This window comes from Elephas maximus, chromosome Y (genome assembly GCF_024166365.1).
Source record: "Elephas maximus indicus isolate mEleMax1 chromosome Y, mEleMax1 primary haplotype, whole genome shotgun sequence".
In the NCBI taxonomy this organism is placed as follows: Eukaryota; Metazoa; Chordata; class Mammalia; order Proboscidea; family Elephantidae; genus Elephas; species Elephas maximus.
This window is the reverse complement of record NC_064847.1, coordinates 6,755,682-7,044,039: the sequence shown is the minus strand read 5'-3', so window position 1 is coordinate 7,044,039 and position 288,358 is coordinate 6,755,682. Positions and strand designations below refer to the sequence as shown.

Genomic DNA, 288,358 nt, shown 5'->3' with positions numbered 1-288,358 from the left:
GAATACCTGACCACGTCTTCCTCTTTCAGGTGGACTCTATCCTGAAATATTAAATGGAAACCACAGAGCTCATTCTTCAGGAAAGACCAGCGAATACTAATCAGCCCCAACCATCACTGTGTTTGAACGAAATGCAAGAAAAATGTTAAGAAAAATCTAAACATCAAATAAAGCATAATGGGAGAATCGTAACCTTTATAATTTTAAGGGATCAGTAATAGAATTACCATATTTCCAGGGTTTTATTCTTTAGCAAAGAACATCTTCATTTCAGAATTTTTGTTTTTAATTTTTGTTTAAACTTCGAGAAGTAAAAAAAATTAATGGAATTTTCTAATATCAAACAGATATACGTATCGGTAGTACTTCACTACACAATGTTTATTCATTTTTTTAAGGCCAACAAGAATGGCAAGACTTTGTCTTGCTTACTTTGGAGACACCACCAGGAAAGGTCAATCACTAGAAATAAACACTATATTTGGTAAAGTAGAGGGTCAGTAAAAACGAGAGAAACCATCCATGAGATGGAAAGACAGAATACCCACAATAGTGAACTGAAACCTATCACCCATCATGAAGACGGCACCAAAACAAACCAATTGCCCTCCAGTCGATTCCAGGTCATGGCGACCCCATGTGAGACAGAGCAGAACTGCCCCACAGGCTTTCCTAGGCTGTAATCTCTACAGAAGCAGATTGCCAGGTCTTTTCTCCCAAGGAACCGCTCTGTGGGTTTGAACTGCTGACCTGTCAGTTAGCAGCCAAGTGCTTAACTACTGAGCCACCAAGGATCATCTCGAAGACAGCACAGAAGCAGGCAATGTTTCGTTCTGTTGTACAAGGACGGCCATGAGTTGGAGCCGCTGCAACAGCAACTAACAACGCCATGTTCACTATAAGTCCTCTGTATCCCAGCTGCCCTAACCTGCTACCTGGGTTTCCTGCAGACCCTTACAGCAAGAAGCATGCCCTGATGACTGACCCCGGGATGGACTACTTAGATTTCACCAGTCCGTTCCTAGAGGGTAAAGAACATTATCAAATCCGAGCCATACACTCATGAGATAAGCATCTTCACCAAGTATCTAGTACTAGCAGGGCAATGAAATACAAGTACTCAATGTGTTGTTGTTGTTAGCTGCTGGAGAGTTGACCCCGACTAATGGCAACCCTGTGATCTGTTGTGGATCAGACGTTTGTCCTCCAGAGGTTTTCCAGTGCCTGATTTCAGAAGTAGATTGATTGCCAGGCATTTCTTCCTCCTCTGTCTTAGTCTGCAAGCTCTGCTGAAACCTGCTCAGCATTGTAGCAATACACAAGCCTCCACTGACAGATGGGTGGCAGCCAGCCATGAGGTACACTGGCCAGGAGTAGAACCCAGGTGTCCCACATGGAAGGAGAGAATTTTACTAGGGAAACACCATCGCTTCATTAATTCAATGTAACAAGTATAAAATGTAAGAATGTAGAAAATACCACAAGAGCAAGAGAAAGGTTCAAATTGTGTAACAATGCAGGTTTTCAGAATGGGTCACAGTGCACACGGCCCGCTCACGCCTCACTGCCTGGTGTAATCTCATCTTCACCCTTACAGAGTTATATCCATTTTACAGGAATGGCATTGATGTTGGGTGAACTTGAGAGACTGGGCCGAATTCTCACATCCAACAAATGGCCTGTCCTCTAATATCACAGCCTGTCTTCTTTCCTTTACATTCCATCACAATGATCATGTGGTTTTTCTTTTCTTTTAAATCATTTATTGAACAACTCATTATGCAAAGTCCATAATTCATCCAGTAAGTGGGTTTTGTCCTATGTGTATTCATTATGCTGGTTTCTGTTGGGATTTTTGTCTAATATTTCTTTTGTCTAATATTTCATGGAAGAGGCTAAAGGGGTTTTATAATGAAGGGCAAATCACTGGAGGGTCAAATCCTCTTTGGCAATATGGCATCATTTCATGAATTCATGCAAAAAAAAAAATCTAGAAAGCAGCATTCATGAATATCAGGTAACTCCTTAGTGACTTTAATGACCTAAGTTTGAAAAAAAAAAAAAAGAGGTGATTTTCTTTCATTAGCAGAGAAATCTTCCTTTTCTCTTCTTCATTCCAAATGCGCTAACGATAATCAAACCCTAGACACTAATGGTGCAGACCAACTTCAGGGTGACTCAGACAACAATACAACTACAGTATGTAGAAAGCTTGTTCGCTCTGTATTCAGTGTTTACCGGGTCTGACTGTGAAGGTCTAGTTGAATGTTTGAAATACTGCAGATTTTCTTAAATTAAAGATTAAGATGCTCTGTACATCCATGTGAGAGTACTGAAATAAGTCAGGATCCATCCCAAAATGATATTGTCATGCATTATGAAAGTTTCATGAGGCAATTTGATTTGTTTGCATTCCAACTGGTGAGGTCAACGTGTATAGTCACTATTGATGTGGGTGAAAGAAGGTATTCATGATGAAGAAGTCATTGGTCTTGCAAAATTCTATCACTCAATCTCCAGCATTGTTTCTATCGCCAAGGCCATATTTTCCAACTACTGATCCTTCTTCTTTGTTTCCAACTTTTGCATTCCAGTCACCATTAATTATCAGTGCATCCTGACTGCATGTTTTATCAATTTCAGACTGCAGCAGCTGATAAAAATTTTCTATTTCTTCATCTTTGGCCTTAGTGGTTGGTAGGTACATTTGACTAATAGTCGTATTAACTGGTTTTCCTTGCAGGCATATGGATGTTATCCTATCACTGACAGCGTTGTACTTCTGGATAGATCTTGAAATGTTCTTTTTGACGATGAATGCAACACCATTCCTGTTCAAGTTGTCATTCCCAGCATAGTAGACTCCATGAGTGTCCTATTCAAAATGGCCAATACCGGTCCATTTCAGCTCACTAATGCCTAGGATTTCAATGTTTATGTGTTCCATTTCATTTTTGACGATTTCCAATTTTCCTAGATTCATACTTCATACATTCCAGGTTCTGATTATTAATGGCTGTTTGCAGCTGTTTCTTCTCATGTTGAGACGTGCCACACCAGCAAATGAAGGTCCTGAAAGCTTTACTCCATCCATGTCATTAAGGTCGACTCTACTTTGAGGAGGCAGCTCTTCCCCAGTCATCTTTTGAGTGCCTTCCAACCTGGTGGGGCTTATCTTCCAGCACTGTATCAGACAATGTTCTGCTGCTATTCATGAGGCTTTCACTGGCTAATGCTTTTCAGAAGTAGACTGCCGGGCGGTCCTTCTTCCTAGTCTGTCTTAGTCTGGAAGCTCAGCTGAAACCTGTCCTCTAAGGGTGACCCTGCTGGCATCTGAATACTGGTGGCATAGCTTCCAGCATCACAGCAACACGCAAGCCCCCACGGTATGACAAACTGACAGACACATGGGGGGCAGGTATATACATATATATACACACACACATATATTTGTATATATATATTTGTGTATATATATATTCTCTACATACTTTCTATTTTTCCAAAATACAATTCACAGATGCAGAGATGAATTTGAATACTTAGAGCTCCCAAGTCACCCCAATGGGTAATTTTGATAGAAAACTGTAAGGCAATAACATATTTTACAAGGAACGTTAGAGGGACTTAATGAGGGAGTTAAGAAGAATGGGGCGTTTGACTCTGGGAGAATACAAAATTGCAGAACTGCTCAATTGCAGGGGAAAGACTTAATGATTCTGGACAAAAGCTCTTAATAGTACCAAGTGGATGAATGTGCCCATACATCATGTAGCCAGCAGAGAGAGGTCTGAGTTACAGTTCTTCTGTTTTTTCCTTATAAATCTGTAATTAATCATGTTTCACCATGCGCTTCAGAAAGCCTATCTCGTGTAAGCATGATGGGGACTTGACATTCCTAATATTCATTTCTAGGAGCCCTGGTGGTGTTGTGGTTAAGTGCTCAGCTGCTAACTGAAAGGTCAGAGGTTCCAGCCACAGGAGAAGGATGTGGCAGTCTGCTTCTCTAACAACTTACAGCCTTGGAAACCCTATACGGCAGTTCTACTCTGTCCCATAGAGTTGCTATGAGTTGCAATCAACTTGATGGTAAAGATAATGACCCTTTTAATACAAAGTTAGCCACTGATGATATTTTGAGTTCTTTGGGGTCTAAACTCCCATTATCTCCACTGAATACCATCATGTGGTATGTATATAGGGTCTAAACACTGAATCTAGAAAGACAGCGTGACTCTCTTTGCACTGTGCTCAGGTGTTTCATTAACTTTTCCCAAGCAGTTGTTGTTTTACGATGTAGGATTGTCCTTGAGCATCACTGACCCAATGAATAAATCAACCCATTTCAATGTTCACTGGACTGTTTGTTTCATTTTTTTTTTTTCCCAACTCTTGGGAGTTCAGGTTGTTGTTGTTGTGTGTGCTGTCAAGTTGATTCCAACTCATAGCAACACTATAAGGCATGGTAGAACTTCCCCATACGGTTTTCAAGGCTATTACCTTTACGGGAGCAGATCACCAGGTCTTTTCTCCTGTGGAGCTGCTGGGCGGAGGGGGAGCTTGAACTGCCAACCTTTTGGTTAGGAGCCAACCACTTAACTGCTGCATCACCAGTGGCATTTGTAGCACAATGCAAAACAAGGCAACACTTCAAAATTATGGAGGCAAGAGGAGAAACTGGACCCTTTGCCCTGCATACCCAGAGCTGAATGTGGAGAGTGAAAATCTGATATATTAAAGGTACACACAAATGCATTTCCTGATTGTTCTTTCCTTCCCCAGACCTGAGGGGAGTGAGGGTGTTATTAGCTGTGATCTGCAGGAGTCTGCCTCAGGCAAAATGCAAAGTCCAGCTTTTAATAAATAAAATGCCATTGTAATGTCTACTTAGTTCTTTTAAAGTTATAATTGCATTTCTTTCCTTCAAAAAAAAAATTAGATACAATGTTCTGATGATGGCCATTTTGTAGAGGAACAAATTAGAAATCAGGACTGGTGAGTCTTTCCAGCAAGGTGCCTCAGCGGCGCCTCCACTGCTAACCTAAATGTTGGTGGTTCAAATCCACCCAGGGGTAGTACAAAAGAAGGTATGGCTATCTACTTCAGTGGGGCCGTTGTGGCGCAGTTGTTAAGAGGTTGGCTGCTCAACAAAATGGTTTGAATCCACCAGCTGTTCCTTAGAAACCCTTCAGGGCAGTTCTATTCTGTGATATATGGTCTCTATGAGTTGGAACTGACTGGACGGCAATGGGTGTATCTGCTTCCATAAATACTACAGTCAAGAAGACCCCATGGGGCGGTTCTGCTCTGTAACATCTGAGATCACCCTGAGGTGGAAGTGAATTGAGGGCTATGGATTTGGGTTTTCTGTTTGATTGTTTGATTTGTTCCAAGTTTTAATGCCAAGGCCATAATCAGAATTCAGAACTTCTTCTAAACCTTTGTGGAGCAAAGTACTCTCTGTCCTTGTTTTCTCCCCATTCTGCAGAGCAGGAAAATCTTCTAAAAGTCCTTGTGAGTATTTGTAATCCTGCAACCATATATTCAATTCTCAAGTGTGTACAGCTTTCTGATATGCAAACCTGAGTGACTTTATTGAACCTGCAGTTTGAATGAAATGAAGTCAAACTCACTGAGGTGCAAAAAATAAAAAAAAGTCAAGGATACAAACGAAAACACTTCAAAAATCCCAAGAAAAAATAATAACATAATGTTTTATTTTGGGTTTCCAATGACTGTTTCCAAAGAAGCATCTTTACAAAGACCTCTTCTAGTTAAAGAGCCATTAGTTTCAACTCAGAATTATTTGACCTTAAACCCTCTTGGAAAAATGAAGCACAGCATCATGAGAGACGGAGGAGATGAAAAGAATTCCCTTTAATCAACTACTTATTTAAAAGAAAGGTCAGTTGTGCATCAAGTCTATATTTCTTGGTATTGTCCTAAGAGTAGTTCACAGTACTTAAAACATATGAAGTGTTGTGTTAATGAAAGGATGAATAGTATTATATCAATGCTTGCTGAGACTTTCTGGAGGAATCCTTGTGTTTTACTGGTCTCTTGAAGGTAAGATTAAGGCACTGACTTTGAGCTATTAACTTCACTAACTACCTCAGAGTGAGAGGAGAAAGACTGAGAGGACAGCTTGAGAAAGGACCAGTAAAGAAAACTGAAAAATCAAAACCATTGGCATTGAGTTGATTGCGACTCATGGCCACCCCATGTGTGACAGAGTAGAACTGATGGCCATAGAGTTTTCTTGGCTGTAATATTCATGGAAGCAGATCACCATGGATCAGTACTGCTGCATGGGTTTGAACTGTCAACCTTTTGGTTAGCAGTCAAGCACAATTTTTAGCACCACCCAGGGAGCCTAACAGTAAAGAAAGGCCATGCATATATGGATGAAGAAGATAATTCCAGAGAGACCTTCTCAGAAACCATTTGAAGAGCATTTTCAAGAAGTTTGAAAACAGTCAACAAAAGATTAGACGGGAAGCTTACGGGGCAGTGAGGAGGGTGAGAAGGGCTGAACAACTAGAAGGCTGTCATCAATGTCACTGAATTTTACATGTAGAAACTGTTGAATTGGTGTATGTTCTGCTGTGTATATTCTCAACAGCAACAAGATAAATAAAATAAACTTTAAAAAGTAAAAATAAAAAAAGGAGCTGGGAAGATATTTAAAAAAAAAACCTTGAAAAGATATAGCCTCTTTTGTTTGTGGCTTCCAAAGGACAGTGTCCATAACAAAGCCAAAGGTTTGGTAGAAAAAGAGGAAAACCAACACACAACGTCTTGACAAATGATTTAGTGCCTTTCAGACGACTTTCTTGTTTTGAAGGAAAGCATGTGCTGTGGAGACAAAAAAAAAAAAAAATGGAGAATTTCTGTAAGAACATGTGAAAATACAACCTCACTGAGAAAAATGAGACAGGTGAAGGCCACAGGAAGGAAGGCAGGCTCATAATTGTGAACTTATTAAAGATGAAAATGGATGATGGGTCACGTTTCTAGGTGGAAAGGATAGGGGTGTTTTGTTATAAGCATGCAGAAGGCATTGGGAAGGAAGGTATCTATTGAGAAAAGGGTTCCTGCCACCCTTGTTGCTCTGAGGATTGCGTGTAGTACAACAGTGGGGATAACCTTGCAAGTCTGAATATGCCAAAGTTTATTGAAACACTGGGACTGTTACAAAAGCACAATAGAATATTCCTTCTGCAAGACAAAATGTCCACATTGTAAAAGCAATGAGTAAGCTTGCTAGGTTATTTAAAGTGGTAATAATTGAACCCACCAGTGGTTCCATGGCAGAAGACCTGGTAATCTACTGCCATAAGGATTACAGCCTAGGAAACCCTATAGGGGATTTCTACTCTGTCACATGGGGTCACTATGAGTTGGAATTAACTCTATGGTGAAAAACAACAATAACAATAATCCAGGCACTATGAGCAAAAGGAGTTGGGGGATGCACATAGTTAAGCACTCGACTACTAACTGAAAGCTTGGGGGTTCGAACTTACCCAAAGTGTTGTGGAAGAAAGGCCTGGTGATTTGCTTCCAGAAAGTCACAGCCTTGAAAACCTTAAGGAGCAGTTTTAGTCTGCAGTCATGGGGTCGTCAGGAGTTGGACCTGATTGCAACCGTTTTTTGTTTCCTTTTGTTTTAATAAGCAAAAGAACCGTAGGAGAGTTGAGATACCTAATTCTTTTTGTTTGTTTGTTTTTGAATTTTCAAAAATTTTATTGTGCTTTAGGTTAAAGTTTACACCTCATGTGAATTTCTCATTCAAAATTTATGCACACATTGTTTTGTGACATTGGTTGCAATCTCTACAACATGACACCATGTATACCCTTTCTGCCTTGGGTTCCCTGTGTCCATTTGCCCAGTTCCTGTCCCTTCCTGTGAGATACCTGACTCTTAACCATTCTACAGGAGGTTTCTGCCCCCTCCATTCGTGCTCTGATACCTTCACAGCAGACAGATGGTAAACACACCTGGGAAGATCCTCTCTTTGAGGAGCCTAAAGAGAGCGTAGTTCAGCGGTTCTCAAAGTGTGCTTCCAGGACCATGTACATCAGTAACCTGTTCAACAATGCTCAGAGCAGCACGGTTCAAACTGGCCAAAAAGTGGAAACAACCGAAATGCTCATCCGTAGATGACGGATAAACAAAATGTGGTCCTTGATACAATGGAATACTACTCAGCCATAAGGAGGAAGGAAGTCCTGATACACGCCACAGCATGGATGAACCTCGAAGACATTATACTGAGTGAAACAAGACAGTCACTTATATGAAATAAACAAACATACAGAGACAAATATAACAGTCACCAGAGATGGGACGGAGGGCGAAGGGGGAGTTTTTGCTTAGGCGGCACTGAGGTTATGTTAACCGTGGTGGAATGATTTGGAAAACGGTGGAGAGAATGGTTGCAGGACTTGAATAATGTAACCAATCTCACTGAATCGTATGCATAGAAGTTGTTGAGTTGGTGTTTATTTTGCTGTATATATCTTCACTACAATAATAATAAAAAAATCCAGTATAAGAAGGAATGCAGTTAATTCAAAGAATACTCGAGTATTTATTTGGTGTCAGTAATGGTGCTGGAGCCTGGTGAAACTGCTTAGAGAAATATGACTGAGAAATATTATCTTTTCTGAGATACAACGTTTGTGAACTGGCTAACTGAGACTTTCTTCTACTTGCAACTAGGTGTGAATTTGTTGACAAAATTTAAGTTACCGTATGAAGGTCTAGTGGTTAAGTGCTATGGCTGCTAACCAAAAGGTTGGTAGTTCGAATCCACCAGGCGTTCCTTGGAAATTCTACGGGGCAGTTCTACTCTGTTCTAGAGAGTCCCTATGAGTCAGAATCAACTCAGTGGCAATGGGTATGTTTTTTTTATTTTTTTGGTTTCTGAAGGTATTAGGAAGAATTTTATGTTTGTAAACTAATCTGCAGTCCTTTGGTGGTACAAACAGTTAAGCACTCAACCACTAGCCAAAATGCTGGTGTTTCAAACCCACTCAGAGACACCTCAGAAGAGAGGCCTGGTCATCTGCTTCTAAAAGGCCAAGAGTCTGAGTTCCCTGTGCAGATCCAAGCAGATGTGTGGGTAAGTCGCAGCATCGCCACTGTTTATTCGTTCTGTCATTCACGCATCCATTCATTCAGTGTTTTCTGAGTACGTGCTATCAATAAATCAAGCATACTGACTGGGGCTCTGCCCAGTGCATGTTGCTATGATGCCGGAAGCTATGCCTCTGGTATTTCACATACCAGCAAAGTCACCCATGGTGGACACGTTTCAGTGGAGCTTCCAGACTAAGACAGGCTATGAAGAAAGATCTGGTGATGTGGTTCCAAACACTGGCCAATGAAAACCCTATGGATCACAACAGAACATCATCTGATATAGTGCTGGAAGATGAGCCTTTAGGTTGGAAGGCACCGAAAATACACAGTGGCTGCAACCAGGGACTTGAGCAGACCAGTGATCGTGAGGACAGTGCAGGACCAGGTGGCATTTCCTACTGTGGTTTTATGAATTAAACACAAGTGTCTATGAACGAATTGGTTCCAACCTGAGCATTTTGGGTCTCCAGCTTTCTAGGGCAGGAGTTTACACATTAGGGTGCCCGTTTTTGTAATTAACATTTTATTGGCATAAAGCCATGTCCACTTGTTTACGAACTGTCCTCGGCTGTTTTTGTGCTGGATCAGCAGAGTTGAATAATTTTGATGAGACCTTATGCCCCTCAAAGTCTAAATTATCCACTACCTGGCCCTTTACTAAAACTGTTTGCTGACTCCTACTTCAGGGGATGAGTGTTCTTGTGGGGAATAGTATAGGGAAACAGTTTCCCCATGTGTGATGTGCTTTGGATGTTGCTGTTTAATATTTTCATGATCAATACGACATTGATTAAGTAAGCAATAACAGAAAGCAAGTTGCAAGCCATTCACAGTGCCATGGAATAGAAAGAAAGGCAAAGACCAAGAGCCATGGAAGCGTGCACAAGAAATGAGTTCTGCCCCAAAGAAGAGGAAAAAAATACCCGAGGGAAAAAAATCCACTTCCATAACAGTAAATATCTTTCCTATAAAATGGCAGTCTCAATGGCTAAGTATAAGAAGTGTCTCCTTACTTTCAGATATGACCAATGTATACAGAATTCTTTTCCATATTCTGACTCCAAATGCACTCCCCAACATTTTTTCTCTGGAAGATGAAACTAATTAAGTCAGAAGTCTTTGCAGATCATGGAAAAGGTTATTGTTATACATGTATCTAATAACAGCATAGGAGCCTGGGTGGATAAGAGGTTAGGGATAGGTTGCTAACCTAAAGGTTGGTGGGTCAAATCCAGCTAGTGCTGCCATGACAGAAAGGCGTGGTGAACCCTATGGAGCAGTTCTACTCTGTAACACATGGGGGCGCCATGAGTTGAATGGACTCAATGGCAATGGGTTTAGTTTGGTTTTATAATAACTTATGGGTCCTTGGAGTTGAGGAAAATCATATATTCTACTTTGGAAACATTGATACATATATATATATGTATGTTTATATACATATATACTTATTCCATTAGCAACTGGATGTTAATTTTCTGAATATAGAACAGCAATTTTAAAATGATTTCATTTCGTTTAAAAATCTGCCTATATAAGATTTTCCAGCACAGCCAGCTTCTGCCCCTCTCCAAGGCTAGTCTGCTCTGCTCTCTCTATTTCTGGGACGTACACAGCATGAAAAGTCTTGTGTATTTATGCTAGGTCAGACCTATACATTTCAGTGATTTAATGTACCCCTAATGAGTGAAGATCTAGAGAATACATTTTCAAGGTAGTTTCTAATCGATATCCATGTTGGATTGTATGTTATTTCAACTCTAAGAGGTAGATATTAGCTCAGAGAATTTGGATAGATATCTTTTTTTTTTCCACTTCCTTTTGCATTCTTTCAGTGCCTGCTCCATGCAAGATAATACCCTTCAATAATGCAAAACAGTACAATAGCTATTCTTCTTCAGCAGTGATTCTGCCAGACCTTAACAACCATAACCTTTAGTACAAAACTCAGGAAGAATTATACTTACGACATTTTACAAGGTCATGGACATCCGTTGTTCTTCATTTGCCATATACTTTCTAACTGCTGTATATTACCAGACCATCAAATTCTGTTCTATTAAAAAGCACATTAGGAAATTAAATACTCAAAGCACATATGGAGTAATTTTTTTTTCTTATTTCTGGGAAATGTACAATTGGTATTAGTTATTCAATGCTATTAAGAGAAAAATATTACTCTATGAAAATAAGGAAAAAAGAGAGAGGTCATTATGTTAGTCACCTAGTGCTCCTATCACAGAAAAACCACAAGTGGACGGCTTACCAAAGAGGAATTTGTTCTCTCACAGTCCAAATTCAGGTCACAGCTCCTGTGGAAGGCTTTTTCCCTGTTGGTTCTGGGGGAAGGCCCATGTCATCAATATTCCACCTGGTCTAGGAGCTTCTCAGCACAAGGATCCCAAGTCCAAAGGACTCGCTACTCTCCTGGTGCCGCTTCCTTGGCGGTAATGAGGTTCCTTCCCTTTCTTTTATATCTCAAAAGAGATTGACTCAAGATACAGCCTAATCCTGTAGATTGTGTCCTGCCTCATTACCATAATTGCCTCTAATCCTGCCTCATTAGCATGGTAGAGGTAGAGATTTACAACAAAAAGGATAATCACAACAGGTGACAAAATGGAGGACAATGACACAATACTGGGAACCACGACCTAGCCAAGTTGACACACATATTTGGGGGACACAATTCTATCCATAACAGTCATAGATACACAGGTGAGTCTTGGGGTTAGAGTCAGAGGTGAAAAGAAAACAGAAGTGGCAAACATAATTGTAGAGTAAGCAGGCTATAGGAAAGTGTGAAAGAGTCCTGGTGATGCAATGGTTAAGCGCTCAGAGACTAACCTAAAGGCTGGCGATTTGAACCCACGAGCCGCTCAGCAGGAGAAAAGTCCTGGAGATCTGTTTCTGTACAGATTACAGCCTAGGAATCCCTATGGTCAGCTCTACTCCATCACATGGGGTCATCGTGAGTTAGCATCAACTCAGGGGTACATATCAATAGCAACAGACAAGTTAGACCAGAGAAGAAATGTCCTTTGTCATCAAAGCTTCCTTAGGTGTACTGAGCTGTCCAAACGGCCCCGATGTATACACTTCCCTGCTTGCAGCTGTTTTTTTAAGAAAAACAAAATTGCTTCGAGGCAATAATACAAAGTTTACTGAAGTATAAAACAAAGACCAAAATAAATGATGAAATGTAATATATATTTACTACCCGAGAGTTAGTTTTCTCCAAATCCATCTATTATGTTTGACACAAAGCTAATCAAAGGTACAGGAGAGATTTTCCTGTTTTTTACCTCACAAAACGATTCTCCAGATCACCCAGAAGAGTCAATGCTCAGGAGAAGGTACATTCATCTGAAAAAGAACCAAAAGAGGGAGGGAGAGGGGCACTTGAATTATTCCAGTGTAACCCTGCGATTATTAAGCTAGTGCGGTGTTAGAACAACTGTGTGGAGGCTGGTTACCAAAATGAAACAGACAAATGAGCAAACAAACAAAGCAGCACCAGCATATCAGACAATCGAATGTTAGGTAAGGAGAGTTTTGGTTAACTCTTGAGGGAAAAATAAAATTCATTTCCTCCCTGATTAAACCCAAGAATCAAAGATATTTAATAGGACTCTCACTTCCAGTTTGCGAAGAATATCACTCTCATCTTAACAAATAAAACAACTAAAAATTGCTAATTTTTTTTTTTTTAATCATTGTGTTTAAAAAAAAGTCCTTAGAAAGCTGAGGACATAGGGAACACAATGGAATTTAGTTCCAAGAAGTGACAAGCCCTTTGTAGGAAGGAACACACCCAGGCTGCCTTCATCTCTGATACGTTATGAGGGCAGTAGAATTTTTCCATAGGTGAAGGTATTATGGATTGAATTGTGTCTCCCGAAAATATATGTCAACTAGGCTGGGCCATGATTCCCAGTATTATATGGTTGTCCACCATTTTGTGAGCTGATTATCCTATGTGTTATAAATCCTAATCTCTATGATATTAATGAGGCAGGGTTAGAGGACATTTAATGAGGCAGGACTCAATCTACAGAAATACGTTGTATCTTAAGTCAATCTTTTGAGATATGAAAGGTGGAATCCAGCAGAGAGGAGAAGAACCTCATACCACCAAGAAAAAGGAGCCGGGAGCAGTGCGCATCCCTTATACGTGGGGTCCCTGTGTTGAAAATCTCCTAAACCAAGGGCGATTGATAACAAGGGCCTTCCTCCAGAGTCAACAGAGAGAGAAAGCCTTCCTCGGGGCTGGCACACTGAATTTGGACTTCTACCTTCCTAGACTGTGAGAGAATAAATTTCTCTTTGTTAAAGCCAACTGCTTGTGGTATTTCTGTTATAGCAGCACTAGATGGCTAAGTCAATGCTTTAAGCAAAACCCAACAGGAAGTCATTCTAGCCCTGAGGGCACTATGAGTCAGGTTTAAGAATTATTTTGTATTACTACCAGTTACCTAAAGAGCTCTGGTGGCACAGTGGTTAACCACTCACCTGTAACTGAGAGGTGGGTGGTTGGAACCCACCCTCTGCTCCATGGGAGAAAGACTTGGCAATGAAGAAAGAAATATCTCTTAAACAGATACTGCTAACAAAATTGGATTATGACAGGTAGAAGCATGAGTCAGGATATATGCCACACATTATCCACAAAAAAAAGCAGTTACAAATAGATTTAGGACTTAAATGTAAGGATTAGAATAATAAGATTCTTAGAAGAAAATGTGTCCCTGAGACCTAGATTTAATGGTGGATTATCTGATGAGACAACAAAAGCACAGCCATCAAAATACAGATAAATGGGACCTCATAAGAGCTAAATACTTTTTTTCTTTTTCATTCAAAGATTTATCAGTGACTGAAAAGACAATATATATCTTGGAATTAAATATTTCAGGAAACATTTTTCCAATATGGACCTAACTTACAAAATATATTGAAATGATTTTTCTACAACACCAGGAAATCAAACGGCGCAGTCAAGAAAGTCTCAAACAGGTATTTCACCAAGCAGATATCTGTGTGGTCAACAAGCAGATGGAAAGATGCTCTGAATACTTAGCCATTGCTGTCAAGTAGATTCCAACCCTTCAAGAAGTCTGTCAGTTTCTGGTATTGTGGGGGCTTGCATGTTGCTGTGATGCTGGAAGCTATCCTGCAGTTATTCAAATATTGGTACTTCAGCTAAGATGGACAGGATTCAGCTGAGCTTCTGGACTAAAAAAGACAAGGAAGAAGGACCTGGTGGTCTACTTCTGAAAAAAAAAAATCAGCCAGTGAACAACTTAGGAAGAACAGAGGAACACTGTCTGATATAATGCCCGAAAACAAGTCAGTAGGTTGGAAGGCCCTCAAAACACAACTGGGAAACAGCCGCATGCTCAAGTATAGTCAACCGAAATGACATGTTGGAATAAAGCTTTTGGGACCTTCATCTATTGAGGTGGCAAGACTCAAAACAAGAAGAAAGAACTGCAAACATCCGTCAAGAATCAGAACGTGGGATGTATGAAGTATGAATCTGGGAAATTTAGAAATTCTCAAAAATGAAATGGAATGCATAAACATCAATATCCTAGGCATCAGTGAGCTGAAGTGGTCTGGTATTGGCCACTTTGAGTTAAATAATCATATAGTCTACTATGCTGAGAATGACAAATTGAAGAGGAATGGCATTGCATTCATTGTCAAAAAGAACTTTTCAAGACCTACCCTGAAGTACAGGATTATACCATATGCCTACAAGGAAGACCAGTTATTATGATTATTATTCAAATTTATGCCCCAACCACTATGACAAAATATGAAGAAATTAAAGATTTTTACCAACTTCTTCAGTCTAAAATAGATGGAACATGCAACCAACACACATGACTGGAATGTTAACGTTGGAAACCAAGAACGGCTGATAGTTGGAAAATATGGCCTTGGTGATAGAAACAATGTCAGTAATCACATGAAAGAATCTTGCGAGACCAATGACTTCTTCACTGCAAATACCTTTTTTCAACAACATAAACAGCATCTTTTTACGCGGGCCTCATCAGAAGGAATACACAAAAATAAAATTGACTTCTGTGGATAGAGATGTTGGAAAAGCTCAATATCATCTGTCAGAAAAAGGCCAGGGGTCAATTGTAGAGCAGACCATCAATTGCTCACATGCAAGTTAAAATTGAAGCTGAAGAAAATTAGAACAAGTCCATGAGAGCCAAAGTATGACCTCAAGCATATCCCACATGAAGTCAGAACAGTCTCAAGAATATATTTGACACATAGATCACTAATGGCTGAAGACCAGATGAGTTGTGGAATGACATCATACATGAAGAAAGCAAGAGGTCATTAAAAAGACAGGAAAGAAAGACCAAAATGAATGTCAAAAGAGACTCTGAAACTTTCTTTCGAACACAGAGTAACCAAAGCAAAAGGAAGAAATGATGAAGTAAAAGAGTGAACAGAAGATTTCAAAGGTGGCTCAAGAAGACAAAGTAAAGTGTTATGGTAACATGTGCAAAAGCCTGGAGTTAGAAAACTAAAAGGAAAGAACAGGCACAGCGTTTCTCAAACTGAAAAAACTGAAGGAAAAATTCAAGCTTCAAGTTGAGGTACTGAAGGATTCTATGGGCAAAACACTGAACGAGTCAGAAAGTGTGAAAAGAAGAGGAAAGATTTATAGAGACTGACTATACCAAAATAATTGGTCCACATCCAATCATTTTCACGAGGTAGCATATGATCAGAAACTGATGGTACTGAAAGGAGTTCAAGCTGCAATAAAGACATTGGCAAAAAAAACAAAAAACAAGGCTCCAGGAATTATTCGAATACCAATTGAGATGTTTCAACAACTGGATGCAGCGCTGGAAGCTCTCATTCATCTATGCCAGGAAATTAACAAGACAGTTACCTGGGCGACTGACAGGAAGAGATACATATTTATGCCTATTTCAAAGAAAGGTGAGCCAATGAAATGTGAAATTACAGAACAATATCATTAATATCACATCCAAATAAAATTTTACTGAAGATCATTCAAGAGTGGCTGCAGCAGTACATCGACGAAGAATTGACAGAAATTCAAGCTGGATTCTGAAGAGAATGTGGAATAAGGAATATCATTGCTTACATCAGATGGATCATTGCTGAAAACAGAGAATACCAAAGAGATGTTTACCTGTGTTTTATCAACTATGCAAAAGACATTCAAACATGTGTATCATAACAAATTATGGATAATATTGCAAAGATTGGGAATTACAGAACACTTAATTGTGATCATGTGGAACCTGTACATAGATCAGGAGGCAGTCTTTAGAGCAGAACAGGGGACAATGTGTTTTCTAAAGTCAGGAAAGGTGTGCGTCAGGTGTGTATCCTTTCACCATATTTATTTGTTCAGGAAGCCTCACTCTCTAGTCTAAGTCTGGAAGCTCTGCAGAAACCTCTCTACCATACAGGTCCTTGCTGGTATTTAAAGTATCAGTGACATAGTTTTCAGTATCCTAGCAACGTGCAAGGCATCAAATACAACAACCTGACAAACAGGTGGTGACATCCAAAAGTCAAGCCTCCCTAAATAGCTACAGTAATCAGACAGTGTGGTATTTGTGAAGGACGGGGTACATGGATCAAAACAACAGCACAGAGGACCTTGAAATAAAACTACACAAACACGTGCAACTGATTTTTAGCAGCGTTATTGAGATGTAATTCATACATTTCATATATAAAGTACAATTCAGTTTTTTTAAGTATATTCACAGATGTCTGCAGCCGTGACCAAAACCAGTACTCTAACACTGATTCCTGCTCAGCGCAACCCCATGTATGTCAGAGGACTCCACAGGGCTTCCAATGGCTGGTATTTTGGAAGTAGACCACGAGGCCTTTCCTCCAACATACCTCTAGGGTGAACACAAATTGTTAACCTTATGGTTAGCAAGTACATTAGAGATTTGTACCACCCAAGGATCTACAAATACTATCAGTTCCATTTTAGAGTCATTTTATCATCTTAAAAAGAAATCTGTACACTTCAACTACCAATTGGTCCATCCCCACACCCAGCTCAAAGTAACAACTTTCTGTCCCTATTGTGTGGATTCTGACTCCTGACAATCACTGTATTTCAGTGTAGAACTGTGCAGAGTCAGGTTTTCTTGGCTGTAATCTTTATAGAAGCAGATTTCCAGGTCTTTATTCTGCAGAGACAAGGCATGGGTTAGAAACAAAAACCTTTAGCTTAGTTGTTGTTGCTGGGTGCTGTCGACTCTGTTCCAACTCACAGCGACCCTATGTACAACAGAACAAAGCACTGCCCGGTCCTGCGCCATCCTTACAATCATTGCTATGCTTGAGCTCATCGTTGCAGCCACTGTGTCAGTCTGCCTACTTGAGGGTCTTCCTCTTTTCCGCTGACCCTGTACTTTGCCAAGTGTGATGTCCTTCTCCAGGGACTGATCCCTCCTGATAACATGTCCAAGGTATGTGAGACAAAGTCTCGCCATCCTTGCCTCTAAGGAGCATTCTGACCGCACTTCTTCCAAGACAGATTTGTTGGTTCTTTTGGCAGTCCACGGTATATTCAATGTTCTTCGCCAACACCACAATCCAAAGGCGTCAACTCTTCTTTGGTCTTCGTTACTCACTGTCCAGCTTTCACATGCATATGATGTGACTGAAAATACCATGGCTTGGGTCAGTCTTTTCATTTTTTTCTTTTGCAGGTGGATATCCAATTATGCCAGCACCATTTGTTAAAGAGATGTTTTCCCATTTAACAGACTTTTGGCCTTTGTCAAATATCAGCTGCTAATAGGTGATTGAATTTATGTCTGGGTTCTCAGTTCTGTTCCATTGGTCTGTGTATCTGTATTTGTACCAGTACCAGGCTGTTTTGACTACCAAGGAAGTATAATAGGTTCTAAAGTCAGGTAGGGGGAGACTCCCACTTTGTTCCTCTTCTTCAGTAATGCTTTACTTATCTGGGTCCCCTTCTCTTTCCATATGCTGTTAGTGATTTGTTTCTCCATCTTGTTAAAAAGTGCAATTACAATGTGGATCCTGATTGCATTGTATCTGCAGATCGCTTTGGGTAGAATGGACATTTTCACAATGTTGAGTCTTCCTCTCCACGAGCGTGGTATGTTTTTCCACTGATGTAGGTCTCCTTTGGTTTCTTGCAATAGAGTCTTGCAGTTTTCTTTGTGTACATCTTTTACGTCTCTTGGTAGGTTTATTCCTAAGTACTTTATTTTTTAGGGGGCTATTGTGAATGGTATTCACTTTGTGATTTTCTTTTAAAAGTTTTCTTAGCTGGTGTAGATAAATCCAACTTATTTTCCTACGTTTATCTTAAATCCTGATATATGCTGAAATCTTTTATTAGTTCCAGTAGTTTTCTCGTGGATTCTTTGAGGTTTTCTGTGTATAAAATCATATCATCTGTGAATAGGGATACTTTTACTTCCTCCTTACCGATGTAGATGCCCTTTATTTCTTTTTCTTGCCTTGTCGCTCTGGCTAGGACCTTCAGCACAATGTTGGGTAACAGTGGTGATAAAGGGTATCCTTGTCCAGTTATTGTTCTCACAGGAATGTTTTCAGACTCTTTCCACTTAGATTGATATTGGTGGTTGGCTTTGTATAAGGGCCCTTTATTATGTCAAGGAATTTCCCTTCAATTTCTATTTTGCTGAGAGTGTTTTTTTTTTTTTTTTAAATCAGGAATGCTTGTTAGACTGTGTTAAATGCCTTTTCTGAATCATTTCATAAGATCATGTGGTTCTTTTATTTATGTGATGGATGACATTGATTGATTTTCTAATGTTGAGCCATCCCTGCATACCTGATATGAATCTCACTTGGTCATGATGAATTATTATTTTTTTTATATGTTATTGTATTCTATTGGCTAGAATTTTGTTGAGGATTTTGGTGTCTATACTCATGAGGGATATTGATCTGTGATTTTCTTTTTTTGTGGTGTCTTTATCTGACTTTGGCATCAGGGTTATGCTGGCTTCATAGAATGTGCTGGGAAATGTTCCTTCTGTTTACGTGTTCTGAAGTACCTTTAGCAGTACTGGTATTAACTCTTCTGTAAAAGTTTGGTAGAATTCTCCACTGAAGCCATCAGGGCCAGGGCTTTTTCTTTTTGGCGGGGGTTGGGGGTTGAGGAATTTATTATCCCTTCAGTCTCTCCTATTTTCGGTTTATTTAGTTTTTCCACCTGGGTTTGGGTTAATTCAGTTACGTGTGTATTTCTAAAATCTATTTCCTTTTGGTTTCCAAATTTGTTGGAGTACAATTTTTCCGAGTATTTACATTTCCGTTGAGCCTGCCTGGTATCACCTATCTCAAAAAATACACCTCTATGTGCTGCTTTTGCTGTGTCCCGAATGTTCTGGTAAGATTTGTTTTCATGTTCATTTGATTTTATGAATTTCTTTATTCCACCCTTGGTTTGTTCTACAACCCAGTAGTTTTTGAGCAAGGTGTTGCTCAGTTTCTATGTATTTGATTTTTTTTTTTTCCCCTTGCTCTTTCTGTTACTGAGTCTACTTCTATGGCTTTTTGGTCAGAAAAGACACTTTGTAATATTTTGATGTTTTGGATTCTGTTAAGGTTTGCTTTGTGGCCTGAAATGTGTTCTACTCTGGACAATGTTCCATGTGGATTAGAAAAAATGTGTAACTGGCTGCTGTTGTGTGGAGTGTTCTGTGTATGTCTATCAGGTCAAGTTGATTGCTTGCGGCATTTATATCTTACGTGTCTTTATTGAGTTTCTAGATGTCCTGTCCTTCACCAAAAGTGGTGTGTTGAAGTCTCCTACTATTATTGTGGAGCTTCTGTTTCTCTTTTCAATGCTGTTAGATTTTGTTTTATGTATTTTGGGGCCCTATCATTGGTGCATTTGTACTTATTATTGTTAAGTCCTTCTGCTGTAGTGACTCTTTAAGCAATATATTATGTCCTTCCTTGTCTTTTGTGCTATATTTTATGTTAAAGTCTGTTTTGTCAGAGATTAATATTGCCACTCCTGCTTTTTTAGTTTTCATTCGATATATATATTTTTTTCTATCTTTGATATTTTTTTTTCTCTGTGAGTCTAAGATGTGACTCTTGTAGGCAGCATATAGAACAGTCATGTTTTTTATCCATTCTGCCACTCTGTCTATTTATCGGTGCATTTAATCCACTTGCATTCAGTGTAATCATTGATAGATAGAGTTTAGTGATATCATTTTGATTTGTGTGTGTGTGTGGTGTTGACAGTTTCTTTGTTCCACTTAATTTTCTGTGTTGAGACATTTTTCTGTGTTTTCTTTTTGTCTTTTTCACTATTGTTGATTTTGTGTTTGCAGACTCTTTACTCTTTTTTTTTTAATTTCTATGGGTAGATTTGTTAGTTTCCTTTTTGATTACCCCACCTCTATTTTTCTAATTTTAAACCAGTTTTTACTTCTTGATATCACCTTACTTTTACTCTCCATGTGGAATTTTTATGACTACACTATTTAGTCCCACCTTTTTTGTTTTAATGTTGTTATCATTTACATATTGATGTCACTGTTTCCTATTTTCAGTCTTTTGAGTTTGACTTATTTTTGTAACTAACCTATCTGGGTTGATACCTGGTTGTTCTGTCCTGTGTTCTAACCTTGGATTGTTGTCTGATATTGTTGGCTCTCTAGCCAAAGAACTCCTTTTAATATTTCTTATAATACTTGTTTTGTTTTTACAAATTCTCTTAACTTCTGTTTATCTAAAAATGCCCTAATTTTGCCACCATGTTTGAGAAAAAGTTTTGCTGGATATATAAAATCTTGGCATATATATATATATATATATTCCCCCCCAAGGGTTTATATATGTCATCCCACTGCCTTCTTGCTTGCATTGTTTCAGCTGAGTAGTCAGCGTTTTATCTTACTGACTCTCCTTTGTAGGTGCCTTTCTGTTTATCCCTAGCTACTATAAAGAATCTATGTTATATTTGTTATAATATGATTTGGTGACCTTCTTTTAGGATCTACTGTGTCTGTGGTCCAGTAAATTTCTTGGATAGATATCGTCTCGTCTTTCATAACATCAGGGAAGTTTTCTGCCAGCAAATCTTTAACAATTCTCTCTGCATTTCCTGTTATTTCCCCTCACCCCCTGTTCGGGTGCTCCAATCACTCAGAGGTTTTTTCTCTTGATAGTGTCTCACATAATTCTTAGAGTTTCCTCATTTTCTAAAAAAGTCTTTGATTTTTCTTCAAATAAATTAGTTTCAAGGCATTTATCTTCAATCTTACTAATTCTTACTTTCATTGCCTCAATTCAGTTTCTGTTGGGTTGTCTAACTCAAAAATTTTATTGTTAATTTTTTGGATTTCTAGTTGCTGTCTCTGTATGGTTTCCAGCAACCTGTTAAATTTGTTGTTCTGTTCTTGTACTGCTTTCTTGAATTCCTCTATTGCTTTTTCTGGGAATTCCTTGGGTTGTTCTGAGTTTTGCCTAATTTCCTGCCTGATCTCTTTGAGAGCTCTAAATATTAAACTTTTGAATTCTAACTCTGGTAATTCCAAGATCTTTTCTTGATCTGGAAGATTTCCTGTTCTTTGATTGCTTTCTGGAGCCATTTTGACCTGGTTCTTTATGTGATTTGATAATGACTCCAGTCTCTGAGCCATCAATAAGTTATTATATTTATTTATTGTATGTTTGCTTACTCTGTCCTAGCTTTTTCATTTGTTCTGATATGTCCAACGAGGTGGCTGGGCATGAGAGCTATTTTTGTTATTGGTGTCTTTGAAGCGTTCAGGTTCTGTCACTAGGTATGTGAGTTCAGGAGTCCGTTCATTTTTCTTGTGCAGGTTCAGCTCTGGTGTCCAGGTCATCAGTCACCCAGTATGTGTTGCAGACTCTATCCTAACATCCTACGTGGGCAGGGATACGTAGGGGTGTTTGGAGTTGGTACAGGCATCTGGTTACAGTAGGAGCCTATGTGCTCAGCAAGGCTCGGGGCTGACAGCTGTCCCTGAGTGCCTGGGTGGAAGACATGTCCATGTCCCGTACAGTGTGTAGGTGGGTGGGTTTTGCAAATGGACTTTGGGTACCCAGTGTTGTTGGCAATAAGCACTGGGAGGCATCACTTATTCCTGGACCCCTGTTGTTTATAGCTAAATGGAATGGGTGATATCACCAGCCCTCAGGCCTCTTATGTGGGTAGGTGAGGACCCTGCTTAATGGGCAGTGTGATGTCAAATGTCATGAATCTGCAACTCCCCCTTTGCTTCTGTGGTAAAAAATAGGCTTCAGGTACACGCCCTGTTGTTCTATGTTAATGAGGACCTACACTGTTGAATCAGTGCACAGAGATCTAGGCAGGGCTGAAGGGTGTTACAAGTCCATTGACCCCTTATGCCAATGCCTAGGCAAAGGGGCAGTGCCTGGTCTGAGTTTCTGGCTTAGGGAGCGTGGCAATTTTTTAAAGCGTTAGACTGGTTTAGGGGTGAATGATGCAGAGTTCCCAGCTTAGGGCGCTTGGCATTAATGAGGACCTGCACTGTTGAATCATCCTACTCAAGTGTAGGCAGGGTTGAAGGGTGTTGTAAATTCACGGACTCACCCTTATGCCAGTGCCTAGGCAAAGGGGCAGTGCTGCCTGGGCTCCCGGCTTGGCAGTGTATATCTATTTTTGAAGCACAAGACTGGTTTGGGCAAAGACTGTCCTGAGTTCCAGGTTTAGGGAGCTTGCCGATTTTTTTCTTCTGAAGCTGCAAGACTGGTTTTGATGAGGGTAGCCCTCAGTTCTGGCTTAGGGGGTGTGGCATTTGTTGAATACTCCCAGCTCCGGTGTAGAAGCAGAGCTGGGAGTGGGTTGGGTGAGTGGAAATTAACACCTCTCTGCTGTCAAAGCCCTGAAGGGGGTGGGGCTATTTTGACCCCTTGTAGTAGGTTATACACTTGCGCTCAACTTTCAAAGGTCCAGTGCTGCTTCCCCTTAGCTCTGGAGGCTTCTGCAGACTCTCTGCTGCCTGTCACGGAGAAACAACTCCCGAGTGCTGCTGTTTGCTTTGACCTAAATGTGCCTGGCGACTTAGCACACAAGGTTCTGGATACCTCACGACTGACACTTCTTCCCCCTGTTGCTCAGTCTGACTCCTCAACTTTGTCTATGATGATCAGGGCTCCTACATTGTGACACATATTCATTTCACTTGTTTTTTCAGGCCTTTGTTAAATTGGACCACAGGAAGCATCTCACTCTCTGTCATCTTAACCCCACTGAGACTAATAATTTTTGACACAGATGAAAAAGCATTTCAGTTGAGGTGAACAGAAATCAATTCAGAAATAAATGAATGGAGAACTGATGAACAATAGAGAAAATCAGTAAAGCCAAAAGTTGGTTCTTTGAAAAGGTCAGTAAAATTACAAATCTTCAGCTAAACTGACAAAAGTCAGAGGATGCAAATAACAAAAATAAGAAACGAAACTGAAGACATTACAACAGATATAATGGAAATAAAAAAGGACAACAGAGTACCATAAAAAGTTGTATTCCAACAAATTTGAAAATGTAAATAAAATGGGTTGATTCCTAGAAACACATAACCTACCTAAGCTAACACAAAAGAGGTAGAAAATCTCAACAAATTCTTAAGAGATTGAAGCTGAAACCTTCCAGCAGCAAGAAATCATGGGACTAAATTAATTAACAGGGGACTTCAACAAATATTCAGAGAAAAAGCAACGCCTTCTTCCTCAAACTCTTCTAAACTATAGAACAGATAGCAATACTCCATAAGTCATTCTATGAAGGAAACATTACCCAGATTTCAAAGCCAGACAAGGAAACAACAAAACAAAAAAATAGACCTGTATCCCTCAAGAATATACACAAAAAAATTCTGAATAAAATACTAGTGAGCAGAAAACAGGAACATACTAAAGGAATTATATACCATGAACAATTTGGATTTATTCCAAGTACACAATGATGATTCAACATTGTATAATTTATCGATGTAATACACCACAATGACAGAGCAAAGTAACAGAGCTACACATCGTCTAAATAGATGGAGAAAAGGCATTTGATAAGATTCAACACCCTTTCCTCATAAAAACTGTCAACAGTATATGCGCAGAAGGGAAATTCTTGAGCATGAATAAGGTGCTTTTATAAAAAACCAACAGCCAGCATTACACTGAATGGAGGAGACTGAGAGTCTCCCACTTGAGAACAGGATGACCGCTATGACTACTCCATCAATGAGGTGCAGTTTTACCACTTTTCTCTTGCTCATCTTAGTGGAAAATATTTGAGTGTTCCTTCTCTGACAGTTTCTGTCTTTCCCAGGTTCTGGCTTTTGCAGGTTTTCCTGTGTAATGAAACGTGCGAACCTGTTGCCATCGAGTAAATTCTGACTCGTATAGGACAGATGAGAACTGCTCCATATGGTTTCCATGGAGTGGCTGGTGGATTTGAAATGCCAACTTTTGGGTTAGCAGCAGAGTCTTAACCGCTAGACACCAGGGCTCCAAAACACACGAAGTCCTAGAGTGAAAAAAAAAAAAAAAGGAACAACATATTTCACATTTCTTAAAAAGATAGAAAAGAAGACTCAAGTTGCAATATTGAAGTATTCCATGGGAAAAAAGCTGAATGGCACAAGAAGCAATAAAAAGGATGTCAGGAATATGCAATCACTGTACCAAGAGGAGTGGTCAACGTTCAGTCAAGCAGGATATTGCATATGAGGAAAAAGTGCTGGTACTGAAGGGAGAAATTGACACAAACAAGCCTTCAGGAATTGATGAGTTACCATTTATTTCAGCAAGCAGATAAAATGCTGGAAGGGTTTATTTGTCTATGTCAAGCTATTTGAAAGACAGCTTTTTGGCCAGCCAGGTGAAAGAGATCCATATTCATGTCCATTCCAAAGGAAGGCGATCAATTAGAAAATTATTGAACAATATCATTATTATTACATCCTAGCAACATTTTCCTGAGAATAACTGAAAACAGCTTCAGCTGTGCTTTGACCAGGAACTGCCAGATGTTCCACACAGATTCAAAAAAGGACGTGGAACAAGAAATATGATTTCTGATGTTTGATGACTCTTAAGAAAATCAGATAATACTAGAAAGGTATTTCTGTGTTCCAACCACTATGCAAGGGCATTATTCTGTGTGGATCATAAAAAAAAAAAATATGGATAACATTGTGGAGAATGGGAATTCCAGAACTCTTAATTGTGCTCATGTGGAACCTCTACATGGAACAAGAGGCCACTGTTCAAACAGAACATGGGGATACTGCATGGTTTAAAACTGGAGAAGGTGTGTGGGAAGACTGCATCCTTTCACCTTAGTTATTCAACCTTCATGCTCAGCAAATAATAAAAGTACTTGGACTACATGAAGAAGAATGTGGCATGAGGATTGGAAGAGGACTCATCAACATATTACAAACATTCAGATGACTCAATTTCCTTGTCAAAATGAAGATGAGTGAAGCACTTACTGGCAGATGTGAAAGACCTCACTCTTCAGTGCGGATTACACCTGAACACGAAGAAAAACAAAATCCTCACAACTAGGCCAATAACCAACATCCTGATAAGCAGAGAAGGAACTGAACTTGCCAGGGATTTCCTTCTACTTGGATTAACAATTACTGCCAACGTAAGCAGCAGTCGATATCAAAGTATCACACTGAGAAAGTATTTGGCAAAAAAAAAAAAAAAAAAACTCTTTAAATCTGAAATAATATAGGTGCCACTTTAATGTCAGATTGATGCCTAATGACCCAAGCCATGTTATTTTCAGTTGCCTCATATACATACAAAATGTGAACAATGAAAAAGGAAGACCCAAAAGGAACCAGTGAATTGAAATTGTAGGTCCGGCAAGCACGGCAAAACTTTGTCTCAGTAACTTTGGCCACATCGTAAGGAAGGTCCAGTTGCTGAAGAAGAACAACATACCTGGGAAAGCAGATGGTGAGCAAAATAAAGAGAGACTCTGAGTGAGGTTGATTAACACAGTGTCTGCAACAATTGGTTCAAATATAGCAACTATTGTGAGGATGGTTCAGGAAGAGGAGTTTCATTCCTTTACATATGAGGTCACTATGAATCAGAGCTTACTGAAGCGTGCGGTGTGTTGTCAGGGAAAGAGTGAAAGAAAGTCCTACCAATACAACTGTCATTCCACAGTCACTGTGGACCTACCCAAACTTATGGCTCCCTGAGGAGGAACATCAGAGTCTAAAAGCTTTAGGTAAGGAGCACACTTCACTAAAATACTCCATTCAGTTACTGAACAAATAAACAAACAATTAACAACAAGCCACCGAGGAATGGACAGTATGCAGAGTTACTACAAAGTGTTATCTAAAATGTCTCGTTCCTCCTCAGTGAAAAAAAAAGAAAGAAAATCATGAGACATGTAAAGGAACATGGAAGTATGACCCGTATATGAGCAATAATGCAGGCAAAATAACTGCCTGTGAGACCAACAAAAAGTTGACTGTAACAGAGAACAAGTTCACAGAACTACAGGAAAGCAAGATTGAACAGTCAAAGAAAGGTGTAATGAGGATATCATGTTGAGGAAGAATACTAATGAAGAGATATATATTACTTTTTCAAAATGGAAATTACAGAGTGGCAATGGGTATAATTTGCCAGTAACCAGAAAATTTATAGTTAGATGGACAGAAGTTATGCAGTTTGAAGTACAGTGCATAAAGAATGAAGACAAATGACCCGGGCCTCAGAAAAATATGGGGTGCCATTAAGGACACCACTGAATGGGTTATGGGAATAATGTAAGGAGAGGAGTGAGTAGAGGGAGGGAGGGAGGGAGGGAGAATGGGAGGGAAAGGGGGAGAAAGGAAGGAATTAAAAGGAATAATTCCTATACACTTCAGAAATGTATTAAAAAAAATAACCTGTACATCTAGAAAGCTCCAATATTTCCCAGGAGGTGAAATGCAGAGATCTACAAATAAATATATCATAGTAAAAATGCTAAAAACTAAATACAAGCTGAAAATCTCTAAAGCAGCAAGAAAAAATACATCATTGACAACAGAAACACAGTAAGATTAAAAGGTGATCTCTAAGCAGAAAGACATGACGCTAGAAGGCAGAGGGACAGTATCTGCCAAGTTATCAAAGGAAACAAAAATGTCAACTAAGGACCTTTTACGCAATAAAGCTATAATTAAAAAATTATTGCCAATTAAAAAATTTCCAGTTAAAAAAAGATGGAGAGAATTTGTCTCCAGCTCATCTCTCATGAGAAACACTAAAAGAGTAACTCAATACAGACAAAGATCACTTTAAAAATGCATATTTTAAAAATGCATGTGCAACCTTCTTAATCCTCTTCTTTTAAAACAAATCATATGAAATGATATGCATTGTTGAACCTATGCTATATACAAAATTAATACATGTATAATATGTGGATGAAGGCAAGACAAAGGAAGTGAGTGGGGAAAAGATTATAACTGCTAAAAAATGAGGACAGATACTGAAGTGTAATTATATGGGTATATTTATAACAATAACAATACACTTATGTACACACATGTAATACACATATGTATGCATAAATTATACATAAGTAGAAATAAGATATAAAACTATTTTGTTGTAGTTCCTTTGAAATGACTCTCTTGATTCCTATATTATTTAAGGTAAATTGTACAAAAATATTATTATGCATATGGTATTAGACTTGCATTATGTTCAGATGTAATGTGTGACAATAACAACATGCCCAAAAGATGGACAACTGTATAGTACTAACACTAAATTAGTATTCAGGTACAATGAATGTTTTTTAAACTTAAGGTGTTAACATAATTTGAAGGGAAACCATAGAGAAGGAAAATGAAAAAATGCAGAAAAATTTAGAACAAAATTGAAAAGCTGCACTGCAATAAAGGCAGTAAAGCACCAAGAGAGGAAGCAAAGTATAGGTCTTCCAAAAGCACCACCTTAGAGAACACTTTCCATCTCATTCTACGAGTCTAACACTAATATCAAAGCTAGAAAAATACGCCAGGAGGGAAACAACAAAACAACTACAGAGAAACACGTTTCATGGATATGCCTGCAAAAATCCTGAGGAGAATGCTAGCAAAATCCAGCAGATAATTACAAGGATCATAGTCCACGTTCAAACAGAAGGTATTCCCATCATACAAGCTGGCTGAATATATAAAAATTCATACACATAATACAGCACATTGAGAGAATGAAGAGCAAATTTACATCATCTCAGTGCAGAAGCAAGCTGGACACAACCCAACAGCCTTTCATGATGAAAACCCTCGAACTGGAAATAGAAGGATGCTTAACCTCAAAAGGAAATTTATTAAAAACCCCAAACTAGCATCACATTCAATAGAGAAATACTAGAAGCACACCACTAGTACCAAGAACAAAAGTAGGATGCCTGCTCTTGCCGTTTGTATTCAATAGTAAGCCCAGAGCTCTAGCCAGAGAAATTTAGCAAGATATAGATGGCATCAAATCAGAAGTGACAAACTATCTCCTTCCACATATAAACTTACAATTAAAAAATTGTATAAAAATCATAAAAAAGAAAAATAAAAAGCATCACAGATAGTAAATTAAGATTGTAGGACACAATATCAAAATGAACTAAGTCCAGTGTATTTCTCCACACCAGTAACATACATTCTGAAAGGAAATCATTAAAACATTTGCACTTAAAACTGATTCAAAATTTAACACAAAATAACTTTATATTTACATAAGCATAAAATAAACTGGTCACTAATTTACTAGCAATGTCTTTCTATGCTCTTTTTTCAGAGGAACGCTGGCCTCGTGGAATGAGGTGACAAGTGATCCCTCTTCTTCAGTTTTCTGAAACATTTTAGAAGGATTTGTGCTAATTCCTTAAATGTTTGGTAGAATCCATCCATGAAGCCATATGGTCTTGGGCTTTTCTTGGTGGATCGGTTTTTGATTAGTGACTCAATCTCCACTTTTCATGTTGTTATCAATAGATGGCTTTGTGTCCCTTCCACCTCAGGGCAACTCCATGCACAACAGAAAGAAATTCTCATCTGTTCATCACCTGTTCTCTCCAGTACCTCTCCTGCTTCCTTCCTCCTTCAGGTGGTACTTTAGGGAATTAGTGCATAGGTCCTCACTGATGCTCTGATGGTAGAAACAGGACAGATTATGCCAGGTTCAGCCCTCATTTCAAAACACAGCTAGGAACATACCAAAACCATTTCTGACCCTACCTACAGAGGCCCACCTCAGCAATCCTGTTATATGCTGAGAAGTTCAGTCCAGAACCAGTTGAAGAAGTTAAGGCTGCTGTCATGATGCCTGCAGCTCTGAGCCTCATGTTCACAGTCCTGGAACTACTGGGTTAGAGTGGAGTGAGGTGGTGTACACCTTGGAGAAAAAGGAGAATGTAGGGAAGGGGCTGGGTCATACTGACTCTCTCCCCTAGCCATCAAGGAAGTCATTCTTGCCAGTGATACTCTTTGAGGATTATTTCATCTGAAAATAGGGGTTGCTCTGAAAGAAAAATGTGATTTTTGCCTTGGTTATTAGGATGGATGAGCTTTTCCACCAGGGAGAAAGGAGTAGATGGGGACAGCAAAAACATCTTTTTAGGTGACCCGCCTTTCAGGGAGCCCTGCCCTTGTCTGTTTTCATGGATGAATCCTTTCCCACTCCCCTCCCCACCTGTCCCCGGCCTCACCTACAAATTAATCATGTACCTGAGCATGTCTTCCTCTTCCTCACTGATCAGGGCTGACATCTGGGGGTGGTTCACAGTCTGCATGGGGTCAAGGAGCTTTCAGAAGCCAGGGAGAGAAGGGCTAGCAGCAGTCAAAGCCCACCTGGCCAGCAAGCAGTGGCTGGGATAGACAGCCTCCCACGTCTCCTATCATTGCCACACCGACCCCTACTACCCCACAACCATGGTTCTTCTTCACACGTCCCTTGGGGCATTGAAGTTGGCCTTTGCGCTCATCTGAAGCTCTCCGAAGGCTTACAAGCAGTCTCTCTCCTGAGACTCCTGAGCTCTGTCTCCTCCGTGCTGTAGGCTGGCCAAAAACTCCCACTGTGTGCATCTCTGGCCTGTCGGGGAACTCCTGCTGCTGACAGTGTCCGGGTCTTTGAGCAATTCTTCTGCTTTCTGTGGACTGTGCACCTACTTCCCCGGGAAGTTTTTCCCTGCTCAGTACAGAACCTAGAGATTCACTAGCAGTCCCTGGCCAGTGTCCCTTGGCCACTTGTCTTGGCTCTTTGCCCTGACCTGTGCCCTTCCAAGTCTCTTCGCACCAGCCCCACCCCCTTCCTAACTCTTAGCCCTCTCTCCCACTCTGCACCCCTTGGAGGCCGTTGAGACTCAGCCACAGACTGTATACTGCTTAGACCCAGAAGCCGGGGATGCACTCGGTGATGAGTCTGCTCCGGTCCAGGTATGGCTTGCAAGTCTGCAACAGCTTACACCGCAGGCGGAAGTAGGCCCTGCTGGCTCTGGCGTTCCAGGCGTTCAGCTCTATTGAACAACCTCCCGGGAGCGCCCGAGGCTGCAGGGTGCAGGCCAAGGCTGGGCCGGCTTGGGCTCGGGTTCTTCGCGGTGCTCCTGCCACTTAGCCTGTTCCTGCTCCTGCGCGTCCCCCATGGCCACAACCTCCACCTCCGGCGTTCCATCCCCCGCCACCACCACCTCCTCCTGCGCCTCCATCTCCCCCTCCCAGCCCCGCTCTCCTCTACCAGCACCCCACAGAAGACGGCGGCCTCGTCAGGCGTCTCGTCCTTCCCTGCGCACCTGCTGCGACCTGCTCCGGCTTGGCGCTACAGCTCCCCGGGGGCTGCTCCCCGGGACACCCTGCACACTGTCCCGCTAAAGGGCCACTTCGCAGGCCGCTGTTCTCCCAAGGTCCCGGGGCAGCCCGGCTTCCCCAGGCCGCGCCTCACTCACCATGGAGTCTGGTGGCCGCTGGGGCAGGTGTCACGGGGACGGTAAACCGACCTGGCCCGGGTCAGCCGCTCTTCTCAGACGCGCCCCCTGGTGGATACAGAGCGCGGGCGCCTAAACCTGGCTCTGCACCTACAGTCTGCACACTTCCGGCGGGAACCGGCTTTGCCCTGCCCCAGGAGGTTATCCTGAAGGGAACCAATTCCGTCTCCCACTCAGAGCTGCCTCTGAACTACCGGGCCCCAGCCTGCAGAGGGCGCCCCGCCAAGGACAGAGGCCGTCGCCCTGGCCCTCCAGATGCAAGGTGGCTGGACCCTCGTCATTAGAGCTGCAGCAAGTCCAGGCTGCTCCTACAGGCACGTGGTGGCGCCTCTCTACTGTGCCTGCCACCACTTGTCGCTCAGTCCTCGGTTGCAGACAGGCCATCACCTGGCTGAAATCGGTGCCCCACACAGGCAGCCGACACCTTGCCAGTTCTCACCCCCGCAGCCAGAAATTTCCTGTGCTGACTGTGGCACAGGACAAGTGCTTCCTGCTGGAAGCCTCCTTCTCTCCCTACTTTTCCCACGCACCTCTCCGTGGGTCCTCTTAAGGCCACCCTGAAGGTCCTGGCTCCAACAGACCACATCTTAAACAGAAATGAGAGCAAAGAAACAAGGGAGGCTGTGAGATGAAAAGGACTGGGAGCCACTGGGGAGTCAAGGAAGAAAGAATGCATAGGATAAAGAAAAAGTGAGACAGAAAGAGACAGGCCAGGTGTGGGTCTTGGGGTGGTGGTGGCGGCAAGGAAAGAAACCAAGAAAAAGGAGACAAGGAAGGAAGCAATCAACGAAATGTCAGACCTGACAGGACCTTGGCCCCAGTGACTCACCTGATCTGACAACCTAACTGCAGCAATTCAGAGGATTCAGTCGCCAGGCCATGCTACCGCTCCTCAGCAAAAGTAGCCCAGGGAGGAGCTTTGGTGTCCTCTGACCAAATCATTGGCAGGGAAATCAGACCCCACAGTAGGCTCATCGTTTCACAACCTCGTTCCTTGTCTGCGTCCCTCTGTGTATTTCCCTTCTTATTACTTTCTTGCCTGATTCTGTGCTTGCCTGTCTTTCTCTGTTGCCCTAATGCCAAGGAAGCTTAAAGCAGGCCCATAATGGACTCCACTGTGGACCCCTTCTCATATACTTGTTGGCCTGAGAGTGGGAGCTGCTAGGAAAGTCCCATTGTGTGCACAGCCAATTCTCTCTATCAGTCTTGTTTGAGTCTCTGTGCCGTTGTGTGTTAAAAAGTTCAGAAGGGAGTCAAAGTAGCCATTTATAGCATTGGCTGCATTGTGGCATATTCCTGAAGTCCTTGGTGGCACTCCCAATTCTTTGGTCACCGTCTGGCTAGTGAGTATCAGGACACTTACAACTTACCTGGAATTGGGCAGGATCGAGGCTCAGTGGGTGATGCAAGAAGCTGTTTGTTCTTTTCCCTGATAAAAAAGTAATGCATGAGGCTGGTGGGTGTTGACCGAAAGTCCTGAGTAATCTTGGGCAGGATCTGACAACAAGGTGTATCGTGACCAGAATGGGTGTATGCATCTATCAAAACCCACTACCTTCCACTTCTGAGGTGGTACAGTGGCTCTGGGTGTTTGCAGAAGTATTTGAAGGACAGTCCCACTACCAGATGAGCATACTTCACACTGTATGTTGTTGAACTTTAGAAAAAATAGGGGAAAAAAAAAAAAAAAAGAAAGAAAAAACCCTATGTTTAAGTGAAAAATGGGTGTGCTGGAGAATATCTGGGGCATAATGAGCTGTTCAGAGCCCCGGCGGGGGAGCGGTTAAACATTGGGCTGCTAACCAAAAGGCTGGCAGTTTGAACGAAGCAGCCGCTCCTTGGAAACACTACGGAGCAGTCCTACCCTGTCCTCCAGGGACCTCTGAGTGGGAACCAACTCCTTGGCACCTAGCAACCTAACAACAACAAGTGGAGATTGCATTATTTAGGGTCCCGAGACAGTGGAGATATCCTGCTTGTAGGGGATGACTGCCTGGCTTTTGTTAGAGAGAATTTTGTTTTCTAAGGAGGAGAAAATGGAGAAAGCATGACTATCTCTGGTTAAGAAAAGAATTTCCCCAGGACACAATGGTCAGCTGCCCCATTCCCTTATGTGAGCCTTCTAGTTCCTGCCTCCCTCTGCCCTTGTCCATGTGTAGTCCAGGGTCCTTGACGTGGACGAGTCGTTTGATTGCCTTACAACCATTTGTATATGGTAATGGCCATGGCTGTCATTCTCTCATATTAAATGACATCATAAAAGACCCAGTCGTAGCCACTCGTTCGAATGAAAGAGGACTACCCTGAGTAGCTTGGACATGTCAGTAAGTATTGCTGGGATACCTACCGGCCCTTTACTGGGGAATAGCTGTTGCAAAGGACTGCCCTTCAGTCCGAATGGCACAAGAAAACCTATTTCCAACAAGCCAGATCTTACTGCACACAGTTGCTTCTCCAGTCCAGCCTCCATAGGTGAGTGCGGCATGGCCTACGGCTTGGATGCAGCTGAAGCAGCCTGTGCTGAGGACCAAGCTAAGCTCCGCCCAGCAGCTGATGCAGAGAGATTCTAAAAAAATCAACAGGTGTTGCTTTCAGCCCCAAAGTTTGGGGTACTTGGTTATGGAACAGTGGAAAAGAAGTGTACCTGAACTCATCATGTACCCAAAGAAAATCCTGTTGATACCAACCCTGCTCTACTGGGTGAATATTTCATGTGCACTAGGAAAGAAGGAAAATTCTGCCGTTTACATTGTGTCTCATAGATACATATAGATATATATATATACATACCCATATACACACACATCTATATACATATATGTACATACACACACACATACTTACGTATGTCTATGGAAGGAACACACAGAGTTATTATACCAAAAGAATTAGTGGATGTTCAGACATTTCAAGAGGTGGCATATGATCAGGAACCGATGGTACTGAAGGAAGAAGTCCAAGCTGCTCTGAAGGCATTGGTGAAAAACAAGGCTCCAGGAATTGATGGAATATCACTTGAGATGTTTCAACAAACAGATGCAGCGCTGGAGGTGCTCACTCGTCTATGCCAAGAAATATGGAAGACAGCTTCCTGGCCAACTGACTGGAAGAGATCCATATTTATGCCTATTCCCAAGAAAGGTGATCCAACCGAATGTGGAAATTATAGAACAATATCATTAATATTACACGCAAGCAAAATTCTGCTGAAGCAGTATCTCGACAGGGAACTGCCAGAAATGCAGGCCGGTTTCAGAAGAGGACGTGGAACCGGGATATCGTTGCTGATGCGAGATGGATCCTGGCTGAAAGCAGAGAACACCACCTGTGTTTTATTGACTGTGCCAAGGCATTCGTCTGTGTGGATCGTAACAACTTATGGATAACACTGCGAAGAATGGGAATTCCAGAACACTTAATTGTGCTCATGAGGAACCTGTACGTAGATCAAGAGGCAGTTGTTCGGAGAGAAGAAGGGGATACTGATTGGTTTAAAGTCAGGAAATGTGTGGTTCAGGGTTGTATCCTTTCACCATACCTATTCAATCTGTATGCTGACCAAATAATCCAATGTTGAGTCTTCCTATTTATGAGCAAGGTGTATTTTTCCACGTAATGTAGGTCTCTTTTGGTTTCTTGCAGCAGTACCTTGTAGTTTCCCTTTTATAGGTCTTTTTTTTCCTGTGGTTAGATTTATTCCTAAGTATTTTTTTTCTTCTTTGTATATGGTATTCATTTGGTGATTTCCTCTTCGATGTTCTTTTTGTTGGTGTACAGGAATCCAACTGATTTTTGTATGTTTATCTTGTATCCTGATTCTCTGCTGAACTCTTCCCATTGGTTTTCTTGAGGATTCTTTAGGGTTTTCTGTGTGTAAGATCATGTCATCTGCAAGTAGAGTTACTTTACTTCTTCCTTACCAATCTGGATACCCTTTATTTCTTTATCTAGCCTAATTGCCCTGGCTTGGACCTCCAGCACAATATTGAATAAGAGTGGTGATAAAAAGATCTTCTTGTCTGTTTACCGTTTTCAAGGGGAATGCTTTCAGACTCTCTCCATTTAGGATGATGTTGGCTGTAGGCTTTGTAAAAATGCCCTTTATTATGTTGAGGAATTTTCTTTCTATTCCTATTTTGCTGAGAGTTTTTATTGTGAATGGGTGTTGGACTTTTTAAAATGCCATTTGTGCCCCAATTGGTAAGATCTTGTGGTTCTTGTCTTTTGTTTTATTTCTGCGATGGATTACACTGGGTTTTTCTCCTAATGTTGAACCGTTCCTGCATAGCAGGTAGCATTTTTAGCTTCCATTTCAATAATGTGTCTCCAAGTAGGAATATTCCTCCCTTTGCAACTATGTGCTCTAGACCACCAGAGCACAAGGTAGTGGAAACAGGAAGCAAAAATTTTGCTAGTGAGTCACTAGGGGTGTCTTAGGCATCTAGTGTTTTTGTGACAGAAATAGAACAGTTGGATGGCTTTAGGAAATAGACATTTATTTTCTCACAGTCTAGTTGGCTAGAAGTCCAAATTCAGGGTGTCGGCTCCACGGGAAGGCTTTCTCTCTCTGTCTGCTCTGGAAGAAGGTCCTTGCCATCAATCTTCACTTGTTCTGGGAGCATCTCACCACAGGAAACTCAGTTCCAAAGGACATACTGTGCTCCCAGTGGTGCTTTCTTGGTAGTATGAGGTCCCCTTGTCTCTCTGCTCGCTTCTCTCTTTTATATATCAAATAAATTGGCTTAAGACACTATCTGATGTTGTAGATCTCATCAATATAACTGCCACTAATCCATCTCATTTCATCATAGTGACAGCATTTACAATACACAGGAAAATCACATAAAATGGTGACTCGTGGCCCAGCCAAGTTGACAGGTATTTTGAGAGAACACAGTTCAATCCATGACAAGGGGTAATAGTGAGTGATGCCACTCCCATTCCTACCCCTTGATCCTGGACCCATGAATTGAAGCTATGGAAGAAAGAGCGCCATATATTGGGTGCTGGTTTAAAGTATATAGAACCTCCTAGAGAACATTTCTTCAACCCTACAAGGTATTGACACCTAGCTGGCCCCAAAATTGTGTCTTTAGAAGGCCAATTAATCATTCTATCAGGGCAGCTGCTTCACAACTATGGGGGACATGGTAAGATTAGTGAATTCCATGAGCATGGGCCCACTGACAAACTCCATTCACTGTGAAGTAAGTCCCTTTATCCAAGGTAATGCTGTGTGACATACCATGATGGTGGATAAGGCATCCTGTAAGTCTGTGGTGGTAGTTTTGGCAGAAGTATCACATACAGGGAAAACAAACCTATATCAAGTATGTGTCTATTCTGCTAAGACCAAAACACTCCCCTTTCCATGATGGAAGTACTCCAGTGTAAACACTTGTCATCAGATTTCTGGCTAATCACCTCAAGGAATGCTGCCATATCTGGGAATCAGTGTTGGTCTCTGTTGCTGGTAGATTGGGCACTCAGCAGTGGCAGTAACTAAGTCACCCTTGGTGAGTGGAAATACATGTTGTTGAGCCTATGAATAACCTCCAGCTCTGCCTCCATGGCCAGAGATGAGATGAGAAGGCAGAGTGGAACAGAAGCTGCTTGAATAGACAGGGTAAATACAAGGTATAGAGGAGGAGTGTACTGTCACTATACAGAGAGCAACTAGGGTCACATAACAATGTGTGTATCAGATTTTGTATGAGAAACTGACTTGAATTGTAAAAAATTGTAAAAAAAAAAAATTGTAAGAAGTGGCTCTGAGGGAGCTTGCCAGCATGGGCGATACAGATCCAGGGTGGCTGTGTACCCATGGCTCTCTAATCGAGCAGCATGGCACAGCCTGTCAAAAGCAAGAGCACACTAGGCTAGCTGGGGGAAAAAAAGGAAAGGAGGGAAGGGAGCAAAGAAGAAGCAACACAAAAGGCAAAAACAATAACAAAATAAATACAAAAATAAAACAAACCAGAAACAACAACAAATGGCTCTGAAGAGGCCTGCTGGTGGTGGGGGGCAGACCTGGGAAGCAGTGACTGGTGTCCCTTGGTCCAAGCAACCATAGCCTGTTGCAAAGCAATGAAGGCTGCATAGATCGAAGAAGGGTGGTGGGTGGGAAAATGTGCATCCCTGGATACTGGCTGCTCTGTCTTCTGTTGGAAGCGCCAAAAAATTGCCTTCCTATACTCCCTGTCTCTGTTCCTTGGTGGCTGTAGTCCAAGATGGCAAATCCGTGCAGCATTAGCTGATAGGGGACCGCCACTCCATAGAGGTCCTCTTTCTCTGTTCTCTGTCAGTTTCTTCTCTCATTCAGTGCTTGATTGGGTTCCTTATTCTGTCATTTGACATTTATGGTTCCAGGACTGACATTTGTATCTCTTTTACTTAGTTTTTCAGGTCTTTGCAGAAGAAGGTCAGCATGGTGCTTCTGTTTGTAGCACCATGTTGGCTCTGCCTCCTAACCCCAACTAATGATTTTGTAAAAAATTTCAGTTATGCTTTTGAGCTCCAGAATATGTACGGTTTTCTGTTGTTAGTTCTTGATATTTCTTGATATTACTTTGTTCATGCATCATTTCTCTAATTCCCTTTAATAATTTGTTCATCATTTACTTTCAGTCATTCACTACATTTCAGACAAATTATTTGTCTTTTACCAGTAATTCTAGTTCCTGTTTTCTTCAAGGATGGTTATTCTCTTATTATTTTTTTAATGATCTAGCCATGCATTTTCCATCTCTTTGTGTGTTTTGTAACTACTTGTTTACAACTGAACATCTGGTCATTATAACATGGTAGCTTCGGAAATCTGATTCCCTCACTTGTCTGGGATTATTGTTATTCAATAAAGGCTTCTACTGTCTCTTGGTTTAGTGATGTTTCCATACTACATACAGCAGACAATATATTTCAATTGTGTGTAGCCACCGACATTTTTTGTTCAATTATCTTTGAAGTCAGCCACTTGCCTCCACACACAAACACAGAAATGCATACACACAACACCCTGTAGAGAGAGTGGTGTCCTCACTGCCACCTAAATATTTTGCTTTAGTAAAGTTACTGTGGAACAAGTCTGTACCTGCTGCGAACACTCAGAAAGTATAACTAATCACCTTTGAAACAGACACCACCATTGGAGCCAGGCCCAGGGCACAATCAGATCCCCTACTGCTGATTGCAGATGCCTTCAGATGTTGACCCCTACTCTGTTGTGCCCTTTCCTTACCTGAGAAGCTGCTACTTTTGACAGTGTTCACATATTTTTAATGTATCATTCTATTCTTGTTATTCTACATCCTACTGCTGATAAAATATGTCTGTAAACAATATGGCACATGCACATGACAGAGAGAGACATAACATGGATCAGAACTGGAACAATGAAAACCACTCTGTTGGTTACTTGGATTGGTTAAGCTTACTAGCATGACCACAGATATCAACACTGAGGCTATCAGTACTCCTCACTCTCTTTACTACTACTAAACAACATCCATTCTGGATAAGCTAGACTCTACAGCTTGTAATTCGTAAGTGCCTTCTAAGAACTCTGAGCCAACTCTTCGAATTAGATAGCTAGCCTTAACTAGTGCTCTCAAACAAATAGAGCAGTGTGCCCCTATCAAGTTTCATTTAAGGAATACCCTGAGATAATATGCACTCAGTAGTACACCATGATGCTCATCATTGGTGCAAACACATTTAAGAAATGTTTTAATATGGGGACAATACCAACAAACCCTTCAGGATTACAGAGATAAGATTATGTCTTTGGCTGGGCTCTCCAGAGAAGCAAAACCAGTAAAGCGTATAAATATATATAGACAGGTTTATATCAAGGAAACAGCTCACATGATTGTAGAGTTTGGAATGTCCCAAGTCCTTGGATCAGGATAGAGACCTTTCCCAATTCACGGTGCTGCAGAAGCTGGTGAACCCAAGATCAGTAGGTTGGTGAGCAGGGCTCCTGCTCAGAGGCTATGAAGATGAGGAATCCCCAAAGTTGGCAGGCAAGACCGCAGGGTTTCTCCTGATTCACACAGCTGCAAGGACTGCTGAAGCCAAGATCAGTAGGTTGGGAAGCAGGACTCTTGCTTGCAGGCTGTGAAGATCTACCAATCCCAAGGTAGACAGGTAAGTGGCCAGCTCAAGTCCCAAGAACTGGAGGTGAGACAAGAGATAGCTGCTGAATCCAGAACAAGACAACAAACTTCGCAAGGTGGGCAAGAAGGAGGTAGATGGTGAAAGGCAGAGGGACGAAGGCTCAGGGGGCACTGAGCTGCCAAAGGCCCCACCCCTACTAGTACTACTCAGCAGATTCCATCATGTGGGTGATAACATATCAAATTTCAACTTGGAATTGATCGCAACATTATACGACTGCCAAAACACTGAGAATCATGGTCTAGCCAAGTTGTCACACAATCTTAACCATCACAGATTATAACCTTGGTGATACAAATGGTGCCTGAGATTGCATGATAAAATTTTGCAAGATGAATGACTTTTTCATTGCAAATGCCTTTTTTAGCCAACATAAACGGCAACTGTACACAAGGACCTTTCCTGAATACACAGGAATCAAATCGACTGCATCTGTGGAAAGAGATGATGGAAAAGCTCAGTATCATCAGTCAGAACAAGGCAAGGGGCCGAATGTGGAACAGACCATCAATTGCTTATATTCAAGTTCAAGCTGAAACTGAAAAAAAATTAGAACAAGTCCATGAGAGCCAAAGTACAGTCTTGGATATATGCCACCTGAATTTAAAGACCGCCACAAGAATAGATTTGATGTGTTGAACCCTAATAACTGAAGAGCAGAAGAGTTTTGAGATGACACCAAGGCCATCACACATGAAGAAGGCAAGAGGTCATTAAAAAGACAGGAAAGAAAGAAAGACCAAAATGGATGTCGGAAAAGACTCTGAATTGCTCATAAACATCAAGCAGCTAAAGCAAAAGGAAGGAATGATGAAGAACTGAACAGAAGATTTCAAAGGGCAGCTCTAGACAAAGAAAAGTATTATAATGACATGTGAGAAGAGCTAGAGAGAGAAAGCCAAAAGGGAAGAACCCACTCTGCATTTCTCAAGCTGAAAGAATTGAAGGAAAAAAATCAAGCCTCGTGTTGCAAATAGTGAAGGATTCTATGGGGAAAATATTAAAGGATGCAGGAAGCATCCAAAGAAGATGGAAGGAATACACAGAGTCACTGTACCAAAAACAAATGGTCAAAGTTCAACCATTTCAGGAGGTGCTGAAGGAAGAAGTGAAAGCTGCACTGAAAGCTTTGGCAAAAAACAAGGCTCCAGGAATTGGCAGAATATCAGTTGAGCTGTTTCAATAAACAGATGCAGTGCTGCAAGTACTCAGTTGTCTATGCCAAGAAATTGGGAAGACAGATACCTGGCGAACTGACTAGAAGACACCTATATTCATGCCTATTCCCAAGAAAGGTGATCCAACTAAATGTGGAAATTATTGAACAATATCATTAATACCACACACAAATAAAATTTTGCTGAAGATCATTCAAAAGCGGCTACAGCAGTGTATCAACAGGGAAGGGCCAGAAATTCAAGGTGAGTTCAGAAGAGGATGTGGAATGAGAGATATTGCTCATGTCACATGGATCCCAGCTGAAAGCAGAGAATACCAGAAAGATGTTTACCTGTATTTTACTGACTATGCAAAGGCATTTGACTGTATGGATCCTAACAAATGATGGATAACATTGAGAAGTATGGGAATTTCAAAACTCTTAATTGTGCTTATGAAGAACCTGTACATAGATCAAGAGCCAGTTGCTCAGACAGAACAAGGGGATACTGGTTGGTTTAAAGTCAGGAAAGATGTGTGTCAGGGTTGTACCCTTTCACCATAACTAGTCTGTATGCTGACAAATAATCCAAGAAGCTGGACTATATGAAGAAAAATGTGACTTTAGGATTGGAGGAAGACTCATTAACAACCTGCATTACGCAAATGGCACAACCTTGCTTGCTGAAAATGAAGAGAACTTGAAGCACTTACTGATGAAGCCAAAAGACCACAGTCTTCAGTATGGATTACAAAAACCAAAAAACCAAACCCCGTGCTGTCGAGTTGATTCCGACCCATAGCAAGCCTATAGGACAGAGTAGAACTACCCCATAGAGTTTCCAAGGAGCGTCTGGCGGATTCGAACTGCTGACCTTTTGGCTAGCAGCCATAGCACTTAACCACTACACCACCAGGGTTTCCAGTATGGATTACACCTCAACATAAAGAAAACAAAAATCCTCACAACTGGACCAATAAACAACATCATGATAAATGGAGAAAAGATTGAAGTTGTCAAGAATTTCATTTTACTTGGATCCACAATCAACGCCTATGGAAACAGCAGTCAGGAAATCCAAAGACGCATTGCATTGTGGGCAAATCTGCTGCAAAAGAACTCTTTAAAGTGTTGAAAAGCAAATATGTCACCTTGAGGACTAAGGTGCACCTGACCCAAGCCCTGGTGTTTTCAATCACCTCATATGCATGTGAAAGCTGGACAATGAATAAGGAAGACCGAAGAATTGACACCTTTGAATTGTGGTGTTGGCAAGAATATTGACCATGAACTGCGAAAAGAATGAACAAATCTGCCTTGGAAGAAGTACAGCCAGACTGCTCCTTAGAAGCAAGGATGGCGAAATTATGTCTTACATACTTTGGACGTGTTATCAGAAGGGATCAGTTCCTGGAGAAGGACATCATGCTTGGTAAAGTGGGCATTCAGAGAAAAAGAAGAAGACCCTTGAGAAGATGGATTAATACAGTGCCTGCAACAATGGGGTCAAGCATAACAAGGATTGTAAGAATGGCACAGGACTGAGCAGTGTTTCATTCTGTTGTACATGGGGCCGCTATGAGTTGGAACCAACTCGACAGCACCTAACAGCAACATCTTTCTCCCATGAATCTGGTGGGTAGGTTCGAACAGCTGACTTTTTAGTTAGCAGCTGAGTGCTTAACCATTGTGCTACCAGGGCACTTTCTACTTCACAGTGTCTTCCAGCAACACATAGATTGTTTTATAGGTCAGGAAAATCAGGTGTGGAAAGTGTGAATAATTTGCCCAAGGTAGCACCAAGAGAGGGCTGTCATTTCTAGAACTTTGCTCTTATCACCATGGTACACTGCCTATATCAGAGGATTCCTCATCTCAAAACGCATTGCATTTATACGTGCCCATGGGATGTATTAATAAAAAGAGAAAATCCTAAAAGGAAATAGTTTTTCTTACCTAAACATATTTCTCAGCCCTTCTATAAAAGCTGTTTTATTTCTAAATGTTGTTGTTGTTAGGTGCCATCATGTTGGTTCCAACTCATAGCAACCCTGTGTACAACAGAGTGTGAAATACTGCCCAGTCCTGTGCCATCCTCACAATTGTTGTTATGCTTAAGCCCATTGTTGCACCCACTATGTCAATCCATCTCGTTTAGGGAATTCCTCTTTTATGCTGACCCACTACTTTACCAAGCATGGTGTCCTTCTCCAGAGATTGGTCTCTTCTGGTGACAGTTAGCAAAGTTGGGGTAAAAAGGATGCTGGGATAAGGCAAGAAGAATGGCTAAGGCGTACATTTGATATCTGGGATTTTTTTTTATGGGTTATGTATCTGAGACAACACAGCAAAGAAAGGGTATTCAAGTGGCTGATAAACATGTTAAAACAAGCAAAAGGTACTCAACTTGATTAGTTCCAGGGAAATAAAAATGACAACCACTACATACCAGAATGGCTGAAACTTGAAAAAAGGGCAATGTCAGATGTTGGAGAAAATGTAGAACAACTGGAAATCTCACAAATGCCTGAGCGTAGTGTCAATTGGTTCAGCACCGTGAGAATCTTTTTTGGTCCCCACTAAAGTTTGTCCCTCGGTGGAGCAAACAGTTAAGCACTCGGCTACTTGCCGAAAGGTTGGCATTTCGAACCCACCCATAGGCTCCGTGGAAGACAGTCGATGTGCTTCTGAAATGTCACAGTCATGAAAACCCTACATAGCACATTTCTACTCTGTTCATGTAGGGACCCCAAGAGTCAGAATCCATTCTACAACAACTAACAATAACAACAAAAACACATTTAATTAAACACATGAATACCTATGAAATTACTTAGAGAAATACCTCTTTATCTTTTATGAGGTACAATGTTGGTGAACTGGCTGAGTCTTTCTTCTAATTCCAATTATGAATCTGTTAACAAAATTTAAGTTACCTTGTGAAGGTGTGGTGGTTAAGTGCTACAGCTGCTAACCAAAAGGTTGCTGGTTTGAATCAACCAGACACTCCTTGGAAACTCTATGGGGCAGTTCTACTCTGTCCTATAGGGTTGCTATGAGTCAAAATCAACTCAAGGGCAACAGGTTTTTGGTTTTTTTTTTTTTTTCCTGGCTTATGAAGGTGTTATAAATAACTTTATGTTTGTCATCTTATCTGCAGTCCTTTGGTGGTGCAAACAGTTAAGCACTCAACTACTAGCCAAAATGTTGGTGGTTCAAGCCCACTCAGACATCTCATAAGAAAGGCCTGGTGATCAGCTTCTGAAAGGTCACAGCCTTGAAAACCCTATGCAGTAGTTCTACTCTGCACATATTGGGTCACCATCAGTCAGAGTTAACTTGTCAGCAATTAACAACAACAATAAAACTGATCTGCAAGATATTGGTGTGAAAATGTTTAAGTTCCTTTCTGTGGAGATTTTAAAGAAAAATAAGTAGGGGTTATAACACCGGAGTTGTTGGATTGGCAAATGCAGAGGGAAGGGAATGTGTCTTCCTCAGGACAGAAGCTGGCTTTGGTTTTACCACTTGGGGTCTCTCCGTCACATACCAAAACCATTAACGTTGAGTCCATTCCAACTCATAGGAACCCTATAGGACAGAGAGAGTAGAATTGTCCCATGTGGTTTCCAAGGCTGTAATCTCTACAAAAGCAAATTGCCACGTCTGTTTTCATTTTATTAACATCTTATTCCAAGTACCTTATTCCCAAAGGAATTGAGTAGAGGCCAACTCAACTATTATCATCAGGAATGTTACAAGACTGTTTCTTTCCATGACATAAAGAATTGTATAGAAAACCTCTTAGGCTCCTGTTCTTGGGGCTACTCTGATGCCATACATACGTATGTTTATATTTTCTAATATGCACATAAATTGTTGTCGAGTTGATTCCAATTTATAGCAATCCTATGTACAACAGAATGAAACACTGTCCAGTCCTGCACCATCCTCACAATCATTGTTATACTTGAGCCCACTGTTGCAGCCACTGTGTCAATACACCTTGAGGGTTTTCCTTTTTCACTGACCCTCTGCTTTACCACACATGATGTGCTTCTCCAGAGACTGGTCCCTCCTGATAACACATCCAAAGTATGTGAGATGTAGTTTCACCATTTTTAGTTTTTTCTCTTTATTCTTTTTTTTTTTTAAATATAATTTTTACTGTGCTTAGAGCAAAAGTTTACAAATCAACACACTCTCTCACAAAAAACTTATCTACACCTTGCTATACATACGCCCAATTACTCTCCCCCTGATGCGACAGTCTGCTCCCTCCCTCCACTCTCTCTTTTCGTGTCCATTTCTCCAACTTCTAACCCCCTCTACCTTCTCATCTCCCTTCCAGGCAGAAGAAGCCAACATCGTCTCAAGTGTTCACTTGGTCCAAGAAGCTCACTCCTTAAGAGCATCTCTTTCCAACTCATTGTCCAGTCCAATCCATGTGTGAAGAGTTGGCTTCGGGAATGGTTCCTGTCCTGGGCCAACAGAAGGTCTGGAGGCCATGACCACCAGGGTCCTTACAGTTTAATTAAGACCATTAAGTCTGGTCTTTTTGTGAGAATTTGCGGTCTGCACCCCATTGCTCTCCTGCTCCCTCAGGGGTTCTCTGTTGTGTTCCCTGTCAGGGCAGTCATTGGTTGTAGCCAGGCACCATCTAGTTCTTCTGGTCTCAGGATGATGTAGTCTCTGGTTCATATGGCCCTTTCTGTCTCTTGGGGCTCATCATTACCTTGTGTCCTAGATGTTCTTCATTCTCATTTGATCCAGGTGGGTTGAGACTCATCGATGCATCTTAGATGGCCACCTGCTAATGCTTAAGACCCCAGAAGCCACTCTTCAAAGTGGGATGCAGAATGTTTTAATAGATTTTATTATAATTAACTTAGATGTCCCCTGAAAATATGGTCCCCAGACCCCTGCCACTGCTACACTGGCCTTCAAAGCATTCAGTTTATTTAGGAAACTGCTTTGCTTTTGGTTTAGTCCATTTGTGCTGACCTCCCCTGTATTGTGTGCTGTCTTTCCCTTCACCTAAAGTAGTTCTTATCTACTATATAATTAGTGAATGCCTCTCTCCCTCCCCCCTCTCGTAACCACAAAAGAATGTTTTCTTTTCAGTTTATACTATTTCTCAAGTTCTTGTAACAGTGGTCTCATACAATATTTGTCCTTTTGCAACTGACAGATTTCACTCAGCATAATGCCTTCCAGGTCCGTCCATGTTATGAAATGTTTCACAGATTCATCACTGTTCTTTATCGATGTGTACTATTCCATTGTGTGAACATACCATGATTTATCCATTCATCCACTGATGGGCACCTTGGTTGCCTCCATCTTTTTACTATTGTAAACACTGCTGCAATAAACATGGGTGTGCATGTATCTGTTCGTGCAGAGGCTCTTATTTCCTAGGATGTATTCCAATGAGTGGGATTGTTGGGTGGTATGGTAGTTCTATTTCTAGCTTTTTAAGGAAGCTCCAAATCTATTTCCAAAGTGGTTGTACCATTTTACATTCCCACCAGCAGTGCATAAGAGTTCCAATGTCTCCGCAGCCTCTCCAACATTTATTATTGTGTGTTTTTTGTATTAATGCCAGCCTTGTTGGAGTGAGTTGAAATCTCATTGTAGTTTTGATCTGCATTTCTCTAATGGCTAATGATCGTGAGCATTTCCTCATGCATCTGTTACCTACCTGAATGTCTTCTTTAGTGAAGAGTCTGTTCATATCTTCTGCCCATTTTTTAATTGGGTTGCCTTTTTCTAGTTGAGTTTTGGCAGTATCATGTAGATTTTAGAGATCTGTCACTGATCAGAAATGTCATAGCTAAAAAATTTTTCTCAGTGTGTCGGTAGACTTTTTACTCTTTTGGTGAAGTCTTTGGATGAGGATGGGCATTTGATTTTTAGGAGCTCCCAGTTATCTAATTTTTTCTTCTGCATTCTTAATGTTTGTATACTGTTTATGCCATGTATTAGGGCTCCTAACATTGTCCCTATTTTTTCTTCCATGATCTTTATTGTTTGATTTTATATTAAGGTCTTTGATCCATTTTGGGTTAGTTTTTGTGCATGGTGTGAGATGTGGGTCTTGTTGCATTTTTTTGCAGATGGATATCCAGTTATGCCAGCACCATTTGTTACAAAGACTGTCTTTTCCCCATTTAACTGCTTTGGGGACTTTGTCAAATATCAACTGCTCATATGTAGGTGCATTTATGTCTGTATTCTCAGTTCTGTTCCACTGGTCTATGTATCTGTTGTTTTACCAGTACCAGGCTGTTTTGACTACTGTGGCAGTATAAAAGGTTCTAAAATCAGGTAGAGTAGGGCCTCCCAATTTGTTCTTTCTCAGTAATGCTTTACTTATCTGGGACCTCTTTCCCTTCCATATGAAGTTGGTGATTTGTTTCTCCAGCTCATTAAAGAATGTCATTGGACTTTGGATCAGAATTGCATTAAATGTATGGATCCCTTTTGGTAGAATAGATATTTTTATGATGATGTCTTCCTTTCCATTAGCAAGGTATGTTTTTCCACTTACTTAAGTCTCTTTTGGTTTCTTGCAGAAGTGCATTGTAGTTTTCTTTGTATAGGTCTTTTACATCTCTGGTTAGATTTATTCCTAAGTATTTTACCTTCTTGGGGGCTACTGTAAATGGTATTGATTTGGTGATTTCCGCTTTGATGTTCTTTCTGTTGGTGTAGACGAATCCAACTGATTTTTGTATAATTTATCTTGTATCCTGATACTCTGCTGAACTCTTCTATTAGTTTCAGTACTGTTCTTGAGGATTTCTTAGGGTTTTCTGTGTATAAGATCATGTCATCTGCAAATAGAGAGAGTTTTACTTCTTCCTTGCCAATCTGGATGCCCTTATTTCTTTGTCTAGCCTAATTGCTCCGGCAAGGACCTCAAGCACAATGTTGAATAAAAGCAGTAATAAAGGCCATCCTTGTCTGGTTCCTGATTTTGTGGGGAATACTTTCAGGCTCTCTCCATTTAGGATAATGTGGCTGTTGGCTTTGTGTAAATGCCCTTCATTATACTCAGGAATTTTCCTTCAATTCCTATTTTGCTGAGAGTTTTTATGATGAATGGGTGTTGAACTTTGTCAAATGTCTTTTCTGCATCAATTGATAAAATCATGTGATTCTTGTCTTTTGTTTTATTTATGTGATGGATTATATTATTTTTCTAATGTTGAAGCATCCCTGTACAACTGGTATGAATCTCACTTGGTCATAGTGAATTATTTTTTTGATATGTTGTTGAATTCTACTAGCTAGAATTTTGTTGAGGATTCTTCACTGAGGTTCATGAGAGATATAGGTCTGTAATTTTCTTTTTCTTTAAATAATTTTTATTGTGCTTTCAGTGAAAGTTTACAAGTCAGTCTGTCACATATAAGCTTATATACACTTTACTACATACTCTCATTTACTCTCCCCCAATGAGTCAGCCCGCTCCCTTCTTTCGGTCTCTCCTTTCGTGACAGTTTCTAACCCTCTCTACCCTTCCATCTCCCCTCCAGACAGGAGATGCGAATACAGTCTCAAGTGTCCACCTGATAAAAGTAACTCACTCTTCATCAGCATCTCTCTCCAGCCCATTGTCTAGTCCCTTCCATGTCTGATGAGTAGTCTTCGGGAATGGTTCCTGTCCTGGACCAACAGGTTTGGGGACCATGACAGCCGGGATTCTTCTAGTCTCAGTCAGACCATTAAGTCTGGTCTTTTTATGAGAATTTGGGGTCTGCATCCCACTGTTCTCCTGCTCCCTCAGGAGTTCTGTTGTGTTCCCTGTAAGGGCAGTCATCGGTTGCGGCTGGGCACCATCTAGTTCTTCTGGTCTCAGGATGATGTAAGTCTCTAGTTCATGTGGTCCTTTCTGTCTCTGGCTCTTAGTTATCGTGTGACCTTGGTGTTCTTCATTCTCCTTTGATCCAGATGGGTTGAGACCAATCCATGCATCTTAGATGGCTGCTTGTTAGCATTTAAGACCCCAGACGCCATATTTTAAAGTGGGATGCAGAATGTTTTCATAATAGAGTTTATTATGCCAATTGACTTAGAAGTCCCCTTAAGCCATAGTCCCCAAACCCCCGCCCTTGCTCCGCTGACCTTCGAAGCATTCAGTTTATCCCAGAAACTTCTTTGCTTTTGGTCCAGTCCAGTTGAGCTGACCTTCCCTGTATTGGGTATTGTCCTTCCCTTCACCTAAAGTAGTTCTTATCTTCTAACTAATCAGTAAATAACCCTCTCCCACCCTCCCTCCCTCCCCCATCTCGTAACCACAAAAGAATGTGTTCTTCTCAGTTTATACTATTTCTCAAGAACTTATAATAGTGGTCTTATACAGTATTTGTCCTTTTGCATCTGACTAATTTCACTCGGCATAATGCCTTCCAGGTTCCTGCATGCTATGAAATGTTTCACAGATTCGTCACTGTTCTTTATTGATGCGCAGAATTCCATTGTGTGAAAAAAATCTCAGTTTATACTATTCCTCAAGAACTTATAATAGTGGTCTTATGCAGTATTTGTCCTTTTGCATCTAATTTCACTCAGCATAATGCCTTCCAGGTTCCTGCATGTTATGAAATATTTCACAGATTCGTCACTGTTCTTTATCGATGCGTAGTATTCCACTGTGTGAATATACCATAATTTATCTTACCATTCATCCGTTGATGGACACCTTGGTTGCTTCCAGCTTTTTGCTATTGTAAACAGTGCTGCAATAAACATGGGTGTGCATATATCTGTTCGTGTAAAGGCTCTTATTCCTCTAGGGTATATTCCGAGGAGTGGGATTTCTGGGTTGTATGGTAGTTCTAACTTTTTAAGAAAACACCAGATAGATTTCCAAAGTGGTTGTACCATTTTACATTCCCGCCAGCAGTGTATAAGAATTCCAATCTCTCCGCAGTGTCTGCAACATTATTTTGTGTTTTTTGGATTAATGCCAGCCTTGGAGTGAGATGGAATCTCATCGTAGTTTTAATTTGCATTTCTCTAATGGCTCATGATCGAGAGCATTTTCTCATGTGTCTGTTTGCCACCTGAATACCTTCCTTAGTGAAGTGCGTGTTCATATCCTTTGCCCATTTTTTGATTGGGTTGTTTGTCTTTTTGTGGTTGAGTTTAAACAGAATCATGTAGATTTTAGAGATCAGGTGCTGGTCTGAGATGTCATAGCTGAAAATTCTTTCCCAGTCTGTAGGTGGTCTTTTTACTCTTTTGGTGAAGTCTTTAGATGAGCATAGGTGTTTGATTTTTAGGAGCTCCCAGTTATCTGGTTTCTCTTTGTCATTTTTCGTGATGTTTTGTATTCTGTTTATGCCTTGTATTAGGGCTCCTAACGTCCCTATTTTTTCTTCCATGATCTTTATCGTTTTAGTCTTTATGTTTAGGTCTTTGATCCCCTTGGAGTTAGTTTTTGTGCATGGTGTGAGGTATGGGTCCTGTTTCATTCTTTTGCAAATGGATATCCGGTTATGCCAGCACCATTTGTTAAAAAGACTATCTTTTCCCCAATTAACTGACACTGGGCCTTTATCAAATATCAGCTGCTCCTATGTGGATGGATTTATATCTGGGTTCTCAATTCTGTTCCATTGGTCTATGTGCCTGTTGTACCAATACCACGCTGTTGTGACTACTGTGGCTGTGTAATATGTTCTAACATCAGATAGAGTGGGGCCTCCCACCTTCTTCTTCTTTTTCAGTAATGCTTTACTTATCCAGGGCTTCTTTCCCTTCCATATGAAGTTGGTGATTTGTTTCTCCATCATTTTAAAAAATGTCATTGGAATTTGGATTGGAAGTGCATTGTATGTATAGATGGCTTTTGGTAGAATAAAAAATATGGAACGCTTCATGAATTTGCGTGTCATCCTTGCACAGGGGCCATGCTAATCTTCTATCGTTCCAATTTTAGTATATGTGTTGCCGAAGCAAGCACTGTAATTTTCTTTTTTTTGCGGTGTCTTTACCTGGTTTTGGTATCAGAGATATGCTGGCTTCATAGAATGAGTTTGGGAGTATTCTGTCCTTTCTTATGCTCTGAAATATCTTTAGTAGTAGTGGTGTAACTCCTCTCTGAAAGTTTAGCAGAACTCTGCAGTGAAGCTGTCAAGGCCAGGGCATTTATTTTTGGTGGGAGTTTCTTGATTACCTTTTCAGTCTCTTCTCTTGTTATGGGTCTATTTAGTTGTTCTACCTCTGTTTGTGTTAGTTTAGGTAGGTAGTGTGTTTCTAGGAAATCATCCATTTCTTCTGGGTTTTCACATTTGTTAGAGTACAATTTTTCATAGTAATCCGATATGATTCTTTTCATTTCAGTTGGGTCTGTTGTAATATCACCCATCTCATTTTTTATTCGGGTTATTTGCTTCCTCTCCTGTTTTCTTTTGCCAGTTTGGCCAATGGTTTATCGATTTTGTTGATTTTGTTCAAAGAATCAGCTTTTGGTCTTGTTAATTCTTTTGTTTTTCTGTTTTCTATTTCATTTAATTTTGCACTAATTTTTATTATTTGTTTCCTTCTGATTCCTGAGTGTTTCTTTTGCTGCTCTCTATTTGTTCAAGTTGTAGGGATATCTATTTGATTTTGGCCCTTTTTTTGTTTGTGTGCATTTACTGATATACGTTGACCTCTGAGCACTGTTTTCTCTGTGTCCCAAAGGTTCTGATAGGAAGTGTTTTCATTTTCATTGGATTGTATGAATTTTTCTGTATTCCATACTTAATGTCTTCTATAATCTAGTCTTTTTTGAGCAGGGTATTGTTCACTTTCCACGTGTTTGATTTCTTTTCCCTGCTTTTCCTCTGATTTTCACTTTTATGGCCTTATGGTCAAAGAAGATGCTTTGTAATATTTCAGTGTTTTGGATTCTGCTAAGGCTTGCTTTATGACCCAATATGTGGTCTATTTTAGAGAATATTCCATGTGCACTAGAAAAGAAAGTATGCTTGGTTGCTGTTGGGTGGGGTGTTCTGTGAGGTCATGTTGATTGATTGTGTCATTTAGATCTTCCGTGTCGTTACTGAGCTTCTTTCTGTATGTCCTGTTCTTCACTGAAAGTGGTGTGTTGAAGTCTCTTACTATTATTGAGCTGTCTATCTCACTTTTCAGTGCTGGTAGAGTTTGTTTTATGTATTTGCAGCCCTGTCATTGGGTGCATAGTTAATGTGGTTATATCTTCTTGATGTATTGTCCCCCTAATCATTATATAGTATCCTTCCTTATCCTTTCTGATGGATTTAACTTTAAAGCCTATTTTGTCCAAAGTTAATATTGACACTCCTGCTCTTTTTTGATTGTTTGTTTTATGTATTTTTTTTCCACCCTTTTAGTTTTTTGTGTCTCTAAGTCTGTGTGTCTCTTCTTGGCAGCATTTAGATGGACCTTGTTTTTTAATCCATTCTGTCACTGTCTTTATTGGTGCATTTAGTCCATTTACATTTAGGGTAATTATAGACAGGTATGAATTTAGTGCTATCATTTTGATGTCTTTTTTTGTGTGTTGTTGACAGTTTCTTTTCCCACTTAATTTTATGTGCTGAGTAGATTATATATTGTCCTTTCCTCATATTCATTGTTGTTGATTTTGTTTCTGCTGAGTCGCTATATATTTTTCTTGTATTTTATTTTGATGAGTAGGATAGTTTGTCTCCTTTGTGGTTACCTTACTATTTACCCCTATTTTTCTAAATTTAAACCTAACTTTTCTTTCTTTGTATCGCTGTATCTTCCTCTCCATATGGAAGGTCTATGATTGTATTTCTTAGTCCCTCTTTATTGTTTTAACGTTGTCTTCTTTTAGGTAAAAACATTGCTTTTACCCTTTTTTTTTTTTTAATCATCTTGCTTTGTTTTTTTGATCTCCCTGCCTGAGTTGAATTTTCATTGCTTTGCCCCATGTTCTAGTCTGGTGTTGATACCAGACATTATTGATTTTCTAACCAAAGAACTCTCTTTAGTGTTTCTTGTGGTTTTGGTTTGGTTTTTATGAATTCCCTGAACTTCTTTTTATCCGAAAACATTCTAATATCACCTTCATATTTAAGACACAGTTTTGCTGGATATATGATTCTTGGCAGGAATTTTTCTCCTTCAATTGTTTAAATATGTCATCCCATTGCCCTCTTGCCTGCATGGTTTCCGCCGAGTAGTCTGATCTTATTCTTACTGGCTCTCCTTTGTAGATGACTTTTTGTTTATACCTAGCTGCTCTTAAAATTCTATCTTTGGTTTTGGGAAGTTTGATTAAAATATGTCTTGGTGACTTTGTTTTAACATCTACCTTATGTGGAGTTTGATGAGCATCTTGGATAGATATCTTCTCATCTTGGACAGTATCAGGGAACTTTCCTGCCAACAAATCGTCAACAATTTTCTCTGTATTTTCTGTTATCCCTCCCTGTTCTGGTACTCTAATCACTTGTAGGTTATTTCTCCTGATAAGAGTCCCACATGATTCTTAAGGTTTCTTCATTAAAAAAAATTCTTTTATCTGATTTCTCTTCAAATATATTAGTGCCAAGTGATTTATCTTCGAGTTCAGAAATTCTGCCTTCTACTTGCTCAATTCTGCTCCTCTGGCTTTCTATCGAGTTGTCTACTTCTGTAATTTTATTGTTAATCTTCTGAATTTCTGTTTGCTGTCTATGGATTTTTCCAGCATACTAAATTTTTCATTATGTTCCTAATCTTTCTCATTTCTTCAGTTGCTTTATCTTTGTATTCCTTGGCTTGTTCTTCATATTGCCTCATTTCCTTCCTGATGTCTTGAAGGGTTCTGTAAATTAACCTTTTGTATTCTGCCTCTGGTAATTCCAGGAATGCACTTTCATCTACAGAATTTCTGGATTCTTTATTTTGAGAGCTTGTTGAGGTGATCATGGTCTGTTTATGTGACTTGACTGTTGTCTCCACGCCATCTGTAAGTTATTGTATTAGTTTATGTTTGGTTACAGTGTCATATTTTCTTGCTTTGTTTTGTCTCAAAGCCCAAATGGGTTGCTTGAGTGAGCTAGCTTGATTATTTTCACCTTTGGCGCTCTGACACCCCGTCCCCAGATGGCTAGAGCAGTTATCAGGGGTATCAGTCTAGGAATCCATTCACTTTTCTTGTATGTATTCAGCTCAGTTTTCCAGGGAGGTGATCATCAAGTGTGTGGTACAGACTCTGTCCCCCAGTCTTAGAGGGGTAGGGGTGATTGGTGCATGTACTGGTATCTGATTGCAGCTGGGGGTCACTCTCTGAACAAGGCAGGGGCCTGAGAACCAACCCCCGAGTGTGTCTGAGGAAAGCACGTCCCTATTCCCTAAAGCATGCAGGTAGGTGGGTTCTTCAGACAGACCATGGGCACCCCATGTTTTTGGTTGTAAGGACTGGGAGGTACCAGTTATCCTTGGGCCCCTCTCACAGGTTGCTGGGTCACCTAAGTGGAGCTACCAGTTCTTAGGTCCCTGATGTGGGTAGGTGAAGACCTTTTTTAATAGGCGATGGCAAACATCAAACACCCACCTCTCCACCACACAGCTGAAACCGTTAGAGTCTGCCAACAAGGGCCTATTCTCCAGAAATAGGCCCACACAGGTACATGCAGAAGGGAAAGTTCCTCAAAGTCCATGGACCGTTTATGCCTGGATAGGAGCTGTTTCTGCCCTGAGCTCCCCCAGTAGTGGGAGCTGGCAAATGATCTTTTCCCTCAGTTGCAAACTTTTTCCTTCTCCATGTCCGGGAAGATGGCTGTAGGTGCTCAACAGGGCCTATCTCAAGCTCAGGGAATTCAGCCACTCAAGCTGGCTTGGGGGTGGGGTGGGAGCCCCAGTAAAATATATGCAAGTACTTAGTTTTTACTGAAAGCTCCGTTCTTCTCTGGTTCTGGAGCTGTGAATAGCTGTGTAGCTGGCTGCTTCTGCCTGAGGATACTGCAGCCAAATGCTAGTACCACTCCTTCACCGCCGCTCTGGGAATGGTGCCTGAGGGCTCCCTGTGATTCAGATCCAGTAACCCCTCTCTGCTTCTGAATGGTCTCTTTCTCCCCCTCTCCCTCAGTTCATTTTCTAAGCTTGCCTTTGACGCTCAGGGTTCCTAGCTTGTCAAATGTATGCTTGTTTCACTTGGTTTTTCAGGTCTTTGTTGGAAACATGTCTATTCAGCCATCTTGGCTCTGCCTCCTCACCATCCTTATTTTTAAGAAGCATTCTGGTTGTATATCTTCCAAGACAGATTTGTTCCTTCCTTTTGCAGTCTATGGTATATTCAACATTCTTCACCAACACCAAAAATTGAAGGTGTCAGTTCTTCTTTGGTTTCCCTTATTCACTGTTCAGTTTTCGTATGCACCTGAGGCAACTGAAAACATCACTGCTTGTGTCAGGTACAATTAATGATCAAGGTGTCATCTTTGCTTTTGAACAGTTTAAAGAGGTCTTTTGCAGCAGATTTGCCCAGTTCAATGGGCAGTGTTAGATCCTTTTTTTTTTTTCTGACCCATGTTGTAAAATGAACATTTCATGCATCACAGAAAGTTGTTTCATTGCGGTTTTCTTGTTCATTGATTTAGCCTGAATTGTAGGTAGCTTCTCAGACTCATCTGTGTCTTCAGTTTATTTCGATGTTGCTATGGACAGTTTAGTACCTGAGTGGTGCAAACAGTTAACATGTTCACCTGCTAAGTGAAAGGCTGAAGGTTCAAGTTTACCAAAAGGCACCTTGGAAGAAAAGCCTGGCAATCTATTTCTGAAACACCAGCCATTGAAAACCCTGTGGCACACAGTTCTACTCTGATACACATGGTCTTGCCGTAAGTTGGGGTCATCTCAGCAGTAATCAGAAAAATGACGCTTAACAATCGACTGGTCATTGATATTGGTAAAACTACAACAGAACCTACAAAAGCCAGAAACTGTGTGAAGTAGAAACCTGTCAGAGAAGGAAAATTCAAATATTTTCCACTAAAAGAGAGTGATACAAAAGTAGTAAGACTGCATCCCATCAAAGTCAGAAAACTTATGAGACCCATGAAAGCAAGCAGTCCCCTCAAGCTCTGGCTCTCATGGGTTTCACTATAAATACGTAAAGACTAAATTTCACTAGATGTAAATTATACCTCAATAAACCAAGGCTTGACAAATGTTTCAAGACAAATGCCACAATATAAAAGCCTAAATTTTAGAAAAATAAGATGTCCCTGGAGTCCCTGGTTAATGTGCCCAGCTGCCTTTCGCTGGAGATGTCACCCTAAATTTGGGTGTCTAGACTTCTAAACTGTGGGAGAATGAATTTGTTTATTAAAGTCATCCACTTGTGGTATCTCGGTTACAGAAGCACTAGATATCTAAGATGGGTCCTATCCTAATTCTGTATGACCGCATTTTAACTTTATTATATCTGCAAAGATCCTATTTCCAAATGTGGTCACATTCACAGACATTGGGTGGCCAGAATTCTGGGGGGACATTCAACCCAGTACTGATAACATTCATGGCACTTGTAACAACACTGCAATGCCAGCAGGGATGGGGGTGGGTGGGATTCCAGAATCTCTTCATTTAAAGTTATCAGAGACCTTGAGACATAAGGTACGATGTAATTAAACTTGTTTTTGTTGCAGTGTGGTTTAATACCAAAAAAAAAAAACCAAATAAAATGTGTGAAAGACAAGCTTATTTTCAGCTTTGTGCTCTGAGTCAGTGACTCAAAGCCTGGGTCAAGCACACAATCAATCCTATTTCTTTCCCTTTGAATGAAATTAATAAATACCAGTTATGTCTCCCTGTCTCACCAATCGCCTGATAATATTTTCTGGTCATTCTGATGAAGATTGAAGCAATAAGGGTCCTTTTGCAGCACCTCAATTGTAGGATAAAACCAAGAACCAAACCCATTGCCGTGAGTCAACTCTTACTCATAGGGACCCTATAGAACAGTGTAGAACCACCCCATAGGATTTCCTAGGCTGTAATCTTTACAGAAGCAGGCTGCCACATCTTTCTCCCACAGAGTGGCTGGTGGGTTCCAACCACTGACCTTTCGGTTGGCAGCTGAGTACTTAGCTGTTGTGACACCAGGACTCCTTCTATTGTGGGCACTACCTGTTTGTGGAGGCCATGCCCAGGGATATCTTCTTTTTTTGTAGAATCACACTCCAGCCACAGAATCAGACCAAACATTAAAAACCAGGACGGCAGCACTAGAAACGTGAGCCACATCCCTCAGCCATGTTCTCATCTCTGGGCCTACCAACTAATTTTGTTGTTGGGAGCCATCTAATCAATTCTGACTCCTAGAGACCTCATATGACAGAGCAGAGCTGCCCCATAGAGCTTCCTAGACTGTAATTTTTACGAAAGCAGACTGCCAGGTCTTTCTCCAGAGGAACCTCTAGCTGGGTTCAAATCCCACCAATCTTCCGGTTCGCAGCTGAGCACTTAGCTGTTGCCCCACCAGGGCCTCAGTGTCTACTTTGAGTTCTTTTATTTTATACATATAACATGGCATTTATTCAGCAAGATTCTAACTATTCCTCTGATTTGGACATGTTTCTCCAATAAAATGCGGACCCGACCAAAAAAAAAAAAAAAAACGAACTCTGCCACTGAGTCAATTCTGACTCAGAGTGACCCTAGAGGATACAGTAGAACTGCCATGTAGGATTTCCAAGATTGTAACTTCTAAGGGAGCAAAATTGCCACCTCTTTCTCCCTCGGAGTGGTTGGTGGGTTCAAAATGCCCACCTTTCGGTTAGCAGCTGAGTGCTTTAAGCACCGTACTACCAGCACTCCTTTAAATTTGACAAAATTATATTTCCCAAAATGTTCTGAGTGACATATTTATAAGAATATATTTTTTTGTTACATACTAGGGTGTTTCAACCTAAACATGCTCTTGAAATTCTGTGATCTTTTCCTTTTGGAGTTGAATTTACCAGATTACGTGGATGTATTTTTGTCGACAAAAAAAATCTTAAAAGAAAATTATGCATTTTGGGTGACCTTTGATTATCTGAAGGATACTTGCATAAACACAGGATTTTGTTAAGAGTGTAGTGTGCTTCTGTTTATCCACCATTTGAAGTCATAATCCTGCTGATGAAAAAAAAAATGAATTGAAAAATGCAAGGAAGGGATTCAACAGATTTGAGCAAGTAGAAGACATACGTAGAGGACAAGCTAACTGAATTTATTAACACCCAAAAGAAAGAATATAAAGAAAAACTGAGCAAAGCCAATTGGAATTCTAGGACATCATCAAGCAAAACAACATATGCATCATTGAAATCCTAGCTGGAGATGAGAAAAAAAGAGCAGAAAGAGTATTTAAACAAAAAATGGCAGAACACTTTCCAGATGTGGTATCTTAGGCTGGTTCTCTAGAGAAACAAAACCAGTGAAGTATATATATATATATACACACACACACATATATATATATATATATATATACATATACACACACACACACACACTACTGGAACATATAAGGAACAGTCAACAAGAATTCATTTAGCAAAAGTGTCCTTCAAAAACAAGGGTGAAATAATCCAGAATGTCTCAGATAAACAAGTTCTAAGACTTTGTTACCAACAGAACTGCATTATAAGAATTGCTAAAGGGAATCCTTAAAAAGGGAAGAGCACTAGACTGATACTAGAAACTGTATATAAGAATAAGCAATAACAAACAATAATAATAAATCTCAAGTATGGGCCACCCTGGTGGCATACAGGTTAAGTGCTATGGTTGCTAACCAAAAGTCAGCAGTTCAAATCCCTCAGGTGCTCCTTGGAAACTCCGAGGGGCAGTTCTGCTCTGTCCTATAGGGTCCCTATGAGTCAGAATAGACTCAACAGCAATGGTGTTTTTCTTTGTTTTATGGGGGGAAAAAAGGGGCAGTTTTAAGGTATTTGTGACTGGTAAATTCTATGGCTGCTATATTCTATAAGCTTTATAAAAATGAATGCATATGAAATTTAAATATATCCTAATAAGCCCAGGATATATAATTATGTAAAAAGTGACAACAACAGAGGTGGGGAGTAGCAAAATAGGATTAGTTTTTGTAGGTTAATAGTATACGTTACTCATTTCCAGGTTACTTGTTGGTATCACATTAAGTTAGCTTGTTCTAAGTATAAGGAGTTAAATGCAGTTTTCATTGTAACCACTAAGAAAGTACCTTAAAAATATACGCAGAATGTAAGAAGAAAGTAATCAAAAAGACTCAGCACATAAAAAGCAACTAATACAAATAATAACAAAATTATAAGAACTGAGGAACAAAGAAGGTACAAAAAACAGTTAAATAACAAAAAAAGTCCTTCTTTATCAGTAATTACCTTAAATGTAAATGGATTAAACACTCAAAGCAAAAGGCAGAGAGTGGCGGAATGTATTAAAAAATTTTTTTATATCCATACGGTGTCCGCAGAGATACATCTTAGGCCTAAAGACACAAACGCAATGAAAGTGAAAGGAGAGAAAAGAATATACACAAATAGAAACCAAAAGAAAGCAGGGGTGGCAATACTGATATCAGGTAAAACAGATTTTAAGTAAAAATCTGTGATAAGAGACCATGAAGAACACTGTATGATTATACAAGCATTAATTTGTCAAAACGTCTAACAATTAATACATACGCAACTTACACCAGCATCCCCAAATGTATGAAAGCAAACCTGACAAAAGTGAAAGAAGAAATAAGCAATTCCACAATTATAGTTGAGAATTTCAATGTACCATTCAATACTGAACAGAACATCTAGAAAGAAAATTAGTAAGGAATTAAAGGACCAGGCTACCACCATACACCAAGTAGATCTAACAGACATATATAGAACACTCCTCTCATCACCAAAACAATGCACTTTTTATCTTATCCACCCCTAAAGAAATACTATTACAAAGAGCAGAAATAAAACAGGCAAATACATGAAAATTAAACAACCACTGGATCAAGAGAAAAATTTAAAAACATATTTGATGTTGAATAAAAATGAAACACAAATAGCAAAAGCTATGGAATGCAGCAGAAGTCAGTCATAAGAACACGTACAGCAACAAATACCTGCATTAAAAAAGAAAATCTCAAATCAACAGTACAAACTTGAGGCATTAGAAAATCAAAAACAAAGTAAGTCCAAAGCTACTGGAAGAAAAGAAATAACAAAGATTCGAGAACAAATAAACAACAGAAAATTAAAAAAAAAAAACAAAACATAGTGCTCCTGGTTCGCAGTGGCAACAGTTAGTTTACTTTGATCAACATATCACAAAAGACCAATAGCTAGAAAAGACATCATGACTGGTAAAACAAAAGTGTTGATGAAGGCAAGGGCAGCTCTTGGTGAAATGGATTCAACACAGGGGTCAAAACAATAAAAAATGGCAATTATCATAAAGATGGTACAAAACCAGTCAATTTGTTCTGCTCTATATAAGGTCAGTATGAGTGAAAGCTGACTGATGGCTACTAAATACAGCAGTGAAAAGTACATCTACTCCTCCCTTGTCAACTATCTTATTATCTGACATTTCACATTTACAACAATAGTAAAAAAATCTACTGTCCAGCTATTTTGTGCATTAAAGATAAATGCCTGGCAGTAATGGAGCACTCAGTAATGAACGCTGAAGTGCGCAGTGAGAGTATTGCTGGATGTGATGGTTAAAGTTATTTGTCACCTTGGCTAGGCCATGATTCTTAGTGGTTTGGAAGTATGTAATCATGTAATCTGGCAGTTATGTAATGATGTAGTCATTCATACTCCATTTTGTGATCTGACGTGGTCATTCTTCATTTTTGCATTATGCCAATTTTTACATAACGATCTGGTCTTCGGGCCCTGATCATGTCAGTGAGCAAGGAGTGCATATGCTTCATACTAAAGACACAAAATAATGAAAAAAGCAATAACAAAGTTGTACAATAACCCTTGTGATGCACTATTTAAGAACTTGGCTGCTAACCAAAAGGTCGGCAGTCCAAACCACCTGCCACTCCTTGGAAACTCTACGTGGCAGTTTTACTCTGTCATATAGAGTTGCCATGAGTCGCAACTAATTCAATAGTAACAGGCTTTTTTTTTTTTTCTATACGGCTTAAACAATCTGGTGTAGCAAAGGACAAATCATTACTAGGTATCCCTGGGTAGCATAAACAGTTAGGCACTTGACTGCTAGCCCACAGGCTGGCAAACTGAACACGCCCAAAGGCACCTCAGAAGAGAGGCCCGGTGATCTCCTTCTGTAAAAATTACAGCCAAGAAACACCTATGGAGCAGTTCTACTTTGCACACATGTGGGTGCTTTGTGTCAGAACTAACTCGACAGCAACTAACAATGACAACAGAGCTGGTTTATATTCTGCTTCACGCCTCTTCCCTCACAAAAAGATAAAAAATAAAAACTTGATCGAATTTAAACAACAAAGGAGAAAAGCAGTGCCGAAAACTCAAAGTACTAAACGTGCAGCAATGACCTCAGGAATATAAGATCTTCCACTGTCATTACAAAATTACATAAACTTAGGTTTTGTTTTCTCTTAGACGTTTCTAAGTTCTTATAATAAAACCCAAACTTTTATTTAATGCAACAAAAGCTTCTGCATAACTTCTTTTTTCTACAACTTCAACTGGTACAATTGTCCTGTTCATTTACTATTCCCCAGCCATACTGGTCTACCTTCTCTTTCTCCACTACACTTAATGGTTTCTCTAATCTACTTACCCCAATTCGAAGTTACTGTGCTCAAAGCAATGTCACTTCCTCAGCTGGGTTGTCTGACCACCTTACTCTAATATACCTCCAACAAAACCACTTTCTATTCCTATTACTCTGTAAGCCCTATGAAAGCAAGGATCTGCCCTATCCTATTCATGGTTATGTATCTAAACACAGGTAAGTGAATAAATAATTTTCAGCACGATCTTTGCATAACAACAGTATATTTAATACATATAGATCTTCCTCATCACTGTTAACCATCTGTAATATTCCCTGACATGAGCATATTTTATTTAAACTTAGTACTCGGACGTAAATTGTTCTAATTTTTTTTTCTATTATAAATAATTAAAAAAATGTGTCTTTATTTCAAGTCACAGGTGCAAATGTTTAAGATACATTTTTTAGCAATAAAGTTGCACAGTAATAATACAGGAGGCACATGTAAATATTTATTCTACAAAGCCTCTCATGGTGGCTGTATTCTTAGGCTAAACACCAAGCTCTTGGGGAAGCTCAACCTTAGTTACCTAATCTGGAGTCTTGGCTTAACATCCTTCTCTTTTACTTGCAAATAATGAAAAACTACCTTTGTAAGTCTTAGGATTTATAAATACGCACACAAAAAATTATACTGAGAACTTTAAACTATCAAAAGCTTTTTCCTGGTTTAAAAAACAAACAAAAGCAGCTTTGGAGTCCCTAAGAAATAATTTTAAAAATAAAATTTTATCTAAAATGTTACCATGCTGCATTGGAATGGCAGAAAGAAAAGACGTGAATAAAATTACTGGCTAGCTGAGGAAAACAGAAAGTGTTAAACTGTAAATAACAGCTTTAAAAGTATGCATTTTTCAGGACTTTACTACTTTTCAACAATTTTATGACGTTAAATTTAAAACACTTTGATGGTCATAAAAAGGAAATAACCAATTTTAAAGAATGTGAGTACAAAATAGGGGCAGCAAAAGCCTCCCCTAATTACCCAACCCTTGTTATTAAATCAAACTGAAAACAGACTTCAATATCAGACACATTTGTGAGAATAATAAACAAGGCACTTTGTTTTAGTTAGAAGAACGGAAGAAACCATTTTTTTGGGGGGGGCCTAGGTAAAATTTAAACTCAAGATAAATTTCAAAATATAACATTTGCTAAAAGGATAACACGCTATACAGTAATATCAACTAGAGAAGAACTTATGTTTCATAGTGTCCTCAGAAAGTTAATTATTTGAGAAACTAAGAAAATTTACATAAACTTGCCACTAGAGAACAGAGTAGCATTAGCTGTCCAGCTAAACTGAAATCCTCATGTTTGATTCTGGTAGTTCTAAACTCAGTATATAAAAAATTAAACATATTGCTAAGGTGAACTCTTTTCTAGATGACTAATGTGAGCTGTTTCTATTATAACGCAAATTTCAAGACAGGCTGTATGCTAGAATATTAAAATGCTTTTGTATGATTCCAGGGTTAATTTCAGACAGTAAAGCCAAAAGAACAAAAACTGCCTTTAATTCTTAAATTCACATTTTAAACCATCCAGATAATATGAGCCCTTTTACTTTGCACTTTTAAATATTGTTTGGACATATTCTTGCTGTTCATGAAAGATAAAGTGGTGTGCTGAAGTCTCCTACTGTAATTGTGGAGCTATCTCACTTTTCAATGCTGTTAGGGTTTGTTCTATGCATCTTGCAGCCCTGTCACTGGCTGCATACATCTTTTAAATGGTTATCGCCTCCCGGTGTATTGTCCCTTCAATCATTATATAGTACCCTTCCTTACCTTTGTGGTGGATTTAACTTTAAAGTCTATTTTGTGAGAATTTAGTATTGCCACTCCTGCTCTTTTTTGATGGTTGTTTGCTTGATATATATTTTTTCTATTCTTTGAGATTGTTTGTATCTCTAAGTCTAAAGTGTGTCTCTTGTAGGCAGCATATAGATGCAAAGTGTTTTTTCATCCATTCTCTGTCTCTTTATTGGTGCATTTAGTCCATTTACATTCAGCGTAATTACGGATACGTATGAATTTTTTGCTATCATTTTGATCTTTTTTGTGTGTTGTTTTATGTGTTATTGTCCTTTCCTCATATTCGTCATCGTTGATTTTGTTTCTGCTGAGTCTCTATATATTTTTCTTGTATTTTATTTTGATGAGTAGGATAGTTAGTCTCCTTTGTGGTTACCTTAGCACTTACCCCTATTTCAGAAGAGGTTATGTTTCATAGTGTCCCTGCAGAGTTAATTATTTGAGAAACTAGGAAAATTTACATAAACTTGCCCCTAGAGAACAGAGTGGCATTAACTGCTTAGCTAAATTCAAATCCTAATATTTGATTCTGATAGTTGTAAATTGATTAGAACATACAAAATTAAACATATTGCTAAGGTTCATTGTTTTTGAGATGCCTGAAATGAGCTGCTTCTATTACAAAGTAAATTTTAAGACGGGCTGTATGCCGGAATACTAAATGCTTTCGTAAAATTTCAAGATTAATTTCAGACAGGAAGGCCAACTCAAGGACAAAAAATTGCCTTTAACTCTTAAATTCACATTTTAAACCATCTAGATATATGAACTCTTTGGTTTCCATTTTTAAATGCTGTTTGGACATATTCTTTTTGTTTATGAAAAATGAAGTAACCTAACATTGTATGGCATGAAATCCTCATGAACCATACTGGAAAGTAAGAAGATGGGAAAGGGGTATAAAAACATTCTGGGTTATCTCAGAATGTTAGGTACACCATGATAAATGATATTTAAACACATTTTCAATCAGACAATTGTATTCTTAAGAGGGAATGCTTGTGGAAAGTTTAATTTTCTATGAATTCTTACATTTTTAACACATTTTTATTCGAACACCTGTAGAACTTTTAAAAGTCAATTAACAGAACCATGGGGCACCAGTGGGAGGTACAAATTGTATCAAGTGTTGAAATGTAGCCCACAGCTTTATGCAATATACTTGTACTGGTTTGGATTCTCTTTATCTCTTTCCATGTAGTCTCTATCAATTAAGGACTCTATCCTCTTCTTCAGATCACCAGGCTGCGAAACAAATTAATAGGGTTAAGAAAAAGTAATTCAAAATATTTATTTACCCTCCTTCCCTTAAATATACAAAACATACAAAAGATATATATCACATTTTACCTGTATACTTTTCAAAAATACACCTAAAACAGATTATTGATACAAAAATCTAACGTGCGTAAGAAAGGTGCAAACCATGAACGAAGACAATAAAAAAGGAAAGCAAAATGCACGTGGGCTGCATGAAGTACAAAGAGTACTTCAAATTTTTTATCTAACCTTGTAGAGGAAAAAAAAAAATCATATTCCCAACACTGCTAGACTATAGATTAGGCTCTGCAATGGTGGGTAGCTACTGAAAACTTGGGCATGGTTATTTCAACAGGGAACATGCTCCGCCAGAAAGTACAGACTGACCTCACTATGAAGGTACATATAGGGAAAGTAAGTCCGTGATTTACAGATACATGAGAAAGCACCCAGTCAAGACACGTGGAGGAACTCAGAAAAAAGTAAAGAATAAATGTGTTTAGGCCTAAGCAGAAACAAACAGCTGTTGAAGTTATATTAATAATGACGATGATAATCACAGCGGCAGCTAACATTTATGCAGCACTTACCATATTTCAGGCACTATTTCAAATACTTCATACTAATGAACTCTTTTATTCTAGTCAGTTTAGGATAATTTATTACTTAGTTAACATTATATTTTCCAGAAGGTAATTGAGACAGGACAAGTTCTACAAAGTTGCCCAAAATCACAAACAGAAAGCAGGACTGAAATCCTGGCTGACTGATTGTCTGTGTCTCTTTCCAACCAAAAAGATGCAGTCTAGAAACCTATGTCTTTTACAGAATTTACATCTTAACAATTATTTAGATTACATAAAACTACAAAAAAATCACTGTTTTTTGAAAGATAAAGTCTTACAACAAGAGAAAAAGTATTGCTAAATCAACCTGGAGTTTCCATAAAGTATTATGGAAAAATACAGAATCCAAAAGCCCAAGTAAAAAGAACCAAACAAAAATTATTCCAGTAAGGATTTCAAAAAGATCTTTCATTGAGAGGGAATTTGACAAGAGATCTGTCACACAACCTGCTAGAGACTAAAATTCCAATACTCTACTGGCCAGTCTCAAAATATAAAAAGGCTTAAAACGATGATCACAGTGACAACAAAGCCACTTTGCTGGTAACTGTGAAGCGCTTAAATACAAACAGTGTAAATAAAGCTAACTATTGAGCCTCTTCAGGGAAGGAAATCCACAATGGCACATCCAGAAGTTTTAAAACTAAGTCGTCATGGTTTTTCCTTTTTTAAAAATTTTGGTTGTTATCACTTTAGAAGCTATTATATTCAATATGCCTGCATATCAAACTTGTACAGTAATAAAAATTCAGCTACATACAGCACAATAAGTAGAGGAAATCCTGTGCTTTACCCAGACCAATAACCATACTGACATACACTTTGTCATCCTAGGTAGTGGCTACAATTTTTAGTGCATGTTACCTGTAAACGTGATTCTTCCTTAAAAATTACTCTATTACCACTAAGGTTTTGGTACATATGTTTACCTTTAATGTGAATTTTAGCTGGTTATATAATTCCGAAAGAAGTACACTGTGGTTAAGTGTTTTCCTTATCTTCATAATTCGAACAATTGCAGCATCAACCTGGTATTGTCTATCTTGGAAAACTCTCTCTGTGGTAACAGTTTTTTCCTCTACCTAACGACATTTATTAGAAAAAAATAATATATGAATAATACAGTTTCGGTAATATTTAAACTTCTGCAGAAGTTATATAACTTGAGTTGAACGTATATAGCATCATATTTTTGAAGAAATAACCAAATAACAACAGCATATATAACAAGATAGTTAATTTTATGTGTCAACTTGGCTAGGATAAGGTGGCGAGTTGTGTGGTCTCACACTAGTCTAGATGCTACAATGAAGTATTTCCATGTTCCTGACATTTAAATCAGTCGGCCCAAGGTAAAGCAGATTACCCCCATAATGTGGGCAGGCCTTAAGAGCAAAACTGGAGGTTTCCTGGGGGAGGAGTCTTCTCCCTGACTACAAGCAGACAATCTTCCAGAATTGCTCTCACTCCTCGCCACTTGAAATACCAGCTTAGGAATCAAGGTGACCAGAATTTCCAGCGTTCACGCCAGGGCGATTCCCAAATCAGTGCGAGCCTAAGTAAGTGTCAAAGGAATGTCCCAACACAGGGCCAAAGTGCACAGACTACTACAGGCGTTTTGGTTTTCCTCTCTGTGTTTTCTTTCTTCTTCCTCCTCTAGTGTTAATCTCTGTTAAAACACTAGCTGAAAAGCTAAGAAACACAGACTTCAGTGTCCACACATGTCCAGGAAGACTGTCTTGGCAAAGATAGTAACGGGAACTCACTAAACAAATGAGTAAATATAGCCTTCAATAACTAAAAGCAAAAGAGCAAAACAAACAAAAACCCAGCAAATCCTGGGCAAGGAGAAAAATCTAAATTCCACAGGTAACACATTTGAGTATTTATATGTCCTGGTTTTAACAAAAAAAAACTAAAAGGAATCCAAAGAAGCGGAAAAAGATGGTCTACACAAAACAACAAAATAAAGCATCAGAAGCCGTTCCATAGGGAGTTCAGTTAATGAAATAACTAGATAAAGACTTAAAAAAACAGTATTAAATATGCTCTTAAGACCCATTGGAAAATATAGACCAAAAATAAAAAAACCTACATGAAATCAGGAAAAAGACACAGGAACAAAATGAGGCTATCCATAACGATATATAAATTACAAAAAGAAACCAAACACAAATACAGATGCTGAAAAGTATAATAACTGAAATCATAAATTCACCAGAAGGGTAAAGCAGGCAGAAATGAGCTGGCAAAACAAACAACAGGCAAATGTGATCACAAAAAATTGAAATTATCAACCAGAGGTAAAAAAAAAAAAAAAAAAACTTGTACACAGAAAAGTATAAAACACTGTTTACAATTCTGGGGCAAAAAAAAAAAAAAAAGAGAGTGAAGAGACCCCAGTGTACTCCTGGAGCACAATCACAAGAGCATATGCATTATGGCAGTTCCCTAAGGAGCACAGAAAAGGGGGCAGAATACTTGAAGAAATACTGCCCAAAACGTAATTAATGTTACTGAATTATACATGTGAAAAATGTTGAAATGGCACCACAATAAAAAACAAAAGATAAAATGGTAGAAGCTTCTCAAATTTGATCACAGATACAAATCTACACATCCAAGAAGCTCAAGCAGGATAAATCAAAAGAGAAGCACACCAACAGAGATTCCAATCAAACTCTCAAACAAAAGGGAAGAGGGAATGCTGAAAGCAGCAAGAGAGAAGCCAGATGTCCCATACAGGGGATCCTCAATAAAATTAAATGCCAGTTTCTCCTCAGAAATCATGGATGACAGAAGGCAGTGTAAGATGATGTATTTAAAGTGATGAAAGAAAAAAAAATCCAAAATTCTGTATCTGACAAAACTGCCCTTGAAAAATGAGGGTGAAATTAAGGCATTCCCAGATAAAGAAAGCTGAGAATGTTCATTAATATCACACGTGTCTACAAGAAAGGACACAAGATGGTAACTCGATGAAGAAAGACACATCCGCAGTAAAAATAATTTCATGGGTAAATATACAGGGGAGTTTTAGGGTAATTTTGTATCATGATTCTACTAGGTATGTCACACATGATTTAAAAGGGGAATGTAAAAACAGAATTGTACATTTATTATTAGGTACACAATAAAATTATGACAACAATATAAAGGTGGGGGGCAGTGTAGGAACACTTTTTATATATTATTAAAGCTAAGTTTATATCAATTTAAATCAGATTTTAAGGTGTTACATTGTAGCACCCATGGTAATCATAAAGAAAATATCTGAAAAGTATGCACAGAAAAGTGAGAATAGAAATGGATCAGAACGAAAAAATCAACTAAACACAAAAGCAGGCAGTACTGGAAAAAATGAAGGAGCAAAGACATATAATACAAGGAAAAACAAAGGTCAAAAAATTTCCCTACTATCTTGAACAAGACAAGGCAAGGATGCCTGCTTTCAAAACCATTATTTCACATTGTACTGGAAGTTCTAGCCAGAGCAATTAGGTGAGACGTAGAAATAAAAAGTTTCTAAAGAGGAAAGGAAAAAGTAAATCTAACTCTATTTACAAATAGTATAGTCATATACATCTATAACTGTGTGTGTGTAAATCTGTTTATATGTATATATGTACACATATATATGTACATTTGTATATATACTATACATACATACACTCATTCCTCACTTATTGACTGTTTCATCATCCAATATTTTGCATTTCTGACAGCAGTAAAAAATCTACTATCTTATTACTTTGTATATTAATGCCGTATGTCTGGCAGTAGTGGATACCACGGTGGAAGATGAGAATAACGCAAACTGTGATGGTCAAGGTTATGTGTCAACTTGTCTAGGCCATGAATCTCAGTTGTTTGGCAGTTATGTAAAGCTGTCAGTGGCAGCTATGTAATAACGACATTTGTCAGTTATGTACTGCTGTAGCTCTCCTCCATTTTGTAATCTCATGTGGTCATCCTCGATTTTTGCATAATGCTTATTTTCATATAACAAACCGGTCTTTGGAACCTAACCCTGTCAATAAAGGAGGAGTCAGTGTGTATGTATACATATATATGCATCTACATGCACATATACACAAATAAACCAATCCAAACGCATTGCCACTGAGTCAGTTTCAACTTATGCTGACCCTATAGGACAGAGTGGAGCTGAGGCTGTAAGTCTTTAGGGAAGCAGACTGCCACATTTTTTCTCCCATGGAGTGGCTGGTGGGTTTGAACTGGCAACCTTTCAGTTAGCAGCTGAGTGCTTAACTGCTGTGCCACCAGGGCTCCACACACACACACGTGTATGCATACATTTATATATATATATATGCACACACATATACACATACATACATGTATATATATCTGCGTCTATATATATATACATACACACACACATATTTACATGTGTGTATATGTATATATATGTATACATATGTAAAAGCTCTGGTGGTACAGATATTAGAGTCTAAAAACAGTGACCCCCACAGAATTAACTGCAGAAAAGTGCAATGTTAAAATAACTATCTTCAGGGAAACTGAGAAAACTAACACTTTGTAAAATTCTAACATCCAGGATCGCTCCTCCTCTAAAACAAACAAAAACAAATCAGAAGGTACACAGAGAAACTGAAAATGATAGCCTGCTCAAGAGAACAATACAAAGAAAGAGGAATCATATTTATAAAAGACTGGATAATGAACAGATTGGAAGAATATTATAAAACAATAGGATGCAAAATCAAAGAGCTAAAGGAATACACACACAAAGAAGTCAAGAAAATCAGGAAAACAATGCATTAACCAAAGGAGAATATACAGAGATGTTATTGTTGTTGTTGTTGAGTCGATTCCAGCTCATAGAGACCCTACAGGATAGATACCATTAAAATAACCCAAACAAAGAGACTGGAGATAACAGATAAGATCTGAAATAAAAACCTCATTACGACTTCCAGGAAGATGGTGACATAGATCCTCCCCACAAGATCACAAAGAAATACAACAAAACTTCTGCGCCCGGTACAGCTGGACCCTCAACCATAGAGGACGCCTGCAAAGACCTGCAGAGATGCCCAAGTTAATGAGGAGAACTATACGGTAAACCCATCAGGCTGAATTGGTTTCAACTCACAGCAACCCTGTAGGACAGAGCAGAACTGCTGTGTTGGGTTTTCAACTGTGTAAATCTTTCATGGAAAGACTGCCACATCATTCTTTCTTGGAGCAGCTAGTGGTTCAAACCTCCAACCTTCTGAGGAGCTAAGTTGTTTAACCATTGTACCACCAGAGCTCCTAGAAATAGAGTAGGGGATCAAAATGGCCCACTACAAAAATGCAGCAAATTACAAAATTTGCTAGCACTAGAGATAAAAGGACCAGTGAAGACATATTGTTGCTGGGTACCGCGCAATCAATTTTGACTGAAAGTGAGCCCATGTGGTATAGGAGAATTGCTCGGTAGAGTTTTACAAGCTGTATTCTTCATAGGAACAGATTGTCACATCTTTCTCCTACAGAGTCACTAAGTGGATTTGAACCACCAACCTTCCACTTACCAATTCAGCACTTAACGTTCACATCACCAGAGCTCCTAATGAAGGGATAAGGCACATAAAAATAAAACAAATAATGAGATGGCAGAAATAAGCACCTCCTTATCAATTATTACAGGGAGTGTAAATGGAAAAATGCTCATCGAAAGGCACAGAGTGGTAGAATGACAAATTTCTAGTAATAGGTAAATTTCCTACATTAATTCAAGAAGAAATAGAAGATCTCAACAAACCCATATCAAGTGAAGAGATTACAGTAGTGATCAAAGCCTCCCAAAAAGGAAAGCCTAGGACCAGACAGCTTCACAGGCAAAATCTAACAAGTACTGACCACATCAATCCTTCTTAAACTTAATAATACAGAAGGGAAGACTTCTTAACTTGTTCTATGAGGCTAGCACTACCCTGATACAAAAGTCACACAAAGACACCACAATAAAACTACAGAATAACCCCCATGAATACAGATGCAAAAATCCTCAAATAAATAAACACTAGCAAAATCAATCTAAAAACATAGTGGTATGATTATAGACCATGATCAAGTGGGATTTGTCCTAGGAGTGCAAGTGTGGTTCAACACTAGAAACTCTATCAATGAAATATACCATGTTAATATAACAACCAAAAAGAACCATATGATCATTTCAATCAATGGACAGAAGACTTTCCACTAAGTCCAACACCACTTCATGACAGAAACAATAAACAAGATAGCAACAGAATTCCTCAATTAGAAAAAGAGCATTTATGAAAAATATGCAGCTAACATCATACTCAATGGAGAAAATCCACGTGCTTTCCCCTTAAGATTAGGAAAAAGACAAGGATGCCCTCTGTCAAGACTGCTACTTAATACTGTATTAAAAGTTGAGCCAGGGCAGTTAGGTAAGAAAAAAGAATAAAAGATATTCAAAATGAGAAGGAAGAAGTTGTTCTTTTTTATGGATGACATGATCCTATATATAAAAGACCCTAAAGAATTCACAAGAAAGGTATTAAAACTAACGAATTCAGTAATGTGAGACACGAGGTAAACAAAAAAATCAGTTTGAATTTTATACATCAACAATGAGCAATCTGGAAAGGAAATAAAGGAAATAATTTCCTTTACAATAGCATCTAAAGGAATAATATACCAAGGAGTAAATTCAACCAGAGGAGTGTGTCTTAGTCATCTAGAGCTGCTATAACAGAACTACCACAAGTGGATGGCTTTACCAAAGAGAAATTAATGTCCTCACAGTAAAGTAGGCTAAAAATCCAAATCTGGGGTGTCAGCTCCAGGGAAAGCCTTTCTCTCTCTGTTGGCTCTGGAGGAAGGTCTTTGCCCTCAATCTTCCCCTCATCCAGAAGCTTCTGAGGCTCAGGGACCCCAGGCCCGAAGGATGTGCTCTGTTCTCAGTGTACTTTCTTGGTTGTATGAGGTCCCCCTGTCTCTCTGCTCCCCTCTCTCCTTTGCATCTCCAGAGGTTGCCTCAAGACACAATTCAATGTTACAGATTGAGTCCTGCCTCACTAACACAACTGCCACCCACCTCCTTCATTAACATCATAAAGGCAGGAAGATCACACAATACCGGAAATCACAGCTCAGGCAAATTGATACGCACATTTTAGGGGGGGGATATAATTCCATCCATGACATTCCACCCCCCAAAAATCACATCTTTGCAACATGCAAAGCATATTCACCCCATCATGATATAGCAAAAGTCTTAATGCAAAATCCACAATTCAGAAATTCCTCTTCATCTGTGAAATCTAGAATACAAGTTATCTGCTTCCAAAGGTACAATGGCAGAACAGGCACAAGCTAGACATTTCCATTACAAATGGGAGAAACTGCAGGAAAAGAAGGGATGGAGGTAGTGCATGGGCCCAGCAACATGGACTTGCACTTACTGAGGCTGACTTGGCTACAGCCACAGCTGAGTGCCCAATCTGCCAGGAGCAGAGACCAACACTGAGCTCCCAATACGGCACTATCCCTCAAGGTGATCAGCCAACAACTGGTGGCAAGATGATTACACTGGACAACTTCCATCATGGAAAGGGTGGCGTTTTGTCCTTACCGGAATAGATGCTTACTCTGGATATGCATTTGCCTTCCTGGTATATGCCACACTTCTGCCAAAACTACCATCTATGGACTTACAGAACACCCTATCCTCTGTCATGGTATCCCACATAACACTGCCGCTCATCAAGGGACTCACTTTACAGCAAATGAACTGCAGCAGTGGGTCCATGCTCTGGGATTTCACTGGTCTTACCATGTTTCCCATCATCCTGAAGCAGCTGGCTTGACAGAATGATGGAATGGCCTCCTAAAGACACAACTACAGCGCCTGCTAGGTGGCAATGTTCTCCATGAGATGTATTAATTTGCTCAAGCAATGAAACTACATGTGCAACAGCAGCGGCACTATTACCCCTTGTAACCCACTTGCAAGATTTTTGCTTCCTGTCCCCGAGACCTTAAGCTTTGCAGGCCTACGGGTCTCGGTTCCAAAGGTAGGAATGTTCCCGCCTGGAGACACACCACTGATTCCACTGAACTGAAAGCTAAGGATGCCACCTGGCCACTTGGGACGCCTTATGCCTCTGTATCAAAAGGCAAAGAAGGGAGTTACCATACTGGCTGGTATGACTGATCCCGATTACCAAGAAGAAATCGGATTGATATTACATAATGAAGGTAAAGAAGATTATGTCTGGAATGCAGGAGGTTCCTTAGGGTGTCTCTTAATACTACCATGTCCTGTGATTAAAGTCAATGGAAAACTACGGCAACCCAATTCCGACACAACTACTAATGGCCCAGACCCTTCAGGAATGAAGGTTTGGGTCACCCCACCATGCAAAGAGACACGATCAGCTGAGGTGCTTGCTGAGGGCAAAGGGAATATAGAATGGGTGGTGGAAGAAGGTAGTTCTAAATACCAGTTATGACTGTGTGACCAGCTGCAGAAACGAGGACTGTAAATTGTTGTGCGTATTTCTGCTTTGTATGTGTGCATCAGATATTTTTGTGTTCTTCACTCATGAAGTATAAGATGTAAATGGGACTACTGCATTTTTTATTTACACGTGTTAGTTGTATCATGTTAGGTCCAAGTATAACTTTGTAATTGTGTTTATTCAGAGATTATGTATGGTTTGGGGAGATATGTACAGAGGCCAAGTTGACTAGCGGGGGACTATGATGGTAAAGATTGTGTGTCAACTTGGCTATGCCATGATTCTCAGTGTTTTGTCAGTTGTATCATGTTGTGATCACTTCCCTGTTGAAATCTGATATGTGATCACCCCGGTGATGGAATGTGCTAAGTGGTACTGGCAGTGGTGGGGCCTGAGGTAGCTCAATGCCCCCCTCAGTCTTCACCTCTCCACCTTCTACTGCCTATTTACTTCCTGCATGCCTTGCAAAGGTTGTTGGCTTTTCTGGATCCAGCAGCTCTCTCTTGTCTGACCTCTGCTTCTTGGGACTTGAGCTAGTGGCTTACCTTCCATCTTTGGATTCGTCGATGCTCCTGGCCTGTGAGCAAGAGTCCTCCTGGTCCCTGACTTACCTATCTTGCGTTCGCCAGCCTCTGCAGCTGCATGAATCAGGAGAAACTCTGCAGTATTGCCTGCCAATCTCAGGGATTACCTGATCTTCACAGACTGTGAGCAGGAGTCCTGCTCTCCAGCCTGCTCATGTTGGGTTCACCAGCTTCTGCAGCTCCGTGAATTGGGAAAGGCTTCTATCCTGATCCAAGGACTTGGGATGTTCCAAACCCTACAATCGCGTGAGCTGTTTCCTTGATATAAATCTCTCTACTGGCTTTACTTCTCCAGAGAACCCAGCCTAAGACAGAGGTGAAAGACTTGTACAATGAAAACTATAAAACATTACTGAAAGAAATTAAAGAAGATCTCGACAAATGGAAGGACGTTCTATGTTCCTGGATCAGTTGATTTAATATTGTCAAAAGGTCAACACCACCGTAAACACTCTATAGATTCAATGCAAATACCCATCAACATTCCAATAGACTCTGAAGAAATGAAAAGGCCAACTTCAAATTTATATGGAACTGCACAGGAGCCTACGTAGTCAAAAAAATCTTGAAAAGAGAACAGAGTAGGAGGACTTATGCTTTCTGATCTCAAAACTCTTCTAAAGGTACAGTAATAGCAACAAGCTGGTACTAATGACAGAGAGACCAAGAGAAACATCTATGGTCACCTGATTTTCAAATGGGAAAAGTCATTTCTTTAATAAATGGTGCCAGCACAACTGAATGTCACATACAAAAGAATAAACATAGATCTGTATCTCACACTACATATAAAAAGTAAGTCAAAATGGATAAAAGACCTTCCCGCAAGAATTGTTCTTGTTGTTAGGTGCCGTCAAGTTGGTCTAGACCCACAGCAACCCTATTAAAGGGGATAAAAATCACAGAAAACATAGGGGTAATGCTTCAGAATCCGGTTTCCAACAATGGATTTTCAGATATGACACTGAAAGCAGGAGCAACAAAAGACAAAGGAGATAAATGAAAGCCTATCAAAATTTAAAACTTTTGATATCAAAAGACTTTATAGACGAAGTGATGAGACAACCAACAGACTGGGAGAAAATGTTTGGAAACCATACATCTGATAAGGGCTTAATATTCAGAATATATAAAGATCTCCTACAACTTAACAATAAAGACAAATGACCCCCCAAAAAAATAGGCCAAACACGTGAACGGACATTTCACCAAACAAGATATATAAGTGATCAACAAATACATGAAAAGATGCTCAACATAAATAATCATTAAAAAGAAAAACAAATCCTGCTGCAGCTGAGTCAATTCTGATGCAAATCAAAACCACTATAACAAATCACTTCAATCCCACAAAGGTGGACATGATTTAAAAAAAAAAAGGGGGTTCATGAGGATGTGGAGAAACAGGAGGCCTCATCAACTTGTGGAGGGATTGTAACTTGGAACACCCATTATGGAAAACAGTCTGATGGTTCCTCAAAGAGTTAAATATAGAATTACCACACACTCTGGAGAGGGACGAGATGGCAGCCTAAACAATCACTCCCATTCATCCCCTGAAACTTACCCACTGAACAATGAATAAAAATAGGCATGGACCGAGATCTCAGAGCTCTGGACAGCAGCTGTAGTGTTAGAGAGCTGAGGTGAGTCATGAAAAGAGTGAGAAGCACGGTTGGTGGGGAAACTAGGGGTTTCTGGGATTGGGAGGACTTGGCTAACTGTGGCCATTCTGAATGAGGATGGCAACATTCTGAACAAAGAACACATGACATGAGCTAAACAGAGGAAACTGTAGTCTGATTAAAGTTTCATAGGCTGGTTAGGGGATTTACAAGCCATACACTTAAGAAAGAACCCAGGAAAGCTCAGACACTATAGTGTGTGCTACTGAATCTCACCAAGATCCAAGGCTGACAGTGCCTAGGACCACGGGCAGTAGAAGAGGCATGGGATCCATCCACTGAGGGTGAGAAAAAAACACATAAAACAGGTGGAAATAAACAGCTTCCTATCTACAACTAAGCACCACAGAGAGCCTGTTTAGGGTTGCCCATGAGAGAAGGACCTAAAGTGCTCCACTCCCTTACCTCAGCCAGTGAAAATGTCCCCAGTATAAAATTAGTCTCAGAAGGAAAGCTGTGTACCAATCCTACAAGGGAAGTGAAGGAATCTGGCCACAGAAGTGCAACCATCTGGGGAAGACTTCAGCTACATCCACAGAAGACAAATGGACCCTCACACTAGTATATTCCACTTTAGAGAAAAGCCAGCCAGAGTAAGCACCCAGACGTAACCCCTTTCAAAACACCTAAAACCTATGATGAAAAACTAGAACCCAATAGTAATGAATACAAATTATCAGACAGAACTGCTAATTTAGTGCTGGAAGAAACAAATGGTTAGAGTGCCCTCTAAGAGAACTAAGGAGAAGATAGTGAAAGTAAACCTGAGGGGGGGGAAATCCTTAAAATGCAGAAAACTCCAAATTTCAAATTATCACAGTAAGATATTAAAGTGTCACACAGCCAACAAAATATAAAAACATATGGGATCACAAGAGAAGGCGGCCAAATTAAAAAATAAAGAAGTGGAAATCTCTTCTATGGAGACCAGGATAAGGGAAAAAATAAAACACTTTGACACAGACAACTGTGCTAAATATAGTCAAATAAAGCAAACAATACTCAGAAAACAAGCTAATGGATATCAAGAAATGAGATACAACTGAGAAACTCAGTAAGCAGATTGAAACTATTAAAAAGAAAGAGAAAAAAATGGAACTGAAGACTAAAACAATTGAATTAAAAATGCAAGAGAAGTAGTCAACAACAGATTTGAGTGGAGAGAAGACAATAAATTAATTAGAAGACAGAGGTGCTGTCAAGTCGGTTCCAATGCATAACAACCCTAGGTACAACAGAATGAAATACTGCCTAGTCCTGCACTATCATCACAACTGTGCTTATTCTTGAGCCCACTGTTGTAGCCAGTGTGTCAATCCACCTCATTGAGGGTCTTCTTCTTTTTTGCTGATCCTCTCCTTTACCAAGCATGATATCCTTCTCCAGAGGCTGACTGCTTCTGATAACACGTCCAAAGTATATGAGACGAAGTCTCACCATCCTTGCTTCCAAGGAGCATTCTATTTGTACTTCTTCCAAGACAGATCTGTTCATTCTTCTGGAAGTCCACGGTATACTCAATATTCTTCACTAACATCATAATTCAAAGGCATCACAATTCTTGTCTTCCTTATTCATTGTTCAGCTTTCCCATACATATGAGCCAACTGAAAACACCGTAGCTTGGGTCAGGTGCACCTTCGTCCTCAAAGTGACATCCTTGCTTTTTAAGACTTAAAAGAGATCTTTTGCAGCATATTTGCCCAATGAAATGTATAATTTGACTTCCTGGCTGCTGCTTCCAAGGGCACTGATTATGGAGCCAAGTAAAATGAAATCCTTGACAACTTCAATCTTTTCTCCCTTTGTCATGATGTTGCTTACTGGTCCAGTTGTGAGGACGTTTGTTTTCTTTATGTTGAGGTACAATCCATACCAAAGGCTGTAGTCTTTGATCTTTATCAATAAGTGCTTCAAGTTCTCTTCAGCAAGCAAGGCTGGGTCATCTGCATTATCAGAGGTTGTTAAAAGTCTTCCACTAATCCAGAAAACAGAGTAAGTGAACTTATTACATCTCATAAGAAAATAACAAAGAAAAGCAAACAAAGCTAAATGGAAATGTGGGATTCAATGAAAAAATCTAACATTAGAATGTCTGGAATTCCAAAGCACCACGATAATAATAAAGGCATAAAAAGAATCTTCCAAGAGATAACCTTAGAGAATTTCCCCGACCAGAATAAAGAACTAAGTCTGTAAACACAGGAAACAACACCAATTCCAAAGAGAAGAAATACAATGACGTCCACTCCAAGACTCATCGTGATAAAACTGTCAAAAACCAAAGACAAGGAGAGGGTTCTAAAAGCAGCAAGAGAAAAGCACAGTTTAACACATCAGTGGTTCACCACAATAATCCATGAGAATTTCTCCCCAGTATCCCTGGAAGTAAGAAGACAATGGGGTGACATAAACAAAATACTGAGGGAAAGCAACTACCAACCAAAGAATTCTTTACCTACCAAAGCTGTCATTTAAAAATGAGGGAGAGAGAGGCGGGGCCGAGATGGCAGAATAGGCAGGTGCTTCCAGTGAGCCCTCTTACAATAAAGACCTGAAAAAACAAGTGAAATGAGTATATTTACGACAAGCTAGGAGCCCTGAACATCAAAGGCAAGGTTAGAAAATGAACTGAGGAGCAGGAGGGGGAAGAGACAGTTCAGAAGCGGAGAGGAGTTACCAGACCTGAATCGCTGGGAGCCCTCTGGCACCATTTCTGGAGTGGCTGCGGTGGGCTGGTACAAGGTATTCAGCCGCAGTTTCCTCAGCCAGCCACACAGCCTACTCACACCTCCGGAACCAGAGAAGAATGGTGCTCTCAACAAAAGCTAAGCACTCACGTACATTTTACCAAGCATACTCCCCTCCCCGCTCCCAAGCCAGCTTCAGGGGCTGATTTCCCTGGGCCTGAGATAGGCACTGTTGAACGCCTAGAGCCATCCTCCCGGCCAAGGAGAAGTAATAATTAGCAACTGGGGGAAAATATAATTTGCCAGCTCCACTAGCCCGGAAAGCTCAGGACAGAAGCGGCTCCTGACCAAGCATGAATGGTCCATGGACTTGGAGTACCTTTTCCCTCTGCATGGACCTGTGTTGGCCTATTTTAGGAGAACAGGCCCTTCTTGGTAGACTACAACTGTTTCAGCTGTACAGTGGAAAGGCAGGTGTTTGATGTTTGATATTGCTTTGCCTATTAAACTCGGTCCTCACCTTCCCACATCAGAGGCCTAAGGACTGGTGGCTCTACTCAGGTCACCCAGCTACCTTCAACCAGGATCCAAGGATAACAAGTACCTCTCAGTCCTTACAACAAAAACATTGGGTGCCCATGGTCTGTCTGCAGAACCTACCCACCTGTACCCTCTAGGAAGCAGGGCCACGATTTCCTCAGAGACACGTGGGGGACGATTCTCAGTCCCCTGCCTTGTTCAGGGTGTGACACCCCGCTGCAACCAGATACCGGTACCTACACCAATCACACCTGCCCCTCTAAGACTGGAGGACAGAGCCTATACCACACACTTGATGATCAGCTACCTGGACATCTGAGCTGAATTCATACAAGAAAAGTGAGTGGACTCCTAGACTGATATACCTGATAACAGCTCTAGCCATCTGGGGACAGCACCTCAGAGCTCCAAAGGTGAAAATAATCAAGCTAGCTCAATGAAGCAACCCATTTGGGCATATCAAAGCAAAATAAAGCAATAAGCTACTACACAGTAAGCAAACATAAAATAAACTAATAACATATAGACGGCTCAGAGACAACAGTCAATATCAAGTCACATAAAGAAACAGACCATGATTGCCTCAACAAGCTCTCCAAAACAAAGAACGCAGGGATCTTCTAGATGAAAGTGTATTCCTGGAATTATCAGAGGTAGAATACAAAAGATTAATATGCAGAACCCTTCAAGACATCAGGAAGGAAATGAGGCAATATGCAGAACAAGCCAAGGAACACAGAGATTAAGCAACTGAAGAAGTTAGAAAGGTCATTCAGGAACATAATGAAAAAATTAATTAGCTGGAAAAATCCACAGATAGCAATCAGAAATTCAGAAGATTAACAATAAAATTAAAGAAGTAGACAACTCAATAGTAAGTTAGAAGAGCAGAATTGAGCAAGTAGAAGCCAGAATTTCTGAACTTGAAGATGAAGTACTTGCCACCAATATATTTGAAGAAACATCAGATAAAAGAATAAAACAAAATGAAGAAACCTTAAAAATCATGTGAGACTGTATTAAGAGAAATAACCCACAAGTGACTGGAGTACCAGAACAGGGAGGGATAACAGAAAATAGAATGGTTGAAAATTTGTTGGCGGAAAACTTCCCTGATAGCATGAAAGATGAGAAGGTATCTATCCAAGATGCTCATTGAACTCCACATAAGGTAGATTTTAAAAGAAAGTCACCAAGACATATTATAATCAAACAGGCCAAAACCAAAGATAAAGAGAAAATTTTAAGAACAACTAGGGATAAACGAAGTCACCTACAAAGGAGAGTCAATAAGAACAAGCTCGGACTACTCGGCAGAAACCATGCAGGCAGGAAGGCAGTGAGATGACTTATATAAAAAACTTGAAGGAAAAAAATTGCCAGCCAAGAATCATATTTCCAGCAAAACTGTCTCTCAAATACAAAGGTGAAATTAGGACATTTCCAGATAAACAGAAGTTGAGGGAATTCGTGAAAACCAAACCAAAACTACAAGAAATACTAAAGGGAGTTTTTTGGTTAGAAAATCAATATCATCTGGTATCAGCCCAAAGCTACAGCACTGGGCAGAGCAATCAGAAGTCAACCTAGACAGGGAAATCACAAACATAAATCAAGATAAAAAAAAAAAAAAAAGCTCAAAACAGGGAAAGAGCCATGTAATTATGTAAAACAAGACAACATTAAACAAGAAAGAGGGACTATGAAATGTAGTCACAGATCTTCCATATGGAGAGGAAGATAAGGCGATACAAAGAAATGAATGTTAGGTTTAAATTTCAAAAATAGGGGTAAATAATAAGGTAACCACAGAAGAAACTATCTTACACATCAAAATAAAATACCAGAAAAAAAAAAACAGAGACTCAGCAGAAACAAAATCAACAAAAACGATCATGAGGAAAGGACAATATATAATCTCAGCATATAAAGTTAAGTGGGAAAAACAAACTGTCAACAACACACAAAAAAAGACATCAAAATGATAGCACTAAATTCATACCTATCCATAATTACCCTCAATGTAAATGGACTAAATGCACCAATAAAGAGACAGAGAGTGGCAGAATGGATTAAAAAACAAGATCCGTCTATATGCTGCCTACAGGAGACACACCTTAGACTTAGAGACACAAAAAAACAAAAACTCAAAGGATGGAAAAAAATATATCAAGCAAACAACAAACTAAAAAATAGCAGGAGTGAAAATATTAATTTCTGACAAAATAGACTTTAAAGTTAAACCCATCACAAAGGATAAGAAAGGACACTATATAATGATTAAATTGATAATATACCGAGAAGATAAAACCATATTAAGTATTTATGCACCCAATGACAGGGCTCCAAAACACATAAAATAAACTCTAACAGCACTGAAAAGTGAGATACCTCCATAATAATAGTAGGAGACTTCAGCACACCACTTTCGGTGAAGGACAGGACATCCAGAAAGAAGCTCAATCAAGACACGGAAGATCTAAAGGCCACAATCAATCAACTTGAATGACCGCATAGACACATACAGAACTCTCCACCCGACAGCAGCTAAGTATACTTTCTCTTCTAGTGCACATGGAACATTCTCTAGAATAGACCACGTATTAGGTCATAAAGCAAGCCTTAGTAGAATCCAAAACATCGAAATATTACAAAGCATCTTCTCTGACCATAAGGCCATAAAAGTAGAAATCAGTAACAGGAAAAGCAGGGAAAAGAAATCAAACACTTGGAAACTGAACAAAACCCTGCTCAAAAAAGACTGGATTAGAGAAGACATTAAGGATGGAATAAGGAAATGCAGAGAATCCAATGAGAATGAAAACACTTCCTATCAGAACCTTTGGGCCAAAGAGAAAGTAGTGCTCAGAGGTCAGTTTATATCAATAAATGCACACATCCAAAAAGAAGAAAGGGCCAAAGTCAAAGAATTATCCCTACAACTTGAACAAATAGAAAGAGAGCACAAAAGAAACCCTCAGGCACCAAAAGAAAGAAAATAATAAAAATTAGAGCAGAAGTAAATGAAATAGGACAAAAAAAATAGAAAGAATTAACAAGGCCAAAACCCAGTTCTTTGAAAAAAATCAACAAAATTGATAAACCACTGGCCAAACTAACAAAAGAAAAACAGGAGAGGAAGCAAATAACCCAAAAATGAAACGAGATGGGTGATAGTACAACAGGCCCAAATGAAATTAAAACAATCATTTCAGATTATTATGAAAAATGGTGCTCTAACAAATTTGAAAAGCTAGAAGAAATGGATGAATTCCTAGAAACATACTACCTACCTAAACTAACACAAACAGAGGTAGAACAACTAAAAATACCCATAAAGAAAGAAAAGATTGAACAGGTAATCAAAAAACTCCCAACAAAAAAAAGCCCTGGCCCAGACAGCTTCACTGCAGAGCTCTACCAAACTTTCAGAGAAGCGTTAACACCACTACTATTAATAGCATTTCAGAGCATAGAAAAGGATGGAATATTCCCAAACTCATTCTATGAAGCCAGCATACCCCTGCTTCAAAAACCAGGTAAAGAAACCACAAAAAAAGAAAATTACAGACCTATATCCCTCATGAACTTGGATGCAAAAATCCTCAACAAAATTCTAACCAAAAGAATTCAACGACCTATCAAAAAAATAATTCACCATGCCTAAGGAGGATTCATACCAGGCATGAAGGGATAGCTCAACATTAGAGAAACAATGTAATCCATCATATAAATAAAACAAAAGAACCACACGATTTTGTCAATTGAAGCAGAAAAGGCAACTGACAAAGTTCAACACCATTCATGATAAAAACTCTCAGCAAAATAGGAATTGAAGGAAAATTCCTCAACATAATAAAGAGCAGGATGTCCTTAAAGATAAGGATGTCCTTTATCACCACTGTGCTGGTAGTCCTAGCCAGAGCAATTAGCCTAGATAAAGAAATAAAGGGCATCCAGATTGGCAAGGAAGAAGTAAAAGTGCCTCTATTTGCAGATGACATGATCTTATACACAGAAAACCCTAAGGCATCCTCCAGGAAACTACTGAAGCTAATAGAAGAGTTTAGCAGAGTACTGGGATACAAGATAAACATACAAAAATCAGTTGGATTCCTCTACACCAACAAAAAAAACATCAAAGCAGAAATCACCAAATCAATGCCATTTACAGGAGCCCCCAAGAAGATAGAATACTTAAGAATAAATTTTACCAGAGAATAAAAGACTGATACAAAGAAAACTACAAAACACTTCTGCAAGAAACCAAGAGAGACTTACATATGTGGAAAAACATACCTTGCTCATGGATAGCAAGACTTAACGTTGTAAAACTGTCCAGTCTACCAAAAGCAATCTATACATTTAATGCAATTCCGATCCAAATTCCAAAGACATTTTCTAATGATATGGAGAAACAAATTACTAACTTCATATGGAAGGAAAAGAGGTCCCAGACAAAGCATTACTGAAAAAGATGAAAAAAAGTGGGAGGTCTCACTCGACCTGATTTTAGAAACAATTATACCACCACAGTAGTCAAAACAGCCTGGTACTGGTCCAACAACAGATACACAGACCAATGGAACACAACTGAGAATGCTGACATAAATCTACCGACATAGGAGCAGCTGATATTTGACAGAGGCCCCAAAGCAGTTAAATGGGGAAAAGACAGTCAGTTTAACAAATGGTGCTGGCATAACTGGATATCCATCTGCAAAAAAATGAAACAAGACCCATACCTCACACCACGCAGAAAAACAAACTTAAAATGGATCAAAGACCTAAATATAAAATCTAAAACGATGAAGATCATGGAACAAAAAACAGGAACAACATTAGGAGCCCTAACACAGGGCATAAACAGTATACAAAACATTACTAACAATGCAGAAGAAAAACTAGATAACTAGGAGCTCCTGAAAATCAAACACCTATGCTCGTTGAAAGACTTCACCAAAAGAATAAAAATATTACCTAAAGACTGGGAAAAAGTTTTTAGCTATGACATTTCTGATCAGCACCTGATCTCTAAAATCTACATGATACTGCAAAAACTCAATTACAAAAAGACAACCCAATTAAGAAATGGGCAAAAGACATTAACAGACACTTCACTAAAAAGAAGACATTCAGGTAGCTAACAGATACATGAGGAAATGGTCACGATCATCAGCCATTAGAGAAATGCAAATCAAAACTACAATGAGATTCCATCTCACTCCAACAAGGCTGGCATTAATCCAAAAAACACAAACAAATGTTGGAGAGGTTCTGGAGAGACTAGAACACTTATACACTGCTGGTGGGAATGTAAAATGGTACAACCACTTTAGAAACTGATTTGTCCCTTCCTTAAAAAGCTAGAAATAGGACTACCATACAATCCAGCAATCCCAGTCCTCGGAATATATCCTACAGAAATGATAGCCTTTACACGAACAGATATATACACACTCATGTTCACTGCAGTACTGTTTACAAGAGCAAAAAGATGGAAGCGACCAAGGTGCCCATCAACGGATGAATGGATAAATTATGGTATATTCGCACAATGGAACAGTACTCATCAATAAGGAACATTGATGAATATGTGAAACATTTCAGAACATGGAGGAATCTGGAAGGCATTATGCTCAGTAAAACTTGCAAAAGGACAAGTAGTGTATTAGGCTACTATTATAAGAAATTGAGAAATAGTTTAAACTCAGAAGAAAATATTCTTTGATGGTTATGGGAGGGGGAAGGGAGGTGAGGTGGGAGAGAGGTATTCACTAATTAGATTGTTGTTGTTGTTGTTAGGTGCCGTCGAGTCGGTTCCGACTCATAGTGACCCTATGCACAACAGAATGAAAACACTGCCCGGTCCTGCACCATCCTTACAATCATTGTTATGCTTGAGCTCATTGTTGCGGCCACTGTGTGAATCCACCTCGAGGGTCTTCCTCTTTCCGCTGACCCTGTACCCTGCCAAGCATGATGTCCTTCTCCTGACAACATGTCCAAAGTATGTAAGACGCAGTCTCGCCATCCTTGCCTCTAAGGAGCATTCTGGCTGCACTTCTTCCAAGACGGATTTGTTTGTTCTTTTGGCAGTCCATGGTATATTCAATATTCTTCGCCAACACCACAGTTCAAAGGCATCAACTCTACTTCGGTCTTCCTTATTCACTGTCCAGCTTTCACATGCATATGATGCGAATGAAAATACCATGGCTTGGGTCAGGCGCACCTTAGTCTTCAGGGTGACATCTTTGCTCTTCAACACTTTGAAGAGGTCCTTTGCAGCAGATTTGCCCAATGCAATGGGTCTTTTGATTTCTTGATTGCTGCTTCCATGGCTGTTGATTGTGGATCCAAATAAAATGAAATCCTTGACAACTTCAATCTTTTCTCCATTTATCACGATGTTGCTCATTGGTCCAGTTGTAAGGAATTTTGTTTTCTTTATGTTGAGGTGTAATCCATACTGAAGGCTGTGGTCTTTGATCTTCATTAGTAAGTGCTTCAAGCCCTCGTCACTTTAGGCAAGCAAGGTTGTGTCGTCTACATAGCGCAGGTAGTTAATAAGTCTTCCGGCAAGCCTAGTGCCCCAGTCTTCTCCATATAGTCCAGCTTCTTGGATCATTTGCTCAGCATTCACATTTAATAGGTGCGGGGAAAGGGTACAACCCTGACGCACACCTTTCCTGAATTGAAACCACTCAGTATTCCCTTGTTCTGTCCAAAGTGCTGATTGATCTGTGTACACTTTCCTCATGAGCACAATTAAGTGTTCTGGAATTCCCATTCTTCACAATGTTATTCATAATTTGTTATGACCCACAGACTTGAATGCCTTAGAATACTCAGTAAAACACAGGTAAGCATCTTTCAGATATTTGGTGCTTTCAGCCGGCATCCATCTGACATCACCATGGATAGCCCTGATTGGCCGTCCTCTTCTGAGTCTGGCCTGAACTTCTGGCAGTTCCGTGTCAATATACTGCTGCTGCCACTTTTGAATGATCTCCGGCAAAATTTTACATGTGTTATTGGTATTGTTCGATAATTTCCACATTCGGTTGGATCACCTTTCTTGGGAATAGGCATAAATATGGACCTCTTTCAGTCGGTTGGCCCAGTAGGTCTCTTCCAATTTTCCTGGTGTAGACAAGCGAGCACTTTTCAGCACTGCATCTGTTTGTGGAAATGTCTCAATTGGTATTCCATCATTGCTATAATCCTTGTTTCTGCCAATGCCTTCCGTTCGGTTTGGATTACCTCCTTCAGTACCATGCGTTCCTGATCATGTGCTACCTACCTCATGAAATGGTCCAATGTCAACCAGTTCTTTTTGGTATAGAATGCCTCTGTGTATTCCGTCCATCTTTTGGTTCTTCCTGCATCGTTTAGTATTTTTCCAATAGAATCCTTGACTACAGAAACTGAAGCCTTGATATTTTTCTTCAGTTCTTTCAGCTGGAGAAATGGCAAGCGTGTTCTTCCCTTTTGGTTTTCTATCTCCAGGTTTGTGCGTGGCATTAGAATACTTTTTTCTTCTCGAGATGCGCTTCGAAATCATCTGTTCAGTTCTTTTGCTTCATCGTTTCTTCCTTTTGCCTTAGCTGCTTGGTGTTGAGCTGCTTGGTGTTTAAGAGCAAGATGTGGTCTAATGTGTAGAATATTCCAGATGGTATTGAAGAAGAAAGTGTATTTTGCTGCTGCTCGGTGGAGTGTTCCATATACGTCTATGAGTTCAAGACATATATGTCAAGCTGGCTGATTGTGCCCTTTAGCTGTTGTATATCTTTGCTGAATTTCTTTCTAGATGTTCTGTCCTTCACCAAGAGTGGTGTGTTGAAGTCTCCTACTGTTCTTGTGGAACTGTCAGTTTCTCTCTTTAGAGCTGAGTTTATCGTGTTTATTGGAATGCTGTCATTTGTTGGGTGTGTAAATGTTTGTTACGGTTATGTCTGCACGGTGGATCGTCCCTTTCATCTTTCTGTAATGCCCTACTTTGTCTCGTATGGTAGACTTTGTTTTAAAGTTTATTTTTCTCTGAAATGACTCTTGTCACTTCTGCTCTTTTTTGATAGCTGTTTGCTTGACGTAGTTGTTGCCATCTTTTGATTTTTAATGAATTGATTCCTTTGTTTCTAAGGGGCACCTCTGGTAGACAGCATGTTGATAGGCCTTTTTTGGAATCCATTCTGTCACTCTCTGACTCTTTCTGGTTGCATTTAGGCCGTTTACATTCTGTGTAAGTGTTGATAGGTTTCAGTTTCTTGCTGTCATTTTCAAGTGCTTTTTTGGTGGTGCTGATGTTTTCTTTGTTCCCCTTAGTCTCCTGTGCTGAATTCCTTCTGCTTTTGGATTTTTCTTTCATTTCTTTTGGTTTTGTACATTTTGTTTTTACTGAGACTTTATAGTTTTCTTCTTTATTCAGATGAGTATTCTTTCTCACTCTGTGGTTCCTTTGAAATTTCCCCTGCTTGAACCAGTCTATTATTACTTGGTGTTGCCTTGCCATTCTCTGCATTAAAAACTTCTATACCTCCACCAATTATTCCCTCTTTTTTTTCTAATATTGTTGTCTATTACATTTTAAGATTTCTGGTTTCCTGTTGTAATTCCTTTGGTTTCGGATAGTTGTTGGGAGTTCATTTACTACACTGGTATCTGGCTAGTCCTCAAAGTGACAGCTTTGCTTTTTAATACTGTAAAGAGGTCCTTTGCAGCAGATTTGCCCGATGCAATGCATTTTTTGATTTCCTGACTGCTGCTTCCATGGCTGTTGATTGTGGATCCAAGTAAAATGAAATCCTTGACAACTTCAATCTTTTCTCCGTTTATCATGATGTTGCTCATTGGTCCAGTTGTTAGGATTTTTGTTTTCTTTATGTTGAAGTGTAATCCATACTGGAAACCCTGGAAGCGTAGTGGTTAAGTCCTATGGCTGCTAACGAATCCGCCAGACACTCCTTGGAAACTCTACGGGGCAGTTCTACTCTGTCCTATAGGGTCGCTATGAGTCGGAATCAACTTGACGGCGCTGGGTTTGGTTTTTTTGGTTTTTGTAGTCCATACTGGAGGCTGTGGTCTTTGATCTTCATTAGCAACTGCTTCAAGTCCTCTTCACTTTCAGCAAGCAAGGTTGTGTCATCTGCATAACGCAGGTTGTTAATGAGTCTTTCTCCAATCCTGATGCCCCGTTGTTCTTCGTATAGTCCAGCTTCTCGTATTATTTGTTCAGCATACAGTTAAATAGGTATGGTGAAAGAATACAACCCGGATAAACACCTTTCCTGACTTTAAACCAATCAGTATCCCCTTGTTCTGTCTAAACAACTTCCTCTTGATCTATGTATACGTTCCCCATGAGCACAATTAAGTGTTCTGGAATTCCAATTCTTTGCAGTGTTATCCATAGTTTGTTATGATCCACACGGTCGAATGCCTTTGCACAGTGAATAAAACACAGGTAAACATCCTTCTGGTATTCTCTGCTTTCAGCCAGGATCCATCTCACATCAGCAATGATAACCAGCCTGAGTTTCTGGCAGTTCCCTGTTGACATACTGCTGCAGCTTTTTTAAAATGATCTTCAGCAAAATTTTGCTTGCTTGTGATATTAATGATATTGTTCTATAATTTCCACATTTGGTTGGATCACCTTTCTTGGGAATAGGCATACATATGGGCCTCTTCCTGTCAGTTGGCCAGGAAGCTGTCTTTCGTACTTCTTGGCATAGACGAGTGAGCACCTCCAGCGCAGCGTCTGTTTGTTGAAACGTCTCAATTGATATTCCATCAATTCCTGGAGCCTTATTTTTCGCCAATGCCTTCAGAGTAGCTTGGACTTCTTCCTTCAGTACCATCGGTTCCTGATCATATGCCACCTCTTGAAATGGTTGAAAATCAACTAATTCTTTTTAGTATAATGACTCTGTGTATTCCTTCCATCTTCTTTTGATGCCTCCTGTGTCGTTTTATATTTTTTCCCCTGGAATCCGTCACTATTGCAACTCGAGGCTTGAATTTTTTCTTTAGTTCTTTCAGCTTGAGAAATGCTGAGCATGTTCTTCCCTTTTGGTTTTCCATCTCCAGCTCTTTGCACATGTCATTTTAATACTTTACGCTGCCTTCTCAAGAGGCCCTTTGAAATCTTCTGTTCAGTTCTTTTACTTCATCAATTCTTCCTTTTGCTTTAGCTTTTTGACGTTCGAGAGCAAGTTTCAGAGTCTCCTGTGACATCCATCTTGGTCTTCTCTTTCTTTCCTGTCTTTTCAGTGACCTCTTGCTTTCTTCATGGATGATGTCCTTGATGTCATTCCACAACTCGTCTGTCTGCAGTCATCAGTGTTCATTGCGTCAAATCTATTCTTAGGATGGTGTCTAAATTCAGGTGGGATATACTCAAGGTCCTATTTTGACTCTTGTGGACTTGCTCTGATTTTCTTCATCTTCAGGTTGAACTTGCATATGAGCAATTGATGGTCTGTTCCACAGTTGGCCCCTGGCCTTGTTCTGACTGATAATATTGAGGTTTTCCATCATCTCTTTCCACAGAGGTAGTCAATTTGATTTCTGTGTGTTCCATGTGGCGAGGTCCATGCGTGTAGTCACCGTTTATGTTGGTGAAAGGAGGTATTTGCAATGAGGAAGTCGTTGGTCTTGCAAAATTCTATCATTCGATCTCTGGCATTGTTTCTATCACCAAGACCATATTTTCCAACTACTGATCCTTCTTCTTTGTTTCCAACTTTCACATTCCAATCGCCAGGAATTATCAATGCATCTTGATTGCATGTTCGATCAATTTCAGACTGTAGCAGCTGATAAAAATCTTCTATTTCTTCATCTTTGGCCTTAGTGGTTGGTGCATAAATTTGAATAATATTTGTATTAACTGGTCTTCATTGTAGGCGTGTGGGTATTTTCCTATCACTGACAGCGTTGTACTTCAGGATAGGTCTTGAAACATTCTTTTTGACGATGAACGCAACACCATTCCTCTTTGAGTTGTCATTCCCAGCATAGTAGACTATGTGACTGTCTGATTCAAAATGGCCAATACCAGTCTATTTCAGCTCACTAATGCCTAGGATATCAATGTTTATGTGTTCCATTTCATTTTTGATGATCTTCAATTTTCCTAGATTCATACTTTGTACGTTCCAGGTTCCGATTATTAATGGATGTTTGCAGCTGTTCCTTCTCATTTTGAGACGTGCCACAGCAGCAAATGAACGTCTTGAAAGCTTTACTCCACCCATGTCATTAAGGTCGACTCTACTTGAGGAGGCACCTCTTCCCCACTCATCTTTTGAGTGCCTTCCAACCTGGGGGCTCACCTTCCAGCACTATATCAGACAATGTTCAGCTGCTATTCTTAAGGTTTTCACTGGCTAATGCTTTTCAGAAGTAGACTGCCAGGTCCTTCTTCCTAGTCTGTCTTAGTCTGGAAGCTCAGCTGAAACCTGTCCTTCATGGGCTACCCTGCTGGTATCTGAATACCGGTGGCATAGCTTCCAGCATCACAGCAACACACAAGCCCCCACAGTACAACAAACTGACAGACACGTGATAAGAACTACTTTAGGTTAAGGCAAGGACAACACGCAATACAAGTACAACTGGATTAGCCAAAAGCAAAGAAGTTTCCTGAATAAACTGAATGCTTCAAAGGCCAGCGGTGCAGCGGCAGGGCTTTGGGGCCATGGTTTCAGAGGACATCTAAGTCAACTGATGTAATAAAATCTATTGAGAAAACATTCTGCATCCCACTTTCAAGAGTGGCTTCTGGGGTCTTAAACGCTAAGAAGTGGCCATCTAAGATGCATCAATTGGTCTCAACCACCTGGATCAAAGGAGAATGAAGAATACCAAAGACAGAAGGTAATTATGAGCCCAAGAGACAGAAGGGCCACATAAACTAGAGACTATATCAGCCTGAAAGCAGAAGAACTAGATGGTGGCCAGCTACAACTGATAACTGCCCTGACAGGGAACACAACAGAGAACCCCTGAGGGAGCAGGAGAGCAGTGCGATGCAGACCTCAAATTCTCATAAAATGAACAGAGTTAATGGTCTGATTGAGACGAGAAGGACCCCACTGGTCATGTCCCCGAGGCCTTCTGTTGGCCCAGGACAGGAACCATTCCCATGGTCAACTCTTCAGACAGGGATTGGACTAGACAATGGGATACACAGGGATGCTGGTGAGCAGTGAGCTTCTTGGATCAGGGGGACATTTGAGACTCTGTTGGCATCTCCTGCCTGGAGAGGAGATGAGAGGGTAGAGGGGGCAGAAGCTGGAGGCAAGGACACGAAAAGGAAGAGTAGAGGGAGGGAGTGGGCTGTCTCATTAGGGTGAGAGCAATTCGAGTATGTAGCAAGGTGTATGTAAGTTTTTGTGAGACAGACTGGCTTGATTTGTAAACTTTCACTTAAAGCACAATAAAAATAAAAAAAATGAGGGAGAAATTAAGACATTCCTAAACAAAGTGAAGCTCTGGGAATTTGCCATTACCAGACCAACTGTGCAAGTATTACTTAAGGAAGTTCTCCAGCTGGAAAGGAAAGGGCATTATACCTGAATGTACACATGGGAAGTAAAATTTTAAAATATTAAAAAGGGGGAGAAAGAGATAATCTCAAAAAAATGTAATAGCATGGGCAAAAATAAGAACCAAGTATACAATATTTTCAGGCAATAAGCTCAACAGTTAACTTTCACAAGAAATACATTAAGTGCATTAGAAAATAAGTACAAGCTGAACAGATCAGACATAGGAAATAAAATTATTTCACTGGAGACTTGCCAAGAGAAAACAGGGATGGAGCGGCAAAACAGCAATAGCCATAGTATGTTACCTGTTGTTTGTACCTTAAATGTTGATGCAATTGCAAGTTGTGTAATGTAATTTTTGTGGTAACCACAAAGATAACACCTAGAAAAAATACAAAGAAGCAACAGAAGAAATCAAAAAGACATAACACACACACACACACAAAACACCTGAGCAGAAAAATAAGAATTAAAAAGTCAAAGAAGATATAAGGCTCTCAAAAAACAATAAGAAAAAAAAAGTATATACTTTGTTTTCAGTAATGATTTGAAATTAAAGTCTAAATATTCAAAAGGCAGAGAGTGACAGAGCTCACAAAAAACACACAATTCACCCTTTTTCTGCCTATAAGAAACACATCTTAGACATAGGAACACAAACAAAATGAAAATAAACAGACAAAAAAAAAAATACCATGCAGCTAGTAAGCAAAAGGAGCAGAGGCAGCCATACTGTTATCCGAGAAAACAGACTTTAATCAAAGCCTATTATTAGAGAAGGACCCTACATAATAACACATGTATCAAATAATAATAAGGGTCAATCCATCAAGAAGACAAAACAATTACAAATATATATGCACCTAACATAAATGCCCCAAAATACTGACTAGTATGAAAGGAGAAAGAGGTAACTCCGTAATAACAGTTGAGAACTTCAGCACACCACTTTTCAATTCTAGATAAAATATCTAAAAAGAAGATCAGTAAGAACGCCAAGGACTTACATAAAACTGTAAGCCAATGAGATCTAATGGAAATATATACAATACCTCCACTATCATCAGAATACACATTTTCCTCCAGTGCATATGGATTATTTCCTAAACATTACCATATGATAGGCCACAAAGCAATTCTCAACAAATTGTAAAACAGTGAAATCATACAAAGTGTCTTCTCTGCCCAGAACAGTAGGAAGTTGAAAATTAACAACAGGAAAAATAAACTAAAAAATTACTTGGAAAGTAAACAACACACTAGTAAAAAAACAAAAACTACTGGGTCATAAAAGAAAGCAAAAGTTGTATTAAAAAATACTTAGAATCAAATGAAAATGAAAACACCGTATGTCAAAACCTCTGACACAGCAAAAGCAGTAGTTGGGGGAGGGAGAATCATAAAAATATACACCTACATTAAGAAAGGCCCAAAGTCACCAATTTACGACTTGAACAACTGGAAAAACAAAGACAAAAGAAGTGCCAGTCTATCAGAAGAACAGAAATAATAAAGATCCAAGCAGAAATAAATGAAATGGCAGACAGAAAAAGCATAGAAAGAATCAACAAAACCAGAAGTTGGTTCTTTGAAGAGAACAGTAAAACAGAGAAAGCACTGGCTAGACAGACAAAAGAAAAAACCAGAAGAGGCAAATAATCTAAATAAGAAACGAAACTGAGATACGGTAACAGACCCAACTAAGAAAATGAGGATCATAACAGAATACTATGAAAAACCATACTCCAACCAACTTGAAAACCTAGATAAAACAGACAAAATCCTAGAAACACAGTGACTGCCTAAACTATCTCTACAGAAAATCTATAAAAAACAAAAACCAAACCCCTAAAGGAATAAGAAATTGAATATCTCATTTAAAAATTGCCAACAACAACAATGCCCAGACCAGACGGTTTCATTGTGAATTTTATCAAAAGTTCAGAGAAGAGGTGACACTAATTCTATTCAAAGTTTCCAAAAACACAGAAGATATTCCCTAATTCATTCTATGATGCCATAATCACCCTGAAGTCCAAATTTGGCAAAGATATCACAAAAAATAAAAACCAACCAATATCCTTCATGAATACACATCCAAAAAGTCAAGCCAACAAAATACAACATATCAGAAAAATCATACACCATGATCAAGTGGGATTCATTTCAACATTAGAGAATCAATCAATCTAATCACCGCGTGAATAAAACAAAGGGGAAAAAAAACTGCATGATCGTATTGATTGATGGAGACCTGAATACACACTTTCAATAATGGACAGAACATTTAGAAAGAAGATCAGTAAGAAATACACTGTTTGAGTAATGTTATAAACCAACTATACCTAACAAACATATATCATCTGTATCTACCTCCCTACCTACCTACCCATCCCCCACCCATCCACCCCTCCATCCATCTGCCACATCATTTCTTCTACAGGATAATGTCTACACCATCTCTGTTCAGGGGAGACATAATCCTATACACAGAAAACCCCAGAAGAACCCATTAGAATGTTATTAGAGCTAATAAATTAATTCAGGAAAAGTGGAAAATCAGCACAGAACAATCAATCAGGTTTTTATACATCAGCAATGAGCAACAGAAAAGGAAAGTAATGAAACAACTCAATTTACAATAGCATCTAAAGGAGTAAAATACCTAGGATTAAATTTAACCAAAGAGGTGAAAGGGACTGGCACACTGAAAACTGTAAAACCTACTGACAGAAATTTAAGAAGATATAAACAGACAGACATCTGTGTTCACGGGATTGGAAGATTTAATAGTATTAAGATGTCAACAAACCCAAAGTTATCTATAGATTCAATATAATCCTCATCAAAACTTCAATAACCTTTTTTGTAGAAATAAAAAATCCAATTTATACATAACTGCAAGGGGCCCTGGATGGCCAACACAATCTTGACAAAGAAGAACAAAGTAGGAGGACTCATGCTCCCTACTTCAAAACATACTGTAGAACTACAGTACCCAAAACAGTCTGGTACTGATATAATGAAATCATATACATCAGTGTTAACAGAATTCAAAATCCAGAGATAAAACCATATATTACTGTCAAATTAGTATTTTCAATGGGGAAAGAACAGTGTCTTTAATAAATGGTGCCGGGACAACTAGATCTCTCTGTTGAAAAGTGTAGGACTAGACTCAGACCTCGATGCATGAAAAGTTACTCAAAATGGATCAAGGACATAAAACTCTTAAAAGAAAACATAAAAGTAATGATTCATTATCTAGTTTTCCGGTTTCTTAGATGCAATGCCAACAGCACAAGCAACAAAAGATAAAATAGACAAACTGCACTTTCTAAATTAAAAAAAAAATTGTGCATCAAAGGACTTTAAACACACTGAGGAGACAACATATTGAGAGAAAATTTGGGGGACCCATCTAACAGATACCAGTTTAATTTCCAAAACATACGGAGAACTCCGATAACTTAGCAATGAAAAGACAACCCAATGATAAAACAGGCAAGAGATAGAATAAATATTTCACTGAAGAAGTTATACGGCTATCCACAAACACATGAAAAGGTGCTCCACATCATTAGGTCTTAGGAAAATGCAAGTTAAAACTACACTGAGATACGATTTCACTCCCATAGGGATGGTCATGATCAGAAAAACATAAAGCAAATATTGGCAAGGATGTGGAGAAACTGGACAGAACTATAAAGTGATACACCACTGTGGAAAACACTTCAGTGGTTTCTCAGAAGTTAAACATAGATTATTGTATGACCCAGCAGTTCCATTCCTAGGTATGTATACTGAAAGAAACTGAAAGCAGAAATGCAAAAATATACACCAAAGTTCACTGCAGCACTATTTAAAATTGCCAAAAGGTGGAAACAAGCTAAATGTCCATCAAGAGATGAATGGATGAACGAAGTTACTCAGCCATAAAGACAGACAAAGCCCTGAAACACGTTACAACATGGATGGACTTTGAAAATGCGACACTGAATGAGGCAAGGTAGTCACAAAAGACATATGTATGATCTCACTTATATGCAATATCTAAAACAGGCACACTGAAGAACAAAGTTTATTAGTGCTTACCATGCACAAGTGGAAGGGTGGGGAAAAGGAAGAGAGGCTGCTTAGGGGACCCTGATCTTTTGAGGATGATGAAAAATTTAGAAATGAAAAATGGTAGGGGATGAACAACACGATGAAAATAACATCAATCATAACATATGCATGCAAAAAATGTTCAAATGGCATTTGTTATATACATTTTTACAAAAAAAGATGAAACAGAAAATCTGAATAGCTTTATAAACTTGAAAAAAATTGTGACTTAAATATGCCCCTACGATAATTTTGCAGAACAGATTATTGCAGTGGAGAACTCTAGGGAATATTTAAAGATTAATTAACGCCAATTTTAAAATCTCTCCACTAGATCAAATGGTTAAGTGGGTTCGAATTCACCCAGAGGTACCTTGGAAGACAGGCCTGCTGATACGTTCCTAAAAGTTCGCAGTCTTAAAAACCCTATGAGTTAGTTTTATTCCACAGACACAAGACCACCAAGAGTGGAACTAACGAAAACAACTTCCAGAGATTACAAGAATTTTATTTCCCAACTCATTTCATGTGGCTACTATTATACTGATACTAATACCACAAAATAAAACTACAGACCAATTTCTTGAATCCAATGAATTTAGTGAATATAGACACAAAAATCTTCAATAAAATATTACCAAACCAAATCCAAAATAATGCCATCACAACCAAAGAAGGTCTGCAAGGCTGATCAACATTGGAAAACATATCAATACGTTAAAGAAGAAAAGTCACACAATTGTACCAGTTGGCATATTAAAAAAAAATACCTGATAAAACACCCCTCTTAGTTAGGAAGACACAAGAACTACCTCCATGTTGCAAGGAGCATCCTAGCTGAGATAATAAGGGGAAAAAATGATCCAAATGAAATTGCTTCTCCTAGGTAAAGGTTTCCCAAAACCTATATGCATGACTGCTTGCTCAAACATCTATACTTCCAAGGTATATTCTACTACAATGGCAAGCCCCCTACAAGGAAAAATAAAATCTTATCTCCCTCATCATTCATCAATTTTTAAAATATTTATCAGTACCATTGTCATGTTACGTACTTTGCTAGATGTATACAAAACACAGGCACTGTAAAATTCAGAAATTTATAGGCTAAAAGATCAGAGAGACATGGTTAATTCTGTAAACTTTGGTGATACAATGTGAAAAAACTTTACAGAGTACAAGCTTATAACACAAATAAATCTAATGCAATTCGAGTACAAGGTGCTGTACAATGCAAATAATGTGAATTAAATAACTACAATTACAACAGTAACAACAAAAAGAATTTTCTTTAAAAGGCATCAGGAAAGGATAAAGAATAAGGTGGACGAGAAAGCCAAATACCGTTTCTTTCATCTGGACTTGATTGATCTTTATCTTGAAGAGTCTGTGTTTGAATTCCTCATTACAGGAGAACTTATCGTCATCTCCGACCTCTCTACCCACTGGATATTTGATGAGAACTCTAGCTCGGCCACAAGCTAAAGACTGCAGAGTTCTTCTTAATTCTCTATCCTCTAAAATGAGAAACAACACTTAGCATTTTCATTAAACCACAAATATAAATAATTTCGATCAATACTTACCTAGTCCAGTAGCAGTCTTAATCTCTTCTAAACTGAACTGGTCTCCTTCATTAAACATCAATAGCACCAATGTTTGGAACAGGGAGGCCTGAAGTTCCTTCCTTCCCTGTTAGAAAAAAGCATTATGATACCTCCTCATAAGAAGATACTTATGATTGATTGATAACTCCAGTATGATTTTCAACCACACACTACTTTCTATAGGTCATACTTAGGACATTAATACAGACATAAGGAAGACGGCAGTGTGAGAATCTCTAGATCCCAATCACACACTAAGAAACACAAGACATTTATGCTCGTCCCTGTGAGACTCTGAATCACTGGACCTAGACAGCAGCAAGGACATGTAAAGAAACCCCAATCAATGATGAGCCTCATAAACTAGCAAAAGAGCTTTCTGCCATGGTAGCCACCCTTCCCCTCCTGGCAAGTAAACTGTGGTTCAACTCAACCCAGAGCCTGCCTGCGTACAAGAAAGGCCCCGTGTCTCTGCTTTAAAACTAACGGCACAGATCTCCTGGGTGGTTCATTTGGGGTATGCCCACCCCTCACCTATCAGAGTGGGGAAAAGATTGCAGCCATGGTCACAGCAGACCCATGGTTCTCCTAAGAACGGGAATCTACAGCTCCGAGGTAAATGGGCAGAAAACGGCAAAAAGGAAAAATGTGCACACTCGCTGTAGACCTATTCATTCAGTGTAGTATGTCTGATCAGTTTGGGAGCCATTAAAACACTAAAAACATGGTAACACACAACCCTCACACAGTAGTAATCAAAGACTGAAGGCTGTGAACCATGAAGAACAGACAGATTACGTGTTCTTTCTCTGTTCTGTGTGCTAGCCAATGAACGGCAACTTGGTCTGCACTACGAACAGACAGAGAGCTCAGGGGGCAAGCAGTATGCAAAGTCAGAAGGCTGTTCACAATTAAGTGTTTCTTGCATAAAGTAAGCAATGCTGTGGAAAACAAGAATGTTTCAGAAGAACAGAGAAAAAGCTAACACATTATAAAATTCTAATGTCCTGGCTGCAACAGAAAATTATGAAACACACAAAGAAGATGGAACAATGGCTCATCTACGTGAAGTAGGAGAAGGGAGAGAAATTTTATCTTTAGAAGTCTGAAAAGTGAACAGACTGGAAGAACACAATAAATACAATACGGCACTATTAAACAAACTCAAAACACAAAGAACTAAAGAATATCAGTAAGATGATGCACGCAGAAAATGAGAATTTAAATAGACAACAGAAATACTAAAACTGAAAGACACAAAAACTGAAATGGAAAGCTCACTGGAGGGGCTACACAACAGGTGTGAGCAGGCAAAAGAAGAACTAGTAAATAAGGCAATCAAAATTATGAAAGCTAACGAGCAACAATGGAAAAGACTAAAGACTACTGAGCATGGTTAATAAAATTACAGAATATCATCAAGTGAAACAACATATGCATCACAGGAATCCCAGAAAGTGTCAGGGTACGAAATTACAGAAATAAAATAATGAAAAAATAATGGCAGAAAACTTTACAAGTCTGTTGAGACTTGAACGTACAAATCAAGCGGTTCCAAACATATGCTATTTACAAGAGACATATCTCTAGACCAAGCACAAATAAGCTGAAAATGAACAGATGGAGGAAAAATATTCCATGAAAATAGTAACCAGAGGATCTGGGGTAACGATTTCAAATCAGAAAAACACATTAACTCAAAATCTGCTGTAGGACAAAGAAGGACATTATACACTGATAAAAAAGCAAATTCATGAAAAAGATACAATTATAAATATGTGGCAAACCTAATATCAAATGCCTTATATATGTAAAGCAACACTGATAGAACTGAACGGAGAAAGAGACCACTCTAAAATAATAATTGGGAGATTTCAAAATGTATTTCAAAAATAATGAAAAGAATATCCAGAAAGACAGTCAGAAAGGAAACAGAGAACCTGAACCACACCATGAATAAACTAGAACTAATAGACATGCACAGAACACTCTGCCCAACGAGAGCACAATAACCATTCTCCAGTGCACACAGATCATTCTCTAGAACAGACCACATGTTAATAAAGGTCACCAAACAAGTCTCAATAAATTTAGAAAGTTTAAAACCATAAAACAAATGAGTTTATCCAACCACAATGGAATGAAATAAATTAACAGAAAGAAAACTTGGAAATACACAAATACATGGAAATTAAACAACACACTATTAAATGACCAATGGGTTGAGGGGAAAATTGAAAGAAAAATCAGAAGAGACAGCAGAATGAAAATGAAAGCACAACACATAAAAACTTTGGGAATGCAACAAAAACTCAGAGGCACATTTATAGTTGTAAAAACCTATATTAAAAAGAGAACAAAGGTCACAAATCAATAACATAACTTTACAAAAGGAGGACTAGAAAAAAATAGTAAGCCAAATCCAGTGAAATGAGAAGTAAACAATTAAAAAAAAAAAAAAAGAGCAAATATCAATGAAATAGAGAAGAGAAAAACAACAGAGAATCAATAAAACCAAAAGTATGTTTTGTAAGTGATCAATAAAATCTACAAACCTTCACCTAGTCTGAGAAAGAGAGAGAGAAGACAATCTAAATTAGAAAAGTGAGGGCATTACAACTGACTCTACAGAAAAATAAAGCAATATCATAAAGGGAATTATAATAGTTTTATGCCAACAAATTAGGTAATATAGATGAAACTGGCAAACTTCTACCAATATGTAAGCCTGCATATACTGACTCAAGAATAAACAGAAGATTTCACAAACCTGTAATAAATAAAGAGACTGAATCAATAACCAAAAACCTCCCAAGAAAGAAAAGTCCTGAAACAGATGGCCAAAATTCACTGGGGAATTACACCAATAATTTAAAGAACTGGCTCCAGTAATTCTTAAATTTTTCAAAAAAAAAAAAAAACAGAAGAAACACTTCCTAACTGATTCGATGTGGTTAGCATTATTCTGACATCATTATCAGACAAAAACAACACAAGGGAAGATAACCACAGACAAGTATCACTTGTGACTAGGGATGTAGAAATTCTCAATGAAATGCTAGAACACTAAATCCAAAAGAATATTAAAAGAATTATATTACATGATCAGGTGGGATTTAGTGCAGGAATGTAAGGGTGGTTCAGCATTAAAAAATCAATGTAACATTAACAGAACGAAGAAACAGAACCACATGACATCTCAGCTGAGTCAGAGAATAAATTTGACATAATCCAACACCCTTTTGTGATAAAAACATGTAACCAGCTAGAACAGAAGGGAAATGACTCATTCTGATAAGGACACTGATGAAAATCACAGCCATCATCACAGAGTCCCTGGAAGGCACAACTACCAACCAAAACATGGGTGGTTTGAACCCTCCTGGGGTGCCTAGGAAGAAAGGTCTGCCAATCTGCTTCCAAAAGGTCATAGCCCGAAACCCTATGGAGGAGTCCTACTCCGCACATATGAGGTCACCAGTATCTACTCAACTGCAACTAATAACACAACAACAACATCATCGTACTCAGTGGAAAAAGACTGAGGGTTTTCCATTTAAGATCAGGAAAAAGACAAGGATGCTCTTATCACTGCTATTCAATACTGTACTGAAAGTTTTAGTCAGAGAAATTAGGCAATAAAAATAAATAAAAGGTATACAAATCAGGAAGAGAAAAGTTATTGTAACCTTTTTAACCCTTACAGGAACCCTTATAGAACCTATATTTGGTTCTATAAATAGAAAACAAACCCAAAGTACCCACAAGAAAGCTAATAGAAGAGGAAAATTCAGCAAGCGTCAGGATACCAGGTTAACATTCAAGCATCCAAACCAAACCTGCTGCCATCAAGTCAATTCCAACTTTTTTATATGCTACCAATAAGCAACTGGAAAAGGAAACAATTCCACTTCATAACAGCATCTAAAACAAACACATATGAATAAGTTTAAGTAAGTGAGAGGCTTGTACACTGAACACATCATTACCAAAAGAAATTAAATAAGTCTCAATCAATGGAAGGTTGTTTCATGCTCATGGATTATAAGACTTAATATTAAGGTTCATTATTACCAGAAGGCCATCCCCATCAAAATTCCAACAACTTCCTTAGAGAAATGGGAAATTCAATCCTCAAATTTATACAGAACTGCAACGGGATCAAATAGCCAAAGCAAACTTGAAAATAAAGAACTACAAAGACTCGCAATCTCAAAACAGATTATAAAGCTACGGTAATCAAAGTGTGGTGATGGTATAATAACGGACACACAGACCAATGGAGTATAATTCAGAGTCAAGAAACAAACCTGGACATCAACGGCTAGTTGATTTTCCACAATGTAGTATGTCCATCTGATGGGGAAAGAACAGTCTCTTCAATAAACAGTGCTAAGTCCACTGAATTTTCACAAACCAAAGAATGAACTCAGGCCCTTAGCTCATACCATGTATGAAACCTAACTCAAAATGGATCAAAGACTTAAATGAAATAATTAAAACCATAACACTAATCAGAAGGAAACTCAGAGGTAACACTTCCAGACCAACTTGTTAACAATGGATTCTTAGATATGACACTGACAACACAGGAAACAAAAGACTGATAAACTGGACTTGATCAAAACGAACAACTTGATTCATCAGAGGGTGGTAACAATAAAGTGGTGAGACAACCAACAGATTGGGTAAAAAAAATTGGAACCAAATATCTGATAAGGGTTTATGTTCCGAACATTTAAAGGACTAGTACAACCTAACAACAAAAAAATAAATCCAGGCAGAGTCAGGATGGCGGAATACTCAGAAGCTTCCTGTCATACCTCTTTCAACAACAACAACAAAAAAGAAAACAAAAACCCACTTCCGTGGAGTCGATTTTGACTCATAGAGACCCTACAGCAATCCTATAGGACAGAGGAGAACTGCCCCATAGGGTTTCCAAGGAGTAGGGGGTGGATTTGAACTGCAACCTTTTGGTTAGCAGCCACAGTTCTTAGCCACTACGTCACAAGGGTTCCTCTCAGAATAAAGACCACCCCCCAAAAAAAGTGAACTGAATATATATGACAATTGACAAATTTAATTGTCAAAGACAAAGCTGAAGAGTCAGACTAGTGGAAGGTAGAAGGAGAGACAATTAAAAAACAGTGGGAACAGGGAACTACATGTTGCAGTATTGCCAGTGTCCTGCTAGCTGAATGTGCACAGGGCACACAAGCTGAGGCAAGCAGCACCATCCCAAGCCACAACACACCTCTCTGGTGTACCCAAGCAGCAGTCAATCTGCACACATCGCCAGAAACAAGTAAGACTGACATCAGGCCTGTGAAAGTTATGTGCAAGTTCCCAACTTGCTGTACCCACTGGCAACATAACCCCTCCCAAAGCAGAACTCCACTGCTGAAAAGGACTCCTTTCCCCTCACCCATCCTCCATCCTGCACTGACACCAGGCCCATGACATTTGACAATACAATGCCCCCTAAGCCAGAACTCACTGCAGCTCTGGAGGCCCTGCTCCTCTGCCTAGTAACTGGCATGGGGAGGGCAGCGCAGGGGTTCACAGACTTGCAGTGCCCTTCACACCCACCCTAGTGCCTTGAAGGTCAGTTCAACACTGCACAGGCTTATCAGCATAAAACAGGCAGGACATCCACATAAAGCACATTTTCAACTGTAGCAGCCACAGGGTAGCTACAGATTTATGACATTCAACACTATCTTGTCCCTTAAGAAGGGGCCTCAACCACTGACACCAGGAACCTGAGGGTCAGCAGGACCACCGACTCCATCTAGCCACCCACGACAAGGGCCTGAGAATCAGTGGTACTCCCAACACTTCCAGCCAATGGCCGCGGGCACCCAAGCAACAGCTGCATTAACCCGCAATAAAAGCTGCCAGCCAAGATTTATATATCCTGCAAAACTGTCTCTCATATAGGATGGCAAAATTAGGTCATTTCCAAATAGAGAAATTAAGAGAATTGGTAAAATTCAGGCCAAAATTACAAAAAATATTAAAGAAGTCCTCCAGTGGTAGTGGACAGGGACACACCCTAAATCCAGGCACCAGGAGGCAGCTGACAGCTCCCTGTCTTGCCCTACACATACCTCCCACTGCAACCAGAGACCTGTGCCTGCCCTGAACTCTGCCACACAGCCTCGCCCACCAAGGACTGTAGATGAGAGTCACCACAACACATACTCGGTAACTGACAACCTGGACACTTGCACCCTGAACAACTGCACCACTCCAAGGACAGCAAACAAACTCCTGGGCTCACACATGTAGTAGTGGCTCTAACTGGAGATGAAAGAGTTTCAGTGATATCAACAACCAAAGTAGCTCAAAAGCCAGCCTACTTCCATGTAGCAAAATAAAGCAAAACAAAACAAAAATACAGGACACATTAAAAAATACAATACATGAAGATAACTTATCAAGGCCTCAGCCACGACAGTCAATAACAAATCACATAATGAAGGAGGACAAGATCTCCAGTAAGAGATCAAAATAAAGAGCCAGAAAACCTTCAGGATGAAGATAAAGCAATGGAGTTACCTGATAAAACATTCAAAAGAGCTCTCCAACACATCAGGAAGGAGATCAGGCAAAAGTTAGCCTAAGACAAGGAACATACAGACAAAGAAATTCAGGAAAACAGTACAAGAACAAAAGGACAAAAACAGGATGCCAGAAACCAAACAGAAGCAGAAACTAGAAATCGAAAAAATTAAGAACAAAATTAACAGAAGGCCACAGCAGCAGAATTGAGACAGATGAGGTCAGAGTAAGTGACCTGAAGATAAATCCCTTGAAACCAGTTTGTTTGAGGAAATATCAGAAAAAGAGAATGAAGAAAAAATGAAGACACTCTAAGAATTATGTTGGACATTATCATGAGGAAAAATCTACGAGTGATCAGAGTACCACAGTTGGGGGGCAAAGGGCAAAGCGGGAGTAACAGAAAACACAGAGAGAACTGTTGAGGTTTTGCTGGCAGAAAGCATCCCCTGATTTTGGAAAGATGAGAATATACCTATTCAAGAAGCTCAGTGATCCCAATATAGGATACACCCCAGAAGAATGTCACCAAGACATATTACAATCAAATTTGCCAAAAACAAAGACAAAGAAACAATCCTGAAAGCGGCAAAGGATAATACAAAAGTCGCCTACAAAGGAGAACCAAAAAGACTAAGTTCAGATTATGCACCAGAAACCACGCAGGCAAGAAGGCAATGAAATGACATATAACACTTAAAGGGAAAAAAGAAAAAAAACTGCCAGCCAAGATTTATATATCCTGTAAAACTGTCTCTCACATAGGATGGCAAAATTAGGTCATTTCCAAAAAGAGAAATTAAGAGAATTGGTAAAATTCAGGCCAAAATTACAACAAATATTAAAGAAGTCCTCCAGTGAGACAACAAACAACATCAAACAACAATCTAAGACTCGGACACAAGGCAGATTAACCAGTTACCAAACCAAGTAGGGAATTTATGAAAACAAATCAAAGCTAAAAGCCTGAAAATGGAAAACGAGAGACGTCAATATCTAAATGATGTCAACATCAAAACAAAAAAGAGGAAATGGTGTAGTCATATAAATTACATATGGAGATGCAGTCAAGGCGGTATCAAGAAACAAAAGAATAGTTTAAACTTAGAAAAATTAATGGAAATTTCAAGATAATCGCAAAGGAAGCTTATCCATCAAAATACAAAAAGAAAAAAAAAAAAAAAGACTCACCAAACACAAAATCAAAAACAATGAAAGAGATGAAAAGAAAATACATTAAAAAAAAAAAACACTAAGCACAAAAATTAAGAGGACAAAGAAACTGTCAACAGCATACACACACACACACACAAAATCAAAACGATAGCAGTAAACTCATGCCTATCAATAATGACACTATATATGAATGTCCTAAATGCACCGATAAAGAAACAGACAGTGGCAGAATGGGTGAAAAAATATGATTCATCTATACGCTGTCTAAAGGAGACATACCGTAGTAACAAAGACAGAAACTCAAAGGATGGAAAAAAAATACACATCACGCAAACAAGAACCGAAAAAGAGCAGGCATGGCAGTATTAATCTTCGATAAAACACATTTTAAAACAAAACACACTATAAAGGATGACAAAGAACACTATATATAATGATAAAAGAGTCAATACACCAAGAGAATATAACCATAATAAATACTGTATCTTAGGCTTGGTTCTCTAGAAAAGCAAAACCAGTAAAGCTTATAAATATACACAGATTAATATCTAGGAAATAGTTCACACGGTCGTAGAGGCGGGAATGTCACAATTCCACAGGTCAGGCTAGAGGCTTCTCCTGGTTCAAGTAGCTGCAGTGGCTGGTGAACCAAGATCAGTAGGTTGGATAGGAGGGCTGTTGCTCACAGGCTGTGAAGGCTGACAAATCCCAAGACTGGCAGACAAAGCCACAGGTAAACTATAGCTCAAGTCCCAAGAACTGGAAGTCAGACAAACAGGTGCCAGCTGCAGGATGCAGAACGAGCAAAAGCCCCTTGAGCCTTGCCAGAACAACTGCTTATATTCAGATGCAGGCCACATGCCCAAGGAAACTTCCTTTCAACTGACCGGCTATTCACAGCAGATCCCATTATGGAGGTGATCACTTACCAACTTTCAACAATGAAGTGATCACAGCATTATACAACTGCCAAAACCCTGAGAACCATGGCCCAGCCTAGCTGACACACAATTTTAACCACTACAGTATACCCCTTTTCAATTTGGCACCTGTACACATCTACTTAAACCATATATAATCTCTGAATAAAGACAATTATAAAGTCATCTTTGCGTCTAACATAATAAAATAAACACACATACAACTGCAAATAGACTAGCCATGTTCACATTTTATAAGTGAAGAGAACAAAAATATTTCATGCACACATACAGAGCAGAAATACTCACAATGAGTACAGTCCTCACTTCTGTACTGGTCAAATGGCCATATTTAGAACTACCTTCTTCCACCACCTGTTCTGTATTCCCTTTGCCCTCAGCAAGCACCTGGTCATGGTTATTTGCCCAGTTGGGTGACCTAAAATTTCATTCCTGAAGGGTCTGGGCTATTAGTAGTCATGTGGGAATTGGGTTGCTGTATTTTCCGCTGACTTTAATCATAGGACATGGTAGTACTATGAGACGCCCTAAGGGATCTCCTGCACTCCAGGCATACTCTCCTTTACCTCCATTATATAGTTACATTCTGATTTCCTCTTGGTAATCAGATCAATCACACCAGCCGTATGGTAACTCCCTTCTTTGCCTGGTGATCCGGAGGCATAAGAGGCCCAAAGTGGCCAGGTGGCAATTCTTAGCTTCCAGTTCAGTGAAATCAGTAATGTTATTCCAGGTGAAAGCATTCCTCCCTTGGGAAGTAAGACCTCCAGACCCACAAAGCATAAGATTCCAGAGACAGAAGCAAAACTCTTGTGAGTGGAACACTAGGGGTAATAGTTAGCAATGCCACTCCCATTTCTACCCCTTGAGTCTTAGACCCATGAATCGTGCATATGGGAGAAACAGCCCCATATACTGGACACTGGTTTAGAGCATATACAGCCTCCTGGAGAACACTGCCCCAACCCTGCAAGGTACTGCCACCTGGCTGGCAACATAGATGTGTCCTTAGAAGGCCACTCCATTGTTCTATCCAGCCAGCTGCTTCAGAATGATAGCGAACATGGTAAGACCAGTAAATTCCATGAGCATGGGCCCAATGCCACACTTCATTTGCTGTGAAGTGAGTCCCCTGATCCAAGGCAATGCTGTGTGAGATACCAGGACGGTAGATAACGTATTCTGTAATTCCACCGATCACAGTTCTGGCAGAAGCACTGCCTGCAGGGAAGGCAAATTCATATCCAGAGTGTCTATTCCTGTAAGAACACTGCCCTTTCCATGATGGAAGTGCTTCAGTGTAATCAACTTGCCACCTCAAGGGATGGTGCCATATCAGGGACTCAGTGTTGGTCTCTGCTGCTGGCAGACTGGGCACTCAGCAGCGGCTATAGCCAAGTTAGCCTTCATGAGTGGAAGGTCATGTTTCTGAGTCCATGCATAATCTCCATCCCTGCCACCATGACCACTTTGTTTATGAGCCCACTAGGCAATGACAGGAGTAGCTGGGGAAAGAGGATGACTGGTTTCCACAGAACATGTCATCCTATCTACTTGACTGCTAAAATTCTCCTCTGCTGGTATCACCTTTTGGTGAGCATTCACATGAAACACAAATATCTTCACTCTCTGGCCCATTCAGAGGGGTCTATCCACATACCCCTTCCCCACGAATCCTTGCCTCCAACTTTCCAATCATGTTCATTCCAAGTCCCCGACCATCCAGCCAAACCACTGGGCAGAGCTCATGAATCAGCACATAATCATACATCTGGCCATTTCTCCTTCCAAGCAAACTGAACAACCATGTGCACTGCTCAACGTTCTGCCCACTGGGAGAATTTCCCTTTCCTACTGTGCTTCAGGGAGGTCCCAGAAATGGGCTGTATTGCTGCCACTGTCCACCTTCAGGTGGTGCATATCACACAGAACCATCTTTAAACCAAGCACGAGTCTTCTCTTTCTCAGTCAACTGATCAGAAGGAACTCCCCACTAGGCCACAGTGCAGACTAGGAGACGAAAGGTAATGTGACAGAACAGAGACCATTGGCATTTGGGTCACTTCCTCATGCAACTTACTTGTGCCCTCAGGTCCTACTCGAGCCCAGTCTTGTATATACCATTTAATGATGGAGTACTGCTGTGCTTGTCCAACTTTATGACCCTGTGGGTCAGACAACACCCAGTTCATGATGGGTAGCTCAGCCTGAATGGTGAGTTGGTGGTTCACGGTTAAGAGTTCAGTCTCTACTAAAGGCCAGTACCAAACCGAAAGCTGTTTCTCAAAAGGAGAGTAGTTATCTGCAGAGGACGGCAAGGCTTTAGTCCAAAATCCTAAGAATCTGCACTGTGATTCACCAACAGGGACCTGCCAAAGACTTCAAACAGCACCTCTGTCTGTCACTGACACTTCCAGCACCACTGGATCATCCAGCTCATATGGCCCATGTGGCAGAGTTGCCTGCATGGCAGCCTGAACCTGCTACAGAGCCTTCTCTTGTTCTGGGACCTACTCAAAACTAGAAGCTTTTCTAGTAACTTCATAAACAGGCCAGAGTAGCATGGCCAAATGAGGAATATGTTGCCTGCAAAATCCAAAGAGGCCCTCAAGGTGCTGTGCCTCCTTTTTAGTTGTGGGAGCTGCCAGATGCAATAACTTATCTTTACTTTAAAAGAAGTATCTCATCATGCCCCACACCACAGAACCCCTAGCAATTTCACTGAGGTGGAAGGTGCCTCAATTTTTGTGGGATTAATTTATAGCACACAAATGTTTTACCAGTAAATCCAGAGTCACTGACACTTCTTCCTTTCTAGGTCCAATCAGCATAATGTCATCCATGTAATGGACCAGTGTGACGTCTTGTGGAAGGGAAAGTTGGTCAAGGTCCCTGCAAACTAAATTATGACATAGGGCTGGAGACCTGAAGTAAGTCTGAGGTAGGCAAGTGAGGGCATCTTGTTGGCCTTGCCAGCTGAAGGGAAACCGCTTCTGATGGTCCTTCGAAACAGGTATGGAGAAGAAGGCATTAGTCAGATCAATAGCTGCATACCAGGTGCCAGATGTATTAATTTGCTCAAGCAGAGTAACCGCATCTGGAATAGCTGCTGCAATTGGAGTTGCCAATTGGTTAAGTTTATGATAATCTACTGTCATTCTCCAAGATCCACCTGTTTTCTGCACAGGCCAAATAATTGAGTTGAATGGGTATGAATCACCACCCCCGTGAGTTGAATCACCACCCCCACATCCTTCAAGTTCCTGGTGGTGGCAGTAATTTCTACAATTCCTCCAGTAATGCAGTATTGCTTTTGGTTTACTATTTTCCTTGGTAGGGGGAGCTCTGATGGCTTCCACTTGGCTTTTCCTATCATAATAGCCCTTACTCTGCTTGTCAGAAATCCACCGTGGGGGATTCTGCCAATTGGTGAGTATACCTATTCCAATTATGCATTCTGGAACTGAGGAAATCACTACACGGTGAGTTAAAGGACGCACTGCAGCCACTGTGAGACAGACATAAGCCAAGACTCCATTAATAACCTGACCTCCATATGCGTCCATATACCTCCACTCTGACTGGTGGGCCAGAGTGACGTTTTTGTTCTCCTGGAATTACTGTCAGTTCAGACAGTATCCAGTAATCCCTGGCAAGTCTGATTATTTCCTTGTCCCTTTTGGGAAAGGCTGGGAGAATGATTAACACTGCAAGTTTCTGGCATATATATTGGAGTCCCTTCTCAAGGGGGACCCAGCCTCCCCTTCAGTCAAGTGGCTGTGGGTTTTTGGCCAAGTTTGGGAATTGACTCTCTATTCTGGTGATTCAAGTTCGACTACTGTTCACTTGACCTAGAATTTATCTGCTTGTACAGATCAAGTATTTAGTAGATTTCCTATCTATTTCACTCCTAGGGACGTCATCACTAAGTAGCCAACGCTGTAAGTCCACACAAGCCAGACTATTCTGATTACTTCTTTGACTCTGCTGTCCATTACCGTAACCATGTCCACCTTGTCTTTGCTGACTGAATGCCATCACTTCGCCTCTACTACCATGGGGTCCAATGAGCCCCACTGTTGTTAAAAACCCATTGCCATTGAGTCAATCCTTACTCATAGCGACCCTACAGAACAGAGCAGAACTACTCCATATGGTTTTCAAGGTGCACCTGGTGGATTCAAACTGCCAACCTTTTGGTTAGCAGCTGTAGCTCTTAACCACTATGTCACCAGGGTTTCCCCCTTGGAGTTAGACATCATAATTCAGTTAGGACAGTACCCACTGTCATATGTGACTTACATAAAATAGCAATCACAGCAGTCTTCAAGGATGCTTGGGTTTCCTTCACAAATTTGTTCCTCACCCTTGTGGTAAAATGTGTGTCATATGGGCATTCCATGTACAGGTTTGGGGGTCTAACCCAATAAATCCACTCTAGCATGTCAATTTCCCTAAGCCTTTGGGTACCTTTTTCTATAGTATATAAAGGCAGGACTGGTACTTCAACCTGATATACCGTAGGCCTCCTCGTAACCCATGCTTCAGCAACCCAACCAAATAAACTATTAGATCCTTCCCTAACTTCTCAAGCAGAAGAATCTGTGCTTAGTGAACCCATATCAATAAACTCAGACTGATCCATCTTTATGTTCCTTGCACCATTATCCCACTCCCTTAATAGCCATTGCCGCCCATACTCTCCAAACTTCTGATCGTACATATTAGAAAAGCCAAGCAGTTCTTTTGCAGTGTAGTGTACCTCCTCCTGGGTCATGCTTCATACTTCATCTTTTGGGGCTCTCTGTGACTTAAGTCTAGTTATAGGCCTAGAAGCCAAAATCGGTGGGAAAACATTTTGAGGATATTCAGCATTATCTTATAGAGGCAACTAGGTTAATCTCATTAAGTGGGAGTAGAGGGGCTAATGGCTTTCTGGGAAGGGTGGTTTAGCAGACAAACATGAAGTAATCTCTTCACATGGGAGTGAGAAGGCAGGTTCTGTTCGCAGGAATGATTCAACAGAGTTTAGGGGCTCAGTGTCTTCACTTTCCTCATTATCTTGCCATGGGAGCCCATGCCACGATTCAGGATCCTGACTCTTCCCAAACAAAGCCCTCACTTTAACTTCAGACACCTCTTGGGGTTGGTGGTTGAGCTGGCGTTGTAGTTCAGCCACTCTTACAATAAGACTCTGGTTTGGTTTTTGGCAATAGCAATTCTAATACTCTAGGAAATAGGGCTTTTTTCTTTAAGGTTGTTTACGCAGCACTTGAGCTTCAACTCTGAAGCCCTGAGCATTATCTCTTTCTTTCACCACTTTGTCTCATAAAAGTAGGACCCATCAACCAACTTTCTTACACTTCTCATTCTGACAAAACTGTAGAAAGGTATCACACATGCAATCACCCAGAACCTTACCTTTCACCACTACTTGACCTATTGGCTGTGAAACTTTGCGTATTTGAATTGCCACCTCACGGCATGGATTAGCAGTGCCCTCTTTACTACTGGAAGCAGAATCATCAACATCTTTAAGACTAACTAACTTGAGACTGATTTAGAAAGCTCATCCTAACTCTTTTGTTTCTTTTGAACCACTCTCCGTATCAAACGTGAGCAAGAGCTGAGCTCTCTGACCTTCTGAGTTTTGGGTTCCTCAGCCCCTGCAGCTACATGAATCAGGAGAAGCCTTGCAGTCTCGCCTGCTGATCCTGGGATGCATTGATCTTCACTGCCTGTGTGCAAGAGCCCTACTCTCTGACCTGCCCATCTTTGGTTCATCAGCCCCTGTGGTTACATGAATCAGGAGAAGCCTCTATCCTAATTCACGAACTTGCGACATTCCAGTCTCCACAACCATGTGCGGCATTTCTTTGAAATAAATCTCTCTCTCTACATATATCTATTTATCTGTATCTATATACAGGCTTTACTTCTTTAGATAACCCAGCCTAGGACAATTTGGTACCGGGAGTATGGTGCTGTCCTAACAGATATCTAAGTTGTAGAAGCAGTTCTGAAACTGTGAATGGATAGAGGCTGGAGAGATTTTAAAGTGCCTAACAGCAAAAGCCTAGATTGCTGTGAAGAGATTGTCGGTGGACTTATGGACATCAAAGACAATTCTGGTAAGGATTCAGAAGAATGTGAGGGAAGCTGTTGTACTGCAGACTGCACAGACAGCAAGAAGCCACAGTGGAAAATGGCATCAGCAGGGGAACGACAGCAGCAGAGGACCAGCAGCGGCAGGGAAAAGGTAGCAGCAGAAGCAAGAGACCAATGTGAGACAATGCTGGAGCTTGCCCAAGGAGCGAGACAGCTGAGCACCTTTGGCAGGAGGCTTCCTGGTGGAGGGGGGTGCCTTCAGCCACTGATCAGTGAAGCTAGGCTTGCAGACCCATGGTCAAGAGAGCTGAGTGCCTTCCCACTGAAGTTTACTGGCAGATTGGGGCACACTCACTGGTGCAGCTACAGAGCTTTGGAACACCTGCCCTAGGAGGGCAGATGTGGGTAGTGAGGTAAAAGGGGCTGAGAGGCCAAGGGACCTGGAAGCAGAAGCTGCAAAGACAAAGAACACAGGAAGCAGAGCTGCCTCAGTCTCAAGGGTATGGCCACGACCTCTGGGGTCTCAAAGGGTGGAGATACCACTCAGGAGGAGCAGGAGAATGGGGCTGCCCAAAGCCGAGGGAGCAGAGGTGCCATTCCAGTGGGGATGCAAGGCAGAGCTGAAGCCCAGGGCCGACAGAACTCCACTCAGAATCTGGACAGTGTGGCCAATACCTAGAGTCTGGAGAGCAGGGCCATTGCCTAAATAGTCTCAGACAACAAACATTTATTTTCAAAGCTTCAAGGGCCAATGTAATGTGTTCTGCTGACTTGCTGGGCACCTGTTATCCCTTCTTTCCTGCTCATTTCTCCCATTTGTTATGGAAATGTCTACCGTGCACTTGTTCCACCACTGTACTTTGGAAGCTAGATTTGAAGATGAGAGAAATTTTCTGGATTTTGGACTTGGAGTTGAATTAAGACTTTTGCTATGATACGCTGGTATAAATGTGTTTTATGTGTGGCAAGGACATGAATTTTGGGGGCCAAGTGTAGGACATCATGGATTGAACTATGTCCCCCCAAAATGTATGTCAACGTTGCTTTGTCATGATTCCCAGTGTTGTGTGACTGTCCACCATTTTGCCACCTGATGTGATTTTCCTACACGTTGTAAATTCTATTGTCATGATGTTAATGGGATGGGATTAATAGCAGCTATGTTAATGAGGCAGGACTCAATCTACAAGACTGAACTACGTTTGGAGCCAATCTCTTTTAGAGACATAAAAGAGAGAAGGAGCAGACACAGGGACTTCATACCACCAAGAAGGCGGCGCTGAGAGTGGAATGCATCCTTTGGATCAGAGGTTCCTGTGCAGAGAAGCTCATATACCACAGGAAGCTTGATGACAAGGACCTTCCTCCAGAATCAGTAGAAAGACAAAGTCTCATCCTAGAGCTGGTGCCCTGAATTCAGATTTCTAACCCACTAGAATGTGAAACAGGACCCATACCTCACATAATACACAAAAACTAATTCGAAAAGAATCAAAGACCTAAATACAAATTCTAAAACAATACAGATCATGGAAGAAAACAGAGGCAAGGCAAGGGGCTCTATTATATGGCATAAATACGATACAAACCATAACTAAAAATGCACAAACACCAGAAGAGAAACCAGGTAACTGGAAGCTCCTAAAAATTAAACACTTAATGCTCATCAAAAGACTTCACCAGGGCCACATGAACCAGGGACTATATCAGCCTGAGACCAGAAGAACTAGATGGTGCTTGACTACAACCAGTGACTGCCTTGACAGGGAACACAACAGAGAACCCCCGAGGGAGCAGGAGAGCAGTGGGATGCAAAGCCCAAATTCTCGTAAAAAGACCAGATGTAATGGTCTGACTGAGGCCAGAAGGACCCTAGTGGTCATAGCCCCCAGACCTTCTGTTAGACCAGGACAGGAACCATTCCCAAAGCCAACTCTTCAGGCAGGGATTGGACTGGACAATGGGATAGAAAAAGATGCTGGTGACAGCTTCTTGAATCAAGCGGACACTTGAGACTACGTTGGCATCTCTCATCTGGAGGGGAAACGAGAGGGTAGAGGGGGTTAAAGACGGTGGAATAGACAGGAAAAGGGAGTGGAGGAAAGGAGCTGGCTGTCTCATTAGGGGGAGAGCAATTAGGAGTATATAGCAAGGCGTATATAAGTTTTTGTTATGAGAGACTGACTTGATTTGTAAACTTTCACTTAAAGCACGATAAAATTTTTTTAAAAAAGACTTCACCAAAATAGTAAAAAGAGAAGCTACAGACTGGGGGGAAAAATTGGCTATGACATATCCAACTAGGGTCTCATCTCTAACATCTACAAGATACTGCGATACCTCAACAATACAAAAACAAATCATCCAGTTAAAAACAGGCAAAGGATAAGATCAAAAATTTCACCAAAGAAGACATTCAGGCAGCAAAGAGACACATGACGAAATGCTCAAAATCATTAGCCATGAGAGAAATGCAAACCATAACGACACTGAGATATTATTTCACCTCGACAATAATGGCACCAATCCAAAAAATACAACATAACAAACAGTGGAGAGGTTGATGGGAGATTGGAACTCTTATGCACTGCTGGTGGGAATGTAAAATTGTATGACTGCTTTGGAAAACAATATGGTGCCTCCTTAAAAAGCTAGAAAGAGAAATTCCATACCAACCAGCAATCCCACCCCTAGGGAAATAACAGCCATCACACGAACAGACATAGGCTCACCCGTGTTCACTGAAGCACTACTGTCAATAGCAAAAAGATGGAAACAACCTGAATACCCTTCAATAGATGAATAGATAAACAAATTATGGTCCATACACACAACGGAATACTACACAAAGGTAAAGAAAAACGATGAATCCGCGGAACATCTCACAACATGGGTGAATTCTGAGGGTATCATACTGAGTAATATAAGTCATTCACAAAAGGACAAATATTGTATGAGGGCAATATTATAAGAATTGAAAAAAGGTTTAAATACAGAAAAAAGTATTCTTTGATGGTGGGGGCAGTGGGGAATCATTAACTAGATAGTAGACAAGTATCAACTTTGGTGATGGGAAGGACAACATGCAATACAGGGGAACTCAATTGGAGCAAAGCAAAAACAGAAGTTTCCTAGACACATCCAAACACTTTGAGAGACAACATAGCAGGGGCTTGGGTCTGAAAGAACATAGTCTGAGGGGCCATCTAGGTTGACTGGCATAACATAGTTCACAAAGAAAATGTTGTATACCCTACTTCAGTGAGTACCATCTGGGGTCTTAAAAGCTTTTGAGTGGCCATCTAAGATAACATGTATTGGTCCCATCCCACTTGGAGCAATGGAGAATGAAGAAAACTAAAGACACAAGGAAAATATTAGCCCAAAGGGTTCAACCAGAGACTCCCCCAGCCTGCGACCAGAAGAACTAGATAGTTCCTGGCTACCATCAACAACGGACCTGACAGGGTCACAACAGAGACTCCTGGACAGAGCAGGAGAATAATGTAGACCAGAATTCAAATTCAGAGAAAAAGCCCAGACTTACTGGTCTGACAGAGATTGGAAGAACCCCCGAAACTATGGCCCCCGGACACCCTGCTAACCCAGAACTGAAACCATTCCCAAAGCCAACTTTTTAGACAAAGATTAGACTGGCATATAAGGCACCAGTTAACACACATGAGGAACGTGCTTCTTAGTTCAACCAAATTCAAAAGACCAAATGGGCAGCACCTATGGAAAAGGAGGACGAGAGGCAGGAAGGGACAGGAACTGCATGAGTGGACACGGGGAACCCGAAGTGAAAAGCAAAGAGTGTGTGGTCACACTGTGGGGATTGCAATAATGTCACATGCGTATAAATTACTGAATGAGAAATTAACTCAAACGGTAAACCTTCACCTAAAACACAATCAAAAAAAAAAAAAAAAAGATAAAAGACCCAATCAAAACATGGGCAGAAGACTGAAGAGAAATTTCACTGAAGACGAAATACAATATCCTTAGGTCTTAGGGAAATGTGTATCAAAACCACAATGAGGTATCACTTCATACCCTCTGAGGTAAGTATAATTTTAAAAACAGAACCAGGTGTTGGCAAGGATGGTGAAAAACTAGAACCCTCATCCACTCTGGTGGAACTATAAAATGGTGTATCCACTGTGGAAAAGAGTTTGGCAGTGCCTAAAAAAGTTAAACCTAAAATTGTCATACAAAAACCCAAACCTGTTGCTGTTGAGTCGATTCTGACTCATAGAGAGCCTATAGGACAGGGCAGAATTGCCCCACAGAGTTTCCAAGGATCAGCTGGTGGATTCAAACTGCTGACTTTTTGGTTATTCTGATTAGCAGCTGAGCCCTCAACCACTGTCCCACGAGGGCTCCAGGACTACATCACCACACGAGCCAACAACTCTACTCTGGAGGCTTTCAACTTGCTGATTTTTCAGAGGTAGATTACCATGCCTTTCTTCTGAGGCACCTCTGAGCCTTAAACCTTTAGGTTAGCTGCCAACTGCATTGCTCATGTACACCACCCAGGGATACAATACCTTCTGTTTACAGATGCTGCAGTTCTTTCCGCTGATTCCTATTACATACAATACTTTAAACACATGCACACCTTTGTATACTTGTACTCAGTTTCCTAGGGAAAAAAAACTTTGTGCAAATTTTCTCCAGCTAAAGAAAGAAACGTGCTACTTAATTCACTTTCCTTTTGAAAGTACAGTCCACGCAAAAAACTAAAAATGTACATGACCAAACAGTGAGAAATCCCTACCTGCCCAAAACAATCTATTATTATAAGCACATGAAACACCTGGGAAATACAAAGTCTTCATGTTTTCCTTTTGTGTTATGAACGATGCTTACCATTTACTGTTGCCTATTACAGTTTTGTACTTCCTGAAGAACATTCACGATATTAGGAAAGATGAATACTATGGGATATTTTTAAACGGCATCTTCAAATTTTAACTTTTAGGGACGTCCATGATAAAACCGTAACAAAAGTTTTAAAAAGTAGTAGCGTGGTATGCACACTGCTGTTGTTAGTTGTCATCGAGATGGTTCCAACACACGGCGACCCCAAGTGTTACAGAGTAGAATTGCACATTGGCTGTATAATCTTAACAGAAGCATCTCACCAGGCTTTTTCTTCCACTGTACTTCTGGGTGGGGTTGAACTGCAAGCCTTTAGGTTAGCAGTTGAGTGCAAGCCCCTTGTACCACTTGAATCTTGACATGTACACTACTGACACGTAGTTAAGAACATACAGCAAAACCCAAAGTAAGAGTCATATGTTTCCGTTCCCACAATAAACATGGTTGTAGACTAACTTATGTTATTCTCAAAGCCTGTGGAACTGAAAGGGAATAGACTAAATTTATTTTTATTAAACTCAACTCTGTACTGTTTGTTATCTAAGCATGAGCTGAGACTGTACGATTTGTAGGTTAGTGAAGTAATGTGTTCATCACATATACTCAAAAATATATTATTCACTCTCATGTTTAAGATTCTTCATTAATATTAGGTACTCATGTGAAGACTACATTCTTTTTATAATCTGGGTCCAAGGTTACCTCTGCAAAGTAGGTGATTTCTACTGTGTCTTACAAGCATTGGACATGTTATCAGGAGGAATCAGTCCCTAGAGGAGGACATCATGCTTGGTAAAATAGTGGGTTGGCAAAAAAGAGAAAAACCCTCAATAAGTTGGACTGACACACTGACTACAACAATGGGCTCAAGGGCTCAAGCATGGCAACAATTGTGAAGATGGTGCAGGACCAGGCAGTGTTTCGTTCTGTTGTGCACAGGGTTGCTATGAGAGGGAAACGACTTGATGGCACCTAACAACAACAATAATTTTATCCTACCTAACCATAAACATATAATTTCCATTGCTTCTGGAATATAAACATGGTTTAACTCTTCTGTTCAAGTCAACTATTAGCCATTACCTTTAAGTGAGGTATCCCCAAAACCCTTAAGGCTGAATCAAAAGACAAAAACTCTGTGCTCTTCCCTTTCAACTACAGTCACACTACTGAGTTTCTAAATTTATGGAACAGACGTAGGTCTCTTCTTTAAACATAGAAAGAAGCATTCTAGACATGTTTATCTACGCATTATCAGTACCTGGCTGCTTCTGTGAAAAAAAAAAAAAGCATAATTTTTTTTTTTTTTTTTACGAAATGCTTAGGAGAGTGTATCATTCTTCTGTAGCTGCTGTAGGAAATTATTACAAACTCGGTGGTTTAAAACAGGAAGTTATTTATTCTCTCACAGTTCTGGAGATTAGCAGTTCAACATCAGTATCACTGGGCTAAATCAAAGCATTAGCAGGTCTGACAGTGATTTTAAGACAGGACAGAGAAAAAAGACATGTCCTGATTTTAGTAACCTTCAAATGTAAGCAGATGTACACATTTCTATCAGCATAATGGGGTAAATGAGTCCCTTTTATAAGTCCATAAGCTTAATACAAAATGTTGAAGACCAACATAGAATAAATGGCTGAATGATAATTTTGCTATTAAAGAATCAGCATAAGGTTGGTTCCTATCAACTGGAGGTCAAGTATATCCCCACTTTCCAACTACTCCATTATCTCTGACACCAGATGCTCTTCCCATGGCACTCTTTGCTGGGTTTGATTATTCGCTGCAATGTTTTACAGAGCGCATGGATTATGCTTATGGTTATATCGTTTACCAGGAGACAGGACACAGCCCAAAGTAACACGATACAGTTAGAGGTAATAGAATACTACTCAGCTTCAGCATCAGGAAGGGGCATGGGGGCCAAGTCTGTAAGCATTCCCAAAGTGGAGGACACATCCCTCCTTTCATTAACCAGGACAGCTCTCAGAACAGACAAGCCCCTGGGTGGAACAGTTCTCAATTGTTCTTGGATTAGACAAGTTCCTGCTAGAATAACTTTCAGAGCAAATAAGCTCCCTCCCAACTGGAACAGCTTTCAGACAACAAACTGCAGGATGAAACAGCTCTTGAGCGGCTATCAGAGCAGACAAGCTCCCCACCGCAATAGCTCTGAGATTTCTCTGCTGCTTCTCACTCTCAAACAGCTCAGCTCTCAAAACTGCACGGTGCGGGGCGTGGGGGAGAGGGCTCCATCATGGGTCTTCCATGCCCCAAAGGTCAGGCTATCACTGGTGGCTCTCACCAACCAGGAAGTGATCAAATCTACACTTCCCAGCACTTTTATAAGACAGTCCACATGCTCCTTTGTCAGTACTGGTCAGGGATCCCTAGCCAGACTGGCACCTAACAAATTTTCTGGAGTAGTCAAATCCTTAGGAAATCCCTAAAGTTGTTCTTCCCCAAAACTAAGGGCAAAGGTAACAAATATTCAGGAGTAACGAATTACTTAGGAAACCCACTAAGCTATTAAAAAAAAAAAAAAAAAAACAAGAAGAAAAGCCACATAGGGAGATTCCGTACCTCTGAGTGGGCTTGCTTCTTTCGTAAGAACAGTTAGTAAACAAGAACCTCTATCAACTGGGTGCTTCAAAGCACAGAGGGATCATGTAGTTAGCTGGCACGTAGAAACTGAAATAGGGTCTAAACCTAAAGCCTTAGCCTTTGAGTATCAGCAGAGGTGATTAAATATGTTTTAACGATAGGTTTATATGAAAATGATACACGTCAGAGTATGCAATATTCATATACACACTTCAGTCATTAAACAATTTTCTCAGGTAAGAAAGCAAATATTTAAATGTATTCCTTATCAAGGTAAAGTTGGAAAAGGTGAAACACAAAAGCAAATTGCTAGCATGAACATCACTTGCTCACCTTTTTAAATTCAGCTTTAACAACACAGCGCCCAAGAGTTGGCTGCCACTGAAGTTTCCGACCACTGTGCTTGCTCAAGTAAAAATTCTTGAAAGTTTCCTGAAGCCTTTCCATCTAAAATAAAAAAATGAAATAAAGTATTCCTCAAAACAAATAAAAACCACACTGCCTGCCAGTGCATATCTCTCTCTCTCTCTCTCACACACACACACACACACACAAAATCTTGACCAAGTATAGTTTCCCAAGGCTATTTATATACAATGGAGCACTGTGGCAAAATGACTACAGAAAGCAAATGAAGCAGCTCTGAGAAAAGAAAAAAGATATTGCCAATTCTTCTGGTTCAACATGGTGGGCTCAGCAATTTGAATATGCCCCGTCCTTTAAATCCCACCATGACAATGATATAATTTTAAAATGAAATAAACACACAAGTACACCAAAAATAGAAAAGGAGGCAACAGCAGTTGAACTGCCAAATGATTTTGGTAAAGGTAAAGCAAATGGGACGTGGGGAACTGATTTAGCACAGAAGAGAAGCAAAAGACAAGTAACCATTGCAAGAACCTGAAAATAGGCAACAAGTGGAGGTACGTATCAATACTAGTGTAAATAGGAATAAATGAAGAATTATGTTATACTTTGATGCATGCTTTTTGTTCCATGTGTTTACGTAATGCACATGTGAGATTGTTTACATTAAAACAATAATAAAATATAAGATACAATTATTGATTTCTGCTTGTCCAGAGCAAAAGAGAAGGAAGAAAACCAAAGACTCGATGAAGAAACTAGTCTACAGGATTAATCGTCTACACAAACCATGACCTCATCTATCCTGAGACCAGAAGAATCAGATGGTGACCATTCTAACCAGACTCACAATAGATGGACCCTGATAGAATGGGAGCAAAAAGTGGAAAAGAACCTCAACTTCTTAAAAATTTTCTTCAAATGGCATCTGAGGTCTTAGCATAGTAAGCAGCCATCTAAGATGCAGCAATTGGTCTCAACCCAACTGGAGCAAAAGAGAATGAAGAACACCAAAGACACAAGGTAATTATGAGCCCAAGAGACAGAAAGGGACACATAAACCAGAGACTACATCAGCCTGAGACCAGAAGAACTAGATGGTGCCCAGGTACAACCGATGACTTCTTTGACAGGGAACACAACAGAGAACCCCCGAGGGAGCAGGAGGGCAGTGGGACGCAGAACCCAAAGTCCCATAAAAAGGCCAGGCTTAGTGTTAGGTCAGACTGGGACCAGAAGGGCCTCAGAGGCCCTGGTCCCCAGACCTTCTGTTAGCCCATGGCAGGAACCATTCCCAAAGCCAACTCTCCAGACCGGGATTGGACTGGATTATGGGATGGAAAACAATACTGGTAAAGAACGAGCTTCTTGGATCAAGAAGACACATGAGACTATGTTGGCATCTCCTCTCTGGAGGGGAGATTGAGAGGGCAGAGGGGATCAGAAGCTGGCCGGATGGACACGAGGAGAGAAAATTTGGAGGAAAGGAGTGTGCTGTTTCATTAGGGGGAGAGCAATTAGGAGTATACTGCAAAGTATATATAAATTTTTGTATGAGAGGCTGACTTCGTTTGTAAACCTTCACTTAAAAGCACAGTAAAAATTAGTTAAAAAATTTTTTTTCTCAAAAGAGAAAAAAAGTGACCTATTGAACTGGTTGAGACTGTAGAACTCTCTGAGACTACTGACCTGAGATGCTCTTCAAGCCCTGCACTGAAACTAACGCCACCTTGTAGCTAAATAACAAATTTGCTCAAAAAATAATGAATATGGCCTGTGAGTACTGTGCTTCTTTAAAAAAATTATCTATAGGAGACTGTCTTAGTCACCTAGTGCTGCTATAACAGAAATACCACCAAAAGAGAAATTTATTGCCTCACAGTCCAATAAGCTAGAAGTCCGAATTCAGGGCACCAGCTCTAGGAGAAGGCTTTCTCTCTCTGTTGGCTCTAGAGGGAGACCCTTGTCATTAGTCATCCCTCGGTCTGGGAGCATCTCAGCGTAGGAACCTCAGGTCCAAAGGATGTGCTCTGCTCCCAGCACTGCCTTCTTGGTGGTATAGGTTCCCACTCTCTGCTTGGTTCCCTTTCCTTTTATCTCTTGTAAGATAAAAGGTGGTATAGGCCACACCTCAGGAAAACTCCCTTTGTATTGGATCAGGTTGGTGACCTGAGCAACAGTGTTACATCCTACCCTAATCCTTTTAACCACAGGCAGGGATTATGACTTATAACATATAGGAAAATCACAAAATGGAGGACAACCATACGTGGCCTAACCAAGTTGACATACATATACATACATATATATTTTTTTTTGGGTGGGGGGGTGGATGGCTGTCACAATTCAATACATGACAGGGACCTAATGGTGAAAAACTACTTTAAAATAAAGATGAGAATGCAGGGGGCAGGGAAACTAACGCTAATGGAACAACCAAATACAATGAGAAGAACGTAACCAATGTCAATGAACAACTTGTGCAGAAACTGCTAAATGGAACCTAAACTGCTGTATAAACCTTCATTGAAAAACAATAAAATGTTATTTAAAAGATAAAAAGAAGAAATAACACAAAAAGAATCAGAACTTAAAATAATAATAACAATAAAAATCAACATCCCAAAACCCAAGTGGCAGGCTAGCAGAGTAAAATCCAGCTTTCACTAAAATAAACTCTTCAAATTCTAAACCATGTGATACAGTGTCCTTAATTGTGAAACTAAATAACTTCATTTCAAAATTGCAAATATCAAGGTGACATATACAGTAACCAAATACATGGTATAAAGATCTAGTAAACACTAAAAAGTGACATTATAGCCAAGCTGCTACCTCTGTGGTATAGTCTTATACAGTCACTTTCTTACCTCTAGGGGTAACTGGACCTCCTTAGGAATACAGGCTGGCCAAAAACTGGTAGTCAGAACATTTACAGTTAGCTCAATGTTTCCAGGTGTATTCTGGGTTTGCATATACTGCCAAAGGGCAAGCAAATATTGAAATGAAACAATCAAAATGCAAATATGTCTTACAGAGCTATAACTTTATAGTAGAAATTCATTTTTAAAAATTCCAATTCTCAAAGAAAAATTACTAATTGAAAATGCATCTTGCCTTGCAAAATAAAATTTATATATATACATATGTATTTTTTTAAGTCAATCTTATACTAAAAGGGACCTGAGGCAACTTATGCGGCTGATACACCCAAAATATGTTCGTGTGTGCGTGTGCATGCACGCGCATGTGTAGTAAAGCAACTGAAATACAAATAATGATAAGTTGAAACACATGCCCAGAATTACATCACATTGTTCTTTAAACTCGAAATAGGGTTATATATGTAGCTTTATACTTCCAAAAAACATCAAAAAGAAAACAAAATTTAATCATGATTTAGTGTAACTTCAGAATCAAACTGGAGCCCTGGTGGCACAGCGGTTAACAGCTTGGCTGCTGACTAGCAGGTCACCAGTTCAAATCCACCAGCCACTCCTTGGAAACCCTATGGTGCAGTTCTACTTTGTCCTATTCATAGGGTTGTTGAATCGAAATCGACTCAATGGCATTGGGTTTTTGGGTTTTAGAATAAAACCTCATTACAAACTCCTTGGAAAATAAAACCATTTAAAAACTTTAATCATATTTAAAAGCAACATTCTTTAAACTTAGCATTACCTTTTTTAACTGAATCATGATGTCCTTGGAAAGTTCCATGTCTTTAAACATTCCCTGAAGTTTATTAGTAAAAGCAGTTCCACATTCTGTAAAACATTTACAACAACCAGTATACTAAGAGACGTAAATCTGAGGGTCTGTGTACTGAAATAACATTATGAAGTTTGGCAAAAACCATAATAAGCAACTTTTCTATAACTCTGGGAGATAGTAAAAGCTTCACAGCAAGTGAACTCTTAACCAGGAGAAAGATAATGTGCACACAGCTGGAGATATTTATGATGTTTTAGTTTATCCTAGTCGGTTCTTTGAAAAGATCAATTAAATTAAAAAATAAAAGCCATACCTAAGATGACAAAGAAGAAAATAAAATCAGAAATTAAAGTGGGAGCTTAGTATTGAACCTACAGATATAAAAAAGATCACAACAGAACAAGAAAAATTACATGCCTACAAATCAGATTACATGAAATGGGCATATTCTTATAAACATATAAATATATAAACTGACTTAACAGCAATAGGAAATACTAGTATATTCATAAAAAGCTAAGATACCAAATTGTAACAAAAAAACTCTGAACAAAGAAAAGTCCAGAACCAGCTGGCTTCACTGGGGAGTTCTACCGAGGATTTAACGGAAAACTGCCACCAATCCTTCTCAAACCCTTTTAATATTAAGAGAGAGGAGATCACTTCCTAACTCCTTGTATAAGGTGAACATTATCCTGATACCAAAGCCAGACAAGGACTACAGCAGAATAAAATGACTGATCAATGTCATCCATGAATAGAGATGTAAAAATCCTCAAAAAAATGTTAGAAAAACATACCAACATATTAAAATATGATCTCAATTGATGTAGAAAAGGCATTTGACAAAATCTAAGACCTTTCACGGTAAAATACAGATTAAGAATACAAGTGAAATTCCATAACATGATAAATACTTAAAGGATAAATATCAAGATCTTTCCCCTAATGATCAGGAAAAAGACCAGGATTTATGTGCTCACCGATGCTATTGACCATTACAATAAAAATTCTACCCAGAGAAACAAAGCAAGAAAAACAGTAAGAGTACCCAAATCAAGAAAGTAAAACTACGAGGAGATGACATGATCCAGTAAAACGGAAATCCCAATGTATCCACAAGAAAGCTACTACAGCTAATAAATTAATTCCTCAACGTCACAGGATACCAGATCAACACCCTAGAATCAGTTGTGTTTCCATATACTAGCTATACTACTATTATACATTGCTGCCAAGTCGATTCTAATTTATAATGATCCCATGTGGTATACGGCAGAACTGGGTACCATAAGGTCTTCTTGGATACAATTTTTATGCAAGTAGACCAGCAGGCCTTTCTTCCATGGTGCTGCTAGTGGGTACTAACTGCCAACAGTTCAGTTAGGAGTTCAGTGTATGCTATCTGCACAACCCAGAAACCTGTACAACAGCCACAAACAACCTGAAAAGAATATAAGAGGAACCTGGGAAGATGGTGCTGTGAGAAGGTCAAGTTCCTGACCCTCCCCATACCCACACCAAGAAACTCAACGAGAAAGCACTGCTTGGTCATGTGGGGCTCTGAACTGGAGGAAGAAAATAGTAGCAAACAGCTTCAGATAAAACAGATTAACAATGACTCCCATACAGTACGAGAAGCATGTTTTCCACTGTCTCCACTCTTCCCTCTCCTGGCCTAGTGGGCAGATATCCCAGTAAACCTATGGCTTGTCTAGCACAAAGAAGGGCCCCAAGATAATTGCGCCCTTACAGAGCAAAGAAGGAAGTAGGAAGCAACCGCTTCAAGGCAGTTCATTCAGTATGGGCTTTCAAACGAGTGTGGGATCCAGTAAAGTGCCAGAAACTTGTTCCAGAGGAGGGTACAGAAAGAATATTTAAGAAATAATGGCAGAAGAAAAAAAGAGATCTCATGAAGGACTTGACCCTAAAAATCCAAGAAGCTCAATGAACTCCAAGTAAGATAAACCAAAAGAATACCACACTGAGACACATTATAATCAAGCCCTCTGAAAAGGAAGATAACTAGAGAATCCCAGAAGAAGAGAAAATACATTGATCACAGTCAAAAGATTGCCAAACAGATGAAGTGCCAGCTTCTCCTTAGAAGCCTTGCAGGATGGTACACTTAAAGTGCTGAAAGAGGAGGCACAGCCAATATGGCAGAGTAGTGAGACGCTTCCTGTGGTCCCTCTTACAACAAAGACCTGAAAAAACAAGTGAATTTGATTATATATGAAAAGCTAGGACTCCTGAGCATCAAAGGCAAAGTTAAGGAACTGGACTGACAGGCGGAGGGAGTGATGGCTCATAAGCAGTGAGGAGTTGCCAGACCTGACCCCTGCAGACCGACTCTGCTGATGCAAGCTCCATTAAACAAGCAATGGCGTTCAGCGTGTATTTTTTACATCAGGAAAGAAAGAGCAGCGGAGAGTCTGCTCAACACCTCAGAAAAAGTGAGATGCGGCCCTCAATTGGCAAATAGGTAAGTACGTGCATTTAACTTACCTCGCAGATCCCAAAATACCCCTTCAGGAAAAACCTCTCTCCCACTTACCTCCTCCCTTCCCGCTTTACACTGGTTCCCAGAGGGCTGCATCCCTTGGGCCGGAAGAAGAACCCTGTACTCACCCTGAGCCACTCTCCCAACCTTGGCCAGCAAACAAATCAATGAATAGGGGAAAAAATACTCTGCCGGCTCCCTTAAGCCAGGAACTTAGGGCAGACACAGCTCCTTTACCTAGCCACAGACATAAGGGGTTCAAGGGCTCTGAATACCTTTCACACCTGCATAGACCTGTGTGGGCCCATTTCAACAGCGTAGGCCCTCCTTAGCACAGTACAACAGGGTACATACCTGAAGTCTAACTTCAACTGTTTCAACTGCATAGTGGAGAGGCAGGTTCCTGACATTTGACACCACCCTGCCTGCTAGGCAGCGTCCTCACCTACCCATATCAGGGGCCTGAGGACTGGTGGCTGCACCCATGTCACAAGGCTACCCGTGACAGGGGTCCAAGAACAAGTGATGCCTGCCAGTCCTTACAGCCAACAGCACTGGATGCCCACAGTTCGGATGCAAAAACCACCCACCTAGGTACTCTGGGGTGCAGGGACACACTTTCCTCACAGACACTCAGTGGTGGTTGTCACCTCCCGGCCTTGCTCAGCGCATGACCCCTACTGCACGCAGACACCTGTGCCTCCACTAATCACCCCTGCTTGTCTAGGAATGTAGCTGACAGCCTGCACCACACACTTGGTGACCGACTACCTGGACACCTGAGCTGAATCCATACAGGAAAAGTGAATGGACTCCTGGGCTCACGTGCCTAGTAACAGCTCAAGCCACCTGGCAACAGGACGTTAGAGCCTCAAAGATACCTATAATCAAACTAGCTCACTCGAGCAGCCTACTTGATATTATGAAAACAAAACAAAACAAAACAAGAAACTAGGACACAGGAAGCAAACATAAAATAAATAAATATGATAACTTATTGATGACTCAGAGGCAACAGTCAGTATCAAATCACATAAAGAGGCAGATCATGATGGCTTCAGCAAGCTCCCAAAACAAAGAATCAAGAAATCCTGCAGATGAACAGAAATTCCTGGAATTAACGGAGATAGAATACAAAAGATTAATATACAGAAATTTTCAGGCAATCACGAAGGAGATCAGGCAAAATGCAGAACAAGCCAGGCAGAATACAGACAAAGCACTAGAGGAACTTAAGCAGCTTAGACCAGAGCACAATGACAAATTTAACAGGTGGCAAGAATCCATAGAGAGATGGAAACAGAAATTCAGAAGATTAACAACAAAATTTCAGAATTAAACAATTCAACAGGAAGTGGCGAGATCAGATTGAGGCAACAGAAGTCAGAATCAGTAAGACTGAAAATAAACATCTCGGCACCAACATATTTGAGGAAAAATCACATAAAAGAATTCAAAAAAAGAAGAAACCCTAAGAATTACATGGACTGCATCAAGAAGAATAATCTACGAGTTGTTGGGGTGCTTGAAGAAGGGAGGAATAACAGAAAATAGAGCAAATTGTTGAAGGTTTGTTGGCAGAAAACTTCCCTGATATTCCCAAAGATGAGAAGATATATATCCAAGGTGCTCATTGCACGCCACTCATGGTAGATCCCAAAAGCAAGCTACCAAGACATAGGCCAAAACCAATGACAAAGAATTTTAAGAGCGGTTAGGAATAAATGAAAAGTCACCTACAAAGGGGAGTCATTAACACTAAGCTTGTACTGCTCAGCAGAAACCACGCAGGCAAAAAGACAATGGGGTGACATTTATAAAGCCTTGAAGGAAAAAAAATTGCAACCAAGAATTATATATCTGGCAAAACTGTCTCTCAAATATGATGGTGAAATAAGGACACTTCCAGACAAACAGGAGCTTACGGAATGTGCCAGAACCATACTAAAAAGAGAGTCCTCTCTGGTTAGAAACTCAGTAACATCGGATAAAAACGCAAAACTAGGACACAGGACAGGGCAGCCAGATATCAATCCAGATAGGGCAATCACAAAAACAAATCAAAGCTAAAACGCTCAAAACAGGGAAAAGAGATGTCATTATGTAAAACCTGACAACATTAAAATGGAAGTTAAGGTGATGTAAAGAAATGAAAGATTGGTCTGAACTTAGAAAAACAGGGGTAAATATTAAGATAACCACAAAGGAAACCAACAATCCTACAAATCAAAATAAAAAACAAGAAAAACATAAAGAATCAGCAACAACAAAGAAAAAGAGGAAAAGAAAATATACAAAGAAAAACGACTCAGCACAGAAAATTTAGTGGAACAAAGAAACCGTCAACAACACACACACACACACACAAAAGACATCAAAGTGACGGCACTGAACTCATACCTATCAATAATTACGCTGAATGTAAACTGATTAAATGCACCAATAAAGAGACAGAGAGTGGCAGAATGGATTAAAAAAACAGGATCCATCTATTTGCTGCCTACAAGACATACGCCCTAGACTTAAGAGACAAAAACAAACTAGAACTCAAAGGATGGAAAAAGATGTATCAAGGAAACAACATTCAAAAATAAAGGATAAGGAAGGTGACCATATAATGATTAAAGGGACAATATACCAAAAAGATATAACCACATTAAATATTTATACACCCAATGACAGGGCTGCAAGGTACATAACATAAAACAAATTCTATCAGCATTGAAAAGTGAGAAAGACAGCTCCACAGTAATAGTAGGAGACTTCAACACGCAACTTTTGATGAAGGACAGAACATTCAGAAAGCTCACTAAACACATGGAAAATCTAAATGCCACAATCAAACAACCTGACCTCACAGACATATACAGAACATTCCACCCAACAACAGCCACGTATACTTTCTTCTCCAGTGCACATGGAACACACTCCAGAATAGACCACATATTAGGCCATAAAGGAAGCCTTAACAGAATCCAAAACTTTGAAACATTACAAAGCATCTTTTCTGACCATTAAGCTGTGAAAGTAGAGATCAGTAGCAGAAAAAGCAAGGGAAAAAAATCAAACACGTGGAGACTGAACAACACCCTACTAAAAAACTTCTGAGTTATAGAATAAATTAAGGACAGAATAAAGAAACTCATAGAATCAAATAAGAATGAAAACACATCCTACCATAACCTTTGGGACATACCAAAAGCAGAGCTCAGAGGTCAACTTACAGCAATAAATTCACACATCCAAAAAAAGAAGGGCCAAAATCAAAGAATTAACCCTACAACTCAAAGAAGTGGAAAGAAAACAGCAAAAGAAGCCCTCAGGGACCAGGAGAAAGCAAATAATAAAAATTAAAGCAGAATTAAATGAAATAGAAAATACAAAAACAACCGAAAGAGCTAACAAGCCCAAAAGTTGGTTCTTTGAAAAGATCAATAAAACACTGCCCAGACTAACAAAAGAAAAACAGGAGAGGAAGCAAATAACCCCAATAAGAAATGAGATGGGTGATATCACAACAGACCCAACTGAAATTAAAAGAACCAGAATACTATGAAAAACTGTAGTTAATTTGAAAACCTACAGGCAACGGCCAAATTTCTAAAAACACACCACGTACCTAAACTAACACAAATAGAAGTAGAACATCTAAATAAACCTGAAACAAAAGAAGAAATTGAAAAGGTAATTAAAAAACTCCCACCCAAAACAGTCTTAGCTCTGATGGCTCCACTGGAGAACTCTACCAAACTTACAGAGAAGAGTTAACACCACTCCTAGTACTAAGGGTATTTCAGACCACAGAAGAGAGTGGAATACTCCCAAACTCATTCTATAAAGCCAGCGTTTCCTTGATACCAAAACCAGATAAACATACCACAAAAAAAAGAAAATTACAGACCAATATCCCTCATGAATATTGGCATAAAAATCCTCAACAAAATTCTAGCCAACAGAATTCAGCAACATATCAAAAAAATTAATTCACCATGACCAAATGCGAGTCATATCAGGTATGCAGGGATGGCTCAACATTAGAAAAACAATCAATGTCATCCAACAGATAAGTGAAACAAAAGACAAGAACCACATGATCTTACCAGTTGATGCAGAAAAAGCATGGGACAACGCCTAGCACCCATTCATGATAAAAACTCTCAGCACAATAGGCATAGAAGGGAAATCCCTTAGCACAATAAAGGGCATTTATACAAAGCCAACAACCAACATCATCCTAAATGGAGAGAGTCAGAAAGCATTTCCCTTGAGAATGGGGACCAGACAAGGATGCCCTTTATCACCACTCTTATTCAACACTGTGCTGGAGGTCCAAGCCAGAGGAGTTAGGCTAGATAAAGAAATAAAGGGCATCCATATTGGTTAGAAAGAAGTAAAAGTATCCCTATTTGCAAGTGATATGATCTTATACACAGAAAACCCTAAAGAATCCACAAGAAAACTATTGAATCAAATAGAAGATAAAGTTCTGAAAGAGAAGAACTATCAAAAAATACTATATTTGGCAAACCCGTCCTTCAAGGATGAGGGTTAAATTAAGACATTCCCAAACGAACAAAAGATAAGAGTCCACAATCAGTAGACCTGCTTTGCAAGAATTCCGAAGTAGTCCCTCAGACAGGAACAAAGAGGAGCACTAGACAATAAAGCTTTCCACACACTAAAAATAAAAAATCTTCACTAAAGCTAACTGTAGGGAAAAATGTAAGGGAAAGTTTTAAGATATTTCTGTTTGGTAATTCTAGTGTTCATATCCTTCATGCTTTACGTTGATGAATGCACAAAAAGTTAAGTACAGATGTACGGTATCATTACTGATTGAATTGTGTCTCTCCCCTTTCCCCCCCAAAATATGTCGTAGAATCCTAACCCCTGAACTTCTAGGTGTAATCTCATTTGGAAACAGGGTTTTCTTTGTTATGCTAATGAGGTCATACCAGTGAAGGGTGTGTCTTAAGCCAATCACCTGTCTTATTTTTTTTATATACTGTGCTTTAAGTGAAAGTTTACAAACCAAGTCAGTCTCTCATACAAGAACTTATACACACCTTGCTATGTACTCCTAGCTGCTCTCCCCCTATTGAGACACTACTACACTCTTCCTCTCCACCCAGCATTCCCCGTGTCCATTCAGCCAGGACCCGTCCCCCCTGCCTTTCTCATGTCTCCTCCAGACAGGAGCGGCAGACATAGTCTCATGTGTCTACTTGAGTCAATCACTTTTGAAATACAAAAGCAGCAGATTAGGTGCAGAAAGAAGCAAGCACAGATGAGGGCAATATAGGTGCCATGCCACACAAAGGCTGTCAAGGACCAAGGAAAGTAGCTAAAAAGAGACAAGAACCTTTCCCCAGAGCCATCAGAGAAAGAAAGCCTTCTCCTAGACCCAGTGTTCCGAGTTTAAACTTCCAGCCTCATAAATTGTGAGAAAAGAAATTTCTCTGCGTTAAGACCACCCGTTTGTGGTTATCTCTATTATAACATCAGTAACAAACTAAGACAGGCACTAAGCATGTTACTGCATAAAGATGTAACTGGAGGCAGGGCCAAGATGGCTGACTAGGTAGACGCTATCTTGGATCCCTCTTGCAACAAAGACTCAGAAAAACAAGTGAATCGATCACATACATGACAATCTATGAACACTGACCAACAAACACAGATTTAAAGAGTTGACCTGAGTGACAGAGACTGAGAACAAACAACCACGGGGAAGCAGCGACTGTTTTCAGAGCCTGGAGCCACCGTCCACGTCAGGAGACCTTGGCGCCGGGCTTTGGACTGGGCTCAGGGGAGCTGAGCACGGCATCCTGAGATGGCGCAAAAATGAGGCACAGCCCTAGCCCCCAGAACTGACCTCAGGGGAAGCCCAGCCAGTGCACGCAGGCAGCGCAGTGACACGGCTGACAGGAGGAGAGGTCACCGGGAGGCAGCAACTGGTTTTGGAGCCAGGAGTGCAGCGTCCCAGCCGGGGAAACTTGGCACTGGGCTTTGGACTGGGAGCGGAGGAACTGACCACGGCTTCTGAGACAGCACAAACATGGAAGCAGCCTGACCGTCAGGGGCAATCTCTACCCAGCCAGCGCACACAGTCGACGTGCCCCTCAGGAATCTCAGATAAAACAGTCATCCCAAGCAAGATAAGGAACTTTGTCTATATTCCGGGGTGCTACTCTCTCCTATTTATCTGAACCCTCCCCTCCCCTTCCCAGGCAGCTTCATGAACATTGGAATTTCCTGAGCTAGAGAGTAAACTGCTCTGCGTTTTTTCTTTTTTTTTTTTTTGGTCTTTTCCTAATCCATTCTCCTGGCCTGAGAGAAGCAACTACAAAAAACCCAGGAACCAAAAATCCTTCCCTAATTGGATTAAAAACACAGAACCAGCTCCAGCCCAGCATATGTGATCCACAGTCTTGGGCTTTCATCCCTTCAGGGAACAAGGTGGCTGTTATAATGCAAAGGCAATTCTGATACTGATCTGACTGTAATTGTTTTAGCAGATTACTGCAAAGACAAGTTTCCCAGGTCTGACATCTCTGCGTATTCAACAGAGCCCTCACTGACCTATAACAGGGAACTGAGGGCTGAAGCTCCCCCCAGACCACCTAGCCTCCTGCCTTAGGGGTCTAAGGAGGGTGAAACCTACCAATCTGTAGAGGTACTTGCATTGGGGTCCTAAGGTACAGCTGCAGAGCCCACCCACCAAGGTGCTTTAGGAATAGAGACACACCTACCTCACTGACACTTGGGGGAAGCCTGTCAGCATCCTGCCCCCCTGGAGTGTGAACCCCTGCTGCTACTAGAATCTGGTGCTCACAACTATCACCACTACTACTCTAAGTGGACAGGTGACAGTCTGCACCACACACTTGATGACCCCAAATCAGATTCTACTCAAGAATAGTGAATGGATTCAGGCTTATATATCTGGTAACAGCCCAAACCACCTGGTAACAGGACATAAGTGAGTCAAGGACTACAACAATCAAGACAGCGCAATCTAGTAGCCCATCTACGTATACTGAAAGAAAACAAAACAAGATAAGACTCAGTGAGCAAATACAAAATAAATCACTACAATATCTCAGCGATGGCTCAGAGACAGCAGTCGATATCAAACCACATAAAGAAGCTGACCGTGACTCCTTCTACAACCCCCCAAACTAAAGAATCAAAATCTTTCCCAAATGAAGATACAATCCTGGAATTGCCAGATACAGAATATAAAAAACTAATTTACAGAATACTTCAAGACATCAGGGATGACCTCAGAGATGAAATAAGGCAAGCTACAGAAAAAGCCAAGGAACACACTGATTAAGCAGTTGAAGAACTCAAAAAGATTATTCAAGAACATAGTGGAAAAATTAATAAGCTGCAACAATCCATAGAGAGACAGCATTCAGAAATCCAAAAGATTAACAATAAAATTACACAATTAGACAACGCAACAGTAAGTCAGAGGAGCAGACTGGAGCAATTAGAATGCAGAGTGGGAGATCTGGAGAACCAGGGAATTGACACCAACATAGCCGAAAAAAAATTTGATAAAAGAATTAAAAAAAATGAAGAAACCTTAAGAATCATGTGGGACTCTATCAAGAAGAACAAGTTGTGTGTGATTGGAGTCCCAGAACAGGGAGGGATAACAGAAAACACAGAGAGAATAGTTGAAGATCTGTTGTCAGAAGACTTTCCTGACATCATGAAAGACGAAAGGATATCTATCCAAGATGCTCATTAAACCCCATTTAAGATTGATCCAAAAAGAAAATCACCGAGACATATTATCATCAAACTTGCCCAAGTCAAAGATAAAGAGAAAATTTTAAAAGCAGCCAGGGACAAAAGAAAGGTCTCCTATAATGGAGAATCAATAAGAATAAGTTCAGACTACTCAGCAGAAACCATGCAGGCAAGAAGGCAATGGGATGACATATACAGAGTACTGAAGGAGAAAAACTGTCATCCTTGGCTGACAGTTTTTCTGCCTATCAACATGCTGTCTACGAGAGGTGCCCCTTAGAAACAAAGGAATCAATTCATTAAAAATCAAAAGATGGCAACAACTACGTCAAGCAAACAGCTATCAAAAAAGAGCAGAAGTGACAAGAGTCATTTCAGAGAAAAATAAACTTTAAAACAAAGTCTACCATACAAGACAAAGTAGGGCATTACAGAAAGATGAAAGGGACGATCCACCATGAAGACATAACCGTAACAAACATTTACGCACCCAACGAATGACAGCATTCCAATAAACATGAAACTCAGCTCTAAAGAGAGAAACTGACAGTTCCACAAGAACAGTAGGAGACTTCAACACACCACTCTTGGTGAAGGACAGAACATCTAGAAAGAAATTCAGCAAAGATATACAACAGCTAAAGGGCACAATCAGCCAGCTTGACATATATGTCTTGAACTCACAGACGTATATAGAACACTCCACCGAGCAGCAGCAAAATACACTTTCTCCTTCAATACCATCGGGAATATTCTACACATTAGACCATGCCTTGTTCTTAAACACCAAGCAGCTCAACACCAAGCAGCTAAAGCAAAAGGAAGAAATGATGAAGCAAAAGAACTGAACACATGATTTCAAAGTGCATCTCGAGAAGACAAAGTATTCTAATGCCATACACAGAGCTGGAGATAGAAAACCAAAAGGGAAGAACACGCTTGCCATTTCTCCAGCTGAAAGAACTGAAGAAAAAAATCAAACCTTTACTTTCACTAGTCAAGGGTTCTATCGGAAAAATACTAAATGATGCAGGAAGAACCAAAAGATGGACGCAATACACAGAGGCATTCTATACCAAAAAGAACTGGTTGACAATGGACCATTTCATGAGGTAGGTAGCACATTATCAGGAACGCATGGTAATGAAGGAGGTAATCCAAACCGCACTGAAGGCACTGGCAGAAACAGGAATTATAGCAGTGATGGAATTCCAGCTGAGATGTTTCAACAAACAGATGCAGTGCTGAAAGTGCTCGCTTTTCTACACCAAGAATATTGGAAGAGAACTACTTGGCCAGCCGACTGAAAGAGGTCCATATTTATGGCTATTCCCAAGAAAGGTGATCCAACCGAACGTGGTTATTATCGAACAACACCAATAACACATGTAAAATTTTGCTGGAGATCATTCAAAAGTGGCGGCAGCAGTATATTGACACGGAACTGCCAGAAATTCAGGCCAGACTCAGAAGAGGACGGCCAATCAGCGCTATCCATGGTGATGTCAGATGGATGCCGGCTGAAAGCACCAAATACCTGAAAGATGCTTCCCATGTTTTACTGAGTATTCTAAGGCATTCAAGTCTGTGGGTCATAACAAATTATGAATAACATTGTGAAGAATGGGAATTCCAGAACACTTAATTGTGCTCAAGAGGAAACTGTACACAGATCAATCAGCACTTTGGACAGAACAAGGGAATACTGAGTGGTTTCAATTCAGGAAAGCTGTGTGTCAGGGTTGTACCCTTCCCCGCACCTATTCAAATGTGAATGCTGAGCAAATGATCCAAGAAGCTGGACTATATGGAGAAGGACGGGGCACTAGGATTGCAGGAAGACTCATTAACTACCTGCGCTATGGAGACGACACAACCTTGCTTGCCTAAAGCAAAGAGAACTCGAAGCACTTACTGATGAAGATCAAAGACCACAATCTTCAGTATTGATTACACCTCAACATAAAGAAAAGAAAAATCCTCACAACTGGAGCGTTAGGCAAAATTCCGATAAATGGAGAAAGGATTGAAGTTTTGAAGGATTTCTTTTTACTTGGGTCTGCACTCAGCAGCCATGGAAGCAGTGGTCAAGAAATCCAAAGATGAACTGCTTTGGGCAAATCTCCTGTAAAGGACCTCTTTAAGGCGTTGAAAAGCAAAGACACCACCTTGAAGACGAAGGCATGCCTGACCCAAGGAATTGTATTTCAATGACATCATATGCACGTGAAAGGTGCACAAGGAATAAGGAAGACTGAAGAACTGACGCCTTTGAAGTGCGGCGTTGGTGAAGAATATTGCATGTAGCATGGGCCGCCAAAAGAATGCATAAATCTGTCTTGGAAGAGGTAAAACCGGAATGCTTCTTCGAAACAAGGTTCGTGAGACTACATCTGACATACTTTGGACGCGTTGGCAGGGGAGATCAGTCCCTGGAGAAGGAAGTCATGCTTGGTACAGTACAGGGTTGGCCAAATAGAGGAAGGCCCTCCACGATGAGGATTGACACAGTGGCTGAAAGCACGGGCTCAAGGAAAAGAAGGATTTTAAGCATGGCGCAGGACAGTGAATTCTTTCCTTTGTGGTACCTCGGGTACCTATGAATTGGACATAACTTGATGGCCCTTAACAACAACAAAAGCTGCAATAAAAAGACAAGTAATCCGATTTAAAACAGGGCAAAAGCAATGAACAAGGCTGGCATCAATCCAAAAAACACAATAAATGTTGGAGGGGCTGTGGAGAGATTGGAACTCTTATACACTGCTGGTGGGAATGTAAAACGGTACAACCACTTTGGAAATCTATTTGGTGTTTTCTTAAAAAGTTAGAAATAGAGCTACCATACAACCCAGAAATCCCACTCCTCGGAATATACCCTAGAGAAATAAGACCCTTCACACAAACAGATATATGCACACCCATGTTTACTGCAGCACTGTTTACAACAGCAAAAAGCTGGAAGCAACCAAGGTGTCCATTAACAGATGAGTGGCTAAATAAATTGTGGTATATTCATACAATGGAATACTATGAATCGATAAAGAACAGTGACGAATCTGTGAAACATTTCATCACATGGAGGAACCTGGAAGGCATTATGCTGAGCGAAATTAGTTAGAGGCAAAGGGACAAATACTATATAAGACCACTATTAGAAGATCTTGAGAAATAGTATAAACTGAGAAGAACACATACTTTTGTGGTTAGGAGAAGGGGGAGGGAGGGAGGGTGGGAGAGGTTTATTTACTGATTAGTTAGTAGATAAGAACTACTTTAGGTGAAGGGAAGGACAATACTCAATACACGGAAGGTCAGCTCCACTGGACTGCACCAAAAGCAAAGAAGTTTCTGGGATAAACTGAATGCTTCAAAGGTCAGCGGAGCAAGGGCTGGGGTTTGGGGACTATGGCTTAAGGGGACTTCTAAGTCACTTGGCAAAATAATTTTATTATGAAAACATTCTGCATCCCACTTTGAAATGTGGCATCTGGGGACCTAAATGCTAAAAAGCGGCCATCTAAGATGCATCAACTGGTCTCAACCCATCTGGATCAAAGGAGAATGAAGAACACCAAGGGCACACGATAACTATGAGCCCAAGAGACAGAAAGGGCCACATGAACCAGAGACTTACATCATCCTGAGACCAGAAGAACTACATGGTGCCCGGCCACAACCAATGACTGCCCTGACAGGGAGCACAACAGAGAAACCCTGAGCGAGCAGGAGATCAGTAGGATGTAGACCCCAAATCCTCATAAAAAGACCAGACTTAATGGTCTGACTGAGACTAGAGGAATCTGGTGGTCATGGTCCGCAACCTTCTGTTGGCCCAGGACAGGAACCATTCCCGAAGACAACTCATCAGACATGGAAGGGACTGGACAATGGGCAGGAGAGAGATGATGATGAAGAGTGAGCTACCTGTATCAGCTGGACACTTGAGACTATGTTGGCATCTCCTGTCTGGAGGGGAGATAGGAGGGTAGTGAGGGTTAGAAACTGGCAAAATTGTCACAAAAGTAGAGACTGGAAGGGCTGACTCATTAGGGGGAGAGTAAGTGGGAGTATGGAGTAAGGTGTATATAAGCTTATATGTGACAGACTGACTTGATTTGTAAACGTTCACTTAAAGCTCAATGAAAATTATTATTAAAAAAAGATGTAATTGAATATAACAACAACATAAGTGGTGGTGGAGGAGAGGAATGCTATTGGCATGGAGTGTTTATATGTTACTGAAGTTAAAGTGATAACATCTTATTCCTGGAGCTTAAATGGTTTGGATGTTAAATTTAATACTCAAGTAACCACAAGAAAATATCTAAAAATATACAGAAAACAAAAAGCTGGAATTCAAAATGGTCTACTACAAAAAATAAATCAATAAAACACAAATCTTGGCAGTATAAGAGAAAATAAAGAACAGAGACAGTATAAGGACAAAAATTTTTAAATGACACAAATCCTTCCTGATCAGTAATTACAATGAGTTTCCCAATTTACCAGGCAAAATGGAAGGAGTGGAAGAATGTAAAAATAATAATCTAATTATATCTGTCTAAAACAGACACATCTCAGGACCATGGGCACAAATAGGTCAAAAGTAAAAGAATTAAAAAAAAAAATTGTGCAAACAATAACCAAGAGAAAACTGGGGAGGCAATTTTTACATCAGACAAAACAGTCAAAATCTGTTTTAAGAGACAAAAAAAGCCATTATATACGGATAATTAATCAAGAAATAATAACAACTGTAATTATACATACACCTAAGAATAAAACCAAGGAACGATGGTGGTGCAGCAGTTAAGTGCTTGGCTGCAAACAGAAAAATGGGTGGTTCAAACCCATGAGCCATTCCATGGAAGAAATGTGACAGTCTGCATCCATGAACATGACAGCTAGTAAAACCCAATGGAGTTGACTCAAAGGCAGCAGGTTTGGTCCGGGTTTAACATAAAGCCTAAAGAATATAAAGCAAATGCTGATAGAACTGAAAGGAGAAATAGAAAACTCTACAATAACACTTGGAGATTACAAAAAGTCACATACAATAATCGACAGGACATCTACAAATAAGATCACTCAGAAAAAGGAGTAAAACCAACTGACATAAATTAACATACATATGTACAACAATGATGAAGGTAAAAGACTACTGGTGTCTACAGAATGAATTACACCTGGATGTGAAGAGAACTAAAACTCTCACAACTGAGCCTATAAAGAAGATAACGGGAAATGGTGAAGAAACTGAAGCTGGAAAGGATTTTTCCTACTTGGACCAAAACTCAATGTCCAAGGAAGCTGCAGTGAAGAAATCAAACAACAAAACAACGCAGCAAAAGACCACGTTAAAATCTTAAAAAGCAAACATCTTACTTTGATAAGGTGCACTTGACCCAGGACATGGTATTTTCAATCATCTCATATGCATGCAAAAGCTAAACAATGAAAAACGCAGACTGAAGAAGAGAGGATCCATTTAAATTATTGTGTTGGTGAAGAATACTGAATATGCATGCCATGGACTACCAGAAAAACAAACAAGTACAGCCAGATGTGAGGACGGTGAGGCTTCATCTCACTTACTCTGGACATGTCATCAGGAGGGACCAATTGCTTAAGAAGGACATAATGCTTGGTAAAGTAGACAGTCGGCAAAAAAGAAGACGACCCTCAGCAAATGAATTCACATGGTGGCTGCAACAATGGGCTCTAATATACCTACTGCTGGGAGGATGGCACAGTTCTGAGCAACATTTCATTCTGTTACACATATGGTCACTATGAATCAGAGCCAACTCAATGGCACCTAACAACAACAACAACTCAACGAGATCATAAAATACATTCTTCTCTAGTGAACATAGATGATGTTCCACAAATGACATGTTAAGTCAGAAATCCAGTATCAACGAATTAGTAACAGAAAGAAACTGGAGAACAGACAAAAACACGTGGGAATTAAACAACATGCTATTCAATAACCTATGGGACAAGAATGAAATTCTAAGATAAATCTGAGAACTCTTAAGAGTCAAATAAAAATTGAAGCCAACATACCAAAATCTATGGTGTCATGGACTGAATTATGTCCCCCAAAAAATATGTGTATCAACTTGGTTAGGCCATGATTCCGAGTATTGCGTGGTTGTCCTCCATTCTGTGATTATAATTTTAGGTTGGCAGGATTAGGGCAGGATTGTAATACCACCCTTATTCAGGTCACACCCTCTGGGGTGTGGCCTGCAGAGATAAAACGAAAGGGAAGCTAGCATAGAGTGGGGGCCTCATACCACCAAGAAAGCGACACCAGGAACAGAGCACATCCTCTGGATATGGGGTTCCTGCGCCTGAGAAGCTTCTCAACCAGGGGAAGATTGAGGACAAGGACCTTCCTCCAGAGCCCACAGAGAGAGAAAGGCCTTCCTCTGAAGCCGATGCCCTGAATTTGGACTTGTAACCTAGACTGTGAGAAAATAAATTTCTCTTTGTTAACGCCATCCACTTGTGGTATTTCTGTTACGGGAGCACTAGATGACTAAGACATATGGGATGCAGGGAAACCAGTACTCAAAGTGAAATGTATAGCTGTAAAAGACTACATTAGAAAAGAAGATCACACATCAATCGCCTAACTTTACAATTGTAGGAACTAAAAAAGAAGAGCAAATGAAACCCAAACCACCCAAAACGAAGGCAACAGGTAACAAAGATCAAAGTCGAGATGAATGAAACAGAGATTAGAAACACCACAGAGAGAATCAAGGAAATTACAAGTAGGAATTTTGAAAAGATCTTTAAAATTGACAAACCTTTAGCAAGATAGAAAGACAAAAAAGAAGATGCAAACGCCTAAACTCATAAACTAAAGTGGGGATTTACCACTTACCCTACAGACATAAACAGGATCATAAGAGAATACTATGAACAACTGAACACCAAAACACCCAGAAGAAATGGACAAACTTCTACAAACATATAAACTTCTTACACTAATTCAAGAAGAAACTGAAGGGAGGCAGCGCTAAGATGTGCTTCACGTCATCCCTGTCACAAAAAAAGACCGCCCCAAAAAACAAGTGAACAGGATATATGTGACAATCTGGGAACCCTAAGTATCAAAGACAAACCTCAAGATTCAGACTGAGAGACAGGTAGAAGGAGAGACAAATCAAAAAACAGTGGAAATGGGGAATTACGATTTGCCAGCATCCTGCTAGGTGAATCCGTACAGCACAGACATATTGAGGCAAGCAGCAGCATCCTAAGCTGAAACTCATGCCATCTGGTGCTGCTGAGCAGGAACAATTCTGCACGCACCTCCAGAACAAAACAGAGTGACACTAGACCTGTGAAAGTTAAGTGCATGCTTCCAACTCACAATACGTACCACAGCCCTACCCCTACTAGAGCTCTATGGTTTCAGATGCACTTTCTTCCCCACATTCACTTTCCTTCCCACTCTGATACCAGTCTGGAGGCATTCAACACCACCACGCCCCCTAAGCTGGGAACTCACAGCTCTGGTCCAGAGGCGTCTGCCCCTTTACCCAGCCATGGGCAAAGAGGGTCCACTGGCCTGTGGTGACATCCACTCCCTCTGATCACCTGCAACAGTGCCTTGCTGGATGACTCAGCACAATACCCACACATTGGCATAAGGTGAGCAGAGCACCCACCTGAAGCTCATTTTCACCAGGAGCAGCCAAGAGCGAGGTGCAGATCTTGACATTCAACACTGCCCTGTCTCCTAAAACTGTAGCTCTCCCCCTACCTGAGACCCTAGCCAAGACTGAGCCCAGCCACTGCCACAGGGAGTCCACAGACTTGCAGACTCCTTCACCTCTGCTGATCACTCACACCAGTGCCTTGTGGCCAACCTAGCATGGCATGCCTTCCCCAGGACAAAGCAGGCCGGGTTCCCAACTTGCATCCCAGTTTCACATACAGCACCCAAGTGGGGCCGGTAGATCTGTGGCATTTGACACCAGCCTGCCCCCTAAAACGTGGCCTCAAGCACACACACTGGGGACCTCAGGGCCCACAGTCCGAACTACTCCATCCAGCCTCCCATGAAAGGGGCCTGAGAACATGTAGCGCCTCCAACCCCTCTAACAAACAGCACCAGGCGCCCAAGGACCAGCTGCACTACACCCCCTTACTACGTACCCTACCAAACAGGGACATGCCCTCCATCCAGGCATCAGGGGGCAGCTGACAATCCTTTGGCTGCCCCATGCATTGCCCCCGTTGCAACCAGAGACCTGTGCAGGCTTCAAACACTCTGAACACTGCAACGCAGCCCTGCTCACCCAGGACTATAGGCGAGAGTCTCTGCACCGCACATTCAACTACCAATGACTCGGGCACCTGCGCCCATATAACAGATGAACGGCACAGCAAACATACGACACCCAACACAAGATCTGAGAGAAGGTCCTCTATACCTGTGGCCAGGTGACCAGTGTGACAGATTCATCACCTCACCAAAAACTTTGTCTACATCTTCAGTACCCACGTAAGAACAGTTAACAGACTCCTGGGCTCAAATACCTAGTAGCTGCTCCCCGACCTGCAGATAGGAGGTGAGAATTTCAACATGGCCACATTAATGACCAGAGTAGCACCCACACCCATCCTACCTGGATATATCAAAGCAAACCAAAACAAAAATTCTGGATGCAGTAAACACATACAATAAATAAATAAATATAATAACCTGTCCATGCCTCAGAAACAAGAGTCAACATCAAATCCTGTAAAGAAGGACGACAAGGTGGCTCCAGCAAGCATATAAAACAAAGAAGCAGAAAACCTTCCAGAGTAAGATAAGGCAATCAACCTACCTGATTAGTTCAAAAGACTAAGACACAGAGCTTGTCAAGACATCAAGAAGATAATTAGGGCAAGCACAGATCAAACCAAGAAGCACAGAAACAATAGAAGAATTCAGGATAACAATACAAGAAAAGAAAAGAAAGAAAAAGCAGGCTGCCAGAAACAACGCAGAAACAGTAACTAAAATTCAAAAGCTTATCCATAAGATTTCAGGATTAGACAGCTCAAAATAAGGTCATAGGAAAATAACTGAAACAACAGAAAACAGAATTAGTGATTGAACATAAGCCCCTTGACACCAATTTGTTTGATGAAAAAAAAGAATGAAGAAAAATGAAGAAAGCCTAAAAATTATATCTGGGACACTGTCAAGAAAAACCTACAAGTGATCAGAGTACCAGTACAGGTGAGACAGGGAAAACACAGAGAGAATTCTAAGACTTGCTGGGAGAAAACTTCCCTAGTATCATGAAAGGTAAGAAAATATCTATCCAAGAAGCTCAACGAACCCCATAAAGGATAGACCCCAAAAGAAAGTCACCAACACATACCATAATCAAACTTGTCAAAGACAAACACAAACAAAGAATCCTCAGAGGCACTAGAGATAAACGAAAAGTAACCACCAAAGGACAGCCAGTACGACTAGGCTCTGATTACTCAGCAAAAACCATGCAGGCAAGAAGACAACGGGATGACACATATGAAACCGTGAAGGAAAAAAAAAATTGCCAACCAAGAGTTGTATATCCAGCAAAACTGTCTCTCAAATATGATGGTGAAATTAGGTCATTTCCAGATAAATAAAAATTAAGGGAATATGTTAAAAAAAAAAAAAGACCAAAATTACAAGGAATATTAAATGGAGTCTTCCAGTTAGACAACCAAAAACAACAGATAAACGATACAAGACCAGGGCACAGGACAGGTTAACCAGGTACAAACCCAGACGGGAATTCACGAAAATAAAAACAAAGCTTAAAAGACTGAAAATAGGAAACCAGAGAAATCAATATGTAAATGACAACAATGTCAAAACAAAACAGAGGGAAAGAACAGTGGAGTCGAGAACTGCTTTACAGAGAGGAAGTCAAGGCGATTTCAAGAAATGAAAGACTGGTTTAAACCTACAAAAATAAACATAAATTTCAAGGTAACCACAAGGAGGCTAACAAACCTACTCATAAAATTTAAAAAAGGAGAAAACGTAAAAGTCTCCACCAACAAAAAAGCCAACAATGGAAGAAATGAAAAGAAAATCCATGAACAAAAAGAACTCAGCACAGAAGATTAAGCAGAACAAAGACACCATCCAAACCACACACACACACACACACACACAAATACATCACAATGACAACAGTAAACTAATACCTATCAATAGTTACACCGAATGTAAATGACCTAGTAAAGGCACAAGAGAGGGGCAGAATGGATAAAAAACTGTGTCCATCTACATGCTTTCTACAAGAAACACACTTCAGACACAATCATATAAACAAACTAAAACTCAAAGGATGGAATAAAAATCTGTCAACTAAACAACCAAAAAAAGAGCAGGCAAGACAATATTGAACTCTGATAAAACAGACTACAGCAAAATCCACCATTAGGGATAAGAAAGGACACTACATAATAACTAAAAGGTCAATATATTAGGAAGGCTTAACCAAATAAATTTATACATACCCAGTGACAGGGCTCCAAAACACATAAAACAACCTCTAACAGCACTGGAAAGAGCAATAGATAGTTCTACAGTAATAGGGGAGATGTCAACCCAGCACTTTCGGTGAAGGACAGAACATCTAGAAACAAACTCAATAAAGATACAGAAGATCTAAATGCCACAATCAACCTCTGGACTTCAAAATCTATACAGAACACTCCACCCGAGGGCAGCAAAGTACACATTCTTTTCCAATGCACAGGAAACACTCTCCAGAAGAGACCACATTTTAGACAACAACGCAAGCCTTAACAAACTTCAAAACGTCAAAATAATACAAAGCATAGACTGATCATAAAGGCATAAAAGTAGAAACGAATAACAGAAACAGCAAGGAAAACAAATCAAATATACGGGAAGTGAACACCAGCTTGCTTAATAATGAACAGGTAATGGAAGAAATCAATGATGAAATAAAAAAATTAACAGACTCAAACAAGAACAAAAACACGTCTTACCAAAATCTTTGGACACAGCAAAAGCTGTACTTAGAGGTCATTTTAAAACAATAAACACATCAAAAGAGAAGAAATGGCCAAAATCAAAACATTAACACTACAGCACGAACAAATAGAAAGACAGCACCAAAAGAAGCCCTCAGGTGCGAGAAAAAAGGGAAAAAATAAAAATTACAGTAGAAATAAATGAAAGAACAGAAAAACAACGGAAAGAATCAACAAGACCAAACACTGGTTCTTACAAAAAGATCAACAAATCTGCAAATCTTGACCAAGCTGATAAAGGAAAGACAGGAAAAGCAAATAACCCAAAAAACAAATGAGACAGGTAAAATCACAACAATCCAACTGAAATAAAAAGGATCATAATAGAATACTATGAAAACCGGTATTCCAACAAATTTGAATATCTAGAGAAAATACACAAATTTCTAGAAACACACTACCTAAATGAATTACCACAAACTGTGGTAGAAAAACTAAACAGACCCATTAACAAAAGAAGAGACTGAAGAGGTAACAAGAAAACTCCCGATAAGAAAAAAGCCCTCCTCTGGACAGCTTCACTGAAGAATTCTACCAAACTTTCAGAGAAGAGCTCACACCAATACACTATGCTCGTAAACTACTTCGGAGCATGGAAAAGGAAGAGATACTTCTGAACTTGTTTTACGAAGCCAGAATAATCCCGATACCAAAGCTGGGCAAAGACACCACCAAAAGTAAAACTACATAACAGTATCTGTCATTAACACAGACTCAGAAATTCTCAACAAAGTTCTAGCCAATAGAAATCAACGGCATATCAAAAAAATAATAGATCATGACCAAGTGGGATTCATATCATGAATGCGGGTATGGTTTAACATTAGAAAATCATAATTTTCTATTTATCCACCGCATAAATAAAACAAAAGAATCACATGATCATATCAATCAACAAAGAAAAGGCAACTGACAAAGTCTAACACCCATTCCTGATAAAAACTCTCAGCAAAATAGGAATGGGGGAAAATTCCTTGACACAATAAAGGGCATGTAAACAAAACCAACAGCCAACAACAGGCTCTACAGTGAGAGACTCAAAGCATTCCTCTTGAGAACAGGATCCAGGCAAGGATGTCCTTTATCATCACTCTTGTTCAACATTGTGCTTGGAGTCCTAGCAAGAGCAAAAAGGCAAGAAAAAGAAATGAAGCATATACAAATTGGTAAGGAAGCAGTAAAGTCATCCTTATTTGCAGATGACATAATGTTATACACGGAAAACCCCAGGGAATCTGCAAGAATGCTACTTGAACTAATAGAAGATTTCAACAAAGTAGCAGGATACAAGATTCACATACAAAAATCAGTAGGATTCCTCTAAAAAAAACAAAGAGAACTTCAAAAGCGGAATCACCAGATCAGTACCATTTACAATAAATAGCCCAGAAGAAGATAGAATACTTAGGAATAAATCTAACCAAGGATAGAAACGGCCTATCCAAAGGAAACTACCAAACACTACTGCAGGAAACAAAAAAAGACCTACATCAGTGGAAAAAACATATCATGCTCATAGATCGCAAGACTCAACATCGTGAAAATGTAAATACTACCCAAAGAAATCTACAGATACAATGCAATCCCAATTCAAATTCCAACAGTAGTTTTTAATGAGATGGAAAAACAAATCACCAATTCTATATGGAAAGGCAAGAGGCCCTGATATGTAGAGCCTTACTGAAGAAGAACAAAGTAGGGGTCTCACACTACCTGATCTTAGAATCTATTATACAATCATAGCAGTCAAAATAGCCTGATACTGCTACAACAACACACACACAGATCAATGGAACATAACTGAAAATGCAGACATAAATCTATCCCGTCTATGAGCTGTTGGTACCTGATGAAGGGCCACAGTCCATTAAATGGGAAAAAGACAGTCTTTAACAAATGGTGGTGACATAACTTGATGTCCATATGTAAGAAAATGAAACAAGATCCATACCTCACACCATACACAAAACTAAACCAAAATACTTCAAAGATCTAAACATAAAATCAAAAACTATAAAGATTCCAGAAGAAAAAATAGGGACAACGCTAGAGGCCCTAACACACGACAGAAATACGATACAAACCATAACTTACAATGCACAAACACTGGAAGAAAAACTAGATAATTGAGAACGCCTGAAAAGTTAACACGCTCATCAGAAGACTTCACTGAGAGAGTAAGAACCTACAGACTAGGGGAAAAAATAGTGGTTACGACATAACTGACAACAGTCTAATCTCTAAAATCTACGAAATACTTCAACACCTCAATAATGACAACAACAGAAATTTAAATACAAATAAAAAACGGACAAAGTACATAAACAGACACTTCACCAAAGAAGACATTCAGGGGACGTAACAGACATGTGAGGAAACGCTCACAATCATTAGCCATTAGACAACTGCAAATCAAAGCTACAATGAGACATCTCACTCCATAATACTGCCACTAATAAAAAAAAAAGAAAATAACAAATGTTGGACGGTTGTGGACAGATGAGAACTCATGCACTGCTGGCTGCAATGTAAAATGGTAAATCCATTTTGAAAAACGATATAGCATTGCATTAAAAAGCTAGAAACAGAAATACCACAAAATCCAGCACTCCCACTTCTAGGAATATACCCTAGAGAAATAAGAGCTGTCACATTAATAGACATAAGCAAATCCATGTTCACTGCAGCATTATTCACAATTTGGAAACATCCTAAATAGCCATCAACAGATGAATGGAGAACAAATTGTGCTACAAACATACAGTGGAATACTCTGCAGTGATAAAGAACAACGATGAATTAGCGAAAAATCTCGTAACATGGGTGAATAAACCAGTCACAAAAGTCAGAACAGTATATGAGACCACTGTTACGAGAACTCAAGAAAAAATTTACACACAGAAAAAGAAAAAATGGTGGTTACCAGGGTGGCGGGAGGGGAAGGGATATCGCTAACTAGCTAGTACACAAGTGTCAACTTTAGTGAAGGGGAAGACAACACACAATACAGGGGAAGCCAGCATAACTTGGCCAAAGCAAAGGCAAGGAAGTTTCCTGACATATCCCTTGAAGGATTGAGTTTCTGGGCTGTTTCTGGGGCTGCTGCCTGGGACCATAGTCTTGGGGAACATTTAGGTCAGCTGGCATAACACAGTTCATAAATAAAAAATGTTCTATTTCCCATTTTGGTGAGTAGCATCCAGAGTTTTAAAAGCTTGTGAGCAGCCATCTAGGATACATCTATCAGTCCCATCTTGTCCAAAGCGATGAAAACCAAAGACACAACAAAAATACGAGCCCAAAGGACTACAGGACCTCATGAACCAGAGACTCCAGCAGCCTGAGCCCAGAAGAGCTAGATGGTGCCTGGCTACCACCATCGACCGCTCTGAAAGGGATCACAACAAAGAGTCCTGGACAGAACAGAAGAAAAATACAGAACAGAGTCCAAATCCATGAAACAAGACCATGCTTACTGGTTTGACAGAGACTGGAGGAACCCCTGAGACCATGGCTCCCCGTACACTCCCAGAGCCCACTTCTCAGAAAAACCTCAGACAGGCCTATAAAACAAACAATAACATTCATGAGGATCATGATTCTAGTTCAACCAAATATGCAAGAGCAAATGGGCAATCCCTGCCCAAAAGCAAGATGAGAAGGCAGGAATTGATGGAACTAGATGAATGGACATAGAAAACCCAAGGTAGAATGGGGCAGTGTGCTGTCACATCGTGGGGATTGCAACCAGTGTCACAAAACAATATGTCTATAAATTTTTGAATAGAAATTAACTTGAGGTGTAAACTCTCGCCTAAAGCACAAAATTAAAAAGAAAAACCAGATGATCTCATAACTCATAACAAGTTAAAAAACTGAATCGATAAGAAAAAAACTTACCAACAGGGAAAAGTCCTGAACTAGATGGCTGCACTCTGAAATTTTACCCACCACTTAAGGAGAAGTAATGTTAATCCCTTGTAACCTTCTCCGAAAAAAGAGAAGGGGACAAAATTGATGACGAACCCACAACTAAGATCATACACAATGGAGACAGAGCTTTTTCCTCAAGATCAAGAATAAGACAGGGATTCTCACTTTCACCACTGTTATTCAGTATCATACCACAAGCTCTGTGTAGAGCAATTAAGCAATGCAAAATAGAACTGAAAAGTATCCAGATGAGGGAGGGAGAAGTAAAATTACACTTTCCACTGATGACATGGTCCCACATGTAGAAAACTTCCAAAATACACACATATGCACACAAACATACACACGCACACCCAAAGCTAATAAATTGATTCTACAAAGTGCCAGGATATAAGGTCAACACACAAAAATCACTTGGGCTTTTATATATATCAGTAATGAGTAACCCGAAGAGAAAATTAAGGAAAACAATTCAATTTATATTAGAATCTAAAGGAATAAAATATCCAGGAATAAATCTGACTAAGAAATCAGAAAATGAACACTGACCACACAACAAAGTGGGGGCCTCACACTACCTGATTTTACACTCTATTATACCCACCTTAGTCAAAACAGCCTCATACTGGTACAACAACACATACATAGACCAACGGAACAGAGCTGACAACCCAGACGTAAATTAATCCACCCGTGAGCAGATGATATTTGACAAAGCCCCAAACTCCATTAAATGGGGAAAGATAGTCTCTTTATATAATGGTGCTGCCATAGGAGGATATCTATCTGCCCAAAAAAAAAAAAAAAAAGACCCATACCTCACATCATGTATAAAAACTAACTCAAAACGGATCAAAGACCTAAATATAAACTCTAAAGTGATAAAGATAGTGGAAGAAAAAATAGAGACAAAGCTAAGAGCCCTAATACTTGGCTCGAACAGAATACAGGCTGTAACAATGCACGAGCACCAGATGAGACACTAAATAACCGGGAGCTCCTAAAAATCAAACACTTATGCTCATCAAAAGTCTTTACCAAAAGAGTAAAAAGAGCCTACAAACTGGGAAAAATGTCCCATCAGGGTCTAATCTCTAAAATATACAAGATACTACAACACCTCTACAACAAAAGGAAAAATAACCCAGTTAAAAAATGCGCAAAGGATATGAACAGGAACTCCACTAAGTAACACATTCAGGTGGCTAAAAGATCCACGAGGAAATGCTCACAATCATTAGTCATTAGAGAAATGCAAATCTAAACTACAGTGAGATACCATCTCACTCCAACAAGGCTGGCACTAATCCAAAAACCCAAGATAATAAAGTTGGAGAGGTTCTGGAGAGACTGGAAACACTTATACACTGCTGGCGGGAATATAAAATGGTACAACCACTTTGGAAATCGATTTGGCACATCCTTAAAAAGCTAGAATTAGAAGTTCCAAACGATCCAGCAATCCTACTCCTTAAAATATATCCTGAAGAAATCAGAGCCTTCACACGAACAGATATATTCACACCCATGTTCACTGCAGCACTGTTCACAATAGCAAAAAGACAGAAACAACCCATCAATAGATGAAGGAATAAACAAATTACAGCACATACATACAACAATACAGAACAATGATGAATCCACAGAATATCTCACAGCATGCATGAGTCTGGAGGGCATTATGCTGAGTGAAATTAGTCAGTCACAAGAGGACAAATATTGTATGAGACCACTATCATAAGAACTCAAGAAAAGGTGTCAACACAGAAGAAAACAGACTTTGATGGTTATGAGGGTGGGAACGGAGAAGGAGGGAAATTCACTAACTACACAGTAGACAAGAATCATCTTAGGTGAACGGAAGGATAACACTCAAGACAGTCAACTGGACTAAACCAAAACCTAAGAATTTCCTGAACATACTACTTTGAGGGACAGAGTAGCAGGGGGAGAGGGGGAAGGGAGCCTGGGGGCCATGGTTTTATGGGACATTTAAGTCAACTGGCATAACAAATTTCATTAAGAAAATGTTCTGCATCCCACTTTGGTGAGTAGCGTCTGGGGTCTCAAAAGCTTGAGAGCAGCCATCTAAGATGCATCAACTGGTCCCAACCCACTTGGAGCAAAGGAGAACAAAGAACACCAAAGACACAAGGAAAATATTAGCCCAGGAGACAAAAGGGCCACATAAACCAGAGACTCCATCAACATGAGGCCAGAAGAACTAGATGGTACCCAGCTACCATCAATGACCACCCTGACAGGGAATACAATAGAGAATTCCTGACGGAGAGAGAGAAACGTCTGGAGCAGAACTCTAATCCACGTGAAAAGACCAGCCTTAATGGTGGCAGTGAGACTGGAGGAACCCCCAAAGACATGACCCCAGGATGCTCTGTTAACCCAGAACTGAAACCATTCCTGAAGTCCGCTATTCAGACAAAGATTGGACTGGGTTCTAAAACACAGAATAGCACTCATGAAGAGTATGCTTCTACGTTCAAGTGGATACATGAGACCAAATGCGTGGCTCCGGAAGAAGGATGAAAAGGAGGGAAGGGAGAGAAACTGGCTGAATGGACACCAGAAAACCAGGGTAGAAAGGAGGAGTGTGCCGTCACATTATACGGATTACAACTAATGTCGCACAACAACGTATGTATAAACTTTTGGATGAGAAATTAACTTGAGCTGTAAAAGTTTCACCTAAAGCACAACTGAAGAAAAAAGAACAACCAACGTACTTGTATACTGATAAGACAATAGACCAGTGGGACAGAATCAAGCATTCAGAAGCTAACCTGTACATCTTCATCACCATCATGTGTTATTCCGTCCTACCTGTGGTAGCTGACGTGTTGCTATGATGCTGAAAGATACGCCACTGGGATTTCAAATATTAACAGATTGTCACCTATGGCTGTTAAATTTAAGCAGAGCTTCCAGACTAAGACACATTAGGAAGAACAGCCTGGTGAACTATTTCTGAAAATAAGCTAATGAAAACATTATCGGTCATACCACAATGCTGTCCAGTAACGTACTGGAAGATGAGCTCCTTCCTAGGTTGGAAAGCACTAAACAATAGCCTCAACAATGGACCGAAACATACCAATGGTCATAAAGTTGGCACAGGACCAGGCAGTATTTCATTCTATTACATCTAAGGTTGCTGTGAGTGGCAGCTGACTCTACAGGATGTAACAACAATAGTATTTACGGTGCTAAGTCCATCCAATGGAGACAAATAGTTTCCTTAACAAGTGGTGCTGACACAAATTAATTTGCAAGCAAACAAAGGAACCCAGACCCGTAACTGACATCATATACAAAAATTAACTCAAAGTGGATTAAGGCCCTAAATGTGAAAACACTCAGAAGAAAACAGCAGAAATGCTTCAAGATCTAGTTTTTAATGACAGACTCTTAGATATGACACCAAGAGCACAAAAAACAAAAGACAAGATAGTTAAATGAAGCTTTGTGAAAACTTAAAACTTTTTACTCAAAAGACTATCAACAAAGTGAAGAGATCAACTAAATATTGGGGGAAAATCAATTGTGAGTACATATCTCATTAGGGTTTAGTATCCAGAACTATAAAGAACTCCTACAACTTAATAACAAAAATACAAACAACCCATTCAAGGTATGGAAAAAGGGCTTAAATACAAATTTCACCAAAAGAGAAATACAAATGGCCAACAAGCACATGAAAAAATGCTCAATGTGATTTTAGACAGTAGGGAAGAGCAAGTCGAAGTCACAGTAAGATACTACTTCACACCCGGTAACACGGCTAGATCCAAAAAATGGAAAACAACAGATGTTCCTGAAGATGTACAGAAACTGAAACCCTCATCCACCGCTGGTGGGAATGAAAAATGGTACACCTGCTGTGAAAAATGGTTTTGTAGTTACTCCAGAAATTAAACATATCATTTCTCAATTCCACTCACAGGTATAACTCAAAAAATTCAAGGCAGATGATACTTGTACATGAATGTTTATTGTCAATAGCCAAATTTACTACAGCAAAATGCTGGAAGCAACCTAACTGCACATCAACAGATAAATGGAAATATGACACATACACGCACCTCTGCCATTAACGAGAAATGAAATCCTGCTACATGCTACAACATAAATATATGAAAACATTATGCTGAGCACTGTCGGTCTGTCACAAACCAAAAAACAGCAAACCTATTACTGCCAGTTAATTCTGACTCAAGGCAACCCCATGTGTTACAGAGTAGAACTGTTCCAGTGGGTTTTCTTGGCTGCAATCTTTGCAGAAGCAGACCACCACCTTTCTTTAGGTTAACTCTAAGAAATTAAGCACAAACTGTGTCTGCCACCCACTCAATCACAAAAGGGCAAATATTGTATGGTCCTGCCTACACAAAATATATACAGTAGGCAAATACATAAAAAACCAAAGTCCATTAGTGGATATCAGGGACAGGATGAAAGGGAAAAGGAGGAATCATTGCTAAAGGGGCATGGAGTTTCTCTTAACATGATGGAAAAGTCTGGGAATGGGTACTGGTGTTGTTTTGGGTACAAAATGAACATACTGACAATGAACTGAACATGTAAACAGAAATATTTTGTTTAGTACTTTTTACCAAAATTAAAACAAAACAAAACTGTGGTACTGGTAAAAGAATACAGAGACCAATGTAATAAGACTAAGAATCTAGAAATAACCTATACATTTATGGTATATTCATTTTATATGAGGGGGCCAGGTATATTCAGTGGGAAAAACACAGCCTTAACTAAATGGTGCTGGACCAACTGGAATTTTTTCCATATGCAAAAAACAAAATGGAAGAATACCTCACACCATATTAAAAAATCAGCTCAAAGTGAGTCAGGAACCTACTAAATATGAGAACTAAAACCATAAAACTTTTTGTAAGGAAACTGCAGTCATGCTTCAGGAACTAGTTTTTGACAATGGACTCTCCAATATGACACCAACGAATGCGCAGCAAAGGTTATGACAGATAAAATGGATTTCATCAAAAATAAGAATTTTTATGCATCAAAGGAATATACCAAGAAAGTAAGGAAGAGGCAATCTTCAGAAACGGAGAAAATTTTGGTGAGCACATTATCTGATAAGAATTCTAAGATCCAAAATACATAAGGAAAATATCTGCATTATTAGCGAGCTATCCAATCCTGGTGGGCCACAAGTATGTTATTTACATAGTTTCACCCAGTCACTGGGTGAGAGTTACAAGGCCATGGCAAGAAAGGCCATAAAAAAGCAACCTGTCAAGCTGCAGAGTTGCTTCCACCTTTGGGGTAACGTAAATAATGCTGCACTGAACACCGGCATACAAAAATCCATTTGTCCTCCTCATACATCTCAACAACAGCAAAAACATACAAACTCCATTAAAAAATGAACAAAGGAGTTGGACAGATATTTCTCCAAAGAAGATAAGACAGATGTTAAACAAGTACACAGAAAGATGCTCTGAGTCACTAAGGAAATAAAAATCAACACCACAATGAATACCACTTCACACCTACTTTGTTGTTAGGTGTCATGGAGTCAGTTCTGATTTACAGCAACCCTATTACAACAGAACGAAACACTACTGGGTCCCGTGCCAACCTCACGACCACTGTTATGCTTGAGCCCACAGCTGCAGTCACTGTGTCAACCCATCTAGTTGACAGTCTTCCCCTTTTTCGAGCACTATCTACTTTACCACACAATACGCCTGGGACTGGTGGCAGGGACTTCTCCAGGGACCGGTGCCTCCTGATAACATGCCCAGAGTATGCAAAACAAAGTCTCACCATCCTTACTTCCAAGAACCACTCTGGCTGTACTTCTTCCAAGACAGGTTTGTTCATTCTTTTGGCAGTCCGTGATACAGTCAACATTCTTTGGCAACACCGTAACTCAAAGGTGTTAATTATTCTTTGGTCTCCCTTATTAACTGTCCAGCTTTCTAACGCATATGAGGCGACTGAAAACACCATGGCTTGCGCCAGGTGCACCTAAGTCCTCAAAGTGACATCTTTGCTTTTTAACACTTCAAAGAGATCTCTGGCAACAGATTTGATGCAATGCACCATTTGGTTTCTTGACAGCTACCTCCATGGGTCTTAAGTGTCGATCCAAGTGAAATGAAATCCCTGATAACTTCAAATTTTTTTCTTTTGTCATGACGTTGCTTATCGGTGCAGTTGTGAGGATTTTCGATTTATGTTGAGTTGTAATCCATACTGAAGGCTGTAGTCTTTGATTTTCATCAGTAAGTACTTCAAGTCCTCTTCACATTCACCAAGCAAGGCTAGGTCATCTGCATATCACAGGTTGTTCATGAGTCTTCCTCCAATCCTGATGCTATGTTCTTCTTCACATAGTACAGCTTCTCGGACAATCTGCTCAGTAAAAAGACTGAATAAGCATGGTGAAAGGATACAACCCGGAACCCCACTTTTCCTGATTTAAACCACTGAGTATCCATCCCTTGTTCTGTTTGAATGACTGCCTCTTGGTTTAAGTATAGGTTCCTCATGAGCACAATTAAGTGCTGTGGAATTCTCATCCTTCATAGTGTAATCCATAATTTTTTATGATCCACACAGTCGAATGCCTCTGCATAGTCAATAAAACACAAACATCCTTCTGGAATTCTCTGTTTTCAGCCAGTATCCCACCTGACATCAGCAATGCTATCCCTCCTTTCACATCCTCTTCTGAATCCAGCTTGAATTTCTGGCAGTTCCTTGCTTTTGAAGATCTTCAGCAAAATTTTACTTCTGTGTGACATTAATGACATTGTTCGATAATTTCTGCATTCAGTTATCACCTTTCTTTGGAATAGTCATAAATATGGATCTCTTTCACTCACTTGGCCAGGTAGCTGTCCTCCAAATTTCTTGGCATAGAAGAGTGAGCACCATCAGCTCTTGATCATATGCTACCTCTGGAAATGACTGAACACGGACTAACACTTTTTTGGTGCAGCGACTCTCTGTATTTGTTCCTTCTTCTTTTGCTGCTGCCTGCATTATTCGGTATTTTGCCCATAGAATCCTTCACTACTGCAACTCCAGGACTGAATTTTTTGTTCAATTCTTTCAGCTAGAGAAATGCTGAGCATGTTCTTCTCTTTTGGTTTTCCAAGTCTTTGCACGTGTCATTATAATACTTCACTTTTCTGGATTCGCTCTTTGAAGTCTTCCGTTCAGCTCTTTTACTTCTTTATTTCTTCTGTTTGCTTTAGCTACTTGACCTTCAAAAGCAAGTTTCAGGCATTCATTTGGTCTTTTTTTCCTGCCTTTTTAATGACCTCTTGCTTTCTTCATATGATATCTCTGATGTCATACCATAACTCATCTTGTCTTTAGTCATTAATGTTCAGTGTGTCAAATCTATTCTCGAAATGGCTTCTAAATTCAGCTGGGATATACTCAGGTCCTACTTTGGCGCTCGTGGATTTGTTCTTACTGTCTTCAGCTTCAGCCTGAACTTGCATATGAGCAACTGGAGGTCTGTTCTGCAGTCAGCCCCTGGCCTTTTTCTGACTGACAATACTGAGCTTCTCCACTGTCTCCTTCCACAAATGCAGTCTGTTTGATTACTGTGTCTTCCATCTAGCAAAGTCCATGTGTACAGCCATTGGTTATGTTGCTGAAAAAGGGTACTTGCAATGAAAGAGTCGTTGATCTTGCAAAATTCTCTCATTTGATCTCTAGCATCAGTTCTATCACCAAGGCCATATTTTCCAACTGCCGATCCTTATTTTCTCTGTTTGTTTGTTCTCAACTTTTGCACTCCAATGACCAGTAATTATCAATGCATCTTGACTGCATGTTTGATCAATTTCAGATTGCAGAAGTTGATAAATACTTCAATTTCTTCATCTTAGTGTTTGCTGTGTAAGTTCAAATAACAGTGGTATTAAATGGTCTTCCCTGTAGGCATATGGATATTATTCTATTACTGACAGGGTTGTACTTCAGGGTAGATCTTGAACTATTATTTTTTGATGATGCATCTGACACCATTCCTCTTCAATCTGTCATTCCTGGCATCGTAGAGCTTATGGCGGTCTGATTCAAAATGGGCAATACTAGTCCACTACAGTTCACTAATGCCTAGGACTATCAATGCATATGTGTTCCATTTCATGTTTGACAATTTCCAATATTCCCAGATTCACACTTCGTACATTCCATGTTCTAATTATTAATGGACGTTTGCAGCTCTTTCTGCTCACTTTTGAGTTGCGCCACATCAGCAAATGAAGGTCTCGAAAGCTTGACTCCATCCACGTCATTAAGGTAAACTCTACTTTGTGGAGGCAGCTCTTCCCCAGTCATAGTTCAGTGCCTTCCAACCCAAGGGGCTCATCTTTTGGCACGAAATCAGGCAATGTTCTGCTGTATTCATGAGGCTTTCACTTACTAACTTTTTTCAGGAGTAGGCTGCAAGGTCCTTCTTCCTAATCTGTCTTAGTCTGCAGTCTCAACTGAAACCTGTTGTCCATGGGCAACCCTGCTGGCATTCAAATACTGATGCCAGAGCTTCCAGCATCACAGCACTGCATCACAAAAGCCCCCACAGTACAACAGACAGACATGTGGGGGTCACCCTTACTAGAATGGCTATTACTAGAAAAGCAGAAAACATCAGTTTTGGCAAGGACGTGGAGAACCTGGAAACCTCATCCACATTGGTGGGAATATGCAACGGTGCAGACACTGTGGAAAACAACTTGGTGGTTCCTAAAAAAAGCTGAGCATGAAATCACCATGTGATCCAGCAACTCTACTCATGAGCATAAACCCAAAAGAACTGAAAACAGGGATTCCAATGGATACTTTTGCACACATTATTTACTTTACCTCAAAGGTGGAAACAACTCGGCAGGAAGATGGGTCACTTTTACATGGCCTTTCTCGCCACTGCCTTGCAACTCCCACCAAGTGACTAGGTGGGACTATGGAAATAAGGTGCTTGTGGCCCACTAAGGGGATAAGATAACTTGCTAATAATGTAAATAAAGTGCATGGCACTCACGTGGGGGTGGAAGCATGCAAATAAAGTGTGTGGAACCCTAATGAGGTGATCGGTTTTGCCATCTCACTAAGCTTAAAATGAGCCATCCCAGAGGCAAGTGGGGGGCATGGGAACTCACTACCACCATGAAAGAAGACCTGGGAGCAGAATGTGGCTTTTGGGCCTCGGATCCCTGGGCTGAGAATTTCCTAGACACAGGAGAGAGAATGCTAACACTGGCGATGGCGCAAGACGGTGACAAGTAGCATCAGGCAAAGGAGAGAACTGGCAGCAGCAGAACAGGAAACCTGCAGGTGATGGTGAAGCGGGCTTCAAAGCCCACAAAGGGAGCCAGGCTTGCAAACTCACGGAGCTAGAGAGCTGAACGTCTTCAGTCCCAGGCTTGCTGGTGGAGTGGGATGCCTCTGGGCACTTATCAGTAGAGTTAAACCACTTTGTCACACTTAGGACAAATGCCGTGCTGAACCTAAGAGGCTCAGGGGACCCAAGAGGGCCAAGAAGCCTGAGGGGCCAAGAGCCTGAGGATCAAGGAGAGGCCTGCTTGGGGGCACAGCCAAGAAGCTGTCCTGACAGAAGAACTGTATCCTGAGTCATCCCTGATCCTGAACTGTAACGTGTTATTTTCCTAATAAACCCCATAACTGTGAGCATGATCCGTGAGTTCTGTGTGGCCACCAGAATGAATTACCAAACCCAGCAGGGAAGCAGAGAGTGCTGTGAGAGGGAAGGCTGGTGTCAGAATTGTTAAGAAGGTTAGAGATGGGAGGTTTGTCTGACCTCTGCCTCTCAGAAATCAGCCTTGTGTTGATCTTGATTCTCCTTTCACCCTGTCGAAGTTAGAGGAGGTCAGACATCCCCACCACTTCTTTTACAAATCCAAATGTCCGTTAACAGACGAGTGGATAAACAAAAGATACAATGCTTTTTCCGCCATAAATATGATTGACGCTCACTATAATACGGATGTATCTTAAAACGTTATGCTAAGTGAAATAAGTGAGGCTCATAGTGACAAATACTGCATAATTCCACGTACATAAAATATGCAGAAAAGGAAATGCTTAAAGACAAAAGTTTATAAGTAGTGCCTCATAAAAATTAAATACTTATGTTCATCAAGAGACTATCAATGCTGAATATAGAGACAACCTACAGATTGGGAAAAAATCTTGAGAATGATATAACGGGTAAGTGTTTAACATTTACAGAATATACAAAACTTCCACAACTTAAGAATAAAAAGACAAAAAACTCAATAAAAAATGGTGGAAAAAAACTTGAAAAAACAATGCACCAAAGAAGATATTGAAATGGCCAAAAGACACATAAAAAGATGTTCAACATCGTTACCCATCAGAGAAATGCAAACCCACATCATGAGGTATCACTTCACTCCCACTAAGATGGCCAAGATTAATAAACAAATAAAAATAACGAATGTTGAAGGGGATGTGGAGAAACTGAAGGAAATGCAAAATGGCACAATGGCACAGATGCTGTGGAAAGCAGTCTGGAGGTTCCTCAAAAAACAGAAGTAGACCTCCCACATGTCCCAGCTTTCCACCACTAGGTATATATCCTAGGGATCTAACAGAAGTGACGCAAACAGACACAGGCTGTGTTCAACGCAGCACTATTCACAACTGCAAAAAGATGGGAACAACCTAAGTTCCCAACAACAGATCAATGGATAAGTAAAATGTGATACATACATAAAATGGAATACTATCTCGGCAACAAAGAAAAATGAGTTCCCATCATATTGGGATATGCATAACCCTGGAGAACATGTTACGCAAAGTAAGTCAATCACGAACACACATAAAAAACAAATATTGTCATGTTCTCACTTCTACGAAATGACACAAGCAGGTAAATATGCAAAAACTAATGCTCATTAGTGGTTACCAGGGATGTGGGGTGGGGGAGGGAAGATGAGGCAGAGCAGGGGATTAATTCTCTAGCTAGTAGACAGCTGAGTTATTTCTGGCAATGGGAAAGGTAACACGGTAACGAGCGTGAAGTAGACACAGCTTGATGAAGGCCAGGGATGTCACTAAAAAGTGCACAAGAAAAAGGACCTGTTGGTAATTGCTATGACATATATAATTCTGAAATAACAAAAACAAGCAGAAAATGCATGTGCAGGTATATGCACATGTATGTAGACATATACGTGTACAGGAATGCATATGTGAGTATACACGTATAAACAGATGTGTGCATATGTACACGTGCATATGCATCTACCTGACTTTATGGACATAAATCCATATACATAATAAAGCACATATGGGGCACAGTTATGGGTACTTAGATATAACCAAACACCTTGTCGGGTAAACATTCTGGGTTTAAAGGATTAGGATCACAGCCCGTGGAACATGTTGGTCAACTGCCGTAATACAGTTCATAAAGTTATGTTCTACATCCTAGTTTTAAGTCTTAAAAGCTTACGTGCAGCCATCTAATACAACTATTGTCCCTACTCATTCAGAAGAAAAGAGAAAGAGGGAAAACAAAGACTCAGAGAAGAAACCAGTCTACAGAACTAACAGTCTACACAAGCCACAGCTTCATCTATGCTGAGACCAGAAGGACCAGATGATGCCCAGTTACCACTACTGACCACTCTAATCAGAGCCACAATAGACAGACCCTGATAGAATGGGAGGAAAATATGCAACAGAATATCAAACTCCAAAAAAAAAGCTGATTTACTGAACTGTTTGAGATTGGAGGACTCCCCAAGACTACTCTCCCTGCCTCTTCAAACTTTAAACTAAAACTAAACTCTGAGGTCACCCTGTAGCTAGTTAACAAACTGGCTCAAAAAATGATGATTATCACCTGTAAGTAGTATGATCTTTTAAAAAATTATCTATAGAAGGCCAAACGGTCAACAATTAACTCTAAAATAAAGATGAAGATGTAAGGGAGCAGGGCAACTCGATTAATGAAAAGAGAACCATCACAAGCGAAATAAGGAGCCTCTCTTCATGCATTGTGAAGAAAGTAATCAATGTCACTGAACAAGCTGTGTAGAAATTTTTGAAAGGGAACTGAAACTTCTGTGGAAATCCTCACTGAAAACACAATGAAATACTATTAAGAAAATTTTTTTTTTATTAGTAGTTACCAGCAGAGGTAAGGGGCACCTGCTGCTTAAAAGGGACTGGGTTTTGTTTGCATTGATAAAAATTTTTTGTAAATGAATATAGGTGACGATTGCATAGTATGGCAATGGTGGCTGATGTCACTAAATTGCAGACTTCAAATTTGGTTCAAACAGAAAATTTGTCGTGATATATCTCACCAGAATAAAAAAAATACAAGCAACCTGGTTTCTAATTACATTATTCTACGAAAGATATATACACGTCACGGGATCACACGGAGGTTTCTAAACCAGAACCTAAGATAATTTCTATCTCCCAGCCAATGAAAGCAAGCTTAACGTGCACAGAAAACACTTGAGGATCTTGTCAAGTGCCTGCAACTGACTCCGTAGTTGTAGGGTAAAACTGACTCTACACATCTAACAAAATCCCTCCTAATGTTGCTGGTCCACAGATCACGCATAGAGTACAAAGTGTCTAAAACAGCCCTGTCTGGCAGAAATACAATCCGAGCCCCATACGTAATTTCAAATTTTGTAGCAGCCACCATAAAAAGTAAAAAGAAAAAGCTTTGATTAATTTAAATATATTTTATAGGCCCTCTAGTTAAAAATAGTATCACTGCGCACATAATCTATATAAAAATATTACTACCAACAGTTCACCTTTTCATGTAAAAACCTTCAATATATCATTAAGAACATACATTAAACAAAGGGCTGAAATTATATGAAATACAAATACATACACACGGAGGAAGAAATAATTCTGTAATAATAGCTTGAGGCATTAATACAACACTTTCAGACACAATGTCTACCCACAAGCAAGTAGATGACTTGAATGGCCCTATAAACTAGTTACACAGAGGCCTATACAGAGTACTCCATCCAAAAGAATACATGCTGGATTGATCATTTGCTAGGTTACAAATAAAGTCTAAGAAACTGAAATCATACAAAGTATCTTCTCTCGACATAATAAAACAGAGCTAGAAATCAACAACACAAAAAGAACTAGTAAAGGGATGAATATGTGGGAATGAATTTATTCTTAACCCATGGATCAAATAAAAAAAATTGCAAGGAAAATTACAAAATACATTTGAACAAAAGAAAACAATACGCAACATACCAAAACCCATGAAATGCAACAAAAAAATGCTCGGAGAGTTATCTATTAACTATAAACACCTACATTAAACAAGAAGGATCTCAAATCAATAATGACGATGCTGTAAGAAAAAGCAAATTAAACCAAAAGCTAGTAAAGAAGGCAGAGATAAATGATACAGAGAACAGAAAAGAGAGAAAATCAATGAAACCAAAAAGTGGGTCTTTTAAAAATTAACAAAATTGTGTACACATCAAAGTTTATTAGTGGTTACCAGGGACAGGTGGGAGGGGGAAAGGGCACTGAGTTTTAGTTTACAGCAATGGAAAAAATCTCACTGATAAAGGGTAGGGTTTCACAGCCAATTAATGAAATTGCTGTGACTAAGCTGCACATCTGTTGAAAGCTGATTTGCAAAAGTTGTTTGATAGATATATTTATAGTCACAACAATAAAAAAAGACCAGGTGCTCAGGCTGCATGGGTGCAACCAAACACCTCATGGGATTTGCTTTCTTTGTTTGGAGGGTCAGGGTCATGGCTTCATGGTACATTCAAGTTACTTGGCCTGACACTGTGTTCAGTGCTTCTATCTGCTAGTGCACAGCAAAGTGCGTAGGGTCTTAAAAATTGGCAAGTGGCCATCCAAGGCACAAGAAATGGTCTCTATCTACCTGGAGGAAAACAGGAAGGAGAGGAGTCAGGAAAAGGAAGAAGAAATGGAATGAGGGTCAGCTGCCTCCATGAACTACTGGCTCCTTTGCCATGACAGCAGAATTGGGTGATGCCCAGCTACCATTACTGAATGTTTCAATGGAAGATTCCATAGAAGAATCTTGATTAAAAGGGGGAAATGCAGAACAGAATTCCAAGTTCTCATGAACTCCAGAATTTCTGGAGCCATGGAGGCTGGATGAATCCCTGAAACTATTGTCCTGAGATACTCTTTTAACTTTCAACTCTAAACCAAAAACATCACTGAAGTCTTCTTGGTATATTTGGCTTAACCAGTAAAAAAATGCCTACCTTGAGCAGTGTGCTTTTTAAAAAATTATCTATATGGGATCAAATTGATGAGTGCTGTTAGGTTAGGTAGGAAACATAGGGGGCAGTGAGTTTATGTTAATGGGAAACAATTTTTAAAAGGAGGGAAGGACAGTTCTACAACTTGAAGAATGTAATCAATGTCACTAAATTATGTATGAAGAAATTGTTGAATTGGTATATGTTCTGCTGGGTATTTTCTCAACAACAAAAATATTTTAAACTTTAACAAGGCTGGCAAACTCTTAGCTATACTGACTAAGGAAAAAATGAAAGAAGATTCAAATTACTGAAACCAGAAATGAAAGTGGGAATCTTTAAAAAAAATACAAAGGATTACAAAACAATACTACGAACCAGAATATGCAGAGAAGTTAGGCAACCACAATAAAATGATAATATTCCTAGGAATACATAAACTACCAAAACTCACTTAAAAAGGAATAGAAAATCTGCAAATACTTATAAGAAGTAAAAACTTTAACTTAGTAACCAAAAAACTCACAAGAAACAAAGCCCAGTACCAGATGGCTTTGCTGGTAAATTCTACCAAACATTTAAAAACAAATTGAAGTGAATTCTTGTCAAAACACTTCCATAAATCAGAAGATAAGGGGACATACCCTTCTCATTTTATGAAGCCCGTATTATACTGATACCAACAGCATACAAAGACATTATGAGAGAACTAGACATACATTCCTTGCAAAAATTCTCAACAAATTACTAACAAACAGAATCCAGCAAATTAAAAAGACTAAATGCTGTGACAAAGTGATATTTATCCTAGACATCCATCAAGGAGTGTCCTACACCAAATTAATAGAATGAAGGGGGAAAATGGATGCAGAAACATTTGACAAAGTCCAACACCCTTTCATGATAAAAAATACTCAACAAAATAGAATGGAAGGCAACTACCTTAATGTGATAGGCATATTTATTTAAAAAATAAAAATAAAAAAGTTGACATAATATTCTTAGACAAAAGACTAAAAACTTTCCCAGTAAGAGCAGGAATAAGACAAAAATGTTCACCTGCGCTACTATTACTCAATACTGCACAATAAATCCTAGACAGAACAATCTGACAAGGACACGAAAGGCATAAAAATAACATATTAGTAACTAAGACTACCTCTATTCACAGATGACATGGTAATATACAGAGATAATACTGAAGAATCCACAAAAAAAACTATTATCACTAGAAAATGAAATAAAGTTGCAAGATACAAAAATAAGCATTCAAAAACCTACTTCCTTATCAATTTTTTGGTCTACTTTTTCTGTCCATTACTAAAAGTGGGAAAATGAGTCTGCAACTACTAGGACTCTTTCTCCCTTTAACCATTTGTGCTTCATAATTTTGGGCTCTGTTGTGTATATTGAAAATAAGCAATTTGAAAATAAAATGAAGAAAACAATTCCATGTATAACAGCATTAGAAACAAAAAAACACACAGAAATCAACTCATTTAAAGAGGTGCAGGGCTTATACACTGAAAATCACCAAACACTACTGAAGAAAATTAAAGCTCTAAACAAAATGACATCCTGTTTTCACAGACTGACATATTTAATAGTACAAAGAAGGCAATATTTGCCAAAGTACTCTTCAGATTAGAGGCAAGCTTTATCAAAATCTCAACGGTCTCCTGTGCAGAAATGGAAAAGCCAAGCCTAAAATACATGTGGAATACCAAAATAATCTTGAACATGAATTACAAGGATGGAGGAATCCCACTTTGATTTCAAAGCATATTACAAAGCCACAGTAATAAAAACACTTTGGGTAGCCATACAGATAAGTGGGACAGAACTGAGCATCCAGAAATAAACACACAGGTGAATTAATTTCCGACAAGTGTGCCCAAACGGTGATGGGGAAACTGGATATCCATACGCAAAAAATGAAAGTGGACACTTTCCTCACAGCATACACAAAAATTACCTTAAAATGGATCAAAAACCAAAGCATAACAGCCAAAGGGTAAAGCTCTTAGAAGAAAATATAAGCTAAATTTTTATGACCCTTAAGTTGGCAATGATTTCTTACCTATGACACTCTTACTAAAAGCACAAACAACAAAAGAAAAAAATAGATAAACTGGACCTCATCAAAATTAAATATACTGGTGCAGAAGGTTCACTATACAGAGACTGAAAAGACAATAGAGATTTGGGATAATAAAGCATGTATCTGATGAAGTTTAATGAACAGATTACATAAAGGATACCTACAAATCAGTAAGACAAAAAAAAAATCAGCTTAAAAATTGGTAGAAGGTTTAAGTAGGCATTTCCCAAAAGAACATACAAAAACATCCAACAAACACATGAAAATGTTCAGCATCATTGGTCATTACATGAAAGGCAAATCAAACCACAATGAAATGATGCTTCACACTCACAAGGATGACCAAAATAAAAACATTTTAAAGGAAAATAAAACAAGCATTGAGATTGTGGAGAAAATGGAACTCTGGTGCACTGGGGCTGGGAACATAAAATTGTATAGCTGCTTAGAAAGCCACTTGGTGGTTCCTCGAAAAGCTTTATATATAATTACCATAGCAACTTCACTCCTAGGTATATACCCAAAGAATTTAAAACAGGTATTTGAAAAATCCCCACGTGGCTGTCGCTTTGCTGTACTGTGGTGGCTTGCACGTTGCTGTGATGATGAAAGCTATGCCACCAGTATGTCAATCACCAGTAGGGTAACCCATGTTAGAGAGGTTTCAGCTAAGCTTCCAGACAAAAAAGGGCTAGGACGAAAGACCTGGCAACCTACCACTGAAAAAAATTAGCCAGTTAAAACCTTATGAATAGAAGTGGGAACACTGTCTGATATACTGACGGACGATGAGCCCCTCAGGTTGGAAGGCACTCCAGATGTGGCCAGGGAAGAGCTGCCTCGTCAAAGCAGAGATGACCTCAATGATGTGAATGGAGTCAAGCTTTGTGGACCTCCATTTGCTGATGTGGCACGACTCAAAATAAGAAGAAACAGCTGCAAACACCCCTTAATATAGGAACACACACACACAAAAGACAAGAAAGAAAGAGACGATCAAAATGTATGTCAGAAGACACCCTGAAACTTGCTCTTGAACGTACAGCAGCAAAAGCAAAAAGGAAAAATGATGAAGAAAAATAGCTGAACAGGACATTTCAAAGGACGGCTCAAGAAGAAAAAATAAAGTATTATAATTACAAACACCCAGAGTTAGAAAAACTGAAAAGGAAGAACATGATTGACACTTCTCAAGCTGAAAGAACTGAAGAGAGAGTCCAAGCCTCAAGTTACAATACTGAAAGATGTACACTGGGAAAATATGAAAGGACCCAGGAAGCATCAAAAGAAGATGGAAGGGATACAAAGAGTCACTGTACCAAAAATAACTGCCTGACATTCAACCATTTCAGGAAGGAGCTAGTTCGAGCTGCACAGAAGGCAATGGTGAAAAACAAAGTTCCAGGAGCTGATGGAACACCTGCTGAGATGTTTCAACAAATGCATGCGGCTCTGGAAGCTTTCGATCACTCATCTACGTAAACTAACTTGGCCAACCGCCTGGAAGAGATCTATATTTCTCCCCATTCCAAAGAAAGGTGATTCAACAGGATGTAGAAGTTGTCGGCCAATATCATTGATAACACACGCAAGTAAAATTTTGCTGAAAATAATTCAAACGCAGATGCAGCAGTACATCGACAGAGAAGTGCCAGAAATTCAAGCCAGATTCAGAAGTGGATGTGGAACCAGGGATATCATTGCTCATGTCACAGTGATCTTAGGTGAAAGCAGAGAATACCAGAAAGACGTCTGTCTGTTTTATTGACCATGCAAAGGCATTTGACTGCGTGGGTCATAACAAATTATGGATGACATTACAAAGGATGAGAATTCCATAACACTTCGCTGTGCTCATGGCAATGTATGCATACACCCAGAGGCAGTCGTTCAAACTCAACATGGGGATAACGCGTGGTTTAAAATCAGGAAGGGTGTGTGTAAGGGTGGTGTCCTTTCACCACACTTACTCAACCTGAGCAAACGATGAGCACATAATCTGAGAAACCGGACTATGTGAAGAAGAACATGGCATCAGGACTGGAGAAAGACTCTAATAACCTGTGATATGCATATGACCCAATCTTGCTTGCCAAAAGTGAAGAGGACTTGAAGCACTTACTGATGAAGATCAAAGACTACAGACTTCAGCATGGATTACACCCTAACAAAAAGAAAACAGAAATTCTCACAACTGGACCAAAAATCAACATCATCATAAATGCAGAAAAAATTTAAGCTGTCAGGATTTCATTTTACTGGCATCCACAAACAATGGCCATGGCAGCGGCAGTCAAGAAATATAGCAATGCATTGCACTAGGCAAACCGGCTACAAGAGATCTCTTTAAAGTATTAAAAAGCAAAGACGTCACTTTACGGACTAAGGTGCACTGGACCCAAGCCATGGTGTTTTCAATTGCCTCATATGCAGCGAAAGCTGGATGATAAAGAAGACCAAGGAAGAGGTGATGCCTTTGAGTTACGGTGTTGGCAAAGAATACTGAATATGCCACTGACTGCCAGAAGAAGGAAATCTGTCTTGGAAGAAGTGCAGCCAGAATGCTCCTTGGAAGCAAGGATGGAAACATTTCATCTCACATACTCTGGACATGTTGACAAGAGGGACCAGTCCCTGAAGAAGGACATCATGCTTGGTAAAGCAGAGGGTCAGTGAAAACAAGGAAGAACTTCAACAAGATGGACTGACATAGTGGCTGCAACAATGGGCTCAAGCATAACAACAATTGTGATGGCATAGGACCAGGCAGTGATTCATTCCGTTGTACACAGGGCTGCTACGAGTAGGAAATGACTCGATGGCACCTAACAACAACATATATACACATAAATGTATGGTGTGTGTGTGTGCATGTACATATGCATGTATTTAAGTACCAAACCAAAACCAAACCTGTTGCCACCAAGTCAATTCCAACTCATACCAAGCCTACAGGACAGAGCAGAACTGACCCACAGGACTTCCGAGTAGCAGCTGGTGGATTCAAACTGCCAACCTTTTGGTTATCAGCCAAGCTCTTAACCACTGCACCCCCAGGGCTCTGTATTTAAGTGTGCGTGTGTGTGTGTGCATAAGTATGTACATATATGTATGTACATGTATCTACGTGAGTATGTACATATGCTTATATGTGCATGTAAACACACGCACACACATATTGTGGCGCATAAATATACTGACGCAGTGGATATGAGCTACAGCTGCTAACCAAAGGCTTGGCAGTTCAAATCCGCCAGATGCTCTTTGGAAACCGTATGGGCCAATTCTACTTTCTGCTAACCAAAAGGTCAGCAATTCAAATCCACCAGATGCTCTCTGGAAACCCTTTGGGGCAGTTTTACTCTGTCTTACACGGCTCCAACGAGTCAGAATCAACACGAGGGCAACGGGTTTGGCATATACACATTTATATACACATATGCACACACACACATGCACATACATATTTACATGTTTACGTATGCATATGTATTAATAAACCCATGACTTATTGACATGGTTAGGTTCCAAAGACCTGCTCGTTCTTCAAAAACTGGCATTATGTAAAAATGGAAGATGACCACATAAAATCACAAAACGCAGCACGACTACATTATTATGTAACTGCCAGTTTTCATCATTATGTAACTGCCAAATTGGATCATTACATAAATGCCAAATTACATTATTACATTACCGCCAAACCACTGAGAATCATGGGCTAGGCCAGCCGACACATAACCTCAAACCTCAGCATTCATTACCGCCCGACATATGTCTTTAATGTGCAAAATAGTCAGATAGTAGATTTTTCACTATTGTCATAAATCTGAAATGTCAAATAATGAGACAGTCGATAGGTGAGGAGTAGGTATGTATTTTTATTATATGTTAATATTAACTACATATGTGTATTTAATATAATACACAAAGCCAGAAGTTAACCATCTATGCCTTATATATACAGAGGTAAGCAATACTTTAAAATATTACATAACATTGTTAAAAACTTGTCCATGGACAGGCACTTGGGAGTGGCAAAGCTATAAGAAAAAGTCACATAAGTTTTGATGGTCATTTATGTTAGCATGTTTCCAACACGATAAGTAAAAGTGATAAGCAAAATCAGCCAATGAGCAAAAGAGGGAAACACTGGAATGACGTCACTGTTTCCCACTCTGATAAATGTAAGCACAGAAGTCACAAAATAACTGAAACAACTGATACAGAGGTCAAGACACACACCTTGTTTAAGTTTGGACAGCATTGACTTCTCTGCATCAGTGGAAGCACTCTTACCAAGTAAGAGCCGTTTGGCTAAATCTCTTTTGTAGAAAGCTTCAAAAACATCTTTCCCTGCAATATGTAAAGAAAGAAAAGCTCTCCGTGTGGAACTATTTAAATGCAAATATCAACATCTTATAGGAATCAAAACAACATATTTGCACCCAAAACTCAAATTATGTGAATAAAGGCTTTATTTGCAATAGCCAAAAGGTGAAAACAACCCAAATGCCCACCTACGGATGAAAACAATTTAAAAAATGTGGTATGTTCACACAAAAAGAAACAACCTTTGATGGTTACAAGGGAGAGGAGGGGTTGGAAAAACACAAAACAGACAATAAAGAAGTGGTAACTCTGGTGAAGGGTAAGACACTGCACAATACTGGAGAAGCCAGCACAATTCACACAAGGCAAAGTCATGGAAGCTCCACAGACACACCCAAACTCCCTGAGGAACTGAATTGCTAGGTTGAGGGCTTTGGGGACCATGGTCTCGGGGAACATATAGCTCAACTGACATAACACAGTTTACAAGGAAAATGTTCTACATTCTACTTCAGTGAGTAGTGTCTGGGGTCTTGGAAGCCTGTGAGCGGCCATTTAAAATAGTCTGCTGGTCTCACCGCTTTGAGAGCAACGGAGAGTGAAGAGATCTAAAGATACAAGGGAAAGATTAGTCCAAAGGACTAATGGACCACAACTACCATGGCCTCCACCAGGCTGAGCCCAGTACAACTAGAGGGGCCTGGCTACCACCAGTGACTGCTCTGACAGGCATCACAATAGAGGGCTCCGGCCAGAGCTGGAGAAAAATGTAGGACAAAATGCTAAGGCACAAAAAAAGGCCAGACTTACTGGCCTGACACTGGAGAAACCCCGGGAATATGACCCCGGACACCCTTTTAGCTCAGTAATGAAGTCACCCCTTCAGCCAAAGATTAGTCAGGCCTGTAAAATAAAATGAAGACTAAAGGGCCACACCAACCTAGGGGCAAGGACTAGAACTCAGGAGGGGACAGGAAAGCTGGTAACGGGGAAGCCAAGGTCAAGAATGGAGAGTGCTGACATGTCATGGGGTTGGTAACCAATGTCATAAAACGATACGTGTACTAACTGTTTAATGAGAAGCTAGTTTGTTCTCTAAAACTTCACCTACAGTACAATTTAAAAAAATATGGTATGTTCATACAACAGAATATTATACAGTCATGAAGAGTGATAAAGTACTGATACACACTACAACAGCAATGAAGGTTGAAAACATAAGCCAAAACAAAGGCCACACAACATGTGACTCCATTTGTACTCGATATATTCAGAATATACAAATATACAGACACACAAAGAATTTAATGTATGGGGGCATGGGACAATGAAGAGTGTAATTTAATGGACAAGCAGTTTCCATTTGGGGTTATGAAAATGTTCCAAAATTACACAGTGGTGTGGTTTCAAAACAATATGAATATGCATAAGGTAATACAGCTGTATGACTTAAAAGGATTAAAAGTATAAATTCTAGGTTACGAGTGTTTTAGCACAATTTAAAAAATCATGTAAATCCAGTTTTTTCTGCAATGTACAACTTCTCTCTATAAAGTAAAAGGAAAACTATATGAAAGAATTAAATTACTCACCATAAATGAACCTAAGTATAACCACTATTTTATCTAACAACTCTTCTAGTTCTTCATCTGTAGTTTCTTTGTTACCTGAACAAAGTTTTGAATCCACATACTTTGCTAAAATGCAAAAAAAATGATATGCTAAGTAATAAGGTATTTTGAAATACATACCATAAACAAAACAACATTTCCTCAAACAAGTATAAATGAATGTGGGAATGGATAAATGGATGGGTAGATGGAAAAAACAGTGGAAGAACAAAAGGCAAAACTGTTCTTCTAGGTCTCCTTAATATTTTCAGAACCTCGATGGGCAAATGTTACCATGACTACTCTGTCCTCAATCTGTTTGATACAAATAAAAAGCTGAAGAAATTACATAAATAAGGAAAAATCCAAATTACTAAAAAGGATGCATTAAATTCATGCACTGACATAGTCAATAAAAAAAAAGGTCAATGAATATAATAGACGATTTCTTTGAATCTTCGAAAGAAAATACCCTTCAATAAAGGATAAATACTTTCAAAATCTTCAACCATTAGCTGTAGACCCATTACATTATTTCATAGGTAAGAAGCCTTTCACAGTTATTTTCAAAAGTAACAGAAACAAAAAATGAAGGCAGCCTTTTTATAAATTTCACCTGTAGTGAAAAAAGACATTTATAGCTCTTAAGGGCATGGAATTTTCTAAAGTCCTCTGTCGCTCCAACAAAAGGGAGAAAATGGGCCTAGAGAACTCAAACTGAAAGAAAAAGTCCTTTTGATCTCTAACTTTTTACGTTTAATTTTGAAATTACCCTTAACACACAGTGAGAAATATTTATTTCATAAGGTTAAAAACCATACCTAGAAGCTCGGCTGGTTTGTTAGGTCGTTTGTTAATAAACGTTTCGAACGCCTCTTCCATAGCAACAATAAACTTCTCATTCTTCAGAAAAGAAGTATCAATAATAAAATCAATCTTATCTTTAAAATCCAGGAGTTCTTGCACCATCGTCTTATCTTTCTCAGGATTAATAACTATGGTACTACCAAACTTCTGAAAAATAATATTGTTCAAGGTTATTATCAGTGTATATCAAACACAGTTACCACTAATTTTATGGAACATTTAACTTAATTTACAAAAAAGAATAATAATTATTCCAAAAGGCAGCTATGCAATATGTCTATAAAACGAAAGATAGTAGAAAAAAAGACACAGTACTCTGAAAATGAAATAACCACGAATACATGTAAATTGACTTACCTGAAACAGAGACCTATTTAGAAATAAACAACTGAGAGAATCATAACACCTGTAAAAAAAATTAGAGGTACAAAGATAAAAACAAAATTTTTTAATCAACTGATTTAAATATGTTCAAAGAGCTCAAAGAAACCATGGGAAAATAATTCAAGGAAGCAGGAGAAGACTGTCTCAAAAAAATGGAGAATTGTAATCAAGAGACAAAAGTTGTAAAAAAGCAAGAAAGAAAGAATTTTTAACGCAGAAAATTAAAATCACTGAGATGAAAAATTTACTAGAGGATTTGAGCAGTAAATTTGAGTATGCAGAGCAAATATTAAAAGAAATTGATACGTCAATAGATTATCCAGTCAGAGAAGCAGGAAAAAGAAAGAAAGAAGAAAAATAAACAAAGCGTCAGAAACTGGTGGGACATCATAAAATATACCAACATACACATAGTGGAAATTCAAGAAAGAAAGGAGGTAAAAAAAAGTTTAATACATGACTCTACAACTAAAAGAAACTCAACAATTCCAAGTATGATGAACTCAGAGAGATCCACATGAAGGTTTAAATCTAACTGACTGGAACCAAACTCAAAAAAGACCACGTTCAAAGTTGTAACAGGGAAGCAACTCCTCATGTACAAGATTATCCTCAATAAGATTAGTAACCAATTTCTTAAAAAAAGGTTAGAGGCCAGAAACATTGTAAAGATATATTTAAAATCCTCAAAAAACTGCTATTAAAGGAATTTAGTAGTTTAGTCATCTAGTGCTGCTGTAACAGAAATACTGCAAGTGGATGGCTTTAACAAAGAGAAATTCATTTTCTCACAGTCTAGTAAGCTGGAAGCCCACATTCAGGACGTCAGCTCAAGGGGAAGGCTTTCTCTCTCTGTGGGCTCTGGAAGAAGGTCCTTCTCATCAATCTTCCCCTGGACCAGGAGATTCTCCATGAAGGAATCCCAGGTCTAAAGGATGCATTCTGCTCCCAGCACTTCTTTCTTGGTGGTATGAGGTCCCCCCACCCCCCACCCCGCTTTCCTTTCTGTTTTAAGATAAAAGTTGGTGCAGGCCATACTCCAGGGAAACTCCTTTTACATTGGATCAGGAATGTGACCTTAGTAAGGGTGTTACAATCCCACTCTCATCCTCTTTAACATAAAATTACAGTCACAAAATGGAGAAGAACTATACAATACTGGGAATCATCGTCTAACCAAGTTGACACACATTTTAGGGGGATACAATTCAATCCATGAAAGTAGCATAGTAAAATAATTAGGAAGATGGCAACGTCAGGCAGTCTAGAATCTCAACAGTCCCACCCAGACACCAAGAACGTAATCTGTACTCAAACTTGTAAGAAATTTGAAAAAAGTGGGCGGAGGATGGCAACAACCAGCTACAGCTAAGGCAAGAGGAAGATGAAGGCAACTTTAAAACAGTAGGAAAAAATTCTCCACAGTGCCCACAATTCTCACCACTCCCCCTGTGGCCGTCAGATGATGGCAGAGGAAAACTATTGTCCCATCCAATCTACAGCTCTCCTATGAATGATTAAATGTCTCCAAACTCTACTCTGAAGTAACAGGACAGATCTTACTGACAGACTGCTCTAATTGGTCTGCAAACTACTGTATGTCTGTTCTGGTTGCTCTATAGCTTCCTAAAAGATTGAACCCCAATCTGGCCTGAATCAGGGGTCTTGCAGAACAGGACAGACACCAGAAAGCAAAATCTGAAGGCTATCCCCACCTAAAAACTTCTCATATTTACACAGAAGGGGCCTCAATATCTAGTGCTGAACAGAAAGGACAGATTCTGCCAGTGGACTGATCAATGTGCTTCTTCTGCTGGTCTGAGATCAAACCTACCTGAAGGACTGAAATCTTGATATAGCCTGAAATGCAGTTCTCAGAGAGTAGGGAAAGTAGGAGTGAGCAAATACTGAAGGTTGTGCCAACTTAAGAGTTTCCTGCAGAAATTAATGCTTTCGAAATCACAGTGCATATGAGGGAATTGAGAACCCTAACACAATGTAATATTTTAAGGTTCCAGATTCAACAAAAAATCACATGGCACACAGAAAAACTGGTAAATGATGGCCCATATAAAGAAAAGGACAAAGGGAGAGAAGTTACTGCTATGGAAACCTGGGTAATGAGCAGATTGGAAAAATTTACAACAGTAGTACTAAACATGCTTACAGAACAAAGAGAAATAAGGAAAATGTACGAACAAAATAAGAATATAAATGCATAGATACACAGTATAAAAATAAACAAAAATACTAGAGATGAAACGGCTCAGTAACTTAAGATAAAAAATACATTGAAAATACTCAACAGCAGATTTGAACCGGCAGAAGAAAAAATCAGTAAACTAGCAAATAAAGCAACTGCAGAGGCTAAAGAAAAATGAGTAAAGCCTAATAAAACTGTGAAAGACCAGCAAATGAACCAACATACACATCATAAAAATCCCAGAAAGAGAGAAAGGGAAATTTTGGAGGCAAAACTGATTTTCACATGCAGAAAAATGAAAGAAGATCCACTGCTCACATCGTACAAAAAAAGCTAACTCAAAACGTATCTAGGACCTAGTCAATCTAAAACCAGAAAGTTCTTGGAAGAAAAAACAGGAGCAAAGCTTTAAGACATAATTTTTTTGAACTAGATATTATCAAACACAACAGTGAATGTACAAAAACAGAAAACAAAATACATTGCTGGTACCGCATAAAAGTTAAATATTTACGTCATTCAAAAGACTTTATCAAAAGAGTAAAGAAACAACCTACAGACTGGAGAAAAAGTTGTCAGGAATAACATAACTGATAAGGGTCTAATACCGAAAACAGATACAAAAGTTCTCAGCTTAACAACAAAAAGACAAACAGCCCAATCAAAAACAGGACAAACGGCATTAACAGACACTGCACCGCACAGGGCATTCAGATGGCCAAGAGAGACATGAACAGATGCTCAATGTCATCAGCCATCAAAGAAACGCAAATCAAAACCACAATGAGATACCATTCATGTAAGGATGGCTGAGATTTTTCAAGAGAGGGAAAATAACAAGTATTGAAAGGGGATGTGGAGAAATTGGTATACTCATCCGTTGCTGGTGGAATAAAAAACGGTACAGCCATTGTGGAAAACGGTCTGGCAGTTCTTCAAAAAACTAGAGGTAGGGCTGTCATATGACCCAGCAATTCCACTCCTAGGTATATATCCTAAGGATACAATCATAGGCACACCTCACAACACACTTTACGATAGGAAAAGTTGGAAACAGCCTAGGTACACATCAATGAATGAATGGATAAGTAAGACATGCTACACACATACAAAGCAGTACTATCAGCAATAAAGAAAAATAAGTTCCCAAATCACCTTGAAACATGGATGAGCCTGAAGGACATTATGTCGAGCAAAATAACTCAATCTCACACACACAAACACACCCAAACAAGTATCGTTTATGAGTGAAAACAAATACTCACTTTTATGAAATGACATGAACAGGTAAATACACATAAACAAATGTTCATGAGGACTACCAAAAGAACAAACAAATCTATCTTGGAAGCAGACCCCAAATGCTGTTCGGAAGCTACTAGGATGGTGAGACTTTGTCTCACATACTTTGGACACATTATCAGGAGCAGCCAGTCCCTGGACATGGACAAAATACTTGGTAAAGTAGAGGGTCAGCAAAAGAGAGGAAGACAATCCATGAGGTAGACTGACACAGTGGCCGCAATGCTGGGCTCAATCATGGCAATGATTGTGAGGATGGTACAAAACTGGGCAGTGTTTCGATCTGTTGTACACAAGGTTGCTATGAGTCTGAACTGACTCAAGAACACCTAACAACAATAACAATGCTCATTAGCTTTTACCAGGAATGGAGGCAGAGGGGATTCACTCTCTAGATAGCTGACATTTGTTATTTTTGGTGATTGGAAAAGTAACCACATATATTCACAGACAGATTAGAAAGACAGGATGAATGGATGGATGTGTGGGTAGACGGACGGACAGACAGATAAGACAGATGCACAAAGACAGAGAAACACACATACACGCACACACACGCACATGTATATGCACACACACAGCTACTGTCATCGAGTTGACCCTGACTTATAGCGACCCTATAAGACAGAGTAAAACTGCTTCACAGTAGACATAAACTACCTTTTGCTTAGCAACCAAGCTCTTAACTACTGTGCCACCAGGTCTCTCTCTCTCTATATATATACCTACACATATATATACATACACACACACACACACATACAGTGTGTGTATATATACACATCTATGTATACGTATATGTACATAAATGTGTATATACACACATACATGCACATATATACACACACATAGATACGTATGTACATACACATATATAAAATAAAGTACACACGGGCACAGCAGTTATAATCGCTGCTTGATATAACCACACACTTCGCAGGACTGGATTTCTGGGTTTGAAAGATTAGCACCACAGTCCCATGGGATTTCTCGGTCAGTTGGAGTAATACACTTTGTAAGTTAGGTCCAACGTAGTTTAGTGAGTAGTGTCTCGGGTTCTAAAAGCTTATGAGCGGTCGTCTAAGATACAACTATTGGTCTCCACCCATCCAGAGCACAAGAGAAAGAAGAAAGCCAAAGACTCAAAGAATAAACTAGTTACAGGACAGTCTACACAAATTACGGCCTCGTCTACTCTGAGACCAGAAGAACTAGACGGTGCCTGTTGCCATTATTGACCACTCTAATCAGGGCCACAACAGACAGACCTTGATAAATGGGAGAAAAATGTGGAACAGAACCTCAAATTCCTAAAAAACCTAGAATGGAAAAAAAAAAAAAAAAAAAACAGATGTGAAGGGCTGGCTGAGACCGGATGCTTCCCCGAGACTACTGTCCTGGGATACTCTTCAAATCTTCAGCTAAAAATAATCCTTCAGGTCAACCTGTAGCTCAATAACAGACAGGCTCATAAAATAACGAGTATGATCTGTAAGAACTGTGCCCCCCTTTTTAAAAAATCATCTATCTAAGCCCAAACTGTCCATAATTACTTTAAAACAGAGATGAAAATGTAAGAAAGCAGAAACAACAACAATGTGCATGTGTCGTGAAGAATGTAACCAATATTACTGAACAACTTGTGTAGAAACTGTTGAATAGGAACGTAAACTGATGTGTAAACTGTTTCTTCACCAAAAACACAGACAGTATCATTTCTTTTTAAAAAGTATCAAAGAGCATTCTGCAGCATATTATGGATGTATCAGACTGACGCCTTTTACTTTCCTTCTTACTATCCCTGTGTGTCAGAGACATGGCTTTTATTAAAAGTTCACAGAAAAAAGGAAATGACCTTACCCACAAGGTGGAGTTAAAACTACAGGTTGGAGAAAGAAAATGGGGGAAACATATCTCTGATAGGTGTTTAATATCCAGAGTATATAACCCAAAACATCAAACCCACTGCCGCCCAGTCAATTCTGAATCATAGTAACCCTCACAACAGAGTAGAACTGCCTCACAGGGGTTCCAAGGAACAGCTAACTGGTGAATTCCAACTGACAACCTTCTGGTTAGCAACCAAGCTCTTAACCACTGTGCCATCAAGGCTCCCAGAATACATATAAAAAACTCTATAATTTAATGATAAAAAAGACAGATAACTTGGTTATGGGCAAAGGACTTGAATAAATATTTCACCAAAGAAAATATATAAATATCAAAAAAATATGAAAAGATCTCGACATCACTGTATCTACTGTTGTTAACTGAGTTGGCCCCCATCTCATGATGACCCCATGCACAAAGAAATAAAATGTTTTCTGGTCTCATCCCATCTCCATGACTGGTTGTAGATGAGACTGTTGCTATACATGGGGTTTTCATCGTTCATTCTGGAAGATCACCAGGCCATTCTTCCTAGTCCATCTTAATCTGGAAGCTCCACCAAAACCTGTTCAGCATCACAGCAGCACGCAAGTCTCCACTGGAAGACAGGTGGGAGCTGTGTATGAGGAGCACTGGTCGAAAATCAAACCTAGGTCTCCTTATGTTGCTATTCTTGTTACGTGCCGTCGAGTCGGTTCTGAATCATAGGGACCCTATGCACAACAGAACAAACACTGCCCGGTCCTGTGCCATCCTTACAATCATTGTTATGCTTCAGCTCATTGTTGCAGCCACTGTGTCACTCCACCTCGTTGCGGGTCTTCCTCTTTTCCGCTGACCCTGTATTCTGCCAAGCATGATGTCCTTCTCCAGGGACGGATCCCTCCTGACAACATGTCCAAAGTATGTAAGACACAGTATGGTCATCCTTGCCTCTAAGGAGCATTCTGGTTATACTTGTTCTAAGACAGATTTGTTTGTTCTTTTGGCAGTCCATGGAATATTCAATATTCTTCACCAATACCATAATTCAAAGGCATCAATTCTTCTTCAGTCTTCCTTATTCATTGTCCAGCTTTCACACGTATATGATGCAATTGAAAATACCATGGCGTGGGTCAGACACACCTTAGACTTCAAGACGACATCTTTGCTCTTCAACACCTTGAAGAGGTCCTTTGCAGCAGATTTACCCAACGCAATGTGCCTTTTGATTTCTTGTCTGCTGCTTCCATGGCTGTTGATTTTGGATCCAAGTAAAATGAAATCCTTGACAATTTAAATCTTTTCTGTTTATCATGATGTTGTTCATTGGTCCAGTTGTGAGCATTTTTGTTTTCTTTATGTTGAGGTAAAATCCATGCTGAAGGCTGTGGTTTTTGATCTTCATTAGCAAGTGCTTCAAATCCTCTTCACTTTCAGCAAGCAAGGTTGTGTCATCTCCATAACACAGGTTGTTAATGAGCCTTCCTCCAATCCTGATGCCCCATTCTTCTTCATATAGTCCGGCTTCTCGTATTATTTGCTCAGCATACAGATTGAATAGGTATGGTGAAAGAATACAACCCTGATGCACACCTTTCCTGACTTTAAACCAATCAGCATCCCCTTGTTCTGTTCAAACAACTGCCTCTTGATCTATGTAAAGGTTCCTCATGAGCACAATTAAGGGTTCTGGAATTTCCACTCTCCTTGTAGAAAACAAGAATTCTACCGATGAACCACCAATGTCACATTATTAGTGGTTGTTGTTGGGTGCTGTCAAGTCAAATCCAACTCATAGCCATGCTCTGTGATACAGTCGAGCTGCTCCATAGGACCTCCTAGGCCAAGGCTGCTTTCAATCAACATAATACACCACATCAATAAAATCAAGGAAAAAAAACCCACAATCATTGCAATTGATGTTGAAAAGGACTTTACAAAATCTAAAACACTTCTATGATTTAAAAAAAAAAAAACCTCAGGGAATATGAGAAAATGGCAGCATAAACAGACTATTATTCTGACCCTCCCCCATAAATACAACAAGAAAAAGAAGGAAACAATGCTTGGCTTTGAGGGGCTCTACATCAAGGAGCAGAGGAAAACAGTGGGGAACTGGAGACGGGATTACCAACAACAAGTTGCATACAGCAGAAAAATCGCTTCTACCAATGTCCCTGCCCCTTCCCCCCACCACGCAGGCCACTGGCTGCTGTCAACTGGGGAATTGTCCCCAGAAAAAGAGATTGCTTCCCTAACCACCACAGACCCCACCTACACAGAGAGACAACACTCTAAACTTCTGCTCTAAAATCAACAAGACAGAACTCCTGGGGGTATGCTTGGAGTGTGCCCGCACCTACCCCACCACGACACTGTCAGCTGCAAGCCTACTGGGAATTGCTACAGAAGGCCTGTGCAGTGGAGTCTGCCCTCACAGTCAACACTTCACCTGCCTGCCTGCTCATCCTGTAGCTCGGGCCTCTGAAACCAACACAACAGACCTCCTGGGGGCATTTGACAGCAATAAGGCAGACTTTTGCACGTGTCCTTTTAGAGCATGGTAACCCCTCCTCCACTCAGACGTTGTCACTTGCAAGCCAGCTGCGAGCTGCTGCAGAAGATTCCTGCAGTAAAGTCTACTCCCACAGTCAGCATTCTACCTGACTACCTACACACCCCATAGCTCTGACATCTGAAACCACTAGGAAAAACCTCCCGGGAGGTCAATCACGGTTCATCTCTCTCTATCCCAGTCAGTACTGAAGACTGCTGACTGATGCTGCTGTGTGCTTCTAGGAAGCAGGAGTCTTGAGTGGAGGCTGCACTCACAGCCAATAACCTACTGAGGGGACTCTGACAGAAACAAGGCAGACCTCCATGAGGATCTGACCAGAAAGGGACACCCCACCTGGTAACAGCTGGTTGCCGGGTTATTACAAACCGCTACAGGACACCTCAAAAGTGGAATCTGTTCCCATCCCATGGCTCACACCTCAGAAACAAATAGGACAAACCTCCCTGGGGACCAGTTTTGGTCCATCCACTTCGCCTTCCAGTCAGCACGGAGAATGCTGACTGAAGCTCCTATGTGGTAGGAAGTAGTCACATTTAGGGGACGCTACACCCACAGTCAACGTACTTCAGGGGTTTCTAACAGCAACAAGGCAGGCCTCCACAAATCTCCATTTGAAGTGTGACAACCTGGTAACTGCTGGCTGCTGGACTGATACAAACTCCTCCATAAGGTTCCCCAACTGTGGAGTCAAGAGGTGAGTCACCTAAGTGGAGACTGCTCTTCCTACAGTGGCCACAGGGCCACTGGGGCTCTGAAACCAACAAGACAGATCTCTCAGGGGTCCTTTTGATAAGTACCAGCCCAGTCCTCCTCTGAATGCCAGTTCGGACATAAGCTGCCCCACACAGCTGGGAAAGCAGCCTCAGGAAAAACTGGGGGGCAACACCAGCCCAAAAAGAGGGCTTGATGGGTGTCAGTTTTCTGACTAAAAATGTTGATGCAGAACAGAGAAGGGAAGGGAGTGAGAACCAGAGAGAGAGGACTGCACCCTGGTGGACAGACCGACTACTACATGACACCTTCGTTAAGTGGCGGTGCTTACTGCTGGACAGACTGATAACAGTATGATCTCTGGTATGCCTGGGAGAGACTGAAAGTTGAACACCGAGGTCTGAAACTTTTGAATCCTAATTAAACCAGGGAGGGAAAAGGAGCTATCACAGAGAGGGAACAGAAATGGGAGACAAAGGCAGAAGGCTCTGCCAGCCTAAGAGCTTTTTGCAGAAAGTAATACAGGCAAAAACACCAAATCCTGGGAAACACTAAGAAACTTGCCATCTTCAAAAATTCCAAAGCCCCAACCAAAATCACAAGATACACAAAGAATGGCGAATGGCCGGCGGTTGGGGGCGGGGCGGGGGTGAGATAAATGTACCAGCATTAAACATAATTAAAGAACTAAGGGGAAACAAACTAAGAGCTAAAGTAAATAAGGGAAATAATGCAAGAACGAAAGGAGAACTTTAAAAAGAGAGCTATTAAAACTGAAAGGGGCAATAACTGAAATGAGAAGAAAGAATCAGTAAATTAAAAGGATAAAACAGTTAAGATTACAGATGCTGAAGGGCAACAAGAACAGAGGCTAAAAAAGGCTGGACACACTTAAATGGAATTCCGGAAAAAGATAAGAGACCTAATATATGCATCATGGGAATTTCAGATGGAATGGGCAAGAAAAGTGACAGAAAGAATATTTGAAGAAATAATGACAGGAAATCCTCCCTACTCACCCATCTAACAAAGGACTTGATTCTATAAATCCAAGAAGCTCAAAGAAGCCCAAGCAGGATAAACTCAAAGAGATCTACACCGGGAGACACTGCAGTTAGGCTCTCAAAAATTAAAGACTCCTTTTGTCTTCCGGGCCTGTCTAGTCTTCAGCTAAAGAGTGAACCTCATCAGTGACTTCATTATTAAATGGGCACACCAGCCCACAAGCAAGGACTAGACATTAGTGACTTCATTATTAAATGGGCACACCAGCCCACAAGCAAGGACTAGACATTAGGAGGGCACAGGAAAGCCAGTAACAGGGAACCCAAGGTTGAGAATGGACAGTGTTGACGTGTCCTTGGGTTGGCAACAATATCACAAAAAAATGTAGGTAATAACTGCTTAATGAGAGGCTAGTTCTGTAAACTGTCATCTACAGTCCAACAACAAAATTTAAAAAATTAAAGATAAAGAGAGGATTCTGAAAGCAATGAGAGAGAAGCAAACAGTAACACATGAAGGATGCCAATAAGTGTAAGGCTGATTTCTCCTCACACACATTGAAGGCCAGAAGACGATGGAACAGTATACTTAAAGTGTTGAGAGAAAGAAAAGAAAAAAAAAAAAACCATCGACCAAGAATACTAAACCCAGCAAAGCTATCCTTCAATAGCGAAGGGGAAATTAAAACATTCCCAGGCAAACAGAAGTTAAGAGAGATGATATCTACCAGACAGGCCCTACAAAAAATACTAATGGAAGTCCTACAGATGGAAGGGCAAAGACACTAGAAAAAGGCTATACGTTTAAGAAAAAAAAAAAAAAAAGATACCTAACAAAAGGAAATGCATGCAAAAGTGTAAGGGTTAGTAAAACGGTATGAAGCCTTGATAATTCTAAATGTTTTGTCTGTGTTTCCTAATGACGAATACGTTAAAAGCAAGGATAAAATTATGTTACAGGGCACAAGAAATATCAAGAAGCAATTAGTGGTAACAATGACAAACGGCAGGAAAGAGGAATGGTACAGACATAGAATTTCACGTATGTTAGTGAAGTTAAGTTGGTACCAATTTACCCTAGAATGTTAAATTTAATACAAGCCATTAAATTTAATATTCATGGTAACTAGTAAAAAATACATTTTAAAAAAAGATACACAAAAGCAAAGGGGAAGGGTACAAAATAGATTCACTACAATAAATAATAAAATGTAAAAGCAAGCAGTACTAAATAGCAAAGACAGAGAAGGCTTAAGACACACAAAAAACAACAAAATGGCAACAGTAAGTCACTGTTTATCAGTAATTACAATCATGTAAATGGACTAAATGTTCCAATCAAAGGACAGACAGTGGCTGAATGCATTACAAAAAGACATGATACAACTATACCCCGTCTACAAGACACAAGCCTTAAACCCAAAGACACAGATAGGTTAAAAGTGAAAAAATGGAAGGGGGGGAATTCCATGCAAATAATAACCAAAAAAGAGTGTGGATGGCAATCTTAATATCAGACAAAGTAGGTTTTAAGACAAAATCTGTTAGAAGAGATAAAGATAGACATCATATAGAGATAAAAGACAATTCATTAACAACACTTAACCATCACAAATACACACGCACCCAACATCAGGGCACCTAAATACATAAAACACTAACAGAACTGAAGGGAAAAATAGGTAGCACCACAATTAACAATTGGAGACTTCAATATACCACTTTCAATACTGGACAGAACATCTAGAAAGAAGATCAACAGGAAAACGGAGAACCTAAATGGCACTCTAAACCGACTCCACAGACGAAGACAGCACAATATACATTCTACTCCAGTGCACATTGATCATTCTCCAGGATAGACCACGTTTCCGGTCGCAAAGCACGTCTTCATAAATATTGAAAGTATTTTGTCTATCCACACAAAAAAAATGAAGCTAGAAATCAGTGACAGAAAAAACCCTGAAAAATACACAAACATACGGAAATTAAACAACACGCTACTAAAATACCAGTGGGTCAAGGAAGAAATCACAAGTTTCTTAAGAGTCACATGAAAATTAAAGCACAACATACCAAAACTTATGGGATGCTGTGAAGGCAGTAGTCAGAGGAAAGCTTACAGCAATAAATGCCTGCTTCAAACAAGAAGAAAGATCTCAAATTAACGCCCTAACCTGAGAACTCCTAGAAAGAAAAAAGCAAACTAAGCCTGGATCTACTGGAAGAAAGGAAATAAAAAAGATCAGAGGAGAAATAAAATTGAAAACAGAAAAACAACAGAATCTATAAAACCAGAAGTTGGTTCTTGGAAAAGGTCGATAAATTGACAAATCCTTAGGAAGACTGACAAAGAAACAAAAATAAAAGATGCAAGCAACTAAATAAGAAGTGCAAGAAGGGATATTACAGCTGACCCAAAAGAAATAATTACAGCAGAATATCATGAACAACTGTTTAGCAACAAACTGGATAACCTGGATGAAATGGACAAATTTGTAGAAGCACATGACCTACACAAACTGACTCAAGAAGAAACAGAAAGTCGCAACAGCCCTATAACAAGTGAAGAGATTGAATCAGTGATCAAAAACTTAACAACAGCAACAAAAAAGGCTTAGACCAGATGGCTTGAACTGGGGAATTCTATCAAACATTTAGAGAAAACTGGACACCAATACTGTTTAAACTCCTCCAAAAGACAGGGAAAGAAAGAATACTCCCTAATTCATTCTGTAAAGCAAACATAACCCTGACACTCAAAGCAGACAAAGATACCACAAGAAAAGAAAAATACAGGCCAATATCTCATGAATATAAATGTAAAAAATCCTTGACAAAATACTACTGAAAAGAATCCAATAGCATGTTAAAAGAGTCACATCCCATGACCACACTCTCACCACCTCTATTCAATGTAGTATTTATAAGAAGTCCCAGCCAGAGCAATAAGACAAAAAAGAAAGAAAAGTCTCCAGACTGAAAAGAAAGAAATAAAATTATCTCTATTCATCGATGATACTATCCTATATATAGAAAATTCCAGAGTGCACAGAAAAACTTCTAGAGCTAACAGAGGAATTGAGCACTGTTTCAGGGTACAAGGTCCGCAAACAAAAATCAGTTGGGTTGCTCTATATCAGCAATGGGAAATCTGAAAGGCAAATTAGGGGAACAATTCTATTTTAAATAGCATCTAAGACAATAAAATGCCTAGCAATAAATCTAACCAGGGATGTGAAGGACTTACACAATGAAAACTACAAAACACTGCTGAAAGACATTAAATAACACTTAAATATATGGAAAGGTGTCCCATGTTCATGGACTGGAAGACAGAATTGTTAAGATGTCAACCCCACCCAAAGCGATCTATAGACTCAATGCAATCCCCATCAAAATTCCAGTAGCCTTCTTTACAGAAGTAGAAAACCCAATCCTCAACTTTACATGGAATAGCAACGTTGAAAGAGAAGGACAAAGCAGGAGGAATCATGCCTCCTGATTTCAATATATACAACCACAGTAATCAAAACAGGCTGGTACTGTTATAACGGCACACGGACCAACAGAATAGAATTGACAGTCCAGAAACAAGCCCACACATCTATGGTCCACTGACTTTTGACAAGGGTATCCATTTGGTGAGGAAAGAAGGGTTTCTTCAGTAAATGGTGCTGGGAAAACTGGATTTCCACATGTAGAAAAATGAAACAGGATCCATGCCTCACACCACACACAAAAACAAACTCAAAATGGATTACGGACCTAAATATGTAACCTAAAACCATAAAATTCTTAGAGGAAAAAGCAGGCGCAATGCTATCAGGCCTACCTTTTAACAATGGATCATCTAATTTAATAACAAAAGCACAAACAGCAAAAGAAAAACAAAATAAATAGGACCTCATAAAAATTAAAAACTTTTGTTCATTAAAACACTTTACCCAAAGTTGTGAAAAGGTAGGCTACTGACTGGGAGATATCTTTGGAAACCATATATCCAACTACAGTCTACATACATGTGTGTATGTACATACGTGTGTGTATATATATAAAAACATACATACATAAACACACACACACACATATACACACACATACATATATATATGACATGACCTGACCCATTGCAATCAAGTTGATTCCGACTCACTGCAACCCTATAGGACAGAGTATAACTGTCCCATACAGTTTCCAAGGAGCGCCTGGTGGATTTGAACTGCTGACCTTTTGGTTAGCTGCCGTAGCACTTAACCACTACACCACCAGGATTTCCACACACACACACACACACACACACACACACACACGTAAACCCCTGGTGGTGCAGTGGTTAAAGTGATTGACTGCTAACAGAAAGGCTGGCAGTTCAAAGCCACTGACAGCTCTGTGGAAAAATATGTGGCAGTGTGCTTCCATAAAGATTTACAGCCTTGGAAACCCTCTGGGGTAGCTATGAGTCGGAATCAACTCAACGGCAGTGCATTTTTTTATACATGTGTGTATGTATATGTATGTGTGTGTCTTTGTGTGTGTGTATATATATATATAAATAAAACTTTGACAGCTTAACAAAAAGACACATAACCCAACCATAAAATGGGCAAATGACCTAAACAGACATTTCACCAAAGAGGACATTCAAATGACCACTAAACACAAGTAAAGATTATCAGTGTCATTAACCATTGGAGAGATGCAAATCAAAACAAGAGAGATACCATTTCACTATGACTAAAATGGCTGAGGTTAAAAAAAAAGAGAGAGAAAGTAACAGAAAATAACAATGTTGGCGAAGATGTGGGGAAATTGGAACCCTTGTCTATTGCTGTATTCATACCAAATACAAAACGGTACAGCCGTTGTGCAAAATACTGTGGCGGTTCCTTAAAAAACTAAAATTACAACTACCATGTGACCCAGCAATTCCACTCCTAGGTATAGCCAAAAGACTTGAAAGTAGAGACAGAAACAGAGATTTGTACACCAATATTCACTGCAGCACAGTTTAGAGTAGCCGAAAAGTAGAAACCACTCAAAACCTCATCAACCGATGAGTGGATAAACAAAATGTGGTATACATACAACAGAGCACTACTCAGCCAGTAGGAGAGATGAAGTCTTGATACATGCTACAAAATGGACAGAGGTGAAACACATAAAGATGGGGGGAATTAACAATTCCAAAAGGACAAGCACTGTATGGCTTCACTTATGTAACAAGGGAAACGCACAGGGAACAAAGTTCATTAGTGGCTAGTGAGGATGTGGGAAGGGGATTTAACGGTGATGCAAATATTGCACTGATGAAAGGCAGGCTCACACTGTCAATTATTTTAAATGCTGTCATAAGCTGTAAACCTGTAAAAAGTTGAATCTGCAAAAGCTGTGTAATAGATATATTTACAAAAGTGACCAAAAAAAAAAAAAGAGTAGCTGCTGAGGCCACTTATGTACAACCAAAAACCTCATGGTATTTGGTTTCTTGGTTCCGAGGTTTAGGATCACAGGACATCACAGTTAAATGATCTAATAACATGTTTAGTGCTTTTGTTCTGCCTCCGAATTTGATGCATAGTGCCTAAGGTCTTAAAAGCTTGCCAAGGGGCCATCCAAGGCACAACGATTGGTCTCTAAGCCTACAACAAGAGAGGAAGAAGAAAAGTCAGAAATAGCAGGAGGACATGGTATGCGTGGCTATGAACAACTGTCTCTCTTACTGTGCGGGCAGAAGAACTGGGGTGGTGACTGGCTACTGTTAGTGAACTTTTCATCAAAGATTCCACAGAAGACTGCTGATCAAAAGAGGGAAAACGCAAAACATAATTTCTAATTCTCATGGATTCCTGACTTCCTGGAACAATGAGCCCCTGAAACTCCTGAACTGAAATATTGCTTAAACCTTAAACCAAAAATACCCTGTGAAGACTTCTTAAACCCAACAGTAGTTTAGCTTAACTAGTAAAAAAAGGTCTGCCTTGAGTATTATGCTCCTTTAAGAACTATCTACATGGAATCAAGCTGACAATAGCAACTTGAAAGCTTAGACTGGCAATTTAGGCGGCAGTGGGTTTACGTTAACAGGAGAGGAACAATTCAGAAAAGGAGACTGAGAATGCTTACAGAGCTCGAAGAATGTAATCAATGTCACTAAATGGTACATGCAGAAACTGTTGAACTGGTGTAGGTTTTGGTGTGTACATCCTCAATAACAACAGCAAATTATATATTTTTTTAAATCAGCAAACCAGGAATAGAAAGTAAATTCCTCATATGATAAAGGACATTTATGGAAAACCCACAACTAACATCATAATCAATAAGGAAAAAAAAATTCTTAACATGCATTGACCAAAAGACTTCATTGACATATATAGAACACTCCACCCACAAGATTACAGTACACACCCATGTTTCCTGTGCAATACTCCACTGCACATGAATCATTGTCCAGCACAGACCATGTGCTATGACACCAGTAAGTCATATCGAAACTTACTGGATGCAGCAAAGGCAGAGGTCAAAGTGAAAATGCTTGTATTTAAAAACAAAACAAACATACAAACTCAAATTCACAGTCTAACTTTACAACATGATGAACAAGAAAAAAAAATCAAACTAAGCCCAAAGCTACTAGTAGGAAAGAAATAACAAAGATTAGAACAAAGATAAATGAAATAGAAAATAATATAACCAACAAAACAGGCATTGTTTTCAGAAAACCTCAATAAAATCAACGTCTGGCTAGACCAACAAAAGGGAAAACAAAAAAAGAGAGAGAGAGAGGCTGCAAATTAATAAAGTGAGAAATGAAAGTGGAGATATTACAAATCACCAAAAGAAAATAGATAAGGAAGTACTATGAAAGACTGTATGCCAACAAATTACATAATGTAAATAAAATGGAAAACTTCCTAGAAATACATAACCTGCCTAAATTTACTGAAGAAAAAATAATCTTGAGATTTATACAAAATGAAGATTAGAATCAGTAATAAAAAACCTCACAATGACGAAAAACCCCAGATAACGTCACTTCTCTGGAAATCTACAAACACTTAAATAACTGACACCAATCCTTCAACTCTTCCAAAAAATAAGAGAGAGAAGAGCACATTCTGATTCTGTGAAGCTGCCATTACCCCGATTCCAAAGTCAGACAAGACTCCACAACAAAACTGAAGAGCAACAACCCTTAGGAGTATAGATGTAAAAAATCCTCAGCAACACACTAGCCAAATGAATTCAACACAGCACAGCAAACAAATTACACAATATGGGCAAGTAGAATTTATTCCATGAGTGCAAGGTTATGCAACATTAGGCCAATCAATATAATGTCGTTTTTATCTGCCACTGAGCTGCCTCCTCCTACTCGGGATGACCTCTATATAGGATCACCTGTACATGTACACATGCATTAAAAAAACAAGACATTGCCTGGTCCCGCATGTTCGTCATGATCTTGGTATGTTTAAGTCCATTGCTGTGGCCACTGAGTCAATCCATCTCATTAAGGGTTTCCTTGTTTTTGCTAGCCTTCCATTTCACCAAACATAATATCCTCCAGCAACTGCCCCTCCTGATAACACATCCAAAGTAGACAGTCAAAGTCTCAAACAATATTCTATACTCTATCACAGAGTTTTCACTGGATACTTTTCAGAAGTAGATCACCAGTCCTTTCCTCCTTGTTTGCCTTTTTCGGGATGCTTCACTGAAATACGCCCAACATGAGTTGACCCTGAAGGTATTTGAAATGCCAGTGGCATACCTTCCAGCAACATGCAAGTCACCACAGTACAACCAACCAACAGATGGGTGGTGGAATAAATACAATACACCACATTAACAGAACAAAGAAAAAGAATGGCATGATCATCTGAATCAATGCAGAGAAGACGGCTGACAAAATCCAACATCCTTTCCTGATAAACACACCCAACAAGGTAAGAAAAGAATGAAAAGTTCTCAAACTGATCACGTGCATTTATGAAGAATACACAGCTAACATACTCAATGTAGCAAGACTGAAAACCTTTCCCCTAAGGTCAGAAATAAGATGCCGCTATTCAATATTGTGTGGGAAGTACTAGCTAGAAATACATAGGCAAGAAGAAAAGGTATCCAAATTAGATTCTCAGATGACGTGATTCTATTAAAGGAAAATCCCAAAGAAGCCACAAAGCTACCAGAAGTAATAAATGGATTCAATCAAGTTGCATGATACAAGATCAACATACTAAAGTTGCTCTGGTTCTATACATCAGCAATGAGCTATCTGAAAGAAAAAAAAAAATCCATTTTCATTAGCATCTAAAGAAAATACCTGGGAATAAATTTAACCAGGGAGGTGAAACTTGTACATTGAAAACCATAAAACATTACAGAAAAATGGTAAAACTTATCTAAAAAATAGAAAGACATCCCTTGTTCATTGACTGGAAGACTTAACATTATTAAGGCATCATACTAACCAATGGGATCTACAGAGTCAATGCTATTCCTATCAAAATGCCAATAGCCTTTGGTGCACAAATGGAAAATTCCATTCTCAGTTCACATGAAACTCAAGGTGTCCTCAAATATCCAAAGAAATCTTGGCGGGTTGGGGGGGGAGACAAAGTAGAACTCACACTTCCGTATTTCACAACGTACTAAAAAGCTACAGTGAACAAAACTGTCTGGTACCAGTGTAAGGACAGACATACAGACCAACAGAACAGACTAAGAGTTCAGAACTAACTCAAATATGTATGGCCAATTAATTTTAGACAAGAGTACCAAATCCATTCAATGGAAAAGAAAACTCTTTCATAAGTGCACTGGGACAACTGGATTTCCCTATATAACAGTTAACTCAAAATGGATCACTGGCCTACATACAAGAAGTAAAACCATAAAATGTTTCTAAGAAGACTAAGGGGTAAAGTTCAGGGCCTTTTTTGACAATGGATTCTGAGATGTGATAGATAAAATCAATCAAATGGACTCTATCAAAATGAAAAACTTTTGTGCATCAGAGAAATTTATCAGGAAAGTGACAAGAAAGACCTGAGAAGGTGGCAGCATAAACAGTTGCACGTTCCCACCTCCCCATAAAAATTCCAGAAGAAGAAAACAAGCAAAATCGGTCAATCAACAATGTTGGAACACTGCATACAAGTTTAATGGTTAGAGGATGAACGTGAACAGAGTCCAAAAAAAAAAGACACCTTATAAATAGTTAGGAGAGCAGTGGTTCTCCACACATCCTCATCCTACCCACTTCCCCAGATCAGCACAGTTGTCTTGGACAGCAGAGGTCAGCACCCACACTGGAACAGACAGTAAGCACAGCGAGGCCCACTGTTCCTGGGCAGAGGGTCCCATTCCAGAGCAACACAGTAAGCACAGTGTGGACCAGCACTCCTGAGTGGAGATTATCTTGGTGAAGCCACACAGTATACACAACATGGGCCTGCGTTCCTGGATGGAGAGTATGGTTTAAAAGCAGCATAGTACATGGAGTATCTCAGCCAGCGGAGTTCGCCTAGTACTCATGAGCGAGAAGTGTCACATTAGAGTGTCACAGCCAGTGCCACAAGGCAGGGAACTTATCAGTGAAGCAGCTGCAGACAGTATTCCTGAGATGGGAGGTCTCACATGTTGAGGCAGCACAGCAAGTGCCCCACACAGGAAGCCTACACCTACAGCAGTCTGATCGTGACTTTGTGACAGCTGCCATTTCCAGGTGAAGAATCTGTGGCTGGAGCTGCACGGTTGGTACTCTGAGACAAGGAGTTTTGTGGTATCTATGAGAGCAACTGCTCCCAAATGGGGACTCTGGGGCTTCAGATCCATAACCAGTACTTCCAGATGTGAGGTCAAGTGGCAAATCTGCAACAGTTGCTGCTCCCAGGTGTGGAGTCTAGGTTTGGTGCTGCACAGCTAGCGCTGCTGGGCAAGAAGTCTAGTGGTGAGTCTGCAACAGCCGTTGATACAAGGTGGGGAACATGACACCTACGCTGTCATCTGATACTTCCATAAGGGACGGCTTTGCGGTGATCAATCAGGGACAGCTTGTAATCCCTAATGGGGAGTACAGTGCTGGAGAGGTGGAGCCAGCATCCCCAGATGGGGAATCTGGTACAAGAGTGGCACAGTCAGCATCCACAATAAGACAGCTTGCTGGTGAAGTGGCCACACCAGGTGCTCCTAGGTAGAGTCTGGTCCTAGAGCAGCACAGCCAGCACTCCAATCAGGGAGTCGAAAGGTAAGACATCACCACCTGTGCCCCAAGTAAGGAACAAGTAGTGAGCTAGCCAGAGAAGATGCACTAAAAAGGGGAGGCTGGTGCTGAAGCAGAGAACTACAAATTCAAATAACTTAAACTAATAACAACAACAATAAAGAAAACCCCAAGGAAGGGAAAAAGCTAATTTCCAGAGTGAGCAAGTACAATCCTTAAATGCTGTAGTATCAACAACAAAAAGAAAAAGCAGAAACCATATGAAGACAAAGGAAAGGATGGTCCATGCAAAAGGCCAAAATAAAGACACAGGAATGAAGAACAGAGAACAGAATTACTAGACAAAGACTTTAAGCAACAGTACTAAACATACTCAATGACTTAAAAGAAAACGCAGAAGAAGAACTGAAGGACAGAAAACTGGAACGTGATACAAGAAAAACACAAGAAGTTCAATAAAGAGATATAAATATTTAGAAAGAACCAAATGAAAGTGCTGGAGCTGAAAGGAACGACAACAAAAATGAAAACCAGATCAGAAAGGATCAACTTAAGTTTGAGTTGGCTGAAGAAGGACTTGGCAAACTTGAAGATAGAGCACTTGAGACTATCGAGTCTGAGGAGCAAAAAGGAAAAAGAATGAAGAAAAGTGAACAAAGTCTAAGAGATCTATAGGACATCGAGTGAACTAAATCACATTATGGAAGGCCCAGGAGGAAAAGAAAAGAGCAAAATACGTATTTGAAGAAATAATTACCAAAACTTTCTCAAATCTGACAAAACAGATGAATTTACAATCCAAGACACGTTATAATTAAACTTTTGAAAACCAAGGAAAGAGAATTCAGAAAGCATCAAGAGGGAAACAAAGGTATCACATACAAAATATCCTCAGTAACCTTAAATGCCGATCTTTCCTTGGAAACTATGGGGCCAGAAGGCAGCTGCATGACATATTTAAAGAGGTGATGGAAAGAACTGTCAATCAAGAATACTAGATCCTGCAAAACTTTCACTGAAAAAGAGGGCAAAATTAAGACATACTCAGAGAGAACAAAAGTTGGGTAAATACATACCACTAAACCTGTCTCACAAGAAATGCTAAAGGGAGTCCTTCAGATGGAAAAATAGAACACTACACAGTAATTTGAAGCCATGCATAAACGGGAGGCAGAATTTTTATTAAATGTAATTTCTGTCAAGTGTAAGCGTGAGATTTAAGGTATATTTAGTTGGTAAAGACAGTTACGTCCTTAATGATTTAAAAGGACAAATGCATAAGAAATGAGCATAACTTTAAATTACACAGCACATAATACATACAAATGTAATAGGTGTTTAGTAATGGTAGCTGGGCACGACCTGCTTCTACTCCCACGCTAAAGGAGGCAGTTGTTCATGGAGGCCATTAGCCACACATTCCATTTGCTCCTCCTATTTCTAATTCTCTTTCTTCCTCTGATGCTACAGGTGAATACAGATAAATTGTTGGGGCTTACATGGAGGCCTGTAAGTTTTAACAACCACAAGAAATACATGATGAATTGGGGGGTAGAACAAAAGCACTAAACACATTCTTAGGCCAATTAAATTGGCTGTCCCATGAAACCATGACCCTAAACCTCCTAACCAAGAAACCAAAATCCATGAGGTGTCTGGTAAGTACATAACTAGCCTGATAAGCCACTCTTTTCTTTCTCTTCCCTACCCTCCCACCCCAGTCGTTGTGGTAAATACATTTATCAAACAACGTTTTCAACCCAACTTTTTACAAGTGTACAACTTGACAGCACTTACAATAATCAGCTATGCAATCCTACCCTTCATTACTGCAGTTTTCCTACCACCATGAACCGAAACTCAGAATCAAACACTCTACAGAAGAATCCTGATCAAAAGCGGAAAATTGCAGAACACAATTTCAAATTCTCATGGATTCCACGCTTTCTGGAGCCATGGAGGTTCTAGGAACCCTGAAACTATTCCCTGAGACTCTCTTTAAATCTTAAACCAAAAATATCCCCTAAACTCATCTAAAAATCAGACAAAAGTTCAGATTAACTAGTAAAAAAAATTCCTGCCTCAAGCATTATGATCTTCAAAGAACTATCTATATGGCATCAGATCAGTAACTTGAAAGATCAAACAGGAACTTTAGGGGGCAGTGAGTTTATGCTAATGGGAGATGAACAACTCAGAAAAGGAGGATGAGAATGACTGTAAAACTCTGAGAACATAAGCAACGTCACTGAATTGTACATGTAGAAACTGCTGAATTGGTGATCTTTTGCTGTGCATATTCTCAACAGCAACAAAATAAATAAAATTAAAACACACATACAACGATAGACCATTTCACTCCCACTAGGATGACCAAGCAGCTTTGGTGCCAAAGTAGTTAAGAGCTCGGCTGCTCACCAAAAGGTCCGCAGTTCGAATCTACCAGCCGCTCCTTGGAAACCCTCTAGGGCAGTTCTACCCCATCCTGTGAGGTTCCTAGGAGTCAGAATCAACTTGGTAGCAACAGGTTTAGATTTTTTTTTAGGATGGCCAAGATTGAAAAAGAAAGAAAATAACGATTATTGGTGGGGATGTGGAGAAACTGCAGCACTTATCCACTGCTCATGGGGACGCAAAACACCACAACCATTGTGGAAAACAGTCTGACTGTTCCTCAAAAAGCTAGCGCCAAAGCTGCCATATGACCCAGCAATTCCATTCCTAGGTATACAACATAAGGATCTAACAGTAGTGACAAGAGCAAAGTAAACTATTATACTACAACGTGCAATGACCTGGAGTTAGAAAACCAAACCAGAAGAACATGTGCAGCATTTATCAAGCTGAAAGACCTGAAGAAAAAGTTCAAGCCACAAGTTGCAATGTGGAAGGATTCTAAGAGTAAAATACTGAATGATGCAGGAAGCATCGAAAGAAGATGAAAGGAATATACAGAGTCACTATACCAAAAAGAATTCAGCTATTTCAGGAAGTAGTACATGATCAAGACCCAAAGGTATTAAAAAAAAAAGTCCAAGCTGTACTGAAGGCACTGGCAATAACCAAGGCTCCAGGAATTGATGGAATACCAACTGAGATGTTTCAACAAATGGATGCTCCATGCCAAGAAATCTGGAAGACAGCTACCTGGCCAACCAACTGGAAGAGATCAATATCTGTACTCATGCCAAAGAAAGGTTATTCAACAGAATGTGGGAGTTATGACACAATACCATTAGTTACCACACATCAGTAAAATATTGCTGAAGGTAATTCAGAAATGGTTGCAACAGTACATTCACAGGGAACTACCAATATTCAAAGCAGGATCAGAACAGGACCTAGAATGAAGGATACTACTGATGTCAGGAAGATCTTGGCTGAAACCACAGAACAGCAGGGAGATGTTTACCTGTGATTTCTTGACTACAAAAAAGCACATGACTGTGTGGATCATAACATACTATGGAAAACAACGCAAAGAATGGGAATTTGAGAATACTTAACTGTGCTCGTGTAAAATCTTTACAAAGACCAAGAGACAGTCATTCAAACAGAGCAAGTAGGTATGCATGGTTCAAAATCAGAAAAGGTCTGCATTAGGGCTGTATCCTGTCACTGTATTTATTCAATCTGCACGCTGAGTAAATAATCCAAGAGGCAGGACAATATGAAGAAGGACACAGCATCAGAACTGGAAGAAGACTCATTAAAAACCTGTGATATGCAGGTGGCCCAACCTTGTTTGGTCAAAGTGAAGAGGACTTGAAGCATTTACTGATGAAGATCAAAGAGTACAGCCTTCAGTATGGATTACAACTCAACACAAAGGAAACAAAAATCCTCACAACTAGACCAGTAAGCAACATTATGACAAATGGAGAAAAGACTGAAGTTGTCAAGGATTTCATTTTAGTTGGATCCATAATAAGCAACCAGGGAAGGAGCAGTCAAGAAATCACACGACGCACTGCTGCAAAAGACATCTTTAAAGCGTTAAAAAGCAAAGATGTCACCCAGAGAACTAAGGTATGCCTGATCCAAGCCATGGTATTTTCAATCACCTTATATGCATGCAAAAGCTGGACAATGAATAAGGGAGATCAAAGAAGAATTAATGCCTTTGAATTAGGGTGTTGGCAAAGAATACTGAATACAACATGCACTGCCAGAAAAACAAGAAAGAAGCAAAACCAGAACAGAACGCTCACTAGAAAGGAAGATGGCGAGACTTCATTTTATGTACTTCAGACGTTATTAAGTGGGATCCTCCCTGGAGAAGGACATTAGAGGGTAAAATAGAGGGTCAGTGAAAAAGAGGAAGATCCTCAACGAGACAGGCTGACACAGTGGCTGCAACACCCGGCTCGATCATAGCGATGATTTTAAGGATGGCACAGGACCAGGCGATGTTTCGTTCCGTTGTACACAGGGTCGCTATGAGCTGGAACCAACTTGACAACACCTAACAACAGCAACTACAAGCTCCTCATAGCACTGGCCACAATAGCAAAAAGATGGAAACAACCTACGTGCCCATAAATGGATGAATGGATAAGTAAAATGTAGTACATACACGCAATGAAGTATTACTCGGCAATAAAGAAAAATGAGTTCCCAAAACATCTTGGATTCTGGGTAAGCCTGGAGGACACTATATTGAGCAAAATAAGTCAATCACAAATAAACAAACCTTGTCATGTTCTTACTTTTATGCAATCACACAAACAAGTATACAGAAACTAATGTTCACTAATGGTTACCAGAGATGGTTGTGGAAGACAGAGAAATTCACTCCCTGAATAACAGACAGTTGTAATTTTTAGTGATGGAAAAGGTAACAGAGCTTGATGAAGGGTTATGACTGTCACTGTAGTTACCCAAAAAATTCAAACCTGTTGGTAATTGCTATGGCCTATATAATTCTGAAACAACCAAAAATATACATGCAGGTATATATGTATGCGTGTAAGCATATACGTGTATAGGTATGTACCTATATTGTGTATATAGGTATATGGGCATGTATATGCATCTATGTGATTGTATGCACCTATATTCACATATATAATAATGCACACAGAGGCACAATTACAGATACTTCTTAGACATAACCGAACACTTCACAGGACTGGATTTCTGGGTTTGAAGGGTTAGGACCACGGTCTCAGTCTTGGTCCATCGGCATAATGTAGTTCACGAAGTTATGTTCTACGTCCTAGTTTGGTGAGTAGTGTCTGGGGCCTTAAAAGCTTGCGAGCGGCCATCTAAGACACAACTATTGATCTCTACTTGTCCAGAGGAAAAGAGAAATAAGGAAACAAAAATCTTAAAGAAGAAACCAGTCTACACAACAAACCAGTCCACAAAAACCATGGCCTCATCTACCCGGAAACCTAAAGAACTTGACGGTGCCCGCTCTAATCAGTGTCACAACAGATGGACCCTGACAGAATGAGAGAGAAAGGTGGGGCATGACCTCAAATTCCTAAAAATAATAGTAATAATTTAAAAGAATAGATTTCCAAGACTTACTAACTGGTCTCTGTTCACTGGAGTAAGGGGAAGAAGGAAAGTCAGGAATAGGAAGAGGATATAGAACGTGTGGCTAATTATTTCCCTGAACAACTGCCTCCTTTGCTGCGACACAAGAAGAACTGAATGGTGTCTGGTTACCATTACTGAACATTTTGATCAAAGGCTCCACAGAATAATGCTGAACAAAAGGGAGAAAATCCAGAACACAATTGCAAATTCTCATGGACTCCAGACCTTCTAGAGCCATGGAAGCTGGTTGAAGCCCCAAAACTACCGCCCTGAGATAATCTTAAACCAAAAATATCCCTTGACATCTTCTTAAACCCAAATACTAGTTCAACTTAACTAGTAAAAAATACCTGCCTTGAGCATTATGCTCTTTTAAGAACTACCTATAGGGGATCAAACTGACAATAGCAACTTGGAAGTTTAAGTAAGAACCTTAAAGGGCAGTGAGTTTATGTTAACGAGGGAGGAATAACTCAGAAAACGAGGGCGAGAATGGTTGCACAACTGGGAAGACTGTAATCAATGTCGCTAAACTGCACCTGCAGAAAATGTTGAGATGGTTTATGTTTTGCTGTGTATATTCTCAACAACAAACTAATTAAAATTGAGAAAAAAAGAAAAAAAAAAACAGAGTTACTAGGCTGGTTGACACTGAAGGACTCTCTGACACTCTTGCCCTGACATACTCTTCAAACCTTGAACTGAAACTAACACCTGAGATCGCCTTGTAGCTAAATAACAAATGGACTCAAATAATAATGAGCATCACCTGTAAGGACCACATTACTCTAGAAAAAATCAGTCTATAAGCATTTCATATGAGACCAAACAGACAACGAATACTTTAAAACAAAGATGAGAATGTAAGAATCACTATTCATTAGGGAAATTTTAGATTAATAAAAATGGATCAGCCAGAAAAGAAATAATGAGAATGTTCACGCATTTTGAATAATGTAGCCAGTCACTGAACACCTTGGGTAAAAATTGTTAAATGAAAACCTAAACTACTCTGTAAGCTTTCACAGAGAACACAGTTATTATTTTTAACGAGAGGGTAAAGAGGAAAGCAGAGCAGCCCTCAATTAAAGGAGACCAAAAAGATATGAAACAAAATGATTGTGTAGATCTTACTTAGATCTTGATTTGAACAAACTAATTGTACAAAGACATTTTTGAGACAATCCAGAAAATGTGGTTATGGAATTGGTATTAGAAGTTACCAAGAAATTACTGCTAGTTTTGTGAATACAGCTTTGCAGTATATAAGAAGATGAAATATGAAGGGACAAAACTACACGACATCTGATATTTGCTTTTAAGTATTTCAGCTAAGGAAACAGATGACATAAATGTAAATTCTTAATAACTATTGGATCAAGGTAATGGGGGTATACTGTACTAATCTCTATTTTTATGAAAGTGTGCGATTTTCAAAATAAAAAGTTTTTAACAATGGCAACAAAAAAAGAGTAGGAGCAAATGTAAGGGCAAAATTTAACATGTTTTTGCTTGGTAAGTCCACCAGTTATGTCCTTCACGTGTTACAGAGCCACAGAAGTAAGTATAAATGTATGCTACAGAACACATGGTAAAGATGAAACTGGTGAAAACAACACAAACAAGGAGGGGAGAAATAGTAAAGGTATAGACATTTTGTAGAAAACTGTATTCAGCTGGGTTTTATGTATATAAGACGTTGAACGTGAACCTCATTATAATCACAAATAAAATACTTAAAAACACACACAAATGAAGACGAGCTGTGAATCAAACTGGTTCACTATCAAAAAAAAAAAAAAGGCAAAACACAACAGGTGACAATACTGGAGAAAACAGGCTACAAAGAAGGTATGAGACACACAAAAAAAGAACCAAAAGGCAGGAGTAAATCTTTCCTTATCAGTAACCACCAAAAAAAAACAAAACAAACCAAAACCCTTGCCTTCAAGTTGATTCTGACTCATAGGGACCCCACAGGGCAGGGCAAAACCGGCCTAGAGGGTTTCCAAGGAGCGACTGGTGCATCTGAATTGCCACCATCTGGGATAAAGGCTGGCCTGTTAACTGCTGCGCCACCAGGGGCACATGAGTAACTATGGTGAATATAGACTAAATACTCCAAAGACAGGCAGTATGTGGCATGATGTATAAGAAAACATGATCCAACTACATACTGTCCACAAAAGATACATCTTAGGCCCAAAGGTACAAACAGGCTGAAAGTGAAAAGACAGGAAAAAAAAAAAAAAAAAATATATATATATATATGTGTATATATATATATATATATCCTATGCAAATAGTAAGCCAAACAGCTGGGGTAGCAATTTTAATATAAAAAAGGCAGACTTTAGGTCAATTCTATTTCAAGGAACAACGGAAGACATTATATAATGATAAAATGGTAGATTGATAAGATGTAACAATTGAAATAAATAGGCACCTAGTATCAGAGCACCAAAATGTATAAAGCAAGCACTGATCGAATTAATGAGAGAAAAAGACAACTCTAGAGTAATACAGACAGTTCCCGGAATATGAATGAGTCCCGTTCTTAAGTCTGTCTCTAAATTGAATTTGTACGTTAGTTGGAACAGTGAGGTATGGTTTGCATCTAATGTCAGTTAGTCAAATGTTTTTCCTACTATATAGTATATTTATCTGTGCATAAAAAGCATTAAAGAAACATTTCCAGATTAACTAAAACATCTTTAACATATCAATACTGTACTAACGATTTTTCAATGATGTTTTTGCATTGCGAAGTAGGTACCCATTTGTTATTACGTACCATCGTATGTACCTCAAATTTTTAATATAACAGAAAGTGATGAAGCGTTCATCTGCCTGTAGTTGAACGGTTCCGTACATCACTTTTGATAATGGACCGAACATCCACAAAGAATATCAGTAAGGAGACAGAGGATGCTAACAACAGTACATAAAAACTAAACATAACGAATACATAACTTCTCCACAACATCCCATATATATTCTTCTCCAGCGCACATGTAGCATTCTCCAGGATGTTAGATCCACATGTTAGATCACAAAGTCTCAATAAAATTAAAAAGACTAAAAACATACAAATTATCTCCTTTGACCAAAATGGAGTATATTTAAAAATTAATTACAGAAGCAAAACTATAAAATACACAAACATATGGAAATTAGAACAACACACTAATAAACAACCAATGGATCAAGAAAGACAGCAAAAGAGAAACACAAAATACTTTGAGTGAAATAAAAATGAAAGTATATCAAAACTTGTGGGACACAATAGAAGCAGTATCAAGAGGGAATTTTATAGCTATAAATGCCTACATTAAAAAAAAAAAAAGACCACTAATCAATCACCTAATCATACAAACTTGAAGAATTAGAAAAAGAAGACCAAACCAAGCCAAAGCCAAAACAACTCACAGGAAGGACACAGCAAAGATCTGAGCAGAGAAAAAATAAAATAGAGAACATAAAAACAAGAGAGAACCAAAGAAATCAGAACTTAGGTTTTTGGAAAGAGAACAGAACTGACAATCCTTTAGCTAGACCTACAAAGGAGAGACGATGCAAGCCTCTAAAATCAGAAATAAAAATAGAGACATTACAACCAACCCTACAATAATAAAAGGATGGTAAGAGAATAGTATGAACATTTGTATGCCCCAAATTATATAATCTAGATGAAATGGACAAATCCCTAGAAACATGTAAGATTTACATTCACTTAAGAAGAAATAGAAGATCTCAAACAAACCCAAAACAAGAGAAGGGATTAAGTCAGTACTCAAAACTTTGCATAAAAGCAAAGTCCTTGATCAGACAGCTTTACTGGGTAACCCTAACAAACATTTATAGAAGATGACTCCAATCTTTCTTAAATTTTTCCAAAAAATACAAGTGGAGAAAACACTTCCTAATTCATTCTGTAATACCAAAGCCCAACAATAACACCACAAGAAAACTACAAACCAATATAGTTTATGAATACCAAAATCCTCCACAAAATATCAGCTAACTGAATCAAAGACCATATTAAAAGATCATCAACTGGAATCAAGTAGGACTTATCCCATAATTCAAAAGTGGTTCAACAGAAAAAAAAAAAAAAAACAACGTAATACACCAAATTTGCTAGCCCAAAGGACAACAGTTCGAATCCATCACCCACTCCTAGGAAACTCTATGGGACAGTTCTACTCCGTCCTGTAGGGTCGCTATGAATCAGAACCAACTTGGCAGCAATGTTTTGTTTGCGGGGCGATGGGGGGGAACAGAACAAAGAAAAGAACCACAAGATCACCTCAATCCATGCGGAGAAAGCACCTGACAAAATCCAACAACCTACCATAATAAAAATAATCAAAAACTTAGGAATAGAGGGAAAAATCCTCCATCTGATGGAGAGCGTTTATGAGAAGAGTCAGCTAACATCATACCCAAAGGAGAAATACTGAGACGTTTGCCCATAAGATCAGGAACAAGGCAAGGATGCCACTCCCACAACTGTTACTCAGTACTGCAGTGAAAGTTCTAGCCAAATCAACTTAAGAAATCAAAGGAGGAAGGGTGAGAGGGAAAATAAAAGCTACCTGCATCAGAAAGGAAGAAGTAAAACTATCCCTCTCAGACCAGAGAGAATCCACAAGAAGGGTACTAAAGCTAATAAAGGAATTCAGCAAAGTGGCAGGGTACCAGGTCGATAACTTAAAAATTAGTCAGGTTTTTATACAACAGCAAAGAGCGTTCTGAAAAGAAAATCAAGAAAACGAAAACATTACAATAGCATTTAAAGGGAATAAAATATCTAAGAGTAAGTTTAACCAACAAAGTTAAAGACCTGTACACCAAAAACCATAAGAAATTACTAAAAGGCATTTAAATAGAGCTTATTAAATAAGTGGAAGGACATCCTGTACTTAAGGACTGAAAGACTTAATATTATGAAAACAGTAACACTACCAAAAGTAATCTTTAAATTCAATGCAGTACTCATCAAAATCCCAATAGCCTTCTCTTCAGAAAAGGAAAGCTCAATCTTCAAATTAATATAGTAAAAGAAAATAAATAAAAGGTATATAAGAACTAAAACTTTTCCTAAAATACTCAGAATAAATCATAGTTGAGATAATGCTTTAGGATTTAGGTTTTAACAATGGATTCTTAAGACACCGAAAGCATGAATAACAAAAGACAAAACAGTTAAGTGGAGCTTTATCGAAACTAAGGGCTGGATATGAGGGGTAATGGGGAGTGCTTTCTTCGTGGGTACTTAATTTCTTTGGGAGGTCATAAATATGTTTCTGGAACCAGATAATGGCAACAGTTGTACAACATTGTGAATATATTAAATGTGCCTTAAAATGGACAAAAAAGTAACTTTTCCACATGCATTTTACCACAATATGAAGATGGCTACTGACAGACAAAAATAAATAAATAACACTGAGCTGCCAAAGGCCCTCTCTCTTCCTCCTTAGGGTGAGGAGCCCTCCTCTCTTCTAAGAAGCTCTGCCATCTCTGAGACAATTTACCTTTGGTAGAGTCTATCAATGATAAATTGTTATCAAACCAAATATAAAAAATATGGAGTGAAAATCAAAAATGTTACACAAATAAGGATGTTTACATTCATCTTCCCCCCACCAAAAACAACAAAGGGTATATATTCACAGGGAGGAAAAAACACAGCATGCACATATATATCATCATGACCTTTACAGAAATTATTATGTTTTAAAAAACAGAATGGTCCAAAGAATACATGCAATATATTTTAATATATTTTAAATGCTTAAACCACAAAAATATGAACTGGTACAAAAAAAAAAAAAAAAAAAGACATTTTCAAAGCAGTACCTGTATGTAATCAATCCAATGATGGAGAAGAACCTGAACTCCACATTCTACCCTATTAAACAGCTGGTACAGTAGGGACAAATCCTGAATTCTGTTTTCATCAAGAAGATGACTTAAGCCTGCATATTAGAAACATGAAAGCAAAATTAGCAATACAACTATGCATCTCAACCCATATGCTATAGTAACTCATTAATTTCAGGTTATTCTGCCAATAAATTTATTCTGGATTAAAAATGCTAAATCCCTCAAGTTTACAAGTGATAGTAATATCAATATGTTTTTATTAGTAACTAGGTCGACAGCAAAAAAGAAAAAAAAAAAGGCAATTTATTCTCCTGGAATAATTGTGTTTCCAGTCACATAGCCCCTGTCTTTGTATATTACCCCAGGGTTCAAAGTAATCCTTCAAAAATGTGTTTTAAATTGAATAGTAATAAAATAAACATGTTTCTTTGTAATACAGATGTCACTGGGCAGAAAATACTTTTGTGGAATTAGGAACTATCTCCTGGGTTCTGCTACTTACGCTTCACAAGAAAAAGATATTTATTTTTACATAAGAATAATCTCAAAAAAAGAGGCTAAACAATGTGTGCAAATATCTGGACAAATCTTAAAAAAAAATCGAGCAACAACAATAAAACCATCAACATGCAAAAGGATACACACAATATATTTATGTTTTAAAAACACTTATTCATCATCCAATTACATGGGAGTAATTCTAGGCCTCTAATTCCCAGGAAATAACAAAACAAACAAACAAAAAGAATGACAAAATATTCTAGAGATAAAAAATTTTAAAACCCCTTCTGGGTTTACTGTTTTAGGACATACAAAGAATCTAAAATGAGAGGAGTTTTTAATACACATAAAAAATTTAATCCCCACTTTTCAAGTTTCCACTTGTCTAAAAAAGAAAAAAAAATTGTAAATCATAATAACTCTAAACTGAAATAGCATTTTTAAAGGCTTTTAACATCTTTAAAATACAGTCATCTTATATACTCTATAAAGATTAGTCACTGGTAGGATTAAATCAAGTTTCAGAGTCTCTTTTGAAACTCACTTTGGTCTTTTTTTTCTTACCAGTCTCCTTCCTCTCTCTCTCTCTGTCTTTCTCATCTCTCTCTCGCACGCATAATATATATTTTTTAATTGTTTTAGGAGAAGCTTACTGCTCAAGTTAATTTTTCATTCAAAAATTTATACACATATTGTATCGTAACATTACTTGCAATCCCCACAATGTGACATTGCAATCTCCACAACGTGACAGCACACTCCCCCTTTCCTGCCAGTATTCCCTATGTCCATTCAACCGGTTCCTATTCCTTCCTGTCTTCTCATCCTGCTTTTGGGCAGAAGCTGCCCATCTGGTCCCATATACCTGACTGAACTCAGAACCACATTCTTTTTTGTTTAATAGTCCCGTCTAACGTTTGTCTGAAAAGTAGACTTTGGGAATGGTTTCAGTTCTGGGTTAACAGTGCATTCTGGGGGCGGGGGACATAGTTTCAGGGGTTTCTTCAGTCTCTGTCAGACCATTTAGTCTGGTCTTCTTTTTCCTTTCTCTACTTCAGATGAAGGTTTACAGACCAACTAGATTCTCATTAAACAGTTAATACAGGTACCATTCTATCATATTGGTTAACAACCCCATGACATGTCAACACTCTCCCTTCTCAACCCTGGGTTCCCTGTTAGCAGCTTTCCTGTCCCTCCTGCCTTCCAGTCCCGGCCCCAGGGCTGGTGTACCCCTTTAGTCTTCCTTTGTTCTATGGGCTTGTCTAATCTTTGGCTGAGGGGTGAACCTTAGGAATGACTTCATTATTGAGCTAAACGGGTATCCGGGGGCCGTACTCTCGGGGTTTCTCCAGTCTCTGTCAGGCCAGTAAGTCTGGTCTTTTTTGTTTGTGTGAGAATTTTGTTCTCCAGTTTTCTCCAGCTCTGTCCGGGAGCCTCTACTGTGATTCCTGTCAGAGCTGTCAGTGGTGGTAGCCATATAGTTGTAGTGGACTCAGTCTGGTGGAGGCCATGGTAGCAATGATCACAAAAAAAGACCAGGCATACTTACTGGCCTGAAACACTGGAGAAACCCCATCTTAACAGGAAAGCCCTCAGTCTTTCTCCATTGAGTAAAACATTGGCTGTTGGTTTTCCATCACTGCTCTTAATCATACTGTAGAATTTCTCTTGTATTCCAAGCTTGTTCAGTGTTTTTATCAAGAAAGGGTTTTAAGTTTAACCAAATGTCTTTCCTCCATGGACTGAGCTATTCATGCTGCTCTTTTCCTTTGTATATTACTTTGGTGTGTTCCCTTAACTGATTTCCTAATGTTGGTCATACTTGCATTCCTCAGATAAATTCCACTTGGTCATCATGTATAATTCTTTTAACACACTATTAAATTTGGTTTGCTCATATTCTGTTGAGAAATTTTGCATCTATTTCATAAGTAATACTTGTGCTGTAAATTTGGTATAAGGATAACGTTGGCGTCACAGAATAAGTTAAGGAGTGGTCTTCTTCTCTTTGCAAGTTTTAGAAGGGCTAGCACCTATTCTTAATGTTTGGTTGAGTTTCCCCATAAAATCATCCGGTCCAGGGTGTTTTTCATTGGGAGGTCTGTGATTACTGATTCAATCGCTCCACCTGTTATGGGGTCTGCTGACATTTTTCTACTTCTTTTTGAGTTAATTTAGATAGACTATACATATCTATAGGGTCGCTATCAGTCAGAATTGCCTCAGTGCCAATGGGTTAAAAAGGTATATATGTACAAGTTTGTCCATTTCATCTAAGTTATCTAGGATGGATGTACAATTGTTCACTCATCTCTAGTGATTTTCTGCACTTCTGTTGAGCCTATTGTGATGTCTCCCATTTCACTTCTTAGTTTGGTTAATTGCATCTTTCTGTTTTTTGTTAGTCTAGCTAAAGCAACATGGCAGAAGTAAGTCCCTTCTTATCTGTAATTACAGTGAGTGTAAATGCACTAAATGCTCCAATTAAAAGGTAGCAAGTTGCAAAATGGATTAAAAAAACACATGACTAATCCATATCAGTCCCTAGAGAAGGACACCACGCTTGGCAGAGCACAGGGTCAGCGGAAAAGAGGAAGATTCTCAAGGAGGTGGATTAACACAGTGGCTGCAACAATGAGCTCAAGCATAACAACAATTGTAAGGATGGCGTAGGACTGGGCAGTGTTTCGTTCTGTTGTGCATAGGGTCACTATGAGTCAGAACCAACTTGACGGCACCTAACAACAACAACAATCCATATGCTGCCTGTAAGAGACACAACTTATGCCCAAAGGCACAAAGAGACTGAGAGTCAAAGGGCGGAAAACAAATATTCCATGAGAATAATAGTCAAAAGAGCATGGAGTACCATCTCACCCCAACAAGGCCTACATTAATCCAAAAAACACAAAATAGTAAATGTTGGAGAGGTTGTGGGGAGACTGGAACACTTATACACTGCTGGTGGGAATGTACAATGGTACAGCCACTTTGGAAACTGATTTGGTACTTCCTTAAAAAAGCCAGAAAGAGAACTACCATACAATCCAGCAATCTCACTCCTTGGAAGATATTCTAGACAAATAAGAGCCATCACATGACTAGATACAGGCACACTGATGGTCATTGCTGCACTGTTTGCAACAGCAAAAAGATGGAGACAACCTAGGTGCTCATCAACAGATGAACAGATGAACAAATTATGCACACAATGGGATACTACACAATGAAAAAGAACCACCATGAATCCGTGAAACATCTCGTAACATGAATCTGGAAGGCATTATGCTAAGTGATATCAGTCAACTGCAAAGGACACATAACTGTATGAGACCACTATTATAAGAACTCAAGAAAAGGTTTAAACACAGAAGAAAGCATTCTTTGATGGTTACAAAGGTGGGGTGGGCCAAAGAGGGGAATTCAATTTCCAGACAGTACACAAGAACTATCTTAGATGAAGGGAAGGACAACACACAATTCAGTGGAAGTTCCCATCAATGGACTAAATCAAAAGCTAAGAAGTTTCCTAAACCCAACCAAACACTTTGAGGGACAACGTAGCAGGGGCAGGGGTATGGGGACCCTGGTTTCAGGGGTAATCTAGGTCAACTCACATAAAAAAGGTTTATTAAGAAAACGTTCTGCATCCCACTTTGGTGAGTGGCATCTGGGCTCTTAAAAGCTGGCAAGCGGCCATCTAAGGTGGGTCAGCTGGTCCCACCTTACTTGGAACAAAGAAGAATGAAGGACACCAAAGGCCCAAGAGACAAAAGAGGCCATATAAACCAGAGACTCCATCAACCTGAGACCCGAAGAAGGAGATGGTGCCTGGCTACTACCAATGACCACCCTGCCAGGGAACACAGCAGAGAGTCCCTGACGGTGCTGGAGAAAAATGGTGTGCAGAACTCAAATTCATGTAAAAAAGACCAGACTTAATGGTCTGACTGAGACTGGAGGAACCCCAGAACTCATGGCCCCTGACTCTCTGTTAACCCAGAACTAAAACCATGCCCAAAGCCAACTCTTCACAGACAAGAACAGACTGGACTATTAAGACATAAAATGATACTCATAACAGTGTGCTTCTTAGTTCAAGCAGATACATGAGACTAACTGGGCAGTTCCTGTCCAGATGCAAGATGAAAAGGCAGAAAGGGGTATCGGCTGGCTGAATGGACACGTGAAGTCTGGGTTGGAAAGAAGGAATGTACAGATACATTATTTGGATAGCAACTAGGGTCACATAACAATGTATGTATAAATTTTTGTATAAGAACCTAACTTGAGCTGTAAACTTTCAGCTAAAGCGCGATTAAAAAAGAGAGAGAGAGAGAAGGAATGGCTGTACTGATCTCAGTATCAGACAACACAGACTTCAAGTCAAAATCTGTTATAAGAGACACACAAGGACACTGTATCACTGATCAATTCATCAAGAAAAGATAACAATTATAAGCTACGTGCCACCAGTTGCTGTCAAGCCGATTCCAACTCACACTGACACAAATACATACAAACACTGAAAAAACTGAGAGATGCACAGTTCTACAACACAGAGACTTCAACACCCCATTCTCAATAATGAATTGGGCATCTAGAAGAAAGAACAATAAGGATACAGAAGGCCTGAATGAAATGATAAATGAACGAGACCTTACAGACATACACAGAACACTCCACCCAACAAGACCACAATACACGTTCTTCTCCAGTGGATCCTCCTCTAGGCCAGGCCACGTATTAGGTCACAAAACAAGCCACAATAAATAAAACAAAATCAAAATTATACAAGTATTTTCTATATCAACAATGGTATAAAGCTAGAAAGAAAACTTAAAAACATACAAACATATAAAAATTAAAGGACACATTATTAGCTAATCAACAGGTAAAGGAAAAAAATCAAAAGAGAAACCAGAAAATACTTAGACATCAATGAAAATGTAATCACAACTTATCAAAATCTATGTGATGCAGTGAAAGCAATGCTCAGATGGAAATGTGTAGCTATGAATGCCTATATTAAAAGAGAAAAAAAGATTACTACTCAAAAATCTAACTGAAAAACTCAAAAATTATTAAAAAAAAAAAAAAAAAAGAACAGGTCAAACTCAAACCAACCAAAAGGAAGGACATAACATAGACCAAAAGAAAAAATAAACTTCAAAATCAACAAAAGCAGTGTTGGCTTTTTTGAAAGGATCAATGATATTGACAAGCCTCTACCTATACTGACAAAGAAAATGTGGGAGAAGATAACAAAAACAAAAAAACAAAAATAGAAGCATTATAACAGAGCCCAATGAAACAAAAATAATCACTACAGAAACCTGATAACTTAGGTGAAATGAAAAAAATCTACAGAAAGACACAAACTGCCTACATTAATTCAAGAAGAAAAAGAATATCTGAAAAAGCCCATAATAAATGAAGATATCAAATTAAGTAATCAAAAACCTCTCAACTTAGAAAGTCCAGGCATAGGTGGCTTCAATGGGAAATTCTACCAAAGGATGAAGTGATGCCAATCCTTCTGAAACTTTTCCAAGACACAGAACAGGAGGGAGTTCTCCCTAACTCACTCGATGAGGACAGCATTACCCTGTTACAAAAGCCAGATAAAGACACCACAAAAAAAAAAAACTACAGACCTACATCTCTGATAAATACAGATGCAAAATTCCTGAACAACACATCAACAAACCAAATACAGAAGCAAATTAAAAGGATCAGATACTATGATCAATTAGAACTTGTACTAGGAATTCAAGAGTGGTTCAAAATTAGAAAATAAATCGATGTAATGCACCACATATTTAATAAAATAAAGGAAAAGAATGACCTGAGATCTGAATAGACACTGAGAAGGCTTCTGACAAAACCCAATACCCTTTCAAGATAAAACTACCCAACAAGATAGCAATAAAAGAGAAATTCCTTAATTTCATGAAGGGCATTTATGGGGCGGGGCGGGGGGGGAACCTACAGTTAATACCATAAACAACAGAGAAAGACTGGGAGCTTTCCCTTTCAGATTAAAAAGAACACAAGCGTGCCCACTCTCCCCATTCCTATTCAGTATGTACTAGAAATTCTAGCCCTACCAAGTAGGCAAAAAGAAAAGCAAGAAATAAAATCCATTCAAAGTGAAAATAAAGAACAAAACTATCCCTCTCTTTACAGATGAAATGATCCTGTATGAATGTCACGGATTGAATTAAGCTACCCAAAAATCTGTGTATCATTGGTTAGGCCATGATTCCCAGATTTCTGTGGCTGTCCCCCATTTTGTGATTGTAATTTTATGTTAAAAGGATTAGGGTGGGATTGTAACACCACCCTTACTCAGGTCACCTCCCTGATCCAAGGTAAAGGGAGCTTCCCTGGGGAATGGCCTGCACCACTTTTTATCTCTCAAGAGATAAAAAGAAAGGGAAGCAAGCAGAAAGTTGGCGACCTCATCTCACCAAGAAATCAGCACCAGGAACAGAGCATCCTTTGGACATCTGGCCCCTGCACCTGAGAAGCTCCTCAACCAGGGAAAGGTTGAGGACAAGGACTTACCTCCAGACAGGATAGACAGAGAAAGCCTTCCCCTGCAGCTGACACCCTGAATTTAGACTTGTAGCCTACTAGAATGTGAGGAAATAAATTTCTCTTTGTTAAGGCCATCCACTTGTGGTACTTCTGTCATAGCAACACTAGATGACCAAGACAATGTAGAATACCCCAAAGAATCTACAAGAAAGCAATTCAACAAAGAGGCAGGATATAATGTCAACACTGATAAATCACTGTAACTTTTACATGTATCAGCAATGAACAATCTAAAAAGGAAGTTTTTTTTTTTTTTAACTTCATTCACAATAGCCCTAAAAGAATAATACATATCCAGCAATTAACTTAACCTGAGAGATGAAATGTCTGTGCACACGAAACTACAAAACTCTACTGGAAAAAAATTAAAGATGACCTAAACAAATGAAGTACAACCCTCGCTTATAGATCAGAAGACTTAATATTGTAAGCATATCAATACTACCAAAAGCAATCTATAAATCTGATGCAATCACCATCAAAATTCCAACAGCCTCAGGACCACAACTGATGGACTCTGATAGAATGGGAGAAAATTGTGGAATAGAACCTATAATTTATAATAAATAAATTAAAAATGCCTACCAGACTGGTTGAGACTGGAGGACTCCCGAAGACTATTACCCTAAGATACTCTTCAAACCTTGAACTGTAACTAACCCCTGGTGTCACTTTGTAGCTAAATAACACATTGGCTCAGAAACAATGAAGATTACCTATAACTACCATGCTCCTTGTTAAAAAGGCACTTATATGATGCCCAGCATTAACGCCCTGTGTTCATTGCAGCATTATTCACTAGAGCAAAAAGATGGAAATGACCTAAGTGCTCATCAACAGAGGAATGGATAAACAAACTATGGTACATATGTACAATGGAAAACTATACAACAATAAACAAAGATGAATCTGTGAAACATTTCAACAGAGATGAATTTGCAGGGCATTATGCTGAGTGAAATAAGTCAATCACAGAAGGACAAATATTGTATGAGACCACTATTATAAGAACTCAAAAAAAGTTCACAACAAAAAAAGAAAGAATCTCTGTTGATTATGAGGAAGGAAAGGAACAGGAGAGAAAAACACTAAACAGACAACAGACAAGTGGTAACTTCGGTGAAGGGTAAGACAGTACACAATGCTGGGAAACCCAGCACAACTTGTTCAAGGCAAAAAAATAAATCACCTATAAGAGACCAGTCAACAATTGCTTTAAAACAAATATGACAATAGAAGGGAGCAGGGCAACCAGATTAATGGAAACAGAACAACCAGAACACAAATAAAGTGAATGCACACATACTGTGAAAACTGTAATCAATGTCACTGAACAATGTGTACAGAATTGCTGAATGGGAACCTAAACTGCTGTGTAAACCTTCACCAAAAACACAATAAAATACTACTTTTAAAGAATTCCAACAGCCTGTTTCACAGAACTGAAAAATCCAATCCTCAAATTTATTTGGAACTGCAAAGGGCTCTGAATCAACCACTTTGGAAACAGTACAACCATTTTGGAAAATGATACGGTGCTTCCCTAAAAAGCTAGAAACAGAAGTACCATACCACCCAGCAATCCCACTCCTAGGAATATATCCTAGAGAAACAAGAGCCATCACACAAATAAGACACATGAACACCCATGTTCACTAGAGCAGTATTCACAATAACAAAAAGATGTAAACAACTTAAGTGCCCATCAACAGATGAATGGATAAACAAACTATAGTACCTATACACAATGGAGTACTATACAACGATAAAGAACAATGATGTATGTGTGAAACACCTCACAACACGGATGAATATGCAGGGCATTAAAATGAGTGAATCAAGTTAATAATGAAAGAACAAATACCGTATGAGACCACTATCATAAAAACTCATGAAAAGGTTTTCACACAGAAAGAGGCAATCTTTGATGGTTACGAGGCAGGGGAGAGGTGGGGAGGGAAAAACACTAACTAGACAGTAGAAAAGTGGGAATGATGGGGAAGGTAAGGCAGTACAAAATACTGAGGAAGTCTGTACAACTTGACCAAAGCAAAGTCACGGAAGCTTCACAGACACATTCAAACTCCCTGAGAGACTGAATTACTGGGCTGGGCGCTGGGAACCATGGTCTTGGGGGACATCTAGTTCAACTGGTATAACACAGTCTATAAAGAAAATGTTTACATCCAACTTCAGTGAGTAGCATCTGGGGTCTTAAAAGCTTGTGAGCAGCCATCTAAGATACTCCACTGGTCCCACCCATCTGCAGCACGGGAGAACGAAGAAAACCAAAGACACAAAGAAAGATTAGTCCAAACGACAAAGAGACCACAACCACCACAGCCTACAACAGGGTGAGTCCAGCACAACTAGATAGTGCCCAGTTACCACCACTAACTGCTCTGACAGGGGACACAACAGACGGTCCCAGACAAAGCTGGAGAAAAACGTAGAACAAAATTGTAACTCTCAAAAAAAGAGACTAGACTTATTGGTCTGACAGACCAGAGAAAACCCAAGAGTACGGCCCCTGGATGCCCTTTTAACTCAGTACTGAAGTCATTCCTGAAGTTCACTCTTCAGCCAAAGATTAAACAGACCCATAAAACAAAATAAGACTAAATGGGCATACCAGGTCAGGGAAAGGAACGAGAAGGCAGGAAGGGACAGGAAATCTGGTAATGGGGAATCCAGTGTCAAGATGGGGAGAGTGTTGACAACCAACGTCACAAGACAATATGTGTATGAATTGTTTAACGAGAAACTAATTTGCTCTGTAAGCCTTCATATAAAGTACAATTTAAAAAAAAAAAGGGAAGAAAAAACAAAGAATACTATGAACAGCTGTACTTCAACAAAACTGGGGACTCTGACAAAGTCCCAGAGACACATAATCCACATAAACTGACTCAAAAGAAGTAGAAAACCCCACCAGATCCCTAACAAATGTTAGAGATTCAATCAGTAATAAAAAAGGTGGCTTCACTGGGGAATTCTATTAAACATGTAGAGAAATACTGACACCACTCCTGTTCAAACTCTTCCAGAAAACAGAGGACAAAGGAATACTCCTTGTTTCTATGAAGCGAGCATTACCCTGGTACCAAAACCAGAGAGAGAAACCACAAAAATGAAAATCACAGCTAACATCCATTATGAATATAGATGCCAAAATTTTCCATAATATACTAGCAAAGAGATTCCAACAGCATATTAAAAGAATTAAGACATCATGATCAACTGGGATTTATTCCAGGAATGCAAGGCTAATTCAACATTGGAGAATCAGTCAAAGTAACAGATTATTAGAGGAAAAGAAAAGAACCACACGGTTATCTCAATCAATGCAGAAAAAGCATTCTATAAAATCAAGCATCTTCATTCAAAAAAAAAAAAACTCTTAAATAGACAGGTAGAAAAGGAAAGCTCCTCAACACGACTAAGGGCGTTTATGAGAAAGCAACAGTCGAAATTATACTCAGTACAGACTGAGAGTTTTCCCCTTAAAAACAAGAACTAGCCAAGGGTGCCTACCCTCCTCACCACTCCTATTCAATATTGTACTAGAAGTCCTAAGCACAGCAACAGTTGTGCTTATATGTGTCAGCAATGAGAAATCTGAAAAGGATATTAAGAAAACAACTCCATTTGCAATCACATCTAAAAGAATAAAATACCTAGGAATAAATTTATCCAGGGATGTGAAAGACTCATACAGTGAAAATTTTAAGACACTGCTGAAAGAGACTGAAGAAGGCCTAAAGAGAGAGAAAGACACCCCATGTTCATGGATTAGAAGACTTAAAATAGTGAAGATGTCAATGCTACCCTAAGCAATCTACTGATGCAACAAAATCCACATCAAAATTCAAATGGCCTTCCTTACAAAAATGGAAAAAACAAGCCTCAACTTTACACGGAATGGCAAGAGGCCCCAAATAGCTAAAGCAATGTTGAAAGAGAAGACCAAAGTAGGAGAACTCACACTTTTTTACTTTAAAATATATTGAAAGATGTGGCAGTCTGCTTCTGTAAAGATTTACAGCCTTGGAAATCCTATGGGGTTGCTATGGGTTGGAATCAACTTGATGGCAGTGGGTTTGGCTTTTCGGGTTTTTTGTTTTTGTTTTAATACAGCTACAGTAATCAAAACAGCCTGGTACTGGTGTAACAATAGACACACAGTCCAGAAAGACAGATACGAGAGCCCAGGAATAAATCCACACATCTACGATCGAATAACTTTTGACAGGGGTACTAAAGTCCATTCAATGGGGGAAGGAAGTATCTCTTAAATAAATGATGCTGGGAAAATTAGATTTCCACATGCACAAAAATGAAACAGGATCCATTCCTCACACCACATGCAAAAACAAATTCAAAATGTACAAATTAAAACCATAAAATTCTTAGAAGGAAAAGCAAGGACAATGCTGTCTGGCCTAGCTTTTAACAATGGAGTACCTAATACAACAACAAAAGCACACACGTCAAAGGACAAAATAAATAAATGGGACCTCATAAAAAGTAAGAATATTTGTTCATCAAAAGACTTTACCAAAAATATGAAAAGACAACTACCAACTAGGACAGTATCTTCAGAAACCATACATCTGAGAAGAATGTAGTAACACAAATATATATAAAACTTCAACAACTTAACAATGTAAAAACAAACAACCCAATCGTAAAACGGGCAAAATACTGAATAGACATTTCACCAAAGAGGACATTCGACAGCCACCAAACACATGAGAAGATGCTCATCATCTTCAGCAACCAAAGAGAAGCAAATCAATACCACAATGAAAACTATTTCACTCCCACTAGGATGGATATGAGCCAGAACTCACTTGAGAGCAATGGGTTCTTTTGGGTTTTAGGATGGTTACAGTAAAAGATAAAATGAATAACAAATTGTTGGGGAGCACATGAGGAACTGGAACCTTTACCCACTGCTGGGGAGAACGCAAAATACCAGTCATTGTGGAAAACACTGTGGTGGTTCCTCAGAAAACTAAAATTAAAACTAGCATAACCCATTGCCATTGAGTCGATTCCGACTAACAGAACTACCACCCAGGAATTCCACTCCAAGGTATATTCCCAAAAGACCTGAAAGCAGAGAATCGTACACCAATGTTCACTGCAGTACTATACACAAAAGGTAGAAACATAAAAGATCAACAACATGTCATGGGAAAGCAAAATGTGGTACATTCATACATAGGAACACTACTCAGCAAGTGGGAGAATTGAAGTCTTGATACATGCTACAATATGAATGCAGCTGGAGGACATTATGCTGAGTGAAACAAGTCAATCCCAAAAGGACAACTACTGTATGACCTCACTTATACAAAAAGATAAGAAAAGGCAAAGGTATACAGAACAAAGTTTATTCATGGTGTCTTAGGCTGGGTTGTTCAGAGAAGCAAAATCAGTAAAGCGTATAAATACACACACAGAGAGATATCAAGGACGTGGCTCATGTGGTTGTGGAGCCACGAATAGAGGTGACTCCTGATTCACAGAGCCGCGGGGACTGATGAACCCAAGATCAGCAGATAGCCAGCAGCGCTTCTGCTCACAGCCCTGTGAAGATCTTCAAATCCCAAGACTGGCAGACAAGAGTGCAGGTAAGCTGCTAGCTCAAATTCAAAGAACTGGAAGTCAGATAAACAGGGGCCAGCTGCAGGATCCGAAGCAGGCAAAAGCCAGAACGTCTGCTTATATTTGGATGCAGGCCACACGCCCGAGGAAACTCCCTTCCAAATGACTGGCTACCCACAGCACATCCCATCACGTGATTAAATAATCAAATCTCGACAGGGAAGTGATCACAATGTTATACAACTGCCAAAACACTGAGAATCATGGCCCAAGCAAGTTGACACACAGTCTTAGGCATCACAAGTGGTTACCAGGGGCAAGACAGAGGAAGAAACAGGTAAAGGGGTTAACCGTAATGGAAATATCATATTAATTATGCATAGATGCACAGCCAATTTTGGTGAGCGCTGTCAATACGTTATGCACCTGTAAAAAAGTTGAACTGGCAAGAGTTGTGTGATAGACATTTTACAGAAATGCTGAGCTCTAATCCGTATCGAAGGCTGTGGTCTTTAATCTTCATCAGTAAGTGCTTCAAGTCCTCTTTACTTTCAGCAAGCAAGGTTGTGTCATCTGCATGCCACAGGTTGTTAATGAGTCTGCCTTCAATCCTTATCCCCTGTTCTCCTTCATACAGTCCAGTTTCTCTGATTATCTGCTCAGCATACAGACTGAATAGGTATGGTAAAAAAAATACAACCCTGATGCACACCTTTCCTGTATGCAGCATCCCCTTGTTCTGTTTGACGGACCACCTCTTGATCTATGTACAGATTCCTCATGAACACCATTAAGTGTTCTGGAATTCCCATTCATTGCAACTTTACCCATAATTTGTTACCATTCACATAGCTGAATGCCTTTGCACAGTCAATAAAACACAGGTAAACATCGTTCTGGTATTCCCTGCTTCTAGCCAGGATCCATCTGACATCAGCAATGATACCCTGTCCTTTCTGAATCCAGCTTGAATTTCTGGCAGTTCCCTGTCAATACAATGCTGCCAGTGATCTTTGCTGTGATATTAATGAAATCGTTCAATAATTTCCACATTCGCGTGGATCACCTTTCTTGGGGACAGGCATAAATACGGATTGCTTCTAATCATTTGGCCAGGTAGCTGTCTTCCAAATTTTTTGGCATAAACAAGTGAGCACTTCCAGTGCTGCATCCATTTGCTCTGTCAATTCCTGGAGGTTACCTGGAACTGGACCTCATTAAAGTGACACAAACAGAAATACACACACCCATGTGTATCACACCTCTACTCACTATAGAAAAAGATGGAAACAACCTAACTACCCATTAATGGATGAATGTAGAAAATTGTCTTCAGCAATCAAGAAAAATGAGTTTCCAATACATCTTAAAACATGGATGAACCTGAAAGACATTATACTGGGCAAAATAAGTCAACCACAAAAGACATTCCATGTGCTTACTTTAATGAAATGACATGACCAAGTAAATATACAAAAATTAATGTTCATCAGTGGCTACTAGGGATGAGGGGTAGAAAGGGATTCACTCTCCAAAAAGCAAACACTTGTGATCTTTGGTGATGAGAGAAGTAACACTGAATGAGGGTGAAATGTACACAACTTGACGAAGGTAAAAGACGTCACTAAAATGTACACAAGAGAAAAGAACATATGGGTAACTGCTGTGGCATGCGTAATTTCAAAACCACAGGAAAAACAACCACAAAATACATCCGCAAGTATGTAGGCATGTATGTGTGTAAGTATGTACACGTGAGTATATACGGCTGTGCATATATAGGTGAGTACATATGTACATGTACATCCATCTATGTGAGAGTATGCACATATATCCATATATCTAATGAAGCATATAGGAGACACTGGAGCTGATGGTGTATTTTTACACACACACACACACAAACCTTCTACCTTTGTTTGCCAACCATGCCCTCTTCCATGAGGTATTTTTGTGAAGTGCACTATGCTAATTTTTTATAGCAACACAAAGAAACTGGGATAGCGTCACTTATGAAATACCTCACGGGGTTAGGGCACGCCTGACAAGCAAACCTAGAAGGTAAGCGTTATTTGTGTCTTAGAAATAACCAAACACCTTATGGGACTGAACTTCTGGGTTTGACGGATTAGCACCTTAGTCTCATGAGGCATCTCAGTCGATTGGCATAATACAGTTCATAAAGTTATGCTCTACATTCTAGTTTGGTAAATATTGTCCGGGGTCTTAAGAGCTTGCAAGTGACCATCTAAAATACAACAATTGGTCTCTGCTCAACCAGAGCAAAGAAAAGAAGGAAACCAGAGACTAAAAGAAGAAACTACACGACATATGGTCTACACAAACCACAGCCGTATCTACCCTGACACCATAGCTAGATGGTGCTCTGACACCACTACTGACCATTTTAATATGGGTCACAGTAGAAGGGCCCCAATAGAATGGGAGAAAAATGTGAAAATTCTCAGTTTTGTAGAACCTCAAGCTCTAAAATCAAAACACCAGATCTACTGGACTGATTGAGAATGGAGGACTCCCAATACTATTCCCCTAAAATACTCTTCAAACCTTAAGCTAAAACTAACCCCTCAGGTCACCTTGTAGCTAAATAACAAATTGGCTCAAAAAATAATGAATATCACCCATTCAGGACTTTGCATTAATGGAAACGGAAAAGCCAGAATGGAAATAACAAGAACAGTCGTGCACTGTAAAGAATGTAACCAATGCCACTGAACAACCCGAAGAGAAACTGTTGAACGGACACCTGAACTGCTATGCAAACCTTGACCAAAACACAATACTATTTAAAAAATAAAGTAAAATAAAACTCATTTTAAGAGCTCAACAGCAGAATTCAGGTGCCTGAAGAAACAATCAGTAACTAGAGAATACAGTGATCAAAAACATCAACTCTGAAGAACAAGACCGGCAGATCAAAATGGCTGTGCACAGCCTTACGATTATGAGGGGCGCCTTCAAGTAAACTAACATGTATACCATGGGAACTGCAGAAGAAGAGAGAGAAAAGGGACAGAAACAATATTCGAAGAAATAATGGCAGAAATATTTCCAATTCTGAAAAGAATCTGAATTTACAAATCCAAGGAGCTCAAGGAACTCCAAGTAGGATAAACCCAAAAAGATCCACACTCAGACACATCATAATCAAGCTCTCAAAAACTAAACATTAAGAATCCTAGAAACAGGAAGAGAGAAACAAAATGTCACATTCAAAGAATCGCCAATAAGATTATGTACTGATTTCTCCTCAGAAATACTGGTGGGCAGAAAGCAGTGAACTGACATACCAAAGGAAAAGAACTGTCAACCAAGAATTCTACATACAGGCAAAACGCCCAAATTATGTACAACCTGTAGTTACGAACTAAGCCCCATAATGCCTATCATACTAAAAATTCAAAGCACACAATGGGCGTTACTTGGTGACACCCATCAAAACATTATTCTTATTATTACTGTATTACATTAAAGATCTTTTAGTGTATCTGAAAGTATTTCTTCAATGTTTTTTATGTATACAAACGTATACCATATACTTCATATTAGGACAAACATTTGACCAACTGATGAACCATGGCTAGTTGTTCCGACTTATGTACAAGTTCGACTTAAAGACAGATTTAGCAATGGAATTTGTTTGTGCTCCAGGGACTGCCTGTACAGCAAAACCGTCCTTCAATAATGCAGGTAAAATGAAGACATCCCCAGATAAATTAAAAGGAGGAAATTTGTTACAAATACCCTACAAAAACAAGGAAAATGGAAGTGAAAGAACCCTGGACAGTAATTCAAAGCTGTACACAAACAAAAGCATTTCCATTTAAGTAATTTCAGGGGCAAGTGTAACAGCCTTAAGGAATTTGTTTTGTGATTCTACTTGTTATACCCTACATGGTTTCTAATGACAAAAGAATAAAATTATATACATGACACATGATGCATATAAAGATGTAACTGGTGATGATACCAATAAAAACAGTCCAGGAAGAAAAGACCAAAACCCAATTCCAACTCTGGTAGAACAGTGGGTAGGCACTTGGCTGCAAATGAAAGGCCTGTAGTTTGAACCCACCAGCCACTCCACAGCAAAAAGACATGGCAGCCTGCTTCCCGGAAACCCTACAGAGCAGTTCTACTCTGTCCTATAGGATCACTGAGTCAGGGCAAAGAGTGATATAAAACTGAGTTTTTCTATGATACAGAAGTGAAGTTAGTATCAGTTTAAACCAAGTCATTGTAAATGCAATATGTTTAACACCGTCCTCATGGTAACCACAAATACGTAAAAAAATATACACATAAAAAAAGAAGGCAATCAAAATCATTCACTACAAAAAATCAAGCAAACATAAATATTGAAAGTATTGGTGAAAATGAGGGACAAAGAAGGCATAAAATACAAAAAAATAAAATACAAGAAGTAAATCCTTTCTTATCAGTAACTACTATAAATGTAAACAGACCAAATGCTCCAATCAAAAGGCAGAGTGGTACAATGACTTTTGAAAAACTGGAATGACCTATATGTTATTTACAAGACACACATCTTAGTCACAAATATATTGAAAGTGAAAGAAAGGATAACAATATTCAATGTAATGAGTAAACTAAAGAAAGCTGGAGTTGCAATTTTAATACCAGACGAAATAAATTCAAACTCAAAGTCTGTTAAAAAGGAGACAAAAAAAAAAAAAACATTAAATTATAAGAAGGTAAATTCAACAAGAAAATATAACAATTATAGATACATATATACCCCGAGCATCAGGCCTCCAAGGTATACAAAGCAAACTCTGGTGGAAGTGAAAGGACAAACTGAAAGCTCTAAAATAGTTGGAGACTTCAACACCGTTTTTAGTGATGGATTCTTAGGCACAACTCCAAACACAAGAGAAAAAAATACACTAGACCATCAAATTTTAAAACTTCTATGTATCAACAGCCTCCACGTGTCTCTCAGTTTGTCCTGCTGTGGGGGCTTCCATGTTGCTGTGATGCTGGAAGCTATGACACCGGTATTCAAACACCAACAGGGTCGCCCATGGAAGACAGGTTTCAGCTGAGCTTCCAGACTAAGGCAGACTAGGAAGAAGGACCCGGCAGTCTATTTCTGAAAAGCATTAGCCACTGCAAACCTTATGAATAGCAGTGGAACATTGTCTGATACAGTGCTGGAAGATGAGCCCCCCAGTTTGGAAGGCACTCAAAAGATGACTGGGGAAGAGCTGCCTCCTCAAAGTAGAGTCGACCTTAATGACATGGATGGAGTAAAGCTTTCGGGACCTTCATTTGCTGATGTGGCACGTCTCAAAATGAGAAGAAACAGCTGCAAACATCCATTAATAGTCGGAACCTGGGAAGTACGAAGTATGAATCTAGGAAAATTGGAGATCGTCAAAAATGAAATGAAATGCATAAACATCGATATCCTAGGCCATCGGTGAGCTGAAATGGACTGGTATTGCCCATTTTGAATCAGACAGTCATATAGTCTACCATGCTGGGAACGACAACTCGAAGAGGAATGGTGTTGCATTCATCATCAAAAAGAACATTTCAAGACCTACCCTGAAGTACGACGCTGTCAGTGATAGGATAACATCCATACGCCTACAAGGAAGACCAGTTAATACGAATATTATTCAAATTTACACACCAATCACTAGGGCCAAAGATGAACAGAGGATTTTTATCAGCTGCTACAGTCTGAAATTGATCGAACGTGCAATCAAGATGCATTGGCAATTACTGGCAATTGAAATGCGAAAGTTGGAAACAAAGAAGAAGGACCAGTAGTTGGAAAATAAGGCCTTGGTGACAGATACAATGCTGGAGTTCGAATGAGAGAATTTTGCAAGACCAATGACTTCTTCATTGCAAATACCTTCTTTCACCAACATAAACAGCGACTATACACATGAACCTCGCCAGATGGAACACACAGAAATCAAACTGACTACATCTGTGGAAAGAGATGATGGAAAAGCTCTATATCATCAGTCAGAACAAGGTCACGGGCCGACTGTGGGACAGACCATCAATTGCTCATATGCAAGTTCACGCTGAAACTGAAGACAATCAGGGCAAGTCCACCATAGCCAAAATATGACCTTGAGTATATCCCACCTGAATTTAGAGACCATCTGAAGAACAGATTTGACGCACGGAACACTAGTCACCGGAGACGAGATGAGTTGTGGAATAACATCAAGGACATCATCCATGAAGAAGGCAAGAGGTTGTTGAAAAGACAAGAACGAAAGAAAAGACCAAGACAGATGTCAGAGGAGACTCTGAAACTTGCTCTCAAACATCGAGCAGCTAAAGCAAAAGGAAGAATTGGTGAAGTATAAGAACTGAACAGAAGATTTCAAATGGCCTCTCGAGAAGACAAAGTATTTTAACGACACGTACAAAGAGCTGGAGATGGAAAACCAAAAGAGAAGAACACACTCAGCGTTTCTCAAGCTGAAAGAACGGAAGAAAAATTTCAAGCCTCAACTTGTAGTAGTGAAGGATTCTAAGGGGAAAATATTAAATGACGCAGGAAGCATCAAAAGAAGATGGAAGGAATACACAAAGTCAATATACTAAAAATAATTAGTCGATGTTCAACCATTTCAAGAGGTGGCATGTGATCAGGAACCGATGGTACTGAAGGAAGAAGTCCAAGCTAATCTGCAGGCATTGGCGAAAAATAAGGCTCCAGGAATTGATGCAATATCAATTGAGATGTTTCAACAAACAGATGCAGTGCTGGGGGTGCTCACTCGTCTATGCTAAGAAATATAGAAGACAGCTTCCTGGCCAACTGACTGAAGGAGATACATATTTATGCCTATTCCCAAGAAAGGTGATCCAACCGAATGTGGAAATTATAGAACAATATCATTAATACTACACGCAAGCAAAATTTTGCTGAAGATCATTCAAAAACTGCCACAGGAGCACATAGACAGGAAACTGCCAGAAATTCAGACCTGTTTCAGAAAAGGATGTGGAACCAGGGATATCATTGCTGATGTCAGGTGGATCCTGGCTAAGAGCAGAGAATACCAGAAGGATGTTTACCTGCGTTTTATTGATTATGCAAAGGCATTTGACTGTGTGGATCATAACAAATTATGGATAACACTGCAAAGAATGGGAATTCCAGAGCACTTAATTGTGCTCATGAGAAACCTCTACATAGATCAAGAGGCAGTTGTTCAGACAGAACAAGCGGATACAGATTGGTTTAAAGTCAGGAAAGGTGTGCATCAGGGTTGTATTCTTTCACCATACCTATTCAATCCATACGCCGAACAAATAATACGAGAAGCTGGACTACATGAAGAACGGGGCATCGGAACTGGAGGAAGACTCGTTAACAACCAGCACTACACAGATGACACAACTCTGCTTGCTTAAAGTGAAGAGGACTTGAAGCACCTACTAATGAAGATCAAAAACCACAGCCTTCAGTATGGATTGCACCTCAGCATAAAGAAAACAATAATCCTCACAACTGGACCAATGAGCAACATCATGATAAACGGAGAGAAGATCGAAGTTGTCAAGGATTTCATTTTACTTGGATCCACAATCAACAGCCATGGAAGTAGCAGTCATGAAATCACAAGACACGTTGCATTAGGTAAATCTGCTGCAAAGGACCTCTTCAAAGTGTTGAAGAGCAAAGATGTCACCCTGAAGACTAAGGTGCACCTGACCCAAGCCATGGTATTTTCAGTCACATCCTATGCATGTGAACGCTGGACAATGAATAAGGAAGACTGAAAGGAGAGCTGATGCCTTTGAACTGTGGTGTTGGTGAAGAATATTAAATATACCATGGACTGTCAAAAGAACGAACAAATCTGTCTTGGAAGAATTAGAGCCAGAATGCTTCTTAGAAGCAAGGATGGTGAGACTGCATCTTACATACTTCAGACATGTTGTCAGGACGGATCAGTAACCAGAGAAGGACCTCATGCTTGACTGAGTACAGGGTCAGCAGAAAAGAGGAAGATCCTCAACGAGGTGGACTGACACAGTGACTACAACAATGAGCTCAAGCATAACAACGAATGTAAGGATGGCTCAGAACCAGGCAGTGTTTCATTCTGTTGTATGGAGAGTCTCTGTGAGTTGGAATCAACTCGACGGCACCTAACAACAACATGTGTCAACAGAACTCATCAAAATGAAGAAACATACAAAATGTGAGGAAACTGGGGAAGCTATCTGTGAGATAAAGGTTTAATTTCAAGAATAATTAAGAACTGCTACAACTTAGCAACAAAAAACACAATCCAATAAAGACATGGGTAAAAAACTTGAACAGACATTACACCAAAAAGCACATGGAAAGATGTTCAACATCATTAGTCATTAGGGAAACGCAAATCAAAACCACAATGAAATACTACTTCACCCCCACTAGAACGGTTATAAACGGAAAACAGCAGGTGTTAGCAAAGATGTGGAGAAATTGGAGCCCTTTTCCATGGCTGGTAGGATTGTAAAATGGTACAGCCTCTGAGGAAAACACTTTGGTGGCTCTTCATCAAGTTAAACATTAAAAAAATCCCGTTGCCAACGAGTAGATTCCAACTCATTGCACCCTTACAAGACAACAGTAGAACTGCCCCACAGGGTTTTCAAGGAGCACCTGGAGGATTCAAACTGCTGCCCTGTTGAATAGCTGCAGAGTTCTTCACCACTACCTAACACATATCTGTCAATTACACTCCTAAGAATATATCCAAAAGAATTAAAGGCAGGAAGACAAACAGATACCTGTACCCCAATGTTCACTATTCACAATAGCCAAAATGTTTTTTTCAAACCTAAAAACCCAACAACAGATGAATGGACAAACAAAATGTGGTATATACCCACAATGGATTATTACTTAGCCATAAAGAGAAATGAAGTCCCCATACACACTATGACATGAGTGAACCGTGAAAACACGCTAAGTAAAGTAAGTTAGCCATAAAAGGAAAAACCTTGTATGATCCCACTTACTTAAGATATCAACCACAGGCAAATGCATTCAGTCCAACGTTTATCAGCAGTTACCAGAAGTGGGAAGGAGACTGAAGGGAGTGGTCACTGCTTAGAGAATACTGAGGGTATGTATGCATGCTAACAGTGATTTAAAAAAAAATTTTTTTTTGGAAACACGCACTGCTAATGGTTGTGCAGTATGATGAATGTAATTAATATTCCTCAATTACACATTGTTAAAATGGCAATTGTTACACGTATGTGTGTGTCTACCACAATTTTTTTTAAAACCTCCAACCTGTCAGTAAATTTATTAATGTACTCGTACTGAAACCTTCCAAGGAGCCATTCCTGAGCCTATTAAAGTTACAGAAACATCTGCCCTAGAAAAGTTTCTCCTAAAACAGAAACAATGCAGCAGGTGGTCCCTCACTGAAACACAACCATGTCACAATAAAGGGGGACAGAACTGGGCCAAATGTATAATAAAACTGGTGTTTATTTTTAAAATAACTTAGCCTACCTGTGAAGGTCCCATATGTGAATACCCCATATTTCAGATGCCCATTAAGAATTTTTTTTTTTTCCGAATCACCTAGCACCCCTGTAAAATCTATTAATTCCCATGGAAATAAAATGATGCTGTTTACTATTGGCAATACTTGAGAAAACTCATTCACCAATGCACAGCAACCTGGACAAGGAGGTACCTATAACTACCCACCAAACTGTTAAGACCAGTGGCTGTTAACCAAAAGGTTGGGAGTTCGAATGCACCAACATCTCCTTGAAAACTCTATGGGGCAGTTCTACTCTGTCCTATTGGGTCATTATGAGTAGAAATCAAGCCAGTGGCTTAAACAACACATAAGATGGTACATCAGACTGTAAGGGGGAGAGGGAGAGCTTGCACTCGGGAAGAGGAAGAGGCAGGGCGTGGTGACATTCCTTAATAAGGCAGTCCCTACAGAGGAAGAGGCAGGGGATGGTGACACTCCTCAATAAGATGGTCCCTACAGAGGAAGAGACATGGGGTGGTGACATCATTCCTCAATAAGATGGTCCCTACATAGTTAAACTTTAAGCCAAGGAAATGATCCTTACAGGGGTCCTTAATTTGATACAGTCCTTAACTTGATAAGGTTCCTAATTTGGTAATTAACCTTAAGCCAAAGACATGGTCTTCACAGGGGGTCCTGTCCTGGCGTTAAATGTTAACAGAGAGAGAGAAGAGACAAGAGATGTATAACCCAGTGATAAGACCCTAAAAAACCAACTATCAGGGTACTCAGATTCTTTCTCTACCTGAGCAGCCCGTTTGACACTCGCTAGTCAAGTGTACTTTTACTACTAACCCTCTGCTTGCTAACAAACCTCTGCTTGCTTGACACCATCTGTCTCAGTGTTTGAAATCTTTCCTACATAGAAGACAAGAACCAAGGCCATTCTCCAGTAACAAGACCACTTGCTGGGCTTGGTTGTACCCAGCTGATTTTAGTACACATAACACTGCTTCCCTGGCCAAGCTTCCCCATAATCTAACCTACAAAGATGGGGCTGTTCCCTTAACCATCGACTTCCAATAATATCCAGAGACTTACCTATCATATATAGGTGGGCAACTGTGGACAGAATCCGTAACAAATCCAGTTGATCCAGGTACTGAATGCAAGGGAGATAACTTGGTACTAAATGCAAGGGAGCATATAATATTACAGATGACTATAACATTATATTCTGTTATAACATCAGTGGAACTGCACTAAGTCACACACCCTTACCTTTATAGGAACAAAGATCATATAGGCAGCAGAGGGAACACAGTGAGCCTATAGCAGAAATGAGTGGCTTCCTTACTACAAGCTTCCTTTCATCACACGCTACCAATATTTCCTGAACTTGGGTTTGGCTCAAAATTCCAACAGATTTTCCTCAGCAGTATAGCCCCAGACACTTGTCCCCACAAACAACACTAGCTGCAACTCTCCAACACCACAAATGAATATTCCAATAATCACCCTATTATAAATTCCTCCGTTGTTGTTGTTGTTAAGGTGCTGTCGAGTTGGTTCCAACTCACACTGACCCTATGTAGAACAGATGAAAACACCGCCTGGTCCTATACCATCCTTACAGTTGTTCCTACGTTTAAATCTATTGTTGCAGCCACTGTGTCAGCCCATCTCATTGAGGGTCTTCCTCTTTTTCACTGACCCTCTACCTTACAAGCATGAAGACCTTCTCCAGGGACTGGTCCCTCCAGTGAATGGTCCTTCGTGATAATATACCCAAAGTACGTGACATAAAATCTCACCACTCTCACTTCCAAGGAGCATTCTGGCTGTACCTACTCCGAGTGGGCAGCAGGAACAGTATATATGTGTGGGACACCACACACCAATTAAATTAACACAAATATAAATCATGTCCAAAGAGTTATTCATACAAATTAAACCAAAGCCTGGAACTCTTGGCTAAATTTGACTGTACTTTTAGGGGTCATTATGTTAGATGTGGAAACCCTGGTGGCGTAGTGGTTAAGTGCTACAGCTGGGAACCAAAGAGCCGGAAGTTTGAACCCACCAGGCGCTCCTGGGAAACTGTATGAGGCAGTTCTACTCTGTCCTATAGGGTCACTATGAGTCAGAATCGACTAGACGGCACTAGGTTTTTTTTTGGTATGTTAGATATACAGATCACCTTAAATTTAAAGCTGCAGCAGGAGTCTACACACTTGACAAAACATTTTGCTATGTGTTAGCAGGTAACAGTCACCAACCTTTACAGACAACCAGGGACACGCACGAAAAGAGCCATAATATCACAGACTACGCAGATTGAACAAATAAAAATCCTCTCTTTTTCTGACCTCTTCTCCTGGCTTTCCCCTCACTAAACGGGCAAACTGGCTCAGAACAACCACGAAATCCTAAGTTTGCAATCTTTTGGGATTCTGAGTCTTTAGTTTACTTTATCACTGGCCCCAAACTCAGGCATTCCAAAATAACATACAGCTTAATTATTAAAAAAAAACCTGAACAGAGGACATACTGTTACACAAACGAGCTAAAGACAGCCCCTGTGCATTTTCCCTGGAGTTAATTTGCCTCCTTCACAGCAAGCTAGAAAGACTTCCAACACCAAACACAAATGCGTACATATCCAAATACGGCCCAAATAAGCACATTTTTAGCCATTTAGAGCCTGCCTACTCTGTATACCCCATAAAACTACACCCAACATCTGCTAACCATATACAGGACAGACCCTGTAGCTAGAAAAAGATCTCAATCTGCTGCTGCCCCTTGCAGCCCCCTGATCCTGAGAATCTCCACCTTGCTGCTGAGTGACACCATCAAGACATGTAATCTACTTTTCAGTTTCACTTCCCTCTCATTGTCCTCTTCCACTTCTGGGTGTATCCCCAGTGCCAATGTTTCTGCAAGGTCTCTCAGTGGGCAGAACTTCCCCTCTCATGCAACTCAGTGCAAGCCCACCCAATGAAAAGCCTGCTGTTTAATATGACAAAACCGTAATAAATGCACACACACCCAACAACGGGGCTCCAAAATGCATCAAATAAACTATAACAACATTGAAAAGAGAGAGACACAGCTCCACAACGAGAATAAGAAACCTCAACACACTGCTTTCAGTGAAGGGCAGAAGATCTAGAAAGGAGCTCAATAAAGACACGGAAGATCTAAATGTCATAATCAACCAATATGACCTCACAGACAAACAGAGAACACTCCACTCAACAGCGGCCAAGTATACTTTCTTTTCCAGGGCACATGCAACATTCTCCAGAACAGACCATGTACTAAGCCACAAAGCAAGCCTTAAGAGTGTCCAAGAGATTGAAATATTACAAAGCATCTTCTCTGACCATAAAGCCACGAAAGTAAAAATCAATAACAGAAAAAGAAAGGGAAAAATCAAATACGTGGACACTGACTAACACCTTCTTCAAAACCTACTGGATTATATAAGAAATCAAGAAGAGCATATAGAAATTCATAGAATCAAATTAGAATGAAAACACACCTTACTAGAACATTTGGGCTCAGAAGTCAAGGTATACCAATAAATGCACACATCCAAAAAGAAGAGCGAGCCAAATTCAAAGAATTAATCCTAAAACTTGAATAAATAGAAAGGAACCCTCAGGCACCAGAAGAAAGGAAATAATAAAAGATCACAGCAGTTAATAAATGAAACAGAGAATAGAAAAACAACTGAAAGAAGGCCCAAAGCTGGTTCTTTGAAACGATCAATAAACCATCGGCCAAAATGACAAAAAAAAAAAAAACCCACAAAAAAAGAAGCAGATAACCAAAATGAGAAATGAGATGGCAGGTATCACAACAGACCCAAATGAAATAAAAGGATCATAAAAGAATGCTATGAAATACTGTGCTCCAACAAATTTGAAAACTTGGGGGGAATGGACAGAGTTCTAGGGACACAGTACATACTAAGCTAATAAAAAGTGAGGTAGAAAAATAAACCTGTAACAACAGAAGAGACGGACGAGGTAACAACAACAAAAAAAACTCCCAACAAACAGAAGCCCTTGGCCCTGATGGGTTCACTGGAGAATTCTACCAAGCCTGCAGAGAAGAGTTAACACCAACACTACTTAGGGTATTTCAGAACACAGAAAAGGGTGGAATGCCCCCAAACTCATTCTATGAAGCCAGGATGACCCTGATACCAAAGCCAGGTAAAAATACCACAAAAAAAGAAAATTATGGAGCAACACCCCTCATCAACATAGATGCACAAATCCTCAACAAAACTGTAGTCAATAGAATTCAACAACCAAAAAAAAAACCCAAACCCAGTTGCATCGAGTAAATTGACTCTCAGCGACCCTATGAGACAAAGTAGAACTGCCCCATAGGGGCAAGGAGCACCTGGTGGATTTGAACCGCCAACTTTTTTGTTAGCAGCCGTAGCTCTTAACCACTACACCACCAGGGTTTCCAAATCCAACAACATATCAAAAAAATAACTCATCATAATCAAGTGGGATTTATACCAGGTACACAGGGATGGTTCAACATTAGAAAAACAGTCAGTATAATCTATCACATAAATAAAACAAAAGACAAAAACCACATGATCTAATCAATTCATGCAGAAAAGTTATCTGACAAAGTCCAACACCCATTCATGATAAAAACTCTCAGCAAAATAGGAACAGAAGGAAAATTCCTCAATATAAAAAAAATGCATTTATACAAAGCCAACGGCCAACATCATCCTAAATGGAGAGTCTGAAAGCATTCCCCTTGAGATCGGGAACCAGACAAGGATGGCCTTTATCACCACTCTTATTCAACACTGTGCTGGTGGTCCTAGTCAGAGCAATGAGGAAATAAGGGGCATCCAGATTGGTAAGGAAGAAGTGAAAGTATCTCTATTTGCAGATGACATGATCTTACACACAGAAAACCCTAAGGAATCCTCAAGAAAACTACTGAAACTAATAGAAGAGTTCAGGAGAGTATCAGGATACAAGATATACACACAACTATCAGCTGGATTCCTCTACAACAAAAGGGAACTTCAAAAAGGAAATCACCAAATCAGTACCATTTACAACAGCCCCCAAGAAGATAAACTGTTTTGGAATAAACTTAGCCAGAAACATAATACACCTATACAAAGAAAACTACAAGAAGATGCTGTAAGAAACCAAAAGAGACCTAACACAAGTGGAAAAACATGCCACGCTCAGCGATAGGAAGACTTAACATTCTGAAAATGTCAATACTACCCAAAGTGATCTACAGGTACAATCCTGATCCAAAATGCAATAGATTTTTTTAAAGAGATGGAGAATCAAATCACCAACTTCATATGGAAAGGGAAGAGCTCCCACAAAAGTAAGGCATTATTAAAGAAGAACAAAATGGAAGACCTCACACTACCTGATTTTAGAACCTATTACGCTGCCATGGTAGTCAAATTAGCCGAGTACTAACATTTACATAGACCAATGCAAGAAACTGAGAATCCAGACATAAATTCATCCACTCCTGAGCAGGTGATATTCGACAAAGGCCCAAAGTCCATTAAAATGGGAGAAAGACAGTCTATTTAACACACAGTGCTGGCATAACTCAATACCCATCTGCAAAAAAATGAAACAAGACCCACACTTCATACCATGCACAAAAACTAACTCAAAATGGATCAGAGACCTAAACATAAAATCTAAAACAGTAAAGATCATGGAAGAAAAAGATGCGCAGCCAAGACGACAGGACAGGAGTTTCCAGCAAGCCCTCTTTACAACAAAGACACGAAAAAAACAAGTAAAACAAGTATATCTGTGACAAACTGGGAGCCCTGAGCATCAAAGGCAAGCTTAGACAACAAACTGAGGGGCCGGGGAAGGAAGAGATCATTCAGAACTGGAGAGGAGTTACCGGACCTGAATTGTGGGGAGCCCTCAGGCACCATTCCCGGAATGGCAGTGGCAGCAGCGGCGGCGGCAGCGGCAGCAGGCTGGTACTAGCATTGGGCTACAATTTCCTCAGGGAGAAGGAGGATCCACACAGACTGCTCACACCTCTGGAACCTGAGGAGAACAGCGCTCTCGGCAAAAGCTAAGTATTTGCATATATTTTACTGCGCCCACCCATTCCCAAGCTGGCTTCAGCTCGGACTACTCCGCAGAAACCATGCAGGAAAGAAGGCAATGAGATGATATATTTAAAAAATTGAAGGAAAAAAATTGCCTGCCAAGAATCATATGTTCAGCAAAACCATCTCTTAAATATGAAGGTGAAATTCAGACATTTCCAGATAAACACAAGTTGAGGGAATTCGTAAAAACCAAAACAAAAAATACTAAACGGAGTTCTTTGGTTAGAAAATCAATAATATCAGGTATCATCCCAAGACTAGAACACTGGGCAGAGCAACTAGAAGTCAATGCAGGTAGAGAAATCCAAAAAAAACAAACCAAGAGTATATTTAAAAAAAAAAAAAAAGCTCAAAACAGGGTAACAGCAATGCTATCATATAAAAGAAGACAACATTAAAATGATAAAGAGGGACTAAGAAATGTAATCATATACCTTCCATATGGAGAGGAAGATATGGTGATACAAACAAATAAAAGTTAATTTTAAATTTAGAAAAATAGAGATAAGTAATAAGGTAACCACCAAGGACATAAGCTATCTTACTCATCAAAATAAAATACAAGGGAAAAATACAGACTCAGCAGAAACAAAATCAACAACAACAAACATGAGGAAACGACAATATATAAAGAAATCTACTCAACACATAAATTCGAGAGGGAAAAAGAAACTGTCAACACACAAACAGAGACATCAAAATGATAGCACTAAATTCACACACATCCATAATTACCCTGAATGTAAATGGATCAAATGCACCAATCAAGAGACAGAGAGCGGCAGGATGGACTAAAAAGCAAGATTCCTTTATATGCTGCCTACAAGGGACAAACCTTAGACTTAGAGACACAAACTAAAACTCAAACGATGGAAAAAAAACATATCAAGCAAACAACAATCATAAAAGACCAGGAGTGGCAATATCGATTTCTGACAAAATAGACTTTAAAGTTAAATCCATCAGAAAGGATAAGGAAGGACACTATATAATGATTAAAGGGACAATACACCAAGAAGATATAAGCATATTAAACGTTTATGCACCAAAACACAGGGCTGCAAGATACATAAAACAAACTCCATCAGCATTGAAAAATGAGACAGACAGCGCCATGATAATAGTAGGTGACTTCAACACACCACTTTTGGTGAAGGACAGGACACCCAGAAAGAAGCTCAATAAAGATATGGAAGATCTAAATGCTACAATCAACCACCTTGACCTCGTAGACATACACAGAACACTCCACCCAACAGCAACCAAGTATACTTTCTTTTCTAGTGCACATGGAACATTCTATAGAATAGACCACATATTAGCTCATAAAGCAAGCCTTAGCAGAATCCAAAACTTTGAAATATTACAAAGCATCTTCTCTGACCATAAGGCCACAAAAGTGGAAATCAATAACAGCAAAAGCAGGAAAAAGAAATCAAACCCTTGGAAACTGAACAATACCCTGCTCCAAAAAAGCCTGGATTATAGAAGATATTAAGGATGGAAAAAAGAAATTCAGAAAATCCAATGAGAATGAAAACACTTCTTATCAGAACCTTTGGGACACAGCAAAAGCGGTGCTCAGAGGCCAATTTATATCAATAAACGCACACATCCAAAAAGAAGAAAGGGCCAAAATCAAAGCATTATCCCTACAACTTGAACAAATAGAAAGACAGCAACAAAAGAAACCCACAGGCACGAGAAGAAAACAAATAATAAAAATTAGAGCTGAACTAAATGAAATAGAAACAGAAAAACAATTGAAAGAATTAACAAGACCAAAAGCTGGTTTTTGGAAAAAATCAACAAAATTGAAAAACCACTGGCCAAACTGACAAAAGGAAAACAGGAGAGGAAGCAAATAACCTGAATAAGAAATGAGAGGGGCGATATGACAACAGACCTGCTGAAATGAAAAGAATCATACCAGATTACTGTGAAAAACTATACTCAAACAAATTTGAAAACCCAGAAGAAATTGATGAATTCCTAGAAACACACTACCTACCTAAACTAACACAAACAGAGGTAGAAAAACTACATAGACCTGTAACAAAAGAAAAGATTAAAAAGGTAATGAAAAAACTCCCAACAAAAAAAAGCCCTGATCCGGAGCAGCTTCACTGCAGAGTTCTACCAAACTTTGAGAGAAGAGTTAACACCACTACTACTAAAGGTATTTCAGAGCACAGAAAATGATGGAATACTACCACACTCATTTTATGAAGCCACCATATCCCTGATACCAAAACCAGGTAAAGACATCACAAAAAAAGAAAATTATACACCTATATCCCTCATGAATGTAGATGCAAAAATCCTCAACAAATTCTAGCCAACAGAATTCAACAACATATCAAAAAATAATTCGCCATGACCAAGTGGAATTCATACCAGAGATGCAGGGATGGTTCAACATAAGAAAAGCAATTAATATAATCCACCATATAAATAAAACAAAAGACAAGAATCACATGATTTTATCAATTGATGCAGAAAAGGCATCTGACAAAGTTCAACACCCATTCATGATAAAAACTCTCAGCAAAATACGAATAGAAGGAAAATTCCTAAACATAATAAAGGGCATTTATACAAAGCCAACAGACAACATCACCTTAAATGGAGAGAGCCTGAAAACATTCCCACTGAGATCGAGAACCAGACAAAGATGCCCTTTATCACCACTCTTATTCAACATTGTGCTCGAAGTCCTAGCCAGAGCAATTAGGCCAGATAAAGAAAGAAAGGGCATCCAGATTGGCAAGGAAGAAGTAAAAGTATCTCTATTTGCAGATGACATGATCTTATACACAGAAAACCCTAAGGAATCCTCCAGGAAACTACTGAAACTAATAGAAGAGTTCAGCAGAGTATCAGGATACAAGATAAACATACAAAAATCAGTTAGATTCCTCTACACCAACAAAATGAACATCGAAGAGGAAATCACCAGATCAATGCCATTTACAGTAGACCCCAAGAAGATAAAATACTTAGGAATAAATCTAACCAGAGATGTAAAAGACTTATACAAAGAAAACTACAGTACACTTCTGCAAGAAACCAAAAGAGACTTACATAAGTGGAAGAACATACCTTGCTCCTGGATAGGAAGACTTAACATAAAAATGTCTGTTCTACCAAAAGTGATCTGTACATTTAATGCAATTCCTATCCAAATCCCAAAGACATTCTTTAATGAGATGGAGAAACAAATCACCAACTTCATATGGAAGGGAAAGAGGCCCCAGATAAATAAGACATTACTGAAAAAGAAGAACGAAATGGGAAGCCTTACTTTAACTGATTTTAGAACCTATTACACCGCCACAGTAGTCAAAACAGCCTGGTACTGGTACAACAGACACATGGACCAATGGAACAGAATTGAGAATCCAGACATAAATCCAACCACATATGAGCAGTTGATATTTGACAAATGCCCCAGAACCGTTAAATGGAGAAAAGACAGTCTTTTTAACAAATGATGCTGGCAGAACTGGATATCCATCTGCAAAAAAATGAAACGAGACCCATACCGCACTCCATGCACAAAAACGAGCTCAAAATGGATCAAAGGCCTAAATACAAAATCTAAAGCAATAAAGATCATGGAAGAACAAATAGGGACTACGTTAGGAGCCCTAATACATGGCATAAACAGTATACAAACCATTATAAAGAATGTAGGAGAAGAACTAGATAACTGGGAGCTCCTAAAAATCGAACACCTATGTTCATCCAAAGACTTCACCAAAAGAGTAAAAAGACTACCTACAGACTGGGAAAAAGTTTTTAGCTATGACATTTCTGATCAGCGCCTGATTTCTAAAATTTACATGATACTGCAAAAACTCAACTGCAAAAAGACAAATAACTGAATTAAAAAATGGGCAAATGATATGAATAGACACTTCACTAAAGAAGACATCCAGGTAGCTAACATATAAATGAGGGAATGTTCACGATCATTAGCCATTAGAGAAATGCAGATTAAAACTACAATGAGATTTCATCTCACTCCAACAAGGCTGGCATTAATCCCAAAAAACACAAAATAATAAATGCTGGAGAGGCTGTGGAGAGACTGACATTCCCACTGCCGGTGGGAATGTAAAATGGTACCACCACTTTGGAAATTGATTTGGCGCTTCCTTAAAAAGCTAGAAATAGAACTACCATACGATCCAGCAACCCCACTGCTCAGAATATATCCTAGAGAAATAAGAGCTTTTACACTAACAGATATATGCACACCCATGTTTATTGCAGCACTGTTTAGAATACCAAAAACATGGAAGCAACCAAGGTGCCCATCAACAGATGAATGGATAAATAAATTATGGCATATTCACACAATGGAATACTACACATCGATAAAGAACAGTGAGGAATCTGTGAAACATTTCATAACATGGAGGAACCTGGAAGGCATTATGCTGAGTGAAATCAGTCAGCTGTAAAATGACAAATATTATATAAGACCACTATTATAAGAACTTGAGAAACAGTTTAAACTGAGAAGAAAACATTCTTTTGTGGTTACGAGAGGTAGGAGGGAGGGAGGGTGGGAAAGGGGCATTCACTAATTAGATAGTAGATAGGAACCACTTTAGGTAAAGGGAAAGACAGCACACAATACCCAGGAGGTCAGCACAACTGGACTAAACCAAAAGCAAAGAAGTTTTCTGAATAAACTGAATGCTTCCAAGTCAGCATAGCAGGGGCAGGGTTCTGGGGACCATGGTTTCAGGGGACATCTAAGTCAACTGGCATAATAAAATCTATTAAGAAAACATTCTGCATCCCACTTTGAAGAGTGGCGTCTGGGGTCTTAAACACTACCATGCAGCCATCTAAGATGCATCAATTGCCCTCAACCCACCTGGATCAAATGAAGAACACCAAGGACACTAGGTGATTATAAGCCCAAGAGACAGAAAGGGCCACATGAACCAGAGACTACATCATCCTGAGACCAGAAAACTACATGGTGCCCGGCTACAACCAATGACTGCCCTGACAGGGAACGCAACAGAGAATCCCTGAGGGAGCAGGAGAGCAGTGGTATGCAGACCCCAGATTCTCATAAGACCAGACTTAATGGTCTGACTGAGACTAGAAGGACCCCAGTGGTCATGGCCCCCAGACCTTCTGTTGGCCCAGGGCGGGAACCATTCCCGAAGCCAACTCTTCAGACGTGGATTGGACTAGACAATGGGTTGGTGAGGAATGCTGGTAGGGAGTGAGCTTACTGCATCAGGTGGACACTTGAGACTATGTTGGCATCTCCTGCCTGGAGGGGAAATGAGATTATGGAGGGGGTTAGAAGCTGGCGAAATGTATGTGAAAAGAGAGACTGGAGGGAGAGAGAGCAGGCTGTCTCATAAGGGGAGAGTACTTGGGAGTGTGTAGCAGGGTGTATATAGGTTTTTGTGTGAGAGACTGACTTGATTTGTAAACTTTCACTTAAAGCACAATAAAAATTATTAAAAAAAAAGATCATTAATGAAAAAAATACAGACAGCACTAGGATCCCTAATACATGGCATACATAGTTCACAAACTATAACTAACAATGCACAAACACCAGAAGAGAAATGAGATAACTGGGAACTCCTAAATATCAAACATGTATGTTCATCCACAGATCCCACCAAAAAAGTAAAAAGACAACCTTCAATCTGAGGAAAAAAAATTGGCTACCACATATTCGATAAGCGTCTAAATCTCTAAAATCCACAAGACACTGCAAAATTTCAACAACAAAAAGACAAATAACCCAGTTAAAAAGTAGGCAGAGGACAAGAACAGACACTTCACCAAAGAAGACATTCAGGCAGTTAACAAATACATGAGGAAATGGTTACGATCAGCAGCGATTAGAGCAACGCAAACCAAAACTACAATGAGACATCATCTCAGCCCAGTAAGACTAGCGCGGATCCAAAAAACACAAAATAATAAATGTTGGAGGGGTTGTGGAGGTACCGGAACACTTATGCACTGCTGGTGGGCATCTAAAACGGTACCATCAATTTGTCTAGAAATAGAAGTACCATACAATCCAGCAGTCCCTCTCCTTGGAATACACCCTAGAGAAAGAAGTGCCTTCACAGAAAGAGATACATGCACAACCATGTTCAGTGCAGTTCTGTTCACAATAGTAAAATGATAGAAACCTAGGTGCCCATCAACAGACCAACAGATAAAGAAATTAGGATACGAAGACACAATGTAATACTAGGCAACACAAAAGAACAATGAAGAATTTGCTAAACACCTTGCAGCATGGATGAATCTGGAGGGCATTATGCTCCCTGATATTAGTGAGTCACAAAGTACAAACATTGTATGAGACCATATTATAAGAACTCAAGAAAAGGTCTGAACAGAGAAGAAAACATTCTTTGATGGTTACCAAGGCGGGGAAGAAGCGGGGGGAAGGGAAATTCACTAACTAGATAGTTGACAAGAATTATTTGAGGTGAAGGGAAGAACAACACACAATGCAGGAGAAGTCTGCACAGCAGGACCAAAACAAAAGCTAACAAGTTTCCTGAACACAACCAAGCACTCTGAGAAAGACAGTAGCTGGGGCTGGGGCCTGGGACTACAGTTCCGGGGGACATCTAGGTCAATCGGTATTAACAGAGTTTATTAAGAAAATGCTCTGCATCCCACTTTGGTGAGGGGTGCCTAGGGTCTTAAAAGCTACAGAGTGGCCATATGCAATGCATCAATTGGTCCCAACCCCCGTGGCACAAAGGAGAATGAAGAACACCAAAGACTAGAGAAAATATTAGTGCAAAAGACAGAAGATCCACATAATCCCATCCACCTGGGACCAGGAGAACTAGATGGTGCCCAGCTACCATCAAGGACCATTGTGAGAGGGAACGGGGGAAAAGCGAGGAGGAGAACTCAAACTCACATAAAAAAGACCAGACTTAGTGGTCTGACAGAGAACTCCCGAAACTATGGCCCCGATGCTATGTTAACTCAGAATTGAAGCCATTCCTGAGGCCCACTCTTCAGACAAAGATGAGACTGGCCTGTAATACTCACGAGGAGTGTATTTCTTAGTTCATCCAGACACATAAGACCAAATGGGTAGGTCCTGTCCGGAGGCAGGATGAGAAGGCAGGAGGGGACAGGAACTGGTTCAATGGACACAAGAAACCCAGGGTGGCAAGGGGAGTGTGCTGTCACATTGTAGGGAATCTAACTAATGTCACGTAATAATAAGTGCAAAAGTTTTGGTATGAAAAATTAACTTGATCTGTCAACTTTCACCTAAAGCACAATTTAAAGAAAAAAAAAAAAAACAGTTTACTCTAAGTAAAGAAAATGAGGCAGGGGAAGGAACGGGGCCAAGATGGCTGAGTAGTCAGTCACTTCCTGTGGTTGCTCTTACAACAGAGGCCTGCAAAAACAAGTGAATTGATCATATATGACAATCCAGGAGCCCTGAACATCAAAGGCAAACTTGAGGAACCCGACTGAGCAGCAAGGAGAGGGAGAGAGGGTTCAGAAGCAGCAAGGAGTTGCCAGGCCTGACTCAGTGGGAATCAGCACCCTACAGGCTGGATTGGCTGGCGCCAGTGGTGAGGCAAGCAGTGGCGTCTAGGATGTGTTTTCCACATTGGGAGAGATCAAGCAGTGGAGAGTCTACTCACGCCTACGCCATCATTGTAAAGCGGCGCTGAGTCAGCAAAAGATAAGTAAACGCATCTAACCAACCACGCAGATCAAAAAAACACCCCTTTGGGAAAAACCTCTCTCCCACTTACCTGCCCCCTTCCTGTTCTGCAGGGTCCTCACCTACGCACACCAGGGGCCTGAGAACTCCACCCATGCCACCTAGCCACCTGCGACAGGGATCCAAGAATAAGTGGTGCCACCCAGTCCTTACAGCCAGCAGCACTGGGTACCCACAGTCCAGCTGCAGAACCCACCCACCTAGGTGCTCTAGGGAACAGGGACACGCTTTCCTCACAGACACTCATGGGTAGCCGTCAGACCCCCACCTTGCTCAGCATGTGACCCCCTACTGCTGCCAGACACCTATGCCTAGGTAAAGAAAATGTAAAACACTAGGGGAAAAAAATGTAACATCTCTGCCTAAGAGGCCTCCGCTACAACCTAGTTTAAAACACCAGGAAAATCAACCAATACTCTATTTTAAATACATTTGGCCAAAAAGACCCTTTTCTGCGTTACTGTTTTGAGGTGTATGTGTAGCCTCATTTGTTTTTCTTTATACTAAGAAATACAAATTGATGCAAATTCTGACTTGGTACAACCTATTTTGTAGGTATGAAAAAATTTACATTTCATCTTTAAGATCTATCACACAGGATACAGGATTTTATTAGTAACAGTTCTCTGATAACACCATTTTGCTAAACACAACTAGTCTTCCTCACCTTTCTGAAGAACTGCTGACAAATGTTCACCTAGAAGCTGCTTTTCTACAATAGCAATTCGCAGTTTCCTGTTTAAAAAAAGAAGTTTTAAATTACTAACAATCTCTAATACTAAAAAGTTCAAAATGCTTTTTAAAATGCTTATGATTAGTGCTTATATTATTCCCATCATACCTGGCTTCAATTTTTACATTGTTACACACATACTGTACCATAAAATTGCTATTATGATCTTAGGGAAGATCCAATTCTACGACAAACTTTTTTCTCTTTCAGTGACAGGTTATAACCGACATTTCTTAACTGAAAGAAATTTATTACTACTATAAGACTATACCAAAAATATTCCTCTATATTTAAATCAAACAATGTTTAGCGTAACTTTAACATTCCTAAATCACCTTACTTTAGATTCTACCACCTAAAAATTTAATACCAACTTTCTACATTTCTACAATAAAGGATGCAAACTATTGACTGGTAATCCTGGAATGTATCCTGAAACTAGTATGATTCCTCTTTTAAATAAGATAAAGTTTAGCAGCAATCAGGTAAAGGTGTAGATCAACAACAGATTATCTACCCCTGATTTCTCTTCTCTGGCTCATTAACAGTTGAAAAAACATTGAACAATAAACTAAGGGGAGTCCCTCGATGAAAAAAGAAAGGAGAAAGGGAAAAGGGAAACAAAGGTTTATAGTTTAATTCTAATACATTAACGGCTGTTGCCCTATCTAAATACAAAGAATTGTAAGTAAATATATAACTCTTACTGTGTGTTCAGGCGCAGGTAGGTTCTAACTCTGTCTATTTCTTCTTCTAAGAGCTTCTTGATGTGGTAAAGGCACCCTGGAATCTGAGAAGAATTTAACTTTCCTACTTCCCAAGAAAGAGTGGATTTCACGTTAAAAGTTGCAAAGAAAAAAAATTTTTTTAAATGCTCCTGTCTTAAATGATTTTAGCTTCATATCCTAGAGAGACACAGCAATATGTCCAGTTTACTGTCACTTAGTATAAAGGCAAATGTTACCAAACTTGATAAAATCTGTCACCGAAAACCCTGCGGCTTGAAAATCTAAAATAAGTACAAATAAATCCAAAACTACATGCAGCAAAGGCTGAAATGAAGGGATAAACAGAGAATTCAACAGTAGTTGGGAGACTTTCAATAATGGATAAAACACCTAGGCAAAAGAACACTAAGGTAATAGAGGATTTCCACATTATAAACCAAGTGAGTTTAAATGCTTAAGTAGAACACTCCACCTTACAAAAGAAGAATATGCATTCTTCGCCAGTACATATGGAACATTCTGCAAAACAGGTCATATGCTAAGACACAAAAATCAGTCTCAATAAACTGAAAGAGACTGAAATCATAGAAAGTATCTTCTTTGATCACAGTGGAGTGAAACTGAAAAATAGTAACAAGGAAATTAACAAATAAATGGAAATTAAACAACACACTCCTGAGTAACTAATGAGTCCAAGAAGAAGGCACAAGGGGAATGTGAAAATGTTTTAAGCAGAATTAAAGACACAAACATCAAAGTTTATATAATGTAGCTAAATACAGCAGTGCTTTGAGACAAATTTATACTTGCAAATGCCTGCACTAAAGAAGAATAAAGATCTCAAATTCATAACCTAACCTTTACCTTAAGGCAAAACAGTAAACAAAACATAATGCAAGCAAAAGGAAGCAAACCATAAAGATGAGAGCAGACACCAATGAAATAGGGAACAGGAAAACAATGGAGGAAATCAAAACTCTGGTTTCTGAAAAGACAAAGTTGACAAAACTACAGCTGGAATTACCAAGAAAAAAATTTCATGTAAGTACCAGCATGAAATGTATGTTGAATTATAGCTAAAAAATATAAATGTACATGGACTTAACAGGGCATTTAACGATCTGTTCTTTTGTTCGTAGAACCGCTTGTAACAGTCATCCTGATTTCAAATACCTCTCTTTTTTGTGCTAGCTTCCTTCCCTCTGCGGCATAGAATCTGCTTGTTTCTTCTAAAAATTTACTTTCAAAAGACTCTTGGTAAATCTACGGAGTAATATATAAGCAGGGACTCAGTTAAAATTTAAAATATTTTAAATATCAGACAGATTAGAAACGTGCTTCAATTTTATAAAAGCTAAGAAATTACTCACCTGTAAATCAGAAAGCATAGCTAAAAGCCTTTGAATCAAACATCTGTCAACCATTTCTCCATTTCTTTCTTTTTCAATCAACAGGAGAATGCTATCTATAGTCCTGCTTTGAATCTTCTGATCACAAATCACACAGGACTTAAATAATTCTATCCCCATGTCCCTAAAAAGGAAAAAAGAAAAAACTATGTAAATAAATACTATATAAAAACCATAATCTTCCAACTTGAACTTTTATTTTGTTTTTAGCTATACTGGTCGTTATGAGTCGGAATCAACTCGACGGCACTGGGTTTTTTAAGTTTATAAATGCACATCCCATGGTCCAAAAAAAAAAGAAACTATTTGATGTTAAACTCATTCTACCTACTGTTGGCTAATTTTTCCTATTGTGTTTTTGATGGAGTCTGAAATCAATCTAACCAAATACAATAAAGTACATTATAGATTATACCGTGGAATATGTTTAAGGAATAAAACAACATTTAGTCTAACTGTAAAGTTTCTAAATTTGCCTTACTATAGGTTGACAGATTTTGGCATGAAAAACCTCATTTTAGAATCAACTTTCTGCTCTGTATATTAAAACCCAGTGGCATTGAGTCGATTCCAACTTATAGGTGCTACAGCTGCTAACCAAAGAGTCGGCAGTTTGAATCCACCAGGCACTCTGTTATATTAAAGGATGTAAAATATGACTGACTATCCGAGAATGTATGCAAAGACTAGTATGTTTCCTACTTTAAATAAGATAAAGTGTAGTAACAATGAGGTAAAGATATAAACTGATGTAGCCATCTGCTGCCATATGCTCAATTGTAACTTAAAAACCCAACGTAATTAAAAATTTTGTGGTAGATCTAAAAGGATATATGGAGTCTCTGGGTGGTGCAGGCAGTTATGCTCAACTGATAAGCTGAAGGTCAGAGGTTCAGATCTACTGAGAGGCAGCTACTGGCAGTCTACTTCCAAAAAAATCAACCAACACTTGGAATGAAGCAGAGTAGAACTATGTGGGTTGCCATAAGTCAGAATCAACATTACAGCAACTGGGTTACAAAGAAATAAAGATTTTGAGAATTATTTTTATTACTCTATCTTCTTTTATTTAGGAAAGATAAAAAAGTATTATATAAATTACATGCAACAATTCTTTAAATAATTATCGTAATCCTTACCAAATGGAAGACACCATTGAAATTTGAAAAACGTAAGTTCTATCTAGGAACAGAAATATGTTCCTAATCATAATCTGCCAGGGAGGTGGGAGGGACGGGAGGGAAGATAAAACATTATGTAAGAAGGTTTTTTCATTAAATTATTATCCATCTAATGACAGCTTATTCTTAAGACGAAGAAATTATTTTTGGCATTTATAAATATCAAACACAGGCAGTAACATTTTCATTTGACTTGGAAAGACATTCCTTCAAATCTGTAATCCATTTTTAAACACTGTTGGCTCTAAATTTCTATCTCAATGAAAAAGATGAATGACGATATCAAAGTAATTTTATTTGTGTTTATTTTAAAAATAAAAACATTAATTCTAAAATCATTAAATATCAACATTAATGCTGAGTACAGTCTGCTTAACAGATATACCTTTGAAAAATTGTGAGTACCAGAAAATATAGGACCGGGTAGTATGTTAGAGGGTGAAATAAGTAGTGTAAAGAATAATTAACTACTCATGCCAAGGCAACACACAAATAAAATACCCTAATGGCTCTTATTTGAAAACGCACCATTGCAAAAGCTAAATCTTTATCTATGAGACTGGTGTTTAAGTATAAATTTACTGGAATTTAAAGACATACCAGAACAGGAGTTCTCAACCATTTTTGTCTCAAGACCCCCTAACATGTGTAACAATTCTTAATGACACCAATGAACTTTCAGTCTATCTTGCACTTGGGAAAGATGTTTTACTCGTGCATGATTGTGTACACTCATACCAAATTCAGAAAATAGTAGTGAAAAAGTTTTACAGATCTTCCAAATGTGGACACAAAAAGATCACTCTTGCTATCTCACCACCAATTTCGTTAGAAACCTCTTTAAGAACTGAAAGGCTCTAATGTTCACCCACAGTGCATCCAAGTTTTCCAAAATCCTAATTTTATGCTTGTAAGTTCAAATTTTATCATTGGCAACAGTCAATGGTCTCCCTAAAAGGGACAAACTTGTTTCACTGATTTTCAAGACAATGTTTACCAAATTCTTGAAAACATAAAACCATGGAGTATGTCAGTGCTTCTTTCAAGTACAAATAATCTACCATGGGAAAAAAAGAAAAGTGGCTAATTCCTTAAGGGAGCCCTGGTGGTGCAGTGGTCAAGAGCTCGGCTGCTAGCCAAATGGTCAGCAATTCGAATCTACCAGCCGATCCTTGGAAACCCTACAGGGGCAGTTCTACTCTGTCCCTAGGGTAGCTATGAGTCGGAATCGACTGCACAGCAACCAGTTTAGTTTATGAGAAACATCATACTTCAGTGCACTGCAAAAGTGCCTTATGCATGCTTCCCATATTGTTACACAGAATACTAAAAAGACATGTACCTAAGAGCAGGGTTTAATAAAATTACTAATTTTTTTTTTTTTGGTATTAAGGACATTCTTATGTGAAATTGCCATTTTCATCGCGACAGCGTGATTGTGAATACCACAATGACATTTAACAGAACTGACGGTGACTGCCTTGAGTTGTGCTCAGGAGCCAGAAATGTTAGGCACCATTCTTTTGAACCTGTACAACATGTAGATATCAACATGCACAACACGTACAAAGGATAGATGACATCAGAAACCCCCTTAATGGATAAAAGGTTCAACAGGCTTCCACAGATAGTTCTTTAAAAACTACTGTACTAGCAAATGGAAACCTTGGTGGTGTAGTGGTTAAAAGCTATGGCTGCTAACCAAAAGGTCAGTGGTTCGAATCAACCAGGCACTCCTTGGAAACTCTATGGGGCAGTTATACCCTGTCCTACAGGGTCACTATGAGTTGGAATCAACTCAACGGCAACAGGTTTGGGTTTTTTGGTACAGGTACTAGCAAATATTTCAAATAATATACTCACATTTTTTAAAATGCTATTTTATAGTGATATACCAATTTACACATCCTGGTGTCCCTAGGTGGTGCAAAACAGTTGATGCACTTGCTGCTAACAAAAAGGCTGATGGTTTGAGTCCATCCAAAGGCACCTCAGATTAAAGATCTAGTGATCTATTTACAAAAGATCAGTCACTGAAAACCCTATGGAACACTCATCTACTCTGACACACATTTGGTCAATGTGAGCCAGAGTCGACTCGACAGCAACTGTCTTGGTGCTTGTTTTTTTAATAAATACAAAACTAAGGACACTAAATTTTCAAATTCAAAGTGCAAAGAAAATTAAACATTTGAGTTTTAAAGAACTGAGAATAAACATTTACCATGAAAGTAATTCCAAATATAAGTTTTTAAATAACATATGAATTAGCTACATTTTGGGTGTTTTCATGTAGAGAAGCATTTAACACATTTCTTAACAATATTTTCAAGTAAAAATACACTTTTTACACCATCTACCATTTGTCTGCCATGATCCTGCCAGCATTTATCCATTTTCTTTAGAAAAAGGTCACTATCCAAAGAACCCATGAGGCAATGTTAAGAAAACACCCACATTCTCGAAGTAACACATGTCCTGCAACTAGAAGATGCGACTCCTAAGAGATGATAATATTTGGCAAAAGTGGTTAATGGTCAGATCCAAGCAGCTATAAATCTAAAATGACAGCTGAAAGTACCAGAAATAAAAATCATTCCTTATCTCAAAAAAGTTATTTCACTCACTGAAAACTGACATGAAAATTTTGACACAAAAGCTTCTTAAGTTAAACTGACTTTTACATTGGTCTCATACAGCACATTCAGGTAACAAAAATAAAAATAAAAAACCTCCTTCTCTTTTTTTCCTGCCGTATTTAGAAACTACAAAGTATCTATGGTTAAAGTAAAAAGATAAACTATACTTCAGAAACTACAAAATACACAATATTAAAGCTGAGCTAAAGAGAAGATGAGAATTTGAAGATACTAGTTTCAAAAAAGGATACTCTCTGAACTGATGAATTTGGGCTTTGATGTGGTCTTCACAAAGCCTCCTCAATTCTTCATATATGATTGCAGATAAATTGCAGGAGCAAAGGTTTTCAACATTCTGAAAAAATAAAAGCATGTGTTTATTCAAAATTAAACTGAAAATATCTTTTCAATTATTTTCCATATTAATAATATTAAATATTGATTATGAGCTTATTTTGGAAGAACTAACGAACCAACAGAAGTGTTATGAATAGTCAATAGTACTAATGTGAATATTAAATGAGAAATTAAGTTTTAATATTTCAAAGACCCTAAAATAAGTACCTATTATCTGTCCATCGAAATAAATTTGCACAAACCTATCTTTAAGAAAAATTCAAGATACTGAGAAGATGGCCGGGTGGTCAGGTGACCCACGAATGCCCCATAAAGCAGCTAGCAATCTGTTCAGCTAGAACATGGAAAAGGTAGGCAAAAGACAATAGCAAAAAGCAGCAAACACAAATAGCATAATGACAAATGTCAAATGGTAGAAGAATCTCTTCTTGCAATATATTCACCACTTTCACTGCCAGCACAGCAGACGGATGAATGCAGCGAAGCCACAGCCACAGCCACGGCCTGAGGAGACCCGTAGCTCCCCTGTGCATAAGAAGGTTCCCAATCTCTGGCTCTGAAGGAAACAGGGAAGATGAGGTGAAATTTTCAGCATGTATGTCTGACCACTCGGGATGTAGCCTAAAGGACTGGGACTTTGATCTGGCCTGAAGAAAAGACTTCACAAAGCAGGATAGGGAGCGCTGGGTGCAAGGACTGAAGGGTGTGCCCACCAGAGAAAGCACTGATCAGTGTGTGTGTGTTTCATGGCCAACCCGGGAGCCGCTTAGGGAATGAAGCCTTGACCTTACCTGAATCACTATAATTCAAATGCATCAGTTCTTCTTTGTTGTTCCTTATCCATCATCCAGCTTTCGCATGCTTATTAGGCAACTGAAAATACCACGGCTTGGGTCAAGCACACCTCAGTCCCCAAAGCAACATCTTTGCTTTTTAACACTTTGAAGAGGTCTCTTGCAACAGATTTGCCCAATACAATAAGTCATTTGATTTCTTCACCACTGAATTCCACGGCTGCTGACAGTGAATTGAAGTAAAATGAAATCCTTGACAACTTCAACCTTTTCTCCCTCTACCACGGTGTGGTTTATTGGTCCAGTTGTGGCGATTTTTGCTTTCTTTATATCAAGGTGTAATCCATACTGAAGGCTGTAGTCTTTGATCTTCGTCAGTGCTTCAAGTCCTTTTCACTTTCAGCAAGCAAAGTTATGTCACCTGCAAATCACTGGTTATTAATGAGTCTTCCTCATACAGTCGAGCTTCTCAGGTAATCTGCTCAGGATACAGACTGAATAAGTAAGGTCAAAGGGTACAACCCTGAGGCACACGGTCCCTCATTTTAAACCATGCAGTATCCTCTTGTTCTCTTCGAATAACTGCCTCTTGATCTTTGTGCAGGTTCTCAAAGACACAAGTGAGTATTCTGGAATTCCCATTCTTCACAATGTTACCCAAAATTTGTGATGATGCATGCGGTCAACACAACACAGGCAAACATATTTCTCCTATTCTCCACTTTCAGCCAAGACCCATGTGACATCGGCAACGATATCCTTCATTCTATGTTCTCTTCTCAATCATGCTTGAAATTCTGGAATTTCCCTGTCGATGTACTGCTGCAAACACTGATGAATTATCTTCAGAGAAATTATATTTGCATGTGCTATTACCATATTTTTATGCAAATAACAAGTAACCTCCATGTTTGTTTGCCAATCACTAGCTACCCACCGCCAACGAGGTACATTTGTAAACGCTGCCATGACAAGTCCTTCACATGTTGCTGTAAAAGAAATCAGCATACCACGCTCAAGCAAACACACAGCGGCGGAACCAGCGGTTGAAAAGCAATCATAGAAGGTGCACCTTATTTCCATAAAAATATGATAATGATACTGTTCGATAATTTCAGTATTCTGCTGAATCACCTTCCTTTCGAATGGACGCAAATATGGGTATCTTCCGGTCAACTGGCCAAGCAGCTGTCTTCCAAACTTACTGACATAGATAGGGAAGCACCTCCAGCACTGCATCCATTTGCTGAAACACCTCAATTGGTACTCTGCCAACTACTACAGCCTCATTTTCCACAATGCTTCAGAGCAGCCAGGACTACTTCTTTCAATAACAGTGGTTTGTGATCATATGCTACCTCTGGAAACAGATGTCATCGACCAATTCTTTTTGGTACAGTGACTCTGTGTATTCCCTCCACCTTCTTTTGATGCTTTCTGAGCCATTCAATATTTTACCCATAGAAACATTCACTATTGCAACCCCAGGCTTCAATTCTTCAGTTCTTTCAGCTTGAGAAATGCCAAGAGCGTTTGTCCCTTTCAGTTTTCTAACTCAGGTCTCTGTGCATTTCATTATAATGCTTTTCTTTGTCTTCTGGGACCGCCCTTTGAACTCTTTTAGTTCACCACTTCTCCTGTTCCCTTTAGCTACTCTACATTCCAGAGCGAGTTTCAGAGTCTCTTCTGACATCCACGTTGGTCTCTTTTTTCCTACCTTTTTAATGGCTTTTGGCTTTCTCCTTGTATGATGTCCTTGTTATTGCAAAATTCATCTGGCCTTCGGTCGTTAGTGTCCGATCCATCAAATCATTTCTCGAGGCAGTCCCTAAATTCGGGTGGGATATACTCAAGGTCATACTGTGGCTCTCGTGGATTTGTTTTAATTCTCTTCCACTGCAACTTGAACTTGCACGTGAGCAACTGACAATCTGTTCTGCCATTGGCCCCTGGTTTTGTTCTGACAATACTGAGCTGCTCCATCACCTCTTTCAACAGATGTAGTCAATCTGATTCCTGTGTATTCCATCTGGTGACATCACTGTGTACAGTCGCTGTTTAGATTGCTGAAAAAGGTATTTCCAAAGAGTAGGTCGCTGGTCTTGCAAAATTCTATCATCAAATCTCTGGCATCATTTCTATCACTAAGGCCATATTTTCCAACCATTGTTCTTCATTTCCAACTTTCACATTTCAATCGCCAGTAAGTATCAATGCACCTTGACTGCATGTTTGATCAATTTCAGACTGCAGGAGTTGGTAAGCAATCTTCTTCATCTCTGGCATTAGGGGGTTGGTTTGTATATTTCAGTAATAGTTTTATTAACCGGTCTTCCTTGTAGGTATGTGGTATTATCCTGTCACTGACAGCATCGTACTTCAGGGCAGATCTTAAAATGTTCTTTTGCATGATGAATGCGACTCTGTTCCTCTCTCATTTGTCACTCCTGGCATAGTAAACCATAACACAGTCCAATTCAAAATGGCCAGAACCCAGTCCGTGTCAGCTCAGTAATGCCTGAGATATCTGTCTTCAAGCATTCCACTTCATTTTTGACAAATTCCAATCTTCAGAGATTCATACTTTGTACGTTCCACATTCCAATTATTAATGGAAGTGTGCAACCGTTTCTTCTCATTTTGAGCCACACCACATTAGCAAGTGAAGGTCCCGAAAGCTTTACTCCATCTAAGCTACTGAGGTCAACTCAACTTTTGAGGAGGCAGCTTACCCAGTAGTATTCTGAGTGTCTTCCAACTTGAGGGGCTCGTCTTCTGGCACTGTATCACACAATGTTCCTCTGCTATTTGTAAGGTTTTCAACGACCAATTTTTTAGGAGAGGATCACCAGGCCCTTCTTCCTAGTCTGCTTTCATATGGAAGCTCCACTGAAATCTTTCCTCCCTGGGTGATCCTAGTGGTATTTGAAATACCATTGCGTACCTTCCAGCATCACAGCAACACACAAGCCACCACAGTATGACAAACTGACTGACAAGTGGTAGAGCTATTTAGCCTATATGCCTTATAATGACAAAAGAATAAAACACAAGTATAAACTTATGTTTCAATGCACATGGTATAAAGATGTAACTCCTGATGAATTTAAATCATGTTGTTATAAAAGTAACATGTTAAATATAGTCCTCACGGTAACTGGGGGCGGCGGGGGGGACACTGAAGCAGATGGGATTCAACATGACTACTACAAGACAACTGAATACAAATGTTGGCAGTATTAGAGTAAAAGAGGGACAAAGAATGAATCAAACACGTAATAAATGGCAGAAGTAAGAACCTCCTAATCAATAATTACCATGAATATAAAAAGGATTATACACTCCAAGCAAAAGGCAGAGAGTGGCAGAATAAAAAAAAAAATGCACAATCTATCTATATGCTGTGTCCATCTATATGCCTAAAGACCCAAACAGTTAAAAATAAGTGTATCAGGAAAATATTCCATAGAAAGAGTAAATAAAATAGACTTGGGGTGGCTATTTTTATATCAGACAAAACAGATTTTAAGTCAAAATCTGTTATAAAAGACAAACAAGGACATTATATAATAATAAAAAGATCAACTCTTTAAGAAACTCTATCTACAAATGTATATGCACCTAACATCAGAGTCCTAAAACAGACAAATCAAATACTAGCTGAACTGAAGGGAGAAACAGACTATTCTACGTTAATAGTTGAACATTCAATACATCACTTTAAATAACGGACGAATACCTAGAAAGAATATCAATAAATAAATAAAGGACTTGAACAGCACTACAAACAAACTAAACCCAAAGGCTATACAGAACACTCTACCCAAATACATACATTCTTCTCCAGTATACACGGATCACTCTCCAGGACAGACTGTATGTTCGGTCACAAAGTGAAGTCAGAATAAATTTTAAAAGACTGAAATCATACAAAGTATCTTCTCTGATCACAATGGAGTGAAACTAGAAATTTGTAACAGAAAGAAAAGTGTAAAATATGCAAATGTGTAAAAATTAAATAACGCACTATTAAAACAACCCATGGGTGAAAAAATAAATCAAAACGGAAAGCAGAAAATACTAAGAGTTAAATAAAAATAAAACACAAAATACCAAAACTTATGGGACACAGCAAAGGCGGCACTCAGAGGAAAATTTACAGTAGTAAATGCCTACGTTAAAAACAAAGACAGATCTTAAATCAATAACTTAATTAAAACTCAAGGAATTGGGGCGGGGGGGGGACAGAGCAATCACTATCCAAACTACCAGAAGAAATAACAAAGAGCAGAGAAGAAATAATGGAAATATTTAACGACTAGTAGAAAGACTCAACAAACCCAGAAGTCAAGGAAATCAACAGTTTTAGCTAGACTGACAAAAAGACACAAGTATCAAAATTACAAATAAAAGTAGAAACATTATAACCAATCCCACGGGGGGGGGGAAAGGATAACAGAAATACTATGAATAATTATACATCAACAATTAGATAACTTAGAGAAAACGGAGAAACACCCAAAGATAAGCTTTCTACACTAACTCAAGAGAGAAAACCTCAAAAGACCCATAACAAGTAAAGAGGCTGAATTAATAATCAAAACTTTCCAGTAAAGTCCTGAGCCAGATCAATTCACCGGGAAACCTCACCAAATATTTATTTTAAAAAAGTGATTCCAATCCTTCTTAAACTTTTCGTAACATAGAAAAGAACAAAAACACTTTCCCTCTCTTTCTCTGAGGCCAGCATTATTCTGATACTAACACCAGAGAAAGACACCGCACAAAAAGAAAACTACAGACCAATATCTCTTCTGAAAATAATTACAAAAATCCTCAACAAATACTAGCAACCCTAATCCAGAGGCATATTAAAAGGATGATACATCATGATCAAGCAAAATTTATTCCAGTAATGCAACAGAGGTTCAACATTAGAAAACCAACATAATTCATCACATTATCAGAACAAAGAATTGTGCGATCATCTCAACAGATGCAGAGAAGGCATCTGACAAAACTCAACACACTTTTGCGACAATCACTCAACAAGCTACGACTAGAAGAGAAATCCCTAATCTGATAAAGAACATTTACGAAAACCCACACTGAACATCATACTCCAAGGAGAAAAACTAAGAGTTTTCCCTTCAGATCAGGAAAAAACAAGGACACCTTCTTTTTGCCACTTCTATTGAACACTGAAGGTGCCTTGGTGGCACAGTGGTTAAGCACTCCACTGCTAACCTAAACATACCAGTAACGCAGAGGGAGGAAGATATAGCAGGCTACTTCCATAAAGACTACAGCCTTGGAACTGCTATGGGGCAGTTTTACTCTGTCCTATAGCGTCACAGTGAGGAGGAATCCACTCGACAGCAATGGGTTTGGGTTTTATTGCCTTGTTTTGGGACTCAGTGCCAGAGAAATTGGCAGGAAAAAATAATCCAAATTACAGATAAAGTAAAACCGTATCTACTCAGAGACATGATCTGTCATATAGGAAATCCTAAAAAGTACACACAAAAGCACAATTAAAGCTAATGAGCAAATTCAGCAAAGTTATGCAATCAGAGAACAAAACAAATAAAAAATCAGTGGTGTCCACAGACTACCAGTGATTAATCCAAAAAGGAATTAAGAAAGCAATTCCATTTAAAATACCATCAAAGTGAATAACTCAGGGATAAATTTAAGCAATACATGCAATTCTCATACATGGAAAAATTACATAAGAATTCTCAAAGACATTAAACACCACCTAAGTAAATGGAAAGACACTTCCTACTTATGGATTGGAAACGCTGGTGGCATCGTGGTTACGTGCTACGGCTGCTAACCAAAGGGTTGGCAATTTGAATCTGCCAGGCACTCCTTGGAAACTCTATAGGGCAGTTCTACTCTGTTCTACAGGGTCGCTATGAGTCGGAATCGACTCAATGGCACTGGGGTTTCTGGGGTACTTATGGATTGAAAACTTAATATTCTCAAGATGGCAATATACCACCCAAAGCAATTTACAGACATAATGCCATCCTCTCAATATCGTAATGATCTTTTTTGAAGAAATGGAATAAACTAATGCTGAATTTCACATGGAACTGTGAGTCATCTAAATAGCCAAAATATCCTGGAAAAAGAAAACCAAAGTTGGAGGACTCGGACTTCCCAATTTCAGAACTCACCACAAAGCTGTGGTAATCAAAACTTACAGATCTTAGATATATCAAAACGCAGAGACATAAAGATCAACAAACAGAACTGGGCATCCATACACTATCCCATACATCATGGTCAAATGATTTTCACCAAAGGTACCATGACCATTTTGCAGGGAGAGAACATTCTCTTGAACAAATTGTGCTGGGACAAGCTGGTATCTACACAGGGAAGAAGGAATGGATCAAAACCATAAAAACTCTTAGAAGAAAACACAGCAATAAATGTTCAGAAGCTTACATTTGGTAACAAAATCCTAGTTAAGACATTAAAAGCACAAGAAGCAGAAAGATGATGGCATAAGCAGCTGCATGCTCCCATACTCCCATAAAAACAAGCAGAAGCTGGCAGAATCAACTCTGTGAAAATGCTGAACACCAAAAAAAGGATTACAGTCACGAAGTCAATGCTAAATTAAAAAATAAAGCAAGATATAAATGGTACGAAACCTTTGATTTTCTGCCTGCCTGCACTCCACCCCTTCATCAGCATGAGACAGCTGTATTAGAGTGGTGGCACCCTGCACTCCCAGAGAGGAAGCTTGGTCTCAGACATTTTAAGGAGTAGGGCACACTTAATAAGCAAATTGCTGAGAGTTTGATAAAAACCACACCCTCATCTCACTTTGGTCTTTCTAGAAAATCAGGCAAGGTTGAGAGACGTCTGTCAGCAACTTACAGCTGGGAATGCCTGTAGTTACCAGTGCCTGGGCTTGAAGAAGACTGTTTCTTTCAGAAATTACATCTTACAAAAGCACCTTGAAGAGGAGGAGGAAGACGGTGGTGTAAGCAGCTACATGTTCCCAACTCTCCACAATAAAACTAGAAAAAACAACCGCCAAAAATTGGTGGGACCAATTGTCTTAGAATTCTAGAAACCAGTTATAACATCTAAACAAACACTGAATCAAAAACAAACTTGAGATATAAATGTTAGGGAATCATTGGTTCTCCACCTCTCTATGTCCCACTACCCACCCAACGCAGTGCAGCTGTTTCGGGCTGCAGTGGCTGGCAGTCCCAGGCAGGGACGCTGGTGTTTAAAGAGATAACAGCTGAAACTTCCAGGTGGTGGCCTGTTGTTGAACTGGCCACAGCTGGCACTCCCAGGTGAGGAACCTAATGTTGAAGTGGCCAAAGCCAGTGCTACAGGTGAGGGGGACCTGGCGTTGAAACAGCCAAGGCTGGCACTCCCAAATGAGGGGCCTCATATTAAAAGAGCAATACCTGGAACTTCCAGGAGAGGCGCCTAGTGTTGAAGTGGTCACAGATGGTGCATCCAAGTGAGAGGCCTAGTGTTAAAGCAGCAAAAACTGGCACTCTCAAGCAGAAGGCCTAGTACTGAAGCAGTGACAGCTGGCACTACACTGAGGCAGGGGGCCTGGTGTTGAAGCCACCACCAACATTCTCAGCTGGCACTCCCAGGCAGAAGGCACTCACAGGCAATAGCCACTGCTCCTAGGTCGGGGTACTGGTGTTGAAATGGCAACAGCTGGTGCTCCTAGGCACTGAGCCTGGTGTTGAAGCAGCCACAGCCAGCGCTCCTAGGCAACGGTCCTGATGTTAAAACAGCCACATGACGAAGCCTAGTGTTTAGGTGGTGACAGAGCTCCCTATCGGAGAGTCTGGAGTTGCAACGGTGATGGCTTGTGCTCCCAGGTGGAAAGCTGGCAGTAAGGTAGCAATAGCTGGTGCTCCCAGGTGCAGAGCCTGGCGCTAAAGCAGTGACAGACGGCCCTCTTATGTAAGGGAATCTGGCATCACAAGAGCGAAAGATGATGCTCCCTGACAGGGACACTGCCATTAAAGCAGTGACAGCAGTCCCAGACAAGGAGGCTGTTATTAAAGCAGACAACTACAACACTTAACAATTAAAAAAGAAGCCAGAAAAGTAAAACAAACTAGGGAAGAGAAAAAAAAAAAAAAAGATTTCCAGACTTACCACATTAAAACAATCAAATCTCTTAATTTCAACAACTAATCACAAGTCATACAAAAAATAAACGCTAAAAAACCAAGAAAGGATGGCCCATGCAAACAAACAAAACAGTAACTAACACTGATGAGGAACAGAGCAATGGACTTTCAAGACAAAGAATTTAAAACCTACCAGACAAAGACTTCAAAGAATTTTAAACATGCACAAAGAACTACAGGAAAATGCGGAAAAAGAATTCTTAAAAATCAAGAGAAAAATACAGGACCAAATCAGAATTTCAGCAAAGAGAAAGAATTTTTTTGAAAGAAACAAATATGAAAGTTGAAAACAGAATTGAAAAGATCACTGGAGGAGCTCAATAGCGTAATTTAACCAGTAAAGAATCAACGAGTTTGTAGATAAGGCAACTGAGATTATCAAGAATATTAAAAACTGAACACAGCTTAATTAAGGGACTATGAGAAGCGATCAAGTGATCACGTATGCACATATGGAAGGCCCAGGAGGAGAGGACAGAAAGGGACAGAGAGACTATTTGAAAAAATAATGGCAGAAAAAAAATCTCAAATTTGACAAAAGATACAAATCTACATATGTAAGAAGCTCAGTGAATGCCAACTAGGAAAAACATGGAGATCCACACAGTTTAATCACACTCATGAAAACCAGAGATAAAAAGAGAATCTTGAAAGCAACAAGAAAGAAGCAAATTGTCACAGTCAAGGTATCCTCAATAAGGGTTGACTTCTCCTAAGAAAATGGAGCTGAAAGCAGTGATATGACATCCTTAACATGCTGAAAGAAAAAAAACTGCCAACCAGGAATTCTATCCGACAAAGCAGTCCTTCAAAAATATGGGCAAAGTTAAGATGGTCCAAGAAAAAACAAAGCAGAGAGGGTCCTTTACCGTAAGAATCGCCCTACAAGAAATCCTAATTACACCAGATAGTAACTTGCACAAGTATAAGGAATACAAAGATTTCCAGTAAATCTAATTTCATGGCTAACATAAAGGTCTGTATTACAATAGTATTTTAAAGTTCTAACTCTATTTGTTATGTCTTATAGGTACTGGGCACACAATATATAAAGAAGAGATCTGTAAAAACAGCAACAAAAAGGGGAGAAGAGTGATATGGAAACAGTTTTTGTATACAAGTTAGTACTAACTTAAACTCAGCTGTTACAATTTTTGGATGTTAAATGCAATCCATGATAATCACAAAGTGATATCTAAAAAATGTACGCAAAAGGAAACAAGAAGTCAAAGTGGTTCACCAAAAAAAATTAACTAAACATTAACCTAAGCCGTATTTTATTACTAGAGGGAATGAGAGACAAAAATGGTATAAGAAAGAGAAAGAATATACAGCAAAACAGAAGCCCTTCCCTATCAGCTATGACTTGAAATGTAAATGGACTGAGCTGTCCAATCAAAAGAGAGGGATTGCCAAAATGGTTAAGAAAACATACTAACACTATATGCTGCCTAAAAGAGTTCCTCTTCAGACCTAAAAGACACTGGTGTGTTGAAAGTGAAATGATGGAAAACATATATATACATATTCCATGCAATTTTGGCTTCTTTCTTTCTTTTTTTTTTAAAGAGAGCAGGAGTGCACCTAATAAGATCCAATTATACAGACTGTAAGTCAAAATCTGTTACTAGAAGCAAGGGAGGACATTATAAGACGATGAAAGTATTAATTCATCACAGAGATGTAACAATTATATATGCACCTACAAAAAGGGCCCCAAAATGTATGAAGAAAACGCTGACAGAATTAGAAGAAGAAACAGATGGCGCTATAATAAAAGAAGTAGATAATTGGAATATAATACTATAAACCTAGACTTAAGAGACATTTATAAAACACTCCACACAATAACAAAATATACTTTCTTTTCCCGTGCACACGAATCATTCTCTAGTATAGACAGGCCTTACGTTTGGCCACAATGTGAGCTTTAATAGATATTTAACAGACTGAAATCAAAGTATCTTCTTTAAACAAAATGAAAAAAAAAAACAAACTAGAAATCAACAGAAGAGGGAAAAATAAAAGTTTCAAAAAATGTGGAAATTAACAGCACACTATTACAAAATCAAGAGACTCAGAGTAGAAAACATAAGGGAAATCAAAAAATTTTACAGAAGAACATAAATAAAAGGACAACATACCGTAACTTACTGGATGACGCAAAGGTAGTGGTCTGAGAGAAATTTTTAGATGTACATGCCTATGTCAAAAAAAGGGTAAAGATCTCAAATCATTAACATAAGTTTAGACCTTGAGGAAGCAGACAAAGAATTCAGTTCAAACTACAAGAAGAACAGTAACAAAGATTAGCGGAGAGATAAATAAAGCATAAAAAATAAAGACTCAAGGAAACCATTAAAATGATCAGTAAAATCAACAAAGCTTTAGGTAGACAGACAAGGGAAAGGAGACATAAATACCTAAAATCAAAAGTGAAAGTGAAGTCATTGCTACCAACCATACAGAAATAAAGGATCATATGAAAATACCAACTGGTGTTGAGTCGATTCCGACTCACAGAATACTATATACATACATATATATATGTGTGTGTGTACATATGTATTTATATGTATGTAGGTATATGTGTGTCTGAGGGTAGGTATGTGCACACACACACACAATACAAATTAGATTCACTGGACAAATTCCTAAAATTTCAAAAGAAAAAATTTTAAATCTCAACAAAGTTATAACAAGTGAAGAGGCTGAGCTGGTAATCAAAAGCCTTCCAAAAAAGAAAAGTCAGGACAAGATAGTTCCACTGTGAATTTCAACTGAACATTTAAAACTTGATTTATGCCAATTCTACTCAAACTCTTCCAAAAAGCAGAAAAGGAAGGAACACCTCCTATGTCATTCTGGAAGGGCAGCATTATCCTGATACCAAAGGGAAATAAGGACCACCATGAAATACAACACAGACTAATGTCCATTAAATATGCAGATGCAAAAATCCTCAACAAACTTTCAGAAAACAGAATGCTACAGCATATCAATAAAGTTACGCACCATGATCAAGACAGATTTATCACAGGAATGCAAGGGTGCTTTAAATTTAGGATAGCAAACAATGTTATGTTGCTGGTGGGTGCTGTCGAGTCAATTCCAACTCACACCAATCGTATAAGACAGAGTGGAACCGTCCCATTGGGTTTCCTGGGCTGTAATCTTCACCAGAGCAGAGAGTCAGGTCTTTTCTCCTGCAGGCAGCTGGTGGGTTCAAACTGCAGACCTTTCAGTCGGTGGCCGAGCACTTAAGCACTGCACCACCAGGGCTCCTTAATCAATGCAATATACCACATTCATAGAACAGAGTAAAAGAACTCATGAGGAGTTCAATCAATATAAAAAAAGGCATCTGACAAAACCTAACACACTTCATAAGAGAAAAAGAAAAACATTCAAGCTAGAAATTCTCAATGTGATAAAAATAATTTAGTTTTGAAAATCCACAGCTAAGATCATCCTCAACAGATAAACACTCAAGAGCTTTCTCATTAAGATCAGAAAGAAGATAATGATGATTACTCTCACCACGCCATTCCAATACTGTACCGGAAGTTCTAGCCAGAGCAATTAGGTAAGAAAAAGGCATTTAATGGTAACCAAATTGGAGGGAAAAAAGTAAAACTATCACTTTCTGCAAACAGAATGATCCTTTACAGAAAAAACACCACAGATTCTACAAGAGCCCTACTAGAGCTAAGACAATGACACAGTAAAGTAGCAGGACACAAGGTCAACACATAAAATCAGTCAGGTTTTTGTACACTGGCATTAGAAAAGTGAAAAAGAAACTAAGGAATCAATTCCATTTAGAATGGCACCAAAATGAATAAGATACTTAGGAATACACTTAAACAGGGAGGTCAAAGATTTGTACACTGAAAATGGTAACACATTGCTGAAAGAAATTAAAGAAGCCCTAAAATAAACAGAAGGACTTTCTGTGCTGATGGGTCAGAAGACAGTATCGTTAAGATGTCAATATCTCTAAAGCAATCTACAGATTCGACACAATCACCATCAAAATTTCAAGTCTTTTTTTGCAGAAGTGAAAAAAACAATCCTTAAATTGATACGGAAAGCCCAAATAGCAAAGCAATCCTGAAAAGTGAGAACAAACTAGACAGGGTCACACTTCTCTATCTTAAAACATACCATGAAGCTAGTTTTCAAAACAGCTTGCTACTGATAAGACATACAGAGCAGTACCACCACTTGTCTGACAGTTTGTAATATTGTGGTGCCTTTGCTGTTGTGATGCTGGAAGATTTCAATTATCAGCAGGGTCACCGGTGGGAACAGATGTAAGCAGACATCTGCTAAGGCAGACTAGGAAGAACAACCTGACAACTTACTTTAAAAAAAAAAAAAAAACCGGTCAGTGCAAATATTGCAGATAAAAGCAGAACACTGTCTGATACAGTGCTGGAAGATGAGCCCTTTAAGTTGGAAGGCACTCAAAATACAACTGGGGTCAAGTTGACCTTAATGACATGGATGGAGTCAAGCTTTCAGGACCTTCTTTTGCTAACGTGGCATGGTTTAAAATGAGGAAAAAAAAAAAAAACAGCTACAAACATGCACTACTAACTGAACGTGGAATAACGTACGAAGTAGGAATCAAGGGAAATTGGAAGTTGCCAAAAATGAAAGAGAAAGATTAAAGATCAATATCCTAGGCATCAGTGAGCTAAAATGGACTAGCATTGGCCATTCTGAATACATGAGCAATCGTATGGTCTAGTATGCTGGAAATGACAAAGTAAAGAGGTGCACATTCCTCACCCAAAAGAATATTCCAAGATCCATCCTTAAGAACAATGCTGTCAGTGATAGGCTACTACCCATAAACCTGCAAGGAAGACCAGTTAATATGACTATAATTCAAATTTACACACCAACCACTAATGCCAAAGATGAAGAAATTGAAGATTTTTACCAACTCCTGCAGTCTGAAATAGATCAAACACGCCATCAAGGTGCAATGATAATTACTGGTGATTGGAACGAGAAAGGTAGAAGCAACGAAGTAGGAAGAGCACTTGGAAAACATGTCCATGGCAAAAGAAATGATGACAGAGATCATATGATACAATTTTGCAAGACCAGTGACTTAATATTATTATTCATCAGAAATACCTTTTTCAACAACATAAATGACAACTGTACATGCAGTCATCGCCAGGTGGAATACACAGGAATCAAATCGATTACATCTGTGGAAAAGAGGCGATGGAGAAGCTCGATATCATCAGTCAGCACAACACCAGGGGTCGACTATGGAACAGACCAGCTATTGCTCATATCCAAGTTCAACTTAAAATGAAAGAAAATTAAAACAAGTCCCTGAGAGCCAAAGTACAACCTTCCATACTTCCCAACTGAAGAGAGAGGCCATCTCAAGAATACGTCTGACATACTGAACATTAATGACCGCAAACCAGAGGTGCTGTGGGATGACAACAAGGGCGTCATATGTGAAGAATGCAAAAGGTCATTTAAATGAGAGAAAAGACCAAAATGGATGCCAGAAGAGACTCTGAAACTCGCTCTAGAACACAGGGTAGCTAAGCGAGCAGAAGAAATGATGGAGCATGGAAGAAATACAATGTCGCTGTACTAAAAAGAACTGGTCATCATGCGACCATTTCAAGAGGTAGCATATGATCAAGAACCGATGGCACCAAAGGAAGAAGTCCAGGCTGTACTGAAGGCACTGTTGAAAAACAAGGTTCCAGGAATTGACGGAATACCAAATTAGATGTTTCAACAAACGGATGCAATGTTGGAAGCATTCACTCATCTTTGCCAAGAAATTTGGGAGACAGCTACCTGACCAACTGACTGGAATAGATCCACGCATGTGCCCGTTCCAAAGAAAAGTAATCCAACAGAACATGGCAACTATCGGACAACATCATATGCAGTTAAAATTTTGCTGAAGGTAAGTCAAAAACAGTTGCAGGAGTACAGCGACAGGAAACTGCCAGAAAGTCAATCCGGATTCAGAAGAGGATGCAGACAATGAGGGATTGTCATCACTGATGTCACATGGATCTTGGCCGAAAGCAGAAAACACCACACAAGCAAAGGTAAGGGGTTAACCAAGCTAAGAAAGGAAAACACAGTAATCAGAGCCTGAATGAGGTGGACATAATGAAGATGAATGAGTGATACGCAAGAGAAGCAAAAACAGTGAAAGAAAGAGAAACAAAGGTTTTCTTTTTTTTTGATCTATGCCTTCCTTGCTGAAAGTACCTAATGATAATACAGACCAAGAAGAATAGAAATTAGAGTCAAATAATTGTCAAAAAGGGTGTGGAGTCCATCTTGTGGGGAAAGAACAGTCTCTTTGATAAATGATGCTGGGACAACTGGATTTCCACAAGCAAAAGAGTAAATCTGGACCCATACCATATGTGAAATCTAACTCAAAATGGATCAAGGACCTAATATAAGAAGTAAAGAACAAAACCCATGAAATGCTCATAAAATGTAAGAGTAACACTTTGGAACCTAATTTTTGACAATGGATCATTAGATATGACATCAAAAGCATGATGAACAAAAGAAAGATTAGATCAGATTAACTGGACTTCATTAAAATCAAGAACTGTGCATCAAAGAATTTCACCAACCAAGTAAAGAAACAGCCTACACATCAGGGGGGAGGGGGGGAATTTTGGTTTTAAATCCAAAATATACAAACAACCCCTACAACTTAACAACAAAATGACAATGCAATCAAAAATAGGCAAAGGGCTTCAATGGACATTTCAGTAACGGAGTAATACAAATGGCCAAGAAGCACATGAAAAGATGCTGAATACCATTAATCATCACAGCAAAACAAAAAACCAAATCCAAACCCACTGCTGTCGATTCCGACACATAGCAACCCTATAGGACAGAGGAGAACTGCCCCACAGAGTTTCCCAGGAGCACCTGGTGGATTCGAACTGCCGGCCTTTTGGTTAGCAGCCGTAGCACTTAACCGCTACGCCACCAGGGTTTCCCATTAATCATCAGGGAAATGCAAATCAAAACCACAATGAGGTATCGCTTCACACCCAGTAAAAAGACTATGATTCCAAAAGCAGAAAACAACAGGTGTTGGCGAGGATGTGGATAAACTGGAGCCCTCATTCACTGCTGGTAGGATAGTATAGCCACTGTGGAAACCAGGTTAGTGATTTCTCAAAAACTAAATGCTGCATTATCATAAGATCTGGCAATTCCACTCTTACTTATATACCCACAAGCACTGAAACCAAGAACACAAATAGGTACCTGTACACACATGTTCATTGGAGCATTATTCCTAATACCTAAGAGATGAAAACAGCCTAAATGTTCATCAACAGATAAACAATATGTGATACACACATATAACGAAAATATTACTCTGCAACACAAAGAACCAAAGTCCTAAAGCACTGATGAACCTTGAAATGTGATGTTGGGCGATATAAGCCTGTCACAAAGGACAATATTTATGACCACACTTACATGACACATTTATATTTCATAGAACAGGCAAGTGCACACAGAACAAAGTTTATCGGTGGTTTCAGGGGTGTGTGGGATGGAGGAAGGGTAAAAGTCAGACTCACTGCTTGGCCGACAGTGAGCTTCTCACAGGGTGATGGAAAAATCTGGAAACTGGTAGTGGTGATGGTTGAACAACACAATGAACATAATTAATGTCACTAAGCTGGACATGTGGAGTCCCCGGGTGGCACAAATGGTTAAGACTACTAGCTGAAAGATTGGAGGTTCAAGCCCACCCAGAGGCACCTTGGAAGACAGCCTGGTGATCTGCTTTCAGAAGGACACAGCCTTGAAAACCCTATGGAGGAGTACCTGTACGCACAGGTGGGGTCTCCATGAGTGAGAACTGACTCAACGGCAATTAACAACAATAGCAAATTGTACATGCAAAAAAAAGTTAGATTTGTTTAAAAAAAAATTTTTTTTACATATACACTTACAATTTTTAAAAAGGGATTATATACCTTTTTATGAGGTATAATGCAAAGGTGTTTCATGTTACAGGATTGACACGATACACCCCAGTAATACAACGAATAAAAAGCAGCAGAAGGTCATCTCAAATGCAGAAAAGGCATTTCACAAAATTCAACCCCTTTCATGATAAAAACATGCAACAAACTAGAGGAGAAATTTCACAGTATGTTAAAAAGTATTATTGAAAGGCCACAGCTAACATCATTCTCAATGGGAAAAGACCGAAAGCACTGATATCTGCTATGGCATGGATGAACCTGGAAGACATCGTGCTAAGTGAAATACGTCAGATGCAAAAGAAGAAATATTCTACGATCCCACTATGTGAAATATCTAAAATAGGCAAATGTATAGAGACAAAGTTTACAGTAGTTAACAGGGGCTGGGAGGGTGAGGGGATGGGAAGTTATTGCTTAAGACGTGCCCAGTTTCTGCTACAGGTGATGAAAAAAATTGGAAATAGTGGTAATGGTACCCAATGTAGTGAATATAATTAATATAACTGAATTGTAAATTCAAAAATGATTATGAAATTTTTCTTATACATGCCCCACTGCAAGAAAAAAAAATTAAAAACAGCGTAGACAACATGAGAAGTTCATCTTTAAAATTCTTGCACATCAAAAAGCACTATCAGAAAAAAGGCAATCTAAATAATGGAAGAAAATTATTTGCAAATCTCCTAAGTGTCTAGTGTTCAGAATATGTAATAATTCCTAACATTCAGAATTCAACAACAAGAAAGAAAAAAATATGCAAATGATTTGAACACACGTTTTTTCCAAAGAAGATATAAAAATGGCTAACAAGCAGATGAAACAATGCTTGATGTCATCAATCATTTGGGAAATGAAACAATATCCACAATGAAAGGCTATTTCACACTCAGTAGAATGGCTATAATAAAATAAATAGAAAATATAGCTGTTGGTGAGAATTTGGATATGGACCATGCTGTCGGGATTGTACAAAACTGTACTCACTGAGGAAAACAATTTTGCAGTTACTCAGGTAAGTGAAAAATAGAATTACCATATGACTCAGCAATTCCACTCCTGGGTTTATATCCAAAGAACTGAAAATAAGTGTTCAAACAAAAACATGTCCCTTAATGTTTAAAGCAGCCGAAAGACGGAAACAACCCAAAGGTCCCTGAACTGATAAATGAATAAACAAAACGTAATATCCACGCAATGAAATATCATTCATCCATAAAAATGAAAATATTACATCAACTGAAAGGAGACAGACATATTGTGTGACTTAATTTATATGAAACATCCAGAATAAGTATATCAGAAAGAAAATAAGAGACAGAAAAGACAGCAGTACTAGCCTGCATCTAGAAGCAACGAGAAATGGGGAGTGGCTTCTAAGTGGGTATAGGCTTTCCTTTGAGATGATTTAAAAAAAAAAAAAATAGCTCTTGATCTAGACAGGGCTGACGGTTGCAGAATTTTGTCATTATACTTAATGCCACTAAATTGTGAACTTTAAAAATGGTTAAAATGGTAAATTTTATGCACGTTTTACAATTCAGGGAAGAGCTGTGCTCTCAAGGACCTAGCACACAAAGGGTTGCACAATAAAATGTTTAAATATACACAAGATAAAAATTGAACTTCCTACTGGAGTGGAATGTACACATATACTCCCAAGACAAAAAATTTCTGAGCGTATCTATCCAAGATGAGGGATATGACTGTGAAAACGATGCCACTTATAAGGAGGAAAAAAACTGGAAGAGCAGGATAAAGAGGAAGAATGACTGCTATCAAATACAAAGTACTCATTTACTACCAACCAAAGACTGTTCCAAATGATTTATAGAAAACATGCCTCATATATTCCTCACAAAATTATATCATACTGTAACACTGTAATGGAGCTCTGGTGGAACTGTGGTTAAGACCTGGTGATTTGCTTCCAGAATAGGTTACAGCCTTGGAAACCCTATGGGGCAGTTTTACTCTGTTCTATGGGCTTGCTGTGAGTTGGAACTGACTCGTCAGCAACGAATTTGGTTTTTAGGGTTAATAAACACCCCCCCCCCCGCAAAAAAAAAAAAACTCATTACTGTCAAGTCAATTCCGACTCAGAGCAACCCTAGAAGGACAGAGTACAACTTCCCCACAGGGTTTCTGAGGAAAAACTGGTGGATTCAAACTGCTGACCTTTTGGTTAGCACCTGAGGTCTTAACCACTGTACCACCAGGGATGCTATACTTTTATTATTAGCCTCTTCTTTACAGATGAGAAAACTGATGCTCGGAAAGGTGAAATCACTTGCCAAGTGCTTTCACCAGGTCTGTCAAGTGATTCCCTTATGCAAAAACACCAGACCCAGTGCCATCGAGTTGATTCCAACTCATGGTAGTTACAGTCCAAAAGCATGTACTATTAAACAATGTATCTGCAGTAACCTCAAGAAATGTGAATTGAAATGAAAATACTCATCCAAAACAACAGTCAGCACTTCAGACAGTACATCAGCAATAACAAAGGAAAAAAACTAGAAGGAGAGCAAGTGTGGGGAGGGGCGCATTTCAATTGAAAAAAGAAATGGAAGAAGAGAAAGAGGGCAGAAATAGTCAAAAAACCAGGTTAATGGTTTGATTCATAAAGCTCATATACTATAAAGAATGAACAGAAAATAACAAAGAATTACTTCCGTGTATTCAATACGTGATTGATTCTAAAACAGACCAAATTAAAAATATTACCCCTGAATAATATCTCCCAGATTTTACTTCATTAAACTTGGAAAACATTTTCTTGATATCACAACACAGTTTGATGGAAGCCAAAGATAAACACGTCATAAAACCATTTAAACAAAAAATTAAAGAGCTATCGGACTATTCAATGATTTAATTAACTTCTAAAACACTTTGCAAAATAAGTAACGAAGTCCTAACACAGCCCTGGAATCCATTTGTGATTTCATATAATTTCTTCAGTTTTAACACTCTAGACTCTATTTAGAATAACAAAAATTTACACAAGACTGCTAAACTAGAATAACTTGAACGATGATATATACTCTCACACATGCGTGTGTACACACATACACACACGTGCAAAAGAAACTGTAGCTGCATAAATTATTGCCACAAATACACCCATTCCTCACTTATTGACATAGTTGGGTTCCAAAGACCAGATGCAAAATTGAACATTACGTGAAATGGAGGATTTTTTTTTTTCCATTTTCAAGCTGTCCATTTGTCCCATTATTTTTATTTCAAAATTATGATCACAGAAGTAATAACAGCTCAAACCTACTGATTTGCTCTTCGCTGTGACAAGTCCAGTTATGGATTATTCCTCTGTGGAAAAGGAAACTTGGAGTAGATGAAAGCTGGGTAGAACTTGGCTGTGCTCATACTCTTCCTATGCCGAGTGGGAGCTTCCCTCACAGAGCCACCTCCAAGGCTCCGCTCCCACCCCTGAAAGCCCGCATCCCCCAATCCTGGTGCCTGCTCTGCCTTCTGGGCCTGGTGAGTTACCAAAGCTTGGGGCTTCCTGCAAGGGCACTGGGAGGCGGGTCATACACCCTGCCCCACCAAGGCAGAGGCTTCAGGCCCCACCTGGCTCACTTGGGATGTTACTAAACTTGCACATTTCTTCCAAACACCCTCTCTGAAGCCTGTTTCTTTCTTCCCTTCCCACCCCTCAGCAATCTTGAACTGCAGGACCTCAGGGTGCATAGGAGCTGGGAATCCAGGACAGGCGCCTGTTGGCTGGGTATCCACACACAGGCCACAGCCAGGGACAAGGCCAGCCCAACGAGGCAGCTGGACATAGCACCCTGGCTGGCAGGAGGGTGTGGAGAGTGCAGGACAGCATGGCCCAGCTTCCCAGAGGCTGTCCAGAGACATTCGTCAAGGGATGGGATGCTCCGCAGCCACTGCCACCGTGCCCACTTCCCGGTTAATGCATAAAATAGTCAGGTAGTAGACTTTTTACTACTGTCATAAAGTGAATACAAAATGTCAGATAACAAGAGAGGTGATGTGTGAGGAGTTAGGTACAACAGGTGTATCAGAATATTCAATGATTTAATTAACTTCTAAAAAATCTACTTGCAAAATTACTGACAAGGTCCTCATTAGCTTTGAAATCCATTTGTGATTCCATATAATTCCTTCAGTTTTAACAGTCACTCTAAATAGACTGTATTTAGAATAACAAAAATTTACAGAACACCTGCTATATCAGAGTAACTTGGATGATGAGCATACATACATATACGTATATTTATACACATATCCATATATATACACACACACACGTGTATACGTGCACAAAATTAATGGTAGCTGCATAAGTCATTATAAACACACAGAAAAGTTTACGAATTAACTGAATAATTATAATACATGGTGGATTCTGTAATTATAACGCATAAAATAGATCCAAGAGATCCAAAACAAATACATTATATAAATCCTGACTCCATTTGTGATTAAGAAATATCTATATCTAAAATGACACGTACCTGATAGAGTTCTTCTAAGCTGTATTTAATAGAAGTATTATTCTGGATAGCTCGTATAGCTTCTTTTAATTTTTGCCATGTTTCTTCACTGTAATTTTTCAACAGTAGGGGTTTATCTAACAAATAAACAGAAGATTATGCCAGGACGTATTCTGGGAGATGATGTCAAAAAACTGGAAGACAAAACCTCATCAGACCTCTACGGTGTTGAACAAATAGGGCTGAGACAACAGAAGAATGAAGTTGGATGGCCACCTCACATCATGGACAAAAAAAAGTCACTAAAAAATAATTCAAAGACCTAAACCTGTAACTTAAAAACCATAAAACTCTTAGAAGAAAACTTGGGCCTAAATTCTTAGGACCTTGGATTTGACAAAGGATTCTCAGATATGACACTAAAGCAAGAGCAGTAACAACAAAAAAAGATAAATTATACTTCATGACAATTAAAAATTTTTGTGCATCAAAGGCCACTCTGAAGAAAGTAAAGGCAGTCTAAAGAATGGGAGGAAGTATTTGCAAATCTCACATGTGATAAGGGTCTAGTATCCAGAATACGTAAAGAACTAATTCAATGACAAAAAGGTTTAAAAAATCCAATTAAAAAATGGACAAAGGTCCTGAACAGACATTTCACCAAGGAAGATACATAAATGCGCGACACACACATGAAAAAGATGCTCAAATAATTAGCCATCAGGGAAACGCAAAACAAAACCACAACAAGACATCACTTTACACACACTAAGATTGCTGTAGTTAAAAAAAAAGAAATAACAAGTGTTGGCTAAAATGTGGAAAAGTTTGAACCCTCATACATTGCTGGGGAGGTTGTACCACAATGGTTAAGTGCTTGGCTGCTAAAAAAAGGGCTGCCAGTTTGAACCCACCAGTGGCTCAATGGCAGAAAGACCCGGCAATCTGCTTCCATAAAGACTACAGCCTAGAAAATCCTGGAGGACAGTTCCACTCTGTCACACGAGCTCTCTCTGAGTCAAAATCAACCCGACAACACTTAACAACAACTGTGGAAAACAGTCCTGCAGTTTTTCACGAAGTTAAACACAGAATTGCCACATAACCCAACTATTCCACACAAACTTAAACCAGAAATTCAAACAAGTATTTATATGCAAATATTTTAACAGTACTACTGTTATAAGTAACTGCATACAAATGCCTAGTGGTTAAGCATTCACTTGCTAATCAGAAGTTCGGCAGTTCAAGTCCACTTGGCCATTCCTTGGAGTTCAAGTCCACCGGGCCATTTCCTCAGAAACCCTATGGGGCAGTTCTAGTTTGTCCTACAGGGTTGCTGTGAGTCAGAATCAACTCCACGGCAACGGGTTTGGTTTTAAGCAAAAGAAGCCAGACCTAAAAGGCGACATACTGAGTGACTTGATTTGTATGAAACACCCAAAATAGGCAAACCCATAGAGACAGAAAGCAGACTAGTAGTTGCCAGGACTGGGGATAGGGAGGAATGGAAAAACGACTGCTTAATGGGTACGGGGTATCATTTTAGGATGGTAAAAATGTCCTGGAACGAGGAAGAGGTGGCAGTTCTACAACACTGTAAGTGTACTGCAATACATTAATTTTATTTTATGTGAATTTAATCTCAATTAAAAAATACACACAGAATTACTAAGAAGTGTTCTTGATAAAAATAGAGGAACACTTTCACATTTAAATTACTAAACAAAAATGACTTTTTAATTAAACGAAAAGTTAAGATAATCAAAAAAGCTGACAAAGGATAATATCTAAAATAAGGACAAAATGAGTAATATTTAAGTGAAAATTCAGTGAGTTGGAGAACAAAGAAAAAACCAAAATCCAAGATTTGCTCCCTTTAAGAGGGGAGAACCCCATACAATTCAGCCACTCCAAAAAACAGAAATATGCCTTTTTAACAAAACCGGAAATATGCTCCGTTTAAGGAAAAAAAAGAAAACTGGCATTTTTATTTTGAAACTCCTTTTCGATAAATATGTTCGGCCAAGGATAACAAGCTCCAAACCGGTTTCATTGTTTCTTTGTATTGTATTCACTCTCTCTCTTCCTAGAAAGTTGCTATCATCCAGAGACAAGCCATTCCTCCTTTAATGTAGAACTTACATAATAATATAAATTTTACCAAGTTATTTTAAAAGCTTAGAAGACATTGTAAGCAATGTGAAATTAATGTTGTTTAAGAATCTCTAAGTTCTTATACATAAGTCAGCAATAAAGACTAAAGCTCAGATGTCATGATGATGATGGAGAGAACTGTTTCAAAATTCCATTCCCACTTTTTTATATTTACACTTTATGTTTAGAATATTTTCTAAATGTGACTTGACACTGCTCTGTAAATCTGAAACAGAACAGCAAATTTCATTTTTATCTTTCATACAGGGAGAACTACAAAATAATTAACCAAAATTATTAGCACAATCCTAAAGGCTATGTAATCATATACCTCGACCTTAAGTAAACTACAAAAAGATAGATAAAATGGATTATTAATATTTTCAAAGAATTTTAAAATAGCATGGACCTGGGCATTCCATTTCCTAAAACTTATCCTATAAAAACACTCATAATCACCAAAAATAAACATAAAACACAAACTTTCACTGCATGCAAAATTATATGAACTCAAGCACGTCCAAGGGAATATTTGGTTCCAAAATTAAACAAGACTGCTTTTTAAGTATTGACAAAGGCCAAAACTAAGCTTCAGCACAAAGGCTCTAGCATACACCAGTTTTTGAGTAACATATGAAATGAAAGAAGGGAAAACACACACACAGGTGAGCAAAACGTTAAGAAGAACATTTATTTTTTAAATAAGAAAAATTTCTAATTTTTAAAATAATATTAATATTTCCTTGGGAAATTTTGAAAGGCATTCAGTTCTAAGAACGACTAACTCAATTCATTGTGTTCCTTGAGATTTTTTTTGTTTTCTGTACTGTGTTTTCCAAAAGTTATACAAAATTTAAAGTGTTGCCTGTTTCCTGACAGTGGGAAACCAATCCTCAGTAATATTACAGAACCATTCATTAGGAGACATAAGACAATTTAACATGAAAGCCGTATCAATCTGGACCTAAAGGCATTCTTTACTTCTGGAGGGAAACAAAGATCTGAAGCTTGAAGTAAAATTCCAAATGCTACATCTTATTCTGTGGTAATGTTGTGGCTATACCCCAGATCATCAGAGTCCAAAAGCAACAATGTTACTAAGTTTCCTAAAAGTTAAGGATTTTATATTTAAAAAGCTACAATAAGGTATGAGGAGCCAAAACTTAAATCTTTAAAACATGAATACTTAATTACCTTTAAAGTTTTTGATCACCAACTTCTTAGCTGAGCCAATGCCAGGCTTAGTAACAGCAAAACTGGATAGAGTAGTGGGGCCTTTAGTTAAGTCATCTGGGTGGTGGTCTGTTGCCCCACAGAATATGATCAAGTTTCTGTTTTTTAATTGTTCTTGTTCCTGAGAGGCAGCAGTAGATGAGGAAGAAGAGTCTTCTTCAGCCATTTTCCATTCAATCCTATAAAATTCAAGAAAATGCAGTTTCTCATTCATAGAAGATTGAGAAGTTTGGCTAAAAGGAGGAAGATAAAGAGCTGTTAAGAAACAAGCAGGAAAAGCATGCAATGTTCCCCCAGCCCTGTTTCTATAGTTTTATCTTCTGTTAGTAGTATGTGGAAGTTGATGAAACAGAACCATCAACACCAGCTCTAATCTCTAGAGCAATGAGTAAAACAACAGTTTCGGAAGTAAGATGAGGAAGATGAAATCTTTTGGAAACGTAAGGAAAAAAATAAGATGAATACTCATCAAAACAAGGAAGAAAATAACCTAAAGCAAAGGGAGGAGAAAAATAAAGCTGAGAAAAAAAGTTGAGTTTCAGTATCAGCGCAGAAGAACATGCCAAAATGAGGCTGATGAGTTATAACCTTCATGTGAAAAGGGGCAAAAATGGGAAGGAGATATTAGATAGCAAAGAGATTAGAGAACAGAAATGAATGAGAGCCAGGGACAGAAAGCTGAAAAGGGGAGAAAAAGTCAGGGACAGAAGTTGGAAATACGAGCTGAGAAAAAGAATTACAAGGTGCCTATATTTGTGCAGTTCACAAGCTGCCACAATCATACACAGCTATCCAGAGAAGGAAAGGAACAGAGACGAGAATACTTACAGTTACAACAAGAAGATAAGCAGACAAGCAGAAATAGAGTGAGGGAACTACAAAAGACAGGACAACCTAATACAAAATGAAAACAAAAAGAAACTTATTGCTGTAGAGTGGATTCCGACTCATGGTGATGCCACTGGGCAGAGCAGAACTTAGGCATCTCTAGGCTGTAATCTTTACGGAATCTGGTTGCCAGGCCTTTCTTCTGCAGTACCACTGGGTGAGTTCAATCCACCAAACTTTAGTTTACCAACTGAGTACAAATCATTTGCACCACCCAGGGACCTTAACTTAATACAACAAATGCCTATTATGAGCCAATCTACTCCATGTATAGCCCTGTAGGTATCTGGCATACATCAGTAAGTAAGAGACAAAGCACCCTGCTTTTATACAGCATCCATTTTAAAAGACAAAATATAATTAAAAAAAAAAACAATGACAGAGGCAAGACCCTAAATAAAACACAGATACACACACAGGAAAAAGGTGAGTTAGAGGTTTTTTTTAAAAGAATGAAAAATACAGAGGCAATGCAACAGTAAAGGGAGTAAGAAATCACAAAAAGAAAAACCAGAGAGAAAGGCAAAGTAAAGTTACTCTCAAAGAGACAGATGGGCAGAAAGCAGCTCTGAGGAAAGAATACACGGAGACAGAAAAATGAGGGATTCAAGGAGAGAGAGACAGGTAAAGGTGGATACAAACATATACATAGGAAGATACAGAAACCCAAAAACATTTAAAATAAAGAAAAGGACATCAGAGACAAAGAAACATGAGAGAGAAAAAAGAAAAGCCCAAGAACCCGTGAATGTTCTGTGGGCCAGTGGGGAAGCAGAGTTAGGGGTAAACCAAGCAAAGAAAGGGAAACAGAGACAGTAATTGAACAAGGTGGAAATACTGGAGACGAACGAGCGCATACGCAAGAGGAGCAAACACAGTGAAAGAAAGAGAAACAAGGGTAATTTGTTTTTCATCAAAGTTTGATCTATGCCTTTAATATTCAAAGCCACAGATTAATAATAAACAGACAAGAACTCACAATAGTCTTAAAAATTAGGAAAAAAAAAAAAAAGAAGACAACAAAGAGACAAACCAGTAAGTCTAGAAGAGCAAAGAAGGGCAAAAGGACAGGAAAAGAATATCGAGACAGAAAAACACAGAAGAAAAAACAAAACAAAACAGAGCACAGAAAGCCAAGAGAAGGATGGTCTGAGGAGATAAAGAAATCAGAATAGAGAGAAGAGATACGAGAGAGAGTAGAGAAATAACATGGGGAGGAGGTGAGAAAGCAGGAGAGTGAAATGGAGAGAAAGAGAAAGGGAAAACGAGAAGCACAGACACAGACACAGACAGCAAACCAGAAATGGATACAGAGAATGAGCTAGTGTAAAATAAAACAGAAAGACGAAAACAGGGAAGAGGGACCTTGTGAAAACACGGCATTAGAAAGAGTAAGCCATTTAAAAAACAAAAACTCCTCTCATTTGTCTCCATTATTTCCACCTTGTTCAGTCACTGTCTCTGTTTCCCTTTCTTTGCTTGGTTTACCCCTAACTCTGCTTTCCCTGCTGGCCCACAGAACATACACAGGTTCTTGGGCTTTTCTTTTCTTCCTTCTTCCCTCTTTCATGTTCCTTTGTCTCTGGTGCTGTCTTTTTCTTCTTTTTAAATTTTAATTTTAAACTCTAAAGTAGAGTGAGAGAAAAAAGGCAACAGACACAAAGGGGCAGGGGAAAGCAGGAATGAGCATCAGAGACACAAATTCACAAACACAGAAGGAAAACAAAGAATGAAAGACCATAAAACAGAGCAAGACAGCAACGAGAGGGTGCCACAGACAGTCAAAAGACAATGGTAAAGATTTGTGGAGAAAGAATTGAAGGCAATAAAGCAAGGCACTACCATCACTAGTTTCTGTGAAGTCGATCCCTACTCATAGAGACCCTATGTGTGACAGAGCAGAAAGGAGCTCCATAGGGTTCTCAATGGCTGATTTTTTTCAGAAGCTGATTGCCACACCTTTCTTCCAAGGTAGCTCCCAATGGATGCACCCCTCCAATCTTTCAGTTAGTAGTCAAGGACTCCAGCACAAAAGCAACAGAAAAGATGAAACGAGAATAAGAAAGAGGGAGAGCCAAAAAGAGTCATAAGCGATCAAAGGCAGGGGCATATAGATTACATACCGAGGGGGACAAGATGAGAGAAAAGGTTAAAGACTGAGAAAACAGCGAAAGAACTAGTATCTGAAGTTTGAAGAATACCAGACTAAGAAGAGTCAAGAAAAGGGCAGAAAAACTTGAGAGAAAAACTGGACTCAGGAAATGGGGGAGAACAAGATAAACGACTGTTTTAAAGACCGAGTGATTTTTAAGGAAACGGGACAGTGGGAAAAGAGGAGAGAAATAGAAAAAGTAGCAACAGAAGCACAGTAAAAATGGGACAGGGCGAAGTCACAAGTACTCAAAAATTAGAGTAAAAACAAGACAAAAAAGACACTGAGAATGAGAGTGGCAAGTGGGATGCATAAAAATATACACCAAGACACACATAGTAATAACAGCCGAATGATAAAGGGAGGCACACATGTCCAGGTATCACGAGAGGAAAAGAAAAACTGAATTCAATAAAGACAGAAGTTGGGGTGGGGGGGAATGTATTAAGACAAATATCTGCAGGGAAAAAGAGCCCACGTTAGAGCAGTAAAGAGAGCATGCAAAAATACCGACAACAGTCAGGCAGACGTAACGGTAAAGATATAATTAAGCGGAATAGAAAAATGGAAAGACACGACAACGAAGACGGAAAAAGGAATACAAATACACATACAAGGCAGAAAAAAAAGGTGCCAGGCATAGTCAAAAACTAAGAAGAAAACGAACAGAGTAACAAGAACGCAGAAAATTACACAGTCACACACGGCACAGGCGCAGTCACAAAATCAACTGTAAAAGCCTTAACTTCAGAGTAACATTTTCTTCCTCAAGATTAACACGTAGTGGACTGGTAATAACCCAAGGACTCGCTCTTGTTGGGGTGACGAATTACTTGCCTCTAGAGACATCGAGGAACTACCTCACAAACGGCTATCGAGTACGCTACTTCACGCAGTCTGCAGTTGTCGCGATACGAGAACTCAACCGGTCTCCACGGGAAGTGACTGGTTTCAAAATACCTGTTGTGACCGCGTGCGGCACCGTAGAACTGTACACAACTTTTTGCAAGTAAAGGGTGCGATAAAGTAGAGCCACGTCCAAAGACATAGTATAGTTTTAACTTAAAAGATAACACTTTCCTGAATAAATATAGGGAAAGCAGGCTCAATCATTGATATCTCAAATGTTTGCAGCGATTAAAATGATCTAACGTGGAACATGAGATAAATCAATTCCGTAGAGAAAAACCAATAGAGAAAGCTACAAAGATTAAGCCTCTTCAGCCCGTAACATGTTTAACACAATATATAAAACATACTAAAACCTTTAATGTAAGTAAACGTAATCACCAACCACCTTAATTAAATGTACTAAACTCACCGCCATCTTCCCCGCAGAAGAAACACCCTAATGTTTACATATCTGCTCTTATTCTTGTAGTTTAATTATTTAAATCAACCTCTAAAGGATATATGGGCCCCAATAGATCTCTGCTGTGGTAAAACTCAACATGTTTTCTAAGTTTCTGGAAAAGTATTAGTGAAAGCTAATCTCATCTGTTAATTCCATTTCAACGCAATGCCCCGCACACTTCCCTGAATGTCACTAATTGCTAATCTCGCTCTCCACTTCATGTAATTCGTTCCTATTACCAAATTCCTTTAGTTAATGTAAATTAAAAATTCAAATGAAACTAGAAGTAGGTGTATCAAACCAAACTCAAAGCCACTGCCATCAAATCAAATCCAACTCACAGGGAGGCTATGAGACAAAACATAGCTGCCCAGAGGGTTTCCCGAAGCTGTGAATCTTTAGGAAGCAGACTGCCACAGCTTTCTCCGGCAATTTGGCTGATGGGTTCAAACTGCCAACTTTTTCCTTAGTAGCCCAGCACTGTAACCGCTGCTCCACCAGGGCTCCCAAGTGGCACATGCCCAGCGTATGTTTATCGAAAAATCTTTAACTACCTTGCTTTGATATTACAAGGGCAACATCCACTTTCCCCTTTTTATTAACCATAACAATTCTAAGCAAAGGTTTTTAAAATGCCTTCAGAATCACTCTCCACTGTCAGTTGCAAACAGTAATGGTAATAATATTGATAAATAACACAGTGGCCAGCACACTGTTAGATACTTCATGTTCATTATTTCACCTAACCCTCCTCACAAGCAATTTATGAGGTATCAAGACTGTAATTATTCCCGACCTACAGGCAGAAAACTGAAGCTCAGAAAAATTAAGTAGCTTGTTTAAGCAGACCAAGAAAAGATAGAACTTCACTTTATTCTTCCCTCTGCAGAAGTCACAGCACAATTCTGAGTAGGAAATAGACTAATACCATAAGCTAAGCTGGGCGAGAATATGATTTTTCCTTCCATTTCTCTCAAAAATCTTCTGACTTCTACAAGTCGTTTTGTTTGTTTGTTTTTAATCCTTCAAGAATCCTAAAGAGTTCCTGAACATGAATATATACTCCTCACAAATACACAATCTTGTTCATTTGCCTGGCATTATCAAGGTGACCTCCCTCCAGGCTTGGTGAGGTAAACTGGAGCTGGACTCCCAGTCTAGTAATTATTATGAAATTCCAATCCAAGCATTTCTAGAAGACCCTTGCAAACTAATGTCTATTAATCTTTCTTAGGTTCTTAAATCTTGGATTATTAAGCCATAGGAGGGCCATATTTACTAGGAATTAATATTAGTTCTCTTTTTGGCTTGGCCAAAGAAGACTCCCCTACCCCACCCCACCACCAATATTCTCTAATCATGGGAGGATTCAGAATCTAAAGTAGACTATCTTCATGGGCTGAATGAAAATTCTCTTGAAAATGGGCAGTTTGTCTTTCAAGGGTAACTTGAAATATAGGGTCGCTATGAGTTGGAATCAACTCGATGGCAGTGGGTTTGGTTTGGTTTTTGAAATTAAAAGTTTTGTTTCTCTCCAAGTTGGTCATTCATCAAACACACATGTTACATCATTCTAAACCCTCTGTGAGCATCCACTAAGTAATTGGTTTTACAACTGGTTCAATTCTGTAGGGAATATAAAATGTGTCAGATAACTCTTCTTGACAGGAAATTTTGAAGATTATGATATACTCTTTAAAGTGTTTACAATAAAGGTAATTATATTTTTTATCATTTTATATGAACCATAGGAGATCCCATGTGCTGCTCACTTTACAACATCCCTTTAAAATTTTAGTCACACTTCATAAACTTGTTTCTCCAAAGTGAGACAAGCATAATTGAAAGTTTAAAGGTTTCAACCTTGAGCTACACAACAAAGTACTTGTGGGGTTTAGTTGAGAGAAGAGAATTAACCTAAGCAAAAGAGTCCAAAAGAGGATTATGTCTAGCAGAAGAAACTCTAAATGGATAAAATTCCTTAGGAATCATGGCAGTAGGCTGGAGAGAGCAATGGAAATGGTTTGTGAAGTCTGAAATATTTTATCTTGTAAGACAGAAAGCTGGGAGTTGTAAGAATCAGAAATACTGGGATATTGAAGGAAGAGTAAAAAGTTGGCTTATGGTATGGCAGCAGGGATTAGTGACTGTAAAACCACAGAAAAATACCAAGGCCAATATTTCAGTATTTGTTTTGTATAAAACTGAAACATTTGTATCAGTTCAGAATTTTATTAAAAATTGAGATGTGCAATAAAGAACAATGATGAATCTGTGAAACATTTCATAACATGGAGGAACCTGGAGGGGATTATGCTGAGTGAGATTAGCCAGTTACAAAAGGATAAATATTGTATAAGACCACAATTATAGGAGCCGAAGGAATAGTTTAAAAACAGAAGAAAATATTCTTTGATGGTTATGAGGGTGGGGAGGGAGTGTGAGGGGCATTCAGTAATTAGATAGCAGACAAGAACTACTTTACATGAAGGGAAAGAAAACACACTACACAGGAGAGGTCACCACAACTGGACTAAAGCAAAGAAGTTTCCTGAATAAACTGAACACTTTGAAGGCCAGCGTAGCAGGGGCAGAGGTTTGGGGACAATGATTTCAGGGGACATCTAAGTCAACTGGCATAATGAAATCTATTAAGAAAACATTCTGGGGTTTTAAATGCTAGCAAGTGGCCACCTAAGATGCATCGGTTGGTCTCAACCCAGGAGCAAAGGAGAATGAAGAGCACCAAAGACACAAGGCAATTATGAGCCCTAGAGACAGAAAGGGCCACATAAATCGGAGACTACCTCGGCCTGAGACCAGAAGAACTAGTTGTTGCCCAGCTACAACACAGCAGATAATCCCTGATGGAGCAGGAGAGCAGTGGGATGCAGACCTCAAATTCTCATAAAAAGACCAGACTTAATGGTCTGTCTGAGACTAAAAGGACCCCAGAGGTCTTGGCCCCCAGACCTTTTGTTAGCCCAAGACTGGACCCATTCCCAAAGCCAACATTTCGGACAGGGATTGGACTGGACTCTAAGATAGAAAACGATACTGGTGAGGCGTGAGCTTCTTGGCTCAAGTAGACACATGAGACTGTGTGGGCAGCTCCTGTCTAGGGGGGAGATGAGAAGACAGAGGGGGACAGAAGTTGGCTGAATGGACATGGGGAATACAGGATGGAGAGGAGTGTGCTGTCTCATTAGGGTGAGAGCAACTAGGAGGACATAGCAAACTGCATATAAATTTTTGTGTGGGAGACTGACTTGATTTGTAAGCTTTCACTTAAAGCACAAAAAAAATTAAAAAAAAAAGTTTAAAAATTGAGATGTGGTCACAGAAAAAAAAGTTCCATAGACATACACATGAGTAAAATCAATCCTCTGATGTTCACTACTTTTTCTGCCAGATTGTCAAGAAAAGACAACTTCTTAGATGGTGGTATATTTTTTTTCACCAGGAGGTACAATTTCTGGTTGTCTCTCCCCGAAAGAACTTGGAAAAAAAAATTTTTTTTAAATGAAGTACAATTTATTTCAATATAACATGATAAAAGAAAATGTAATACAACAAAACGCATATATGTTAAAAGTACAATTTCATACTTTTTGACAATTGCTTATATACGTCAGTAACTTCCAAGTAAAAAAAGAGAACATTACTACCTCTCCAAATAGTAATGGCCATTCCCAGTCAACCCCATGTCCACCTCACAAGCAACCGCTGCTCTGATTTTTTTTTTTTCCATCAAACATTAGTTTTGCCTGTATATGTGCTCCACATACATGAAATCATGGAGTATTTACTCTTGTGTCTGGCTCCTTTGGCTCAGAAAAAAATGTTCTTAAGATTCATCCAGGTTTTTACCAAGTAGCGTGTCATTTATAAGAAAACTTGTTCATCAATTCTTCTTTTGATGAACTTTAGGGTTCTTTCTGGTTTTAGGTTATTATAAATAGGGTATGTTTGTATGCAAGTTTTGATATAGATTTACTCCCCCGCCCCCCATTGGGTAGGTTACTGGGAATGGGATTAGTGGTCTGATGTTTTATTTAAAAAAAAAAAAAAAACTGACAAAACTATTTTCTAAGTGTCTCTACCATTTGACGTTTCCAACAACAGTGTACGAGAGAGTTTCAGGTGACTGACACTTGGTAATGTTGATTTTTTTTAAGGCCCTTCAAGTAGGTATACACAGGAAGCTCCTTGTGGCTTTGCTTTGTAGTCTCATAATGATATTCAACATCATGTAATGTGCTCATTGGCCATCTCTTTTTCTTCTTCCATCAAGTATCTGTTCAAACATTTAGCCCTGTTTTAAAAATCAAATATTCTTTTAATCATGATTTAGGAGAGTTTTATATTCTGACACTACCTTTCGGCAAGACAAATGGTCAGATAACTGAAAGAAAACACAAGGTTCTGAAAAAAATGTGCTCACAGAACATTTATTGCAGGCAAAGAGTTGTCAGCAATATGAGCAAAGAAGTATAAAGCAGTAATATTTGGAATGTCTGGAATAATCTAGGTGCAGCATACAGGGTCCTCTCTCAGTTGCAAAAGAAGGACTTTATTTCCAGACAGTGAACCGAAAACATAATGTTGGTCACAATAAGTTCAGACAGTTATCATGAATGGATTTTTATTGTGATAAAATTAACAGTAAATAAAATTTACCACTGGGAACATTTTGTGAATTCACATGTTGTGCAATGATCACTGCTATATACTCCTAAAGCTTTTTCATAACCCACAAGAAAACCCCACACCCATTAAACAGTTACTCCCCATTTTCCTCTTCCTGCCCCTGTCAAATATTAAACCTGTTTACTGTTCCTATTTTTTTTTTACAGTTTTAGAAAAAGCATATCAATGGAATCATAAATTATATGGCCTTTTGTGTTTGGATTCTTTCACTTAGCATTATAGTCTTAAGGTTCTTCCTCATTGCAGCATGTGTCAGTACTTCATTCCATTTTATGGCTGAATATTATTTTATTGTCCCTGGATGCCCCAAACGGTTAAGCGCTGGACTACTAGTTGAAAGGTTGGTGGTTCAAACTCACCCAGAGATGCCTGGGAAGAAAGCCCTGGCAATCTTCTGAAAGAGCCCAGCCTTGATGACCCTTTGGAGCAGTTCTACTCTGTGCGCATGGGGCCACCATGAGTCTAAATCTATTTGACAGCAACTAACAGCAATGTGAATAAGGTACATTTTTTTTTAATCCATTTATTAGATATTGAACATTTGTCCTGTTTCCCCCTTTGACTATTCTGAAAAGTGCTGCTATGGACATTCACGTGCAGGTTTTTGTCTGAATATCTGTTTTCAATACTTTTGGGCAAATACACCAGGGAGTGGAATTGCTAAGTAACACGGCAATACTATGATTAACTTAATGAAGAAAGTCATTCTTTTCTACATCACCTAGGCCATTTTACATTACCACCAGCAATGCATGAGGGTTCCACCTTCTCCAAATCCTCACCAACACTTGTTATTCTCTCTTTTTTTGGTTATGATCAACCTAATGAGTGTGAACTGGTATCCCATCACGGTTTTCACTTGCCCTCCCTAATAGCTAAACTGGAATCACCTCAAGGGCAAATAACTACAGCAGCAATAGCTAACGATGTTGAACAACTTTCCATGTGCCTGTTGCCTATTCGTATATCTTTTGGGAGGAATGTCTTCAAATATTTTGCCCATTTTTCAATTGGGTTGTTGATCTTTTAGCTCTTGACTTTTGGTAGTTTTTTATATACGGTATTTTTACGCAAATAACGGGCACGTTAAACATTTCTTGCAAACCTCGAACTTCCCCCCCGGTTCCCACACACCCACACCCTCACGTTATTTCCGTAAGTGCACTGTAGTGACCTGCAGTCCCCGAATAAGGCTCTGAAAATCCCGAAGAGTGGGCAGTTCCCGTTTTCAAGAAGGTTCGAGTTTGCCGTTAAAATTACGTATTCTCAGATTCAGTAGATTCTGATGATGTTCACCGTGGGATTCGAATGCTGTTTTGTTTTACTGTGTGTCTTCGTCGGCTGAGAGCAAGACAGGCTTAGGCTGGAGCAGGGCCGGTTGGGCCCACAGCACATTGGCCAGCAAAAGGTCAAACAGGATAGAGAGTAGAATAAACAACCTGACCTATAGGCAGTGGTGCAACTATAACCCACCTCCTGGATATCAGAACAGAATGCACAGGCCCTGTGCGGCAAAATATTCCAGCTGTGGGGTGAAAGGAACAGAAAGGTTCTAAGCTGTTGTAAATCAACTGCTGATGTAGATTTTCCAGAATGCCACAGGAGCAGAGCATGCGCAAAAGAAGTAAGAGCAACGTTTGTTTAGCCTTCTCAGCTCCGCCGAAGGGTGCGAGGTGACGAAGGGAACCAGTGCGCCTGCGTCACATGCCCTAATGGCGTCATATCAAGGGGAGCCAAAGGACTTCCATCTGGAAGAAATCCTGCATGTACACCAGCATTTTCATAACCCAACACCTTCTCAGAAATCTCCGCCCTTCCCCTGGAAAGCCTCATGAATAAACATCAAGACCTCCCCTTGACGAAACCCCGAAATACCCGGCTCTTAGGCGAACTGGGAACTTACTATCTCCTTCTGCTAGCTGCTGGCAAAATTAATTTGCATGTGTGACTCCAGGTTGCCTCAATATCCCTGTTGGACAGCGCAAATCCGGTTGGGTTCAACTGAGGTAGGGGCCCTCGGTAACAAGAGCTTACTTGAGGTTGGTGGGCAGCTTGGTGATCTGGCCCATTTCATGTCCAGCTTATCCTGTCACAGGTGCCTTTTAAATTTGGCTGAAGCCGGTGGCAACAGCCTTGATGATTCTCAAATGGTCTGCCCATGCCAGTAGTGTTGTTTGTGGCTTATGGAGTCTGAGACTCTACTGAGAACTAATTTGAATACCTCTAGGACAGTCCCTTAAATATTTGCAAAGACCAAACCAGGAATGCATAAAAGAGACCCTTCCCACTGCCACTGCCAAAGGGATAAACTCTTGAACAAACAGACACCAGATCCTTCAATAAAACTGAAAGTGCTGCTGTGCAAAAGGGAGTGGAGCTTGAATTCCAGAGGTTATTAAAACTCACAGGAGTCCGTCGAGATGGATGGGCCCAAATAGCCCTGCTGGCACTGGAGCTCAAGTCCTTGCCTTCTTGGGGTCATGGAAGACAACGCGCCTTCAAATCCCATCTATCTACCAGAAACACGAAAAAAAAAAAAGCGTGAGCCTGTTGAATAAAAAACCAAAGAGTTTTACCGAAGGAATAGAATTGGGAAGCACTCAAGCAGAATCAAAAAGAACTCCGTCTTGCTGGGCTATAGGCAGGATTTACATACAGAAAAACCACAAAGACCACAGGAATGCTCCAACATTTGGTCAAGGAAGTTGACTGGAAAAGATGAGAGATAAAACCCAGAAATATTGTTTTTCGTTACATTCTGATTAGTTGGTGTAAAATGGTGTGAGGATGGTGTCTAACCTCTTCTAACTTCACTAGGGGGAAGGAGAATCAAGTTCAACAGCCTACACTCTCCTCAGTCTTTCCAGTTCTGACACTAACCGTCCTTCCTATGGCACTCTTCACTTCTCTGCTGATTTCGGTAATTCATTGCAATGACCACACAGAGCTCACAGACAATATTCGCAATTATGAGGCATATTAGGAAAGTAACAGGTTACAGTTCAGGTTCTGGAATGCTGAGGATACAGTTCTTCCACGAGACAGGCTCTTTTCAGCTATCTTCTGACCCTCAACCTCTTACCTGCTCAAGCAAGTGTTACAAAGTTCTTTTAGCTCTGCCTGTAAGTGTTCAAAATATGACTGGGGAAGAGTTGCCTCCTCAAAGTAGAGTTGATCTTATTGACACGGATGGAGTCAAGCTCTCAGGACCTTCATTTGCTGATGTGGCATGGCTCAAAAAGAGAAGAAACAGCAGCAAACACCCATTAATAATCCGAATGTGGAATGTATGAAGTATGACTCTAAGAAAACTGGAATCTCATTGGAAATGAAATGGAACACGTAACGACCAATATCCTAGTGATTAATGAGCTGAAATGGGCTGGTATTGGCTTATTAGAACCAGACAATCATGTGGTCTACTACGCCAGGAGTGGCAAATGTCAAAAAGAACACTTCAAGATCTACACTGAGGTACAATGCTGTCAGAAATAGAATACTATTCATACACCTACAAGAAAGACTAGTTAATACAACTGACCTTCAAATTTACATGCTGTGATGGTTGAGATTGTGTGTCAGCTTGGCTGGGCCATGATTCTCATTGTTTATATGTGATTGGTTCGTGATGGAATCTGCTGTAAGTAGCTAGTCAGCTGAAGGGGAGTTTCCTCAGGGTGTGGCCTGCATTGGAATATAAGCAGATGTTCTGATTTTTTGCTCTCTGGATTTTGCAGCTGCCTCCAGTTCTTGGGACTTGAGATATCAGCTTATCTGCTGATCTCGGGATTTGTCAATCTTCACAGCCTGTGAGCAGGAGCCCTGCCCCGCAACCTGCTGATCCTAGGTCCCCAGCCCCTGCAGCTACATGAATCAGGCGATGCCTTGCAATCTGGCCTGCCAGTCTTGAGATTCATCCGACTTCAACAGCCTGTGAGCAAAAGCCCTGCTCTCTGACCTGCCAGTCTTGAGTTCACCAGCCCCTGTGGCTAAGTGAATTGAGAGAAGCCTCTATTCAGATCCACAGACTTGGAATGTTCCAGGCTGTACAATCGTGTGAGCCATTTCCCTAATATAAACCTCTCTATATAGATATTTATATGCTTTACTGGCTTTGCTACTCTACTCTTTGCAACCTGAGACACACGGCAACCACTAAAGCCAAAGATAAAGAAATTGAGGATTTTAACAACTTCTGCAATCTGAAATTGATCTAGCATGCAATCAAGATGCATTGATAATTACTGGTGATTGACATGCAAAAATTAGAAACAAAGAAGAACAATTGGTAGTTGGAAAATACCGTCTTGGAGATAGAAATGACACCAGAGATCACATGAAAGAATTTTGCAAGACCATAGAGTTCTTCATCGCAAATACCATTTTTCAACAGCATAAATGGGGACTATACAGGTGGACCTCACGAGATGGAATAAGCAGGAGTCAAATTGACTATATCTGCAAAAAGAGACAAAGTAGAAGCTCAATATTATCAGTCAGAACAAGGCCAGGGGCCAACTGTGGACAGACTATCAGTTGCTTATATGCAAGTTCACGTTGAAGTTGAAGAAATTTAGAACAAGTCCAGGAGTGCCAAGGCATGACCTTGAGTATATCCCACCTGAATTTAAAGACTAGCTCAAGAATAGACTTGCCCCACTCAACACTCATGATGGACAAGTTGTGGAATGACATCGAGGACATCATACGAGAAGAAAGCTAAAGGTCTTTAAAAAGACAGGAAAGAAAGAAAAGCAACATGGATGTCAGAAGAGATTCTAAAAGTTACACAGAGTAGCTAAAGTGAAAGGCAGAAATGATGAAGCAAAAGAGCCAAACAGAAGATTTCAAAGGGCAGCAGGAGAAGATAAAGTTTTATAATGAAAAGCGCAAAGACCTAGAGATAGGAAATCAAATGGAAGGAACACACTCAGGATTTTTAAAGCGGAAAGAACTGAAGAAAAAGTTGCCTCAAGTTGCAATATTGCCTCAAGTTGCAATATTGAAGACTTCTATGTGCAAAATATTCAATAAGGCAGGAAGCATCAAAAGAAGATGGAAAGAAAACACAGAGTCACTGTACCAAAAAGAATTAGTCTACATTCAACCATTTCAGGAGGCAGCATACAATAAAGAACCAATGGTGATGAAGGAAGAAGTCCAAGCTGCAGTGAAGGCATTGGTGAAAATCAAGACTCCAAGAACTGAGGGGATACCAATTGAGATGTTTCAGCAAACGGATGCAGAGCTGGAAGTGGCCACTCACCTATGCCAAAATTTGGAGGACAGCAACCTGGCCAACAAACTGGAAGAGACCCATATTTGTGCCCATTTCAAGGAAAGGGGATCCACAGATTGTGGAAATTATAGAATAATATGATTAATGTCACACACAAGTAAAATTTTGCTGAAGATCTTTCAAAAACAGTTGTAGCAATAATTGGGAGAACTGCCATAAATTCAAGCCAGAGTTAGAAGAGGACAGGGAACAAGGGATATCATTGCTGATGTCAGATAGATCTTGGCGAGCAGAGAATACCAGGGAGGTGTTTACATGTGTTTTATTGACTATGTAAAGGAATTCAACTGTGTGGATCAAAACAAACGCTGGATAATAGTGCGAAGAATGGGAATTCCAGAACACTTAACTCTGTTCATAACAAACCTGTACATAGACCAGGAGGCAGTCACCTGAACAGAACAAGGGGATACTGTGTGGTTTAAATTTAGGAAATGTGTACATCAGGGTTGTATCCTTTCACCATACTTATTTAAAGTGTTATGCTCAGCAGATAATCCAAGAAGCTGGACTATATGAAGAAGAACATGCAATAAGGATTGGAGGAAGACTCATTAACAACCTGCGATAAGCAGGTGACGTAACCTTGCTTACTGAAAGTGAAGAGGACTTGAAGCACTTACTGAGGAAGATCAAAGATCACAGCTTTTGGGTGGATTACACCTCACCATAAAGAAAGCAAAAAATCCCACAACTGGACCTACAAACAACGTCATGATAAATGAAGAAAACATCAAAGTTGTCAAGGATTTCATTTTACTTGGATCCACAATCAATGCCCAAAGAAGCAGCAGTCAAGAAGTTAAACAACACATTGAACTGGACAAATCCGCTGCAAAAGATCTCTAAAGTATGAAAGAGCAAAGATGTCGCTTTAAGGACTAAGGTATGCCTGACCCAAGCCTTGGTGTTTTCAGTCACCTCATATGCATGTGAAACTGGACAATGAATAAGGAAGACTGAAGAAGGATTGATGCCTTTGAATGGTAGTATTGACAGAGAATATTGAATATACTATGAACTGCCAGAAGAAGGAACAAATCTGTCTTGGAAGAAGTACAGCCAGAACGCTTCTTGGAGGCAAGGATGGCAAGACTTCATTTGGACATGTTATCATGGAGGACCAGTCCCCAGGGAAGGACATCGTGTTTGGTGAAGCAGAGGGCGGCAACAAAGAGGAAGGCCCTCAATGAGATGGATTGACACAGTGGCTCCAACAATGGGCTTAAGCACAACAACAATTGTGAGGATGGCGCAAGACCGGGCAGTGTTGCGTTCTGTTGTACATAGGGTCGCTATGAGTCCCAGCCTAACAAGAACGTAAGTGCCCAGAGGTACCCGACTCCACCAGTAAGACTCAGCCTGAAGACACTCAGCTCTAACTCCTTGGGTTGGCAAATGTTACTCCACCAAGTACCCAGAGATATCCTACTTCACCAGCCAGCCTCCTGCCCGATGGCACTCAGCTTTCTTGCTCGGTGTGCTGGGTATCTCCTGCCAGTCTCATGGTTCTACTACTGCCGTTTCTCTACTGCTGCTTCTGGCAGTCTTGAATGCTACAGCTTTCTCTCCCTCCCTCAGTCTCCTGGTTCCAGGAGCTTCTCAGCATAGGGATCTCAGGTCCAAAGGACATGCACTGCTCCTGGCTCTTCTTCCTTTGTGGTGTAGAGGCCCTCTCCTCCCACTTCTGGAATGGCTCGTTTTAGGCCTAGTGGGATGGCAAACCGACCAATCCCTTCCTTAGGATTCCATAGGCCTTATTTGCTTGGTACCACCCCCACACAGGTGCCATGAACTTTATTTGCTTTAACAAATATAAATTTATTTTGTCTCAGTTTAGGAGACTAGAGGTCCAAAGTCAGTGTGCCGGCTCTGCGGGAAGGATTTCTCTCTCTGTCCGCTATGGAGGAAGGCCCTTGTCTCTTCAGCTTCTGCTTCCTGGTG

The 288,358-nt window shown here is 39.4% G+C and overlaps 1 protein-coding gene and 1 non-coding gene across 2 annotated transcripts; both read right to left on the bottom strand.

Moving 5' to 3' along the window:
* Positions 1-50,414: 50,414 nt before the first annotated feature.
* On the bottom strand, positions 50,415-50,517 carry LOC126069884 (U6 spliceosomal RNA). The gene has a single exon (XR_007516093.1). It is a non-coding gene; the product is annotated as a U6 spliceosomal RNA (small nuclear RNA).
* A 13,744-nt stretch (positions 50,518-64,261) lies between these two features.
* LOC126069867 (cullin-4B-like) lies at positions 64,262-272,177 on the bottom strand. Its single transcript, XM_049873503.1, has 20 exons — positions 271,973-272,177; positions 268,643-268,758; positions 247,007-247,110; positions 246,477-246,546; positions 244,075-244,148; positions 242,897-243,059; positions 242,700-242,789; positions 241,506-241,588; positions 240,733-240,800; positions 203,873-203,991; positions 172,124-172,316; positions 171,285-171,389; positions 169,606-169,716; positions 123,630-123,715; positions 122,819-122,926; positions 119,913-120,026; positions 97,273-97,378; positions 97,031-97,203; positions 65,928-66,080; positions 64,262-64,357 (listed from the first exon to the last, which is right to left on the bottom strand). The coding sequence occupies exons 1-20, from the start codon at positions 272,175-272,177 to the stop codon at positions 64,262-64,264; spliced, it is 2,337 nt and encodes a 778-aa protein (XP_049729460.1).
* Positions 272,178-288,358: the final 16,181 nt, after the last annotated feature.

What these genes read in the sequence shown, in the direction of transcription:
- LOC126069867 (XM_049873503.1), bottom strand. Translation starts at nt 272,177, where the DNA reads ATGGCTGAAGAAGACTCTTCTTCCTCATCTACTGCTGCCTCTCAGGAA. An exon ending in AGGATCATGGCAGACAAATG is followed by an intron (nt 244,149 to 246,476) that starts GTAGATGGTGTA and finishes CCTCCCTGGCAG; the next exon opens with ATTATGATTAGGAACATATT. An exon ending in TCAATGGTGTCTTCCATTTG is followed by an intron (nt 243,060 to 244,074) that starts GTAAGGATTACG and finishes TTTCCTTTTTAG; the next exon opens with GGACATGGGGATAGAATTAT.